Source organism: Meles meles, chromosome 2 (genome assembly GCF_922984935.1).
Source record: "Meles meles chromosome 2, mMelMel3.1 paternal haplotype, whole genome shotgun sequence".
Taxonomy (NCBI): Eukaryota; Metazoa; Chordata; class Mammalia; order Carnivora; family Mustelidae; genus Meles; species Meles meles.
In genome coordinates, this window is record NC_060067.1 from 6,980,434 (window position 1) to 7,268,791 (window position 288,358).

The window sequence follows — 288,358 nt, forward strand, 5'->3', positions numbered from 1 at the left end:
AGTCAGATTCTCCTTCAAGTGGAAACAGCTGCACTGACGAAATGGTTTCAGAGACTGAGCGGGGAGGGATGGTAATGGGAAAGAGAGCTCAGGAGAGTCTGAGAAAGCAGCCGCCCTGGCCGGCCACCAGCCAGCGGCCACCACTGTTAGGGACAAGCTGCCGCAACACTCGATTTGACTGTGGTGCAGCCGACACAGATTCACCCAGAGTTTTCGTGGCCTCTTGTGCGCACCCAACGAAACCAGCAACTGAGACTTGGCTCCAGAGGGGGAAGCTAACGGACTTGACAAACAAGCCCGTCTAACCTTCAAGCTAAACTCACCTCGTTTAGAAGAGGTTGAAGGGACCAAGCGGGCGACTTGATAGAAACTTTCTATGGGCTTGGTTGCAACAATCTTGACCTTGGAAGAAGAGGAACGATGCAAACATGAACATTTGGCCATGAAAGTTTCATATGGGCAACATTTTGTGGGCTTGGACAGTGGCGTGCTGGCAAACGGCTAGCAACTGGCTTCCTGGGGCGGTTGGAGAGCTGATGTGTAGTTTTTGCCACGGCATCACTAACGGAGTTGTGAGGGGTGTGCAGCAGCGACGCCGTGTGCAGTGTGGCAGTGTGTCCTCCACGCAGAGAGATATGATGGGCACAGGTGGCCTCGGGAGCATAGATAAGAACAGACGTAGCAAGCAATTAGGAACGGGTGAGCTTAGAGTACTTATGACTTTGCTTTTAATTTAGTTTATTTAATGGTATGTTTATATATTTGAATTTTCATGAGGCCCATGTTTGAACGCCAGCTCACAAAATCCCTAAAAGATCAAGCAGCTTCAGCACACCCGTAGGCAGGAAGGTGAAATCCGAAGGTACAAAGGGAATCTCGCCGTAGCGGAGTGAGTATCTTCCTCTTCTCTACGTCTACGTCGTATCTTATGTGCCTAGACATGACACAGAAACACTAAGAAAATTTGTCAAATAAAAAGAGAAACAGAAATCCTGGTGATTACAATTGTATGGTACATCTGGGATTTTTCTACATTGTCCTTGATGTGGGAAAGTGTGTTCACGAATAAAGAGTCGAGGAGAAAGGAAAAGGAAATATTCCAACAGACAGGGCTGGCGTCACCAAAGCACGTGCCGGCACGGGAGGAAGAAAATAGGAGAAAAGGAAGAAAAACATCCAGCAGGGCAAAACCAGAGCAACCTGAGAGATTTAATGTGGCCCTTGTCTGATTTGGAATAATCTCTGTCCTTCAGAGTCTCAGACATCACAAAAGCTCTTGTAGCAGGACACGAAATTTAGAAATAGAAGTTTACTTTCTTGCGTTACAGACTTGCTAACTTTCAAGGGACATGTGACAAGAGAAAACATTTTCAAAATCATAGGGAAAGGGGCTGGGGAAACAAGTGATTTTCACTTCTTTCTTACACTGGAATCTTCTACCCTGAAAAACAGGTTAGCATTTGAAGGGGATTAGTGTACGTCTCCCCGAAATATGCCACTTTGACATAAGGATAATTTTGAGCTGAAGGCAATTGAGAATTAACATCTTCGGAAGGAGTAGATTCCTACCTTCTCCTTATCTGCCTGAAAGCAGGACTTGATCTCCCTTGTAAAGGTGCCCTCCCCCAGCTCTACTGGGAAGGGGCACTCTCATCATCGGGGACGGAGACAGAGAATGGACAGTCAACACTGACCTGAGTTTGCATAAAGAAATCTCACTAAAATAACCCTATCTTCTATTGACTCTCCCATATATTTCCTACTTCCCCACATTTTGTCTTGTGAACCCCAGATCTACCCCTTTTAGTTTCACTTTTTTAAAAAAATATTTTTAAAAAAATTTTAAATTAACATATAATGTATTATTACCCCCAGGGGTACAGGTCTGTGAGCCGCCAGGTTTATACTTATATACTTTGTATATAAGTATTTTATACAAAGAATACAAAGTATTCTTTGTATATAAGTTTATATAATTTGTATATTATACAAATTAATAAATTTGTATTCTTTATCTATTAATCTGTCTTTTGTTAGTTAAGTTCGCAGGCCCCCATTCATTAAACCTAAAAGGGTAGAGGGAAAGCTTTCTTACTGGACATATCAAAGGTAACTTAGTGGTTTTCAAAGCTTGCTTGAAGATTTACCGGGCTTACCTGTGGCAGATGCATAGCCCATCAAAAATATCTATTGTTGCAAATCAAAACCACAATGAGATATCACCTCACATCTGGCCAAATAGCTAAAATAAAACCCACAAGAACAACAGGTATTGGCAAGGATGTAGAGAAAAAGGATCACTCATGCACGGTGGGAAATGCAAACTGGGCAGCCACTGTGGAAAACAGTATGGCGGTTTCTCAAAAAATTAAAAACAGAACTGCCATACGATCCAGTAATTCCGCTACTAGTGTTTACCCAAAGGATACGAAAACACTAATTCTAAAGGACATATGCACCCCTATGTTTATTGCAGCATTATTTACAGTAGCCAAATTATGCAAGCAGCCCAAATGTCCATCGAGAGATGGATGGATAAAGAACATGTGGTAAATATACATATATAATATTCTTTTTTTTTTCATATATAATATTCTTAGTATTTATATTTATATATATAAATGAATATCTATAATGGATTATTATTCAACCATGAAAAAGAATGAAATCTTGCCATTTGCAACCATGTGGATAGATCCAGAGAATATAATGCTAAGTGAAAAAAATCAAAGACAAATATCATATGATTTCACTCATATGTGGAATTTAAGAAACAAAACAAGTGAAGAAAAGGAAAAATAAAGAGGCAAACTATAGAGAACAAAGTGACGGTCACCAGAGGGGAGGTGGGTGGGGGATTGAGGATAGGGAATTAAGAGTGTACGTGTTATGATGAGTACTGGGTAATGTAGAGAATTATTGAATCATGATATTGAGCACTTGAGACTAATATAGCATGGTATGTTAATTCTTCAGGAACTAAAAATATTTTTTTTCAAGATTTTATTTATTTGAGAGATAGAATGAGAGAGAGAGCATGAGAGAGGAAAGGTCAGAGGGAGAAGCAGACTCCCTGCCAAGTAGGGAGCCCTATGTGGGACTAGATCTTGGGACTCTAGGATCACGACCTGAGCCGAAGGCAGTTGCTTAACCAACTGAGCCACCCAGGCGCCCAGGAAGTAAATTTTTTTTTTAATTTTAAAAAGAAAATATCCATTCTTTTTCTACGGTAGACACGACTAATCGAAGAGAATATTATGCCCCGCTGAGCAAAATGTGGTGTCATGATCTCAACTCAGTACACTAGCTGTCATGTAGTGAAACCTACCAGCCAATTCTAGCTAAGGCAAGTCATTAAAAAGGCCAACGAACATTGCCAAAAAAGTAAAAAGAGCAAAAATTTCATGAGGTCATAGGAAACCCACGAGTCCTCTTCTCTGCCATTGAAGAAAATACTCAGCTGCTTCAAGGCAAACTCGTGGCTGCAGGGAGCTCAGAACCGATAGCCACCGCTCTACAGATTGCAAAGAATTGTATCTAATACCCAAAGACGTGGAAAAGAGCTTAATGGCTATTTTATCTCCATTAAAGGCAGTTGGATGAGCAGGCCACTAAGAGTAGGCTCAGTTTCTGTGCTTGTGCCCAACAGGAATCATCTGCATTTCAAGGCTTTAGAAAAATTACCATCATTTAGACTTTAGTCAATAGAGCTTTGGGGAGGCTGATGCAGTGACCAGTGCTGGATACATCAACCGTCTGCCTGTAATTCCTTACTAACAGGGACACGGTCCAGTGTGCAGGCATCTGTGAGAACCATTCTCCAAGGTCATCTCTAGTCTAATATCCTTTTGACGATGAGTGCAACTGTTTATTCTTGTAGACTTACTCTTCTCTTACAATTTCTTTCATCAGTTTGGGTAATTTCAATTATACAGAGTAGGAAGGATAGAAAATAGAGAACAAAGCCCAAAACTTTCCCGATTTTTTAAAAGGTAAAGAATGATACAGAGTCAGATTAGTTGCACAAGAACTCAGTTGCCGTGTAATGGACGGTCGTAAAACTTCCAAAGACAGTGACCGACTATGGGTCCGTTTTCTTCCAAGGTCCTGCAAATCACCTCTAAGGATGCTTTCAGAGCAATTTGAACAGAGAGCTCCGGGCTGGCTCTGTTGGTGGAACTTGCGACTCTTGATCTCAGGGTCATGAGTTAAGCCCCATGTTGGGCATGGAGCCAACTTTAAAAAATTAATTTGGGGCCACATGGGTGACTTAGTTATTAAGCCACTGCCTTTGGCTCTGGTCATGATCCCAGGGTCTTGGGATCGAGTCCTGCTTTGGGCTCCCTGCTTGGTGGGAAGCTTGCTTCTCCCTCTGCCTGTTGCTTCCCCATCTTGTGCTCTTTCTCTCTCTGTCAAATAAATAAATAAAATATTTTTAAAAAAATTAATTTGAACAAAAGTTGCCTTTTTTCTTGAAGACACAAAAAAGAAAACATAAAGTTATCAGAGGATTATAGGCATTATCAGATAATATAAAGCAGAGGAAAATCAGAAAGAATGAAGAGAAAGTATGGAAAACACAACTCGGCAGCCCATTCATCAGAGGACTTAAAGGAAATGTTTCTTTGCCCAAATAAACATAAATACAATGGAGCACATAAACCAAAGATGCTGTTCATCATTATAAATAAATCCTCCATAAAGTCAAGTATAGCAAGATAGGCTTATAAAACTTTGTCAAATATCCTGCCACATCATTTGAAAGTGACTTCTCTAAAAAAACAACAATTCCTTCCCTATGTCTAACACACACACACACACACACACACACACACTGGAGAGAAAACTAAAAAACGCGAAAAGAAGGAAACTGAGAACAGATGAACATCATCAATACTTTAATTTTAAAAATTTAAGGAGTACTTAAGCTTATTGAATGGCATTTCAGCCCATAGAAAAATGTTTGGTTCAGGAAGTACTTTGGTTCAGGAAGTACTTAAGCTTATTGAATGGCATTTCAGCCCATAGAAAAATGTTTGGTTCAGGAAGGAAAGTCAAAGGGCAGCGAACAAAAATGAATCATACAGATCCATGTCACTCCTTAACTAAGACAGGAAGTGAGCTCCTTATTAACAAAGGTTAAATACCCAGTCCGAGAAAAACACTCATTATGACCAAACCGATTCTTCATGAACAAGTCTTGGTGGCTAGGAAGAAAAATTTTCGTTCATCACTATAAATTGCAGGAAATGCCCAAATTAAAATAAGCTACTTATAAAAGACATTCCTTTGAGCATTTTAGAAGAAAAGGGCAATTTCAAGGAAACTTCCTCAACTAATTAATAATTGATGTTCCATGTAAGTCACACATAGAAGCCAGCAATTACAGGTCCTAGGATCTCACAGGGAACAGGAACAGGAGACGACTGCCCCCTCTCCTTTTCTTGAAGGTGATCGTCATAACACCAGGATGGCTGGGAGAAATCATCCCAGATCCCTCTACGTGATGGTCCATGAAGCTTCGCCTTCCCAGAGTGTTTTTATACTGCAACCCGTTCCATGCAGTGTAGACTCTTATGATTTTAAAAGTCTCAGGCTTTAAAATTTATCACAGAAAATTATTATTTGGCCAATTGACTGAGCAATAGGACAAAACAGCAAGATCTTTGAAACGATGGCACACAAGTTCTCAGATTTCCGATTTGATTGTGAACAAGTGAACAGGACGCATTTATAGAGTCAGGATTTATGGAGAAACCGCTCCATGCCAGGCATTAATCGAGGCACTGGGACCCAGGGATGAGGAAGACAGCTTTCTTATCCTCATGGTGCTTGCATTCGTTCTTGCAGTTATAGGGACAGAAACAAGTATTTGTAGACAGTAATTGTGTTGTGTGATGAATAAAACGGCGTGATGGGATGCAGGCTGTAGGGCGTTGGGTGGTACGACGTCCTCCAAGCCCCGTCCCATTCCCACCCCACCTGACCTCATTCTGCTCTACAGATGAACTTCTCCAACCCTGGTCCCCTGCCTGGTGAAGGCCACTTCCCCTCATCCCTTCTGTTCACATCTTCCTGCTGTAGGAAGCCAAAAAAGAATACACAGACAACTTCTGGAGAGGAGAACTTGGCCCGTCTTGGGTCAGGGGTACAAGCTTGAGTCCAGTCAACTTAAGCCCAGACAGAAACATTTAGAAAAGGACAGATAAAATTTACTTACAAAGAACGCAGGGGAACAGGCTTCCCAAATTAAAACCGAAACAAACAAACCAACCCCACACAAGTGTTTAAAGAAAAGATACTCGAATTGCCAAGGTTATGACGATGCTCTGCTCATCATAACCTTGAGCATTTCATAACATTTTGAGCTCTGCTCGTGGTGAGAAAACAGCAACTTTCCCACATGACTGAACTTTCCTAAAGGTCACTCTGTTTTTCGATATCAGCACGGTTTAAACAGGGATAAAGTTATTTTGGTTAGGGAGTCCGGGTTTACCAGAAATATTCAAGGCTGTTTTATTTCCGAGGTCGGAATGAGTTAGGGTGACTCTAGTCTTTTCGGTTTATCTCAGGGTGCAAACCTTTGTTTGTCCTGAATTTGAGGCGGAAAGTGCTCAGTCATCGTGGAAGCAGGGCCAAGTGTCAGCTTTTGCCCCTGCTGGCTGCTTCTTCTTCTTCCTCCTCCTCCTGTTTCCCTTCTCTTCTCCTTCTCCTCTTCCTTCTTTTTCACCTTCTTCCTGTCCTCCCCGTCCCTCCACCTCTCTCCCTCTTCCCCTCCCTCCTTCTCCTCCTTCTTCTAAAGTGGGCTCCATTCCCTATGACCCTGCAATTGCACTGCTGGGTATTTACCCTAAAGATACAGATGTAGTGAAAAGAAGAGCCATCTGTACCCCAGTGTTTATTGCAGCAATGGCTACGGTCACCAAACTGTGGAAAGAACCAAGATGCCCTTCAACGGACGAATGGATAAGGAAGATGTGGTCCATATACACAATAGAGTATGATGCCTCCATCAGAAAGGATGAATACCCAACTTTTGTAGCAACATGGACGGGACTGGAAGAGATGATGCTGAGTGAAATAAGTCAAGAGAGAAAGTCAGGTATCATATGGTCTCACTTATTTGTGGAGCATAACAAAGAACACGGAGGACATGGGGAGATGGAGAGGAGAGGGAGTTGAGGGAAACTGGAAGGGGAGATGAACCATGAGAGACTATGGACTCTGAAAAACAACCTGAGGGTTTTGAAGGGGCGGTGGGGTGGGAGGTTGAGGAACCAGGTGGTGGGTAATAGGGAGGGCACGTACTGCATGGAGCACTGGGCGTTGTGCAAAAACAATAAATACTGTTATGCTGAAAAAAACAAACAAACAAACAACAACAACAAAAAAAAACAAGGGGTGCCTGAGTGGCTCAGTCAGTTAAGCATTTGCCTTCAGGTCATGGTTCCAGGGTCCTGGAGTCCAGCCCTGCATCAGGCTCCCTGTTCGGAAAGGAGTCTGCTTCTCCCTCTCCCTCTGCTCCTCCCCTTCCACCTGCTCATGCTCTCTCTCTCTCTCTTTCTCTCTCTTAAATAAATAAGTAAAATCTTAAAAAAAAAAAAGCTATTTCAATATAATACAAAAACTGTATCTAGGAAGGACTGAGTTTTTGTGTGTTTTTCAAGTTGGTTTGATTCTATTTATTTTCAGTTTCTCACATCTTTTCTATTTGTAATGTTAATAAATAAATGACTTTTAATCTTCCAGCATAAAAAAAATAAAAAATTAAAAAATAAAGTGGGCTCCATGGAGCCCAATGCAGGGCCTGAATTCATGACCCGGAGATCAAGACCTGAGCTGAGACCAGAAGCTGGACACCCAACCAACTGAGCCACCCAGGCGCCCCTCAGTCTTTGCTTCTACACTACACAAGCTATAATCATAGCTGGGGCCCATCCCCACCTAAAGGAGGCAGCTAAGGGGGTTGCTCTGAAGTAGACAAAATTCTAAAAGAAAATGTTCATGGGACGTGCTAATCCTGGACGATGCTAAGCCTGGTTAAGCCTAATTACACAGCTGTAGACATCTACACTGTAGGCGCCCGAGTCTTCCCATTTGACCAGTACTTTCTGTAACGCACGGTCATGCCTACCTCAAGCACATACAGGATCGGCATGTGTAGCCAGCGCTCAGAAGCCTGGGAGAAAAGAATGTTAGTTACGACTTGTTAACACTTCCTCCATGGGCCATCCAGTTATTAAACATACATGTACTAAGCTCCAAGCACTGTTCCAACCCCTTCTCTCATATTAACTGGTAATCGTTTAATTCCTGCAACATTCCTATGAACATGAGGTAGGATTATTACCCGTTTTATAGGTAATGAAGCTGAAGCACAGAGGGGGTAAGTACTTAGCATCAAGTCACACAGCTTGAATTGTGGTGTAGCTGGAATCTGATCCCAAGCAGTCCAGCTCCAGAGTCTATGCTTTTAAAAAAAATTTTAAAGCAACCTCTAAGCCCAGTGTGGGACTTGAACTCATGACCCCAAGACCAAGAGCTGCATGCTCTGCTCACTGAGCCGGCCAGCCCGGCAGTCTATGCTTCTAACCACTGTCTTACACAGATGCTCTAGAAATGAGTGTTACTGCAATTTTACAGATGAAGAAATAATCAGTGCTGCAAAATTAAGTAACTTGCTCAAAGTGACTAACAGAATGAGTGGAGATTTTTTTTTTTTAAGATTTATTTATTTGACAGATAGAGATTACAAGTAGGCAAGTAGGCAGAGAGGCAGGCAGAGAGAGAGAGAGGAGGAAGCAGGCTCCCAGCCAAGCAGAGAGCCCGATGCGGGGCTCGATTCCAGGACCCTGGGATCATGACCTGAGCCGAAGGCAGAGGCTTTAACCCGCTGAGCCACCCAGGCGCCCCATGAGTGGAGATTTTAAGTCAGTCTTTCCACTACGACCGAGCACTTCGCATGTCTTTGACTTCAAGCCAAGTTTCTTTTAAGAACAGTAACAGGAGAAGCAACAAGTTAACAGTTACGTAATGCTTAGTATGTACCACACACGCTTCTCAACCTGTTACCTACCTGAACGAGCTTAAGCCACAGCTCTGTGGCATAGATACTATTATTCCCATTTTACAGGGGAGGAAATGGAGTCACAGAGAGGATAAATAACTTGCCCAAGGCCATACAGCTGGAAAATGGCAGAGTCTAGCTTCAAACTCAGGCAGTCTGTGTCCAGAGTCAGATCTAACTAGGGCTGGGGGCCGTCATGACAGTGGACCTGATGATGGGATGAGTGCCCCTCAAAGATGAGACACCAGAGCTTCTCGTTCTCGCCTTCCATGTGCAGAAGAGGTCATTCTGAGCTCATAGCAAGATGGCCGCTTCCTGCAAGCCAAGAAGAGGCCTCGGAAGGAAACTTTCCCCTCCCGTGCCTTGATCTTAGATTCCTCCATTTCCAGAAATGAGAAAGTCAATTCTATTGCTTAAGCTGTTTAATCTGTTACTTTGCTATGGTAGCCTGCGCTGATTAAAACACATTGAAATTAAAAAGTGTAGGAGCAAGGGTTTGAACTTAGGGCTGCCTGTTCTTTCTACAGCAAGTTTCAGGGCATCTGTTCATTTCTATTAAATGCATAGGGTAAATGGGAGACCAACCTAACATCAGTTCTCACCAGCAGGAGAACACGATGTTTCTAACGAGTTCAGTTTGCAGGTGAGCAAATGCTTATTAAGAAAGAACCAATGGGGGGTGCCTGGGTGGCTCAGTGGGTTAAAGCCTCTGACTTCGACTCAGGTCATGATCCCAGGGTCCTGGGATCAAGCCCCGCATCGGGTTCTCTGCTCAGCGGGGAGCCTGCTTCTTCCTCTCTGCCTGCCTCTCTGCCTACTTGTGATCTCTGTCTGTCAAATAAATAAATAAAATCTTAAAAAAAAAAAAAAAAAGAAAGAAAGAACCAATGGATAAGAAGTTGTTTAAGAAGACACTGATGCGATGAGTTTTTCACCAATCTTCAGACACTGGTAATTTTACAGTGCTTTACGCATGGTTGGCCATCACAAAAAATGTGTTAAATGAAAATTATTTAATAAGATAGGACTTAGCATTCCAAGTATTTTTAAATATTTTAAAGTCTATTTAAAACCATAAAATTTGAATTTCATGTAAGTATGAAGATTATATTAGAAAACTGAGAGGTGGGGTTTAGTGCTCGGTTACATATCTGGTCTGTGATATAATTCATGTCTAAAATGAAATAGTTAACTTTTAAGTAGGACTTTTTGATACCAACCCCTGTGTCTTAGCAAACGCTATAGAGACCAGAAAGAAGGTTCTGGTTTTTTTTTATTTTTTTATTTTTTTTATTTTTGAGAGAGAGACAGTGAGAGATCATGAGTGAGAAGGTCAGAGGGAGAAGCAGACTCTCCATGGAGCTAGGAGCCCAGTGCGGGACTCGATCCCGGGACTCCGGGACCATGACCTGAGCCGGAGGCAGTTGCTTAACCAACTGAGCCACCCAGGTGCCCGAGAAGGTTCTACTTTATCTTTTTTTAAAAAAAGATTTTATTTATTATTTGGGAGAGGGAGCGTGCAAGCACGAGCGAGGTGAAGGGAGAGGGAGAACCAGAATTCCCGCTGAGCAGGGAGCCTGATGCAGGGGCTCAGTCCTGGGACCCCAGGATCGTGATCTGAGCCAAAGGCAGATGCTTAACTGACTGAGCCATCAGGCGCCCCTAGCTTTCCTCCTTAACAGTGCTTCAATTCTGTCCAAGTCTTTCCCACCCCACAAAGCTGTGTGATCTGAGAGGGGCTGCCCAGTCACTGACCGCACCCCAGGGTGAACTGCGATTAGCTGAGGCAATCTCTGTGGCCTTATTTCCTTTGATGCTACCTGGGTTGCCAGCAAACGGGTCTGCCAGCTGGTTCTGGCCGAGAGACCCAAAGCCACAAATCGAGTTAAGAATCTGAAAACCAGTCCTGCTTCAAACGCCGTTCCGCCGCCCATCAGCCATGTCACAGGTGTCGACTGTCAATCAGACTCAAAAGATACAATAGACTTTATTCTAATACTTCATTTTTTAACTTTCCAAAGGGATACAAACAGGAATAGTAGCTGGACGGTGTCTTCATGCCATCAGGAGGCTCGGGGACTGTCCGTGTGTTCCGCTTCCCGCCCCCATCACCCCCCGGGTCACGCACAGCTGCTAACTAAGTTCAAGGTGCACAGGTTCACTTGACCGCTTTCTCACTGGTGTCCACCGCCTGCCCTGTGCAGGTATGGTTCTGCAGATCGGGATTTCAAAGCTGGCCAGGCAGGGAGCTGGCTCTCAGATGATTCCTCTCCAGCTTAACGTGGTCATTGCCAAGGACATAGTGAGGTGAGATGGCAGATCCAGGGTCACCTCCCCGGCAGGCTTAAATCTCTCCTGAGACCCAGGCCTGATGTTAACCTTTCCAGGACACCGGCAGGCGGCTTCGAAGGAAAGGTTTCTGGCCTCTTAGAAGACACGAACATAAAGTCTCATTCATCTGGGCATTTTTGTGTCTGAAGTTGATGCTCAGAACTACATTTTCTTGGGCCTTTCCCTTTCCCGAGCTCCACCGTAAAACATCTCTTTTCCCGTTTTCTCTGCTTTCCTCAAACCTCTCCCACAGCTCCTGCTTCCAGCTGATTCCGTGCTTTCTACGCGAGCAAACAGCAGCAAGCAGAAGAGAGCTTCTGCGCATCCCGCACCACGTTGCAAACAATTTCTCTTCCTACCCCCTCCCCATCCCCCGCCTTGCTACTGGGGATCACTGTCCACACGCCACACGGGGTCACGCCCTGCACGTGTGCTTCAGACTCTGTCCCTGCTCACATTCAGGGACGTAATTTCAGCCGCTGAAAGCCTCCTGCTCTCTGGTTGATCGTTCCCGCCAGCACGAGCCTTTAGATCTTCTGTTTTAAAATCTCTCTCCCTCGACCGCTCACCCCAGTCCAGCTGCGGCCCATTTCCCTACGGCCATCGTGTCCACACATCTCAGGACTTTTCCATGTCTGCTGTCCCCGATTCTTCCGGTCTCACTTTTCTGAATCTTCCGTGACTTCGTAACCCATTACCTTAACTACTTTAACTCCATAAACTCCATACGTTTTTTTCCCCATTGAACACGGGTAGCTACTATGACTCAAGATTATTCAGCTGGGAGAAAGTCCTTCCGTGTGAGAAACCGAACACTGAAACAGCGGTACATAGCAGTAACCCTGGACCGTGACTGGACTGAGATTTAAGAAATGCTCATGCCCAAACTGGCATGGAGGAAGCCCTTGAGAAGAGCCAAGAACTGAATAATGGCAAAATGGAAGAAAATGCAGAGATGAAGACGTTTTCGGTATTAAAACCAAACTTGAGAAGCAGGTCCCGAGGAGGGGTCTGAAACTTCCTTTGCACAATGAGGGAAGAGGACGGGGCCGTTCAGCGGGGACAGGCACACCTGAGCGGCAGACTCAGGGAAGGGAGGAACATGGGTTTGGTTTGGGATACGCTGGGTTGGAGGCGCCTTTGTAACAGCAGTCAGAGACAATGAAGGGGATGCGAAGCGGAGAGAAGAGAACCGGCCCGAAGATATGCATTTCTGAAACAAACGTCAAAGTCGTGGGTGGTAAGTTTCACCCTGTTGTGTTTACTGTTGACCAATGTGACAGCTACTCTGACCTATGTCACTGTCCCTTTGCAAAGCACCCAGCCTGGAGTTAATTAAATAAGGTAGGGTTCAACACAAACATTTGCTATTGAATTTACTACCCCCTTCCAACTGTACCACCCCCCTCCCAGCTTATTTTGAGAATTTCTGACAGATTAAGGATAAGGTTCAAGAAGGTAGAAGCCTGTGGCATTCCAAGAGCTTCCCCTCCCCTTCCTGCCTTTGTGTAATTCCCTCCTACATGCAGGCGGGACCTAACTCGCTTTTAGCCAAAAAAGTATAGCAAGGTCATGGAGGCGACTCTGAGAGTATATTACTGGTTTTTTGTTGTTGTTTTTGTTTTGTTTTGAGAGAGAGAGAGAGAGCAAGCGAGCACAGTAGGAGAGGGCGAGGGAGAAGCAGGCTCCCCCCTGAGCAGAGTCTGATGCGGACTTGACCCGAGGACTCTGAGATCATGACCTGAGCCAAAGGCAGACGTGAGCCACCCAGCTGCCCCGATTACATTACTTTATATTAAGCCTCAGCCTAGACACCTGACTGAGGCTACAGGTGGCCCCTGCTGGTCTGATGAAGTAAGCGATTATACTGAAGGACCCCGGGAGGCAAGGAACCGGGGGCGACACCAGTTGCTGAGGGCAGACTCCAGCCAAGCACCCAGCAACAATCTGAGGCCTTCAGTCCTACAGCTCTGAAGACATGGATTCTACCATCTACGTGAAGGAGCTCTGGAAGCCTGTTCTCCCCAGGTAAGCCTGCCGATGGGAACACAGCCCGGCTGGCCCGTGATTGCAGCCTCACGAGGCGGAGCAGTGGGCCTGGTTAAGCTGTGTCCAGACTCCCGACCCAAACACTATGACATAATGTATGTGGTTTTTAAGTCACTAAATTTGTGGGTAGGTTGTAATGTGGTACAGAAACCCGTGTAATACTTAAGCTTTTATTCAGCTCATCCTACCCTTAAACCTATTTTCTTTGGTCCAAAACAGCTGTCTACTTTTTGTTGTTGTTGTTGTTATTTTATTTATTAGAAAGAGAGAGAGAGAGAGAGTACAAGTGTGGGGAGGGGAGGGCAGGGGGAGAAGCAGGCTCCCCACTGAGAAAAGAGCCAAATGTCGGGCTCTATCCCAGGACTCTGAGATCATGACCTGAGCTGAAGGCAGATGCTTAATGGCTTAGCAAACTGAGCCACCCAGGTGCCCCTACTTTTTTTGTTTTAAAGACTTTACTTATGCAAGCCCATTTTGGGTTAAGAACAGGATAGGGGTGCCTGGGTGGCTCAGTGGGTTAGGCCTCTGCCTTCGGCTTGGGTCATGATCCCAGGGTCCTGGGATCAAGCCCTGCATCGGGCTCTCTGCTCAGCGGGGAGTCTGCTCCCCACCACCCCCATCTGCCTGCCTCTCTGCCTGCTTGTGGTCTCTGTCAAATAAATAAATAAAATCTTAAAAAAAAAAAAAAGAACACAAGGGTAAAAAAGAATCAGAATGCCCGCCCCATGGTCACCATGGCAGCTAACTCACATCTGTCTACCATGCCTATGATGAGGAAACGAGCTGTTTCCAGGGGTGTTGGGCACATGAAATGCCCCAGAGATATAAAAACACTTTTTTAAGCAAGGAGCTGTGAAATGGCAAGCTTTCCCACTATAGATATCCCTCTAGAGATAGAGAATAATAAATGCATATATGTATGCATGTGTGTGTTCTAATAATAAATTTATTTAAATAAACCTAGAATTCAAAGTCAGAACTGGAAAATGAGTTGCAAACCAGGTATTAGAAATTCGTGTATTTACATTCTCATAGGTGGAAAAATGTAATCACAAAATGGTCTCATGTTGTTGTAATGAATGAAGTCAAAAATAATACATAATTGCAGCAAGGGCAATGTGTAAAGCCTTTTCAGACTAAAACAACTAGTCACCATTGCTTACGGTGGATATGGAAAAAACCTACGTCTAGACAAAATTAGTTAGTTTGTAGGAAGGGAAACCACATCTTAAATGTTTCCCTCTGGCTTAATTTCCATTTGGAAAGATTGCAGAACATCCTCGAGTTTTTGAGTTGTAGATGGAAAAATTAAAAAATAACTTGTCAGTTTCTGATAGGGAAGCAAGTCACTAGTCCACTAATGGGGCAATTGGATAACTTGCATTTAAAAAAAAAAAACCCTGGGGCGCCTCGGTGGCTCAGTGGGTTAAACCGCTGCCTTCAGCTCAGGTCATGGTCTCAGGGTCCTGGGATCGAGTCCCACATCGGGCTCTCTGCTCAGCGGAGAGCCTGCTTCCCTTCCTCTCTCTCTGCCTGCCTCTCTTGTGATTTCTCTCTGTCAAATAAATAAATAAAATCTTAAAAAAAAAATTAAAAAAAAATAAATTAAAAAACCCAACAAAACCCTTTCAAGGGGTGCCTGGGTGGCTCAGTGGGTTAAAGCCTCTGCCTTCAGCTCAGGTCATGATCCCAGGGTCCTGGGATCGAGCCCCACATCGGGCTCTCTGCCAGCGGGGAGCCTGCTTCCCTTCCTCTCTCTCTGCCGGCCTCTCTGCCTGGTTGTGATCTCTGTCTGTCAAATAAATAAATAAAATCTTTTAAAAAATTAAAAAACCTTTCAAATGATACAATGTAATTAAACAAATATATTCTTCAGATACTTAACTTCTGCTTGATTAGCAGGGCAGCATTCTTAAAAAACAGGTTTAATTAGGGTCACTGGTAAAGAACAAGTCTGCATCAATAGAATGTTTCATTAAAGCAGTTCTGAAATAAATTTTCATTTTCCAAAACACACACTAGGGAATCAGTTTAAAGCTCAGAGCTTTCTCAGTTGTTCCCTTAATTCCAAAGCTCAAATTTGCTCAAATGGGTAAGATTGTTTCATTGTGCATTTAACATTACTTAAAATTCCTTCCTCACCAGAGGTATACCTGGGTGGCTCAGTTGCTTAAGCATCGGACTCTTGATTTCAGCTCATGGCTTGATCTCAAGAGTTTTGAGTTCAAGCCCTGTGCTTTGCTCCAAGCTGGATGTGGAGCCTACTTAAAATAAATAAATAAATAAATAAATAAATAAATAAATAAAATTAAAAAAAAAAAAAAAGACTCCCTCCTCAACACTGAAGACCGAGTTGCTCAAAGGCTTAGCTCTTGGCTGCCTTCTCTCCCCACTCATTCCTTATAAGAACTTACCCTGCCGGATAGACTTAAATACCATCTATGTATTTTTCCAGTCCTAATGAACTCCCAGTTCTTATGCCCACCTGCCTAGCAAACATGTCTACTTGCATAAATGTGTCTGCTTGGGTCTCAGATTCTGCAAGCCTAAGAACACAGTTGTGGACCACCGCCCCAAACTGGCTCTCCCAGTTTTCTTGAGCTCAGCAAGAGAGACCACCTTCCCCGGGGAGTTACTCTTGACTTCTGGCTTCTTCCTCCCCTGCTCCCAACACATGCAATTCAGAGTCCGCTCAGCTCCACCTGGAAAACCTATGCCCAGTCCTACCACGAGACACTCCACCCCCATCGCGTGCCTGAACTACATCTGCCTCCTCCCCATAGGCGTGTGCCCCAGAGCAGAGTCATCTGTGAACCAGAAATCAGACCTGATCCCTACCCCGGCTTCCCATCAAACTCAGAATAAACGGCAAACTCCCTTCCAGAAAGTACTGCCATTTACTCCTCCAGGATGTAAGTTACATGGGAAAGGGACGTGGTCTCACTCTCTGCTCTATCCCCAGGGCCTGCAGAGGTAGCCATTCAATACTCGTGAATGAATGAGTTTTGCTCTAACAGTGAAGGTGTTGATGAGCACTACGAGGCCCTGACCTGGTCGCGACAAAACTCTGAAACTTAAGGGTTCGATATTCGAACAGTAAACCAGCCTAGTGACTAAACGCTTTCGAACGTGAGCTGTTACTTTACCTTTTATAGTAACTTCGGGTGATTATTCTTTTCTTGCAGAGGGGCTAGAGGTATAAACCAAACTTGAATAAAATTCAAATCTTAAGGACAGACGTGTCGTGCTGTGTGACAAATGCCCCACCCCAGCAGCTCTGAATGTGGCAGCTGCCTTTGATGTGGGGCTGGCGTGCGGGCGTGCGGGGAGGAACACGAGTAGACGTGCAGTGAGGAGTGACAAGGCAGGACGCATGCAAGCGTCGTAACAAGTGCCTGGGGCGGTGGTCAGACATGCGTGGAGGGCGAAGCTGGAGAGCAGCGGGGCCCACACGGTCTTACCCACCGGGCTGCGGACTCCCGACAGCGGACAACGGCAGTCTCTTCCACTCGCATGTGCGCTTGGGAATGCTTGCTGTGGGAGCACACAGGATGGGGCAGGCAGGGCCAAGGCACTAGCCAGGCTGGAGGCAGCCGCTTGAGGAGGTTCCAGAAGCAAGGCAAGCAGAAGCCTGCGGCTACAGTTAGGATGATACCCGTTTGGGCGCCGGTCTACACGATGGAGCCACAAGGCCTCCGTGTGTCTGCTCTACTCCAGGGCTGCCTGGATGACAGCTCTGGCAAACTGGCGCTGATTTTGCAATGTTTTTTCCTGAAGATCTTCGTTATTTCATCATCTACAGAAGTCTTTTTTTTAAAGATTTTATTTATTTGAGACAGTGAGAGAGCGAGCACAGCTAGGGGAGAGGCAGAGGGAGAGAAACAGACTCCCGAGCAGGGAGCCCGACTCGGACCTCGATCCTAGGACCCTGAGCTCATGACCTGAGCTGAAGGCAGACGCTTAACCCACTGAGCCAACCACCCCTCCCCCCTTTTAAAGTCATCTACAGAAGCCTTAGCCATACTTCTGACCTATTTTTCTTTATCCTTGTAAGAGCAGCCTGAAATACAGTCATTAGCCATTTGTTCATTACGTGGTGTCACGTTCACGAAGACTTTTACAGAGTCTGAGCTGGTCCAGTAATAGCCATGAGGTTCTCGGGGGGCAAGGGGCAGAAGCGGGCAGGAGCCCTCCCGGGTGCTCTGGAACACACAGCCACCGCCCTTTCAGGACACGTGAAGCTACTTCTCTTTCGGAAGTCTGTGCCCCTTAGCAGACCGCTCAAACTACTCCGAGGTCAGGAGCAGGGGCTACACATTATCCCCCAACTCTTGCTGTCTTGCCTTTAAGTAAACCTCCTTCTTTAAATGGAAATCATTGCTAAGAACTCCAGGGCTCAGTTTAGAAACACCGGAGCCTTTCTACAACCTCTTTCTGTTTCTGCTCCAAACGAGACCCTCCAGTCTTATGGAATCCTAATGAGTTTCGAACGATAAGGCTGCTTTTAGCAGTCGGTTATAATTATGTACTTTCAGGGACAGAACTTCTCTTACCACTTCCACTTGCCTCAGCTTTTAGTAAGAATACTTTCCTCAAAATCTAAAAAAGGGAACCATGACCAGGGATTAAGTGAACATAGTATCTATTTTTATTATGAAACATTAAATTTTGACACATTGCTTCATTTGCTTTTTAAAAATCTATTATCTGACTTAAGCCCATTCAGCAAAAATGCCAATAAATTAATAAATCATAGTTTGGGTCTTTTTAAAACTAGGTCCATAATATGTTTCATGATAATCAAATAACAAAACTAAACCTGAATTGTATGAGCTGTTCATTTGTAATGTTTTAAAGTTTAGCTTAAAATAAAACCAAAGCGAACTGCATGCGAATACGCCGTTGCCAAAGTTTCTGGAAACACCCTCCTCATCTCTGTGCGCCAGCATCCTTCTGCTTCTTCCCTGACGTACACAACGTGTACACGTGTACAGCCAGACCAGGTGTCAAAGCACTCGCTCTACCCTGTCCTAGCCTGCCCGTCTTAGGAGTCACACCGGCTGGAGGGCTGATGATACACCCCAGTCTGTGCTCTCTTGCCTTTGAGTAGATCCACTTCTTTAAAGGGAAATCATTAGCTAAGAAGCCCAATACGGAATTTAGAAACAGTGATTCCAATAACATGTTAAATCAAATGTGTTAGTATTTGAAGTCACACACTCGGAAAAGCAAAAATAACAGACAAATACAGAACTTCCGTGAACAACCAATAAACTAAGATAAACAGCACGGCCACCACACGCTCCGGGATGGGGCGCGTTTCGTGTCTCAAGTTCTTTGCAAATTATCTTTTGGGACAATTCAGATGAATTTCAATAAAGGATGTGTGTTCTGCAAGAAGTCAGTTTTAGGGTTTCCAACATGGGTGGCATCATTTAAAGAAAGTACATCAATAGTCTTACTAGTGAGTGTTTTCAACTTGGGTTTCTAAATCTTTATTTTCTGTGGAGGCAAACCAAAGCACTGTCTTAAGGCTCCATCTTCAAAGTTACAATACGATCTCGATCATTCCGAGAGCTGTGAAAGCTAGATAGGCCCCTGGTCCTTGCCGTCATCTTCATCTTCATCTTCCTCATCATCCTGGTCTCCGGACTCAAGTTCATCCTCTTCTTCTACCTAAAGGGAGTGCGCACACTTATCATTATTAAGATCTGATCACTTCACATTCAACACATACTGACACGTAGTCTTCGATAAATTCTTTATTCCTTCCAGTAATTGTAGATTACGAGCCATCTGATTTCCTTGATTTACTGCTCAAGGCTCTCTGCCATTTTTTTAAAAAGATTTTATTTATTTATTTATTTATTTATTTATTTGAGAGAGAGAAAGGGAGAACACAGAGGGTAAGTGAGAGGGAGAAGCAGACTCCTCCTTGCTGAGCAGAGAGCCTGACTCAGGGCTTGATCCCCGGACCTGGGAGATCATGACCCAAGCCAAAGGCTGACGCTTAACGGACTGAGCCACCCAGGCGCCCCCCTCTGCCATCAATGAGATGAGATGTACAGGGTGACTTGCTGACAGACGGCCATACCTCTCTACACACAAATGTGGATCAAACATGACAAAAGAGAATGGCCCATGGGGCTGATGAGAGTCTTGTGACCACAGGAGCCAATCAGTTCACCTGTAGGCTCAAAGCCCAAAAGAGAACAGTTAACAGATGCCGGAAACTGTGCCTGTGCACCCTAAGTCGACTCACCGAACAGCACAAGAGAAGAGCAGACGATCCTGTATTCGTGGGCCGACACAGTCACGCCCGTGACACGGGTACGGAGGCACAACACTGCCACGCTACAGTACAATTCTTGAAAATACACCCTTGATCATTCCTGGGAACATTTCGGTCTTACCGGATGACCCAGCTCCTTGAGTTTATTCTTTAACGCGAATATTTTCTGGTCCTGATCGGCCAACAACACCAGCAGATCATCCTGCTCTTTCCTGGAATCTGTCACGTCCATCTCGAGCTTGCTTTTCTCGTTCTGTAAAATGGCAATGGTGCTGCTAGAGGCGGCCAGCTGCTCCCTGGCGGCGCTCCTCTCCTCAGACAGAGCCTGGACTTCCTTCTGGGGGGCGACAGGGGAAGAGCCCACCCATCTCAGATTAGTGTCCACTCCCGCAGGGTTTTCGACAAACAGCCTCATTCTTTCTCTCTCTCTTTTTTTAAGATTGATTTATTTATCTGACAGACAGAGATCACAAGTAGGCAGAGAGGCAGGCAGAGAGACAGAAGGAAGCAGGCTCCCGGCTGAGCAGAGACCCCGATGTGGGGCTCAATCCCAGGACCCTGAGATCATGACCTGAGCCGAAGGCAGAGGCTTTAACCCACTGAGCCACCCAGGCGCCCCTCTTTCTCTCTCTTTTATTTTTAGGTTCATTCTTTCTGTGACAATCTGAGGACTTTGGGGGGTGTGGAGGTTATGGGAACAGAACACACACACACACACACACACACACACACACACTCACCCAGTAACATGGGAATTTATGTTAGGCTGTATATCAAAGATGGTTATTGTGAAAAAGAGAGTTTAACATCCAAAAAATAGTTTTAAGTAGCTATTTTTCAAAAAACCCAAGAGATAATACCATTTCAGATAACTAGAGGAACAAAATAAAGACACAAAACATTTTACAGGCGAATCCTGATGGACATCAGAATTAGAACTCAGGATTAAAACATTTTTTTTTAACCCAACTTCATGCATACGATCAAATGGGAAAGAAAAACAGCTGCAAATAAATCCACGGCTAAAGATAAAATAATCTGACCACACTCCGAAAGACATCATCACGCAGGTCGCATTCATGCCTTTTAGCTTTACTACTTTCACTCACTCTTCTCTTCATGTTACTTACTCGGATTTCTCTGTCACACAGGCTGGCCGGCTCTTTCGTGCCTGTGTCCTCAGCCTAATGGAAAGCCTACGTGAGGCTTGTGTTCTAGCCAAAGCTATACTCTTTACTTCTTTTTTAAAATTTTTTTAGGTTTATTTCTTTATTTGAGAGAAAGAGAGAGAACATGTGCAGGAGAGGCAGAGGGAGAGGATCTCCAGCAGACTCTGCGCTGAGCGTGGAGCTCAACGCAGGGCTGGATCTCACGACCCTGAATTCACGACCCGAGTCGAAACCAAGAGTCAGAGGCTTAACCAACTGCACCCATCAAGTGCCCCTGTACTCTTTATTTCTTACTGTGATTAAAGATTGACAAGAAAACTTAACTTTCGGGGCACCTGGGTGGCTCAGTGGGTTAAGCGTCTGCCTTCGGCTCAGGTCATGATCTCAGGGTCCTGGGATCAAGCCCCGCATCAGGCTCTCTGCTCGGCAGGGAGCCTGCTTCCTCCTCTCTCTCTGCCTGCCTCTCTGCCTGTGATCTCTCTCTCTGTCAAATAAATAAATAAAATCTTTAAAAAGAAACACAAAACTTAACTTTCAATGATTTCTACTTTCAAAGCACATTCATACCCATTCTTACTTCATGTATGTGGTATCGTTATCTGAAACGGCATTTAAAAACCTTCCCTCGGGCCATCTTCACTCATCCGAATAGCAATGCACACGTTGTGAGATAAAATTATACCCGAGAAGTTTGCCTCATAAAGCTAAAGATCTGAGACATTAAATAAGATCAAATTTCCTGAGTTCATTTTATAGGATGTGCAATAAATCCAAGTTTCACCACAGAGCAACCTTTAACTCCTTCGTCTCCTGCAACAGCGCCGACAGTCTGCCTTCTACGTCGGCGGTCTTCGCAGCCGTTCCAGCTTCACTCTCCCCTGGTGCAGGAGCTGATTTCGCCTGAGGTAGAAGTCGGAGGGGGAAAAAATTTCCTTCAAGCACAATCAGCGTGAAATCCCAAAAGGGACTTAATTCTCTCGCTACTTTGAAACTGTATGTCCAGTAACAGGAAGCAGAACTCCTTACGCACTGACGCACACGCTAGCGAGGACGGGCGCTGCCGACGGTGGAGCGGGAGGCTGAGGCTGAGGCTGAGGCAGGGGTGTCGCAGCGTCAGATCTCAGCGGAGCACGAAGAAGGCTGCGTCAAGCAGCCTCAAGGTCAGACCACAGCTATGACAGCATTTACTAAGCAGAGACTACTTCTCAGAGCCCTCGCCTCACAACACTCCTGCAAGTGAAGTCCGCACTGTCATCTCAGAGAAGCAGGTGGGGAAACTGAGCTGATTTTTTCTTACCTTTTTTTTCTTTTAGATTTTATTTCTTTGAGAGCAAGAGGGAAAGAGAGAGCAAGCATGGAGGGAAGGAGCAGAGGAAGAAGGAGAGAAACTCAAGCAGACTGAGCAGAGCATGGAGCCCAATGACGAGGGACTCGATCTCATGACCCTGAGATCACGACTTGAGCCGAAACCAAGAGTCAGACACTTAACCGATTGCCCCACCCAAACACCCCAAACTGCAAAGATTTTCTTAAGTGCTCCAGGAAATATTCTTAAAACACGGTTTTCCAATCTTCCCTGCCTTTTTTCTACAAAGAACTGGGAAAGAGGGTGTTGACGTAACAAATACTGAAAAATGTGGACGGGATGTCAAAATCGGTAGTGGCTGGAAGAGCTTTGGGGTACATGTCAGATGAAGCCTAAACTGCCTTGAAGAGACCATCAGTAGAAATACGGATGATAAAGGTAATTCTAGTGAATGCTCAGAAAAAAAGGGAAATTAGAGAGAAAGCTTCTATGGTCTTGGAGAACACATATCACCATGGGGCACCTGGGTGGCCCAGTGGGTTAAAGCCTCTGCCTTTGGCTTGGGTCATGGTCTCAGGGTCCTGGGATCAAGCCCCACATCGGACTCTCTGCTCAGTGGGGAGCCTGCTTCCCCCCACCCCCCTGCCTCTCTCTGCCTGCCTATCTGTCAAATAAATAAAATCTCAAAAAGAAGAAGAAGAAAAAAAAAGAAAACATCATCATGAATAGAATGCTGGTAGAAATATGGAAGGAAAGGTGGTTTTGGTGAGGCCTCAAATGGAAATGAAGAACACATTACTGGAAAGTAGAGGATGGAGATCCTCGTTATCAGGTGGCAAAGAAACAGGCTGAATGGTGTTTTAGTGCTTTGTAGGAAGTAGAGCTAAAAGCAATGAACTTAGATACTTCGGTGAGGTGATTTCCTTTTTTTTTTTTTTTAAAGATTTTATTTGTTTATTTGACAGAGAGAGATCACACGTAGGCAGAGAGGCAGGCAGAGAAAGAGAGGAGGAAGCAGGCTCCCCGCCAAGCAGAGAGCCCGATGCAGGACTCTATCCCAGGACCCCGAGATCATGACCCAAGCCTAAGGCAGAGGCCCAACCCACTGAGTCACCCAGACGCCCTTGGTGAGGTGATTTCTAAACAAAATGTTAAAGGTGTGGCGTGGATTCTCCTTGAAGCCTACAGTAAAATATAATAGGAGAGAAATAACTTGAAGAAGGAATGTTAAGCGAAAGGCAGTCAGAACATGAAGATTTAGAAAATTCTCAGCCTATCCCTATCGCAATAAACAACAAAGCGTGTTCTGCTGGAATACCGAGGATGTGGCTGGACCACTTCCATAAAGAAGTTACTCGTGTGGCTCAGGGACCCAGTCAACCACCTCGGCAGAGGCTGGAATAGAGAAAGGATGATCCAGGATCTTATCTGGCGACTTGGATCCCTGGGAACGGCATGGGTCACTACGAAGGTTTCTGACAATTCTAGACCAGCAGAAAACCTGTCAGCTCGGACTGACGGACTGAAGGGGACACAGATGGGATAAAATACAAGGTCCAGCACAATGAACCATGAAATAACTGATTACACTGATCTGCTGAGTCTGACTCTAATGTGCCTGCCAGCCTGGCCCAGAAGCCTGCGTGACCAGAACTGTGGCCCACTGAGTCACCCAAAGGGAAGGTGCTCTCCGACACAGTCACTTCCGTTACATTCCCTTCTTTTGCAGAGTGGCTGAGAAAGAAGTCTTAACCTTGTGTTTACTATCTGGCAGGAAAAAGAAAGTAATAATTAACATACAAATGTTTCGGTTTTCCGTAACAGCTCCTGCTTTTCTGTCTGCAGTCTGGTGATCTCCACAGATTGTGAGTTTAACTGAGACTTTAATGTTGCCAGCTCCTAGGAGACAAAAATAAATTGCGTTGTAACATGAAACGTCATTAATTTTAGCAAGGCAATGCGTATTTACAGGACGAAATTTAAAATTATTTCCTTTCTTGGTCCCTCTCTCTAAAATCACAACTTCCAAGTTTTAAAATCTAATTCTAAAAAAACTGTCCTTGAACTTTGCGTTCCAGATAGAGAATTAAGCAAGTTCCTTATACATATTTTCACCTCTGCTTCTTCCTGAGATCCCATGTAAAAAAACTGTAAGGTGGGGGAAGAAGGGGAAAAGGAAGGAAAGAAGGGAGAGGGAGGGAGGGAAGGGAAGGGGAGAGAAACCCAGAATGACAGAGTAAGAGAAATGAACAATAAAATTGGGGAATTTCGAAAGCAAATGTCAGTGATAAGGGACCGCAGCACACCTGAGAAAGCTAAGAACCTAAAGTGATGTTTGAGAAAGTGGACCGGCTTGCTGCCTGACGTGCAGCGCCTGCCTACCGAAGGGCCTGGAATCTGGTCCCACCAGGTGTCTCTGCAAGTGTGGGTAAAAATGGGGTCAAAAACAGCAGGGCTGGTTGAAAATCTTTTAGGAAGACCACCGGATCCCTGTTTCAATCTCATGCATGTTCCTCTTCTCTGGCCAAAGAGTAGACATTTACTTATTTATTTATTTTTAAATATTTTATTTATTTGACAGAGAGAAATCACAACTAGGCAGAGAGGCAGGCAGAGAGAGAGGAGGAAGCAGGCCCCCTGCGGAGCAGAGAGCCCGATGCGGGGCTCGATCCCAGGACCCTGGGATCATGAACTGAGCTGAAGGCAGAGGCTTTAAGCCACTGAGCCACCCAGGCGCCCCCAAAGACTAGACATTTATTATTTGGAAAGGGAAAGACAGGACATATTTACACCATGGGCCTCCTAACATAGATCAAAGCAAGTTAGTGCTGCAGTGAAAAGGAGGGAATTAACTGAAAGTTTATATATCATTAATGTTGAAATTCCCAACCTTCTTGCCCTCTCCCCACCAAAAACGCAGAGGAGTAAAAAAACATTATAACTGTGGTTCTGAACCAGGGGAATCTGTCTCACAATACTTGACAATGTCTGCAGACACTGGGTAAGTGGTGGGATACTGTCATGTAAAAAGCTCTTTTGTTCTCTTAAAACTTTCTATCACAGACATATGAGGCTTTCCTTTGATGTTTTATTCAGTTATCTAAATGAGTTACATAGACATCCAGGCTATGGACAATTTTAGTTCTCTTTTTATATAGGATTTTGCTATATAACAAAACTGTCATTTAAAACATCTTTTTAACAATGTAAAACTGATAAAAAAATAAATTACAGGAAGTAGAAAACCAAAGGCAATGCTCTTTAGAGACATCTAACTTAAAAAAAAAAAAGAAATAAGGAAATATCTAACTAAAGTTTTACTGGGGAAACACAGAGTAAAATTTTTACTTGGGACTTATAAACTAAGCTCATTTATTAATAACTTAATTCCCTTTAATTTTAATACAGTTCTCGTGTAGGCAGGCTTCAGAAAACCAAAATGGCACATGAATTTTCCTCACACAAACTTGTAACTTAAAAATCCTTAACGACAAACTATCTTTTTTGAAAAGACTGATTGTAGAATCTACTTTGGGGTTCATGGACATTATCAAAATATGACACAGTTTCTCTGTGTACAGTCATTCCTCTCTCAGACCAGCGAGGTCAGTGGGCTAGGATCCCGCACCTAGTGGAGAAGCTAGTCAGTCCTAGGCTGGTGGGGTTGTTCACTTCCTCCTTCAGAATTACTTTTTTTGTTGTTTTTTAAAAGAAACAGAAGAAACATATGTTCCTTTTTATAAGAAAGGAAGAAAGGAGGGTAGGAAAGAAGAAAAGGAAAGGAGGAAAGAAAAAAAAATTTATAAGGACAAAACACAACTTATTTAGGGATAATATACTAATACTTTTCTACACTTTTCTTCCCAATACTTAATTCTATACGTAAGTGGTTCTTTTCTTTCTTTTCTGGCTCTTTTCTCGAACAAACACATTTAATATTCTCACTGGATAAAGTTAAATTGGCACTACCTAGTTTCACAGGAAATTAGAAATATTACAAATAACCAAGTAGGAAAAAATTTAATTTGTTTTTCTAGATATCATAAATTACTATAGCAGAAAAAGTCTGTTTTGCTTTTTTAAGTAGTCATCTAATTGAGATATATACAAGTTTATTCCCTTTTCCAGTTCCAAAAACAAACATTCTCTGGACAGAATGGTTTAAATACTGCAATTATCATGGTCAATAGTATATGAAAATTAGGCACAAGATTTTATATTTTCATATTTGCAACTTATAAATATACTTAAATTTTCCTTAACTGTTAGCTCACTGATAACCTAAAATAACCCAGGTGAGATGCTCAAATCTGTTAAAAAGAACACAATTAAAAAATAAAAAGTTAATAAAAAGCAAAATACCATTACCATATAATTAAAAAAGCTTTTGGACTTCCAAATAACTATCTTCACTATCAAGTTTTGCTTACACTAACAAAGTAGTTCTCAATTAATGAAACTACATGGCTGTTACTCTATTATAATTAAAACAACAGGAAATAGAACTTGGATCAAGCTGGAAATTACCTGTTTTAATTCTGCAATTTGTTCAGAATCTCTAGCAGAAGCTGTTGCTGAAGACTCTTCATTTGTGCCGGGCGATGCTTGGGAAGATTTCTACAAATAGCACAGAAATAAAGTCTGAAATCAATTCAGTCTAAAGAGACAGGAAACAAAAGACAACTGTACACATATAAGCTACGCCTTAGAGAGGTTTACCAAAAATTTCACAGCAACATTTTAATTTTTATATCCAAGATAAAATGGCAACCTAGCACACACTGTCTACAATTTTTCCATAGCTAACAAATTTATACTTACACCAAGTAATTTATTAAATCTAAGCACCTATCTGAGGCCATATGGATAAAGAGCATAAACACAGGTATTTACTGAGCGATTTCCATGTATTAAAAGAGCTTTCTACAGAGTAGTCATTTAATTCTCACAATAACAAAACAGATATGACCACTACCAATTCATAGATCAGGAAACAAGTTTAAAGAGGTTAACTAAGTTTCTTAAATTCAATGAGTCAGGAAGTGCCGAAGCTTTAGACAGTCTGACACCAAAGCTCATATTCTAATTTTTTTCTTAAGTAAACTCTGTGCTGAACGTGGGGCTCAAACTCATGACCCCGAGATCAAAAGTCACATGCCCTACCAACTGAGCCAGCCAGGTACCCCCAAAAGCTCATATTCTAAAATCTTACTATGACCCTTTGGCTTAAGGGATCCAGGAAAATCAACAAGCAAGATAATGAGAATTCTTCTTCTTCTTTTTTTCTTTTTAAAGATTTTATTTATTTATTTGACAGAGATCACAAGTAGGCAGAGAGGCAGGCAGAGAGCAGAGGGAGGGGGAAGCAGGCTCCCCACTGAGCAAAGAGCCCGATGCGGGGCTTGAACCCAGGACCCCAGGATCATGATCTGACCCAAACGCAGAGGCCTTAACCAGCTGAGCCACCCAGGTGCCCCATGAGAATTACTCTTGACTTCTTAAACTTTTTTACCATTTACTCACCAAATTCTCAATCACAGAGTCCTTTTCAGCCAGCTGGCTTTGTAAAAGTTCCTGATTACTTTTTAATTCTTCTATCTCTTCTCTTAACCTACCAACTTCTTCTGGCTGAACGCCATTCACCTGAGTCCCATCACTGTAGGAACCTTGATGCTGATTATCTTTTCCTATGAAGACAGGAATAAAATTTGAAAAGCCAGCATAAATCTCAAGTTTTTCATTTCCTGAATGAGAAGATTTGAATATAAAAATACAAAATTTCCTTAATTCCACTACTTTGGCAGCACTTTTATAGACACATTTCGTTTTTGGAAAACAGTGCATTGATAGAAATGGGAAGTGATGATATTTTCAGGTTTCTGGGAAAAAGCATAGTCTTATTAAGACTACACTGCATAGTTTGGTGATGTATAATTAAGAGCTGCAGTAGTTTCCAGGCACCTGGTTGGCTCAGTCAATTAAGCATCCAACTCTTCGTTTCGGCTCAGGTCATGATCTCAGGGTCATGAACTGAGCCCCATGCCGGCCTCTCTGCTCAGTGCAGAGTCTGCTTGGGATTCTGTCTCTCCCTCTCCCTCTGCCCCTTGCCACCTCTCTAAAATAAATACATAAATCTTTTAAAAAATTAGAGTAGTTTCAATTCCAATTCGGTCAATTAATATGAGAGAAAACAAAATCCCTCTTAAAATCTTCACAAAGGAACCGCTTTCCACATGTACTAAAATCACTGACAAATTGTTATAAACAAGGAAGTGAAAGAGGTAGTTTTTTCTGAAAATTTTAGTCACCTTCATATAAATAAAACTATTTCTAAATGGCTAGGATTCCAATCATAAGCACTACAGGATGAGACTATTTACAAGCATTTACCATGTGCCGGGAAATGACTAGAATTTTATTATATATATTATTTCATTTAATTCTCAGATGACAACAGATGCTCTTATCAGTTCCATTTTGCAGATGAGAAGTCATTCTCAACTGGCTATACATCGGAATCACCCGGTAAGCTTGTAATAATTATTGCTTGGCTCCAACACCAACTAATTAAATCAGACCTTTGAGTGGGGTCTCAGCATGGGCGGCATTAAAAAGAAAACAGAACGAAACAAAAAGCAGGTCTCAGGATATTCTATCTAACTGCACCCAAGGCTGAGAATCAACGGATCAGACACTGAAACAGGTGGCAAAGAACCTGGGACTTCAAATCCGATTTACAAATTTGTTGCGGTGATGAAGGTTAGAGAAAGACTAGTCCACAAGAATAATCTATCTGATTTAGTCCAGCTTCTGGGGACACTATAGTAATTATGGCTAGCTATACCTACCTAGCTGTACTTTAAGAAGATTGTACTGATCTTTGTGTTGCTGAATCTGAGATACTTGCTGTGTGACTGCCGTCTGGAGCTGTTCATTTTGACATTTTAATGTAGAAATCTGCTGCTTTAATTCCTCAAGTTGCAGATCCTGGGAAAGAAAACATAATTCAGTGTTTTCAATTTTCTACTGACTAGCATTAGGAAAATGAGCAAATTAAAAATCAGAGATTATTTTGGGTCACGTTATTTTTAAAGTACTCAACACTTCCAGAATCACTCAATAATTAAGTAATAATACTTTAATGTATGCACCAAGGTCAATTAACATGCAGCAGAACTGTACAATCGCCAGGAAGGCCCGTTAAGAAGCACCATGGCACAGCCTACAATCTCACTGCAATTACTGGGGTGGGGGACAGTCAATCTTAAAAACTCCATTTTATGGTCCATCAAACCATTTAAGAAATTTATATATATAAATATATACATGCCTTTAGATTACTTTCAACATAAAAGATAATTCTAGAACAGAACATTTAGAAGGCCAAGAAAAAAACCTCCAACTCTCATCACCCTAGTATAACTAGTTGAATTTGATGTATTATCTGCTAATTTTTTCTCAATTTAAGCGTTTTCAACTTGTCATACTCAATCCATGTCATTTTATAGCCTTTACTTACCATTCGGTTTTAAGTTCCTCCTCATTGCTAGTTTTTCTCAATCATAACTTTTAATGCTTACTCAGCATCAGTAGATGCAATATAATTTACATTCAAAAGCAACACTGAGGTTGCTTTCCTTGTTTTTGAAATAATAAATATGATTACAATAAATATTGTAGTCATATTTTTGTTTTCCTGAATTCTGAAGAATTTCCTTAGGATGGATTCTCAGACGTCATTCAGTTTATATAAATATTTTATAGTTCTCAATGCTTGTTGCCTAATTGTCAAATGGCATTTTAAATGGTGAGAATATTTAAAATTAACATTTCTGAAGCAGAGTCATTATGGTAATTGTGTCAAATCACTCTTTTCTTCTTCTAAATTAACCATATTTATCAGCCCCATGTGTAGGCTGTAATATCGCATTCCAAGTATTTCTTTTCCATTGCTCTAAAGATATTACATTTTACCATCTGGAAATGACTCCATATTTGTACTAAAATATAGATGAAAAATCCTAATAACCATGGGTAGTTTAATGATTTAAGTTTGAATCGTTCAAAGATGATTCTAATTTGCTGATCTGCTTACAAACGGAAAAGCTCAGACTAAATGCTAAATATACCACTATATTTTTATTCTTAGAATTCCAATCTCAACAATATAGACTGCTGGGAAGAACACAGGCAGCTCGCGTTTAGAGAGCTCTACCCAAGCTTACCTGCCACACTTGCCTCAAGCTGTGCATAGTCAGCAGGCGGTAGAGGGCAGTGGGGGAAGAGGGTGCAGCCGGCCCCCCACGGACAGCCACCAGGGTACTGTTTTCACTTATATTTTCCCCAGCGTATTGTTTTTAATGACCCTGGCATTTTAATAACAACAGTAATCTCATTTTCCAGATAATACTGCAGCCCTCTTTAGGATTCCAATCAAGCTATATGCCATGACGAAGAATTAAATGAAAGCAAAAACCAAGAAACACTTTGTAGAAATGTAACGGGAAATCTAAGGTCCTCACACAACTCAAGTGTGCAAGTTCTCTGGTAGCCTGCCAAGAAAACGTCAGCTAACGACTGAGAGGGTAGCTTCACTTTCATCATCATTCTCCACGCTAACAGACCCTCCGCTGTTCTTAGCATCACCTATTCAGTCCTGCGAGACGGAGATCTCAGGACGGCATCTGACCCTTTATGCCCTCTCACACCCACACCCACACCCACTCATCACCCAGTCCTGCCACCTGGGCCCGCTTCGCTCTCCACAGTTCGCAGGTCTGCCCTCTCTACCACTCACTGTGCTGAGTCTGAGAGTCCCGGTCACACTCGCTTTTGAATCCTGTCCCACCAACCACTGGGTGATCCTGGACAAATTCAAATTCTCTCAGTCTCAGATTCCTCCTTTATTCTTGGATGGAAATATTAACTACTTTGTAGGGATGCTATGGAAATTTAATGAAAGTGTCTGGATTTGTTTTGTGAGCACCTAGAACACAATATACAGCCCACCGTAGCCATTATCCCCATCAGCGTTCCAGTTCCCTCCCCGAGCCCCTCACGACCACCTCCTTCTGGACAGCTCTCTCCCCCGCCTGCCTCTCAAATTTCTGCTTGGCGCAGCCACCAAGTGTTCTGTGTACGTGCCGGGAACATGTCCTTCTTTCCCTCTTCCTGATTCTTCCTTCTGCCCAGCTTGTTCCTAGCTATCTGCTGGGCACTCACGTTCTGTTTTCTCCAGCTCCTGCTCTTTCTTAGCTAAATCAGCTGCCTCTCTGCTATAACAGACCCTCCTATCACTAGACTTCACGTTACGTGTGTCACAATACCCTAATTTATCGTTTTCTCTCCCTGTGACTGTGACAGGGGAACACATCTCATTCATGGCTTTATCCACCACATCCTGCACAATGCTTAGCACAATATTAAGCTCTGCTTGTTGAATACTCAGATAGCTCTGAATTATTTAGGAAAATGTGCTCTAATTTCTGTAACTTCTTGCATATGAAATGCCAAGAAAAATTCTGCCCCAAAGTAGAAAAGTATCAGTACATCAGACAGTGTTTACGATTTATCAGTACATACTTGTTCTCGAATCATATTTTTGTAGTGAGTCACAATACTGTCATGTTGTTCTAATGTTTTCTTCACCTCTTCTTCTTTTTTATCCTCTTCACTGGACTTATAAATAGCCTTAGTTATCACACCTATAAGAGAAAGCTTATTAAAATGTATTTTAGGGGCACCTGGGTGGTCAGTGGGTCAAAGCCTCTACCTTCAGCTCAGGTCATGATCTCAGGGTCCTGGGATCGAGCACCGCGTTGGGCTCTCTCCTCAGTGGGGAGCCTGCTTCCTCCTCTCGCTCTCTGCCTGCCTCTCTGCCTACTTGTGATCTCTCTGTCAGGTAAATAAATAAAATCTAAAAAAAAAAATCGTATTTTAAAATTTAAAACCTGGGGCACCTGGGTGGCTCAGCTGGTTAAACGACCAACCCTTGATTTCAGTTCAGGTCATGGTCTCAGCATTGTGAGATCGAGCCCCCATACTGGGCTCTGTACTCAGTGCAGAGTCTGCTTAAGATTCTCTCCTGCTGGGATGCCTGAGTGACTCTGTCCTTTAAGCATCTGCCTTCATCTCAGGTCATGATCCCGAAGTCCTGGGATCCAGTCCCACATTGGGGTGGGGGGGGGGGCGGTCCTAGCTTAGCAGCGAGCCTGCTTCTCTCTCTGCCTGCCACTCCCGCTACTTGTGCCCTCTCTCTCTCTGACAAATAAATAAAATCTAAAAAAAAATTCTCTCCCGCTCCTTCTGTCCCTCCCCCGACTCACAAGTGTGCATGCATACATGCATGGGTTTTCTCTCTTTAAAATCAACAAAATCTTAAAAAAAAATTTAATCCTATTTTAAGACTTAATCAGCAAAACATATGGCCTAACTGTATGAGAGAGAAGATACAGTCTCTCCAATCTTATTGAATGCCAAAAATCTTTCAATGAACTATAGACCAAGAGCTACTAAAAAAAAACAAAACCTACTTTTGGCTTACTATATAATCTACACGTGTACAAAATACACACATACAAAATAATCATAGGTACTTTTTTTTTTAAAAGATTTTATTTATTTATTTGACAGACAGAGATAATAGGTACTTTTAAATGAAAATCAATATAAACTCTGTCTTACCTTCAAGTTCTTTTACCAGCTTCGTGAACTCATGATCAAATATCATGTATTCTGGACTGGGAAAGTTTGGCTGTGGTTTCTGAGATGCTCTGGAATACAACTCATGTTTGCTGATAAATCCTAGTTTTTCTATGAAGTTTTCTTTGCCAATCCTCTTCTCTATTAGTTGTTTTAATTTCTCTCTACAGAAATAAGCACATTGAGATGCTTAAAAAAAAAAGTCATAAGAAAACCTAAAACTTGGTCTACATTACACTTTGGCAGAAAAAATTCATCATCATCACTTGATGAAATTAGCAGGTCATTTTCTTCCTCTAGCATTTTCCCCTTACTTACTTCATGTAGCTCTCAAGTGAGTTATCATTGAAGTAAATTGAAATGCCCAACAAAAGGGCACATAAGCCTTGGACCAACTGCTCTTCCTCGCCAAGATTTTCTGCAATTTGTCCTGTAAGCTGAAATTTTTGTTAAGGAGACTAATGGCTCATACCATCTAGAGTCTTTTCCTTCATAGTCTGAATCTGACATGTATTTCATGTAAGGGTTTCTACAAGCTTCCACATATAGTCCGAGCAAGCATAAAACAAACAAGGGCACCAGGCACACACACACACACACACAGCTTAAGCGAGCATCATCTCCACCCTAACAGCTTAAAAAGATGCAACACAGCTTTTTAAATATTATAAATTCAAATATTTAGAATGCACAACTCCCTCTCGCTGAGAGGAAGAAATGAGAGTAAATACTTACACACATCGTACTAAAACATAAAGGATACAAATGGAACATTGGCCGAATTGTGAAGAAAATGCGTAACCGCAATGGGACAGTTGCTCAGCCAGGTACAGAGGAGCATCAGTAATCCAACTCTAGTCTGTATTTTGCTTCCCTGCAGCAAATAGATAAATTGGCAGAAATCTCATTTTATCTTTTTTTCAAACTTAACATTACACTGAGATCCCTCTCCATTTGCATTAAAAAATTTTTAATGCCTTACAAAAGATATGTTAGGAATCCATACGTAAAAAATTGAACAAGAGAAGGCATTCTTGTGTCCTCTACGGGCTGTACTCCCCAAACTGAATAGAGAGCAGAAACTGGAATTGATTTCTGTTCATAAACATATACCAGATTATCGAAAATACTGCTAGTGGAAAAACCTGGTCTGCTAAGGCAGATGCACGATGTGGCTGCTTAAAAAAATTATCAATCCGAAAACACTTTACAAAGTTGCCCAGATGTTTCCATCAAAATTTTAAAAACAAGTTTCTGATAAAAGGACAAATTCTACCTCCTTCAAAAAGTATCAGGAAAAATAAAAGGAAATAATCTCCTGAATTATTTAGTCAAATTCCATCAGAGAATATATTCCCTAACAAGATAATAAATAAACCATATTGCAAACTCACTGGAAACATGCCAGACGAGAATCACAAACATAACGAAGAAAAAGATTTATTTAAATCAGCTAACTGCCCCAAACCAGTAACTATACCACTGCCAACCAAACAGTATTGAAAACTAGCACATCCATCAAAATGACACTTTCTTACATTTTAATGAACACATTTATATCTCCTACGGGGATAGTCTTTTAGCTCATACAGCCACTGCCCATATTGTATTACATAACCCATTTTTTGTTTAAGAGTACAAAAGTTGTTTGAAAGAAATAAATGGAATTTAGCACAGTAATGGATTACTTTGAGGTTACTGCAGAAAACATCCAAAATACAATTATTCAAAGTCAAAGAATGGATTTAAAGTAACCTTCACTGTGCTTTGAAAAATTACTCAAGACCATTCCAATTTCATGAACCTTGAGGTCAGTATCTTGGCCTTTCTATAATCTATTTTCAAGTGTATTTCAAATTTACTTAAAGAAATTCAGACTAGACTTCTTCAAAATGATCTGCCAAATAAGCATTAGCTTTTACATGATGCATTATTCTTGCTTTTTTCTTGCCTCCATGTCATTACTATGCCTATGGTATATCTTCATGTTACCCACGTAGGTTTGAAAGTTAAAAAATATAGTTATTCTCAATTGACTATGTGCCACAGAGAACTTTTAATTAGTTACTCAAGTAAATAAATACAAATATTTCATTGATTTCCCCTCGTTATATACAAAAATTTTATTATGACTTGGAATACCATCTGCAAGTACCAACAACGCCTGCACCGTATATACAGGGCGTTCTATCAAATCACGGGCTGGTGTCTGAATAAACAGAAATGTAACTATTCTTCTAGAAGTATACCCTTTGGGGTCTAACTGAAGGATAAGAAAGCAAAGTTAAACAAAACTAGTTAGAATCAAGACAGAATGCAACACCCCACTTAAACTATGGCATCAAAAGAAGATAGAGTATTCAGGAAATGAGCCGAGTCCAAACTGTCTAACACCTAAATGAGGCAGGGGCACCTGGGTGGCACAGTCGATTAAGGTTAAATGGAAGACTCTAGATTTTAGCTCAGGTCATGATCTCAGGGTCCTGGGATTGTGCCCTGTTCACCAACCCCATTTGGGTTCCAGGCTCAGCAGGGAGATTCTCTCTCTCAAATAAATAAACCTTAAAAAAAAAAAAAACCTAAACGAGGAAAATTTTAAAAACAAACATCCCTAAAGAGAAAAGCAGACCTAAATCAGTAGAAAGACATTTCATCATTTTGATGATTTCATCATTTTGATGAAAAACTCATAATCATGGAGATAGTAATGAATGGTACATTGATCTGTAAAATCTATGTAATCCAAATAAAATACCAAAAGGTTTTTCTTCTCCCCACCGAACTAAACACCCTGGTTTTCAAGTTCATACAGAAAAATAAAGAGCAAGAATAACTAAACTTAGTAAAGAAAAAAAAGAAAAGAGAAAGGGCAATGAGGTGATACCGGGTCATAAACAGACAGGCATCAAGGGACAGAACAGGAAGTCCAGAAACGATTTTACAAATGAGAATTCAGTATATGAGAAAGATAGCATATAATCGTTAGTGGGATATAGGAGGACTTACAAAATGTTACAATGAGCTAGCTATCTAAAAAAGGTCAGAGGGGGGCGCCTGGGTGGCTCAGTGGGTTAAGCCTCTGCCTTGGGCTCAGGTCATGATCTCAGGGTCCTGGGATCGAGCCCCGCATCCAGCTCTCTGCTCAGCGGGGAGCCTGTTTCCTCCTCTCTCTGCCTGCCTCTCTGCCTACTTGTGATCTCTGTCAAATAAATAAATAAAATCTTTTTTAAAAATTAAAAAAAAAATTTAAAAAGGTCAGAGGAGGGCGCCTGGGTGGCTCGGTGGGTTAAGCCTCTGCCTTCAGCTCAGGTCATGATCTCAGGGTCTGGGGATCGAGTTCCGCATCAGGCTCTCTGCTTGGCAGGGAGCCTGCTTCCTCCTCTGCTTACTTGTGATCTCTGTCAAATAAATTAAAAAAAAAAAAAAAAAAAAGGTCAGAAGATCAATAACTCACATAGTTCATCAAGCAAAATGGAACAAAGATTTAAATAAACATAAAAAATGAAACCAGAAAATATGAGATGAAAATATGGGCAAGTTTGTTAAAATCATGAAGTGGGGAAGGCCTAAGTATGATATAAAATGCAGAAAAGTGATAAAAGTCTGATACAAAAAAAAAAAAAAATACAAAATAAAACACCAAGGTCAAAAACCAAATGACATATCAGGAAAAACATATTTGTAACTTATCACAGATAAGGGTTGAATTCCTTAATATAAAATGAGTTTCTATAAAATTAGAAATGATTTAACCCAACAGAAAAATGAGCAGATGATATGAACTGTAAGAAGTGAGAGTTCACAGAAAAACTTTAAATAGTGTATAAGCACATGGAAAACTATTCAACCTTCTGGAAAGAGAAATGCACATTAAAACTCACTAAGATAACGTTTTTTCACCTCTCAACAGATTAGCGAAAATACAAGTCTGATAACATACTGTTGGTGAGACTGCGGGGAGTTGCATAATCCAACCCGCTGCAGTCTTATTTGATTTTGCTGGTGGTTCAAACGGTATTAGGTAGGAGGAAAAAACCAAACAAGTGGCTCTGCACAAAAAGCACCTGAAGGCAACAAAAGAAATGAATAATAGGAGGCAGGGAACCAGGACCGCGGTGGGTTGGGCCAACACTTCTTATTGTATACCTTTTTTATCATTTTGATTTCTAAATCATGTATATACATGTATTTTAAAGTATGCACATGTATTTTTAAAGTTTTTTTTTTTGTTTTTTTTTTTTTTTGACAGATAGAGATCACAAGTAGGGAGAGAGGCAGGCAGAGAGAGAGAGGAGGAAACAGGCTCCCCGCCGAGCAGAGAGCTGGATGCGGGGCTCGATCCCAGGACCCTGGGATCATGACCTGAGCGAAAGGCAGAGGCTTTAACCCACTGAGCCACCCAGGCGCCCCGCACATGTATTTTTAAAGACTAAATTTAATTCGAAGAGTGGCAGTATGGTATCAGTGAAAACATGTGGCTGGAAATTAGAAGAACCGAACCCTCCACTGCCCTACCTTGTACAAGTTCAATATGCTATATGTACCCCAATTTCTTCATTTAGTTAACAGAGGCCTTTGGATTAGATAATCTCAAACACAGAAGTTAAAAGGATAGGCTCCGAATATCGGGATTTGTATCCTGGTTTTAAACTCAACAGCATGAAACCTTATCATCACCCTTCAATAGGTTAAACAGTGAATACCCACCTCATCGAGCTGGAGAGCAGATTAAATGAGTTACTACATGTTAAGAACTTAGAACAGCACATGGTACACAAATAAGTGTTCTACGGGTGCTATAAACTGTGAATTGTCCGCTCTAGTTATGCAATTCTTTGTTCTCTACCTATTAAAAGTAGGACTAATGCCCCAAATTTAAAATAGATGGCAGAATAAAGTTTGAACTGGGAAAATGAAAAAACAATAAAAATTGCTGGCATAATTTTTTTTAAAACTCAATGAAATACAGGTGGTCCTTGCTTTGCTACATTCATATAAAGTTATGCATATTGGAAATAGTGAGGTCTGTGTAAGAATGCTTTTTTGTGCAGACTATATTATTCTGATGTTCATCAAACCGTGATTTATAATAAAGAAAATGGAAGATAATTAAATGTCTGAAAATAAAGAGATGGTTAGTTAACCAATGGTATATCTGGTGAAATATTATGCAGTCATATAAGGTGACGTTTATTTAGTGTTTAATAACAAAGAAAATATTTGTAAGAAGAGATTCATAATACAAAATGGAATCTCTTGTATGTAAATACAAGAGATGTGTAAATAAACAGTACAGAAAAAAAAGACTGGGAGGGCCTGGCTGGCTCAGTGCGTAGAGCATGTGGCTCTTGATTTCAGGGTCATGAGTTTAAGCTCCGTGTTGGGTGTGGAGCCTACTTTAAAAAAAAAAAAAATTAACCAACAGTTACTTTTGGGTAGTAGAAGTCTTACCTTCTAGTTTTTATTTTTATTTAATTTTCCAAAATGAAAAGAAAATAAACCATTAATACAAAAATGCTATAGTATTTGTCCAGTGTACAATTACACACTGTCAGAAAGATCCAACAAAATCCTGATCAAGCTACTTTAGCCTCCAAAAAAAAAAAAAAAGTTAGATATTAGACCTTAAAGGCTATGGAAACATTCTATGTCACTGCATTCTGATCTTTTGATGGATTTTTTACAAGATAAATACCCAAGAATAGCAAAAAACAAAACCCGCATTCCAATTTGCAGAATAATTTCATGGACCTATTCATTTTGTTTATGCTTACATTTGTCTGTATGACTGTTCACAGGTTCAAGTCAAGAAAAAGTACACATCTCTTCTCAGCCCCCAAGCGTGTATGAGCCACTACGAGTTGGAAAAACAAACGGACGCTGAACTTACCATTTCAGCACATTCTGCGGGCTTAGTTACTAGAAATCACAGATTTTACAAGATGAAAGAGAACCACAAACAAAATAAATGAAGCTGAGTCATCTTACCTTTAACATAGACTATTGTGTTTTCCTTTTTATTTTCTAAATAAAAATCCCTCTTATTCCTACTTTGTGGATTTCAAATTCAGTATTTTACATTACTTATAAAAATAAAAAAGCTAACATTTTAAACTTCTACTCTTCAAGTATTACAATGAGTTTCTAGAGTATTATGATTAGATTCACTTTCTAGCAGTGGCCTCTGGGAATAGAAAATGAATGGGAAAGGGGCATGATGGAACTTTCTGAGATTATGAAAATGTTCTACAGCTTATTCTGGGTGGTGGTTACAGAGGTATGTTCACTCATCAAAAGCGATCTGATTGAATACATTTTACTGGATATAAGTTATACTTCCAAAAAATTCCCTTCTAAATGATTGACACGCATACTTTTGAAATACCTAATATTAAAAATTCTGGAAGCTAAAGCTGCCAAGTTTGTCTGTGTGTGTTATTAACAGGCATTAAATCATACTCATCCACAAAGCTATAATTCCTAAGAGGACTTCAGCTTATTACTATCTTATTACTATCAACACTGCACAACTGAACGCATGACCAAACATAAATATTAAGGTATACTCCTTTTTGGCCAAACACTCTGCAAAAAAAAAAAAAAAAATCAAAACCGAACACAAATCACACTCCCTCACACATCCAAAGTTAACCCCCAATGGTAACTGTACCATATGGGTTACATTCAGAACTACCCACTGTATTTAATTCAAAAACCTTTCAAATTACAAAATTACACTTACTATTGTACATTTTCAGTAATCTAAGTAATATAAACGTCACCATATTCTTTGACATACTGACTAGCTAAAGACAAAATCCTTCACCCTAAATTTTACTAGCTTCAAAATGGTTTCAGGGGGAAATAAAGAAACAAGCTTAGGTGAAGAAACACACACAAAAAAACCACCAAAAAACCCAAACCAAGGAATTCCAGAAAGTGCAAGCATACCCAGAGGAAGCACGGATACAGCTTCAGCCTCATTCCCACAGTTCTTAGTAACACCACTACACGGAGAAAACATCCCACAGAGAAAAACCGGAAGCCACTTACGACAGAGAGAAACTTGCTGATGCATGAAAGTGTGAGTAGAACACAACTTTAAACAAGCAGTTAAACCATCAGCAAAACCGAAGACAAAGAAAAGCCTTGTTGTAAGAGGGAAATGCCTAAGCTTAAACAAGCGATACATACCCGTCTGTCGATCTTATCACCCTGTAAATTACACATGACAAATTACTCAGAAATATTACTGCTTTAGAAAAAGTTAGATCTAGAAAAATCCCTCACAGATGGTCTCTACGAACCCACACCAATACTTTGGGACAGGACAGTTCAAATCTTTTATTATGTAACAGTGCTTCTACATTTTGGAGGAGAAAGGATCATTTTATAGCACTGTGACGACTCAGAGTGGGAAGACACCAAGATCTGGAGAATTTGTCGTTACGCGCTGTGAAGGAGCAAACTCTGCTGGCGGCGGTCAGTTAATTGCTATTCGGCTTAAGAGAAGCTGTTTTCAACAGACAACAGCATGAGAATGGCAAGTAGTAAATACATAAAGATATGGATATTTGGGGGTAATTTTTTCAAATCACAAAGAAATAAATGATAAATCAAAGATAAAACAAGCTTTCAACCTAAGTAAACAGATTTTAAACAACAAAGGGAGCAGACAACCCCCTTTTCACCACAGTTAATTCTTCCGGAATTCTTCACCTTTAATTTATAGCTTTCTGTGGATGGCACTGATGTTTCTTTAAAAGCTCACAATAAAACAGTTCAATGAGTGTGACAAAATTCAAAATTAAGGACGACACAGGACCTTAGCACAGGGAGAGAGGCAGGAAAATTCCAGGGGACAGCACAATTTTAGACTTAAGTACACGTTTACTCTGAGTGGTTCTGAGTGGTTGATGACCGTAGTTTCACTGAAGAGTGAACCTGCACTGTTCAACCGCAAGGTTGGTGCATGGGGACAAACCATCCACGAGTAAGTGATATTCCTAAGCACCTTCACACCCACACTTCGGTGAAGCACTGCTGTTCTCATCGGGGGTCTAGGGGTGTGCAAACAGTTACATTTTTGTCTGTCTTACTAGCTAAGTTATTAGCTTTAGGATTCTGATGATTTGAGAGCTCGTAGACATCAAGGAGTCCAAGGGTTAACTGTATCAGCGATGGGCTGGTATCCTACCTTTGCCACCTACAAGGAAGACGGATTGGTTTGGGAAGAGAAAGGAGGAGGCACACAGCTATGAACCACTTTGTTCCATGCCTCTTACAAACTGACTCAAATTTGGCCACAGAGCAGGACGAGAACAGAACAGTGCAATAACACTGCGGATGATGGAAAAGGAAACAAAGAAAAACAAGTTACCTTTCTGTCCGGAATATGTGTTTCCGTCATGAAGCAGACCTTATCAACTATTTGACAAAACCACTCATGTAAGACTATTTACTGCTTTCTCTCCACGAACTGTTTCTGGTTACAATGAGCCAAAGTGCAGGTAAGCCCACACCTCTTTCCTTTTCTATCTGCATGTACTAAGGATATCCTTAAATTCCTGTATCGCTGACATACAAATGTATGGCAGAGACTTTTCTCCCCTTCGAGAGTTCCACTCACCACGTTACCTGTGAAAGGATGTTGGTGCACTGTTGTAATAAAGACACCGGAGGGTTGCCGATACTCGTAGCAAGTTGAACCCTGAGCAACTGTTCCTTCTGGGTAGCGTTTTCTTGCAGAGCGTGGGCAAGGGCCACGGCAGCACACCAGTTTGAAAGCGAATCGGTGGAAAACAGGCCTCCGCACAGTAACTGACCCGCCGAGACTGAGTTACCTGTTGCTACAAAGACAGCAAGCAGAGGGTAATAACAAATTAAATGCTGCTTTACACACACAACACACACAAATAGTTCGAAATACTATTTTAAATTTTGTTAATTAGCAATACTGAGTTACATCTGTAAAAGTCTGCTTTTCAAAACAAAATGAAAGACGACAAAAAAGGACTTTGGAAGAAGTGTGATAATATAAAGAGATGTAGAACATGTTAGGCATCAAACTGATGAGATGATATTCCAGAAAATCACTGTCTTAATTAAAAACTATATTTCTAAAGCAAATTCAAGGAAATGTTGTATTTCAAATGTTCCACTACATCCAAGGTCTTTTATCCTAGGATATGTTTTATCATTGAAAGCTTGAAAGACTGCTTACTTTTTAAAACAGAAATTAGAACGAAATTATTTACCATCAATAGTGGAAGGTAGGAGCGTTGACACAATTTCTCCTTGTCCTTTCTGGTTTTTATATAAGAAACACTGGAAACAATAGAGAACAGCACAGCGCAGTACAAACGGCTGTCTTTCGTTGACCATGGACATGAGAAGAACTACAATTGCCGGCCTGTTGTGTTTAAAAAGAAAAGAACAGAAAGAAACATTGCAACCCAAGTATACGAGTCAACAGCCAGTCGTTGCTGCTGACTGAAGAACCGTAATAATAAAGTAATATTTCTTCAAGTTAATATTTCCATCTCCATTTCACAGGAACACTAACTGCAATGGAGACAAGCGATCTGTTGGCTTAAGGCCCGGAGGAGGGAGTGTGGTATCTGAGCCCAAATACCTAAGCTCCTGGGCCCACAAATTCTTTTCAAATAGCAACGTGCTTATCTTGTCAGATGATTCTAGTTTCAGAACATACAGTTGAACTTCTTAAGGGAACAAGATGTATATACGAGATACACTAAAAACCCGAAGTAAGTTTTGACTTCCTCAGAGAAATCGCAAGATTTCCCTCTTCCTACCTTGGTGGGTTTGAAGGTGCATTTACAGAAGCAAAGTAGTCTTGGTTTACTTGGTAGCCTCGAATAACTTCTGATACAGTATTAATGGTCTATTAAGGGGGGAAAAATAAAAATTTAGAGAGAGAACGTCAAGGAAGAAAACCTGTTTTCAAAGGAAGAAAATGTTTTATCCTTCTGTGTTTTGCTTTTAAATGCCAAAACTCAGACACCAAAAAAAGCAGTGACAGCATTATAATCTTCTAACACTTTTTTGAAATAACATTTTAAAACATTAAGTGCAGGCCTCTAATTAGAAATAACACCTGACTACAAGCATTTAAAATATCAAAAAACTAAAATTAATAGTATTCTCTAAGAGACAGAATCTATTTCTACAAAACAAGGATGCTTTAGGATAAAATCGGAGAAGACATTTAAAATCTAACAAATTAAATTTCAATTTGAGGATGAAGTTGAAAATACCTCCAAGAAAATAGAATAAAAAGACAAACTAGGCCCATAGAAAGTCCAACAATCTTTCAATAGAGTTGCAGAAGCAGGACATAAAAAAATTATCAGGAAATACGAAAAACATTCTTAGAACTGAAGAACTGTCTACAGCTTGAAAGGGCCCAGTGAGTGACAAAAATAATTGAAGAGGGAAAAAAAAGTCTGTAGTACTGTACATCATCAGGATATTTCTGGAAACGAGAAAGAAAGAGAAGATCCCAAAAGTTTCTAGAGAAAAAAAGATTACATAAAAAAGCTTAAGATTAAAAATGGCTTCAGATTTTTTACGGCAGCATTGAAATAATGTTCTGAAAGTTGAGTGTTAGGATTTCCAACTCTGAATGGATACCTAGCCAAACATTTGAACTGAAAGTAGAAGAATGACATCAAAGAGCTAAAACCAAGTTCTCCTGCCATTTACCTTTTTCAGGAAGTGAAGTCAACTAAGATAACGAGCCAAAAGGTTCAGGGTTAAAGACATGGGCTGGTAACCAAGGATTTCAGTCAAGAGAGAAGTAAAAGAAGATCCTAGGGGGCTGGTCAAAGTCCCAGGACAAGAGATGTGCACAGAAGGAGAGAATAACCAGCCCACATTGGAGCAGGAAGATGGAAGGCTTCCAGAAAGAAAACCGCCTGGGATGGAAATGTGTTAAGCATGTGATGTCACTAATACGCAGGCTCACAGAAAATCAAGAAGACGAAAAAAGAACACTAGGAAATTAGGAAAAAAGAACAAAACTTAGGAAAGAGAAAGGGATATTTAACAAAAGATATGGGCAACCTGTCAGGACCCCTCTCACTCTTGAGAGCTTTTTCTGTATCTTCACTTAATAAACTTCTATCACTTAAAAAAAGAAAGATAATTAGCTCTGTTCCCTGCTCTGGCTTAGCAGGGAACAGTATTTATATAGTCAAAGAATTATAAGCCCTGAGTACTGGATTTACACACAAATTACTGGGGTGACAGAAGGAAGTAAAGTGAGAGGGTTATACAATGGGGAAGCAAGACTTAAGTCAGGGCGGAGTGAGGCTAAAGATAGCAGGTTTTGTTACAGAAATTTTATTATCATCCATTCTTTTAATGTGCATGTGTTAATTTGAGAAAAACTTCAAAAACAATTCAAATAAACTCCACCTTTCTTTCCTTCAAACTATCTTCCTTTTCTTAATAGGCAGGCAACAAAAAATGCCAAACGTCAGGGAGAAAGAATGTACAATTCTAGGAATATGTAAGACTACTTACAGTCTCAGGTCTTACTTGACTAAATCATACGGTTCTCAAAATTAAAACCATCAATCATACTGGGTATTCCTGCTGAATACAATAAAATTACTGAGAAACCCTGTACGCTTTCGCATTATTCATATACTAACGAACTTGAGGACGGAGTATACCTTTGGGGCTTACTACTGTCATCATTATGCTAATTAGATTTTAGCAGGACCAGTTCGGAATTTAACACATGAAAGTGGTTCACTTCGACTGTTTTTCCTTTAGCTGACATCTGATTCCTCTTAGGACTCCCGATTTCAACGGGCGCGGTTTACCTCAGTCAGGATGTCGGCAGGAACGCCCGTGGCCATGAGGATGGTGCAGAGCTGCTGCAGTAAGCCGCACTGGAACATGGCTTTCTGGCAGCTGCTCGTGGCCCCGGGAGGGTTGGTGGGAGAGACCAGCACGCGAACAAGCTGCGGAAGAAGGAGCAAACAAAATGTGTCTTTTAAGGATTTGAAGAGTCTGGAGGGAAAGGATCTGTATGAACACAAGATCTGTGTGAAGGCTTCCCTCCCCTCCCCGGCCAGATCTCGGGGCTCTTCCCTTCACGCTCTCAGGGCAACAGCTCTGCTACGGCACGCGGTGCGCTACGCCGTTTGCGCCACTTTGTGTCCTTCAGGGGACTGTGAACCCCCAAATGCCTCAGTCGTTTCTGTTCCAAAGAACAAGCCCAGTATTTATAACGTAGCTTATATTCAACGAATGAACGGATGAATGGAGTAACAGGGTGGTGTATTTCTTATCGAAGTCGAGACGAACCACCTAATTCCAGAGCAGATCTGGAAGCAGAGTGGCCTGAGGTGGGATAAATTCCCCTTCACCGGGAGCTACTTAAAGAGAGACCAGAACTAACAACTGAAGACGTGGCAGAAGATTTACGCATTATGCAAGGGGTTGGCCTCATTGATCGTTAATGCTAATTAAATCCTTACCGCTCAATGATTAGTCTGAACTTGAACATGAAATCTGAGAAAAAACATGTCATCCCCAACATTTTCAGCACAGTTATATCTACAAAATAATTTTATATGTAGCTTGTATTTTAAAACTACACTCACAGGTCTGTGTGTGTACAAAGCCTTATATATTAAGATCACATGGGAAATTTATGATAACACTTTATTAAGAGGGTTAATTAAGGGGTGCCTGGGTGGCTCAATCAGTTGGACATCTGCCTTTGGCTCAGATCTTGATCCCAGGACTCTGGGATCAGAGTCCTGGGATCAAGCCCCAAGTTGGGCTCCCTGCTCAATGCAGAGTCTGCCTTTCCCTCTCCCCCCTGGCCTCCCCTCCCCTGCTTGTGCTCTTTCTTTCCTCTCTCAAATAAATAAATAAAATCTTAAAAAAAAAAAAAAAGAGGGTTGATTAATACACTGATGTCACTAGAGAGCAGCTTTAGGATTACCTATTGGTTTAAATCCTTAAACCGTTCTAGTTAGGCCTCCAAGGCTTTTATTTTTTTAATTTATCCTCCTATCCTTATGTGGCTGGGGGGGGGGGCAGGGGGACTATATATACATACATATATATGTGTATATGTATATATGTACGTGTGTGTGTAAAACAAATACCAAGCTAGATGTCATTTCTCCCATAAATATTTCTATATGCATCTCTAACTAAAAAGGATCTTAAAAAACATAATCATCATGCTATCACCACACCTAACAAAATCAACAATAATTCCCTAATACAATCTAATCACTTGGGTATCTTTATTGATGATGTAAAAAAAAGAAAAAGCCATTATCCATCTTCTAGATGACAGAGAAGTAGGAAAAGGTGACAGAAGAAAGAGGTAATACTTAATACGAGGATGAGAAAGTAACGGAAGACTTAATGACAACATTCAAATTTGTAAAATACTGTAAGGAATGGACTTGTATTTCCCCAGAGAGCAAACCAAGGGGAAGTCTGTAGAAGTTATATCAAGGCAGACTTGAACCCATTATATGGATTAAGTTTTTAATAACTAGAATTACCCCAAAACGAAAAGGATTCTCTCAGAAGGTAATGAGCTTTCTGAGAGCTGCAGGCAGTAACTGCCCAAAAAATGGTCTACAAGAGGGTGTATTTGCCTGTAGGCATAGGAGGCAGACCTAGTCATAACACTATCATTTCAGGACAAAATTAAAATGTTTTACAACTAAAAAATGTTTTGAAAAGATGAGCATCCCCCAAATTTAATCCGTAAAATCTGAATAAAATATCCTTAAGCCCATCAATTTCAACTTACAGAATTTTTAAGATCAATCATGATTTCAACGGCAATGATGAATAAATTCCAGTTAGGATGTTAACTATTCAAACAGGACCATTTATCACCATTTTTGGTGTAGTTTCATTTGGTGCAACATAGAGAACTCAAAGTACAAGCAACCCTACATACAGCTATAAAGAAATAGCATTGGACAGGTTGAAAAGCAGAAGATAACCTGCGGCCTTTGAAGTCATGAATGTATAAACTACTCGATTTTTGACATGGAGAATATATTAAAGTGAATTAAACTCAGGCTCTTTATTTTGAAGTTTACGTTCAAGATTTTATTCACTTTTTTTTAAGTCAAGAGTACTTAACCAATTTACTACATACCTAATTTTTGTTGATATTCAGTATGCTAGTCTACGTTTTTGTTTTTGTTTTTGGTAAAACAGTACTTTACTTTTTAAACAGCAATACTTTCTTCAAAAATAATTCCTTACATAGTCCCCTAAACTACAAAACACGCACGGACTCCTCCAGCACTTAAAATGATTGCTGCTCGGCAAAACAGACCTAAGTTTTTGCACATCACCAGACCCTTCCCTCTGTCTAACCACGTTTTGAAAGGTGCTTTCCTAGAGGAAGTTCCTTTATTAAGAAAGGTACTGGGCAAAGATATCAAGCTTACTACTTTGGATGCTATTTTGAAAGGATAAAAAACTAACACAGTCTTGAAATATGTAATACTGACATAGGAAAACAGAGTGATGAAGGGAGGAGAGTAAAATAGAAAGATTCTACCCATGTTGTCCTATAAAATATTTTCCTAACCACTCTTAGGCATATTCTATATAGGGTAACTATAATTTTTTATCTAAATTGGGACAGTTTAGAAGTGAAAGAAGGCACTGTTACAATAATTACAAAATGAATACTATCCAAGCAATATGGGACATCTGGTCACCCTAATCATCGATCAGCCCTACAGAGTCAACTCCCAGGGTAGGCAGCAATATTCAGACTCTAATTGTTAGAGAAACTATCTATCTAGTTTTAAGGAAAACAACTTCAGAGACGCAGACATAATGCAGAGAGATATTCAAACACCCACAAGAATCACCAGAGAGTCAGTAAGTTGGGAGGCTAGTGTACAAATTTAAGGATTGAGAAGGCATAATAAAAGAAAAAATAAGTAAAATACTTCAAAGAATTTCATATATTCTCTGAAGCAGAAATCATTTGGGATCCTACTGTCTTCACTTTTACTACCATCACCACTAAGCGTTCACCATAAAGCTTAAATAAAATTACCCGTGATGTGTTAGTTTAACCTGTATCCGGTTTAAAACAGATTATTCATCTTTGGGGGCAGGCACATTAATATTCATTTCCTAGCAGTCAGTGCCTAACTCCCAGTAAATGTTTACTGAATGAATTTATTTGTTGGACGTAGTATTCTGAACGTTAAAGCCTTAACTGAAGAAATCAGACTTAAAAAATTCGAATCGACAATCTAACATATTATTCTCTGGGTGCAAAAGGTTCATCAGGACACTATGTATTTGGATTTGCTTTAAAATAATCCAGCAGGACAAGAAAGTGGGATAAAAGGTGAAACGAAACTGCCAGGTGTTCATAATTATTAAGCTGAGTGATGGACGTATGGAATGGGGGCTGGGGGCGGTTAATGGCAGAGATCTCTGAACAGAACTGCAAATTCGTACTAAAAGATTTTTTAAAGCCCATGTGAAACCAACTCAACATCCTAAATGTATCAAACACAAGCAATTCGCTTTGCTTTGAAAGGAACAATGTCAAAATTCTTACCACGTTTATATCTAACTACGGTATACCTGTAGCATGACGTGCAGATTAGTCACTTTCTGTGCAGACCAGCCAGAATTTTCATCTCCAACATGAAACCAAGGTTTCATACGTTGAATATATGAGCCTTCTTTAAAAAAATTTTGATTTGAATTGTTGTTTTTTAACAAGTTTTGGAGCAAAATCAGACAATCTTCCACTACTATACCTGGGAAAAGAACGTAAAATGGAGTGTTAAGGCTGATAAAACCCGAAGGCAAATTCAATCCCCAAACACTTTTTGCTGCCAGGGCAGGGGCTGAAGGGGGGCAGGAGGGTGATGTGCTGAGGGAGGGGGAGAGAGTTTTTTTTTTTTAAGATTTTATTTATTTATTTGGAAGAGAGAGACAGTGAGAGAGGGAACACAAGCAAGGGAAGCGGGAGAGGGAGAGGCAGGCTTCCTGAGGAGCAGGGAGCCTGATGTGGGGCTCGATCCCAGGACCCTGAGATCATGACCTGAGCTAAAGGCAGAGGCCCAACCCACTGAGCCACGCAGGCGCCCTGAGAATATTTTTTTTTTTTTTAAGATTTTATTTATTCATTTTAGAGAGAGAGAGGCAGAGACATGCGTAGACACCAGTGCAGGGGAGAAGCAAAGAGGAAGAAGAACCAGCAGATTACTCCATGCTGAGCTCACAGCCCCAGGCAAGGCTTGATCTCATGACCCTGAGATCATGACCTGATGACCTGAGCTTGAGCCAAAATCAAGAGTACAAAACTTAACTGACTGAGTCACCCAGACCAAACACCCCCACCAAACACTCTTAAAAAAAAAAAAAAAAAAAAAAAGACAGATCTCCAAGCTCAGCATTTCTTCAGTTCGGCAAGGCAGAAAGCCTGTGCTGACTCCTGATGGCCACAGTCCACAAGCTGTATGCTCTGATTCAGGTCCCCACCGCTCTCCTGACCACTGCGTTCAACTATCCACTCACCTCAGTAACTCGTAATTTTTCGTCAGATCCCAGACTGAACACCAAGCCCTGATGACCCGGCTAGTCTCACCGGCTACATGCTTCATGAAAGCCTGCTCCTTTTATTACGTAGGATGTGTCTTGTCCACTAGGTTATAATTCACAGAGACAGGAATGTGAACATCCTACTAGGATATAGTGACTTACTCTACGTCCTCAGCAGAGACAGAGGAAAGATACAAATATCAGGTCGCTATTAAATATTTGTTGAATGAATCAACCATATCTTAACCTAAGATATAACCTGACATTGTTGTCTTGATGTCTCTTTCTTGAAACTTCCTCTTGCCTTGGTTTCTAAAATACTAATTACCCTCTTCTCATTTTCCTTAAAAGCCTCTGGCCACTCCGCAGGCTTCCCATCGTTCCTGGCTCCTGTTCTCCATCTACTCCTCTCTCTGCTCACAACATACTGTTCCACGGGGTACTTGCACCCACACCACAGCTTACACTGCTTTCATGGCTTAAAGCTCCCCAATGATCTCCACTTCACCAAGTGCCAGTTTAACCACGGATCTGTTCCCTCTGTTGACAATATGATTGATACCAGACGCTCACAGCTGATAGGTTCCTCTGTATCCTACATCCACACTTTCACCTCTACTAGTTGAACTTTATGTTTACAAAAATCAGTTGCTTTTTTTTTAAATTAATAGACTTTATTTTGGGGGGCACCTTGGCAGCTCAGTCCAAAAAGCATAACCACTGTTGATCTTGGGGTTGACTGAGTTCAAGCCCTATGTTGAGGGTCAAGATCACTTAAATAAACAAAACTATAAAAAAAAGGACTAATTCTTAGAGCAGCTTAACAGTGTTTTGTAGAGAAATTTTCAATGTTAATGAAGTCCTATGTACCAATTTTTTCTTTCATGGATCCTGCCTCTAGTATTGTACCTAAGAGTAAACAACTTTTGTAATTTATAAAGCTACCATGCTATTTGCCCTAGTTATTAATTAACTATTATATAAACTGCCAAATAATAGTTCTCTCTTATCTGCAGTTTTACTTTCTGAAGTCTCACTTATCTGGGATCAAGTGCAGTCTCCAGAAACCGGTGATCGTCCTGATTTAGCCTCAGAAGGTTAATAGCAGCTTAATGTACATCACAATGCCTACACCATTCGCCTCACCTCATCACATAGACACTTTATCATTTCATATTATCAAGAGAAGCAACGTGAGTTCAGCACAGTATTTTCAGAGACAGAAGAAGATCAGATCACGTTCACATAACTTTAACTACAGCATATTGTTACAACTGTTCTTTATTATTAGTTGCTGTTAATCTCTTACTGTGCCTAATTTGTAAATTAAACTTTATCACAGGTATGTATGTATAGAAAAAACACTGTATACATAAGGTTTAGTACTATCTGTGATTTCAGGTATCCACTGGGGGTCTTGGAATGTATACCTTATAGATAGGGTTTTTATAAAAACTAAGTCTTTGGCAAAACTCAATGAAAGCAAGTCATTAAGAATAGCTGTTGTTATATACGGGTGATAGCAGTCTAAAACACAAGAAAAGTAATTGTAAAAACCCACGAAGATCTCGCACTTCACTTTAAAGAAACCCAAAAGCAAATCCTACACGATGTATTACAGATGTGATATAATAAAGATGCAGAAAGATGATGGAAAAACTCCCATCAGTCGACCCATATTCGAAGAAAAGGTTCTGGCCCTAACTCAAAAGATCACTTTACAATGCATATTTAAAAAAAAAACATTACATTTAACTTGAAATAAAAATGTTAAAGGTGCATATTTTAAATCCTGTTTAAAATCTCTGATTTAACCTGTCCTGCTCTCCAAATGAGAGGCTTCCTTACTGCATACGGCTGGACCATGTGGATCCTCACCTCCTGAGGAGGAACCACTGTATGTGTCTCTTAGGAAGGACCATAAATCTCCATTAAATAAGATCTGCCATTAAGGAGCATCAGAAGGCCCTGGAGGAAAGAGAATGTCAAAACCCTCACCATCACTGGCAGGCCTTCCCTCCACTGTGCAAAGTGAATTCTAGAGCTTTGAAGGCTACCAAGGGTCTCAAGGAGCCACTGGAACTTACCTTAGCAATCCTAAAGACTAGCCAATCCTACCTTGTATTAAAATTCCGTTTTCCTTGGCCGCCTCTGAAAATACAGACCTCGCTAATCACCTGTGCACCTCCATGTTCTCACCTTAGAATGCGTAATCTCCTTTCAACTCTTTCAAGATGCTACCTCTAACTCCTAAATAAAACCTACTATGCCCTCAATCACTTCATGAAATTTTTTTTTTTTTAAGATTTATTTATTTTGGAGAGAGAGAGCATGCACAAGCAGGGGAGAGGGGCAAAGGGAGAGGGAGAAGCAGACTCCCCAGTGAGCAGGGAGCCTGACGTGGCGCTCAATCTCAGGACCCCCAGATCATGACCTGAGCCGAAGGCAGCCGCTTAACCGACTGAGCCACCCAGGTGCCCCAAAATGTTTTTTTCTTTAAAGAAGCTACCTTCTGTGCCTGGGTGGCTCAGTCAGTTACGCGTCTGCCTTCGGTTCATGTCATGATCTCAGGGCCTGGGAGTGAGCCTCACATTGGGCTCCCTGCTCATTAGGGAGCCTCTTCTCCTTCTCCCTCTGCTGCTCCCCCGGCTTGTGCTCTCTACCTGTTAAATAAATAAAAACAATCCTTACAAAAAAAAAAGAGGCAGCTGCTGCCTTACCTTTTAACATTCTGAAGGGCAGGCAGTTCATGCTTTCAGTTCCATGTACGAGTCAGAATGTGCCATCTATGACCTCCCAGCCCAGCGTACTTTCCAGAGACCACAGTTCCTCTGCCTTCTCACAAAATCTCCCGTTTCCTTGAGGATCAGGCCGTGTGCCCGTATGATCTCTTACCACTCCTCATTGCTTATGTAACAAAAACCGTGGTCACTACTCTGTTCACTGACAGCATCACGGGCATCTTTAAAATGTTTTTTTTTTATTTTTTTTTTTTTATTTTTTTTTTTTTAAAGATTTTATTTATTAATTTTGACAGAGAGAGATCACAAGTAGGCAGAGAGGCAGGCAGAGAGAGTGAGAGGGAAGCAGGCTCCCTTCAGTGCAGAGAGCCCGACGTGGGACTCGATCCCAGGACCCTGAGATCATGACCTGAGCTGAAGGCAGCGGCTTAAACCACTGAGCCACCCAGGCGCCCCGCATCACGGGCATCTTGCTCAAAATCTTCTTTCTCTACTTCCTGCTGTCACTCTTGATTTCAGTGACTATCCCTCTAATACCTGGACTTCTCAGTTCCCTGATCTCACTGTCAGAATTCTCATTCCATGACAAAACCTCCCATCTTTCCCGCTCAGGTATTTTTCAACCTATCTGCTCTACGGCTTACCTGCTACTTTCAACCCAACAAGTCTTCTTTCTTCCTTTTTAGGAACCCTCTCTATCTTTACTTTCCTCCCTATCTAGCTTAGATTATACAAATCTTCATTTCTTCACTCTGTAGATAACAAACTAAGTTCTCTTGTCTTACTTTCTTTTCATAGCACCTTCCTCGAAAAAACAAAATCCTGTGAAAAATTAACTGCTTGGTTTTTTTTTTTTTTCTCTATCGCACCTAGGCAGCTGAGTACTGGAAGGGAGTGGGGAGACAGAATCACCTAATCAAGCAATCGGCAGTGCTGTAAATCACAGTGAAAACCCTCAATGGGGCTTTTATCCCTGCCTGGAAATCTTCCTAATTACAACAGTCAACTAGCTCTCTTATTCCGCAAAAGACTTTTTACCTCCCCTGTAATTCTCAGCTGTGTCCTCCTCTTTCCCTCTCAGCATGACTCTATTTTCAATTCAACTTCCTACCACCAAATCTGCAAAAGGACCTACCTCTCCACCTGTGCACTCCCCATTATGATGGAAGATGTGTTCTTTTCCTGTCTTAAAAGCCAACTCCAAACCCTACTCTGGATTCCAATCCTTCTTCCTTTTTTAGGTATTATGAATCAATGATTGATCATCTCTCCTCTCTCTCTCATATCCTTCCTCTTCTCAACTTGGTTATATTGGTTGCAGTCTCTCTCATTTTAAAGAAAAGACCCTCATAGATTAAAGAAGAATAATCTGATGATCTCCATAGATATAGAAAAAAAATTCACTAAAATTCAAGATTCAAGGACAGCTGGGTGGCTCAGCTGGTTAAGCAACTGCCTTCAGCTCAGGTCATGATCCTAAGGTCCTGGGATTGATCTCCACATCAGACTCCCCTGTTCTGCAGGGGAGCCTGCTTCTGACAGAGATCACAAGCAGGCAGAGAGGCAGGCTCCCTGCTGAGCAGAAAGCCCGACATGGGGCTCATCCCTGCCGCTCCCCCTGCTTCTGCTCTCTCTTGCTCTAATAAATAAAATCTTAAAAAAAAAAAAAAGGAGTTTAAAAAAAATAAAATCAACATTCATTCACGATAAAAACTTAGCAAAAATAAAATTTAATGGTGAGACATCAGTGCTCTTATTAAAGTCAGCAACATTCAACAGTGTATTAAAGATTCTAATTAGTGCAATGAGATGAAAACGAAAAGTGGTGTAAGAACTGAAAATGAAGAAAAAATGATTAATTTTATGAGTAGAAAATATGATTATTTACACAGCCCAATTAGAATCAAGGGTTTAATAAGGTGGTTGGACACAAGATTAACATAATACAAAAATCAAGTAATGACCAGTTTGAGAATGTAAAAGAAAAAGATCACATTCATATGGTAACAAAACAAAATGCCTAGGAATCAATTTCATAAAAAAAAGATGTAACAGAGGCGCCTGGGTGGCTCAGTGGGTTGGGGCCTCTGCCTTCAGCTCAGGTCATGGGGATCAAGCCCCATGTCGGGCTCTCTGCTCAGCAGGGAGCCTGCCTCCCTTCCCCTCTCTCTGCCTGCCTCTCTGCCTGCTTGTGATCTCTGTCCGATAAATAAATAAAATCTTAAAAAAAAAAAAAAGATGTAACATTCTTTGGCTCAAAATTTTGAAACATGACTCAAAGATCTAAAAGAAGATTTGGGTTAAGACACTTGGGTTATGAATGGGAAGTCAATACATGAAGATGATAATTCTCCTTAAATTAATCTGTAAACCCAATATATTTCCAATCAAAATTCCAATGGGGGGGTGCCTGGCTGGCTCCTCGGTAGAGCATGTGACTCCTGATCTTGGGGTTGTAAGTTTGAGATCCACATATATATATTTATATTGTTATTGTTATTATAGTTATATTTAACATTTAGAACTTGACTAGCAAACACATTTCATTCAAATGAAACAACAAAAGGAAAATGCGTGTTAAGGCAATTAAGAAGAGGGCTTCACGATTCATTCAGATGACCCAAATACACTTCTCAGATATATTTGATCTGTATCCACAGTTCCTGAAAGCCCTTCAGAACCACAAAGGCGAAATGGGGATCTTGCTATTTATTAATGAAGGTGATTTTGGGACTCCATCCAAGGGCAGGCGCTGAATGCCAGTAAGACCAACCACGTGGCTATAGGTTGGAACTTTTCAGTCTCCTCAAGAAATCTCCCCACCTGGGCGCCTGGGTGGCTCAGTGGTTTAAGCCGCTGCCTTCGGCTCAGGTCATGATCTCAGGGTCCTGGGATCGAGTCCCACGTCGGGCTCTCTGCACTGAAGGGAGCCTGCTTCCCTCTCACTCTCTCTGCCTGCCTCTCTGCCTACTTGTGATCTCTCTCTGTCAAAATTAATAATAATAAAAAAAAAAAAAAAAAAAAAAAAGAAATCTCCCCACCTCCAGGGACGGGGAAGAGCATAGAGGTTGAATCAGCTAATGACCAGTAACTTAGTCAATCGTGAGTTTTTAATGAAGACTCCATAAAAAACCAAGAGGACAGTTTTTTGCCCCTTTTCAGAGAGCTTCCACACCTAGGGAACCAAAATGCTTCCATGCGTCATTGAGCTAGGACCCAAGCTTCTTGAGGACAGAAGCTCCTTTGTTCAGGATCTCCCCCTATGTATCTCTGTATCTGGCTATTGATTCATATCCTTTATAAACCAGTAAACATAAGTGTTTCCCTGAATTCTGTGAGGTAGGTCAGAAGCACAGGTAACAGCCTGGGGCTTGTGACTGGCATGTGAAGGTGGAGGGGGGAGGGCAGTCTTGTGGGACTAAACTTCCACCTATGGAATCTGATGCTATCTGTGGGTAGACAGGGTCAGAATTGAGTTGAATTCTCAAATACCCTGCTGGTATCTAACATTGGAATTGGATGTGGGAACCAGCCAATATAAAAGATTTTTCCTGTATTCTGGTAAGATATTATTATGAGGTTCAGTAATTAAGAAAGTATGGTTTTAGTGCAGAGTGAGACAAATGGAACAAAACAGAGAACTCAGAAACAGACCTTCACATGTATAGATGTTTGATTATAAATCTCATACCATCATTCAAATGCAAGATCCTCTTAATTAAATGTAAAAGACAACTGCAAAGCCTTTAGTAGAAGAAAATGATGAAAACTCTCTTTAAAACCTTGAGGTAGAGAGAAATTTTTAAAATAAAACACAAAAGAACAAACTATTTTTTAAAAGCCAATATATGGGGGCGCCTGGGTGGCTCAGTCAGTTAAGCATTTGACTTCAGTTCAGGTCATGATCTCAGGGTCCTGGGATAGAACCCCCATATCAGACTCTGTGCTCAGTGGGGAGTCTGCTTGTCCCTCTGCCCCTCCCCCTGCTTATGTTCTCGCTCTCTCAAATAAATAACAAAATCTTAAGGAAAAAAAAAGAGAAGGGGCGCCTGCGTGGCTCAGTGGGTTAAAGCCTCTGCCTTCAGCTCAGGTCATGATCCCAGGGTCCTAGGATTGAGCCCCGCATCCGGCTCTCTGCTCAGCAGGGAGCCTGCTTCCCCCCTCTCTCTCCCTCTGCCTGCCTCTCTGCCCACTTGTGATCTCTGTCAAATAAATAAATAAAATCTTTAAAAAAAAATGTAATCTTAAAAAAAAGCCAATATATGTGATTATTAAAATTTTAAACATTAATAGAAACACTACAAATAAACAGGATAAATAAAAAGAAATCCATACTCCACAAACCATAATGAAAGCAAGAATATAAAGTACGAGTTCATTTCTCCCTCGAAGTGCATCCCCTAAAAGTTAACAGTTCAGTGAACACGAAGGAATCTCTTTCCATCAATGTCCTCATACTATACCTCCATCGCTGTTCCCCTCCTCTGTAATAATGTCCAGGAGTCTCTCAAAAGCATTTTCGAAAGCAACAATTTTCTGGATTGCTCCATTGCTTCGTGTTAGAGCCTGCAGTAGTAACACACCCTTATGGAGGAAAAAAGACAACGTTTGGTAGAGAACAACTTTTATAAGACATTTCAAAATCACAGAATTTTAGAAGTGCAGGAATTTTGCAAGTTTAACTCTTTCACTTTATAGACAGGGGAAAAAAATGGCAGATAAGGTGAGCAATATGCCTCCCTAAAATTATAGATCTCAAAGAGATGGAGCCTAGACTAGAATCCATGTCTACTAACTCCTAATTCCACTCTCTTTTCACTGCACAATGTAATATACAACAATTCTTACATTTTCATCAATCATTACTTGGCTTTAATTGCAGCCTAAGAGACCTGGGCATAATTCTCCGTCTCAGGGATGATTCTGTTTGTGCTTCACAATAGCCATGGTACAAAATTATGAATTAAATAATATAAATCTTCAAACATCATCACATTCTAGCAGAGAAAGTTCACATTTTCCTGTAATTATCTGGCCCCTAAATTCCCAGGACTTGATTCTAAGTCAATAGAAAAGATGCATAAAACAATTCAGAGTAGTCTTTGCTTCTCTTAGTTTTTCTCAGCTTAAGCTGGATTTAGTTTATATATTCTGCAACCTCTTCATTATCATTTAAGAAAAACTCGCTGCCCACTTCTGCTTATTTCACCATTAAATAACAAGTATTTTGAAACAATAGCATTTGCTATTTCTTTGAAATAAGATTTTTTATGAAAAAAATTTTTTTAGGGGGGCGCCTGGGTGGCTCAGTGGATTAAGCCGCTGCCTTTGGCTCAGGTCATGATCTCAGGGTCCTGGGATCCAGACCCGCATCAGGCTCTCTGCTCCGCAGGGAGCCTGCTTCCTCCTCTCTCTCTGCCTGCCTCTCTGCCTACTTGTGATCTCTCTCTCTCTGTCAAATAAATAATCTTGGGTGGCTCAGTGGGTTAAGCCGCTGCCTTCGGCTCAGGTCATGATCTCGGGGTCCTGGGATCGAGTCCCGCATCGGGCTCTCTGCTCAGCAGGGAGCCTGCTTCCCTCTCTCTCTCTCTCTCTCTGCCTGCCTCTCTATCTACTTGTGATCTCTCTCTGTCAAATAAATAAATAATCTTTAAAAAAAAAAATTTTTTTTTTAAGGAAAAAAGCAGGTATTACTTAAGAGAAAGAAGAATTGCAAAGAGGTAGTTCAAAAGTCCTAAAAAAGGCAAATTAGCTTACTGAGTAGGTATTCACATAAGACCAAAGGAAAAAAAATTGTCCCTGGTCTTTATCTATTTATTTATTTAACAGAGCGAGAGAGGGAACACAAGCGGGGGGAGTGGAAGAAGGAGAAGCAGGCTTCCCTCTGAGCAGGGAGCCCAGTGCGGGGTTTGATCCCAGGACCCTGAGAACATAACCGGAGCCGAAGACACTCGGTTAACTGGCTGAGCCACCCAGGCGCCCTGCCCACAGTCTTTAAACTAGACTTATTCTACTCATTTTCCTAACTGTCAAGTCTCAACACTGAGATAAGAGAAAGGCAAAAGTAGCTTTTTTTTTTAGGTGTCAAATTCTCCCACTTAATGCTGTCCGGTTTAACTGCTACGAGAGTGGGGAAGGAATACGGTAGAAAGAACATTAAAGCTCTGAGTTAGATAAAGTGGATTTTAAAAATGATAGTCCTGGGGCGCCTGGGTGGCTCAGTGGTTTAAGCCGCTGCCTTCGGCTCAGGTCATGATCTCAGGGTCCTGGGATCGAGTCCCGCATCGGGCTCTCTGCTCGGCAGGGAGCCTGCTTCCCTCTTACTCTCTCTGCCTGCCTCTCCGCCTACTTGTGATCTCTCTCTGTCAAATAAATAAATAAAATCTTAAAAAAAAATTAAAAAAAAAAAAATGATAGTCCTATGTACTAGCTGTGCAACTTTAAGCAAATTACATAAATTCTAAGTATACCCATGTGTAAACTAAGGATATTATCTTTGTTATAGGATTTTTATTAAAAGTAAAGGAGATAAAATAACTTCTATGGAAGCTACCCGGTTGAGATGTACATAGTTCTTTATATTTTTTTTTTCATAGTACTTATATTTTAAGTTCTTAACACATGTTCATTTATTTTTCCTGACTATAAAGGGATATATTGCTCTAATCAAACATATCCACTAAATGCTATTAAGAGTGGAAGTATGCTCACTAGTTATTTAAAGTAAGTGGGTACCAAGTCCTTACTTTAAAAACTGGTAATTAAAGGCATTTATTCATCTATTATTCATTAATTCTACTTTTCAAGTATGTACTATATTTCAGGGTAACAAATTAGACTACTTGATGCAGTAAAGTTCTTCTTTGCAGGAGATTATAGCTTAATACATGTGAAATAATGACAGAATTATAGAAATCATTTTGGAACTCTTAACAAAATAACCGATTAAAGCAATGATCAGTAACAGAGAATCAGATGTACCTGATGAATCCGATAAAGTAAGGCTGGTAGAGAATTTACAGTGGAGAGATCCAAATCAAACCCACTGATCACTAAATGTGAGACAGTCAGATATTACCTGTCTCCTCATGTGTTGTAAAATTAAGTTCGCTGTATCATTAGGAAATATCCTAGCAAACAGGTGAACCAAAACCTAATCAAGCCCTTAGATAAGTTAACAGATATAACAATCAAATGTAATAAGAGAACTTTCTCTGGAAAACAACCATAAAAGATATCTTTAAGTCAAATGGAAAATCTGAATATGGAATGGTAATCTTATTGAAACTGAGGGCCAAGACATCATTGTTAACTTGTTAAATGTGATAATGGCATTGTAGTTATATCAGGATATATCCTGATATATTACATACCTTTGTATATTGCCATATATATCTATATATATCCTGATATATTTTACTATATATAAATACCCTAACACTTTAGTATACACACCATATATACATAGCATGTGTGTACATGTACGTATGGATACACACATACTATACATAATGGTATGTATACTAAAGTGTGTAATGGTGAAATTATATGATTGTTTCAATGTTTTTAAATGTCCCAGTCAAAAATAAATGACAGTGGTGAGAGGAGAGAGAGATGAAACAAGTATAACAAAATTTTGAAAACTGATGGTTTGTCTGTATTCTCTTCTTTCTCATAATAATTTCTTATAATAAAAAATTAAAGGGGGGCCTGGGTGGCTCAGTGGGTTAATAAGCCTCTGCCTTCAGCTCAGGTCATGATCTCAGGATCCTGAGATCGAGCCCCGCATCGGGCTTTCTGCTCAGCGGGGAGCCTGCTCCCCCCCACCCCCTCCCCCACCTCTCTGCCTGCTTGTGATCTCTGTCAAATAAATAAATAAAATCTTTAAAAAAATATATTAAAAAAATTAAAGATGGAATAACAGTCTATCACTTAGGAGTGAGCAGGTAGTTAACTCCTAGAGTTTTTCAACTTTTCTTGCTAATTTTTAAGCACGGTAACACAATAAAGAGGATCATGTCAGTGCACCGAAGGTAAATGACCAGCTAATTCTCCAATCCAGATCAAAATTAATGTTTCAAATATAAAACAAACTGGGGCTAAAAATCTTTACAGATGAGCACCCTGGGAAGCTAGTCAATGTTGACAACTATCACTGAGTACAATTAGAAAGTTGATTAAAAAGAAGGAAAGAATTTTTAAAGGAGAATAAAAAAAGAGAAGACCCAAGAGGAGGAAATGAGCAGTAGACTGCTCCAGGCGATCACAGTGCCAGTAAGAACCACCGGAGCTGCTATTTAGCTGCCTCTGGGGGCTGGTGTCAACTGAGGTGTACTGTGGTGTGTTATACCACAAACGTTATGACAGTAATTAGCCAAAAAAATTCAAATGAATCAGTTTACTAACCCCAAGAAAGGATGGCTGTAAAACATAAAAGCCAAGAATCTAGATGTTAAACATACATAACTTAATCCCTAATCATGAAATTAATGAACAGGAACATAAACAGAGAATCATTTTATCTGTCTCAAAAAAAATTGAGAAAAAGATGGGGTGCCTGGGTGGCTCAGTCACTTAAGCGTCTGACTTTCTATCTCAGCTCAGATCTTGATCTTAGGGTCATGAGTGCTGGGCTTGGAGCCTACCAAAAAAAAAAAAAAAACCCCCAAAACAAAAAAAAATTGAGAAAAAAGATTAAGAGCAGGAAAAAGAGTAAGGGTTAAAGGAAATGGTATATTTAAGAATGAAGCTAATGCAGTTATAGACACACACACACACACACACACACGCACACACACACACACACAAATTCTATGTGCAAATGAAATTAAATGGTAATGATACTAATAGAAATCCATGGAGAATTTCTTTAATAAATGGCTTAAACGGTGGGGAGCCTGGCGGGCTCAGTCAGTGGAGCATGCGACTCTTGACTCTTGATCTGGGTTGTAAGTCTGAGCCCCATGTTGGATGTAGAGATTACTTAAAAATAAAATCTTTAAAAAAAAAGTAAACAAATAAATAATAAAATAAAATAGAATGGAAAATTTTTTTAAAAAAGGTTTGTATGGTATCATTTTATTTATATTTAGGACCAAGAGAACAGGACAACATCAAATTTAAGATATATGGTAATATTTTAGTGAACGGAAGATTCTCAAAATTCCTAAGTAGATGAATACCCATCTAAATAAGAAAATTCTTAAAAGAATAATAGAGATTTGGGAGATGCCTGGGTGGCTCAGTTGGTTAAGCATCTGCCTTTGGCTCAGGTCATGATCCCAGGGTGCTGGGATCGAGTCCTGTATCAGGCTCCTTGCTCAGCGGGGAGCCTGCTTCTCCCTCTATCTGACGCTGCCTCTGCTTGTAAACGTGCACTCTCTTTTTCTTTCTGACAAATAAATAAATAAAATCTTAAAAAAAAAAAGAGAAATTTTAAAATGTCCCTCTTATGAGCTACATTACTATATTATTTCACCCCTTATAATACATACTACAGAAGGTTAAATAAAAAGTTAAAAAACTGTGTATGTGAACCAGAAGTCAAGAGCACTTCACTTGTGTCTCTGCTTTGCCACTAACCAGCTATGAAGCTAAGAGCAATCCAAATGGTATTTACTGGCAGTTAGGATGAGAAAGGCAGGGCCAGTTACTATATATACAAAGATGAACAGACGTCACTAACAACAAATCACTTGGTTTCTGTGAGTCTTGGCTTCCCAGCTTCCCAGTGTTAATATGGAGAATGAATTAACTTGATATGCTCTCCTAGCTCTAGAATCTGATTTTAAAAGGATTTTTCCAATTGTTGGCTCAAGTATTACAGTCTGGGGGTGCCTCGCTGGCTCAACTTGTGGAGCGTAAGACTCTTGACTTCAGGGTTGTGAGTTTGAGCCCCATTCCAGGTGTCAAGATTACTTAAAAATAAAATCTTTAGGGGCGCCTGGGTGGCTCAGTGGGTTAAAGCCTCTGCCTTCAGCTCAGGTAATGATCCCAGGGTCCTGGGATTGAGCCCCGCATCGGGCTCTCTGCTCAGCGGGGAGCCTGCTTCCTCCTCTCTCCCTGCCTGCCTCTCTGACTACTTGTAATCTCTGTCTATCAAATAAATAGTATCTTTTTAAAAAAAAAAATAAATAAATAAAATGAAATCTTTAAAAACACTTCAAAAATAAAAGTAGTACAGTCTTGACTAAATTGTAGCTAACGACCAGAAAAATGTTCAAACAACAACAAAAAAAACCATATCAATACAAAATACTCAAACTAATATGCAAGTAATAAATCAGAATGGAAAATAACTCCAGAGCAAATTATGCTCTACAGTTAGATGACGATTACAGGGAAAATCCTTTGAAATGCATATTCAATCAAATGAAGGTGAGAATTCCCAATGCAGTGCTTTAAGTTTACACAATTCAATGTCTGGGAATAGTTTCTTTACTCTTCCTAGAGGCAGAGTTTGGTGTCAAAAAGAAGATGAAATCCTAAACTTGTGGAAAGCATAAATTTGAATATGGAAATCATCTGTCTACACCAAAATACTGGACAGGCAGGAAACAAAGAAATAACATGGTCTTATATATAACTTAAAAAGATTGGCCAATATCCCTAATTTCCAAAGCTAACTTCTTACGACACTGAGTAAGGATCGAAAAGATTTCAAGCAAAGAGAGGGGGAAAAAGTTGCATATTCTTAGACTTCTTTTTCAAAATTAACTTACATCATTACGTATAACTTCCCTGGAATCCGCTAATAAGTCCATCAATCTTGAAACACCTAGAACATATAACCACGTGAAAAATAGTGGTTTAATCAAAATACAAATAATGATTTAAATTATACAATTTATTAACAAATCATTACAGTCTCCCTCTTTAGGTATGAGCCTCACTTTTAAATCAAAATTATTTAAGGAAGATGAGCCACTTACCCATAGGACTGACTAAAATAATTTGCTGCACCTGAGGTCCTAGTTGTTTTAAAAGAGAAGTAAGAAGCTTCACACCAGGCCAGCGGACATGGAAATCAAATTCCTGCAATATAAGAATTTAAAAAATATTTTAAATCTGTAATTTACATATTTAAGAAAACATTTTTTTCAACTAATAGTGGTAACAAAAACTACAAACATAGTTTAACAAACTTTAAAAAAGTAACTTGAGAAATAAATAGAAAACAGTTAATATAAATTGATTAAACTGTTCCTGACTAGGTAAAATAAAAATAGATATAAGCAGACAATATTTTAACAAATTATACAGTCCTTAAAACATGCATGTGAATCTCTTGCAATGATACAACAAATTTCATGACCTTAAAAAGGTATTATAGTATATGTTGCTTCCTCAGTAACACCCAAAAAGGAAAAAAAAAAAAGCAGCTTATTAAGATGACAAAAATAGCAAGATTCTTTATTTACCTCCAACAAAGATAACAGCAGAGTGACATTTTCAGGCTGCTTAATAAAAATTTCTGTAAACTGGCTTCCCAAATCCTCACTCTGTCTTGTGGAATTTTCTTCTGTAATATTCAAAGATATGACGCTGTTATTTTAAAGTATCCTTTTTGTGGAGGGGCTAAGCAGAAATGAGAATTTTCTTAGAATAGTATGGCTGGTAATGATAGCACAGTTATGCTGAAAAGATTATCCTTAAAATAACTTTCAATATCATTTAAATAAATAGTTATTCTTTAAATGCTTAAATATGATATTCAGGGGCACCTGGCTGGCTCAGGTTAAAGCCTCTGCCTTTGGCTCAGTCATGATCTCGGGGTCCTGGGATAGAGCCCCACATCAGGCTCTCTGCTCAGCAGGGAGCCTGCTTCCCCCTCTATCTCTGCCTGCGTCAAATAAATAATTAAAATCTTAAAAATAAATTAATTAAATAAATATGATATTCAAAGAAAAGACATCTAAATTTTCACATCTTTTCAAAGACATTTTTAGGTTACACTTCTAATTAGGGTACAAAGGACCTTAGTAGGGGGTATAGCTCAGTGGTAGAGCATTTGACTGCAAAGGAACTTAGTATAGTGATGGAGATATTCTACCTCAAATATGATAGTGATCACACTCTGGCATACATATGCCAAAACACACAGGACTATACAACCACAAAGAGTAAATTTCACTGTGTATAAATTATACCCAAAACCAGCCTCCCTCCCAAAACATTACTGACCACGGAGTCCTTGATGACTGTTAGTGTTGCTGTGTTAAATGATTTAATTACAAAATTAAACCAATCATCTGCATATTATTCAGTATTTTCTCCAAAAAAATCACTATATATACTATAAATTGTCAATAAAATCAGAATTTGACATTTACTTTTACATTTATTCCTTAAAAGATTGTATAATTGTCCTTAAGACTCAACAGTCTTTAGATTAAACTATACATTGTTTCAATGTCAAAAAAATGTAGGGGCGCCTGGGTGGCTCAGTGGGTTAAAGCCTCTGCCTTCGGCTCAGGTCATCATCCCAGGGTCCTGGGATAGAGCCCTGCATCGGGCTCTCTGCTCAGCGGGGAGCCTGCTTCCTCCTCTCTCTCTCTCTCTCTGCCTACTTGCGATCTCTCTCTCTGTCAAACAAATAAATAAAATCTTAAAAAAAAAATGTAAAGGACCACTAAAAACAGAAGCGATGATCACCAAAGCAAATTACCATTTACAATCTGCCTACGCTCTATATTCAACCTAGAGACGGCAAATACCCTCACCCATGCCACACAACCTTTCCTCCATTTCGCTCCGGGCACTGACTATAAACCAATGGAGCGGGCAGTCAAGCTTCCTCAAACAGTCCTTTTCTAATGTGACATTTTAATATTAACATACTTTAGAAATGGAAAAAACCCAGCAGATGATAGGAAAAGCAAAGCAATCCAACAGTGACAGTGAAAATCACATCCAATTATTTGTAGAAAAAAGAAGAGAGCAAAGGTAGAAGTGTTTTTCAGTCCTAAGTACCCACATATGCCGGGTTTCCCCTTCAGAAACTCTAGGAAATATTTCTCTTATCATCTAGTGTCAGTAAAGAATTAAATGCTTCTGGGACTTGAAATTACATTACTTACAAAATACTTCAGTTTTAAAAGGATTATTCTGGCAGCTGTGCTGAGAACAGAATGTCAGGGGAACAAGGAAAATAGGGAGACAATAATCAACAGCGACAAAAGGGAAGCAACAATCAAGGAAAGCAGTAAAGATGGCTTAGACCTCAGTGGTAGTAATTTTTATGAAATTTACTGTTTACTGAGATGAAAAACACTGAAGAAGCAAGCTAAGAGTACAGAGAGAAGTTTCATTTTGACAAGTCAAATACGTGACAAAGATTTGAGCGGAGGTATCAAGTAAGCAGTTGGGCAAACAAGCAGCTTGGACTGGACATACATAAACATGTATGTGGTAAATATAAATGATATTTAAAGTCACAAAACTGGATGATAAAGAGCATTTATAAAATATTTCCAGCTAACATCATACTTAATGGTGAAAGACTGAATGTTTTCCACCTGAGATCAGTGAAGAGGCAAAGAATACCCATTTGACCACTTCCAGTCAACTCTACTGGTCATCTTCATGCCACAAGACAGGAAAAAGACATAAAAAGGCATACAGAGGGGCGCCTGGGTGGCTCAGTGGGTTAAAGCCTCTGCCTTCGGCTCAGGTCATGATCTCAGGGTCCTTGGATCGAGCCCCGCATTGGGCTCTCTGCTAGGCAGGGAGCCTGCTTCCTCCTCCCCCTCTGCCTGCCTCTGTGCCTACTTGTGATCTGTCTTTCTCTCTCTCTCTGTCAAATAAATAATAAAATCTTTAAAAAAAAAAAAAAAGGCATACAGATTGGAAAGGAAGAAATAAAACTGTGTTTAATTACAGGCAACGTATTTATGTAAAAAATCCTACGAACTCTATAAAAAAGCTATTAGAACTAGTAAGTGAGGTTAGCCAAAATGATGGGATAAAAGATCAGTATACAAAATTAACTGATTTCTATATATGAGAATGTACAAAAATTGGCATATCCTAGAAACTGAAATTTAAAAAAACAGTACCACTTAAAACAGCACCAAAAATTATCAAAGATTTAGGGATAAATTTGACGAGTTATATAAGAATTATGCTTCGAGGCGGCACCCAGGTGGCTCAGTCGGTTAAGCATCTGCCCAGGCTCAGAGTCCTGGGATTAAGCCCTGCATCCAGCTCAGCAGGGAGCCTGCTTCTCCTTTTCCCTCTGCCTGCTGCTCCCTTTACTTGTGCAAGCTCGCGCTCTCTCTCTCTCTAATAAATAAATAAAATCTTTAAAAAAAAAAAAAAAAGAATTGCTTTGGAAACTCCAAAATGGTACTGAAAGAAATTAAAGGAAGGCCTAAATAAATATATCACTGTGTTCTGATATTAGAAGGCGTAATAGTGTTAAGATGTCAGTTTTCCCCAGATCAATCAACAGGCTGAACAGAATCTGAATCAAAATCTCAGTCAGCCATTTTTGTTAGAAATTGACAAACTGATTCTAAGATTGGTAAAGGACTGCAAAGAACCTAAAAGAGCCAAGAGAACTTTGAAAAACAACAAAGTTGGAGGACTTACATTTCAAAATTTCAAGATTATCAAGCTACAGTAAGGAAGACAGTATCCTATTGGATTGGCAAAAGGACAGACATACAGACCAATAAAATACGAAGTCCAGAAACAGACCTATTAGCTCAAAACGGATCACAGACCTAAGTGTAAACTAGAAACCATAAACCTAATCACAGGAGTTAGAACTATAAAACTTTTAAAAGAAAACATAGGGGGCGCCTGGGTGGCTCAGTGGGTTAAAGCCTCTGCCTTGGCTAGGATCATGATTTCAGGGTCCTGGGATCGAGCTCGCCCAAGTCAGCCTCTCTGCTTAGCAGGGAGCCTGCTTACTCTCTGCCTGCCTCTCTGCCTACTTGTGATCTCTGTCTGTCAAATAAATAAATAAATCTTAAAGAAAAAGAAAAGAAAACATAGGAGAAAATCTTAGTGATTTTAGGTTTGGCAAAGATTTCATATACAGGAAACAGTCTAAATTATAAAAGAAAAAATAAAGTGGATTAAAATTTAAAACTTTTGCTTTTCAAAATGCCATGTTAGGAAAATCACAGACCAGAAGAAAATATTTGTGAAACACACACCACAAAGGACTTATATCTAGAATATATAAGGAATTTTTACAACTCAAGTATTAGACAAAAAAAAGGAACAGTAAAAATGAACAAAAGATTTGAATAAACACTTCACCAGAAGAAAGTTATATGGATGACCCCAAAAACAAACAAACAAACAAACATGAAAAGGTGTTCAATATTATTATTCATTACAAAATTACAAATTAAAACTAACGTGAGATACTATCTCACACCTACTGGAATGGCTAACATTTTAAAAGTGACTTTATCAGGTACTGGAAAGGATGTGGACAGCCTGGAACTCTCACATATTCTCACACACATCCCAGTGGGCATGTAAAATGGTACAACTACTTCGAAAAAAGTCTGGCAATTTCTTATAAAGCTATACACATGCCTATTATATCCCTTAGCCATTCTGCTCCTAGGTATTTACTGAAGAGACATGAAAACATAGATCCACACAAAGACTTGTATATGAATGTTTACAAAAGCTTTACATGTAACAGCTGAAAACTAGAAACAACCCCAAATGTCCTCCAAGGGGGCAATGAACTACAGAATACCACTCAACAATTTTTGAAAAATGAACTGTTAACATAAATGGGGCACCTGGGTGCCTCAGGGGGTCATGCCTCTAACTCTTGATTTCGGCTCAGGTCATGATCTTGGGGCCATGAGATGGAGCCCCACCTTGGGCTTGGAATTTTCTGCCTCTCCCTCCCCTTCTGCCCACCATCCCCATCCCCCCCCACCCCACTTACTCTCTCTCACACGCATGCGCACTCTCTCTCTCAAATAAATATATAAAATAAAAATCTTAAAAAAAAAAAAAGCTGTTGTGAAGGAGAAGAAATCCGAATCTGGTTTTCATTACAGTGGTGTGAATATGGTGGAGAATAAAAAGTCAACCATAGGGGCCAGGCAGTAAAATATGAGTGAAGCGGGCTGTGTGAGACAACAGGAAGGCTGGAGAGTGTATGCCCTGCCGAGGGGAAGTAGCAACTGACTGCCAAGTGTGAATGCAGGCCCGGCTGTCATCGGTCCTCAGGGTTTTTAGACACAAATCTAAAATCCAAAATCTCATGTGAAAGCTCCCTATTTGTAATACCGGCAACTTATTTAAATTATTTTAAATATTAAGTGGGTCAAACAACCTTGCTTGTAAGACAGACAATGCCCTTGGGGCAAAAGATCGTGACCTCACACAAAACAGATGATCATATCAAAAAATGGGCAGAAGATATGAACAGACACTTCTCCAATGAGGACATACAAATGGCTATCAGACACATGAAAAAATGCTCATCATCACTAGCCATCAGGGAGATTCAAATTAAAACCACATTGAGATACCACCTAACACCAGTTAGAATGGCCAAAATTAGCAAGACAGGAAACAACGTGTGTTGGAGAGGATGTGGAGAAAGGGGAACCCTCTTACACTGTTGGTGGGAATGCAAGTTGGTGCAGCCACTCTGGAGAACAGTGTGGAGATTCCTGAAGAAATTAAGAATAGAGCTTCCCTATGACCCTGCAATTGCACTGCTGGGTATTTACCCCACAGATACAGATGTAGTGAAAAGAAGGGCCATCTGTACCCCAATGTTTATTGCAGCAATGGCCACGGTCGCCAAACTGTGGAAAGAACCAAGATGCCCTTCAATGGACGAATGGATAAGGAAGATGTGGTCCATATACATGATGGAGTATTATGCCTCCATCAGAAAGGATGAATACCCAACTTTTGTAGCAACATGGACGGGACTGGAAGAGATTATGCTGAGCAAACTAAGTCAAGCAGAGAGAGTCAAGTATCATATGGTTTCACTTATTTGTGGAGCATAACAAAGAACATGGAGGACATGGGGAGATGGAGAGGAGAAGGGAGTTGTGGGAAATTGGAAGGGGAGATGAACCATGAGAGACTATGGACTCTGAAAAACAACCAGAAGGTTTTGAAGGGGCGGAGGGGTGGGAGGTTGGGGAACCAGGTGGTGGGTCATAGGGAGGGCACGTATTGCATGGAGCACTGGGTGTGGTGCAAAAACAATGAATACTGTTACGTTGAAAATAAATTAATTAATTTTTAAAAAAAAAGGCCCTTTTACGAAGATGGCGCCGAAAGCTAAGAAGGAATCCCCTGCCCCTCCCAAAGCCAAAGCCAAAGCAAAGGCTTTGAAGGCCAAGAAAGCAGTGCTGAAAGGTGTCCACAGTCACAAAAAAAGAAGATCCGCACATCACCTACATTCCGACGACCCAAGACTCTGCGTCTCCGAAGGCAGCCCAAATACCCTCGAAAGAGCGCCCCCAGGAGAAACAAGCTTGATCACTCTGCCATAATCAAGTTCCCCCGACTACTGAGTCAGCCATGAAGAAAACAGAAGACAACAACACACTTGTGTTCATTGTGGATGTCAAGGCCAACAAGCACCGGATCAAACAGGCTGTGAAGAAGCTCTATGACATGGATGTAGCCAAGGTCAACACCTTAATCAGGCCTGATGGAGAGAAGAAGGCATACGTTCGACTGGCCCCTGACTATGATGCTTTGGATATTGCCAACAAAATTGGGATCATCTAAACTGAGTCCAGCTGGCTAAATCTAAATACAGTTTTTTTCATGATAAAAAAAAAAAAAAAAGATCGTGACCTCTAGAGAAAAGCTCAAAATGAAAGTATTGACATTTAGGAAAATATTAAAACTAATCTAAAAAAGAAAGGAAAAAAATACACAGGCTTAGTGAACTTTTCCTATGAAATTTTTTTTTTATTTTAAAAAATTTTTTAAAAGATTTTATTTATTTACTTGAGAGAGAATGAGTGAGAGAGAGCATGAGAGGAGAAGGTCAGAGGGAGAAGCAGACTCCCCAAGGAGCTGGGAGCCCGATGCGGGACTCGATCCTGGAAGTCCGGGATCATGACCTGAGCCGAAGGCAGTCACTCAACCAACTGAGCCACCCAGGCGCCCTGAAATGTTTTTTAAAATGCTGAAAAGTTTTTATATGGATAAACGTAAATAACTAAACTATGGGTTTAAGCTTTAGTCAATATTTCTCAAAATGCAGGACAGTATGGCATGTTAGTAAGTATCTGATGAAATCAAGCACCTTTGTCCAAATGTATTGGATTAAACAAAGTTGAACAGGTTTCTTCACTGCAGAATTCTCAGCATTTACTGTACTAGTATATTCTGTGATGCTTCAGAGGGGAATATATAATGTTATGTTTATTTAACTATGGGCTCTTTTAATACAGAGGACTCTGGGACTTTGTGCCACACTTTAAGGCATGCAGGCTTAACCCAAGAAAATATTTAATTTAATGTCTGCATTGAGCACAAGCTAATAACTTGGCAAGAATAAGAATTAATACATCTGATTTGTTCTGTAGTTAAACTATATAAAATACTGTAGCTTAACAGGATATAATTAAGATCTATGTTTTGAATCAAACTAGCAAAATATGATCCCGTTCCAAGGATCTATGATTCTTTGTTTTAATATTGTTGATTTTAAAAAAGTGTTAGTAAGATAAAATCGACTTCCTTTAAGTTATAGTCATAACATAGCACTTCTGAACTTTATTGTAGAGCCCTGCAAAAAATTAGCTAAGCAATTAAAGTAACACACAAAACTATTTTGATATAGCAGTAAATTAAGCTATTTATAGTAGTTTACATATAAGCAGTTTACATAAGCCAACTACTATACTAATTACATCTAAAAGCTACAAGCCAAAATTAAACTCATGAGAAATTATATTTATTTAAATGTAAGCTGAGGTATGAGACGAGTAAACCATCCTCTCTTATCCAATATACTTATTTTAAAACTCCTAGAGCTAAGTCTATTTTTTTAACATTGTATAGATTATATTATGTGCTATATGTTACACTTACATAGCCTGTAAAAGTAAATGACTCTTTAGTATAAGATAAATGAAAATGTAAGAACGTAATGGTCCTTTGTTACTATAGTGAAAATAAGTCTAAAGTAGTTATATCAAATTAAAGATTGCTTTTTTAAAGTCCTTATTATATACACCTCTGGAAACATTTTAGGCCTATTTATATGACTGGCTTTCAAAAAATATGTATATATATTTTTATTCTTCAAATGTTTATTTACAGTATCTCTAGAAATTATAAATTTTTAATTTCTCTAGAGGTATAAACAGTAATCAAAATGATTTCTGGGAGGCACCTGGGTGGCTCAGTCAGCCAAGACTTACTCTTGATTTTGTCTCAGGTTATAATCTCAAAGTTCCGAGACTGAGCCTGGCATTGGGCTCCAGGGTGGGCTCTGTGCTGGGCCTGGAGGCTGCTTAAAATTCTCTCTTCCCTTTCCCTTTCTTCCCCTCCTCCTATAGTCACACATGCACTCTCACGTGCTCTATTTCTCTCTCAAAAAAACCCAAAACAACACAAAGAAAAACCACAAAATACAAAAAAATATTTCTGGACCTTCTCTTCGGAATTCCATTCCATATCAAGGCCATAACCCATATTACAGAGGACAAAACTGCTCCACAGAAAGAGATATTCTAGTAAAAGTTGTCCTATCTCACAGTGAAGGAATATCAGGTAATCTTTTGCACTGTGCTCAATTAAACAAGGACATCTGTATTTTTTAATGTTTCTCTAAATCCTCTATAAACTAGTTATGTAAACTACAAGATTTATGAAAGATAATCTGGTCAGAAAAACAGCTACAATTTTTTAAATCAGAAATTTAACAAACCAGAATTTTTTTTTATTTATTTTCAGTGTAACAGTATTCATTGTTTTTTCACAACAACAAACCAGAATTTAAATAACAACTTGAAACCCCCTCCCCCCAAAAAACAAAACAAAACCAAAACAAACAGACAAACAAATCTATGGGATACTTAGAAAAAAGTATATTAAAAAATACTATTGGGGCGCCTGGGTGGCACCATCGGTTGAGCATCCAACTCTTGGTTTCAGCTCAGGTTGTGATCTCAGGGTTGTGAGATCGAGCCCCGCGTCAGGCTCTGCATTCAGCACAGAGTCTGCTTGGGAGTCTCTCTCCCTCTGCCCCTACTGCTCATGTTCTCTCTCTCTCTAAAATAAATAAATAAATAAATATTTTTTAAAAATGCTGTTATCCTACTTACTGGATGATATTATGTAAGTTACATGACTTCTGGGCTTCTATTTTCTCACCATTGATTAATTAATTAATTTTTCTCATATTTAAAAAAGAGAAAAATACCACCTACCTCACAAGATGCTATGAGGCTCAAATAAGACAGTGGACATGAAAGCACTGTAAATTTTAAAGCTTTATACAAATGATGAAATAATAAGAGAAACAACGATGACTAATATCTATCACCCAGCAAGGAAACCAGCTTATTATCACAAGAGTAAAGGCATCATGCTTTGGTACTTCAAACGGGGTTCAAATATCACAACGGTAAGGCTATCCATTTTAGTGAGTTAGTTTCTTGCTAAGTACAATTAATTTTGTTATGCACCATTTTAAACCTACTTTAGATAAGACAATTCCCCTCCTCATTTTTAAAAAGTTAAGGGGATCTCAGGAAAAATGGCAAAACAAAATACAGTTGGTTATTTTAATGAGGAAAAGAAATATTAATGTTAAAAATAAATGGAACTTGAAACAGACCACCAGAAAAAGGAAAGACAATATTTTGGTGAGTTCTATGAATTAATACAAGAAACGTCACTAACCAGACATTATTGTGCTTGCATTTTAAAGGGACAATATCAACATGTAAGTATTCTCTAAACTGGAATGCCTTCCAGTTCTTGCTGAATACATGTAAGATTTGTATGTATACATACAGTATGTATACATGTTCAAATATTTTTTTATATAAACCGCCTCAAAAGTTTTCTCCAAGAAGGACACAAAAAGTAATCTGAATAACTGTCCTGCTAGAGAAAAAGCTTGAACACTGTTAAAAAATGTACTAGAATATTTTCTGTGTTCTGGACAATGAACAGACGTAGTAACCATGGAAAAAATAAATAGCAATACAAGATTATCAAATATTTCCCTTTAATTAGGGAATCCTTATACAGTGAAACAAATCTCTATATTTTTTACCAGCCAGAAGAAACATCACTTGACAGTGTCCTTTTATATTACCAGAAATTATGCCTAAAAGCATCATGCATAAATGCAATCTTTTACCTTCAACATCATCTGAAAAGGTAGACAAAAATAAATAAATAAAAAGTAGGTGATGAAGAAAACAGTTTCTATGTAGTAGTATTCACAATAAAATAAGTAAGAGCTTAAAAATGTCAAATAAGCAATATAATCTCTTAGAAGAAAAGGCTCATTCATTTTATTCAAAATCTGAGATAGCTTAAAGAAATACAGCAAGCATAAACTATAATTCAGGATTATGAGAGATTTATCATTAAATTAATGGATTGTAAATATCCCCAAGGTAAAAAACTCTAAAACGGAGTTCATAATATCAGCTAAGAATTACCTTTTGATGAAGCAATAGAGAAAAAGTATTAATAATAGAAATGAAGGGCATACTTCTCAATACCTAGATTTTTTTAAAATTGGTCCTTCAGAATAAATAAATTTTCAGAACAAAGTTTCAGTTCTTATTTTAATCTTCCCTAGAAAAAGTGATTCTACTACTGTTTCCCCAATAACTGTTTATCTTGTTTTATCCAAAGAATCCTTTTTGGACACTGAATTAAAAATAAAGAGCCCAAACACATAGAGACAAACAAAAAATTGGACTCTAACTATGATTATATTATGAAATTATAATGAAGAACAACCACATAACTAAAAATATTGCTGCTAAACAATTCTTTAAACACAAAAGAAAAAGAGCTAAATTTCTATTATTAAACAAAAAAAAAAAAAAAAAGAAAGAAAGTATCTTTTATTGTAATGTGTTCTAACAAGTGTGTTGCACCTGGTTTTCTCATCTGAGAAATAACCAGAAGATAAGTGTCTTTTTCTTCAGAGTGCATTCTTGTGTGCATTGTATTTAAGTGTTGTTCAGTGAGTGACAGCATCTTATTCCATGGGTACCAAATCATGTTTACTGAAGATTTTTTTCAGGGTGCGTGGGTGACTCAGTCAGTTTAGCGTCTGCCTTCCGCTCAGGTCACGATCCCAGGGTCCTGGGGATGGAGCCCCATGTTGGGCTCCCTACTCAGCAGGAAGTCTGCTTCTCCCTCTCTCTGTGACCCTTCTCCCCGCTTGTGCTGGCTCTGTCTCTCGCATAAATAAAATATTTAAAAAAAAAAAAAAAAAAGATTTTCTGACCTCTGAGAAATAAAGTTAAGTTGTTAGCTATCACAGAGAAAGAAAATTTTAAGAAAAACGGTATTTAAGTCCAAAAAATTGTGACCATTCGACACGACCCAGTTTCAAATGTTCCTATTACTGGTATTCTGTGAAGTTAGTACCTATATATATTTCCACTCTATTTTTATCACAATAAAGTATACACAAACTCATAATTATCTATATTTCCTTATAAGTTGTCTACTTAGAATTCGGAAAGATCTTATAATCTAAATTAAACTTCTAAAATGCACAAATATGCCCACATTTTCTGGCTGTCTAGAATAATGAAACACCCGCTATGTCCTTCAATAGCCAATCTGGTGTGAAAAATGCATTCTTCAACGGCACTGTCAAATGTTACTCAATGAGTATGTTTTTATAATATATAGAGAGAAATGTATATAGATTTCTAGCTAAGTATTTCACATACTGACAATAACGAGGACAGAACACCTTATTTTATATATGCAAGTAATGTGAAACAAAAATAGGAAGATTCACACCAAAGTGTGTGAATTTTGAACTTACTTGTATCATTTCACATCAGACTAATGTAAAAAAACTTCCTAAATTTAACAAGTTGTTGCTCTTTATAAGTTAATAAAAGTCCTACGTTAAAAGTTTATTTATTAAGAAAAACCCCCTCTAATTTAATATTGTTCACCAGATAATAACATATAAATAAAAGTTTGTTTTTTAATAGCCAAAACAGATTCATTTAATATGAAATTACTAATATTCATACTACCTAACTAAAATCAAATACAAAAAGAGAACAAAATATTTTATAGAGGCGCCTGGGTAGCTCACTCGGTTAAGCTTCTGCCTTTAGCTCAGGTCATGATCCCAGGATCCTTGGACTGAGCCCCACTTTAGGGTGCCCTGCTTAGCGGGAAGTCTGCTTCTCCCACTCCCTCTGCCTCTCTGCCTGCTCATGCTCCCACTGTCGCTCTCCCACTCAAATAAATAAATAAAATCTAAAAAAGGAGTACCTGGGTGGTTTTATAAAAAAGGGGTGCCTGTGTGGTTCAGTCGATTAAGTGTCTTTTTTTTTTTTTAAGTAGGCTTGATGCCCAGCATGGAGCCTCATGCAGGGCTTGAACTCATGACCCTGAGAGATCAAGATCTAAGCTGAGATCAAGAGTTGGAGGCTTAACTGACTGAGCCACCGAGGTGCTCTGTTAAGTATCCAACTCAAAGATAGAAAGAAAGAAAGAAAGAAAGAAAGAAAGAAAGGGAATTTTATAAAAAAGAACACTAATTCTACCTCTAAATAACATACAAAGCAATCATTTTAAATATATTTTTCTGGAACTAAGCCTATGTCTTTCCTTATTGGTTAAAGAAAAAATACCCTTATAAATAAATTTATAAAATAAATTCAACTTTAAAACCAGCAAAATTGGCACAACTCCAGGATATATAGCATATGTTATTTTATGTAGAGAAACACAGTAAAAGAAAAAAAAAAGAAAACATAATAAAAGAAACTTACCTACTTCTTCTTCTTCATCATTAGATATTATATTGTACAGTGTGTCCAAAGCATAACCTATTATTTCAGAATCCGAACTGGAAAAAGAAATGATTACACTTACATGTTGCTAGAGTGTAGACAGTTACGACCATTTTTAGACAGTTGTTATTTAGCAAGACTGCATAAAACATTAATCTAAAATCTATTACAGGGGCACCTAGGTGGCTCAGTGGGTTAAAGTCTCTGCCTTCGGCCCAGGTCATGATCCCAGGGTCCTGGGATTGAGCCCTGCATCAGGCTCTCTGCTCAGCAGGGAGCCTGCTTCCCCTCCTCTCTCTCTGCCTGCCTCTCTGCCTACTTGTGATCTCTGTCTGTCAAATAAATAAACAAAATCTAAAAAATAAATAAATACATAAACTCAAAGCATATAAAAAAATAAATAAAATCTATGCTAAGAAAATAGAGTGAAAGTTTAAAGAACATATAAAGGTTATTTATAATAGTGGAAAATTAGAAGCAACCTAAATGTGTAATATCTTAAAAAGTATAGTAGCAATGAAAAACAGTATTTTTAAAGAATGTTTAATGACATAGTAATAAAAACACCCTTGATTTAATGCAAGTAGAAAAATTAAATATAAATATTAATGTACAGAATGACCCCATTTAGCAAAAAAATACATATATATTCCTGTGTGTGTGTGTGTGTATATATATATATATTTAAAAACAACTTCTAAATAAATTTGTAAAGTAAATTCAACTTTAAAACCAGCAAAGTTAGTATAACCCAGGTAATTTTATGGGTATGTGTTTACGTTTATATACGTGTTCTGTGATAGGTATCTTTAATGGTGTTATCCCTGACTGGACTACTAGAATTTGTTTTCCTGCTCTATATTTTCTAAAAACACACAAACAAACAGAACAAAAAACTTATGGTAAAAATAATTCTATTTATAAAATTGGGGAGTATGAGATTATAGTTTTGATAGACAAATTTTGTTTTTTTTTTTAAGATTTTGTTTATTTATTTGAGAGAGAGAGCACAAGTTAGGAGAGAGGCAGAGGAAGAAACAGGCTTCCTGCCAAGCAGGGAGCCTGATGCGGGGCTCGATCCCAGGACCCTGAGATCTTGACCTAAAGTAAGGGCAGACGCCTAACCCACTGAACCACCCAGGCATCCCTAGATATTCCTGAGATAAAGGTTAAGAAACAAATTTTTTAAAACATTTACCACACATTTACAATGTGCCAAGGGCACGCTGGGAAGTAGGGTGTACCAGGGGCCAGTGAATGTGTGAAATTGTAACTGTATGGTGCTTAGGGGCTGCTTTGGTGTTTTACTGTGCCTCTTAGACAACAAAGCTAAGCTTCTACGAGCCTTCCCGTGTTCCATTCCTTTTCTTGTGCTAAATTAAATTCCCTTTCCATTTGCCTCTAATAATTATTTATTGCTTTCTGTTTTCAAAGTGTTCGAAGTTATTTTTTTTTTTATTTCATGGAACGCGAAGAAAGGTCTGTGTTCTGCAGCCGTCTCCTTCCACAGCTCATCTTCATTAATGTTTTTTTTGTCTGTTTGCTTTGTTGTTGTTGCTGCTTTAAGTAAACTCTATGCCCAACCTTGGGCTCGAACTCATGACCCCAGAGACCAAGAGACATAGACTCTACGGACTGGACCCAGCCAGGCGCCCCTCTTCATTACTGTTTTACGCTTCTTCTCCGGGCCCTTGCAAGTAACACTCTCGGAATGCATCCACTGAATCCCCTTCGTCCTTGGCTACATCCCAGAAAACTCTGTTCCCTTTCCTGACAAGGCTTGAAACCTTCCATCTGTCGGTGGGTCTGCGTCTTTTATTGTCATATTGAAGAGAGATTGCTCATTTTCCTAAGTCCTACACTCAGAGCCCGAAAGTTGTCTAATTTCTCACTGTTTCCAAACCATGACACCTAGATAGTAATTTTAAAAATGGAGATATAATTTGTACGCCATAAAGCTCACCCTTTTAAAGTGCTCACCTCCGTGGGTTTACTATATCCACAGAGATGTGCAACCATCACCACTATCTGAATCCAGACATTTTCTTTTTGCCTTTTCCTAAAGCTTTTTTTTTTTTTTGAAGATTTATTTATTTGTCAGAGAGAGAGAGAGCATAAGCAGGGAGAGCTGCAGGCAGAGGGAGAAGCAGGCTCCCCGCTGAGCAGGCAGCCCGATGCGGGACCTGATCCCAGGACCCTGGGATCCCAACCTGAGCTGAAGGCAGATGCTTAACTCACTCCGCCACCGAGGCATCCCTAAAGCTTTTATTTTTAAGAAATCTCTATGCCCAGTATGGGGCTTGAACTCATAACCCTGAGATCAAGAGCTGCATGCCCCACTGCCTGAGCCAGCCAGGTGCCCCAAAACTGAGAACATTTCATCGCATCATCAGAAACCCTGGATCCATTAGCCATCATTCCTATCCTCCCCACACTGCCTGGCAAACTCTAATCCACGTTCTGTGTCTATAGATTTTTGGTTTTTGGTTTTTTTTTTTTTTAGAGGGAGGGGGAGGGGTGGATGGAGACAGACAAGAGAGAATTTTACGAGGCTCTACGGCCATGAGCCCAGCCTGTTCTAATCATTGCACACGCATCAAGCCGTGGAAGCCTCGGAACCATCCCACGAGACGGGCGCTGCTGTCACCCCCGTTTCACTGTAGTTTACTCCTGAGAGACGTGGGGCGGGGGGGCATGGGCAGCTGGGAGGGTGGGAAGGGGCAGGGGGAGGCAGAGAGAGAATCCGAGCAGATTCCAATGGCTATTGTGGCTATTACGAACAACGCTGCTACGAATTTTCAAGTACTAGCTTCTGTGTCGGGCCATGGGGCAACCCCATGTTTGACTCTCTGAGGAACTGCCACACTTCCACAGAGGCTGCCCCACTTTCTATTCCCACCAGCCGTGTCTGAAGGTCCAGTTCATCCTCAGCAACGTTTGTTATAGTCCTTCTCTGTCCCCCCTTAACAGCCATCCTAATCAGTTCAAGCTGGTGTCTCATTTTGGTTTTGATTAGTGTTTCCTTAATGACGATTTTGAGAGTCTTTTAATGTGTTTATCGATCATTTGTGTAATTTTTTGGGAGAAATTTGTATCCAAACCCTTTAGCTGATTTTTCCCCCCTAAGATTTCATTTATTTATTTGAAAGCGAGAGCGAGAGAGAGAGAAAGAGAGATAGCTAGAGAGCGCATGAACAGGAAGGAGAGGGAGAGGCAGGCTCTCTGCAGGGAGCCTGATGCAGGGCCTAAACCCAGGACCCCAGGATCATGACCCGAGCCGAAGGCAGACGCTCAGACACCCAGGCGCCCCATCTGCCTGTTTCTATTTGGGTTACTTATCTTTTTACTGTTGACTTGTGTATGTATTCTGGATGTAAGTCCCTTATCAGACATATGAATTGCATATACTTTCTCCCATCCTTTGGGTTGTCTTTTTACTTTGATAGGGTCCTTTGAAGCATAAAAGTTTTTAATTTTAACAAAGTCCAGTTTATCTGTTTTGTCTTTTCTTGCTTGTGCTTTTAGTGTCACATGTAAGTAACCATTGCCCAAGCCAAGGTTTTGGCGATTTACGCCTGCAGTTCTTTTAAGGGTTTTAGCTTTAGCTCTTACATTTAGGTCTTTGATCCCTTTTGAGCTAATTTTTGTGTATGGTGTGAAGTGAATATTTAGTTGTCCCCGCACCATTTGTTGAAGAAATTGTTCTTTCTCCATTGTGGTCTTTAACACCTTGCCAAAAATCAGTTTAAATGAATGTTGGGCTTTATCTCTAGCTTTTTTGTTGATCTATTGATCTATCCTTAATGCCACTGCCACAAAGTCTTGTTTACTATCATTTTGTGGCAAGTATTAAAATCAGGAAACATGAGCCCTTCAACTGTGTTCTTTTTCAAGGTAGTTTGGGATCTACTCTGGAGCCTGTGCATTCCCATACAAATTTTATGATCAGCTTGTTAATTTCTGCAGAAGTGGCAACTAGGATTTCTATAGTGATTATGTGAATCTGTAAATTAGGGTGCATTACTGCCTTAAAAATATATTCCTTCTTTCTGCCCGTGAAGGACACAGAATGTATTTTCATTTCTTTGAATCTCAGGTAATTTCTTTCAATAATGTGTTGTGGTTTCCAGTGTACACTTCTTTCACTTTTTTCGTAAAATTTATTCCAAAGTATTTTCATCTTTTTTATGTTACTTAAATGGGATTGTTTTCTTAATTCTGTTTACTGATTGTTCATTGCTAGTATACAGAAATATAATTTTTAAAATTTTTTAATTTAATTTTTTAAAAATATTTATTTATTTGAGAGAGAGAGAGAGTGAGAGAGAGAGAGCATGAGAGGAGAGACGGTCAGAGGGAGAAGCAGACTCCCCAAGGAGCTAGGAGCCCGATGTGGGACTCAATCATGGGACTCTGGGATTATGACTTGAGCCGAAGGCAGTTGCTTAACCAACTGAGCCATCCAGGCACCCTAGAAATATAATTTTTTTACATTGAGCTTCTATCCTTCAACTTTGCTGTTTATTAGAACTATTTACTAGTTCTCATAGCTTTTTAGTGGATTCCTAAGGATTTTCTATATACAAGATCATATCGTCTATGAATATGTGTAATTTTACTTCTTACTTTCCAATCAGTTTACCTTTTATTTCCTTTCCTTGCCTAATTGCTTTAGCTAGAGCTTCCACTTCAGTGTTGGACAGAGGTGGTTAAAGGGAACATCATGATCTTGTTCCTGATCTTACGTGGAAAGCGCTCAGTTTTTCACCACTGCATCTGATGTCCTGGGATTTTCATAGATTCTCTTTATTATTTTGAGGAAATTTCTTTCTATTCCCAGTTCCTTAATACTCTCTTAAAAGATGCTCCGCAGGGGCGCCTGGGTCCTCAATCGCTAAGCATCCACCTTCAGCTCAGGTCATGATCCCAGGGTCCTGGGATCGAGCCCTGCACTGGGCGCCCCATTTGGCAGGAAGCTTGTGTTCTCTCTCTTGCTGTGTTGCTCTCAAGTGAACAAATAAAAATCTTAAAAAAAAAAAAAAAAAAAAGATGCTCTTCAAAATTTCTCAAAAACAAAAAGATACATAATATTTTTATAAATAAAAATTTTTAAAGCCTACTTTACTTGAGATTTTTTTTTTAAGATTTTACTTATCTATTTGAGAGACAGACAGTGAGAGAGAGCATGAGGGGGGGACGGTAAGAGGGAGAAGAAGGCTCCCCGTGGAGCTGGGAACCCAATGCGGGAGTCGACCTGAGCCGAAGGCAGTCGCTTAACCAACTGAGCCACCTGAGTGCCCTCCCTTGAGATTTACAGGTGGTTGTGACTCATTTTGTCTATCATCTTACTTCATTTACCACTCCTAATCACTTCTTCATATTCACTGAATCTTTGAGTCCTGTCTCTCACTCTTGCTTTCCACGCTAAATGCCATCATCATCCATCATGCTTTCAAAACCTGCTGGGGTACCTGGGTGGCTCAGCCAGTTAAGTGTCTGCCTTTGGCTCAGGTCATGATCCCGGGGTCCTGGGATCAAGTCCCTCATTGGGCTTCCTGCTCAAAAGGGAAGCTGCTTCTCCCTCTAATAAATAAGTAAAATCTTAATAAAAAAAAGAGAGAGAGAGAATACCTAAGATCTACACACCCATTTTCAGCTATGCACTCAAAATGACTTTATATAACAGGCAGCATTCTACTTTCCATACTGAGATGTTAGTGATTTATGAGTAACTTTGTAAGACTCAGTGAGAAAGGTACACATGAAGTAAAAAAGAAAAATTATAGATTATATGTACGTATAATCATCACACTAAAGTGTTTTGGATCTAGGATCCATTTTCTCTAACCTGGAATATTATTTAAAGCACAAAACTAACTTTAAATTACTGTAATCATTTTCAACTGATTCTATGAACTTAGTGGCTAAACAATACAAATATATTATCTTAAAGTTCTGGAAGTCAGAATCCGAAATGGGTCTCTTTGCACCACAATCAAGGTTTCGGCAGGGCCGCCTTCCTGTCTACAGGCTCTACAGGAAAATCTGCTTCTGTGCCTTCTACAGGTCTCTAGAGAGCCCCTTCCCCCATCTTCAAAGCCAGCAAAGACAGGTCCAGATCTTCCATATCACCTCATTCTGACCTCCTCTTGTGCGTTCCTGCTCCACTTTTAAGAAACCTCAGGATTACACTGGGCCCACCAGGATAACACAGGATAATCTCTCCATCTCAAAGTCTTTAATCACATCTGCAAAGCCCCTTTTGCCCTCTAGGGTAGCATTCATAGGTTGTGGTAATAAGGATGTAAACATCCTTGGGGGGCTATTATTCTGCCTGTGGTAGGCAGATCTCATTAAACAGATAATCTTAGCACATCCAATGCATTTATTCAAACGCATTAGAATTAGTTGGCTTTGAAAAGGTAGCCAATGTGGGGTGTACTGAGTAGAGGAAAGGTCCCAACTGGTATGAACAAGGAATTGGGCATTGCTGAAACATAACTGAAACACAGGCTCTGAGATTAGACAGGCAATACCAAGACCTTTAAAAAGCTTATATGCATCGCTTTAAGAACTTGGGATTTCAGGGGTGCCTGGGTGGCTGACTGGTTGGGCATCTGTCTTGGGCTCACATCATGAACTCTGGGTTCAATCCCAGGGTCTTGGGATCAAGCCCCAAGTCCCTGGTTCAGCAGGGAGTCTGCTTCTTCCTCTCCCCCTCCCCCTGCTGTGTTCTGTCTCTTTCAAATAAATAAATAAAATCTTTAAACAAACAAACAAACAAAACTTAGACTTCACATTACACTGAGCTGCTGAAATTCATTAAATAAAAAAAGGTTTATACATCAGACTTACAGTGCACAGACTGGAAGAACAAAAAGATCAGAGGCAAAGAACACAGTTTGGAGATAGTCGTGGTTTTAAGCTATGTTCAAAAACTCTTTGATACAGATCCTTTCAAGGGATGGAACCAAATTCTCCTCCTCTTAGGTATATGCTGTATTTATAAGCTTGCTTCTAACAAACAGAATGTGATAGGCTTGATGGTATGTGACTTGTGAGACTAAACCCTAAAGGACCTTGTGGCTTTCTCTTTGTCTCTAGGATTGCTTGCTCTGGGAGAAGCCAGTTACCGTATCATAAGGATGCTAAAGCAGCCTTTCAGAGAGAGCAACATGGTGAGGTAATGAAGCTTCCCTGCCATTAGCAAAGTAATCGAGCCATCTTGGAATCAGATCTTTCCAATTGAGCCTTCAGATGACTGCAGTCCTGGCCAAAATCTTGACTGCAACTTCGAGAGAGATCCTGAGCCAGAACCACCCAGCTAAATCACTGCTGAATTTCTGATCCACAGAAAGCATGAGATAATATATACCGATCATTCAGAGCCACTAAGTTCTGAGGTAACTTGTTATACAGCAAAAAGTTAATAATAATAATAATAATAAAGATAACTAAAATAGCAGCTCTGAAAATCATTTCAATGACTAATACTGAGCCAGAACTAAAGATTAACAAAGGAAACTGGAGAACTTCATGAATTCCATCTGCCTTTTGGTCTAGATAAGCATAATGGGTTAAGGAGAGGGCCAAGTTCGGCAAGAATCCTACGGTTTCTTGCTTAAATGGAAAGGCACCATCAACTAGGTTGGACTTGGGTCAAAAGGCAGTTGAAGGAGATGGTGGGAGGAGGCAGTTGGGAGCAGGAAAACAAGCTAAAAATTAACTCTTGAACATTGTGAATTGGAGATATCAGCAAGAGATCTTGATATGGTAGAAGTGTCCACTAAGCAGTTAAAGGTTGTAATATACGTTTGCTTACAGGTAAGATTTTTGAAAGTTATCCACGCACAGTTGTTAATTAAAACCAAAGGTGGAGGGCGTTTGTGTGGCACAGTCGGTTAAGTGCCTGACTCTTCGTTTTCACTCAGCTGGTGATCTCGGGATCCTGGGATGAAGCCCCACATCCGGATCTCTGCTCAGCAGGGAGCCTGCTTGACCTCCCCCCTCCACCCTGCCTACTTGTGATCTCTGTCTGTCAAATAAATAAAATCTTAAAAAAAATAAAAAAAAAGAATCACTCTCCTTCTCCCTCTGCCCTTCCCTCCCCCATGAGCACTCACTCTCTCTGTAAAATAAATACATCTTAAAAAAAAAAAGATGCAGATAAAATCTCTTAAAAGAGAAACTGAAAGAGATAAAAATAGGCTGAGTGACCTTTCTTTTAGGACATGCTCGGATCTAACACTTAGTCCAGTTCATTTCTCCAAAAAAGCAAGTCTGGATAACTGGTATACAATAATATGTATATTATACTATAGAACAGCATATTATATCTAAGTGAATATCAAAACATCCAACTGCCCAAATCAAACCCCAAATCTTCACCTTTTAATGAGAAGTCACTTCAGTTCATTTTTATATAATGGAAAGATTTCAAACCCCGAGATTATGCCTGTCTTAATGCTTATTAGCACAGTGGTCTGCACCTTGTGTCCAATATTTATTGAAATGACAACTGACAAGAAAAACTTAACAACCTTAATAAGTTAATCATTTCTAGAATAGTGACTCTAAAACAGTTTAATTAAAATTGCAAGAAAAATTAGGGAGAAAAATCATGAAAAAGAGACTTACCGATCTGTTTGTAATACATGGATAAGATGCTCCATAGCTTGAATACCCACTTCCAAGCGGTATTTCTGCATAAAAGAAAAATGCTATTAAAGTAACTAATGTCCAACTTTGTAAACTTAGTAAGTGATACAGCATTACTGACCTTAGATAATGATTTGAGAGCACGCACAGCATTTCTTCGATCATCTAGTAAAGTAGATGAAGCCACTCTGTCACAAAGCTTTTGAATCTGTCATGGAAAAATGAAACAGCATTAACAGAATCCACAAAACAAAACAGAAACATGAAGTTCCCCCCTAAATTTATACCATCTAATTTTGAAAAAAAAAAAAAATCAACAAATGGGATGTCATGGAAATGGTCTTTCACAAATCTAAATAACTATTCAGGGGTTTTATAAGCTTATTACTGAGAAACAAGATCTTTCACACTCTTGACAATGAGAAGTGGTGGAAGAAAAGTCAGTCACATAAATTGAGGAATTAAGAGAAATCATTAGTAGAATCAGAGCGTTCCAAACATGCCGTTTACAACTGTTTGAGGGGAGGAGGGTTACGGTAGAAGATCTGAAGTTATTTTAAAAAAAAATTTTTTTTTAAAGATTTTATTTATTTGACAGAGACAGAGACAGCAAAAGAGGGAACACAAGCAAGGGGAGTGGGAGAGGGAGAAGCAGGCTTCCCGCTGAGCAGGGAACCCTATGTGGGGCTCGAACCTAGGACCCTGAGATCATGACCTGACCTGAAGGCAGATGCTTAATGAGTAAGCCATCCAGGTGTGCCTAAAAAAAATTTTTTAAAATACTTGTTTACATTAAAACTTTGCCCTAATGTTTCCACTAAGTATTTGAACAAGAAAAGACAGAACTGATACATCAAAAATTTTAAGTGTGCCTCTAGATCTATAAAGATGAAATGTTTCTACTATAAAAGTTTTTAATAAATTTGCAGGAATTAAAGTTCAAGCTGAATTTTAAAATAAACCTCTGGGCATTATTTACAATAGAAAAAACTTAACAACTGTTCGTCAAAAGAAGAAAAACTAAATAAATTGTCATACATTCTTTGGTAGCTACTCAAAACAATTAACTGTACTGATATGAAAATACTATAATAAACAGTAGGGAAAAAAAGAAAAGCAAGTTATAAAATTAGATGTAAATTATGAACCCACTGAAGCAAAAGTACTAAACTATGTATGTAAAATTGCATTAGAAAAAATCTGGAGGGGTGCCTAGGTGGCTCAGTTGATTAAGGTTCCAACTCTTTTTTTTTTAATTTATTTATTTGACAGAGAGAGAGAGATCACAAATAGGCACAGAGGCAGGCAGAGAGAGGGAGAAGAAGGCTCCCTGCTGAGCAGAGAGCCCAATGCAGGGCTCGATCTCAGGACCCTGAGACCATGACCTAAGCCGAAGGCAGAGGCTTAACTCACTGAGCCATTCAGGCACCAAAGCCTCCAACTCTTGATATCATCTCAGGTCATGAGATGGACCCCTGCATCTGACTCCATGCTGATCGTGAAGCCCGCTGAAGAGTCTCTCAGGATGCCTGGGTGGCTCAGTGGGTTAAGAATCTGTTTTCGGATGCAGTCATGATCTTGGGATTGAGGATTGAGTCCTGAGTGGGGCTCCTTGCTCAGCACAGAGCATGCTTCTCCCTCTGTCTGCCGCTCTCCCTGCTTGTGCTCTCTCTTTTGCAAATAAATAAATAAAATCTTTCTTTTTTAAAGATTTTATTTATTTATTTGAGAGAGAAGAGAGCATGAACGCAAACAGGGAGAGGGGCAGATAGAGGGAGAGAGAGAAGCCTGATGCAGGGCTCCATCCCAGGACCCTAGGATCATGAACCAAGCCTAGGATCATGTACCGAGCTGAAGGCAGATGCTTAACCAACTGAGCCACCCAGGTACCCCTGAATAAATAAAGTCTTAAAAAAAAAAAAGATTATCTCTCTCTGCCCTCCCACCTCCATACCCTGTGGCCACCCCCACCATCTTGCTAAAAAAAAAAATTTAAAAAAAAAAATTGTAACAGACATAAGAATTAACTGCATGTCTTAAAATTTTAAAAAAAAGGAGTGAAAAGATAAGCCACAGACTGGATGAATATATTTGTTTGTCTTTTAAAGATTTTATTTATTTATTTGAGAGAGAGCAAAAGCAAGAGAGCAAGAGCACGCAGGGGGTCTGGCAGAGGGAGGTGGGGAGCAAAGGGAGAAGCAGATTCCCTGCTGAGCAGGGAGCCAGATGTGGGACTCAATCCCAGGACTCTGGGATCATGACCTCAGCCGAAGGAAGATGCTTAACTGACTGAACCACACAGGCGCCCTGGATGAAAATATTTGAAAACATCTGATAAAGAACAGTTTTGTTTTGTTTTTTAAGATTTTTATTTATTTATTTGACAGATCACAGGTAGGCAGAGAGGCAGGCAGAGACAGAGGGAAGCAGGCTCCCTGCCGAGCAGAGAGCCCAATGTGGGACTTGATCCCAGGACCCTGAGATCATGACCTGAGCCGAAGGCAGCGGCTTAACCCACTGAGCCACCCAGGCGCCCCAAGAACAGTTTTTAAAACCATGATACTCAGGTCCTTTAAAGCTCTAACAGTTACTATTTTAAGTTATTATTCACTCTTTAATGACAGTTTCTTACTAAGAGTCTAAAAATAATACTTTGGCCTATCACATTTCTGCATCCTATGTATCTGAATTAGTGGTGCTTAAATACACATAGTGTGTGCCAAATTATGTTCCGCAGACTTCTAGTGTCCCAGAAGATATTAATAGATTTCTAATGATCACAGAAGCAGCAGGAAACACAAGGTCATACAAAATTAAATACGTTTCTGCACTGCAGGATTTCTAAGTCTTCACTATGCTGATTTGCATTTCTTCATACAGCAGATATAGTATAATAACCAAGCCTAGCCTCGCTTTTTTAATTTATTCATCTAACTGCTCACATTAAGAAATTATTCGTACCTTAAACTGCATTTACTTTCACAATAATTACACTGACTTTCCTAAGTGCAAACAACACAACTTTCTCTTTATTAAACAACTGGCTGATTTTTTTTCTACCACAATTTTTTTTTTTTACCATTAGAAAAACTACATAATTGTCTCTTAAAAACATGAAGCGTGGAGGCACCTGGGTGGCTCAGTGGTTTAAGCCTCTGCCTTCGGCTCAGGTCATGATCTCAGGGTCCTGGGATCGAGCCCCGCATCGGGCTCTCTGCTCAGTGAGGAGCCTGTTTCTCCCTCTCTCTCTGCCTGCCTCTCTGACTACTTGTGACCTCTCACTCTGTCAAATAAATAAATAAAATATTAAAAAACAAAACAAAACATGAAGTTTGTTACTCTCCGTTTAAGGAATATCTTGGGCCAAAAATAGTTTTCCTAAGTATGACTGTAATTTCCTTTGCTTGGGTCTTATACAACTTTCATTAGTTTTTTCTAGGTAGTTTATAACTGACAGTATGAACAGGAAATCGCATATAGGCATTTTCTGCTTTTTCCTAGCAGAAACCTCAAGCACTGGTTCTAGATGTGGGATTCTCGTCTCTCATGGAACACTGAGTCCCAGGGCCATGCAGAGCTTGAAGTTCAGCCGCAGCCTCAGTCTCATCTCCGTTAGTGTACACAATGATCTGTGTCAAAATAGGATCTTCCATGTCGAGAAACTCTTCAGTATTTGTTGAATCTGGACCCTTGAAGTCTACTTCACACTGATGGAGAAACTTAGCTTTAGAAATACTGGCCCAAGACGATGGTAATCCTGGAGTTTGGGGGTTTGCTTTTGCTTTTATTCTCAGTCCTTTCTGTGCCCTAAATATGCTAATATTTGAGCCCTGTTGATTTTTTTTAAAAAGCTTTGAAATATACACAAAGATAATCTTAGTTAAGATGAATACAAGTTAAAATAGCAATGAGGTTATTTTTACCTATGACTCACTAAGATTAAAATTAAATAATAGTACCAAATATAAATACTGTATGATTTCATTTTTATAAACTAAAAAAAAAAGGCAAAGCTAATCTGTGCTAATAGAAGGCAGAATAGTGGTTAACTCATGGAGACGGGCAGAGACTGAATAGGAGCACAAAGGTGACTTTGGGTCCTGGTAATGTTCTGTTCCTTGATCTGGGTGCTGTTACATAGGTGTGTTCAGGTTGTGAGGTTTTCATACATATTTGACATGCATATTTTCCTATATACTTTTAATAAAAAATGATTTTTATTTCTTTTTTGATTTTAAAGCAATCTCTACATCCAGTGTGGAACTTGAACTCACAACCCTGAGATGAAGAGTCACATGCTCTAGAGACTGAGTTAGCCAGGAGCCCCAATAAAATGATTTTTTAAACAGAACAACTGGGTCGCCTGGGTAGCTCAGTTGGTTAAGTGCCCAAGTCTTGATTTCCTCTCAGGTTGTGATCTCAAGTCGTGAGGTTGAGCCCCGTAGAGCCTTGCATTGGCTCTGCCCTCACTGTGGAGTCTGCTTGAGATTCCTCCCTTCCCGCCCCCCACTAGCACACTCTCTCTCTAAATAAAAAAGTAAAATCTCCGGCATCTGGGTGGCTCAGTGGGTTGAGCCTCTGCCTTCGGCTCAGGTCATGATCTCAGGGTCCTGGGATCGAACCCCTCATTGGACTCTCTGCTCAGCATGGAGCCTGCTTCCCCCTCTTTCTCTCTGCCTGCCTCTCTGCCTACTTGTGATCTCTGTCAAATAAATAAACAAAACCTTAAAAAAAAAAAGAGAGAGAGAAAACAAAAAAATCTTAAAAAAAAAATAGAAAAATTATCCATGATAGGTAAAGATATAAATTAACTTGCTTATATTCTATCATAGGAAAAGTAACCTAAAAAAAGTGGCAATATGACAAAAACTACTGCAACTTAAAATGTTCATATCCTTTTTTTAGCCAGGCATTCCTACTTCTAGGAATTTACCATTTAAAAACACCCCCACAATTACACAATGTTTTATACTAGGATGTTCTCTGTAGCGGTACTTTTTTTTTTTTTTTTTTTTTTTTTTAAGATTTTATTTATTTATTTGACAGAGAGAGAGATCACAAGTAGGCAGAGAGGCAGACAGAGAGAGAGGGGGAAGCAGGCTCCCTGCGGAGCAGAGAGCCCGATGTGGGACTCGATCCCAGGACCCTGAGATCATGACCTGAGCCGAAGGCAGCGGCTTAACCCACTGAGCCACCCAGGCGCCCCTGTAGCGGTACTTTTAATAGCTAAAAAGGAAATCCAGCTTTCATCACATAAGAATATAATAAGAAGTCCGAGACCTGGCACCCTGATTTCAGACTTCCAGCCTCCAGAACTGTGAGCAATATATTTCTGCTATTTATTGGGGGGAAAAAAAAAAAGTGTGAGTAGGGAGAATACAAAAGTTCATCCACTAATCAGAGAACAGTTAATTAACGTACAGTACAGACTATGAGGTTGATCAAATGAATGGAGCAGATCCATTTTTACTGATATGAAAAGAAGTCCAAGATACATTCAGTGAAAAAAAAAAAAAAACAACTTTAGGCAGTATGTTTAGCATTAGTTCATTTTGGTTTAAAATGATACCATTAATAAACAATGTAAATATATATAGAAACAATAAAGACTGTAGCATATTGCCTTTTTGTAAACTGCTGAAAATGCTCATTTTTGAACATTATTTTTCATGTTTGAATTTTGAAAAAGAGGTATTACTTTTATAAACATAAAGGAACAAGAATGGAGTAAAATGAAATGGTTTATGTTTTATTGGGATTTCTAGGATATTTTCATGACTGACTAAACTCATCTTTTAATGCTACTATTTTCACTCTGATCAAAATACTATGAAATCAGCTCTTAATTGATAAAAATAAACTACCATAATAAAAAATACCAATTGGTTCTCTGTTGCTTATGAAGTCCAAATTTTTTCAACTACAATGCACAGTACATGTGTATCTGTTGTGACCAAAAGAAGATATGGTCTGGCCACAAGCTTGCACAGGAAGACAGTCATATAAATAAAGTCTAATAACGAGTTAAAGATATGTAAGTATGTGCTGAATAAAGTGGGGCACAAAAGAAAACATAGGCAACTCTACCTGAAAGTGAAACTGCTACTGACTGTTTACGTCCCCCCAAAATGCAAATTTAGAAATCCTAACCCCTAATGCGATGGTATTAGGAGATGGGGCTTTGGGAAGGTGATTAGGTCATGAGGGTGGAGCCCTCATGAATGGAATTAGTGCCCTTATAGAAGACCCCAGAAAGTTCCCTCTCCTCTTTTGCCAAGTGAGGACACAGGGAGAAGATGGCCATGTATGAACCAGAACGCAGGCCTTCAGCAGACACAATGCCTTGATGTTGGGACTTCCCAGAGTCCAGAACCATGAGAAATAAACATTTGTTGTTTAAGCCACCCAGACTGTACTATTTTTGTTATAGCAGCCCAAACAGATTGACAGATACTGCTTAAGAATAGTATATTAAAGGGACGCCCAGGTGGCTCAGTCAGGTAAGCATCTATCTTTTTTTTTTTTTTAAGATTTTATTTATTTATTTGACAGACAGAGATCACAGGTAGGCAGAGAGGCAGCCAGAGAGAGAGGAAGGGAAGCAGGCTCCCTGCTGAGCAGAGAGCCTGATGTGGGGCTCGATCCCAGGACCCTGGGATCATGACCTGAGCCGAAGGCAGAGGCTTTAACCCACTGAGCCACCCAGGCGCCCCGGTAAGCATCTATCTTCTGCTCAGGTCATGATCCCAGAGTCCTGGGATGGAGTCCCACCTTGGGCTCCTTGCTCAGTGGGGAGTCTGCTTCTCCCTCTGCCTGATCTGCCTGCTGTTCCCCTCATTTGTGCTCTTCCTCTCCTCTGACAAATAAGTAAAATCTTAACAACAAAAAAGAATGGTATATTAAGGATGCCATGCTTGAGTCAAGAACTAAAGGATAAGTAGTTCATCAGATAATATAGGGAAGGAATTTCAGGCACAGAAAATTACTGCTTTATAACTGCACTTATTTTAATGAAAAATAGCATTTTATATTCACAATAATAAAATTGGTTTGAGTTTTTAAATTTTATACATCTATGAACCAAAAAAATAATTTTCATATCACACACATACAAACATATATACTTGTTTTCTTAAAATAATACACCAAAGGAGGCATTCTAAAATATGAAAACTTCCCCTTTTACAATAATTTGCCATTTCTGGGAATAATGACTGATCTAAAATAACATGGGGAAAAATATATAAGATTAGAGTGCTAGCTAAAAATATTTCTTTTCTAATGAGTTCAAAGTACCTGTTTCAATAAGCTCTGATTAATGAGCAAATCATAATTTTTAGGTAGTTGCAAAATGTAACTTAAAAATATTAAAACTGGGGCACTTGAGTGGTTCAGTCGTTTAAGTATCTGCCTTTGGTTCAGGTCATGATCTCAGGGTCCTGGGATGGAGCCCTCCAGGGGGCTCTCTGCTCAGTGGGGATCCTGCTTCTACCTCTCCCTCTCCCTCCTTCTCATGCTGTCTTTCTTTAAATAAATAAATAAAATCTTTTAAAAATATTTTAAAATTCATCACTATTTTGAAGTGTACTATTTCTACTTACAGATGAAAAATCCATTCTTAAGTTTTGGTAAATATCTATCAAGACAATTTTTAAGAACATAAACATGCTTTTCATCTATTAAACCTGGATTTTAATGCCAAGTACAAATTCTTCCAAACTGGGAATTTTATTTTATTTTAAGATTTATTTATTTATTTATTTGGCAGAGAGAGAGAGAACACAAGCAGGGGAAGCGGGAGAGGGAGAAGCAGGCTTCCTGCTGAGCACGGAGCCCGATGTGGGCCTCAATCCCAGGACACTGGGATTATGACCTGAGCCGAAGGCTGCCGCTTAACAACTGAGACACCCAGGCACACCAAACTGGGGATTTTAATCAGAATTTTCTCTGTTGCAACTTTAAGATAAATTCAAAGCAGTCAATCATACTGCAAGCCAATGAGAATCAAAGTGAATATAGGAACAACTTATTTATCTAGAGCCACATTCGATTGAACTATCTCAGATACCTTCGGTCAGGCACAGAAATGGTCTTTTCATTGAGTTCTTTCTTTTTTCTTTTTTTTAAAGATTTTATTTATTTATTTATTTGACAGACAGAGATCACAAGTAGGCAAAGAGGCAGGCAGAGAGGGGAGGGAGGCAGGCTCCCCGCTGAGCAGGGAGCCCAATGCAGGGCTCGACCCAATCCCAAGATCCCAAGATCATGACCAAAGGCAGAGGCTTAACCCACTGAGCCACCCAGGTGCCCCTCATTTTAGTTATTTCTGATAGTAATCTAAAAGTAATTACAAGCTTCCCTGTCTTTTTTTTTTTTTTAAGATTTTATTTATTTGACAGAGAGAGAGATCACAATCAAGCAGAGATGTGGGCAGAGAGAGAAGGGGGGTGGAGAGCAGGCTCCCTGCTGAGCTGAAGGCAGAGGCTTAATCCACTGAGCCACCCAGAAGCCCCACTTCCCTGTCTTTTTAAACAAAGAACATAATTATAAGCTTTCTTAGCATTTAAACCTAAGTCCTCTTCAAAATCACAAATGGGGATCTCTTAGATGTCAAATGAAGTAATGAATATAAAAGGCTTTGCCTGGTACCCAGTACCTAATAATGATCAATAAATACTAACAAACTTTATTATTTCCAAGCTTCTTATGACTTTTCATATGTTTCTAACAGACGATTCAAATTTTGCAGATTTTCATTTGCTACTGAGTGAGAATTTGATAGTTAAGCTAGAACTAATGTAATTTTTCTTTAACAAACAACTCAGGCTTGAAATCAAGATTGAGGACATGGAGCCTGTGACTTCTACTTTTGCTACAGGAAAGCCTACGACTTCCTGTTAGTATTTCAGACGGCTGAAGTCTCTAGTAAGTGATCTCTATAATGAAGTGCTACATTACTACTCTTTACAGACAACTGAAACCAAATGAAAGGAAAACACATTATATATGTCCCAACCCTTAGAAAGATTTGCCATATTTTAGGCCAAACACTGTCTATATTTTTCAGTTGATAGTTATCAACCAAAAATTTTGTACCTCAAGAATGCTTAACTTACATTCAGAAATTACAGATCTTAAAGACTGTGTGCCATTTATTCCTTACTTGAAAAACCACCTTAATGCAGTATAATTGTCCCTCATTTTTCATTTTCTCCTTTTAGTTATTAGAACCCCCAGTGTTTAGCTGGGCACATGACTGTCTATCTAGACTACTTTTCTATTTTTTTTTTAAGATTTTGTTTATTTATTTAACAGACAGAGATCACAAGTAGGCAGAGAAGCAGGCAGAGACAGAGAGAGGGGGAAGTAGGCTCCCCGCTGAGCAGAGAGCCTGATGTGGGGCTCGATCCCAGGACCCTGGGATCATGACCTGAGCTGAAGGCAGAGGCTTTAACCCACTGAGCCACCCAGGCACCCCCTAGACTACTTTTCAAGTCTTCCTTGCATCTAGGCATACACAGTGACTATACTCTAGCCAACGAGTTGTTAGTACCTTCCAGGTCATGTCCTTGTGTTTAAAAGGAAGCTATGTGGGGCACCTGGGTGGCTCAATTGGTTAAGCATCTGCCTTCAGCTTAGATCCTGATCCCAGCATCCTGGGATCAAGTCCCGCATTGGGCTCCCTGCTTGCCCAGAGCAACCCCCCCACCCTGGCTCGTACTCGTGCTCTCTCGTTCTATCTCAAATAAATAGATAATCTTTATTTAAAGGAAGTTATTTTTTCTTCAATCCTCTCTCTTTTTCCCTCAACCTGGAACTTGAACTTGGTGGTAATGAGGCAACGTCAACAACGTGAACAAGGACAGCATCCCGGGGGGTGGCAGAACAAGACGAAAAGCAGCAGGTGGGTCCTGGGACCACAGGGAGGGGCAGAACTAGCCTATCCTAGGGATTGCCTTCTAATGAGGACTGTAGCTGGAGAAAGACGTAAATCTTATTTTGGTTAGACCCATTTTCAGGCCTCTGTTGTAACAGCTGAGGTAACCTTTAAGCTAATAAACTCATTTTACAGAAGAAACTAAGACTCAGAAACAGAGCAGTGCACCCCAAAATGCACTGCCAGCTTGGTGGCATAGTTCAGATTCTTTCTACCCAGGCAGTGGATGTCTCACTCGAAAGCCCACACTCTAACAACCTATATACTGCCTCCTATGCAGAAAAATGTGAATCTGACTTACTGCTGCAAATAACATGGACAGCAAGATTTTTTTTTTCTTTTTGTAAATAGGAGGAGCTTGAAATGCAGTTCTGATGAATAGGTTTTACTTACACCACAGCCCACTAAGGACCCGATAAGCCTTTGACTTAACTGCTCAGCCAGGGTAGTCCCTTGTTCTCAGGGAGTTGGAGTTTTACTTTGGGAAAGCTATAATCAGAAGCTACCCCCCAGAAAAAAAAGAAAAAGAAAAGAAAAATCAGGGGGCACCTGGGTGGCTCAATGGGTTAAAGCCTCTGCCTTCGGCCCAGGTCATAATCCCAGGGTCCTGGGATCAAGCCCCGCAACAGGCTCTCTGCTCAGCGGGGAGCCTGCTTCCTCCTCTCTCTCTCTGCCTGCCTCTCTGCCTACTTGTGATCTCTGTCAAATTAAAAAAAAAAAAAAAAAAATCAGGACTCTTGTAACTACTTCAGAAAAACTACAAACTACAAAAAAAAAAAAATACAGAAGTTAATATACTTTTACTTTTTAAAAAAGATTTTACTTTAAAGTAATCTCTACACCAAACATGAGGCTCAAACCCACGACCCTGAGATCAAGAGTCACAGCCTCGGGGCACCTGGGTGGCTCACTGGGTTAAAGCCTCTGTCTTCGGCTCAGGTCCTGATCCCAGAGTCCTGGGATCGAGTCCCGCATCGGGCTCTCTGCTCAGCGGGGAGCCTGCTTCCTCCTCTCTCTCTGCCTGCCTCTCTGCCTACTTGTGATCTGTCTGTCCAATAAATAAATAAAAAAAAATAAAACCTTTAAAAAAAAAAAAGTCACAGCGTCCACCAACGGGGTCAGCAAGGCACCCCAATACATACTCACTTTTTTAGAATTAACTAGGCTGCGATAATAATGACAAATTAGTGTGGAGAAATAAGGACAAACTGGAGATGAGAGAGAGAGAAAAGATGTCAGTTCATTATAACAGATAAGGAATAAGGTTAAGAAAAAAGTATTTGGGCGGTGGTAATGGACAAAGAGCTGAAGGGATAATGAATAAGGAAAAGAATAACTGAAAGAACGGAATTTAAGAAGCTGGGGCTGGGGTGCCTGGGTGGCTCAGTGGGTTAAGCCGCTGCCTTCGGCTCAGGTCATGATCTCAGGGTCCTGGGATCGAGCCCCACATCGGGCTCTCTGCTCCGCGGGGAGCCTGCTTCCTCCTCTCTCTCTCTGCCTGCCTCTCTGCCTACTTGTGATCTCTCTGTGTCAAATAAATAAATAAAATCTTTAAAAAAAAAAAAAAAGAAGAAGCTGGGGCTGTAAGGAATAAATGTCTGGGAGAGCCACTGCCTGGGACTCGACCACAGCTCTTCCTCAAATAAACATAAAGTCAAATATTGTTTTTTAAAAGTATAATTAGAAAATCAAAAAAAGCAATAGTGATTAAGCTAGCTGAAGTTTGATATCATGAAACAGCAATCACATTATCTCAGCATCTCAGCAAGGTGAAAGTCAAAGGAGCAATATATCTGAAGAATTCAGGACCATCATCCTAAGTGAATGATTTCATTCATTCATTCAACAAATATTAGAGTGCTGGGCGCCTGGGTGCCTCGGTCATTACGCATCTGCCTTTGGCTCAAGTCATGATCCCAGGGTCGTGGGATCAAGCCCTGCATTGGGCTCCCTGCTCAGAGGGAGGCTTGCTTCTCCATCTCGCACTCCCCCTGCTTGTGTTCCCACTCTCGATGTCTTTTTCTGTCAAATAAATAAATAAAATCTTTAAAAAATAAAACAAAACAAATATTATAGAGTGCTAACACCCTCACAGGAGCTATTATCAGTGCAAACAAAAGGAGTGGTGTGTGACAAGTTCAGTTCAGAAACTGGGACCAAGCATTTAGAAACTTCTACAACAACTGGATAATTATTTCTATTTAATAAAAAAACCCACGGTTTAATGTTTTTATGCACATGAGTGTGTGTATGTGTACTGTCATTCCACTTTCCCAGCCATTCATTTTTATTGTATTTTACAGAAGTATTGGTCTGTGATCAATTACATCAAACCAAACCAAAAACCAACAACTAAAGCAACTGGTCTTTCACCACAGACAGTCTGAGAAATATTAAAGTGCCTAACATTTTGAAAGACCCACAAAACTCTAGTCTGCAGGAATAGCAGTGAGCCATGATAGAAGGTACTTATTCTAATGAAAAGATAATTGCAAAGAGACTACGAAATAAATTTTAATAAGTAAGACAAAGAGATAAAGTGATGAGCATGACGAAGGAAATACCAGGGAAGTGAGGCAGTGACTAGGTGGAGATCCTACTTTACATAACCCAGCTGGTCGGAGGGCCCCAAGTTAAGCACTGATTTGGATCCAAGAGTGGTCGCAAGTGTGGGTAGTGGGCAACAAGGGCAAAGTGAATGGAAAAGTAGGAAGCAGAGCGAATGATTATGTCATACCTTCACAATGGAAAAGGCAGTATTTTAGAGTTGAAGGATAAATTTATGCAGTGTTCCAAATGGGATCCTGTGACAAGGGACTTTGTTACTAGCAATTCGCTATCTCAGAAACCAACCAAGGAAGCCACCTTACAGTTTAAAGAAAAATTCATAAATGTACTGGGTATTTGAAGTCACAAATTCTTGTCAGAGTCCTCAACACTCTCATCGACATGACGGCAGGGGTGCCTGGGTGGCTCAGTAGGTTAAGCGTCTGCCTTTGGCTCAGGTACTGATTCCAGGGGTTGGGCTCTCTGCTCAGGAGGGAGCCTGCTTCTCCCTCCCTCTCTGCCTGCTGCTCCCCCTGCCTGTGCTCTCTCTCTCTCTCCCTCTAATAAACAAAATCTTAAAAAAAAAAAAAAAAGAAAGAAATTTACAGATTTTTTTTTTGTTTTTTTTTTATTTTTTTTTAAAGAGTTTATTTATTTATTTGACAGAGAGAGAGATCACAAGTAGACAGAGAGGCAGGCAGAGAGAGAGGAGGAAGCAGGCTCCCCGCGGAGCAGAGAGCCTGATGCGGGGCTCGATCCCAGGACCCTGAGACCACGACCCGAGCCGAAGGCAGCGGCCCAATCCACTGAGCCACCCAGGCGCCCCAATTTACAGATGTTTTTAAAACTCTATGGGGAGAGGCGTATGGGTGGCTCAGTCAGTTAAGTAGCTGCCTTTGGCTCTGTTATGATCTCAGGGTCCTGGGATCCACCCCCATATGGGGGGGGGGTCCCTGCTCAGTGGGAATCTGCTTCTCCCTCTCCCTCTGTGCTCCCCCTGCTTGTGCTCTCTTGCTTACATGCTCTCTCAATCAAATAAATAAAATTTTTAAAATAAATAAATAAATAAATAAATTCAAATAAATAAAAAATTTTTAAAAATAAACTCTAGGGGGGGACCTGTTTACTAATTAGTGAACAGAAATATCCTAATGCCTACTATTAAAATGCTAAAGATTTATTGATTGATTGATTTGTGCAAGGGCGGGCACAGGAAAGCAGACTCCCAGGTGAGTGCAGAGCCTGATGCAGGGCTAGATCTCACGACCCTGATATCATGATATCAAAACCAAGAGTAAGAAGCTTAATCAACTGTGCCACCCAGGTACCCCTACTAAATTTTTTTAAAAAACATGTATAACCCCGTTTTATGTGTATTTCTTTTTTTATTATTATTATGTGTATTTCTTTAAAGACATGTCTTTCAATACATGTCCTTGATTCATTAACACTGAACTCAACAGCCAGCAGCACAATTACTCAGGCCTGAAGGAAGCTTATCTAGAACACACATTGTTTCTGTGAAAACACCACAGCCTTCTTGTTCTTAGGAACACTAGAGAACACTTCCACGTTAAACTTGGGGGCCATTTTTAACAGCAAAATCACAAACAAAAATTCAAAAAACATAACACACGACACTAAATAAGACTGTGAAAAGGACACTGGTGTAATATGAGAGTTTAAACAAGAAGGCAGAGTATATTTTTCTTTGACTTCAACTGGGGACATACACATCAGGTAACTCAAATTTGTCACTACCCTACACAACTCCACAAATGACCTGAAAGTGCCACATGTACTGATTTTGGAGTTACAAATAAATTTTAGCACAGAGGTTAATTTGTAAATATGGACTCCATGAATAACAAGGACTGACTGAACCTAAAATATAATCCGCAAGTTGGAAGAACAGATTAGGTGAACTCTAAAGCTACTTAATACTGAAAACTTAAAAGAAGTTAAAAATATTCAATTTTACCTAATAAGTAATAATGTATTTGTTTGGTATACTATTTGAAAAATCTATCCTGGCCTATGACACAGTTTGAAATAATTTTTAAGCCAACATTTCATAACTGAAAGTTTTCATATCAAAATCCAGATTTCGGGGGTGCCTGGGTGGCTCAGTCGTTAAGCATCTGCCTTCAGCACAGGTCATGATCCCAGGGTCCTGGGACTGAGGCCTGCATTGGGCTCCCAGCTCAGTGGGAAGGCTGCTTCTCCCTCTCCCACTACCCCTGCTTGTGTTCCCTGTCTTGCTGTGTCTCTGTCAAATAAATAAATAAAATCTAAAAAAAAATCCAGATTTCCACCATTTCTTGATGAAAATTAGCCTAATAGCTAATGAGAGCTAATACTGTATTTCACACAAGTTAAGAGGCCATCAATTATAAGGTTCATCGTTTTTGAAAAATAATCTCTATGTCCAACACAGGGCTCAAACTCACAAACACATTGAGAGTCATACGCTCTACTGACTAAGCCAGCCAGGTGCCCAACATCCACCAGTTTTTAAAGTCACACCAAGAAAAAAGAAACACTGCCAGTTATAATTACACGATGCAACCTGAACTCAGAGAGGTTTGCATGCTAATGTGCATCTCAGAATTGTTAAAATACGGCAATATACAGCACTCAGCATGTGCCAGTCTGTTCTAAAGATCTACATATTTTAAAATTCATCTAACTGGGGCGCCTGGGTGGCTCAGTGAGTTAAGCCTCTGTCTTCGGCTCAGGTCATGATATTAGGGTCCTGGGATCAATCCCCGCATCGGGTTCTCTGCTCAGCAGGGAGCCTGCTTCCTTCTCTCTCTGCCTGCCTCTCTGCCTACTTGTGATCTTTGTCTGCCAAATAAATAAATAAAATCTTTTTAAAAACTTAAAAAGCTAATTAATAAAATAACATGTATAATATAATGCAACCCATGGAGGTGATTATGTATCAGAACTCTTCGCTTTCAGTAATTGCCACATGACATTCACAATTTTACCAAGAAAAACCTGAAAAGGACAAATAATCTACTAACAATTGGTAAACTGAGCATAATCAGAATGACAGCCTAATAATCCGAATTTAATATTTGTTTTGCTAGATAGTCCTACTTATTTTTATTCAGATATACACAAAGGAGACCAAACAAAGAAGCACTGGGAATAGGAGTGACTAGGAAAGAAATAGGTGAGATGAGGCATGTGAAACTGAAAAACCACTGAAAAGTAAAAAGGGAAAAAAGGAAGGTGGCACAAAACTAGCATGCTGAAGGTGCGTTTTCAGCTTAAAGACACTGACACATGTCGTCTGCAGTATTTCCTCACCATTCCCAATAGAAACCCCTATTTTTTTCAAAGTATTCAGTAACTATTTAACTGACATGCAAAAATGGAGAACAGGATGCCAGTTCAAAAAATTGAATTCAACCATTCATTTATTCAATAATAAATTCATTTATTCAAGCATATAATACCAACATATTTGATCATATAACTGTCTTCATGAAGCTTAAAACATAGTTACAGCTTCCCTGGAGAGAACTTCCCCAACCATGACTATTTACTAGAGAACTAAAATAATTCATGTTAACCAATAATCAATTCATTTACATTGTTTAAATGGAACAAAAAAAATTAGTGTTTTAGAACACTAAAAGAACCAGAAATTTATTAAATTGAACTCTACAGCTCAGAAGATTTTACAAGAAAAGCAAAGGTCAGTTTTATCTTCAGATGACCTAAATTATCATGATCTAAAAAAAAATGTAGGAACATTATAAAGTCAAACACCCGTCTCTTTGCAAAATAAATCCAATGAATCTAACACATTCTATTTCCATTACAATTAACAATAAGTCAGCCAAGGTAATATGCTGCCTCATTTATTCTGCATGTTTTCTCTAAGAAATGAACAATGCTTTCCAAAAATACATTCTTTCCAAGCAAGGCATCATTATAAAACTTGTCTACCAACTAACCTAACACAAACACTAGCATCTCAAAGTCTTAACATCATAAAAGTTTTCAAATTAAAGGTAACTTTTTGTACAAAAATGTGCATAGCATTTCTGCCTGAGGTATAAAAATATAAGCAGGTCTTTTCTAGGATCTCCACACAGACAAAAAAACAAAAACAGTATAAACAACAGAAGGTAAACGTGTAAAAAGAGAAAAATGGTACCTCCTATCAGCAAATTTACATAAGAAATTCTTCTATTCTCCTCTAAAAGATAATCGGATTTAAGAGTGATTATAACTAATTATCAAACCATAAAGCACTGGACTTCATTTACCTTTTAGGTATTTAAATGGGCAATACTTCAAAAACTACGTAAAACAGATGCTAATGAAAGACTTCTTAAGGGATGCCTGGGTGGCTCAGTCGGTTAAGCTGCTGCCTTCAGCTCAGGTCATGATCCCCAAGTGCTGGGATCGAGTCCTACATCCGGCTCCTTGCTCAGCGGGGAGCCTGGTTCTCTCTCGCCTCTGCCTGCTTGCGTTCTCTTTCTTTCTCTCTCTCTCTGACAAATAAATAAAGGGGGCACCTGGGTGGCTCAGCGGGTTGGGCCTCTGCCTTCAGCTTGGGTCACGGTCTCAGGGTCCTGGGATCCAGCCCCTGCATGGGGTTCTCTGCTCAGCAGGGAGCCTGCTTCCTCCTGTCTCTCTGCCTGCCTCTCTGCCTACTTGTGATCTCTCTCTCTGTCAAATAAATAAATAAAATCTTTAAAAAAAAAAAAAGACTTCTTAAATGCAGCAGTCCTTTAAAAAACTATATTCTCTAGGACAAGTTTTCCCAAGATATGTTCTTCAGAACACAGATCTATAAGGTTTCCTGAGGTTTCCTGGTCAAATAAAATTGGCAGACACAACTTACTTTATACCTCCACCTTGAAAATATCTGTAAACTGCTTAATAAACCTTGTATAAATATTAAGTTTTTGTTTTGTTTTTGATCATCACCCAGCACATTTCTTCGGCAACAAATTTAAATACATCTGTTCACATTTTTGGGAACATACATTGGTACCAGTAGTGTGCATAATATTTAAATGATTCTAGTTTTGGGGTGCCTGGGTGGTTCAGTGGGTTAAAGCCTCTGCCTTCGGCTCAGGTCAGAATCCCAGGGTCCTGGGATCGAGCCCCGCATCGGGCTCTCTGCTCATCGGAGAGCCTGCTTCCTCTTCTCTCTCTCTCTCTCTCTCTCTGCCTGCCTCTCTGCCTACTTGTGATCTCTGTTGAATAAACAAATAAAATCTTTAAAAAAAGTCTAGTTTTTTAAAATTGCCCTTAATAATCTACAATATCCTTCAGAAAAGCCATATAGTTTTAAAAAGAACATGAGACATCCTTGGTTGGATACAGAAGTGATCCAGACACCAATCACTATTATGGTTTTCTCTGACACTGTCACTGCAAGGCATTCCAATTACGACACTGACCTGGTTACTAATGTACAATATGAAACTTGAACCCAGACAGGAGTTTCAGACTATACATTTATAGTAACGTTGTATAAACAGCTGGACCAAACCAAAACTATGTCTAAATTTAAGCACACATTCCTTAATAACAATTTTTATAATAAGAAAGTACAGCTGTCTCTGTATTATTAGCCTTTTTGCTTTTTAAGCCAGTTATAATCAAAGTCTGATTTAAAAAGAGATGACTTTGAGGCACCTGGCTGGCTCAGTCAGTACAGCATGTGATTCCTAATCTTGGGATCATGAGTTCAAGCCCTACGAAGTGCCTGGAGCTTACTTTAAAAAATAATAATAAAGGGGATCCTGGTGGCTCCATTAAGCAGTTGCCTTCGGCTCAGGTCATGATCCCAGACTCCTGGGATCAGCCCTGTGTCAGGCTTCCTACTCAGTGAGGAGCCTACTTCTCTCTCTCCCTCCGTCTGCCGCTCTGGCTACTTATGCTCTCTATCAAATAAATACACAAAATCTTTAAAAAATAACAATAATAATAATAATATAAAAAAATAAAAAGAGACGACTTATCAATACAGTAATTCCACATACTTTTTCAGGACTTAAGCAACTTTCACACCTTGGGATACAGCTTGAGAAAAGAAACCCTTGCTATGATTTACCATCAAGTGTTGTTAACACTTTCTTTTTTAAAGATTTTATTTATTTATTTGAGAGCTAATGAGACAACGAGAAAGGGGGTAAGCAGCAGAGGGAGAAGCAGACTCTCCACTGAGCAGGGAACCCAATGAGGGGCTTAATCCCGGGACTCCAGGATGATGACCTGAGCCGAAGACAGTCTTAACCGAGCCACCCAGGCACCCCAACACATGGGATTTTCAAGAAACTAGCTTTTAAAAAAAAGTTATTAGGGGCATCTGGGTGGCTCAGCCGGTTAAGTGGTTGCCTTCATCTCAAGTCATGATCTCAGGGTCATAGGACAGAGCCCCATGCCAGCTCTCTGCTCAGCGGGGAGTCTGCTTCTCCCTCCCCCTCTGCCTGCTTGTGCTCTCTCCGTCAAATTAAAAAAAAAAAAAAAAAGTTATTAGTTGAAAGGTAGATGGAAAATTAAATATGTATGAGCATTCAAAAAAATAAGTAGGAGTTTCAGTATAATTAGTGTTTATTTGCACCCAGCAAAGTGTGTCTAGACTAAAGAAGCCTCAATCACCAAAAATCAGTGCCTTTCTTTAAGGCAAAAAAGAGAAATCAAATTTAAAAGTATTTGACTCTAAGTGGCACCTGGCTGGCTCAGTTGGAAAAGCACGCGAACTCTTGATCTCAGGGTCACGAGGTCAAGCCCTACAATGAGTGTAGACATCACTTAAATAAAAATATTTTCAAAAGTATTTGACTCTAAAATATGCAGAGTTTAATGATGATGAAATTCTAGACTTAAAATACTTAAAATTTTATAGAATTATCCATTATCACGTAAGTATACCAATCCAAAATTAGTCTTTACTGACAGTATGAAAAGTTAGGTAATATAAAATCAGTAACAGGGGCACCTGGCTGGCTCAGTCAGTAAAGCATGTAACTACTGTCTTGGGGTGGTAAGCTTGAGCCCCATGATGGGTGTAGAAATTACTTAAAAATGAAATCTCTTTAAAAAAGATCAATAATGTGACTAACACAACCAGAAGATACTTAGGTTCACTAAGTGAAAACAGGAAAACAGGGCAATCCTCTCGGGTCCCCTCCCTCTTAGAGAGCTTTGTATTATCACCCAATATCCCTCAATAAAGTTTGCTTTGCTGCCCACCAAAAAAAAGAAAGAAAGAAAAGGAAAACACGAAAGCAATAAAAGCACAGTAAATTTGAAAAATCCCTTAAGTAAAAAGTTTGACAAAATGGACATCAATCATTTTAGAACTTTGATTCCTAGTCTTTAAAAAGTATTGGCCTAGCACCTAGTAATTTGTAAGCTGCTATGATTATAGATCTGGGTTTCATTCATATAACACTACCATTCATTTATTCTTTTATTGAAGATTTATTTATTTTAGAGACAGAGGGCCAGAGAGTGAGCAAGCACAAGTGGGGGGGAGGGGCAGAGGACGAAGGAGAGGGAGAGGATCTCAAACAGACTCCTCACTGAGCACGGAACCCAACACGGGGCTCCATCTCATGACCCTGAGACCATGACCTGAGCTGAAACCAAGAGTCGGACAATTAACTGATTGACCTACCCAGACACCCCTCCAATTCATTCAACAAATACTTATTGAATATCTACTACGGAAAAACAAAGACTGAAATACTTAAAACTCTTCCCTAAAGACATTTAAAAGTCTAGAAGAGATGGGGTGCCTGGGTGGCTCAGTGAGTTAAAGCTGAGCAGGGAGCCTGCTTCCCCCTCTCTCTCTGCCTACTTGTGAGCTCTGTCTGTCCAATAAATAAATAAAATCTTGGGAAAAAAAAAAGTCTAGAAGAGATGATACAAATAGTAGAAAGCATAAGAAATGTACCATCTAGTTAAAATGTGAAGATTGCTCAGAGGAGACAGAAATTATCTGCAGTTTGGTGGGGGAACAATAAGGGTGGATATAAAGGACACTGATGGGTACCCGGGTGGCTCAGTTGGTTAAACATCTGACTCTTGATTTGGGCTCAGGTCACAACCTCAGTGTCCTGAGATGGAGCCAATGTCAGGTTCTGTGCTGGTCATGGAGCCCGCTTAGCATTATCTGTCTCTCTCCCTCTGCCTCTGCCCACCCCCCACCCCCACCACCAGGCACAGACTTGTGCTCTCTCTCTTTAAAAAAAAAAAATCTAAAGGACAGGTAGACTTTAGGGGCGTCTGTCTGAATGGCTCAGACGCTAGAGCATGCAACTCCATCTCAGGGTTGTAAGCTAGAGCCCCATGTTCAGTGTATAGATCATGTAAAAAAATTTTTTTAAAGATTTTATTCATTTATTTGACAGACAGAGATCACAAGTAGGCAGAGAGGCAGGCAGAGAAAGAGGAAGGGAAGCAGGCTCCCTGCTGAGCAGAGAGCCCAATGCGGGGCTCAATCCCAGGACTCCGGGATCATGACCTGAGCCGAAGGCAGAGGCTTTAACCCACTGAGCCACCCAGACACCCCAGATCATGTAAAATTTTTAAAAATCTTTAACAATAGGGGCGCCTGGGTGGCTCAGTGGTTTAAGTCGCTGCCTTCAGCTCAGGTCATGATCTCAGGGTCCTGGGATCGAGTCCCACATCGGGCTCTCTGCTCAGCAGGGCGCCTGCTTCCTCCTCTCTCTCTCTGCCTGCCTCTCTGCCTACTTGTGATCTCTGTCTGTCAAATAAATAAATAAATAAAATCTTTAAAAAAAAAAAAATCTTTAACAATAAATAAATAAATAAATAAATAAAGGACAGGCAGACCTTAGATAAAGAGGCTTTCTGCTGAAGAAAAGCACAAAAGATGGAAAATCACAATGAAAATAATTTAATTTTACAGAAATGGAAAAAACTGCAAGATAGTAAACAACAATGTGTAGTTGGAGGTTCCCAATTCCGGCAAAATGAATATCCAGACCAGATCAAATCACCAATTAAAACATCTAAAATTGTACCACTCATTCTACTGCTGCTCTACAAATACTTTCAAATTAGTGACCCATGACCCTTTTACCCATTATATTTCCTAATGGAATGCGATGATGAAACAAATTTTATTCACACTGTACCTTGGAGCAAACTTATAATTCTCTTCATAAGACAAAATACTTTTCCAATTTTGAGTATACATGCTCAAAGTTAGGCAAGAACAAGAACCCTCATTTTCCTTTCGATTTATATAAACAACACACACAAGTGATACTCAAGCTTCATTTTGAAATCACAGTGCAAAAATTAAGTTGTTCCATTCACTATGGAAGATCAGTGTTCTAGTCTCAGTCCTGTAATACTGTGCAAGCTGCTTTAGTGATCTGTGCCTCAGTTTCCGAACTTGTAAAATGAGGTGGTTCAACCTGGATGATCAGCAAAGGACCTTCTAACTTAAAAATCCTATACTTGATGCTACACCATCTTTTCCACAAAAGTCATTGTGGTAAGGCCAACTATTTAAAAAAAAAAGGGTCTTCCTCCAAAAACATTTAATAAAAAACTACCCTTGGGGTGCCTGGGTGGCTCAGTGGGTTAAAGCCTCTGCCTTCCGCTCAGGTCATGATCCCAGGATCCTGGGATGAAGCCCCACATTGGGCACTCTGCTCAGCAGGGAGCCTGCTTCCTCCTCTCTCTCTCTGCCTGCCTCTCTGCCTACTTGTGATCTGTCAAATAAATAAATAAAATCTTAATATATATATATATATATATATATATCAGAAATAGTGGGGCGCCTGGGTGGCTCAGTCCTTAAGTGTCTGCTTTCGGCTCGGGTCACAATCCAAGGATCGGGCCCCAAGTAGGGCTCCCTGCTTGGTGGGAAGCCTGCTTCTCCCTCTCCCACTCCCCTGCTTGTGTTCCCTCTCTCACTGTGTCTCTCCCTGTCAAATAAGTAAATAAAATCTTTAAACATATATATATCAGAAATAAAACGAACAAAACATGAAGACGTACGCTGTGACTTTGGTAATCTGGAGAGTATGGTCTTATAATAGGGCAGTTTGAATGCCTTGTAACCATGTGGGAGCAGGCACAAGGCAAACATGGGGAGAGTGTGTGTGTGTGTGTGTGTGTGTGTGTGTGCACGCCCCCCCCCACATGCATGCACACGAAATCTCCTAATTTTCCAATGAAGGAAAACAGATTCACCAGCTTTCAACTTCTGCTTTAAACAGTTCTAATCCAGATCTGAGAGGTTAATTTTAATATTACATAAATTTCCAAAATTCCCAGATAAGTATTAAAATATGGGCATCAGCAAGAAAACTTCCTCGAAGAAGGCAAACCATGGCTGAATCCTGACCCTACTACTAACAGTGCAACCTTGGTCAAGTTACTTCGTCTCTTGAAACCTCACTTCTTCATTTGTAAAGTGAAGATACTATCACCCATCTTGCAAGGGGGTTAGATTAATGGAGAATACAGATTACAGAGCTCAGCACAGTACCTTCCTCAAGGCAAGAGCTTGACAAACGAAAGGTATTATTATCCTTCCAGATCCGGTGACACAGAACATAGGGCCTATGCTCATAGACATCCCAATTATGTCTATGAATACGACACGAAGTTTACCTTTAAAATGTCATACTTTGTCACTTTTCTGTAGATCTAAAATTATTCTCGGGGCGCCTGGATGGTTCAGTCGTGAAGCCTCTGCCAAGCTTGGCCTCAGGTCCTGATCCCAGGGTTGTGGGATCCAGACCAGCACTGGGCTCCCGGCTCAGGGCTGAGCCTACTTCTCCCTCTCCCACCCACCCTGCTTGTGTTCCCTCTCTCGCTGTCTCTCCCTCTCTATCAAATAAATAAATAAAATCTTAACAATTATTCTCAAATAGTTTATTTTTAAAGTGCCGCACACACTAATTTCTAATAGAAACTAACCAAACTTCAAAGTAAGTTTATCCTAAACCTAACGTTGAACCAACGATCAAACACAGTTTTCAGTGGCTAACAAGTTCTTCAAGTGACGCTGCAAATCATGTTTGCACCAAGGCTTCACACTTCTGAATGGGGGGAGCGGAAGGGAAAGCCACGGAGGTGTCCCAGAGCGGTGTGAGCGCGAAGTACCCCTACACGTTCAAGCGAGCACTTCCCAAAAGGCACAGAGTTGGAGGAGCCCGAAAAACGAGGTCTGAACTACTAACACCTGCCAGAACGACCTTCCTGCCGTTGAAGGGGCAGGAGCAGGTGGCTCTGTGCCCCTAAACTATCTTTTTATTTTCAGCCACATGCTCGAGTCAACAGCTGGGTTTTAAACCTCGCAGTCCCCCCCCCCCCCCCATGCCCCATTCCAGGCTGCGACGGAGGCAGCAGCACTTCAGGTTCCTCTCGAGACAGGCGAAGGAGGCAAGGGCCCGCAGCCCCGGGGGCATAGGGGACAGGTCGAGCCACCTGTGCGCAGGACCGAGCCCTTCCCGGGCGGCACCAGCTGAGGACCACCCCCCACGCCGGGCCTGCGGAGCTTTGGGGCGCGGCTCCTGTCAGCCCGGCCGAAACGCCGCGGTGGGGGCTGCCCGGGGGGCGTAAGGGAGTAACTCCAGGGTTTCAGCAGAGAAAGGGAGGCAAAGGGAGAGGCGGCATGTGGACCCCCAGCCCACGGCGGGGCGCGGGAAGTCCCCTCCAGGCCCCCGAATCCTCCGTCCCGTTCCTGCCCGAACCCTTCCCAAGTCCCGGACCCACCGCGCTCCTCTCACCGTCTCGGCTTCTGTGTGCTGGGGTCCGGCACTCTGACCCCCCATCACCCCGCGGAGGAAATTCATCTTGCCGCTCGGCCACCGGCTCTCCCGGCCCTTTCGGGAAAGAAAAGGTAACTTTCCCTGCGTGCGGCAGGGCCTGGCCCCCAAGCCCGCACTCTGCACTCCCCAGCCGCGGCCACCAACGCCTCCTACTCTGCGGCCGCTCCAGCCCCCTAAGCCCGGAAACAGCCGCCACCACTAGTCAAGATGCGCATGCGCGGGGACGTGGCATTACGTGGCGGCTCGAAGGGCGAAGGCAAAGGGGAAAAGTAGGCGAGCGGAGGCCGGTAGCCCGAACCCGCCCAAGCCCCGCCCACTGCGCTGGCCCCTCCTCCCTCGGCAGGGACACGCCTCCTACTCCCGCCCTCCGCGGGTGGCTACGGGGGCCCCAATCACCTACGTGGTCGAAGCCCGGCCCTGCCGGCTGGAGACGAGCCCGGTAGTGGACGTGTTTTGGCTTGCGGGGTGTTTAATTGTCGCCGGAGGGGACTTACTGCCAGCTGTCGAGTCTGGGGTCGTATTGTGTGGAGTCGAAAGTGAAATTTTACTTCGGCCGCCGTGACAGGTAAGGGGTCGCGGGCCCTGGGAGGGTTCCTTTGGGTTTGCGGTTTAGCAGTACGAGCCTTGGGGCCTTCGGATCCTTGTAAATTGCATTTCTTCACAGGGCTTTGTTTGGTGTAAAAAGAGTGGTTAGAGCCCCCGCATTCCACGGCCACCGGAGGGCGCGTTTCTCGGTTCTTGTTCACCAAACCTGTTACAAAAGGAGTTCCTAGATCCTAACCCCAGGTATGCCGCTGTTTTCAAGTGGTGTGAGGTGGTCGAACCCTGCATTTAGTTTGTGAGAGAAAATGCATTGATCTGCAGTGTCAGCTGGGCAGCGAGTAGCATCCTATTTCGTTATTAACTCTCAACCCCTGCATTTCCAGTGCTCTTTCTTTTTAAACGTGAAAAATGTCATTTTTCTCAAAATGGAATGCCCTGTCCCTTTGGAAATGCGATTGCCCAGGTAGGTACACATGCTTCTGGAGAAGTCCTGTCAATTTCTTGAGCCTGAAAAGCGCAGGGTCGAGTTAGCTTACTCATTCATGCACCTCTCCACTTGGATCCCCCGCAGGTCTCAAATTCAGCGTTTAAAAATTGAACTCATCATTTCCCCCAGGCTCCACTGAAGGAAAAAAAATAAAAGAAAGACATCAATATGCTTCTTTGTGCCTTGCCACTCAGCAGTACCACTAGCCAAAGAAATGCCTAAGCTAGGAGGACGCTGGGAGGAATCGTATGTTCTGGGTTTCACCCCCACATGTCCAGTATTCAAGTCCTTTCATTTCTATTTCTAGAATATTTCTCAGACAGGTCCTGTGTTCTTCATCCTCCCTGCCTCTGACATAGTTTATGTTCTCATTATTTTTCACCAAGATTATAGCAGTAGCTTCCTAACCAGTTTGTCTGCATTCAAGCCCTGGCTTCTGTCCAGTCCAGTCACCCTTCCGTGGGTCTAACAATGACAAAACATCTGTCCATGTTGATACTCTTCTTAAAATCCTCCGGTGGTTGTCCATCTGCTCCATAATAAAACCCAGTCTCTGTAGCTTGCTGTACAGGCCTGTTACGTTCTGGCTTCTATCTTTCCAGCTGATGCCTCCCCCACATACTCTGGAATTAGGCCTGGATATGCCCTTCCCCTCCCACTTCCTCATCCAAGAAACTCCTGCTGGTTCCTTAAGACTTCACTCTGGCATCATCTGAAAGCTTTCCCCGAAATCCGGATACATATGTCTGTGCTAGTACTTGGCCGTGGTTAATATGTGGAAAACACTCAGTAAATGCTTGGGAAGCCAAACTGTTAAGGGCAGGATTCTGTTACTCGTTTCTGTATCTCTGTGTGGTTGGCACTGTCATAAAAGATGAGACTGATGGATAAATGAAGAAGACATTGTGGACATGTGGATATGATGCTGAGGAGGAGGGTCCTTTTTGCATCTGTGGGGTGGAATGGTAGAGAACACATATCGTGGAGGTTATGGTGAAAGTTCCTTTCCTACTGCCAAGGTTTTAAGCTTGGGTGACTTGGAGAGTGGTTGGGATCACACTGCCCAAAATACTGTGCACTAAGCATTGTCTTCTGCTTTAAAACTGGACACTTGACATTTGCTTCAGACATTTTCCATGGGTGCATTCTGTTGCAGCCTAAAAAAAGTGACCAGTAAATGCTCAGCATCGCTATTACCAAGTAAAGTATGCAAAGAACCTCACTCAGTCCCTAAGCCCCAGCCTTTCAGGAGCCTCTCCTCCCCTTTTTCCTGTGCCTCACTCTACCCCATCATCTGGAGTGGGGCCCATGGATATCTGCTGCATGTATTCTTTCACAGTGAAAAAACAGTGCCTTGACATTTTAGCTAAGTTCTTTTACGGCACCAACCTTGTCAAAGTGCCCTGCTTTGTTTTAACCTGGTGAGTATTGTAGGTCAGTAGCAGCATACAGTGAGTTTTCCCTCCAGTTGACCTGTTTTCTTTCCTAACAGCATCCCCTGGGCCGGAAGGACCATGGGCAGGAGGGATGGACAGTTGGGTCCAGAGGAGGTAACGGTCGAGCCCCCCTTTCCCCCCAACCTCAGAATCTTGCCTCTGTCTTGGTGTCTGGCGAAGGGTGGAGCTGCTTACCACTCCCAGTCTCAAGAGGAAGTAGAGAGGGTACCCTGGCTAATTTGTCCCTCGTTTGGGGTCTGAAAGAGGACCACAGGCATCATGATTGCAGAACAGCCATGAAATGGACTCCTTATTTAAGAGAAAGGGAGTTACATATGAATGTACTTCCACCAGTTTTACAGAGAAAAGTCAGGGACCTTGTCTTGTTCCTGTGTGTGCCCTTTAATCACCCAGTATAATTTCTTTCATGTGGTAGGTGTTCAAGGACCGTTTCTTCAATAAAGCAAGAGAAAACATGAAAAAATTGTGACTACCTGACTTACGCTTCAGACTTTCATAAATCTAAATATTCAGGATAAGAGTGCCACAAATCGTTAAAATACACATAATCAAAAAAAAAATAAAAAAAAAATACACATAATCAGGGGCGCCTGGGTGGCTCAGTTGGTTAAACGGCTGCCTTCAGTTCAGGTCGTGATCCCAGAGTCCTGGGATCAAGCCCCGCACTGGGCTCCCTGCTCAATGGAGAGCCTTCTTCTCCCTTCCCCTTGCCTGCCACTGTGCCTACTTATGCGCTCGCTCTCTCTCTCTCTCTATGTGTCAAATAAATAAATAAAATCTTAAAAACATAAAATCAAACACACATAATTAAAAATTTTAACTTGGGTGAATAAAAGTGGTTTTTCTTTAAACCGAACGTGATAACAAAGCAACAACAAAATTAACTGGTGCAAAATTCATGATTTAAATTGCTTCCTTACAATCCCTTACTTCAGTGTCTCTTCGGTGGCCCCCTTTCCGCATCCTAACTTTCTCGCGCAAACTCAGCTAAGCAATGAAACATAATTGCACAAGATTGTTTTTTGGTTGGGGGGATGGTGGTGTGGTGGAGTATTGTCTATACCTGCTTAGAAAGATGAAATGATAATTTGTACTTGAAATACACCATACACAGGTGTTCAGAGACTAATTACTGCAGAAGCAGTGTCCAAAAACTTTGCTTTGTTTTGCTTCTTTTTTTAAGTCAACTCTGTACAATGTGGGGCTCGAACTCATGACCGAGAGATCGAGAGTCGCATATTCTACTGACTGAACCAGCCAGGGGCCCCCCCAAAGCATTGTTGATACAATTATGCATTGCTAGCCATTAACCAAACAACAGTGAGAAAAATAAATTACCAACGATGAGGCAGCTATCAAAATCCATAACCAATCAATAATAACAATATTAAACACATAGGCGCCTTATTTACCAGGCTCTGCCTATCCAAAGTGTTTTACGTAAAATACTTGACTTAATCCTCACAGCAACCTCATGGGGTAGGTAGTGATAATAGCCCCATTTTACAGATGGTGAAACAGGCAGAGAGTAATTTGCCTGATGTCATATAGTGAGGAAGTGGCAAAGGTAGGACATAAATCCAAAGTCTGGCTCCAAAGCCTGCGCTCTTGGCTACAATGCTACCCAGCCTCTTGCACACTAAAGACAATGATCAAGTCCCTTTGTAACTGGCCCCCCTCTTTTCCCCGACCTCTTCTCCTGCTACATTCCCTCCACTCCCGCCACACTAGCACGTTGTGTTTCTGAAACTTACTCTCCACTCTCCCCTTGTTCTTTTCCCATATTGGGGATGCTGTTCCACCCGGACAGAGGAATGAATGGCTCGCTCCTTCACCTGTTTAATTCTGCTCAAATGTTACCCAGGTCTCTCCTGACTGTTGTAAGTTATGGTTTCCTTATACTCCTCCCTCTGCTCTGCTTATTTTTCTCTGTAGCACTTGTCAGTCTGGGACAGTATTCTCCCATCGGTAGTATTTTCCTGTATTTCCTCAGATCTAAGACACCAGGAAGTGCCCCTCAGAGAAAGAAAAAAATGAAGCCCTGCCAGCTGCCAGATGCATCTACCGAAAGATACATCCCACTTTCAGGTTTCATAAAATGTGAAAAAAATATTCACTGTAGATACAGTATGTATTTTACATCCTTATCTGGTCTATTGTCTCAGTCCTCATTGCCAGGAAGATGTGAGTCCATACGGGCAGTGATTTTAGTCCTTTCATGAAATGCTTTATCTATGTATCTGACACGTACTGAGCACTTGGTAACTCTGGGTGAATGAATTCCCGAGGTGAGGAAATTCTTGCTTTCAGCCTATGTGCCTCGGAGCAGAAATTCTGCGGCGTTGCTCAGCATCGTGTGGCAGCCAGACTTCCTCAGCAGAGTCTGCGCCGGGGTCCCCAGAAGATGTTATTAACGTGCTCATGTTTTACTTGATGAATATTTTGTTGGCCTTTAGTCACTATCTTAATAGCTCATGTTGAGTCATATGTGAAGGTAAATGTTCTGTGGGAGAAAGAATTTATATATTTTTTTAATATTTTATTTATTTGACAGACAGAGATCACAAGCAGGCAGAGAGGCAGGCAGAGAGAGAGGAGGAAGCAGGCTCCCCGCGGAGCAGAGAGCCCGATGCGGGGCTCGATCCCAGGACCCTGGGATCATGACCTGAGCCGAAGGCAGAGGCTTTAACCCACTGAGCCACCCAGCACCCCAAGAAAGAATTTATATTTTTTAAGATTAGATCTCAGCCCACTGGGAGAACCATCTCGACTGCCCAGTGGCCAGCCTACCTTGCGTGGAGATTCACGCTAATAAATGGTTTTCTTCTCCTCCCTGTTCTCCTTCTCCTCTTCCTCTGCCTCCTTCTCCTTCCCTTCCTCCTCCTTTTTCTAAGACAGGGAATACATTCACATGGTTAAAATAAAAAGCACAATAGGGCATATAGTAAAAAGTTGCCCTAATGGGGCGCCTGGGTGGCTCAGTGGATTAAAGCCGCTGCCTTCGGCTCAGGTCATGATCTCAGGGTCCTGGGATCGAGCCCCGCATCGGGCTCTCTGCTCCGCTGGGAGCCTGCTTCCTCCTCTCTCTCTGCCTCCCTCTCTGCCTACTTGTGATCTCTCTCTCTGTCAAATGAATAAAAAATAAAATCTTTAAAAAAAAAAAAAAAAAGTTGCCCTACTGTATTCCCTGGCTATACAGGCAGTCAGTGAAAACAGTTCTTGTTTATCCTTCTAGATATTCAAATATCCCCCTGTCTTTCTCTTTTTAAAAATAACATAAATGAGGGGCGCCTGGGTGGCTCAAATAAATAAATAAATAAATAAAAATCTTTAAAAAAATAAAAATAACAAATTAATGTAGTACATTGTATATGCTGTTCTACACCTTTTTCCCATTTAATATATCTTGGAGATTGTTCCATGTGGGTATGTAGAGGATGTACATACCTTCATTCTTTTTTTTTTTTTTAAGATTTTATTTATTTATTTGACAGAGAGAGAGATCACAAGTAGGCAGAGAGGCAGGCAGAGAGAGAGGAGGAAGCAGTCTCCCTGAAGAGCAGAGAGCCCGATGCGGGGCTCGATCCCAGGATCCGGAGATCATGACCTGAGCCGAAGGCAGCGGCTTAATCCACTGAGCCACCCAGGCGCCCCCATACCTTCATTCTTATTGTGTCCCATGAAGTGCTTTTCAAAATATTTTTTAAATTTTTTAAAAAATTGTACTTAGGGGCGCCTGGGTGGCTCAGTGGGTTAAGCCTCTGCCTTCGGCTCAGGTCATGATCCCAGAGTCCTGGGATCGAGCCCCACATTGGGCTTTCTGCTCTGTAGGGAGCCTGCTTCCTCCTCTCTCTCTGCCTGCCTCTCTGCCTACTTGTGATCTCTGTCTCTGTCAAATAAATAAATAAAATCTTTAAAAAAAATTGTACTTATTTATGAGACAGAGAGAGAGAGTGAGCAGGGGGAGGGGCAGAGGGAGAAGCAGACTCCCTGCCGAGCAGGGAGACTGATGGGGGGTGGGGGGGCTCAGTCCCAGGACTCTGGGGTCTTAACCTGAAGGCAGATGCTTAACGGACTGAACCACCCAGGCGCCCCTCAAAATATTTTTTCAAAGTCCTAAGAATTCCTTGGAAGAGGAGGATGCGAGAAAGAAGGTTCTGAGCCCCCATCCTGTTCCACTCTATCGATCTCTTTTGTTTACATTGCCTATTTCATTTGAACCAGAAGATTGAGAGGCTCAAATTTGGGGCAGCCACGTCCCTTAGGAGAGGAGAAATGTGGCCAAGGCATGGCGTCACAATAGTCAAGCAGCCTCACGTGCTCTGGAGTCGAGGGTTCAAATTTCTGCTCTACCTGTTTAGAAAGGAAGTAAGTGGTTGTTGGGATTTTATTAGAGAATATCTTTAACGCGCTTAATACTTAATACCTGAGGGGCCCCTGGGTATTGGAGCAGCCAGCTCTTGGTTTCAGCTCAGGTAGCAATCTCGGGGTCACGAGTTCGAGCCCTGAGTTGAGATCTGCTAAAGTTCGTCTCTCCCTCTCCCTCTGCTCACCCCACCCTGCCCCTCCACTCACTCACCTGTGTGTGCTCTTTCTCTCCAAAATACGTAAATCTTTTTTTTTTTAAGATTTTATTTATTTTTTGACGGAGAGAGACACAGCGAGAAACAGAATAAAAGCAGGTAGAGTGAGAGAGGGAGAAGCAGACTTCCTGCTGAGCGGGGGGCCTGATGCAGCGCTCGATCCCAGGACCCTGGGATCATGACCTGAGCTGAAGGCAGACCCTTAACTGCTGAGCCACCCGGGCGCCCCTAAAACACATAAATCTTTCAGAAAAAAATACTTTAATACCTGAAACATAGTAAGAAGTTAGTGAAGATTGGAGTGGAGAGCCAGATCCCAGGTGGTCTTTGGTGTACGCTATCATTTTCTTAAACACTGAGCATATAAGGATATTACTCTATAATTGTGCTTAACTGAAACTATATTGACTGATGTTACTGGAAAGACTGTTCGTTTAGATATGGTTTAATCTGGGGCATCAAGACAATGTCCTCAGGATCTGGGCTTTCTCTATTTCTGGGCTCTGCTCTTTTATCAGTTTTTTTCTCTGGCTCCACACAGGGGCAAGACGGCTGTCAGTCCTGTAATCTCCCAGGTCCAAGTTTATCGGGGAAGACTCCTAAGCTTTCTTATGACTCGTGGCATCTGGCTGAGTCATGTGCCCATGTGTTGGGTCAAGTCGTGTAGCCCCGTGTGTGAGATACACTGATTGACCCTGATTCGTGTGCCCACCTCCAAAGCCAGCAGTGAGTCCTCAGTTCATCTCAGAGCAGAAGGCATACGCGCAGAAACAGGGACTTTCTTCAAAGGAAACCTGGAATATCGTGCTGGGGAAATTTTATCAGGGTAGGAAAAACAATAGATGCTCACTATGCCCTGATGGACTTGACTGCTGGCCAGTTTTTTTGGAAAAATATTTTTGCAGCAGTGCCTCTAGCCTATTGCTAGCCTCAGTTCTGTTGCTCTGCAAAAGGTTCCAAGATCATGTTGCATTATGTAATAAAAGCAATTTCACTTTGCATTGAGTTTCTGTCGACAAGCAAAGCTATATCTTTATCCTTAAAAAAAAGACCAACAAAATAAAACTGCAGTCCAGGTGTGTTTCCATTTTTGAGAAAATACATAAACCGAATTGCTTACTTAGGAGACATCTACGTTGGGAAATCCCATTTTCAGTTCCAAAAGGACTTTTTATAAAACTATTAGGGGACGGATTTATCGGATCCAAGCCCCGGTGCTCTTGCCCACCCTGGAGAAGTTGCAGTCACTTCCCTACCACACCCACCAACCCCCACCCACAACCTTCTGGCTAGCCGAACAGGCAGGTCTAGAACAGCTAGGATGGGTTTTTTTACTGCTGCAGTCCATAGCGAGACCAAATCCTTTGAAGTTCACGATACTAGCTGATGCCAGGATCCCAGGGAAGCTTGAGACGGTTTATTGTGGAGTCACTGCCATCTCTACCAGCAATCCAGGATCCTGGAGCAAATTACAGCTGACCTAATTCATTTGCCTGAGTCCGCGGCCCAAGTGAGTGCCCCTGTGGGGATGGGGTGCCAGGGGACTGTGTAGGGTGACTCTTGAGATCGGAAAACAGTCTGGGAAGGTAGACTGGGCCTCTAGGCCAGCAGGATGGTTAGCTGACCTGGACCAGAACTTCTCAAAAGCCAGCCCACACCTCCAACGTCCGTTCTCTCCCCATTTCCAGCCCTTCAGTGAAGTTGACCATAAGGTGCCAATGGCCTGTGGTGGTTGAATACAGCACACATAATTAGGGGTGGGCTCGGTCACTTGCGGGTATGAGCTGAAGGGCCCGGAACTGACATAGGCAGATGATTTGAGAAAAGAAGGGAGAATTGGGTGAGGATCCAATTCTCTGCCAGGGGCTCAGGTGTCCATTGCGGAGAAATGGACGATTAGAAGATCAGGAGCACAGAGAAGCAAAGAACAGTCTCCTCTTTGGCCTGACCATTCCCTGATGCTGCCTCGCTGGGATCTCATGAACACACACTAGCTGTAGGTAGTATGAAGGGTTAGAAGGGCTGCGGCTTGTTCTCCCCACGGCCCTCTCCCCACCTCCAGTTCTCCCATACATACATGCTTTTCCAGCGCAGGACCACAGCCTGCCGCACCCAAGTGCCCCAGACCCAAGCTCCCTCTCTCCCAGGTATGTGAATAGGGACTCCTAAGTAGCTCAGTCCAAGGTCCCAATAGGTCCTTGCCACAGCCAGTCTCCTTCCTGGGAGGGCCTGGCTATCTAGGTCTGGTTCTAGTATCTGGGTCAGAGCAAAATGACTCTCCTGGTGCTTTGGTATTTATGTCATGGTATAGTACGTCTCAAGATCTTTGTTTTTAAAAAGTTCACAATTAAGACCTTTTCAAACCAATCCAAAGTACACACGTAACACATTTGCTTGCAATAGAAATGAGCTATTCCAAGCCCTGCTGTGTCCTCGCACGTCTGGTGAGGAATCAGTACCTTCCTGCAGCTTTAGCTCCCCTGCCTGGAGCTTTTAACATCTGCTCCTCTGGACTGCTGCTCAGCTCCCTGTTTTTGACTTTTCCCTGCCAGTCTGGAAAGGATGGTCCCTCCCGTGGGCTTACTGCTCTCTTCCCCAGCAGAATCAGCCGCTTCGTTCATAGAGCTTTTCTCGCGGAATCCATATACCCCAGCCCCCTTTTTGGGGGGTGGGCTGGGGTAGGGAGCCGGGCTTGCAGGAGCCCACTGATGAGATGAGAAGGGCTTCTCTGAAGGAGAGAGGAGGCAGAGAACAGGAGGGAAACAGAGCGGCGAGAGAGCTGAGAAACTCAATGAAACTGCTGACTAATTCCTGCAGCTAGAGTAGTACGCCCACAGAAACAGTTGGTTGTGGTTTTTTTTTTTGTTTTTTTTTTTTTCCCTCAGCACTTAAAATAGCTCTGTAGAGCTGAATACTGAAAACAGTTGTACTTGGGTCCTTGAACTCCTGACTCAGCAAACACTGGGTGTCTGTCCTCGGTGACAGGTGCCGCTCTAAGTACGCTCCTGTGTGTCTATCATCCTGGAAGATTAGAATCCTTCTTATTTCCCAGAGAGAGAAGCCTGGGCTTCAGCATGGCAGAGGCCAGAAAGGCAAGTATTTTTGCAGACCGAGACACACCTGGGTTTTCATTCTCGTCTTGCCACTTTCGGACAGTGTTGCCTTGGGGAAGTGACTTCAGTTGGCTGTACCAGTTGGGATGGCTGTGTGCAACAGCGGGAAAGCCAGGAGTGTCTTAGACAAGTTAGGAGGAAGGAAGAGCTGCGCTGGCACAGAGTAGCTCCGAGAAGTCATCTGCAGTCTAAGCCAGACGCTTTCTGCTCGGCCCTCCCCGCCTTGAGTCTTTGGTCTTTATGGTGACAAGATGGCTGCTTCATCTCAGCATGGCATCCTCATTCCAGGAAGAAGGGCAAAGGTGAAGGGCCGGAGAATAAAAAAGATTCTAACAGTAAAGAAGGAAGAAAAAACACGGAGTAAGCAACTTGCCAACCCAGGAGCATCATTGTGAGGATTAAATAATGTTTGTAAAACATCCCCCAAGAAGCCTGGGGCACCTGGGTGGCTCAGTGGGTTAAAGTCTCTGCCTTCGGCTCAGGTCAGGATCTCAGGGTCCTGGGATCGAGCCCCACATCAGGCTCTCTGCTCCACAGGGAGCCTGCTTCTCCGTCTCTCTCTGCCTACTTGTGATCTCCCTTGTCAAATAAATAAAGTCTTTAAAAAAAAATACCCCTCCCCAACTTGTGGGGACAGGTTTTTATTAATTTGTTTGGTTTTTAATCATTTGTAGTCACACAGGTGATGAATAGAACAGGTACTAAATAGTCCCTACACCTTAGTTACCTTTTACTGATTTGGAAATTCTGTATTTCCAGCATCCCTTCAGCTATACAACTAGAACTACCTCTATGCTGTATTAATCTACGCAACGATAGAGTGGTTGGTCCTAGAACCACTTACTAGGACAGCATTACGTGTATATTAAATAAGAACTCGATTCAAATTTATTTATATTTGTGTGTGATCACCTTCTTAGAGTCTAAAACATTTGTTCTTCTCTGAGGCAATGGCTCTTCATTTCCCCAGTGATGATAATTTGGGAAGCCCTGGGAGGGGAAAATGGTTCGAGAATAATGGCATTTGTTCAGTCTTATAAATAAACACAACTGTATGTTTTATTGATTCCTTGCAGTTCTTAAAATATTTAACAGAGAGAGGGAAATGTAAAAACTTTTCCCCCTCTGCCAATGATAAGACTTGGAATTTTAAAATTCCCTTGTCACAGAATCAGTATGTAAGATTATGAAAATTTAATACCAATGGGCAGCAAAGTCTCACTTCATTTAACTGAGGATTTTACACTGAACACCAGGGAATAATATCAGTACAGAACAAAAAAAGTGATGGTAGAAAAAAAATAAATCAGGATTTAAATTACATATACTGAATGATCATAGCTAAGTTTAAAATACAAGATAGGGAGGCACCTGGGTTGCTCAGTGGGTTAAGCAACTGATTCTTGATTTTGGCTCAGGCCATGATCTCAGGGTCCTGAGATCCAGCCCTGAGTAGGGTTCCAAGCTCAAGCGAGAGTCTGCTCCAGACTCTTTCTCTCCCTCATCCTCTCTCCCTACTCGTGCACGTGCTCCCTCTCTTTCAGATAAATAAATAAAAACCTTCTAAAAATAATAAAAATATAAGCACGGGAAGACACCTAAAAGAAAATGTAGGAAGGTGTGAATTCAGAGTGGTTGTATTTTGAAGTGGTTGAAGGTCCTATGTAATGTTTTCTTTCAACTGTTCCATAATTTCCACTGGATAATTATTTTTTTTAACAAGCATGCTTTTTAAAAAAAATCACAAATAGGGGCTCCTGGTCGGCTCAGTCAGTTGAGTATCTGCCTTGGGCTCAAGTCATGATCCCAGGGTTCCTGGGATGGAGCCCCGCATTGGGCTGTCTGCTCAGCGGGGAGCCTGCTTCTCCCCCTCCCTCTTCCCCTGCTTATGCTCGCTCTCTCTGTTAAATAATTAAATAAAGTCTTTTTTTTTTAAGTCTAAAAAATAAAATTAAAAATTAAAAAAATCACAAATAATAAGAAACTTAGGAAAGATAATAAATGGAAACAGTTTTGGAAGAGAAACATCTGGAGCCCTGAGAAAACTATTGATTAGCTTGGGAGAAGCAGCCCCGCAGGCCCCATATTACAGCTAATGTCTGAGCCTATATTTCATTTCATCCATTTTGATGCCATCTCTCTTATTCCTTCCCTTTATTTCTCTTCTCTTTTCCCCTTAAGATAAGCTAGGTGACAAGATACATTATAAGAGAAAGACCATTTTATATAGTAGAACGAACATTATACTTTAAAGCCAGACAGACTTGGATTTCAATCCTGACATCACCATTTATTCAGTCCAAGTCCAGCTTTAAAGACTCAGCAGTGATTAGAGACAGACAACAGTGTCTGCCTTTACGCAGTGTATATTCTAGTAGAGGAAGACCATGTGAGGCCCTGGAAAGACCTCTGGATCAAAAAATACCTGCCCAGTATGATGATTTCCTCTGGATCAAAAAATACCTGCCCAGTTCGATGATTTCGGTGCATAAAATTATGCTATGAAGGACTTGGCTTTTTGGATAAAAAATTACTGGGGCACCTGGGAGGCTCAGCAGGTTAAGCCTCTACCTTCAGCTCGGGTCATGATCTCAGGGTCCTGGGATTGAGCCCCGCATTGGGCTCTCTGCTCAGCAGGGAGCCCGCCTGCCTCTCTGCCTACTTGTGATCTCTCTCTCTCTGTCAAATAAATAAAATCTTAAAAAAATATATTTTAAAGTGCAAATGTCAAAAAAATAAAATACAATAAAGTGCATATGTTGGGGACACCTGGGTGGCTCAGTCCGTTAAGCATCTGTCTTCCGCTCGGGTCATGATCCCAGAGTCCTGAGATCGAGTCTCACATCAGGCTCTCTGCTCCGCAGGGAGTCTGCTTCTTCCTCTGCCCCTCCTCCCACTCGTTCTCCTCTCTCTCTAGAAAAAAAAAATGCAAATATCAGTGTAGAGTACATCATCTATTAGACTAAACAGTCCTTTATATATTAGCATAAATTAATCCATCTTATATCTTTTTTTCTATCATATATCTTTTCTTTTAATTTTTTTTAAAGATTTTATTTATTTATTTGACAGAGACGGATCACAAGTAGACAGAGAGGCAGGCAGAGAGAGAGAGAGGGAAGCAGGCTCGCTGCTGAGCAGAGAGCCCGATGGGGGACTCGATCCCAGGACCCTGAGATCACGACCTGAGCCGAAGGCAGCAGCTTAACCCACTGAACCACCCAGGCGCCCTCTATCATATATCTTAAGTGCTAAATTAGAGTCGTGCTTTGTGAGAATAAACATTTTAATTGCAGAGAGGACCAGTAGCTAATACTCAGGAAGGGTAGACTTGAGTGTCCTGTGGCAACACTAACTTAGGAAGGACACACTGAGAAAAGAACAATGATAAGATTCGGGAAACAAATCTTACCCTTAATACGAGTTTATCTTGGGGAAAGATCCAACAGTCTTCCCAAGTTTAGGTACAACATTTCTTCCTTCTCTTTGCACCCAGGTCTTTTTGAGAGTCCTTATAACCTGGGTATTCCAGATTCTGGAACATAGAGGGATATGTCTGTGGTCTTCTCAAATCCTTCTCATTGTCAAATACTCTTACTGGAGGGTACCATCTCCCCCACAAATGAGTAAGGTATAAATAAAGAAATAGTAAGGGGCACCTTACTCTTTATTTTAGATAGGAAGAGAGCAAGAGTGTGTGGGGGGTGTGGGGAGTGGTCTGGAGGGGAAAGGAGGGGCAGAGGGAGAGAGAATCCTAAGCCAATTCTATGCCCAGCACAGAGCCCCCCATGGGGCTCGATCTCATGACCCTGAGATTGTGACCTCACCAAAACCAGAGTTGGGCACTTAACTAACTGAGCCATCCCATGCACCCCAATAAATAAATCTTAAAAAAAAAGAAAAAGAATAACAGCCCCCTTGAGGTAACAAACGCCGGACCTCTGCTTATTCGGTAGCTTGCCTCTTGCTCGCGTATTTAAGTGAAAGTTCACTAATGAAATTTAAGCTCTGCAGATGCCGGTATTCTGCCACTTACACTTGCATCTCCGCATCCTCCCTCTGGTTCAGCCTTCCCCTCATCCGCAGCGACCCCGCGATTCCTCTTTTTCTGAAATTGCGCAGTGGAAGGTTGTAAAGGTTGAGTTCTAGGACAGTCCACGGCCCCTTCTGTTTAAGGAGCAACAACAACAAAAAAGAACTCAGGTCAAAGAAAGGTCTATTATAAGGATGTAGGGGATTTTTAAAAAACATTTATTTTTTAATTTTTTTAAGATTATATTTATTTATTTGACAGAGAGCCAGCAAGAGAGGGAGCACAAGCAGGGGGAGTGGGAGAGGGAGAAGCAGGCTTCCCAGTGGGACAGGGAGTCCAGTGTGGGGCTTGAGCCCAGGACCCTGGGATCATGACCTGAGCCAGTGGCAGCCAATACGGAGCCACCCAGGTGCCCCAGGATATAGGGGAATCTTAAAGGAAATACTCAGGAAGTACTGCCCAGCCTCATGAGAACTGGGGAGTCGGTTCTCTGACAGGGTACTGTGTGTGTGTGTGTGTGTGTGTGTGTGCGCGCGCGCGTTTTGCAGTCCAGGTCTGTCAAGCTTCATATTCTCTTTTCTGGGCTTTTTCTCCGTGAGTCCGATCCACTGTCTTGCTTCTTTCCTCCTCCGTGCTTTCTCTGCTGACTCACAGCCCCTCTGCGGCCGTTATGTTCAGCTTGCAAGTGGCATTAGCTCGCCGCTGCCCCAGCCTTGGCCCAGACTCAACAGAACCTCAGGGCCCGGCTCCTTGTAACTGACTCAATAAGACTCCGGAAGCCTGAGTGGCTCAGCTTGCGTCGGGTGTTTCCCGTGGCCCAGGTAGGACCTGTCCTTAGTCAGTGTTTCATTTTTCCCTGTGTTCTGCTTTAGCTGGGCTTACAGCATGGGGGGGGGGGGGTGGGCAGGACAGAAGATTCTGTCTATCTTGTGAAGACTCACTGAGCTTCGGTTTTACCTGCGGGTAGTAGTAGTTGGTCTTACCTCCTAACACCAGCTCTTACTACCAACAAGTCCTCGCGCTAAGCACTGTGTATATTGTCTCCGTTAACTCTTTTTTTTAAATACTTTTTTAAAAAAGATTTTATTTATTTGGCAGAGAGAGAGAGACAGCGAGAGAGGGAACGCAAGCAGGAGGAGTGGGAGAGGGGGAACAGGCTTCCTGCAGAGCAGGTAACCCGATGCGGGGCTCGATCCCAGGACCCTGATATCGTGATCTGAGCCAAAGGCAGAGGCCCAACGCACTGAGCCACCCAAGCGCCCCTTAATATTGCTGTTCTCATCCCCTTTTTGTGAGAGGAAACTCGAAGGAGGGAGGTAAAGTAACTTGCTGAAGGTCACAAAACTCGATGGCGGGGCTTTGATCCGAGATAAAGTAACTTGCTGAATGTCACAAAACTCGATGGCAGGGCTTTGATCCGAGGTTCCTGACTGCAGAGCCGGTGCCGCCTTCTGCTCACCCACACCAGCCGAATCGTTCCATCGGCCGTTCCTGACAACTGCCATGAATTAACCCTGCTACTTACTTCCCCAGGCTAAGCTCTCTCATTTTGGGGTAATAGATTGTTGTTGTTGTTTTAAGATTTTTATTTACTTGAGAGAGAGAGAGAGAACGGGAGAGAGAGCACAGAGGCAGAGGGAGAAGCAGATAATCCTCTGAGCAGGAAGCCGGATGCAGGACTCGATTCCAAGACTCTGGGATCATGACCTGAGCCAAAGGCAGACGCTTAACCCACCGAGCCACCCAGGCGCCTGGGGAAGTAGATCATTTGCAGAAAGGGAATACTAACCAGTGGGTTACAAAGGTCCACCCAGTAACATTGTTGCCCAGTTGTTTCCAGTCTGTGACAAAGCAGTGTTCCTGCCAGAACATGTGGAGATAAGGGGAAGGCGCCTGGGTGGCTCAGTGGGTTAAGCCGCTGCCTTCAGCTCAGGTCATGATCTCAGGGGCCTGGGATTGAGCCCTGCAGCGGGCTTTCTGCTCAGCAGGGAGTCTGCTTCCTCCTCTCTCTGCCTACCTCTGCCTACTTGTGATCTCGCTCTCTCTGTCAAATAAATAAATAAAATCTTTCCAAAGGGGGGGGGAGGTTGCTCTCTCTCTCATGGGGAGTCATCCTCCAAGGCCAGAAGCAGTCCAAACGGACACTACACTTCGCCATTCATATCAGCTCTTGTTAGTGTTCAGTAACAGCTCGGTGCTTAGCACCTGGCACAGTACCTGGTGTGCGGCGGAATGATCAAGAAGCTTTCTCGCTGCCATGAAACTGAGCTGGCCAACTCTAGCTTATAGCCTCTCATAAAATCGAAGCCAAGGGTGAGCAGAGCTGGTTTACTATTACCCAAGTGTCTTACTCCATTTGAGTGGCTATAACAGAATACCAGAGCCTGGGTGGCTCAAAACCAACAAAAAATTTATTTCTTACCGTCCCGGAGGCTGGGAAGTCCAAGATCAAGGTGCTGGCAGACTCCTCTCTGCTGAGGACCCACTTCCTGGTTCACAGAGGGCTGGCTTTGCTGGGTCCTCACATGGCAGAAGGAACAAAAGTGCTTTCTTGGGTTGCCTTTGTGAGGACACAGATCCCATTTGGAGCCCTCATGGCCTAATAACGTCTCAAAGGCGTCGTCTATAGTATCACATTGGGGGTGGGATTTCAGCGTATGAATTGGGGGGGTTGGAGGGTGGTGACACAAATATTCAGACTTTTTTTTTTTAACATTTTATTTATTTGAGAGTGTGGGAAAGAGAGAGATTGTGAGCAGGGGGGAAAGGTAGAGGGAGAAGCTGACTCCCCACCGAGCAGGGAGCCTGATGTGGGACTTGATCCCAGGACCCTGGGATCATTACCTGAGTGGAAGGCAGACACTTAACCGACTGAGCCACTTAGGCACCCACAAATATTCAGACTTTAGCTCCAAGTTACTGTTGAAGGGAATCATAATTAACAGGCTAGCAACCTTTGGAATAGATGGTTCTGTTAAAAAAATTTTAATGGGAGTAAGTAGCATTATTAAGACAGCTAATGGAGGGGCACTTGGGTGGCTCAGTCGGTTAAGCATTTGCCTTTGGCTGGGGTCATGATCTGTCATGATCTCCGGGTCCAAAGATCAAGTCCTGTGTAGGGCTCTGTGCTCTGTGCTCTGTGCTCTGTGCTCTGTGCTCTGTGCTCAGCGGGAATCTCGCTCTGCCCCTTCCCCTGCTCGAGCATTCTCTCTCTCTCTGTCTCAAATAAATCTTAAATAAAAAATTTTTAAAGACAATTTTAAATGAAAATAAGCCTTCCAAACTTTAGAAGGTTTTTTTTTTAAGATTTTATTTATTTATTTATTTATTTATTTATTTATTTATTTGACAGACAGAGATCACAAGTAGTCAGAGAGGCAGGCAGAAGGAGAAGCAGGCTCCCTGTTAAGCAGAGAGCCCGATTCGGGGCTCCGATCCCAGGACCCTGGGATCATGACCTGAACTGAAGGCAGAGGCTTTAACCCACTGAGCCACCCTCACGACCCAGGCCTTCTGAACTTTAAGCTTAAAGACGATCCCAGTGGAGATGATCACCTGGACCATTACATCTATTCCCCAAGGTGCATCTTTTCAGGTCCCTAACACATTACTGCTGCCACTGGCATGTTGGCCTCTAGGAGGCACTGTTTCCCCTCCGAGGCTGGGGACCAGTGGCTGTGAATCAGGTACCCAGCTCAGCCTAACTAAAGCTATCTGCTAGGAGATGCCACAGGGAAACATACAGAGAGTAAGAGTGATGTCAGCCAGTAAACTGGTTATTAGGAAAGTTTGTTGATCCTCTGCCTGCAGTTCACGGGGGGTCCTGAATACCCGGCTCGTGGACTGTTGATGCAGATGGGGCCCTCCTTACTCCCAACATCCAGCAGTCATTTATCGGGCTTGGTGCTAGGAGCTGGGGCAGAAGAAAATGTGAGACCCTTCTCAGAGGCAAGTCTAGTGGGAGAGGGGGTAGTCACCTAGATTCCTCAAGACCCGGCCAAGAGTCAGGGCAAGGGGGAGATCCTGACAATCTTCCTGAAACCTACCCTCACAGAGCCTAGTTTTTGGTTTGAAATCAAGGATACTTCCCTTCAGAGGTATCTGGCTGGCTTAGTCAACAGAGCATGCAGCTCGTTGTAAGGGTCGTGAGTTCAAGCTCCGCATTGGGCCTGGAGCTTACTTTAGAAAAAAAAGGAATACTTCCATTCAAACAGCACCTGTTCCCCCCCGCAAGGGGTAGCATTTCAGCACACAGCGTGGTCCTAACTTAATTCTCTCAATGCCCGTACTCAATAATAGAGGGTCCGTTTGTGTTACATACACATTTACCTTTATTATGAAATAATTTCTATTTTAGATACACATTGGCCAAAAAGCATCTATCAATAGTAATAGCTAAGTCACTCAATTAAGATTAGGTCTACATTTTTATTCTCAAGACTTATTCTCACTTCAGTATTTAATATTAAAGAATAGAGTCTACTTTCATTAAATCCAATTCCACTTGAAACAAATGCCAATTTGCCAAGCTTTCAATAAGCTTGAAAAAAACATTTTAATTTTATAAAATTTATATTTGACAAGACTAAGGAAGGCCCAATCCAACATTTTCCTAAATTGATTTGTTAGACCATAGGATTAGAATTAAGCTAACATAGGGTGCCTGGGGAACTCAGCCAGTTAAGTGGCTGCCTTTGGCTCAGGTCATGATCCTGGGATCAAGGTCCTGGGATCAAGGCCCAAGTTAGGCTCCCTGCTCAGTGGAGAGCCTGCTTCTGACCCTCCTCCCCACTTGTACTCTCTCTCTCTCTCAAATAAGGAAATAAAATCTTTTTTTTTTTAGTTTTTTTTTTTAAGAGCTTATTTATTTGACAGAGAGAGACAGCGAGAGAGGGAACACAGCAGGGAGAGGGGCAGAGGGAGAGGCAGAAGCAGGCTTTCTGCTGAGCTGGCAGCCCGATGCAGGGCTCAATCCCAGGACCCTGGGATCATGACCGGAGCCCAAGGCCAACGCCCAACCTACTGAGCCACACTGACGCCCCTAAATAAAATCTTTATTAAAAAAAAAAAAAAAAAGATCTGCAGCCAGTTAAGCCGACTGTGCTCTTTGTCTGTGAGGGCCCAGTGTGCCGCGGCTGTGAACAGTAGCCTCCTTGGTACTGTATGCAGCCTGTCGATTGTATGGGTTGCCGTAAGGGACCTTGGAGACAGCCCTTTCTGTGGATGCTGAGGTCTGACCTCATGGCTATCTCCAATTTAGGCTGCAGACAGGTATGCAGGGTGCCTTTGGAAAGCCCCAGGGCACAGTAGCCAGGGTCCACATTGGCCAAGTCATCGTGTTCATCTGTACCAAGCTGCAGAACAAGGAGCCTGTGATCCAAGGCCCTACGGAGGGCCAAGTTCAAGTTCCCTGGCCGTCAGAAGATCCACATCTCCAAGAAGTGGGGCTTTACTAAGTTCAACGCGGATGAATTTGAAGACATGGTGGCTAAAAAGCAGCTTATCCCAGTTGACTATGGGGTAAAATACATCCCTAACCGTGGCCCGTGGGACAAATGGAGGGCTCTGCACTCAGGAGAACCTGGGCACTATCCCATCCTGTCATATTCATGCCCACCTATAAATCCAACTTCCTGTCAAAAAAAAAGAAGGGGCACCCGGGTGGCTCAGTTGTTAAGTGGCTCAGGTCATAGTCCCAGGGTCCAGGGATCAAGCCCTACATTGCGCTCCCTGCTTGGTGGGAAGCCTGCTTCTCCCTCTCCCACTCCCCCTGCTTGTGTTCCCTCTCTCGCTGTGTCTCTCTCTGCCAAATAAATCAGTAAAATCTTAAAGCAACAACAACAACAAAAGAATTTTGCTAACCTATAATGATGCTTTATTGAAGAAATGTGAATGACATCCTCATTCTTCAGTTTGGTAATTGTCTTACATGTTACAGATTTTTAAAAAAAATGTTATAGACATTATCCCAGGTCCATTCCTTCACCCTAACCTGGTTATGAGTGTGTGATGTTATCGAGGGTCATATGTTACATACATACTTGTGTTACATATATAACATATTGTTGTTGTTATGCTCTTCTCCCATCAAATACGTTTCCACTTACGCGCTTGGTATGCTTGGGTATTTGTTTCCACATTTCCCTTTTGCTGCGGAGGTTATTAGCTTTCAGTTTCCATTGTTGTACATAATGGTCCTTCCACTCTTACCTTGCTACTTGTGATCTAATGTAGGTCTTTAGTAGCGGCCAACTTTTATTGAGCACTTACTGTGTTCTAGGCACTGTGCCCAGGACTTTGCATATTAGCTAATACAGCCTCATACGCATTCTGTGGGGCAGGCACTATTTTTATGCCTATTCTGTGACCATTTGGCCAAAGAGAGCTTGGGATTCAAACCCAGTCTGGCTCCAGAGTTTATAACGCTAGAGAACAATAAACAATATTGCCTCAATATCCAGGTTTATTAGAGTAGCTTAAGTTTAAGAGGAAGTGGGATCTTCAGAGAATGTCCAAAGTACTCACCTGTAAATTATATTTTGCTGCATATATAACCTCTTGGAGATCATTTCCTCCAACAGAAAATAGAAATAATGGAACTGACCTGGTCAGACTTCTTTGAAGAGCCAATGAGTGAGATGTGTTTGTATCATGTATATGTGTGCTTGTATGTGTGTGCGTTCGTGTGTGTGTGTGTGTGTGTGTGTGTGTGTGTGTGAAAACCTGACAACAGTGTCTGACATGTGTGGAGCGTTCGCTTTTCTAAGCACTGTTCCTGTGCTCAATACATAATAACTGTTGCTGCTGTTACCCACGAGTTCTAAAGACAGCAGAACTTCTGACACCTAATGCTCTGTTGTTGCGGAGAATCCTTTATACCCATCCCGTCCTCACAGCCCTCTTCCACAGGGCTTGTCCACTGCCTTTCTAGGGACCCTGCCGGTGCTCCTTTGGGAGCTCCTTAAGTGGCAATAGAAGCAACTTTCTAAAGGCTTTCCCCTCCTGAGCCCCGGGGCCTCCCTCCTCCGCGCCCAGACTCCTTTCTTCCCAGCGTGTTCTCTGCACCCGCCACTCTGCCCAGAGGGCCTCTCTCCCAGGCCTACTGCTGGGCAGAATATACTCTCCCAACCTGGCAGTCCTGACCAGCCCAGGCTGGATTTTTTCTTTTTTTCTTTTTTTTTTTAATGAGCCTTACAGCTAATCAGCGCAGGGAAACAGACTGGGCACAATTCATAGGAAAATTCATAGGGAAGTACAAAGGTGACTTAACTTGATTCTGGTCTGTAATTCCTGATTTCCGTCGAAACGGTAAACAATGCCTGTGGGGCTCTGCCTTCGGGCTTCTACTCTGAGGATAAAAAAATTTACATCACACTTCCGCCTCCAGCTTCCTTGGGGTGGGCCTTGGCCCCCCAGGGAGCCTGAACGTGCAAGCCCAGAATTTTGCGGGTGTTGTTTCCTCCAGTGGGCTGTTTGCATCTCTGAAGAACTCCAGGTGGGGACATCAGGCATTTAAATGTACTACCCGAGACCCTCCCCTCCCTCCTGGGGGATTAGCCCCTCTGGGCACTTCCTCCCCCGATTTTACAGAGTTTTGGAGATCTCAGTGTAAGACTAGAGATAAAATACAAATAAAATTTAAAAAATCATTAAGAAACTAGAGGGAGGGAGTGCCTGGCTGGCTCAGTCGGTAGAACTTGGAACTCTTGATCTTGGGGTTGTGAGTTCAAACCCCACGTTGGATGTAGAGATTAACAACAATAACAACAAACTTAAAAAAAAGTATGCATTTTGCCTAAGATTCAAAATTTACTTATCAAGAGAAGCATTTACTCCGAAATGGACAAAAGATGTTGCCAACAATTGAAAATATATTTAGGTTAAAATTATCTTTAAAAGTCAGAAGAAAATGAAATGACCTTGAAAACATTTTATGAATCAAATGAATAGCAAAAGAGGGGAAGAAATTATGAATTAAAGGTAAGTTACGATGCCAGCTGCCCAAGTTGTTAAAGGGACTCCCTGCTTTCTGTCTTCCTCCTGCCTCCTCCTTTCTTCTTGCTGTGGCCAGTGAAATTTTTAAGAAGACTTCATCTGGTTTCTCTCTGTGCTAACATACCTCAGTACCTACCCCTTGCCCCAACTGCCCTCAGGATAAGATTCAGAATATTTATTTATTTAATATTTAATTGATTTATTACAGCCCCTCAGACTTCAAAATTGACCTTGTCCCTCCCTCGCCCCACAATCCTCTGCTCTTCCCCAGTGCCTCTCCTAAACTCCAGCTTCTAGACTAAATAGCTAACAGTTCCTAAATGTACTTACCTCCAGAAGTCTGCCTCTGCTTACCCTCCACCTGGACCACTTCCCATCCACAAAATTGGCTCCTGCTCCTCTTTAGGGTTTCAATTTAGAAGACCCCTCCCCCGCCCACTGCATCTGGCTCTCCCCTATCCCTCTCCCACAGATCTCCCCCCACAGTGTTTCATGGTGAAGGGGACCTCGGGAGGGCTCAGTCTTCAGGAGGCTGAGAACCTATTTTGTCTGTTTCATGGGCCTACATACAGTTCAGTGTTTGGCCCTTGTAGACATTTAGTTAATTTTTTTTTAAGATTTTATTTATTTATTTGACAGAGAGAGATCACAAGTAGACAGAGAGGTAGGCAGAAAGACGGAGAAGTAGGCTCCCTGCTGAGCCAAGAGCCCAGTGTGGGGCTCGATCCCAGGACCCTGAGATCACAACCTGATCTAAAGGCAGAGGCTTAACCCACTGAGCCACACAGGCGCCCCAACATTCAGTTAATATTGTTGAATGAAAGGATGGAGGGCAGAGGAAACCAAGGGAAACTGCTTACCCAGCAAGCGCTGTGGGTGGACAGCTGAGAGGTGTTGTCGTTTGGACTGCTGGCTGCTTCCTCACACCTAAGTGCCCCCAGAGCCTGGTTTTCATTACCCGTCCACAAATGGCTTGCGATGCTGAGAAACCGGCTTCTGCCCCCGGGCCCTTGCACTACCGTCAAGTTTGCTCCTTTGTTAGTATATAAGAAGAAATATTAACTGTCAAGAGGAAGAGACTCCTTGCCAACAGTTTCTCACCCTATAAGAAGTTAGGGGGAATCCATATTACAATCGGGAGGTTGCATGTGGGGATCCTCCTCCGGAACGAGGAGGAAACTCACTCCTTTCTTCCTTCCACTTATTAGGTGCCTGCTCTGTTGGAAGAAAAAAAAGTGAGTGACTTCCAGGACTGTCTTCAACTGAGGAAGTACAGGAAACTGTTCTCCTCTGGAGACCCTACTGTTCCTGTGTAGTGGCCAAATGGCCATAGCTCTGGATAATGCTGGAATTGCCCCCCAGGGTTGTTCCCTGGGCTCCTTTCTTTTAATCCTTTCAGGGTTGACCAACAACCCTTTTCACTAACTTCTGTGTCTATAGGTATATTTACATATTTAGTCTGGTGATGGTCCAGCTTTACCTCATGGAATCATTTGGAAGTCTCTTTGGGGTGACTTGAGTTATCGCCGCTCTGTCTGATGCCAATCTGATTTCCAGATTCCAGGGTGGGCGGGAGCCCAGGACATTAATTACCTTGCTGCAGCTTCCATATATAGTCCTACTAATGAATCCATACATCACGCTTTCCCTTATGGTAGGGCACACAGGAAGTTTTGAAATTCAGCATTTGCCTAGAAATATTGGAAATGCTAGATCATAAGGTTGTCGGGGAGAAAAAAAAAAGTTTTCTTCTACTCTCTTGGGTTCAGTTGTTGGGAGCCTTTGAGTTAAACTGACAAAAGACAGATGGGCAAGAAAAAAACCCCCAAAATTAATCACGTGTTTTTATTAATGTATATACAGAACTTCACAGAAAATGTGTGTCAAAGGGTCAGTTAGAATTTGGGGCTTGTACTATACCACCCAAATGGAGGAAGGGCACTTACTGGAAAACTAAAGACTCCGTACTAAGGGAAGGGGAGGGGAGCACAGAGGACATTTGTGGGAGAACAAATGAGTTTTTGGGAAGATTCATGGGCCGGTATGAGTACAGACCAGAGAGATGGTAGTTTTGTGACAATGTTTCAGGGTGTTGACTTCTCAACTTCTCTGGTGATGAGACTCAATCTAACCTCATTGTTCTGTGACAATTTGGGTTTGAGTTCTTTTGGGAGGCTCTGCTTTTAGACCGATAAAAGATTTCAAATCTTTTTGAATGCCTTCTGCTAAAATGGTTTTTATGCCACAGTGGCATATTCTGGACCCCTTCATGGTCTAATTTTTTTTTTCTCTAGAATGTTCTAGTGGGTGGAAGATGATAGGATAAAATTGTTCTCCAAAATTATGTCAGTATTTGTATTCGAGTCCAGAAACTTTGTAACAAGTGGCTAGAAATGCACAACAAATGTAAACAAACACAATGACTAGGATATTTTTTACTGTATCCATGTTTAGAATATTGCTTACTCAGTAAGATCCCTTTTAGCAAATTAAGGGGCATAAGAAAAATATTTGAACCAAATGGTTTCTAATTATCAGTCCAGGGGCACCTGGGTGGCTCAGTGGGTGAAAACCTCTGCCTTCGGCTCAGGTCATGGTCTCAGGGTCCTGGGATCGAGCCCCACATCAGGCTCTCTGCTCAGTGGGAAGCCTGCTTCCCCTCTCCTCTCTCTCTGCCTGCCTCTCTGCCTACTTGTGATCTCTGTCTGTCAAATAAATAAGTAAAATCTTTAAAATTATTAGTCCAATTTTATTTAATCTTCTCCCTCTTTTTAAGTGTGCCTTTAATAAACTCTAATAGTATATTTTTAGCATGCTTCTTTGGACAATGAAAAGAAATAATCTTGGGGCTCCTGGCTGATCGAGGGGTCTTGAGTTCAAGCTCCACATTGAGTATAGAGATTACCTTAAAAAAAAAAAAGAAAAAAGAAAGAATCTCATTCAAAAAATACTTATTGTACCAACTCTATTTTATTTGCTGGGAGTTTTATTTTTAGGCCTGATTTTGTGAGATGCCGAAACTGGACAAGCAAACTAAATACAGGCTTAAAAAGACGATTGCTTGCTATCCCAAGGGAGAAGAAGTGAGTGAAAACTCTGGCAAAGTAGCCATCAAAAGAGAAAGGGACAAGCCAAGGGTGAAGCTCTGATTCCTCAGGGCTGGTGACTTGTGGCTGAAGAGGCAGTTAGGTCCATCAGGGAGACCTACGGTACACACCTGCAGACCAGTGCAGCAGAACTGGTTTTTGTGAGAAACAAGACACAGAGCTATTGGTAACTAAGTTTCCTTGGTAGCTATAGGGTTCACAGAATAACCTCATCTCAATGAAACCTAAAAATGGAAATTCTGGAATTGTGGGACCAGGTTAGAGAACTTCGACCTGAGCTGGAAACGGCTGAATTAGAGAATTCAGGGTTGAGGAGATAAGCGGAGGGAAAAGTAACATGCTCTTTGAGCAGTTACCTGTTCTTTATATACTCTGCGCTTTCCATACATTATCTAATTTAATTCTTACAACAACGCAATGAAGTACTAGCATTATGTTGGCTCTGCAGAGGAGGAAACAAATTACGTAACTATTTTTAGATATTATTTATTTATTCATAAGAGACAGAGAGAGAGGCAGGCCGAGGTAGAGGGAGAAGCAGGCTCCTGTGGAGGAGGGAGCCTGATGTGGGACTCGACCCCGGGACTGTGGGATCATGACCTAAGCCGAAGGCAGATGCTCAATCGACTGAGCCTCCCAGGCTCCCTGTAACTATTCTTTTATTGAACACTGATTTCCTGTTTTTGTCTATGGTGAATTAAACATCTCCCATTCTTAGTATACATGTTTTTGTTTATGTTGATTTATTTGCATATTTTAATAGATAATACAAGATTGCTTTTCTGTATTCTCTATGAGAAAAAATAAACCAGGGGCGCCTGGGTGGCTCAGTGGGTTAAAGCCTCTGCTTTCGGCTCAGGTCATGATCCTGGGATCCTGGGATCGAGCCCTGCATCGGGCTCTCTGTTCAGCAGGGAGCCTGCTTCCTCCTCTCTCTGCCTGACTCTCTGCCTACTTGTGATCTCTGTCTGTCAAATAAATAAATAAAATCTTAAAAAAAAAAAAGAGGAGAAATTAGAGATAGCAGGCATAGATAACTCTTGAGTTTTTACTCTGAGGAAAAGCAGAGGAATGGGAATGTAGCCAGAGGGCAACATGGTGGGGGAAGTTTTTACTGCTTTTCAGGGAGGCTGGTTTAAAGCATGTTTCTATGCTGATGCGACTGATCGGTGGAGAGGGAAAACCTGGACAGCTGCAGGAGCGATGTTCCTGAGCAGGTAGGGGGGGATGCTTGGCCTGTGAAAGGAGCACAGTGTATGGAAAACAACAGGATGGACGGAGACGTGGAGGGTCCAGAGGCAGGAGAAGGAGAAAGCACCCTGATTGCTCTACTGGGTTGTGGACACGTGGCGAGTCCCTCCCTCCAGCAAACTGCAGAGAGGACAGGAATGCATTGGGAGAAGAAGTGGGCAGAGGTTGTCTGCAAAGGAGGAGAGCAGGAAGGCTGTGACATTGTTACCGGGAGAGGAAATTGACGAGAACTAGGCGTAATTGCAGTGCTCATGGAGGTAGAGCCCTGGGCAGCCAGTAGAGCCCCGGGGAGCCGGTAGGCTGGAATTTGCAGTGAGATCAGAAGGCAGTGCTGTGTTTTCCTCCAGGCACAGTGACTGGGCTACAGACAAGGTGTCAGCAGGGCTGCTCCCTTCTGGAGGCTCTCAGGGAGAATCGGTTTCCTTGCCTTTGCCAGCTTCTAGAGGCCACCTGCACTTCCTGGCTCACAGTCCCTCCTAATCTTCAAAGCCAGCAGCTTGGCCTTATTGAATCTCCTTCACAGATTCTGCTCCTCTCCCCAGGTCGCCTTCTCTCTATGCCTCCCTCTCAAGAAGACCCATGTGATTACTTGGGGCCCATCAGGATAATCCAGGATCATCTCCCCATCCCTGAATCTGTGATCAACATCTGCAAAGTCCCTTTTTGCCTTGTACAGTGGCATTCACAGGCTCATGGATTAGGACATGACATTCTTGGGGGGGACCATTCTTCTCTCTCCCATAATTAGTGGAGCTGGATATGTTTTCATATGATTATTAGCTTTTTGTATCTCTTCTTTTGTGAATTACCCATTCCTGACATTTTTTCTATTCACTATTAGTCTTCCTAATGCATTTGTAAGAACTGTTTCTCACTTGAGGATACAAACCCTTCCTTACAGGAGAGCATTTTGCATATTTCCTTTCAATTTTGTTTGCAAAATATTATCTAACTTACAAAAGCACAGTACTTTTTAAAAACATTATGTTGTGGAAAATGTCGAACAAATGAAAGTGGGGAGAACCATATTAAATCTCTACATATTCATGCCAAGTTTAAATAATTATCGATTCAAGGCTAATCTTATATTATCTATATATTCTTACCCACATCCCCTAAATTATTTATCATTTTGAAGAAAATCCCAGCCATCATATTTCATCCATAAATATTTCAGCGAAATACATCTATTGCATGATTTAGATTTTCTTAAATTATTTTCTCTAAGATTTCTATTTTCGATGCCATGTATAAGAAAACCCAATTCACTTGTCTTTTTAAAAGGGGATGTGAGATAAAGTCTGAATATACGGGTTTGTACTTTTCAAGGAAGTTCTGTTTCCTTTAAGTTATTCTTATTAGCAAGGACCATTTTCTGACTGCTTAAAAACAAGTATATTTGAATACCTACCCCGTGGAAGATGCCGTGAATTGAATTTTGCTGCCCTTGCGTGCCTGTGAACAGGGAACTGTATAAAAGGATTATAATTATAAAATTAGCAGGCTGCCCACTGGTGTCCGCACTCCTGATTTAGTCTTCTTTCCGTGACGACACTGATGATTGGGAACAACTGCTACGAGGTTGGCAATTGTCTGTTGTGCCTACATCATTTACAGGTTGAAATGTTTTCGTTTTGCCAAGGCCACTGGGCACTTGTGTGGAAGTAGAAACAGATACAACCAAGGCAAGAACATATTCCCTCCTGCTTAGTCAGTCTGCTGCTCAGTGACCCCTCCACGTTCCCAGAGAGATGAGCCCCGTCGTCCTTCACGTAAGGCGGCCCTGACTGTGAGGGACCGTTTGTTGGCCACCACAGGCGGAATTGGAGAGCTGTTGGCTTCCATTTTGAAAAAGCAGACATATAGCAAGTACGGAACTAAGTCAGCATAGATGATCTAGGTGATTTCTTAGTTCTTTTCTGACTTAGAAGGGGGTGGTCTGGCAGGAATTCAGTGTGCACTGGTCATAGCCTAGCAACTCCACAGCCAAAACAAACGCAACTCAAACTTACTGCCATAAATACCAGCGGGTCGGTTGGCACCCACGAATGTCCTAGTCTTAACCCCTTGCAATCTGGCTTCCAGCCCTTTCCGTGCGAACTCTTCTTCTGAAGGTTACCAACCAGATCCTGGACATATTTCAGTCTCTGTCCTATGTGTCCTTTCTTCAGTAATGCCTGTTAATAGCGCCCCCTTTATTTAAAAATTTTAAAAATTTATTTAAATTCAGTTAATTACCATAAAATGTATTGGTTTCAGAGGTACAGGCGGGACTCATCAGTCTTATATAACACCTAGTGCTTATTACATCACACGCCCTCCTTAATGCCCATCACCCACTTACCCCATTCCTCCACTCTCCTCCAACTACCCTCAGTTTATTTCCTATGATTATGATCCTATGATCTCTTTCCTTCTTTTCTTCTTCTCTCCTTCCCATTTTTTTAAAAGGTTTTATTTGTTTATTTGTCAGAGAGAGCGTGCATAAGCAGGGCGAACAGCAGAGAGAGGGAGAAGCAGGCTACCCCATGAGCAGGGAGCCCGATGGGGGGACTTGATCCCAGGACCTTGGGTTCATGACCTGACCTGAAGTCGGACGCTTAACCAACCCAGCCACCCGGGCTTCCCATCTCTCCCTCCATTCTAATTGATTCACTGACCAGATAATTACTGAGCACTAGAGAGACAGGCCAGCAAATGAAGAGGGGAAGGGGGCGGGTGGTGAAGGCTGCCCCAAAAGTGGAGAGAGGATGCCCCACCCTGAGGGGCAGCAGCTGCTGATCTTCCCGTGGTTCCCATGTGGAGCGTGTGTCCGGTGCTTTCTACTCATCATCTTTTCCAAGAAAGGCTCGGCATCTGGATTGTGATATGAAATCTCCCAATTTTAAATATGAGCGATCAATTCAAAAACCTCTCAAACACTGCGAGGGCTAAGCTGAACGACTGTGAGCTGGATCTGGCCTGCAGGCCCCCAGTTTACAGTGTCTCTAGAAACCCCTCAAAGGCTGTCTTTGTTCCCTGATACTTTGTGCCTTCATAACTCTTTTTTTTGTTTTTCATGTCCCATTATCTGGACTGCCCAACCACATTTTCTCCATTGATCCAAATCCTAATTCTTACCTGATCTTTTTTTTATTTTAAGATTTATTTATTTGAGTGAGAGAGAGAGCATGAGCAGGAAGAGGAGAGGGAGAGGGAGGATCCGAAGCAGACTCCATGCTCAGCACAGAGCCTGGCACAGGACACGATCTTGTTACCCTGAGATCAGGACCCGAACCCAAACCAAGAGTCAGGCGCTTAACCAAATGGCCATCCAGGCACCCCAACTCTTACCTGACTTTGAAGATCAAACTCAAAGATTGCTATGTGGCATGGTAGGCTTTTCAGCAGCAATAAAGACAGAGCAAGTAAGGGAAGCCAAAATCAGAAATGGTTGACAGGTGGTCTAGATGACAAATCCTGTGAGGTCAGCTAAGGCAAGGATCAGGTTCCCAATCTACAAGTCTAGCGAAGAGAGAGCCAGAGGACAAGAGGTTTAGTAAGTTGGGTTAAGAAGCCTGAGCAAGTACTAGGCATAGGACACAGAACATCAGAATACAACTTGATAATAGTCACAAGACAACAGCTTTTTAAATTTTATTTTATTTTATTTTTAAGATTTTTATTTATTTAGGAGCTCCTGGATGGCTCAGTGGGTTAAAGCCTCTGCCTTTGGCTCAGGTCATGATCCTAGGGTCCTGGGATCAAGCCCCACATCGGGCTCTCTGCTCAGCAGGGAGCCTGCTTCCCCTTCTCTCTGCCTGCCTCTCTGCCTACTTGTGATCTGTCTGTCAAATAAATAAATAAATAAAATCTTTAAAAAAAAAGATTTTTATTTATTTATCTGTCAGAAGGTACGCAAGCAGGGGGAGTGGCCGGCAGAGGGAGAAGCAGGCTCCTTGCTCAGTGAGGAGTCCGATGTGGGACTCGATCCCAAGACTCTGGGATTGCATTGATGGTTCAGTGGTAGAATTCTCGCCTGCCAAGACTCTGGGATCATGACCTGAGCCAAAAGCAGACGTTTAACTGACTGAGCTACCCAGGCATCCTGACAACAGCTTTTAAAAAAAAAAAAATAGAATGCTCTAGGTTTTTTTCTTTTTTTTCTCCCATTTTTGAAAAATTTTGTTTTTTACTAGAATTCTCTAGTTGTTTTTTTTTTAATATTTTATTTATTTGACAGAGAGAAATCACAACTAGGCAGAGAGGCAGGCAGAGAGAGAGGAGGAAGCAGGCTCCCCGCAGAGCAGAGAGCCCGATGCGGGGCTAGATCCCAGGACCCTGGGATCATGACCTGAGCCGAAGGCAGAGGCTTTAACCCACTGAGCCACCCAGGCACCCCTAGAATTCTCTAGTTTTTAAAGGGAAAGAAAAAAGGAAAGGCAAGGGCACCTGGCTGGCTCAGTCAGTGGAGATCAGGATGCTTGATCTCGAGGTCAGTGAGTTTGAGCCCTACGTTGTACATAGAGCTTACTTAAAAGAAAATGTTAGTTGCCTTTCCCTTTTTTTTTTTAAAACTCTGTGCCCAATGCCCAATGTGGGGCTCAAACTCACCCCAAGATCAAGCGTCACATGCTTCACTGACTGAGCCAGCCAGGCCCCCTTCAACTAACATTTTTCTAAAAACCTACTGTGGACTCTGTAGGTCTGTCTCAGAGTCATCCCTGAAGTTCAGAGAGATCAAATAATTTATTCATGTCATATAGCTAATAAATGGCAGAGTGAGAATTTAGATTTTCAATTCTTTGTGGAAACTACTATAGCAGTGGTTCTCAGTATCAGTTGTATATTAGAAGCACCTGCGGGGAGAGTGTGTGTATGTGTTGTGTGTGTGTGTGTGTGTGCACGTGCACACGTGCGTGTATGTTGAGGCAGTGTTTCAGTGTGTCCAGATTTTGGTCCCTGGGGAACTTTAAAAAAAAATTCACATGGCTAGGTGGCAACATTGAAATCGGATCTGTAGGCATGGGGCTCAGGCATCAGGGGTTTTCAAAGTTCTCCCGGTGATCCCGGTGTGAAGGCAAGGTTGAATTTTTTTTTTTCTTTTTTTTTACAGAGAGAGAGAGAGAGAGAGAGATTACAAGTAGGCAGAGCAGCAGCCAGAGAGGGGAGGAAGCAGGCTCCCTGCCAAGCAGAGAGCCCGATACGGGGCTCGATCCCAGGACCCTGAGATCATGACCTGAGCGGAAGGCAGAGGCTTAACCCACTGAGCCACCCAGGCGCCCCTGAAGGCAAGGTTGAAAACCACGGAGTCCTTCCCACAATATTGACTGCTGCTGAGCATCTCTCACAGAGAGAAGGGAAGCAGTGAATAATAACCAGGTAGATGTCAGGAACTCCAGCGGTGTTATTTTAATTAGCTCTGTCTTCAAGTTGAAGTGTATATCTGTACTTATTCCACAACCAGATAACCCAGTCTGGGAGTCTAGGAAGTACATGGGGACCAGCCAGTGGAACAAGTGCGACTCTTAGTCCTTCGGGGCTCCTGGCTGGCTTGTTTGGTGGAGTGTGTGACTCTTGATCGCAAGGCTATGAGTTCGAGTCTCCCATTGGGTACAGAGATTACTTAAAAATAAGATCTTAAAAAAATAACAATAGTTCTCCAAATACTGGTTTGGTTTTTGTTTTTTTAAAGTGTACAGTTCAGTGTTTTTCGTTTTTGTTTTTTCTTTGTGTGTGTTTTTTTTTTTTTTACCATATACACAGAGCTGTGCTGCTATCACTACAGTCGTTTTTAGAATGTCTTCATCAACTCAAAAAGAAACTCTGTCTCCTTTAGCCACTAACTGCGAGTGCTAAGCAACCACTAATCTACTGCTCCATAGATTTCCCTGTTCTGGAGTCAAAGGCTGGTTTTTAACCCTGGTGCTTCATCGATGCAGGACCCATGATGTTCTTTGTTGTTGTTGTTTTTAATTAATTTCTTACTTATGTGCAGGAAAAAAGAACATAAGCCATAAGTATACAACTCTGAAATTTTGCAAACTCAAGTCACAGGAAGCCAGCACCTGGGTTCAAAAAACCAAACCTTTTTAGTATCTTTCAAGCTTCCTGTAATGCCTCCCTCCTTCAGGGGTAATCACTCTTCTGACTTCTACAAACATAGATTAGTTTTCCCGTTTTAAAAGCTTTGTACCAATAGAATTATAGAGTATGTCCATTCTTGTGTCTGCCTTTTTATTTGACATTATGTTTGTGAGTTTCACCCATATTATTGCCCATGGCCATGATGATCTTTTTTTTTTAAAAGATTTTATTTATTTATTTGACAGAGAGAGATCATAAGTAGGCAGAGAAGCAGGCAGAGAGATAGGAAGGGAAGCAGGTTCCCTGCTGAGCAGAGAGCCCGATGAGGGGCTGGATCCCAGGACCCCAGGATCATGACCTGAGCCGAAGGCAGAGGATTAACCCACTGAGCCACCCAGGCGCCCTCATGATGATCTTTTGATGTTAAAGTCACTTAATTTCCCTCAGAACAAACTATTTGGAAAGGTCCATTGAGACTCCTAAATATTCTTCTCATGATTTATTGAATAAGCCACCTCCCTTGGCCAGTGTGAAAATAGTCCTTAACTGAAGGATTTGTTTGGGAATTTTAATTCAGAAGATTGACATTGTTACAGCCAAACTATAGAATCTTGGTCTCGCAGAGCTAGTTGGCCAAGTCATTAAATTTGAGCTAAATAAATTTTTGTTTTTTTTAAAGATTTTGTTTGTAAGTAATCTCCATATCCAACATGGGGCTTGAACTCACAATCCCAAGAGCAAGAGTCATGTGCTCTGGGGCGCCTGGGTTGCTCAGTGGGTTAAGCCACTGCCTTCGGCTTAGGTCATGATCCCAGGGTCCTGGGATCGAGCCCCACATCTGGCTCTCTGCCTAGCAGAGAGCCTGTCCCCCCCCCCCCCCAGCCTGCTACTCTGCCTGCTTGTGATCTCTCTCTCTCTGTGTTAAATAAATAAATGAAATCTTAAAAAAAAAAAAAAAAAAGTCATGTGCTCTACTGACTGATCCAGCCAGGCTGTCCCTGAATGGAATAAATTTAAATGTTTATAACATTTAACAAACATAAGAGATTGAATTCCTTATCTAGGTCTTTCTTTCAGGCATTTTCTTTCTGGGGTCTTTTTATTTGGGGGAACTGCTTATGATTTTCCCTTCAATTTAAACTTTTTTTTCCCCCTCTTTCACATCTACTATCCAATCCTGTAGACCAACCCCTTTCTTCACCTAAGAATGTCTAAGTATAAGACCAAACATATAGCTAATGATGAAGTAGTACTTTTATACCTACAAGTGTTACAAAGTGCCTAGTTTCCTTGGCAATTTCTTCTCCCGCTGCACACTCAAACAAACTAGTGGAATGCTTGCTAAACATGGCAAAGTACTTCGCACAGAAAATTTGTTGTCTAGAATTTCTTTTTATGGACCAACAAGATTTGCCCTTCACAGTAAAGCAGGAGAAAGGTCTTTGTGGATCAGGCCTTCTGAAAGTGGGGGTAGGGCACAGGTCTCCTGCTGTGCTCTCTTCCCCAAAATAAGCCTCACAGAGTAACTAGGGTATGAGGTCAGTATCTTGGTTTGAGGCCAACCAGATCAGAAGCATTGATAACAGAGGCTCTGGGATTTAAAATACACACAACAAACAAAATAACCAATAAATGTGCTGCTTTCACTAGATAACTACTCCCTTGTGCCCATAAAATTAGTGATGATGTTTAGTTCTTAGATCAGAAATCTCTGAAAATGATTTGTTTGAAAAATGTATCCCAAGCAAACAGTCAAGCAGAAACCAATTAGTTCTGCGGATTTCTGGGACGTAAGTGGTGCACCCGCTTCCTCTGTGATTCCCTTAAGATCCCACATTGTACAGGAAAGGTCATCAGACCCCTGAAGTTCCAAGGGGGGAAAAAGTACTGCTTTTAAATGCTTAAAAACTGTACATTTTCTCAGTTCGCAGAGAAAAATAGAGAGGAAATAGAGTTTGTTCATGGAAATTAAGCCCAGGTGGCTCAGTTGGTTAAGCAGCTGCCTTTGGCTTGGGTTGTGATCCTAGAGTCCTGGGATGGAACCCCACATTGCATCCGGCTCCCTGTTCAGTGGGAAGTCTTCTTCTCCCTCTCCCTCTGCCTGTTGCTCCCCGACTCGTGCTCTCTATCTCTCTGTCAAATAAATAAATAAATAAATAAATCTTAAAAAAAAAAAAAAAGGAAATTAAGCCCAGCTTTTCCAAGTGTTTGCACAAATTATTTTTTCTAGGATTTATATACAGTGGGAAAACTTGAAGAAAATTTCTGTGACATGCCAGTTACTCGCCACACCTGCCTCCTGAGATGTCCTGCCCCATCTTGAACTCGATGTTGTCAGGAGAAGGACTGTTGGACTTCCCAGCACAGGTCCCATTGCCTCGGCGCTTGCTGTTCCTTCTGCCTGGGGCAGCGGCTGTAGACCCTTCTGCTTTTGTCCGTGGCTCTTTCTCCCTTCACCCTCCAGACTCCGCTCAGGGGTCATCTCCTGCCTGAATGTGAACCTCTGGTTTGACTTCACTGCCCCTTCTCTCTGTTCTCACGGCACCCTGTGCCAATCTCTGTCTTATACCCTATTCTGTTACAGTGACATTAAAATTCTTGGTACGCATCTCTCCTATCAGCGTAGACACTCCTTGAAAGCAAGTTGCTAATAAAAAATGATTAATTACGTGACCCTTCTTTTAGCTTTCTTTCCAAAATCATAGTATTAGCTCATTTCTAAACTTTAGGTGTAGTTAAATAATCCTTCATGGAAAAAATATCCAGCTTTGTGAAATGCATGTTATCCTTAGTTTGTCTACTATTAAATAGAAACCATTTAAATTTTTTAAAATTAAACAAAATGTTTTATTGTATTTAAAAAAATATTTTAATTACTTAATTAGAGAGAGCAGGGGAACGGTAGAGGGAGAGAGAGCATCTCAAGTGGACTCTGTGCCGAACGTGGAGTGGGCGCCCTCGCCCTCTGCCCCTCCCCCGGCTCAAGTGCATGTGACTCTCTCTCTCTCTCTCTCTCAATAAATAAATAAATAAAATCTAAAAAAAGAAAAGAAAAAAGAGCATTCTTTATACTATAAAACCTGCTGCTGCTTCTTCTTCTTCTTCTTCCTTCTTCTTCTTCTTCTTCTTCTTCTTCTTCTTCTTCTTCTTCTTCTTCTTCTTCTTCTTCTTCTTCTTTTTTAAAGTAAACTCTAGGGCACCTGGGTGGCTCAGTGGGTTAAGCCTCTGCCTTTGGCTCAGGTCATCATCTCAGGGTTCTGGGATCAAGTCCCGCATCGGGCACTCTGCTCCGCAGGGAGCCTGCTTCTCCATCTCTCTCTGCCTACTTGTGATCTCTCTCTATCAAATAAATAAATACAGTGGTTTTTTTAAAATAAATAAATAAAGTAAACACCACCCCCAATGTGAGGCTCGAATTTACCACCTTGAGATGGAGAGTTGTATGCTCTACTGACTGAACCAGCCAGGCACCCCTAAAGCCTTCATTTTAAGAAACCAACTCATTTACCTTGATATACATTGAAGAAGAATATGGTTCAGATCGCTGGTTTTTAACCTTTTTGGATGTAGACGGATTTTATTTATTTATTTATTTTAAAGATTTAGTTTATTTACTTGACACAGAGAGAGAGATCACAAGCAGGCAGAGCAGCAGGCAGAGAGAGAAGGGGAAGCAGGCTCCCCGCTGAGCAGAGAGCCGGACGTGGGGCTCGATCCTAGGACCCCGAGATCATGACCTGAACTGAAGGCAGAGGCTTAACCCACTGAGCCACCCAGGCGCCCCTGGATGTAGACGAATTTTAGAAGACAATGAAATATGGACTTTTTCAGGAAAAAAAAAAGATATATACAGCTGACCCTTGAACAACACAGTTTAATCTGCATAGATCCACTTATATTTCAAGTTTTTCAATAAATGCAGTACAGTACTATAAAGGTATTTGCTCTTCCTTACTGATTTTTAAATAACATTTTCTTTCCTCTGGCTTACTTTGTTGTGAGAACATAGTACAGAATTCATATAACAGACAACATATGTATGATGTTACTGGTGAGGCTTGCAGTCAACAGTAGGCTATGAGTAGTTAAGTCTTCAGGGAGTCAAACGTTATATGCAGATTTTCCACTGCTGGCAGGTCAGCACCCCAATCCCCCTGTTGTTCAAGGGTCAGCTGGACACACATATGTACAAGATATACATGATTTTATGAACATCCGCTATCTCTGTCCACTGAAAATGTGCATTGAGCTCAGGTTAATAACTAGTTTAGAGAGGCTCCTGAGTGGCTCAGTGGGTTAAAGCCTCTGCCTTCAGGTCAGGTCATGATCTCAGGGACTTGGGATCGAGCCCCACATGGGGCTCTCTGCTCGGCAGGGAGCCTGCTTCCTCCTCTCTCTCTGCCTGCCTCTCTGCCTACCTGTGATCTCTGTCTGTCAAATAAATAAATAAAATTTAAAAAAAAATAACTGGTTTAGAACAACATATAAGGAATCCATTAAGGAAAATCATAAAGGAAATAAATAGATCTAAAACTCTCAACAATTCTTAAGAGTGCTTTTTTTTTTTTTTAAATCTTTTCCTAACTCTGCTTATACAAAGCCCCCAAACTCTCTTATAACTCTTTTACTTAACGGGCTGGAAGTTCTTTGGGTTTTCTACAGTTCTTGGTTGCTTAGAAAAAAACCCTCTGCTTCCACCATCATTGCCCCGTGAACGCACTTTATCTGGGACTGCTTTCTTGTGTGCAAAAGGTCTTTGGTCACTAACCTTCAGTGGTCTTTCCCTCTTCAGGTCACCGCAAGAACTTGGGTAACTGGGGGCCATGGCTCTGGTGTTAGAGGTCAGACTGGGATTCCTGAGGCCCAGCTAGATATGGGAATGTAATGGGGAGTTGCTGTTTTGAGCCAGCTAATAGGAGCCAGAAACTTCCACGGTCAGGGCTCACCCAGAGAGTGAGAGTCAACAAGGCATATGTCAGAGTGGCAATCCAGAAGAAGGAAGGTAGAGATATTTTTAAAAGCCAGGCATCTCGGGGCGCCTGGGTGGCTCAGAGGGTTAAGGCCTCTGCCTTCAGCTCAGGTCATGACCAGGGTCCTGGGATCGAGTCCCGCATTGGGCTCTCTGCTCGGCAGGGAGGATGCTTCCTCCTCTCTCTCTCTGCCTTCTTGTGATCTCTGTGTGTCAAATAAATAAATAAAATCTTAAAAAAAGAAAAAAAAAGCCAGTCATCTGGTCTGACCAGAAGGGTGGGACAAATCTTGATGCTGAGGAGGATTTGTGCTTTCGTCATAAACCTCATGTATGCCTCCTGCTGAGGTAAAGCCTAGAGAAGAATTCTGTTGCCGTGGGGCGAGAATCCAGAAGTTAGCTAGCCTAGAACCTGCAAGAAGTGCTTACACCTGGAAACCCGTGGGTGGGAAAGAAGGTCTGATGCTGATACTCAGTGTTTTGCTCTCAAGTGAGCAAGGTAGAAGAAAGCCAAAATGGTTCACTGAGTATCCGCTGTATAATTTTTTTAAGCTTTTATTTATTTATTTGACAGAGAGAGATCACAAGTAGGCAGAGAGGCAGGCAGAGAGAGAGAGGAGGAAACAGGCTCCCCGCCAAGCACAGAGCCCGATGTGGGACTCGATTCCAGGACCCTGGGATCATGACCTGAACTGAAGGCAGAGGCTTAACCCACTTAACCACCCAGGTGCCCCTAATTTTTTAAAAAGATTTTATTTAAATTTATTAAAATAAAAATATTTTTAATTTATTAAAATAAATTTTATTTCTTTATGAGATTATTTTTCAATAAATAGATTATCTGTTGACCGAGGCCCCTCCCCTGGGTCGGAATGCTTGGTGAGCATTAAAGGGAGAGAATTGGATGACCTCAAGGCATCTCATATCCAGACTATAGGGCTTGAAAAAATAAACACACCCTGTAACCCAGTAATGACCAGAATATCCCTGTCTGCCAAATGTAATCTGCCTAGGACAGTGCAAGATAAACACTAATGAAATTTTGCCTCCTTCCAAAGTCGTCATTTTTTTGGACTCCGGGCAATGACTCTTTTATTTACATTATCTTTAGTTACTGTACTTCCCAGGATCAGTGTTTCTTTCAGATCACTCAGCCTGAGGTGCTTTTAGCTGTCATCACAGCTTCATGAGCATTGCATAGAATCCATTAGAATTTACAAACCCTTAATCAGATGGGTCACTTTTGTAATTCCATAACCTAATTCTTTGATTTTTTTAAAATATTTTATTTATTTATTTGAGAGAGACAGTGAGAGAGAGCATGAGCAAAGAGAAGGTCAGAGAGAGAAGCAGACTCCCTGTGGAGCTGGGAGCCCGATGCAGGACTCCGGGATCATGACCTGAGCCAAAGGCAGTCGTCCAACCAACTGAGCCACCCAGGCGTCCCTGGATTGATTTTTTTAAGTCTATTTATTTATTTATTTTGGAATCTCTACACCCAACTTGAGGCTCGAACTCACTACCTAGAGATCAAGAGTTACAAGCCTTTATGACTGAAATCAACTTTGGGTTGATTTTTTTTTTAAGATTTTATTTATTTATTTGACAGACAGAGATCACGAGTAGGCAGAGAGGCAGGCAGAGAGAGAGGAGGAAGCAGGCTCCCTGCTGAGCAGAGAGCCCGATGCGGGACTCGATCCCAGGACCCTGAGATCATGACCTGAGCTGAAGGCAGAGGCTTAATCCACTGAGCCACCCAAGCGCCCCTTTGGCTTGATGAAATTTTCATCTAAATTCTGAAGTAGTGAGCACCTGGGTGGCTCAGTTGGCTGGGCAGCTGCTTTTGGCTTGGGTCAGGATCCTGGGATCAAGCCGGGTAGCGGGCTCCCTGCTCAGCGGGGAAGCTGTTTCTCTCTCTTCTGCTCCCCCTGCTTGTGCTCTCTCTCAAATAAATAAATGGAATGTTTGAAAAAATAAAATAAATAAATAAATTCTGAAGAAGTGACCTCCCTCAAGTCTGCAGCCTTTTTTCTCCCAAGCCAGTAGTACTTAGAATCTCCCCTGCTTGAAGACTTTAACAGTACAATCAAGCCCATTAGGTAACTAACACCCAGCATCTACTGCAGGCAATCCCATTGTTACATTTTATCCTTAACAAATGGGTGGGTCACTCAAATGTTTTATGCACCTTTCTGGACAGGTGACATATTTTAACACAATGATCAAATGCAGAGGAAAAACATTTCTTTAGACCCTAGCCTGTCCCAGGCTTTACAAGGATAATGGATGGAAAGATTTCAGAGGAAATTAGCGTTTGATTCATTCATCAGGCCATAATAGCCTTTCTCCTATTCTCTTCTAAAAGGAATGGATTCATCCTACTCCTGGGAACAGGTTTCTCTTTGCATCAGAAAGCTTTGCGAAGGAGCCAACTTCCCCAAGAGGGCCCTGAAAATTCCCAAATAAGATGTTTTCCATCAGGAAGGCTTGTTCCGAGGCTGCTGAGGTTCATCATTGAACAGTGGGATATTAAACAGCGGCAGGAACCCGGGGAGATTCTGGGGTCTCTTTCTAAATTAGCCACTTAATTTAGCCTTGCGTAACTTGCCTACTTTGTTAATTGCTTGTGAAACTGAAGTGAATTGTGTTTGAAAGTGTTTTGAGGGGCGCCTGGGTGGCTCAGTGGGTTAAAGCCTCTGCCTTCGGCTCGGGTCATGATCCCAGGGTCCTGGAATTGAGCCCTGCATCGGGCTTTCTGCTCAGCTTCCTCCTCTCTCTCTCTGCCTGTCTCTCTGCCTACTTGTGATCTCTATCTGTCAAATAAATAAATTAAAAAAAATTGTTTTGAAAACTGTGGAGTGCTACACAAATGTAAGTTTTACACCCAAGCAAATCCATGAGCAGTCAAGGAAAAAGGAATCCGTTGAAAGCAATTGGTGCATATGCTTTTTTAAGCACCAAACATTCAGTGCTCATGTTTATTGAGGCTTTACCTATGGGCCAGGCATGGTTGATGTTTTATGTCTGATCTTCACAGTGCGCTAATAAGATAAATATTATTGTTCCCATTTTGCAGATGAGAAACACTGAAGCACAGAAAAGTTAAGCATCCTGCCAGAAGTAAAATACGTAGGTAATATACCTAACAAGGGATGAAGTGAAGCTAGGATTCAGATCCAGGTGGCCTGGCTCCAAAGCCCAGACCGAGCTCCTGGCATCCTAATCCTTACTAACTGAATTGGTTGCCAGCCCAAGACATTTGTTGTGCCTGTCTCAAAAGCTTAAGTGTCATGTAAGTGCTGGAATGCTAAAATTGTGATGAATAAAGCTACTTTCCAAGAAAAACGAGTATCTTTTCAGGATTTGGATTTGACACTCCCCCAATGCCATATTTTGGGGTCCTACGGCCTTGAAACATGCTTGAAAAGTCATCTCTTATATACTCACTTCATCAGCAAAATGGTGATAATGGTGTTTTAAGATCCTGTTAGGTTGGGGTGCCTGGGTGGCTCAGTTGATTCAGCGCCTGCCTTTGGGTTAGGTCATGATCTCAGGGTCCTGGGTTCGTGTCCTACATCGGGCTCCCTGCTCAGTGTGAGTCTGCTTCTCCCTCTGCCTCTGCCTGCCTCTCCCCCTGCTTGTTCTCTCTCTTCTCTCTCTCTGACAAATGAGTAAATAAAATCTTTAAAATAAAAAAATAAAATAAAATCAGGGCACCTGGGTGGCTCAGTCAGTTAAGCATCAGCCTTTGGCTTAGGTCAGGATCCCAGGGTCCTGGGACTGAGCCCCGTGTTAAACTTCCTGTTCAGTGGAGAGCTTGCTTCTCCCTCTCCTTCTGCGCTGTCTCTCTGTTGTACTCTCTCTCTCTTTCTCTCTCCCTCACAAATAAGTAAAATCTTTAAAAAAAAAAAAGTACCACCAAAAAAAAAAAAAATTAAATTAAATTAAACATTAAGAGTAGTTTACTCTTGCCAGACATGTTAAACTGTGATGGAGACTAGAAATTTCTACATATTAGTCACTTCCATTCTTGTTTTCTAGACTACAGACTATGATTTTTGGATATTTAAAATGCCTCCAGTTTTAATTTTTGAAATCTATTTTTAAGATGCCTCAAGTTTTTAAATGGTGATAAATAACCTCACAATGAACTTTTTTCCTTAAGTTTCTATTTTTAAGTAATCTCTACACCCAATGTAGGGCTTGAACTCACACGTCACATGCTCGGACAACTGAGCCAGCCCGGCATCCCCATGGTGAACTTCTTGGTGCATATTCTAAGAGGGATATATACTTAAAAGTGGAATTATTGGCTTAAGAAGTACAGACATTTTAAAGTTTTTGATATATCTTGCCAAATTACTTTTTTTAAAGGGTGAATTAACATTTACCTGCAACAGAAGTGTACAAAGAGGCTTGGTTTTGCATATTGGATGTTTGCATTTACGAATATTTACATGTATTTATGGTTTGCCCTTTTTTCATTTTAACAGGTCTTCATATGTGTTTAATGCTATGTACTTTTTTCTATGAATTGGACATCCTTTACATGTTTTTTGATTAGGTTTTGGATTTTTTTTTTAAGATTTTATTTATTTATTTCACAGATAGAGATCACAAGTAGGCAGAGAGGCAGGCAGAGAGAGGGGGAAGCAGTCTCCCTGCTGAGCAGAGAGCCTGATATCGGGCTTGATCCCAGGACCCTGAGATCATGACCTGAGCGGAAGGCAGAGGCTTAACCCAGTGAGCCACCCAGGCGCCCTAGGTTTTTTTTTTTTTTAAGATTTTATTTATTTATTTGAGAGAGAGAGTGAGCTAACGAGAGAGCACAAGCTGGGAAGGAGCAGAGGGAGGAGAAGCAGACGCCCTGCTCAGCAAGGAACCTGATGCAACGCTCAATACAGGGATTCTCAGGTCATGACCTGAGCCAAAGGTAGATGCTTAATCAGCTGAGCCACCCAGCTCAGGTGGCTTGACTAGGTTTTCATATTGATTTCTTATCAAATTTTATTAGCCCTTTGAATCAAATTTGTGACAGAATCGTACAAGTACACAGCTCATATTTATTTTGGTTATATCCTCATAATTTTCTTTGTAATTGAATCTCCTGCCTCTAAGCTTAAAAAGTCATTCCTCATCTATGTAACCACTTGGGGGGGAAAACGCTAAGCAGACAAATGTACTAACATAAAAGGATGCCCAAATTATACTGTCAGGAACGAAGTCATATCCTGCAAAATAATGTTTAATTATGATCCCACTTCTTTCCATCTGTCTTTATATATATCACACACATATACACACATATTTTCACTAATTATTTTTTTTAATGTCTCCTTTGTGGCACTACATCTTTGAACAAAACAGACCAAATTTGAGCCCTCATGGAACTAAAGTTGATTGGGGAGGCCAACAATTTTTAAAAACCACCAAGTTTGGGCTATGGGCATTGGGGAGGGTGTGTGCTATGGTGAGTGCTGTGAAGTGTGTAAACGTGGCCATTCACAGACCTGTACCCCTGGGGCTAATCATACATTATATGTTAATAAAAAAATTCAAAAAATTAATTTTAAAAAACCCACCAGGGGCGCCTGGGTGGCTCAGTCGGTTAAAACCTCTGCCTTTGGCTCAGGTCGTGATCCCAGGGTCCTGGGATGGAGCCCTGCATCGGGCTCTCTGCTCAGCGGGGAGCCTGCTTCCCCCTCTCTCTCTGCCTGCCTCTCTGCCTACTTGTGATCTCTGTCAAATAAATAAATAAAATCTTAAAAAACAAACAAACAAACAAAACCCACCAAATGATACATGTCAGGTAGTGAGAAGTGCTATGAACACAAATGGAGCAGGCTAAGAGATGAAGAATGAAGGGTTTCCTCTTGAATCAGTGTTCAGAGAAGACCTAAGCTGGCCATCAGTTCAGTCAGAAAGTATTGAATTAAGTAACTAATATATTATTTTCTATAAGAGTATGAATAGAGCCACCTGGATGGCTCAGTCCGTTAAGTTTCCAACTCTTGATTTTGATTCAGGTCCTGATTTCAGGTTTGTGGGATCAAACCCCACCTTGGCTCCACAGTCAGCGGGGAATCTGCTTGTCCTTCTCCCCTCTGTCCCCCCTTCGTGCTCTCTCTCAAATAAATAAATAAATAAATTCTAGGGACGGCTGGGTGGCTCAGTCGGTTTAGCCACTGCCTTCGGCTCAGGTCATGATCCCAAGGTCCTGGGATCGAGTCCCGCATTGGGCTTCCTGCTGGGCAGGGAACCTGCTTTTCTCTCCGCCTCTGCCTGTTTGTGCACTTACGCGCATGCTCTCTCTCTCTCTCTCTAACAAATAAATAAATTTAAAAAAGAAAGAAAATATTTGGAAGAATATTCAGGGCAGAGGGTGAGGCAGAGAGGATCTCAAGCAGACTCTGCGGCCAGTGAGGAGCCCAACGTGGGGCTCGACCTCACAATATTCACATCATGACTTGGGCCAAAACCAAGAGTGCAAGCTTAACCGAATCTGCCACCCAGGTGCCCCTGTAATCTTGGATTGTATCTGGGACCAGAAAACAATTTTTTTTCTTTTGCTATAAAGAGTATTAGTTGGACAATGGATGAAATTTGAATGTCTATAGATTATAGAATTGTATAAATGTTCATTTCTGATTTTGATCATTGTATTGCAGTTATATAAGAGAATGTCTTTGTCTTTTAAGAAATACGCACCAGAGGGGACGCCTGGGTGGCTCAGTGGGTGAAGCCGCTGCCTTCGGCTCGGGTCATGATCTCAGGGTCCTGGGATCGAGCCCCACATCGGGCTCTCTGCTCAGCGGGGAGCCTGCTTCCTCCTCTCTCTCTGCCTGCCTCTCTGCCTACTTGTGATCTCTCTCTCTGTCAAATAAATAAGTAAAATTAAAAAAAAAAAGAAAAGAAATATGCACTGAAATGTTTAGTGGTAAAGGGACATCGTGTCAGAAAAAATTTAAACTAGAGTTTCTTCATAGATGCTCTTTTGTAGACAGTGATTACATGACTATCTACCAATTGTCTGACAGTGTCCATAATAACCATTTACAGGTTCCTTCAGAATTCCTGGATTTGTTCACTCAGTAGCTACCATGGAGTGCCAGTGTATCGAGCACAGTACCGGACACAGAATGAGGCAAAAACACTTGCAAGGTAGTGTCTTCGGGGAATTGACAGGCTACAGGAGATGAGCAGATTCAGAAAGTGAGAGACGGAGGGAGAGAACAAGGGGGAGAAAGAGAGACAATGAGAATGATAAAGCAAGTGTAGTAAAAACTAATGTTTGAGGAATGTAAGTGAAGGGCATATGAGAATTCATTTATTTATTTTTGCAATTTTTCAGAACCAATGAAATTATTTCATTCTTTTTTTTTTTTTTAAGATTTTTAAAATTTATTTGACAGAGAGATCACAAGTAGGCCCAGAGGCAGGCAGAGAGAGAGTGGAGGGGAAGCAGGCTCCTCACAGAGCAGAGAGCCCGATGCGGGGTTTGATCCCAGGACCCTGAGATCATGACCTGAGCGGAAGGCAGAGGCTCAACCCACTGAGCCCCCGAGGTGCTCCTATGTAATTAAGTTAAAAGTGTAAAAACCACTAGGAAGAGAAAAGGATATTAAGAGGCAGTGAAAGTAGATGTTTTCGATAGACTAGAGTGTTATAGACAACTTGCAAAACTTCTACCTGTATTAGGCCACAAAGAAAAATCTCAACAATTCCACAAAGCACAGAAATGTACATGTCATACTCACAAACCAAACAAGTAAAAATTTAAAAATTGAATTTAAAAATTAAAAGTATTTAGGGTGCTTGGGTGGCTCAGTTGTTGGGCATCTGCCTTTGCCTCAGGTCATGGTCCCAGGGTCCTGGGATAGAGCACCATGTTGGGGCTCCCTGCTCAGGGAGGAGCCTGCTTCTCTCTCTCCCACTCCCCCTGATTGTGTTCCCTCTCTCGCTGTGTCTCTGTCAAAGAAATAAATAAAATCTTAAAAAATAAAATAAAAATAAAATAAATTAAAATTAAAACTATTTGGACATTCTTAGTTACCTCTCTTTCAACAGTAACTGAATGAAAAAAGTGAATGTAAACTACACTTCCAAACTACTTAGAATAACAATAGTAGTGAATAGAACCTATGGGATGTGGCCTAAACTATAAGCACGGGAAAATCTAGAGTCTTCAAATTACTATTATTATTTATCAAGAAAGAACAGAAATCTACAAATCATATACTGTTTCAGAAGTTAGGGCAAAAACATCATAAATACCAGGTGCCCAGGACAAAGACTGTTGTGCCCTCTGCTTTCAAATGATCACTCGGCCAATTCACGGAGACTAGGGCAGCCCCCCTTTTTTTTTTTTTTTTTTAAGATTTTTATTCATTTAAGACAGAGCAATACAGAGAAAACAAAAGCAAGAGGAGAGGGAGAAGCAGACTCCTCGCTGAGCCTGGAGTGCGCCATGGGGCTCGATCCCAGGACCCTGGGATCATGACTGGAGCTGAAGGCAGACACTTAACTGGCTGAGCCACCCAGGCGCCCCAAGGGCAGCACTTTCACTTTGCCAGTACCACGTGCTGGATTGCAGAGGCAAACAACAGATCCTCCGTTGTGGAACTTACAGGGCATGTGTATATACAAGGAGGAAAACATCAGATATTAAATTATAAATGGAAAAATTCAGTGTTGTGTACAAGTACAAAGTGCTGTTTGGTATCCTTAGCGCAGTATCACTTAACAGTACCATCTGTGGTCATTGTCTCCCTACTGCCTTTCTCCGAGTCTCCCTCTTTTATGGTGTCTCTCTGGCTGTCTTGTTCTATTTTTCTCTTTTTCCTCCTCTCACTCTCTCTTTTCTCTTCCCCCCTCCCGCTCCCCAGTCCCTGAAGACACTAAGTTTCAATTATTTTTTGCCTTATGCCCAGCCTAGTGCCCTGCCTGATGTATTGGCACACAGTGGTGGCTGTGAAATGAATGAATCCCAGGAGTTGAAAGAATCCCATTTGTTAATTAAGTGGACGTTCTGCCAGGCAACCCGTAGATCACCATTTGAACACATGTATGTGAACATTTTTTAGGTTTTATTTTGTTTATTTATTCATTTATTTAAGAGTAAGAGCATGTGAGCGGGAGAGGGACGGAGCAAATTTCGAGTCGACTCCCTGCCCAGTGCAGAGCCTGACACGGGGGTTGATGCCATGACTACGAGACCATGTCCCCAGTCCAAACCAAGAGTCGGATGCTCAACTGACTAAGCCACCCAGGTGCCCCATACATTTCCAATTGACTTCTGTTTATTTAGGAAGAAGTCTAGAAGAGACTCTAGGAACTACAGAATATATAGAGAATACAAAATAACCACAAGATACAGCTTAGACAAGCTGGTAGACTATTGCAGCATTAGGTTAACTCAAATTCTAAGAAGGATAGTTTGTGGAGGAGACAATCACACCTACCTCATCTTTAGAATACTTGAGTGTGATGTTTCAGGAGGAGTATTTGGAAAAATCGATAGATGCGATTCACTTTGATCTTTCACAGACGTTTGATAAAGGTTCGCAGCCAAGATCCACCCCTGGGGCAGGAAATATGACTCGGAGAGTGGTTGCAGAAGAGAAAAACTTAAGGACTAGATCAGGTAGGTCTCGTTTGCCAGTCAGGACTTGGAATTTTATTTTACTTATTATTATTTTTTAAAGATTTTATTTATTTATTTGACAGAGAGGGAGTGAGCAGAAGTTGGGGGAGCAGCAGGCAGAGCAGGGAGCCTGATGCATGGGGGGCTCAATCCCAGGACCCCGGGGATCATGACCCTCACCAAAGGCAGATGCTTAACGACTGAGCCATCCAGGCACCCCAGGACTTGGGGTTTTTTATTGTGTTGCCTTTGGAAGGTTTGGAAAATGTCATCTGATTGTAGCTATAAAGGATCTGGTTGCTGCGTCTGTGAGACTAGACTGTAGAGGCATAAGCATGGAAGCATCAAGACCAAATGGGGGGCGCCTAGATGGCTCAGTGGGTTAAGCCTCTGCCTTTGGTTCAGGTCATAATCTCAGGGTCCTGTGATCGAGCCCTGCATCGAACTCTCTGCTCAGCAGGGAGCCTGCAACCCACAACCCCCACCCCTGCCTGCTGCTCTGCCTACTTGTGATCTCTCTCTCTGTCAAATAAATAAAATCTTAAAAAAAAAAAAAAGACCAAATGGAAGGCTGTTGCATTAGGCCATGGTGGCCTGGACCATGATAATAGTAGCAATAGTGATGAGAAGTGTTTGATCCAGATTAAATATTAATGGTAGAGGGAATAGAAGTTTATGATGATTAGCCGTGGGGTGTGAGAGTCAAGAGTGACTTAAAGGTTTTTGGCTTGAGCCACTGAATGAATGCAATTCATACTGCTCTCCCTGGCTTACAGTCTATTAGGGGAGAGAGTGTTTCATGGAGGTTGTATTTGAAGGGCAGGGATATTAGGAGACTACTGGAATCATTCTGGAGAGATGAAAGGGTCCTGAACTGGGCAGAGGCTGTAAGTATGGAGAGGCATTCAAACGGCACAGACTTGAGAGATATTTAGGAAGTAAAAATCACTTTTGAAAACAGTTTATGATTTTTTACTAAAATTGAGGATAGCTGAATCTTTTTTCACTTACTGGTATTTATGCTAGAGCAGGGGTTGCCTGAGGCCTGTTTTTGGATAGCCCTAGAGCTAGGTGAAAAATGTTTCTTTTGATTTGTTTATTTATCTCAGAGAGAGAATGAGAAGTATTTCTTTTTTGTTTTTCTTTTCCAAGAGAGTGCAAGGAGGGAGGGGCAAAGGGAGAGAATTTATTTATTTATTTAGTAAGATTTATTTATTTTAGTGGGGCCTGGGTGGCTCAGTCAGTTAAGCACCTGTCTTTGGCTCAGGTCCTGGGATTGAGCCCTGTGTTTGGTTCCCAGCTCATTCAGGAGTCTGCCTCTCCCTCTCTCTGCCTCTCCCGGTTTGTGCTCTGTCTCTCTCTCTCTCAAATGAATATAAAATCTTTTTTAAAATATTTATTTTAGAGAGAGCTCGCCCCCGAGTGGAGGGAAGAGCAAAGGAAGAGGGAGAGAGAGAACCTCAAGCAGACTCCCTGTTGAGTGCTGAGCCCAAGGCCAGGCTCCATCTCACAACCCTGAGATCATGACCTGAGCCAAAACCAAGAGTCTGATGCTCAATTGACTGAGCCACCCAGATGGCCCTGTTTTTTTATATTTTTAAAGGATTTTATTTATTTATATTTATTCTTTAATATTTCATTTTTAAATCAGAGTGAGAGTGAGCACAAGCAGTGGGAGTGGCAGGAAAAAGGAGAAGCAGACTCCCTGCTGAGCAAGGAGCCGGATGGAGGACTTGATTCCAGGACCCTAGGTCATGACCTGAGTGGAAGGCAGCCGCTTGACTGACTGAGCCACCCAGGCATCCCACATTTTTAAAGGATTTTAAAGGGAGTAGGGTGGGATATGTACTGAAGACCACTTGTGGGCCTTAAAACCTAAGATATTCACTCTCTGGTCCTTTACAGTGTAAGTTTGCCAACTCATGCCATAGGTCAGTGTTTTTTTTTTTGTTGTTTTTTTTTTTAAGATTTTGTTTATTTATTTGACAGAGAGAGGGATCACAAGCAGGCAGAGTGGTAGGCAAAGAGAGAGAGAGAGAAAGAAGCAGGCTCCCTGCTGAGCAGAAAGCCTCATGCGGGGCTTGATCCCAGAACCCTGAGATCCTGACCTAAGCCGAACGCAGAGGCTTAACCCACTGAGCCACCCAGGCACCCTCCCCCCCCTTTTTTTTAAGATTTTTATTTTTAAGTAATCTCTACACCCAACATGGGGCTTGAACTCTCAGCCCTGACATCAAGAGTTGCGTGCTTCACCGACTGAGCCACCCAGGTGGTGTTTAAAGTGTGGCTAAGAGAGCAGCAATAGCATCATCACTTGGGAACTTGTTAGAAATGTAAATTCTCAGGCCTCAACACAGACTTGATGAATCGGAAACCCTGGGAGTGGGGCTCAGCAGTCTGTGGTTTAACAAGCACTCCAGGTGATTTTGATGTAAGTTAATTTCTGAGAAACACTGCTCTAGAGAAACTTGTATCTATGCACTGGGATCCATTATCAGGAAGAACAATGGTTGTGAATAAGAACGCCAAACTCGGGGCGCCTGGGTGCTCAGTGGGTTAAGCCTTTGCCTTCGGCTCAGGTCATGATCTCAAGGTCCTCTGATGGAGCCCTGCATTGGGCTCTGTGCTCGGCAGGGAGCCTGCTTCCCTTTCTCTCTCTGTCTGCCTCTCTGCCTACTTGTGATCTCTCTCTCTGTCAAATAAATAAATAAAATCTTAAAAAAAAAGAACCCTAATCTGGAAACAATCAAAATATCAATCAGCAGTAGAGGAGATAAATAAATCGTGGCAATTAATACTGTGACAGTATTCTACAGCCTGTGGTTAAGGGCATGGAGTGTGATGGCGACTGCTTATTTGAGTCCCAGCTCCACCCAGCTGTAGCTGTGAGAACTTGGCAAGTTATTTGATCTCTCTAAACTTCAGCTTCCTCATCTGTAAAATGGGCATAAAATAGTAACTACTCTACAAGGTTATTGTTATCCTTAAACAATTACATAAAGTAATTTGAAGAATGCCTGGTACATTAGTATTAGATTTAAAGGGAAACCTTCATGCTATGCTTCAAAGGAAAAAAAGAAAGTCAAAGTTCATTTCATAAAAGTTATAGTCTGCTGAAATACTCTTCATGTAACAAAATTAGTAAGCAACCTAAGGTAAAAACAGTGTAGTTTTTCACACGTGGAAAATACCTTAAAACTGTTCTTGAAACTGATGAAATGTCTATTCCCCCATCATGTTTGGTACATGGGCATGTAATAAATGTGTTTTCCTTTTCTAATTGCCCTTTCATATCTTCCATCATTTTCTCAGCCCTTCCTTCCCAAACTGCCTCTGCTGTCTTGGTATTCTCGGGAGCAACATTGCCAGAACGAAGGTGCGAAGCGGCTTCCTTGACTGTCAGGAGATTTGGCTTTTTCCATGAATCAAGGTCACGAGAGTCAGTGTCTAGTGTTTTCCCAGCTATGCCCGGGGGCCAAGTGTGGGCCTAGATCTAGGACGGGGCTGTAATCCTGATATCTCCTGGGATTTCGGCCTTTTAGCAGCCTTAGCATGTAAAACGCTTAGTATGTATTTAGCCACAGCTAAATACAAAACACACACACAAAGAAATAGATTCCTTCCCCCTCTGTCCAGGCCGCCCCTGTTTCCCTACATCGCAGGGCCTAGCACCTAGCAGGCTCCAGGACATGCACTGCGCTCAGCCGTTAGGGTGAATTTGACCTTCTCGGTGGCGTTTAATACCTCCATTTCCCAGGATGGGTCATACACAATGTAGGTGAGTTTAGGGTGCAAACAGCTGAAACCACTGGCTGCGTTTTCTGGTCTGGAGCAGCAACCTGCAGACATCTGGTTCAGAGAGAAAAGGACCGAGTCCTTCCCTCTTAACATTAAGGACCGAAAGGGACCAGAAATCTCGCTCTCCAGCACACGCCGCCAAAGACACGGCGCTGCAGCCAACCGGTTCCCGTCGGGTCGCGGTCTCGAAGGGCTGCGAGGCCGGCGCCGTAGGGCAGCAGAGAGGCAGCCTCCTTGTGACGTCAAATCAGCGGACTCTCGCCGCGGCTTCAGGCCGGTTCCGGTTCCCCGGCTTTCTGGGCGCGAGAGTACGTGAGCGCGGCGGCGTTCTGCGCGTGCTCCGCAGAGAAACGCGAGAGGGTTGGGTCCGGCTCGCGAAGGAGATGCGTGATTGGCTGAAGCCGTGCTGGGGGGTTCCCCAGCCCTTTCGGCAGGGGTAAAACAATAAGAGGGGGCGGCGGCAAAGGGGGCGGGACGTCCGTGTTCCTTGTCGCTCGCCGCAGCGCCTGGCGCCCGGGAAGAGGTGGTTTTAAGGGAGACGAGCTCGCGGCTCTTCGGCTTCCGAGGCTTGAGATTCGTCGCAGGGAGGGGGCGGCGAGCGAGAAGAATCCGCTGCGGCCGGTCCTCGGCGACTCTCCTGCTGACCTCCGCGCGACGTACCCGCCGCCGCTGTTGGTTGGAGGTGTGTACGGGGGCCGGGAAGGGAGGTCGGTGTGGTGGTCGGAAGGGGACATTCCGTTCGCGCGCCGCGGCTCGAGGCAGCCGTCCTGTGCGGGAGCCGTAGTGTCGGAGGTGGTCGCAGCGGAGAGAGACATTGTTCTCGCCGGCTGCTTGCGCTGCCGTTTGCGCGCGTTAGGAGCCAAACCTTCCCTCTCAGGTGAGGATGGGAGGCCGCGTGGGAAGGGAGGTGACCGGCGCGCGTCTTGCGGACGGCGGGCCCGGAGGGCACAGGTGGGGCCCGGATTTGTGGGAGATGAAGTGGCGAGCCGGGGACGGGGCCGCAGCAGCTCCCGGGGGCGCGCTGGTGCAGCCTGAATGCGGGACGTGGAGGAGCAGGCTCTCCGGAGAGGTCTTGGGGTGGGGAGCCCACCAGCCTGGTCTCCGAGTCGCCTGCGTCTCTCGTTCCCGGTTTCAGGGGAGCGGGGAGGCCGTCGCCGCCCCGCCCGTGGGGGAGGGGAAGATAGGCTGTGTCGGCGGAGGCAGAAGCGACGCAGATGCGAAAGTAGCGGCCTCCGGGCACCATTTCTGTGCACCGACACAGAATCCGGGTGTGAAGGCGGCCGCCGCTTTGCTTACCCGGTACCTGGAGTTCCGCGGTCTTTGGACGCCCCCCGCCCCCACCCCGGGGGTTTATCCCTAACGTGTTCAAAAACCCAGGCTGTATCTAACGTACATCTTCTTTCTGCTCTTTTTATGCAGACAATTCCGTATTGACCCAGGAATAGGAAAGATGTTTGAGTGCTTTGGGAAATGGGTTTCTTCCTGTTCCCCCACTTGGGGGGGGGGGGGCGGTGGGAAGGATGGTCAACGGGAAGAGCACGAGCTTCCTAGTTTGTGTTGATTTATGTTCGTCGAATCTGATAGAATTTTATCTGCGTCTTTAAAAGCAGATTTTTTAAGATGGCTCTGTGCCGATTTGGAGCGAATATGGATTTGCATCTAGTTTTCCGCATGGATCAATTTTTTCCCCCCAAGGCATACCTAATTTCTCAACAGATTTTTATTTATTTATTTTTTGAGGGTAGGTGCCTTTGCTCCTTTTAAAAAACAACGACAACAAAACTCGTGGACCGAAGCTGCGGTGATAGCAGAGTTGACCCCCCCTCCCCCCAGTTAAGGTTTCAACTTGGGTTAAAATACTGTGTTTAGGTTCAAGGCTCTACACACCGTGCTAGTCCTCCAATTTGCTAGCACTGCCTGTACCTGGAACCGGGAACCATCAGCTGCACTTAGGGAGCCCCGCATTTTAGAGGGAAAGAAGATGGGAATTCCTTGCCTAGCTCCATATTTGGCAGTTAATATAGCCTTGGACATGTGAACAAAGTTTCTAAGTAAACGCTTGGCCCTGTAAGTATCCAGTGGTCCTTTTGATGTCCAGAATTCCTGGTTTTCAAAGATACACGGTATGATTAGTTTGAATTTATAAGAACTGGATTATGTTTAGTTTCTTTGGCTATATTACCTTCCTCTTTTCTTGAATTTGGGGGATTAGTCACGTGTATTCCTGTGTTATGATTTAGTCTCTAGAGGCTGTTTAATTCTGAAATGCTATAAGCAATTGGGAGGATAAGGACTTCAAATGGGTTGCTTATTAAGAGTTGTTATGGTTCCGGTTTTTAAACATTTCAGGTTGAAATATTAGTGGTGAACAAGTCTTAAGAGTGGAGAGAACCAGAATATTTGTGGGGTACTTAAGAATCAGACGTAGAAGAAAGGAGAAGAAATAAAGTCTTTAAATAATTTGATATTCTGATTTAGTGTCCACTAGTAGTTTGATTCTCGAGTTTTCAGTGATACTGGCCCTGTTGCTAGCAGGAAATACTCTTTACCCATATTTTGCTTATGAGAAATCAAAAACGAAAACTTCTATATCAGTGGCTGAAAATCTGTAAATACTAATGGTGTGTTTAGATTCGTTTTTGTTTTGTTTTGTTTTGTTTTTGGTGTGTTTAGATTCTTAACAGCTTTCTTTATCCTGTGAAATTGCTGCTGTTGATTACTCTATAAGGATTTAACATTAATTCTCTCAGGTTACTTGAAGACTTGCCACATTTTACACTGAGTTGATTCTGAGGTGGAGAATGACCCCTTTTCAAGGCTGGGTTTCCTAGGTGCAAACTTAAGGGTTGCTTTTGAATTTAAATTCAGTAGAATTTAATTGACAAACATGACTTAGTTACTCTCCATTGATTGACACTTGTTTAAGAGCTGCTAGGACAAATTTGGTTCTTATCCCAGAACTCTGGACTGGCTTCAGAAGCAATAGAAGTTGTTTCTTGACGGCTGTTCATATCCTCAGTTTATTCATACCTTTTAATTTCTAGATAGTTTACCTTATTTTGGTATATCACTGTGGATATTTTGGGATGACTCTTGGATTTTTTTTTTTTTTTTTTGTATTCCGTTACTGCCCTCTCCTTTTTCACTTATCCCAACAGTATCAAATAAGCTAGCAGTTGAACTTCAAAAGATTTTTATATTTGCATCCATAGCTGTTCTTTTGAAGTGTTTGTTCTTAACCAGGTGTAGTGAAAATACCACTAGAGACAGGAGACCTGATTTAAAATCCTCTTATAACTGAGGGACCTTCTAAACTCCTTTCCTTAGGCTCTCTAACCATCAGTTTCCTTTTCTCCAAATGAAGTTAAATATCCTATCTATTTCAAGGAGATATGTAGGTTACTTGTTAAACTTTAAAGGGTAATATAAATATATAAATATATGTTTTTATTTTCATGGCACAGCTTTTCCTTTTCATAATGCTTGGTCAATTTTAAGAGCTTCTGAACTTCAAAGTTTGCCTCCTTCACTTTGGGGTCTGAGAAAAGTCTTAATCTACAGCTACTTTTTATTTATTGCTACCACTGGTGCTTAGATCTTGTTTGTGATATTTTCATTCTGTGGTCTGCCACAACAAAATTAAAGGTTTCTCCTTTTTTTTTTTAAAGATTTTATTTGTTTATTTGATAGAGAGATCACAAGTAGGCAGAGAGGCAGGCAGAAAGAGAGAAGGAAGCAGGCTCCCTGCTGAGCAGAGAGCCCAACACTGGGCTCCATTGGAGCACCCCTAGATCAGGAAGTGGAAGGCAGAGCCCCAACCCACTGAGCCACCCAGGTGCTCTGAAGGTTTCTGCTTTAAATAGCTATTCACCGTTGGGGGCGACTGATTGGCTGGGTTGGTAGAACATGGGACTCTTGATCTCACATTTCTGAATTCCAGCCCCACGTTGGATGTAGGGATTACCTAAGAATAAAAAAAATCTTATGGGGTGCCTGCGTGGCTCAGTGGTTAAGTATCTGCCTTCAGCTCAGGTCATGTGAAATTCAGCCTAGCATTGGGCTCCCTGCTTGGTGGGGATCTTCTCCCTTTCCTACTCCCCCTGCGTGTGTTCTCTCTCTCTCTCTCTCTCTCTCAGATAAGTGGATAAAATCTTAAAAAAAAAAAAATCTTAAAAAGGTTCATTGCTGTTTTGATTGGTGAAGACCTCTGTAGTTTCAGAAAGTTCCAGTTTTAATATGTGGTTAGGTGTGGAGATTGGGAATAGTCCGTGGCTCAGTGAGAAATGGCCTGGGCCTGACTAGTGTGACCCCCCAGCTCTGAGTAAGGGGCTCTAGAGGGGAAAGGGAGTTAAGTATCCAATAGTAGAGATAAGTTGTGTCCCAGCATAGACCATAGCCTTTGGTAACATAGTTTCTTTATTATAATAATAAAGAACTGCATCCTGTTCCTAGAGATCTTATTCTTTTTATAGAAATCAAGATATAGTACATGTAACTTTACAGTGCTGAAACAAGACTTTTGTAGATTTAAAAATTTTTGTAATTTTCTTTTTATTTCCTGTTTTTTGTTGTTTTCGTTTTATAAGGTGACATAGTATCTCAGCTTCTCAGCAATTTTCATTTTGGCTATTTTTTCAAAACATTGAAATGGCCATCAAAATATGACGTGAAATTTCACGTCAGTAATTTGCCCAGAGTGAAGTTCCTGTCTCGATTCCCCCACCCCCAAACTGCTTGACCAAAGATGCTACAGTTACCACTCTTTATAAATGGTGGTCAGGACACTCCAGGCTCCTCAAAGAGTGAATTTTTTTTTTTTTTTAAGATTTTATTTATTTATTTGACAGACAGAGGTCACAAGTAGGCAGAGAGGCAGACAGAGAGAGAGGAGGAAGCAGGCTCCCCGCGGAGCAGAGAGCCTGATGCGGGGCAGGACCCTGGGATCATGACCTGAGCTGAAGGCAGAGGCTTTAACCCACTGAGCTGCCCAGGCTCCCCAAAGAGTGAATTTTTGACTGTGTGTTTTGATGTTTATATAATTGTGGTTGCGGCCAGGTGTTTGAAGTTAACAGTAATAGTTAGATTTTATGATTTATGTTGATCTAGCCATTTTAGAGTAGGATTTAATGTTTTGCCGGTGGTGTTAAGAATTGGTATATAGCTTGCATTGTTTTCTTTTTCCTCTGGACCCATGAGGTTTTTTGTTTTGTTTTGTTTTGTTTTTTTAAATCATGCTTTTTTCCAAAGATGGGGTTTGGAAATTATTCTACAGTTTGATTATTACTTTTGCGGACAGTATTTTGTCCACATTTATAACTTTATTTTCCCCTATTTTAAATGAGTGCATAATTTTCTATTTTATAGCTTTACATTTTCCTGTTGATGGACATTTAGACTGCTTTATTTTCTTTTGTGGCAGTGAAACAACTTTGAATATACATCATTGTGAAATTGCATATCTGTTTCTTTGTAGTGTATCTTAGTGGTGGAATTATTGGTTATATGCTTTCATTTTTAATTAGTTTTATTAAAACCATAAAATTACATCTCCAAAGGTTATGACAGTTTTTATTTTCACCAACTCTGTGAAAGAGCCCATTAACCCACACCCTTAACAGTACTGGATATTACCAGTAATTTTCATTTTTGTTAATTTTATAAGTAAATGTGTCCACTTTGAATAAATTGCCTTTTTTTGAACTGGATATTCTTGATTTCAAGGTATCATGGTTCTCTTACATTGCATTAAGGAGTTTTCCATAAATGTTCATGAAATGATTGACATAATGAAGCATGATTGTATTGCTAAATTTATTTATTTATTTTTATTTATTTTTTTTTTTAAAGATTTTTATTTATTTATTTGACAGAGAGAGAGATCACAAGTAGGCAGAGAGGCAGACGGAGAGAGAGGAGGAAGCAGGCTCCCTGCAGAGCAGAGAGCCTGATGCGGGGCTCGATCCCAGGACCCTGAGATCATGACCTGAGCCAAAGGCAGCGGCTTAATCCACTGAGCCACCCAGGTGCCCTGTATTGCTAAATTTAAAAGTTGACGAATAATTTACTAGTAGAGACCACTCTTCTTGTGCAGTTTAATGACTTTAGACAGACCTAGAGTCATGGAACCACGACCAACCACAATCAAGATAGTAAGATAGTCCCATTACCCCAGAAGTTCCCTCCTGTTCCTTTATAGTCCTTTTCTACCTTCAGCCTTTGATCTGATTTAACCGTATAGTTTTGCATTTTATGGAATGTTCTATCAGTAGAATCAGGTAATGCCAACTTTTTAGCTTTCAGTAATGCTTTTTTTTTTTTTTTAAGTTATGCAAGATTGGGTTTTTTTCTGGATACAAATCCTTTATTGGGTATGTATTCTACAGATACTTTTTTCAGACTGGCTTGTCTTTTCATTTTCTAAATGATCACTTTAAATGAAAAGTTGTACATTTTGATGGAGGTCCAATTTGCAGGGGTTTTTTTTCTTTTTGTATCTTATCTAAAATCTTTACTTAACCTAAGGCTAGAAAAGTTTTCTTCTAGAAACCTAGAGTTTTAGGTTTTACATTTGTCTGTGGTCCCATTTCAAAATAATTTTTGTACGTGGGTGCCAAGTATGAGTCAGACTTCCTTTTGTTTTTAATGTGCGGATGTCAGGTTGTCCCCTCATCATTTGTTGAAAAGATAAAATTACCTTTGAAAAGAAATTGGCTATATTGTGTGGGTCTGTTGTAATGCTCATTTGGGGGGCATTTCTAAAATTTCTCAAAGTTCTTAAAATTATTTGTGCCAAAACTGCTATACTTGATTTGTTTGGACCTTTAATCTCAAAACTCTCTGACTTCATATTACAGGAGTAGTAAGTATTCTTGTAGATGACTGTGTACATATAAATAAGCACAGGACTGTAGCTGATGGACTTTATTTTTTATTTTAAAAGATTTTATTCATTTGAGAGAGAGAGAGATACAGAACACAGGCAGGGGGAAGGGCAGAGGGAAAGGGAGAAGCAGACTCCCAGCTGAGCTCGGAGCCTGACATGGGGCTTGATCCCAGATCCCAGAGCTCATGATCTGAGCTGAAGGCAGACACCCAACCATCTGAGCCATCCCAGTGCCCCAGTGATTGAGGGGGCCTGGGTAGCTCAGTCATTAAGCGCCTGCCTTCTGCTCAGGTCATGATCCCAGGGTTCTGGGATTGAGCCCCGCATCTGGCTCCCTGCTTGGCAGGAAACCTGTTTCTCCCTCTCCCACTCTCCCTGCTTGTGTTCCCTCTCTCGCTGTGTCTGTCTCTGTCAAATAAATAAATAAAATCTTAAAAAAAAATAAAGATCATTTGAAATTGCATGCTTAATGTGTTTAATCTATTCATTAACATCCCTTCATAGTTTTATTCATTAGCTATTGAAGTATCTTTGTAGTTTAGTTGTTGCTTCTTTTAGGGCTTTAGTATCAGAATTGCTGAGCAGATTTTTTAATCCTATTATGTGCACAGCAATGGTGGATGCTGCAAAGATTATGTCTTGAGTATCTCTTGGAAGCATAACACTGCTGGGCTTACGCTTTTAGCACTAGCGTGGAGGAGTCTTCGAAATAGGAGAGGGACGTGCCTGTGCTCTTGTACATACATTGTTAGGACTGAGTGCATTAATAAGAGCTAAAGAAGACACCCGCCGTACTAAGAGGAAGAAATGGTTAATGCTGCGTGGTGGACCCTAGTTAGGAAAACCAGAGGTAGAATTGGAATGAGATCTTGAGCAAGTTTTTGAAGAGTAAAACAGGGGCAGGATTTGGTGGCGTGAGGTTTTGAGGAGATAGTCATCCCCTAAAAATTTTCTTCTAGCTTTGGCTTGAGATAGTTTTTATTCTTTGCATGTCCAGTCTTTACGCCTGTTCCAGTTTTCAAATGGTATATTCTTTGTGATAGGGCTGTAGCATTTATCACATAGTTGTGTGTAGGAATTTTGTCTCCCACTGGACTTTAAATTTCTCTGGAGCAGCAGATCAAGTCCTTTTTCCTTGAATAGTTTCTGATACATATGTAGTAGACATTCATTGAATATTGGAAAAATTTGTGTTTCCTGCCTATTCATCCATCTTAGGTTGAATGAAATAAGACAGTGGCCTAAAGAATGAAAGTTGCAGGTTCAGGGAATGGTGGTCAGTGGCATAGTGTTCTTTGAACACAGAATTTGTTACAGAGGTGAAAAGTGTGATGGGAGATAAATTTGCAGAATTTATCAGGACCATGAATGTCAGACTGGATTTCTGTCACGTGCCTTATACTTCAAATTAAATGCAGGTGTTTGAATTTTAGTCTGTTAATGTATTCTGCACATGATAAAGAGGCTTGGAAGATTAGAGGAAGATGTAGAGTGTAAATTCAGTGGAAGTGGAAAGAATGGGACAAATTCTGAGAGACATTTGAGTTGTCAGGATTTCACAGTTTGAAGCTTAAAGAAGGAAAGTCACTTAGGACTGAGCATTCTACCCAAGAAGATGGTGGCATCATTAACAGAAATACCGTAAGCATTTTGAGGGATGCATATATTGGTAACCTGTGAGGGCATGTATGGATATTCAGCATGGGGTTAAAATGTAAAATTTGAGTTCATGGTAGAGACTAGATTTGCATTTAGGTAGATAAAAGAGAGCTAAAGCCATTAGTCTCTGAAATTGCCAGGTTAGAAGACAGAACTTTGAGAACTTCTACATTTTGGTGAGAAGTTGCCTTGTGGTAGAAATCTAGAAGCATGAGGAGGAGGTTATCAACAATGCTAATGCAGACAAGTGGAAGACTGGGAAGTCACTGGATTTTTTTTTTTTTTAATATTTTATTTATTTGACAGAGAGAGAGATCACAAGTAGGCAGAGAGGCAGGCAGAGAGAGAGGAGGAAGCAGGCTCCCCGCGGAGCAGAGAGCCCGATGCGGGGCTCGATCCCAGGACCCTGAGATCATGACCTGAGCCGAAGGCAGCGGCTTAATCCACTGAGCCACCCAGGCGCCCCAAGTCACTGGATTTTTTAAGAATTGTGATTTTCCAGCTTTCCGTGCCAGTATTCTTGCATACATGAAAACCCACTGGACTTTGTGCAGGAAGTGTGGCAAGCATCAACCCCACAATGTGACACAGTACAAGAAAGGCAAAGATTTTCTTTATGCCTAGGGAAAGTGGCGTTATGACAGGAAGCAGCGTGGCTGTGGTGGGCAGACTAAGCGGATTTTCCGGAAAAATGCTAAAACTACAAAGAAGATTGTCCTGTGGCTTGAATGTGATGAGCCCATTTGCAGCTCTAAGAGAATGCTGGCTATTAAAAGATGCAAGCATTTTGAACTAGGAGGAGAGAAGAAGAGAAAAGCTTTTAAGATGGAAATAAAGTAATGGTCATCAATTTTTAAAAATCGTGACTTTTCAGAGAATGATATTTAAGGGAGAGCTCAGATTATATTTGAGAGGAGAGTTAAGGAAGATTAATGCAGTTAGTAATTTAGGGAACAATGTGATTAATAAAGTGCCATGAAGACGACTCAAAGTACTTTGAGAATTCAAAGGAAAGACAGTTATAGTTTATAGAAGAACCAAGAAAGATTTTCAGGGGTACCCAAAAAATGCATAGAATTTCAGTCATTACAGATAGGAAGTTATGGAATGAGTATTGGAGTAGGAATCAACGGTCTTTGTTCTTGTTTAATAGACTTTTAGAATCCTAGTGTTGGAACAACCTAATCTAATGTTGTTAGACATAGATTATTATACTATATTTCTGCTAACTTGTTTAGTCAGTCTCTGGAATAAATACTTACAATAACTGGCTGTTTATGAAGTAGCTCTATTCTGGTTATTTTTGCATTAAGTTGAACCTAAATGTACCTTTTGAACCTAACTACTGTTCAGCCAGTATTTAACTTTTACAAAGAAGAATTGTCAGTTCATTTTAGACATTACATCTGTGTTGTAGCCTGAGATTGTTGGCTTTGTGGGCAGCTCTATTATACTAGTGATTCACCAAAACTTACTTTTAACCAGGAAGTAAGCAAAAAACCTAAGTACTTAACTAAAAGCTGAAGTTTTATTAGTCAGAGAAGGAACCAAAAATTCCTTTGGTTGATGACAGTTTTTTGGTTTTTTTTTAAGTTATTTGAAATCACAGTATATGATAGGATGAAGCCCAGTGTGACTTTTTTTCTTTCTTGTGTATATGTTTACTTTTCTTTCTCTCCTCCACTTCCTCTCAGTTGTACTAAGAGATTCAGAAAAGATAGTGGTAATTGATAGCAATTTCCCAGGAGATCTGGAGTAGATATGTTTTAGGCATTAGTCTAGGCAAAGGGAGAGGAATTATTTTAAGAAACAAGAATGAATTAAAAGGGGGCACCTGGGTGGCTCAGTGGGTTAAAGCCTCTGCCTTTGCCTCAGGTCATAGTCCCAGGGTCTTGGGATCCAGTCCCACATCGGGCTCTCTGTCTAGCGGGGAGCCTGCTTCCTCCTCTCTCTCTCTGCCTGCCTCTCTGCCTACTTGTGATCTCTGTCTGTCAAATAAATACATAAAATCTTAAAAAAAAAATGAATGAATTAAAGGATGTTGATGAAGATACGTGATACATGGGGATTTTAAGTGGGATAAAGGTGGAAAGTAGAATGATGATCTCTGAAGTAGTTGAGACTCTAAATAGTGAGGGAAACCAGATACAATCATGTTGGTATCTGGATGAATAAAAAGGACTGATTGTTTTTAATTAACAAAGAAAAGTACATTTTACAGTATGCATCCCAGTGTGACAGAAATCTTCAGATTTTCAAGTGTTCATGGGAAAAGTGGGGTTTAATACATGTAATTTTACTTCATCTAAAAAGATTTTAGGAGAAAATTGCTCTTTTTTTTTTTTCTTTAAAAAGATTTATTTATTTGACAGATCACAAGTAGGCAGAGAGACGGGGGAAGCAGGCTTCCTGCTAAGCAGAGAGCCTATGCAGGGTTCTATCCCAGGACCCTGAGATCATGACCTGAGCCGAAGGCAGGGGCTTAGCCCACTGAGCCACCCAGGCGCCCCATTAATTGCTCTTATTTTTGAAGGTGCTAGAGCTAACAACCAAATGAAGGAGATTCTTTTGCACATAAGTATCTTTTAGTCTTGGCTGTCTTTGTTGTATTGCATAGTCTGGTAGGTTTGACCAGAGATCATATCTCAATTTGCAAATTAGAAAATTAAGATCCAAATAGGTCATAACTTTTTCATGGCCTTAGCTAGTTAAAATCTTTTTCTGTCCCATGTTCGGTGTGGTATGGGGGGCACCTGGGTGGCTCAGTTGGTTAAGCGTCTGCCTGTAGCTCAGTCATGATCCTAGGATCCTGGGATCGAGCCCTGCATGGTATTGGGCTCCCTGAGCCTGCTTCTCCCTCTCCCTCCGCCTCTCCCCGCCCCCTCGTGTTCTCTTTCAAAGAAATAAAGATCTTTTTAAAAATGGTTTTAATTTTCTAAAAATTAAAAACATTTTAGGGGTGCCTAGGTGGCACAATCAGGTGTCTGCCTTCCACTCAGGTTATTATCCCAGAGTCCCAGGATTGAGCCCACATCCAGTTCCCTGCTGAGCAGGGAGCCTGCTTTTCCCGCTGCCTCTCCCTCTCCTCATGGCCTCTCTCAAATAAAATCTAAAAAAAAAAAAAAAAGAAAAAGAAAAACAGAGAGGGAATTATTTAAAAAAGAAGTGGAAAGACGCACATCCCAGATTTGCTTACCTAAGAGTTGGGTAATTTGCTGTGAATAATAAAAACAGCACAATTGTTCCTGTAATCATATTTATTCTGAATGTGTGATTTGGATCTTTTGTTTTTTCTCCTAACCAGATTCTTATATACATGGCTGTGTGTGAATTATAAATGCACACTTTATAGTACTCAATTTTCCAATCTTAACTTCCTGCAGCTACCCAAATGAAGGGTGGTTCCTTTATAATTTTTTTTAAAGATTTTTATTTATTTGTACAGAGAGATCACAAGTAGGCAGAGGCAAGCAGAGAGTGAGAGGGAAGCAGGCTCCCTGCTGAGCAGAGAGCCTCATGAGGGACTCGATCCCAGGACCCTGAGATCATGACCTGAGCTGAAGGCAGAGGCTTAACCCACTGAGCCACCCAAGCCCCCGATTCATTTATAATTTCATCCTAATGCTTCTCTGATGCCTTACGTATTGCGTTGTTAGTTTTCCTACTCTAGGGGAGAAAATGGGAAGATGGGCAAGATGCAGGTGTTTGTGTAGACAAATAAATTAGTGTGTCATTAAAAAACAGATAAGTCAGGTGTTACTTTTTTCCCTTTTGCCTCTAATATCATTATTTTCTGGTTGATGTGATTAATTTCCACCACGTATACTTTAGCCCACTAAATTCTGACTCACCTTAAATCAGTTAGTAGTGAAGAATTAACTGCTTTGTAAGTAGTTATATTTAAGTATAAATTGTAGCGCCATCCATTAGTAACTTCTTTTTGTTTTGTCATTCCCCGTGGAAGCCTCCCTATGCCTAAAAATGGACTCTGCCTAGACTCTGTATAGCTTTTTGTTTAGCCTTTTACCAGATGAGTATTGCCTTACCTCACCCACCATTTGAGGTTCACTTTTCTTTTTTCTTTCTTTCTTTTTAATTTGACAGCGAGAGAGGGAACACAAGCAGGGGAAGTGGGAGAGGGAGAAGTAGGCTTCCCGCTGAGCAGGGAGCCTGCCACCTCGCTAGATCCCAATCAGGACCTGAGCCCTGAGCCATAGACGCTTAAACCTACTGAGCCACCCACGCACCCCCGAGGTTCACTTTTCAAGTTACCTCCTTTGAATAATTTATTGAATAATAATCTTGTAGAAGTTGCCTTCACTGTGTGTCTACCTTTCCTGTCTCTCTGATGTGTATTGATGATGTGACCACCACACTTTCGTGATTATATACACACAGTGTATAGGTGGTGGGCATTTGAAAGCGTCTCAGATGTTTTTACAGTAAGTCTTTAGTGTATTTTGACCTTTCTTTGATACTGATACATGTGTTCACTGCGTTTTGTTTTGTTTTGTTCTTACTTTGGTTACATGTATGTGACAAAAATGGTAAGTAAATCTATCCTTTATAAATGTGATGGCGGATTTGGGATAAATGACAAAGTGTCATTGTAGAAAATCTGGGAATAAGGAAGAGAAAGAAGAAAAACATGGGAATCTCCAAATCCATAGCCAGTCCCTAATAGCCTATCTTTTATTCACCATTTGAACAAAACGGTTTTGTATGTAGCTATTTTATTTAGAGGATAAGTTAGTATCTTCCCACGTCTTAGTGTTATTTTCGCATCAGTTGCAGTATTAAAGTATGTATTCATTTTCACATTTTTTTATTTTAAAAAATTTTACTAGATAAATCTACTGTTCTTCACACTTCACCATCATTCAAAATAAAAATACTATGTTGTTTAGCTTTGTTACTTTAAATGTAGCAAATGAGAATTCATTTATGCTTCGGGATTTGTTAGTCTTCATTGAAGTTTTTAGGTTTGCTGGGGAACTAATGGCCCCTGAAATGACACTATCTGATTCTGCTTTGCGAATTAAATTTTTCTTTTCTTTTTTGAAAAAAGGGTTTAATTGTAGGTGGTACAGAATTCGAGGTAGAACAAAGACTGCAAAGCGGACTGGCAGGATCCTCGTCTGGGTTTACTCTTAAAAGCTATAGGGTAGCAATGGCTGAGTAAGAGGAAGTAAAGACAAGATGATGAGTCCCACTGTATGGATTTTTTTCCCTTTTTTTTCTTGTCCAAAGTTTATTCTTTTTTTCTTTTTTTTAAGATTTATTTATTTGACAGAGATCACAAGTAGGCAGAGAGATCACAAGTAGGCAGAGAGACAAGCAGAGAGAGTGAGAGGGAAGCAGGCTCCCTGCCAAGCAGAGAGCCCGATGCGGGACTCGATCCCAGGACCCTGAGATCATGACCTGAGCCCAAGGCAGCGGCTTAAACCACTGAGCCACCCAGGCGCCCCCCGAAGTTTATTCTTGAATGTACAACAGCTCTGACACAACACTTCATTCTGGCTGTAGGTGGCAACAGAGGTAAATGGCAGAGAATCCAGATTTTTTTTTAAAGATTTTATTTATTTATTTGATAGAGATTGCAACTAGTCAGAGAGGCAGGCAGGGAGAGAGAGGAGGAAGCAGGCTCCCTGCTGGGCAGAGAGCCCGATGTGGGGCTTGATCCCAGGACCCTGGAATCATGACCTGAGCTGAAGGCAGAGGCTTTAACCCACTGAGCCACCCAGGCACCCCGAATCCAGATGTTTTTAAACAGCAATGAAAATAGGGGGTCACCATCTCCTGATGGAGACACAAGGAACTGCTTGCTTTTTGCCAGATTTCTCAATTTCGCCTGCGGCCTGGGGACCCTTCCACATCGCCTTCACTCGAGCTTCTCCAGCTTCTTCTTTATTTCTGCTGGAAAATGTTCTCTTCCTCTTCCATCTCCTTGAACTGCTTGGAAGGCTTCTTGCCACTGAAAGCAGTAAATTATTTTTGAAAGCAAGTGAGGTATAAAAATTTTAACAGATTTGTGGGTTTTGTATATTGTTTCAAGACTGTTTTAAAAGGAGAGAAAACCTAATAGAGCATGATGTGAAAGTTGAATTGGGAATTGTTCGGATTGTATAGAGCTACAATCTTGCCTGTAGGCTCTGCCATGGTTTATCTATACACACTTTGTTTATTTACATGAGAGAGAGAGAGCACGCAAGAGCCGGGGTGGGGGCAGAAGGAGAGGGACAAGCAGACTCCCCACTGAGTGTGGACACCCCCCCCCCCAACTCAGGGCTCGATTCCAGGACTCTGAGATCATAACCTGAGCTGAAGTCAGCTGAGCCACCCAGGTGTCCCTCCTAATTTTTATTTAAAAACATTATCACAGTTGTAATGATTATGGCAGGTTATCTTTGGCTATAAAGTTTTTTGTTTAAAGGAAACCCAGGGTGGGCTTCCTGGGGTGGCTTAGCTGTTCAGGTTGTGATCCTGCTCTGCGGGAGGCCCCCCCCACCGTGTTCCTTCTCCCGCTGTGTCTCTCTCTGTCAAATAAATAAAATCTTTAAAAAAAAAAAAAAGGAAGCCTAGGGGCACCTGGGTGACTCAGTCAGTTACGTGGGACTCTGGGTTTTGGCGGAAGTCATGATCTCAGGGTTGAGATTGAGCCCTGTGTCTTCTCTGCTGATCGTGGAGCCTGTTGAGGATTCTCTCTCTCTCTCTACCCCTTCCCTCTCCCCCTACCTCTCTTACCAAAAAAAATAAATAAAAACAAACCTACATTGAGATTTATTTGTTAAGCAGGAATTTAAACTGTATCCTAGTTTGCCCAGTAAATACATACAGATACTGAGGGGTTTTTTTTTTCCCCAGTACTTTTAAGTGTAATAGGAAAGGATATTTGATTATAAATATATATATATATTTGGGGCGCCTGGGTGGCTCAGTGGGTTAAAGCCTCTGCCTTCGGACCAGGTCATGATCCCAGGGTCCTGGGATGGAGCCCCGCATGGGACTCTCTGCTCAGCAGGGAGTCTGCTTCCCTTCCTCTCTCTGCCTGCCTCTCTGTCTACTTGTGATCTCGGTCTGTCAAATAAATAAAATCTTTAAAAAAAAATAAAATATATATATATTTAAACAAGTAATATTTAACTTCCTCTTTTTTCCCCCCTTTTTCCAGTTCCTAATGTAATTTTAACTGATTGGGGGGCTATAACCATGTGTAAGTCACTTACTTTAAATGATTGTGTTTCTATTTATATTTTGTATTTGTTTTTCTTATTTTTAAGCCCCTTCCCTTTCAGCATAGCCCTCCCTCCCCCTGCCTTGACTCATAGTTTTTCTTGATCTTACCTTTGAGATTTCCGCTTAGCAGTACTTTATCATAGTGCCTAACCCGTTCTATTTCCTATGTGCTTGTTTCCAATCCATGATGGATTATAAACTTTCCAGTTTTATTTTAATTCCAGGTAAGATACGGTTAACAGTGAGTTTCAGGTGTACAGCATATGGATTCAGCACTTCCATACGTCACCCTGTGTCATTCACCTATGTAATCCATCCCCCCACCCGCCTCCCCTCTGGTAACCATCAGTTTGTTCTCTGGAGTTAAGGGTCTGTGTCTTGATTTGTCTCCTTTATTTTTTTTTTTCCTTTTGCTTGTTTGTTTTGTTTCTTAAATTCTACCAGATTATAAACTTCTTGAGGGCTAAAGTCTTAATCTTATTCTCCAGGCTGTCCCCTTTATTAAAGAGCATCTGGCAATGTATTGATGCTTTTTACTTAGTTAATGGAAAGAAATACTGGACATACACCAAATGTAAAAAAAAAAAAAAAAATTCTCTGAGTACTCAGGTTATTGCTGATTTTTAATAGTAATTATTATCATATTGAAGCAGTGCAATAATTCTAAAGGAGAGTGAGTACAAAGAAGATACAAGTTAGTACTTTCCCATAGTAAGTCTGATCTCCAGGTCCTGACATGTGCCTTCTGCCTAGTTTTCCAAAATAAACCATTGGAATCCAGGGACATAGATTATAGTCCCAGAGGAGTGAGGACTTGGTTACGGTGTTCATACCGTGAGGCAGGGGTGCTTTCTTGGGAATAAGAAAAAGAACTGTATAGAGGTTGGGGGGATGAGTAAACATTGAGGAACAGAGACAAAGAGGAACTTCAGATGTTGGAAGTTACCAATTGGGAATTTATTATTTTGTTGTTGTAAATTGCTTTTCAATAAATACATTACTTTTCTTTATTCCTGTTTGTATGGCTAAGAAAACTTACTTCCTGGAGGTTTACAAAGATGACTTTTTAATAGTTACCATTCTTGTGTTTGCTCCCTTAGCATTTGACATTGTGCAGCAAAGAAATGGTTATGGAGAAGCCCAGTCCGCTGCTTGTAGGGCGGGAGTTTGTGAGGCAATATTATACTTTGCTGAATAAAGCTCCAGAATATTTACACAGGTAAATTTTAAATGGATTATTTAGCATTTTTATTTGGTTTTGTTTTCTTGAATAGAACTACATAGTGTTTTTGTCTTTCTTGTTTCATGTTCTGGTTGTTTCTTTGCAAACCATAACCAATATTTTATCTAACGGCTAAAACCATTTTTTCAAGTTTTTTAAAAAATGAGATCACAGCGGTTCCTGGGTAGCTCAGTCAGTTACGTGTCTGGTTCTTGATCTCAGCTCAGGCCTTGATCTCAGGGTTGTGAGTTCAAGCCCTGTTTGGAGTTCCACAAAAAAACGAAATCCACAGTGAAAAAATGCTTCACGTTTTATCTTATTATATAACATATGCATATCTATGTACACACATGTACGCAATTATATCCTTCAGTATTTTGTATTTCATTTAAATAAACTTTGGGTCTGACCATAGGCTAATGGGTTCTAATCTGCGATTTGAAATCATGGTCATTAGTGAATTTATTTTTAAGTTCCTGATGGCAGTGTTAGAAAATGAATCATGTAAGTGGTTATACTTGCAGAAGTTTCTTCTGATTGATCTTCAAAATAGTATTCCTTGGTAAAACAGCAGTAGTAGCCTTGTTTACTATTTTGGCAGGAGTTGGACATCTGTAAGCTTGCCTTTCCCAGAAGTTGAAATGAAATTGATTTATATTATGAGTAGCATTTACCATTTTTGTTCTTCTGGTGTATTTTAGCAGGTGAAAGATAAGTGAGACTTCTATAAGGATTAGGTTTTGCAAGTATTTGTAGAACACACCAGCCATGTGAGCTAAGGCATACATCCTTGCCACTTCATATGGGAAAAGCTGTTAAAAAGACTTATCTTCCTTTAGCTGGGTCCTCTCTTATAAGTACGCTGGGCATTCTAAAGTTAGATTTTGCCATATGTCTTGTATTTAATGGCATTTTCCTGTAACAAATACCCCTCTTCGAAAAAAAAAAAAACCCAAAAGTGAATACCTATGCATTTTTCTAATTACAGAAATAAAAAATGTTCTTGTAGGCAATGTATGTAAAGGAGTTTTTGGGTGGAAAGGGGAGAATGGAATTAATAAGGCCTTTCCTTGTCTGAAATTTAGTCTTTATATAATGTAAGTATTAGCATTTTTTTTTTGTAGTGACAGTAAGGGTCTCCACAATCATTTAAAAAAAAAACAACCTATAAACTTGTTTTAAACTTAGCTTGTGTAACCAGTTTACCTGTAAATGAAAATCAGTTAATTTTTCACTTGTTAACAAACTGTGATCAGTATCCTTATTTGTGCATCTTTTTGCACCTTTCTAGTTATTTTCTTAAGGTCCTAGAAATAGAATTGTTAAATCAAAGGTATAATTATTTCTAAGGCTTTTCCTACACTTAACAGGCAAGTTGTCCTCCAAAAAAATGGTAGAAGTTCACATGTTTGCCAGTGGTACATGCAAGAAAATAGTGTAAACTTAAAATTACAGGTAGTAGTTAAAAACATGAACTGTGGAGCTAGACTGTCTGGGGTCATGTCTTAGCAACCCCACTTGATTACTGTGTGACCTTAGGAGAGCTAATTTAATTTTTTCTGAACTTCAGTTTGCTCATTTACGTAATAGTGCTTATTTCATGAGGTTGTTAGGGGAGGGTTAAATAAATAATATGTAATGCACTGAGAACATTGCTTGGCATAGAGGAAGTCTTACATACGTGTTTCAGTAACAATAGGAGCTGAGTTCTCTTTATGAAAAAATTTTGCATGTTTGATAACCTTAATTTAGAAATATATTCTAATTGCTTTAGGTAATGCAGAGAAATACTAATTTATCATGTACTTAAGAGCAGTATAAAATATTAATGAGATATCAGAAACTGAAATAATGTAGATTTTCTTATTTAGTCTCTGAATTATTTCACTTATTGTAAATCTTACTAAACTGTTGTAATCTAAGATTTTGGAATTAGTAATCATTTGAAACTTTGAGTAGAATGTTAAACAGCAGCTGATTCCCAAACAAATCTAGATAACTTGAGTTTTTTATCTAAAGGGAAAAACTGGGTCAATTACTACAGCATCAGTATTTAGAATGTATTTTGAATATCTCATTCTTCCACCTCAAAAAATAGATATAATAGGAATTAGGTAAGAATTGCAAGTGATTGAATGTATTCCAGTGTGCCAGGCCGGAATTCTGTCGTGCCTATTTAATCCTTACGACCACCCTATGGTTACTGTTGTTGCGTTTGATAACCAAGGAAACTGCTTAAGGACCATAAGTAACTTTATCAGGATTATACCACTACTGAATGACAAAGCCAGATGTAGAAGCTCTGTCTGTTTTATACCAGAACTCTGCTGCCTCTTAGGCCTCTCTCGACAATTGAATGGTAATGAATTCTCATTCGCTTCGTAGGTTTTATGGCAGGAATTCTTCCTATGTTCATGGAGGAGTAGATGCTAGTGGAAAGCCCCAGGAGGCAGTTTATGGCCAAAATGTAAGTATCAATTTCATATACATTTTAAGTTTTTTCCCTTTTTTCTTGTGTTAAGATAGTTGAAAACAGTCTTTTTGTGCCCATGGATTTCTTCCTGAATGTACTCATTACTTGTAACTAGAAGTTACGTTACAATAGTTGTTAAATGAGCTTTCAGTTCTTATAAATATCCATTTTGTTTGAAACAAGGTGTTACATTGGGTTGGATACCAAGGAGAAGATAGGAAATTATCTATCCTTGATGTATTTTGTTCATGAAACGGTTGAGAACAATGAGTTTGTACAGGTACAGGCTAAACCTTACGTTATAGGAGTGCACAGAAATATATATGCTTTATGACATTATATAGAGGATATGGGACTTCAGCTAGATGCTGAATTACAGAATTTGGCCTTACCGTACAAAAGGAAATCTTTTTTCCTTTGCTGTGACATGTTGAAAATGGTGGTTTAGGAACATCAGCCTGGCAGTAATGCGTGTCATGGTGGGAAGGATTCAAATGAGATAGATAGATTGTGTGCTTAATATTCTAACGTTGTGAGGAGATTGGTGAAGCTCTGATAGTATTAAATACCGAAGTGTCACAGCAGTTTGTCTTTCCTCCCTCCTTCCTTCTGTTACAGGATATACACCACAAAGTATTATCTCTGAACTTCAGTGAATGTCACACTAAAATTCGCCATGTGGATGCTCATGCAACCTTGAGTGATGGAGTGGTTGTCCAGGTCATGGGTTTGCTGTCTAATAGTGGACAGCCAGAGAGGAAGTTTATGCAGACCTTTGTTCTGGCTCCTGAAGTAAGTTTTCATTTCACTTAATTTTCATTTGTATGATTTTATTTGGTTGTTCTTACTTGCTTGAACAGGTTTAGATATGCATGTAGCTAAACTTGAGAAGTTGGCATTGAACCCGTTGATAAACATTTGACCCTTGAGCAACTCAGGGATTTGGAGCACCCACCTCCCTTGTAGTTGAAAATCCATATACAGCTTCTGACTTTTCAAAATCTTTACTAATAGCCTCTCGTTGACCAGAAGCCATACCGATGGTATATTTACCATTAACACACATTTTGTAGCTCATATGTATTCTGTAATTCTGTATTCTTATAATAAAGTTAGAGAAAGGAACATGGTATTATATGAGAGAAAATACATTTACAGTACTGTATCGAAAAAACTCATGTCAGCGGACTTGTGCAGTTCAAACTTGTGTTGTTCCAAGAGTCAACAATAATTTGAGCTTTGTGTACACACTTTGCCTGTTTTTTAAAATTTTTTCACCTTGCCTATTTAGAAGTAAGTCTGCTGATAGAGATGTATCAATAGATTTACTAAGATTATCTTACTAATTATCTCACTAAGATTATCTGTTTACTAAGATTAATCTAAAAATATCTTATTTGGTAAGTTAGATGTTCAAATGGCAAGGTTTCATGTGTTAATTATTCTTGGTTCTCTTCTGTTGAGCATGGATTTCTTGAGTTCCAATATTTTCATGCTCTTCTATACTACTTTAATATAGCATGTTTAATTTTAGAAGATTTTACTGAGTCTACATAATATTTCTATAGTGTTAAAACAGATACCGCATATGCCGTGTAATTTGTTCTTTTTATGCAGTGCCATATTTATGAGTGTTTAATGGAATATTTGGATTTTGTTTTCCTGTAGGGATCTGTTCCAAATAAGTTTTATGTTCACAATGATATGTTTCGTTATGAAGATGAAGTATTTGGTGATTCTGAACCAGAACTTGATGAAGGTGAGGTTAAGATAGAAGGCTTCGGTCAGTACTCTTTAAGGACATGAAAAATATGAAACTTAAATTTACCTCTATTATAACAGTTAAATTCTTTTCTCCTTTTGTTAAAAAGAAGTAGGTGTTCATTGTATATATAATATATATACATACATACTAATATTTATATATATATATATATAGCAGATGTAGAAAGTAAAACAAAATTCAGTCTCATCCTATATATAACCAAGAGTTATATTGTAGAATTTGGTTGGATCCCACCCTTAGCAATACTTATTTTTGTAAAAATGGAATTATGCTAGTTCAAAGCTTGTTCTTTTCTATTTAATATATCTTCATTGCCTGTCAATTTTTTGTTTATATCATAATTATTGATCTTTAATTTATATTTGTTTTCATTATCGTACTATTGAATAGATGTGACATAGGAAACTGAGTTACAGCTTAATACCATTTTATTTCCTATCTTTTCCTTTTCTTACTAATAGATCATTGTCTAAAATAAGGGGACCTGCGTGGCTCAGTCAGTTAAGTCTCTGACTCTTGATCTTGACTTAGGTCTTGATCTGCAGGGTCATGAGTTTGAGCCCTGCATTGGGCTCCACACTGGGCTTAGAGCCTACTTTAAAAAGTAAATAAAAGGATCCCTGGGTGGCTCAGTCAGTTAAGTGCCTGCATTTGGCTCAGGTCATGATACTGGGGTCCTGGGATTGAGTCCCACATTGAGATTGTAGCTGAGTGGGAAGCCTGCCTCTGCCTGCCACTCCCCCTGCTTGTGCTCACTTTCTCGCTCTCTCTCTGACAAATAAAATCTTAAAGAAGTAAATGACCAAACTTCATTTTGCTTACGTTTCACTTGTTAAGAGAACAGGGAATGCTTTAGTAAGAACAGTCAATTTTTAAAACTATCATATCACTTCCTTAGAAATGAAAAACATTCATCTGAAATTCTTGAGTCTCTAAAAAAAGAAATGTGTGTTCTGTATTGTCAGAATCAGAAGATGAGGTAGAAGAGGAACAAGAAGAAAGGCAACCATCTCCAGAACCTGTGCAAGAAAATGCTGATAGTGGTTACTATGAAGCTCACCCTGTGGCGTAAGAATAGAGTTTGCTAGGCCGGATTCGGTCTGAACTCTGATGTAGTTGCTAGGTGGTTTTGGTTCCTAGGAATCCTCTTAGAAGTCAGTTTTTGATAAAACTACCTGTCAGGCCAGTATTTGAGTCTCGTGTGTGTGTGTGTGTGTGTGTGTTTAAGAAATTTGGAAAGAGTTGTTTTATTTACATAAAAAATTGAACATGGTTTTGCCTAAAACACTGTTTACTTACTGATAATGCAGAATAGTTGAGACAACACAGAGAGCATTTTATTTTTATAAATATGGGGTTTATTTATAGTTAGTATTGAGATAAACATTTTCAGTAATTTAGTAATTCCATTTTAAAATGTTGAGGTTAAAGAAATGCTGCTTATGACTGTTATTCCCTTCCGCCTTCTAGTTCTTATTAGACTTTTGCTTCAAATCAGCTTACTATGAGTTATGCCCATAAGAGAAATGCTCATTTTATTAGAACTGATCATTTCAGTCATACTAAAAAATAAACAAAATATTTTTTTATAGTAATGGCATAGAGGAGCCTTTGGAAGAATCCTCTCACGAACCTGAACCTGAGCCAGAAACTGAAACAAAGACTGAAGAACTAAAGCCACAAGTGGAGGAGAAGAACTTAGAAGAGTTAGAGGAGAAGTCTACTTCTCCTCCTCCTGCCGAACCTGTTTCTCTGCCACAGGAACCACCAAAGGTTAGATCAGAGGAGCTCTTTAGGCCTGTAGCAGCATACTTTCACATTTGGTGCCATTGATGAAGCATGACCTTTGTTCTATTATGTTAAATCGCTTAATATAGTAAACTCTGCTTTTTTATGTATATGAAAGCTGTGGGGTTTTGCAATCCTGAGGAAATTTCTTGGTATTTATGTTCCCCCTCCTCCCTGCCAAATACCCCTAAGAGTGAAACTTAGGGTTAATCCTTGTCTGTACAAAGTGCTTAATCTCTTACATGAAATGATTTGAGTCTATGTATAAAGCTGAGAGTTGCTCTTCCATTCTGTATAAGTCCTCTGGGCACGGATGCAACTGGAGTCATGAAGTCTCCCAACTTAAACAAGTTGGCCTATGAAAAGAAGAGATACCATTATTTCTGGTTAAAATGGGAGCAATTTCCTTACTACACCAATTAAACTACCTTGGAAAGAAAAGTGACACCCATAGTGTATCATTTAAGCCTATCTAAAACATCTTTTATCTTTCTGTAAAGTGGAAGGTTAAAGTATATATGGGTAGTGAGAGGAGATTCCTTGTTCAATTTGTGAATGTCTGTTAAAGTTTCCAGTGAGTACTCTCTTCTTTCCTATCCTTCCCCTCAACACCATCACACACCTTATCTTCCCCCCAAAGGGGAAAGAAACTGGTTCTGTTAGGTTCTTATTTTTCTAGCATGTGTAGTTAGTGGTTTTGTTTTCCATTGCTCATCTCCTTAGAGCAAATAGGAACTTGCTTGTGGATTTATTTAGTAGTTCAGACAAAACGAATAATCTTGCGTAATGAGATTTTGAAAGTGGGCACATAGACTGGCATGTGTGTGTGTGCCTTTCTCGTGAGGAGTCCTCCAATATAGAACCGTAGTTTAGAAATGCAAAGAAAATATATATTTGGAAGTTTCCCTATAGGAATGTTGGTGGTTTTCCATGATTAGTAGTCTAGGTTTGTTGCATTTCCTGCAGGCTTTCTCCTGGGCTTCAGTGACCAGTAAAAACCTGCCTCCTAGTGGTACTGTTTCTTCCTCTGGAATTCCACCCCATGTTAAAGCACCAGTCTCACAGGTAACCAATCTGTGAACACATTGGATTGTATCCTTGTTACATTGCCAATTGCTTATCTTTTTTATACTTCTTTAAATGAGTCAATCAGAAATTACGGATAAAATATACAAAAAAAATTGTATTAAATGTCAGTGCACCCACTTTAAATGCCAAATCTCTATCATAATCTGCATAGGTGGTATTTGGGGCTTGGGTGTGAAATACACATTAAGTTGGTTTGATTGATAGATAGATAAAGGGAGTCACTTAAAAGGCTTCTTAAAATAAAAAATGTTCCTTTTAAAGTTTAAAATTTATTTAGCAAAAATATTTTAGGGAAGGCACAAAGTAGTATGGCATTATAAAAATCACTGTTTTTTTAAAAAAAAAAGAAAACTTTAAAAAATACACCGCCTAAGCTCTCAGTCTGTAAGTGGTTCACTGTTTAATTGAAGCCTGTACCAACTTATGACTGTAGTGTTCACTTAACGGATCATTCCAGTATTCTGCTTTCCATCTGTTTGTCATCTTAACCCATTTCAGAGCTTTTCAGAAACATTGAAAGTAAGACACTGGCTACCTGATGTGTTTATTAGGTATAGTTTAGAATTAACTAAATTATAATTAAATTTATAGTACAGTTAAAAGGTATTCAGTTCTTTTTTCTACACTTTGAGTCAAACTTTATTCCACTAGAAAATTTACATTTAAAATGGTTCGTGCATTTATAGTTATTTGTATACGCCTCTTATATGCTCTAAAGAGTGAAACTTTGAGGTTTCAAAGAAAGTAGTAATCATTAGACAGTCCTTATGATGTTGGTGCACATAGTCAGCTCCGTAATAGCAGAATACATGGGCTCAAGATACCTGTTTTTAACATTCAGGAAGTGTTGGGTACTGTCAGATCACAAACCAGAATTCTGTCTTAGTGAAGGAAATAAATCTGTCAAGTATTGGTTGTGCTTTTCAACCCTTCTGAAGACCTGAGAGTGACTTCTGAATTTTCTTTTGAATGCTTGATTTCTTGTCAAGTTTGAGTTTGGAATCCTTTGCATCGTTGCTTCATCCTCTGAGTGTTGGCTACATTTGTTTTAAACCAGTAGTTAAAAGTTAAAATAGCTAATGCTTATTCTGCCTTTAGTATATGCCAGGCGTTGTGCATAGTACTTTATGTTCATTCTCAGCTAATCTTCGGTCACCCTGTGAGGGTGGTTACTGTTACTATTGCTGTTTCACAGATGAGTAAATTGAGGACTAGAGTGCCTCAGCCTAAGGTCAGACAGCTGTATGCTGGGCTTTGAATTCATGCAGTTTGACACCAGAGTCCCTTCGTAACTTACATAAACCTGTAGGTTTCTTTAGCCCTTCGGAGGGAAATGTATCTCCATTTACATTAAAGAGAAGTACTATATTTAAGGCCTGTCTAAATTATATTAGATCCTGTCCTTTTGTCCAGGGGAATTTTTTTTTTTTACGTTTTGAAGTTATTTATTTTTTTAATTGTAGGAGACTAGATTGTATTTTCCAACCCATACCCTTATTAAGACATATTTAAACAGGTACAGTTTACACCTTAACTTTCTGGGGTGCCTGGCTTGTTCAGTTGGTAGAGCATCCAACTCGATCTTGGGGTTGTGAGTTCTAGCCCCACATGGGTGGGTATAGCAATCACTTAAATAAATAAAACTTGAAAAACAAAACAAAATAAAACTTCTGATCTTTTTTAGACTGTATTTAGAATGGATTCATGATTTTTCCATTTGATTTAATAAACCCTTCAGTTTATTACTTTGGTGTAGTTTCCATTTCCTTAACGCCTTCAGCATAGTTTAATAAAAGGAGAATTTTAATTTATTGGTAAGAATTAACTTAGAAGTAGGTAAGGTAATTTCTTGGCGAAAAGGTTTTGTCTGGAAATTGACTAGTTTATCTAAGAATTTCTTGTGGTTTTACCTGCTGTCATTGCTTTGATGGTTGTTTTTTTATTTCATATTCTGTTTGACCTTTTGTGGAATTTGTCACACTTTCTGAGCACACTTTCTAGTTGCATGGAATTAATTTGTAAGTCTCTAAAGTATAGTATGTGGTATATTATCTATTTTATCTTATTGGAGTAAATAGTTCTAATCATGAAATTGAGCCTGAAGAACTATAAATACACAGCTGGCTTAGTTAATATGTATGAATCAGTTATTGAAAGGAATATTGTTAGATCTTTGGTCTTGTTTTTTCTTTTGCATTGGCATCATCAAATATCTTCTAAAAGTCAGGTTGCTAAATCCCTGTATGATTTATTTGAAAGACTTTGGAAATTATTTGTTTTTAATTTTAAATCCTTAAAGGATAATGAACTTTTCTATTTTGCTACTTGCAGGTATTTTTGTTTTGGTAAATCAGTTTTGAAAAAAATTTAAGGTCAGTGAGGACACCTCTTAAGTTCTTTGATATCATTTGGATTGAGTGAGTCTAAGGTTTTTGTGCAGTTTTTAGATTAAAAGGTACATTTGCTAATTTTATTAATCCTAAACACACTAGCTTCATCAGACTTTGTTAGGGTACATCTATTCTTTAATTCTGTTTTATGTTCATACTGAAGTAAGTTGGTGCTTTTAGGCCCCCTTAGTGAAATTCGTAAATAACTGCCTTTTTTAGGCATCACATTTCAGCTCAAATTACCTTATAGTGTTAAACCCAAATACAGATAGCAGTGGTCTCAGGGTTATAACATAGGATCCCTTGTCAGGAATAGAACATTCTCCTACATGTTCAAGACTAAAAATGTAATTTAATTTTAAATGAACCAAGAGTTACTAAACATTTATGTGTAACATCACTGTGCTTGGTTTTTGGGTATTGTAGAAATGAATTATGATAAGGTACAGTCCTTAGAGGAATAAATACATATAAATGAGAAAACTGGAGGGTTAAAAAAATTATTTTTAACTAGCAGAGTTCTAGAACATGGGAAGCAAGTTGATCTTGAGGGAAATGGGAAATCTTCATGGAAAAACAACTTGGAAAGAGATATCTGTTAAAAACTGCTAGGATCGGAATTAATATGCCTTTTGATTACAGTGGGTGAAATCCTTTGCAGCAAATTGTCGTTTTTGAAAGAAACATAACTCTTTATATCAAAATTGGTCCTTGTAAGTTATGATATTCCAGTTAGATAAATGAAAGAGTTTGGGACACTGGCTGGACTGAGGTCCTCAGAGATGATCAGACATAAAGATAAGGCTGAAACCACTAGTTTTCTGACTTTGAGGAGGACATTTTCTTCATAACCTGCTGGGTGTTTTCAGCATTCTTTGAAGGTGTATTTTATCTCTTCCTTGGACCATAAATACTTGGGCAGTAGATGGCCGAAGAGTATGGGAGTACTGAAAATGCCACTGTATTAGGGAAAAGGTAATAGCAGATACAGATCTTACTCTGTGCTAAAATAGCTAATTCTGTGTGTCTAATTCAGCAGTTAGCAGAAATTTTTGGAAGTCATCTTAGGATGTCCTGTTACTCCCTGCCTGCCCCTGCCCCAAGGTTCATTTAAAGAAAATTGGTGGGGTCAGTCCTTAAGTAATTACCTGTCTTTCCCATAAGGAAGAACAGTAGGAAGGTAAAGGACTCCTTGATTCTGAGGTGTTTACATGTGTCTGTCTTGTTTGTTTAATTTTAACTTAAAGGTAGGATTATTTCAGTTGCCAGAGTAAGCTAAATTGTGTATTTTGAACTACCCATTGTTTTAAGATTTATTTATTGGGGGGTTTAAAGCTACTGGCTAAGCACTTAAATTTGAAGGGCAGCTAGATAATTAGAAAGTATGTGTCATAATTTTGTGTAAAATAAAGATGGCTGTTTATTTTGCACATGCATTTACATGGAGTGGCTCATCTTGCATTTTTGTGATTTTTGTAGCAGTACCTTTAATGCTGTCTCAATGTGGATGTAAATTTATTGGAAAAATGTGGTTGTAAAAAGTAGCTTATTTTGGGTTATATATCCTTGAATGGGAAAACAGACCTACTCTACAGTCCTAGATTGGTACAGAATATCTTTATAAAAATTTATTCTTCACATACATAGGACACTATGTTAAAAATATTCTGAACTTAAAATTACCGTTATGTGTGCTGGTGACTTGCTGGTAGTTACTTTAGTTGTTTTGTCTCCTATGGAATGAGTTTCTTTATAATGTGTTTTTTCCCTTGTATTTTAGCCAAGAGTTGAAGCTAAACCGGAAGTTCAGTCTCAGCCACCTCGTGTGCGTGAACAACGACCTAGAGAACGACCTGGTTTCCCTCCTAGAGGACCGAGACCAGGTGAGTCAGCCGCCTCTGAGGCCTTTCACATTTAGTACTTGGAAATTTGGAAAAGACTGAGCTTAAAATGCAATAATGTGTTTTATATACAGTTTCTTTCAGTATAAAATTTCTTAAAGGGTTACGTAACTTGTGGAAGTACAGTCTGGGGCAGAACAGCTGACTTGTAGGGGAGGATTAGTTGACATGCAATGGAGACCTGTATTTTTGAAGGTGTAAAAATTTTGAGACAGATTTTATTTGGTTATTGTCACTGGTTTTAAGAATTCAAAACCGAGCTGCCAATAACCTACTCTCTTACTTAGCACTCTTATCTCTTCACAGATAAACAGTAAGCACACCCTGATTCTTCTTATTTTGATTGTCTTAGGTATTAAGTAAGTTGCCATGATTTTTGACTTGTTTCCATTGTTAGCTAATACGTGTAGCACCTCTATTTGAATTCTATACGTATGTTTAGATTGCCTTTGGGAGGAGGTGGGCAATAGTACCTATTAATAGCATATGTAATAAGTAAAATAAAGTGATGTGTGACTAAACCAGAAGTCATGGGAACTGGGGTTTGTTCTAGCTTTGCTACTGCTTGAGTTCATGGTCTTAGGTGAGACCCTTAAAATACGAGCTTCTCTTACGCCATTTAGTTATTACACAAACTTTTCTTGTGTGATGCCTTTCTTATATGCCTCACTGTGTTCTTTGTGTTACTGGATCAGATTAAATTTTTTATATAAATTTGAGCACATTAATATGTGTTTCGGGTATCGAAATGAGATATTATTACTATTAAATTTACCAATTTGGCTATGATTTCATACAACCAAAAATTAATTTGTAAACTTCAAAATACTGAACAAATATTTAGAACAGATACATCTCACTATCTGAAATTTGTTTGGTTCCTGGGTGATGGCAAGAGTTTGGTTAAGGAGGAACATTTGTACTAATGTTGGACTTTCACATAATCAGACCCGTAGATCTAGAAGAGGTCCTTAAGCGATCTAGTCAATACCCTCACTCCACACTTAGTGTCATGTTATTTTCTAACTAACCTACTAATAATAGGCACTTCCACCTCTGTTCAAGGAGCTCACTATCTCATTAAACTAAAACAGGAGTATCTACTGTACATTCATTGCTTTGAGCTTTGTTGCTGTGTGACATTACAAACTTGAATATCCGTCCTGTTCCTGTTCTCAGGCAGAGGAGATACTGAACAGAGCGAATCTGACAACCGAAGAATAATCCGCTATCCAGACAGTCATCAGCTTTTTGTTGGTAACTTGCCACATGATATTGATGAAAATGAACTGAAAGAGTTCTTCATGAGTGAGTCGTTTATTTTGGTTTATTGGAAAATTAAGCAGGGGGGAATAGAGCTTTTTTTATAGTGTAATTAGAACTTTTTAAAAGCACCTTTATCTCTCTAAACTGTATGTCCCCAGGTACCGATCACTTCAGTTGGTCAAAAGGGAGCAGAAGGTTGTATTGGATGTTCCCCATGACTGGCCTAGTGTTGACTGGCCTAGTTGTAGAGGTTAGAAGAAAGAGCCGATGCAGACTTAAAATTGGGGATGAGATTCTTTGGGCAAATACAAGTGATAAATAGGAAATATCAGTGTTTTTGTGAAACCATGCAGCTCACTTTCCTTTTGAGAGGACTAATTGAGATGGGTAACAAAACAAGCGGCCGGGCTAGTTGTTGGAGTCTTTATGTGAATGACTTGTATGAGTGAACAGTGTACCTCAGTTGTCCCTGGATGAAGCAGCTTGTAACTTTTATTTTGAAATGTTTCAAGTAGATTAAGGTTATTTCTCCTCAACAATTGAAGCTATACAAAGTATTCTTTTAAAATATTTAACCCTTGCTGTATTAATACATATTTTCACAGGTTTCGGAAACGTTGTGGAACTTCGCATCAATACGAAGGGTGTTGGGGGAAAGCTTCCAAACTTTGGTTTTGTGGTTTTTGATGACTCTGAACCAGTTCAGAGAATCTTAATTGCAAAAGTAAGTAACTGAAAGGGTATACATAGCTCAAGACTTTATCATACCTATTATTTGTAATACTTAGTGTATTTTAAAGCCATAGAAGATCTTTTCTTAATGATGAAGCTAAAGATAGTTTACTAGAAATGGTATTTATGCAAAGAATAAAGATTTATTAGTAGTTTTAAAGCTTGAGGTATGGATTATTTTCTGCTTATTACTATTATTATTATTATTATTTATTATTATTATTATTACCACCCAATTACTTATGACAGTGCAATTTGAGGGGTGGATTGATTGATTGATTGATTTGACAGAGATCACAAGTAGGCAGAGAGGCAGGCAGGGTGGGGGGCGAGGGGAGAAGGTTCCCCGCTGAGCAGAGAGCCCGATGCGGGGCTTGATCCCTGGACCCTGGGATCATGACCTGAGCGGAAGGCAGAGGCTTTAACTCACTGAGCCACCCAGGGCCCCAAGGTGTGGATTATTTAAGTTGCACTATTTGCTCTGGTGAAAAGGGTCGGAATAGATTGCATATTAAAAATTTCCTGGAGTTTTTTGTCAGGATTTTCTTACTTAAGGGAATACGTTGACAATTGCTCTCTAACTTGTCCATGTAAATCTTTTTTCTCCTTTTAAAGCCAATTATGTTTCGAGGGGAAGTACGTTTAAATGTGGAAGAGAAGAAAACGAGAGCTGCGAGAGAGCGAGAAACCAGAGGTGGAGGTGATGACCGCAGGGATATTAGGCGCAACGACCGAGGTCCTGGTGGTCCACGGGGCATAGTGGGCGGTGGAATGATGCGTGACCGGGACGGAAGAGGACCTCCTCCGAGAGGTGGCATGGCACAGAAACTTGGCTCTGGAAGAGGAACCGGGCAAATGGAAGGCCGCTTCACAGGACAGCGTCGCTGAAGCTCCACTGTTGGCCAAGTCTTGGCAGTGGTACATTATTCATCGTGTTTGCATTCTTGTTAATTTTTTTTTTGGCTTTGGAATGTGACACAGCCTTTTTGATCATTTCTTTGATGTGAAAAGCATCTTTTGGTTATCAGTTAAATTGAGGTGGACATGATTTCCCCAATTTCACAACAGGAGTCACATTGTTAATTTATAAATCTAGACTTGGAGAATTAAGGACTGAGAAATGACCATATCTTAAACTGTCTGCAACAAAATGAACCTAAAAGGACATGCCCAACTGAATTCAGGTCCTTTGAGTCAAAAAAAAAAAATCCTCTGCTGCACATTTTGTTTAAGTGTTACTGTTTCTGCCTGTTAATGTTGGAAACACAAATAGTGCAATTTGTGCAATTGGAGAATCTTGCCTTTTTTCTTGGCTCCCCCCCAAAATACAACCCAACAGAAACTTGTTATGCACTCATCAGAATGCACTAATGGGTACTCTGAACTCATTAACATTGACATCTGCAACAGGAGGCAACAGGGGAAAAAAATCTTTCTTCTTTTTTTCCAGTAGAGAATAGTTTGTGAAATGATGAGGGCATTTTATCTGCTTGCTGTGACCAGCGTGTGTACACACAAACCTTAAGACTACAAGTATATTCCAGAAGGGAATCATTTAGTTATGAACTAAGTAACAAAAATCAGAACTTCAAATGCTATGGTCTTAAGTATTAGACCAGATTTAGTAGCTCCATATCTAAGATTTTTCTACCTGCCCCTCTTCAGTACAGGGATGGCTGGCTGCTCAACACACTCCTCCCTTTTTCCTTCCTTTCAGCTGTGTACAGTGAAAATTGTCTTTACTGTATTTTTGTTCTCTGGTAATGTAATAAGCATGATGGTGCCTTCTATTAATACATCATTCCAGTCTTGCTGGTAATTTTGTACAGTATAGTGTATGAATTGCTGTGCTGCAAAGCCAAACAGCTGCAAAATGTTGAAAAATCATTGAAGTGTGTAAAAATTGCAGTATCTTTAAAATCAGTAAAATTGACTAGCATATTATTTACTTTGTTCTTCAGTTAACAACTTTGTGTTCTCTGTGGGAGGGAGTCTTGTGTGTTTGGGAGGGACAGGGAAGGAGGAAGTCAGTTATTTGAGTAAGTCTCTTGTTGGCTTTTCTCTTAGCATGAATGTGAACGTTGAAGCGTATCACTCGAGAGGTGCTTGGAAAAGTCATCATCGTGATGTACGATTTTTATGACCTTTTAAAAGCAGTCAGATTCCATAAATGGCAAGTAAACCTGAAGTGAGGATACTGCAATTTTCAGAGAAAAGAACAGCAGCTCCTAAGTGTTTGCATTTTCTATTTGGGGGGGCAGGGAACCCTCATTCATTTTGCACAATTCTTGAACTGATGTCAGCACCCGAGTGGCTCTGAATTTAAAAAGTCTGGGACGACATCTTTTATTTTTACATAAATCTCTAAACAATTCTGTGAGCAAAGTTTGTAGCTGCTGGATTATTGTCTGTCTTTATAGCAAGTTCCAGTAAACCGCAAGTATGGCAAAGGATATCCAATTTTATGCCTGGAGCATTTGGTACATAACAGTTTCTGATGTTTCAGGCTAGGAGTGAGGTAAATTAAGTGTGACCACTTAAAGCTGCTTGTTAGCATGGAAGACTTCTCCATTCTTATTAAAAACAACAATAAAAAAATGCACTTGACATAGTAGCAAACTGGATCTGAATTATGAAACTGTTTGCTATTTTAGTAAACTGGCAAATGATGCACATATTTTCTTTTTTATGTACTGGGCAATATAAGTGAAATGAAATCTGTTCTTTTTCCCCCTTGAATGAGGTCTTCCATGTTCGGGGAAAAGTCTTGCACTATTGCATATATTTTGGGGACACAGATTTCTCATAGTTTCCATTTTGGGGGGGCTTAAAGATTTTTTTTCCTGTTTGAACACTTTTACACTTTCTGATGTATAGTACTTGAAGTTCTTAACAGAAAATTACTTTCGAGTTTTGAAGCCTTTATTCAAACTACTTTTAAATAAGTGGTTTATTGTCAGTGTTTTGTTTTATAGCATATTTTTCCTCTACTCTTTTCTTATCTTCCCATTTTAAATATATATATAAATTTCCAATCTAGGATATTGCCCTGCCACCCATAAGAACTGCGTCTGGCACCAGAAGTAATGACAAATGTTAAGTGTAGTAGAAAATTTGAGTAAAGAACCATTCAGCTTCAGTCTTTACACGCCATGAAGAAAACATTAAAACATCACATGGAGAAGTTTACATGGTGATTGTTCACCTGCAGTACTGTGGACTTTTAACATTTTGTCCCCTTTTCAGTGAACCAGAGTAAAAATAATTCATTGACCATTACTGTTATTTGCTGATTTTCTTTTTTTTTTTTGGATGGTAATATTCTATCCTTATGACACTATTGCAACCAAACTGGCTTTACCATCTTGGCTTTAGTAGGGTTAGAAGACAGTGGATTACCATCTTTATTGCTGTAATGTGTTAAGCATTATATGCTAGTAGAATCTAGTTTAATTGTTTCAGGTGGAAAAGTATTCTTTGAGTTTCCATTTTGAATGTGTTTGGACTAAACAAACAATAAACTACTGACGCCTGCGGCATTTATGTCCCTGATTTAATCTGTAGGTTGTGCTCCAGGGTATGGTCTCCCAGTCACATTTCCTACAACCTAAGCGAAGATACGGAATTGTCTAAAGCCAACTGCTGCTTGTTTGTGGACTTTGATGTCTAAAAAAGTAAAAACATACAAGGACAACTTGAACGTGGTTAGAGATGTTTCCCAATTCACTTAGCTAACTGGGATACGAGTTAAAGAGTCGCATAAGGGAATAAGTTCAAGGAAGGCGAGAATGATCAAAATCATACTGCTTACACTAAATGTTTATTTAAAGAAACACCAACACTTGAGTTTTCCAAAGGATCGCTACCTCCTATCGCAGAAAGAAAGGAAGAGAGGGATGGGAAGATTGAGTTATCTGAAGTTATAGGCATGATCCAATTCAGAAGTTGGAACGAATTTGTCAAGCTCTAAAAGAATGTTAAAGGAAAAATAGTCACATTTGCAAGTATGTATTTCAAATGAAAAATGAGGTCCTAATGCGTATATAATTTTAGAACATGAGGCTTTTGTTAAAAGGGATGGTTATAAATGATTTCTTCCTGATGATGTATTCATAACACTGTTTATGAAGATTCCTTCCTTGAATCAGTCTTCACAAGTTTGTACTGGAGCGAAGCCAGAATAGTCATTATTTCCGTACTCTCAAGGAAGTAAGACTTAAGATTCTTGTAAATGTACAGTAAATTCACTTTCAATTTTCATTATAATGTAGTAACTTTGATCTAACTTTTGACGGGGGGAAAACATTTTCTTAGAAGGGATAAAATATATATGCTACACTATGTTGAAAATCAAATTTGAAGCAGCAAATTATTATTTGGTCCAGGAAACTTATGTGAAACAAGATATTTTGGAAATTTCAGCCACACAAGATGCTCCATTTCAGTTATGATTTGATGAAGTCTGTGACAAGTGAAGGAAAATTTAGTGGATAGCTATTGGTATTTTTCCTTTAAATTAGGACAATTTGCTCATCCTAATTTGTATGTATATATATATATTTTAAAGATTGTATTTATTTGACAGAGACGTAGCAAGAGAGGGAACACAAGCAGGGGGAGTGGGAGAGGAGGAAGCAGGCTTCCTGCGAAGCAGAGAGCCCAATGTGGGGCTCAATCCCAGGACCCTAGGATCATGACCTGAGCCAAAGGCAGATGCTTAAGGACTGAGCCACCCAGGTGCTCCCATAATTTATATTTTTAACTACATAATTTAACTCCCATAATTTATATTTTTAACTACAGAAGAATAAATACCCCTTCCCCCCGCCCCCCCCCCCCCTTTTTATTTGTGTCTTAGAAAGTAAGACTTTCTAATTTAGTAGTAGACTATTTTGGTCTATTTGATGCCAGAGTTCTAAATTATTTAAAATTACTGAGTAACTGAACAATATTACATCATGAGAGAAATTTCCCTTTATGATAGATTTCAGTAGGTTCATATAGGGAGTAATTATTCAAAATAATTTACATCTGAAGTTGGGGGTTTTTGGACAAACATTAAAATCTTGGAATCTGTTTGTTTATATATGCACATTTTATGTTTAACATGTACCAGATTAGGAAAGTTTTTATTACCAGATACTGGGCAAAATGCTATAAATGCAGATTCAGAATTAAACTCAGGCAGATTACTGTGCCTCTATTGCCAAATTAATTGCCATCTTTGTCCTTGATCTCTGAGATTTTTTTTTCCCCAGGAGTTTGATAAAGCTGGCTGCCTACTCACATGCTTTCTTTCATTTTCGGGACTTGGTATTCTTTGAACTCCTCTTGTTTTCTGTTCTGGATCGTAACCACTTCACAACTGCGGACACGCCAGCTGCCCCCACCACCAGTCCCTTTTGCTTCAGTCTCTTTCCTGGTAAACTTGATCTGCAAGGTGTCATTTAGTCCAGGCACAATTCAGCTTCCACACAGCAACACGGTCAAGAGGAGGGCTTTCGAGACAGCCTGGGCAGCTCCACTGTTCAGTGGTGGGTCTTGTTTGCTGCTTCGCTTTACTCATTTGTCGGGTGTGGGTGCTTGTGAGGATTCTCCGGGACTTAATCTATAAAGCACCTAAAACAGTGTAGCGGGTCCTCTGCAAGTGTTACCTATTAACGATCTTTTTTTAAAAAAGACTGTCAGCGTGTGCACAGACAGTGGGAGCAGGGGCAGAGAGAGAAGCAGGCTCCCCGCTGAGCAAGGACCTCTATGTGGGACATCATGACCTGAGCCGAAGGCAGCGGCTGAACCCACTGAGCCACCCAGGCGCCCCACCTGTTAACGATTTTTGGCTCCACTGGATTTTTGCTGTTGTCCTATCCTGTGTTCCAAATACGTTTTTTTTGTTTTGCTTTTGTTTGTTTTTGAAGATTATTTATTTGGGGTGGGGGGAGAGCAGTAGTGGAGAGAGGGACAGAGGGAAAGATGGAGGGAGCAGATTCCCTGCTGAGCTCAAAACCTGGTCCTACCCGTGATCCCACGATCTGAGATCACCACCTGAGCAGAAATGAAGAATTAGACGCTTAACCAACTGAGCCACTTGAGGGTCCCCCAAACACCTTTTTAAAAATCTTTTCTGCCATGGACCTCCTTGAAGTTCCAGGGAATTCAAAGTTCAGAAGCCCAAAACAATGTATTTTCTCTAAGTGGTTTGTGCATACTTGGCTCTCCAATGAATGTCCCATTTTTCTGACTTCTTTAACCTAGGAATTACTGAAGTCTCACCTGTTCTCAGAATTTTCTCTGCCTCCCTCCTATCCACTTTTCAGGCTGTAAGAAGTATGTGGGTGCATGTTTCAGAAGGTGGCTAGCGAGCCAACCACGAAGGACCTTGTTGGCCTTAGAGAGGTTGCCCCTAATCCCAAGAGCAATGGGAAATTGAACATTTTAATAAGTGGGGGCAGGTAATTCTATTTTGAAATGTCTCTAGCTACATAGTAAACCAATGGAAGGAGTTCTGCGATGAATTGAGCAGATCAGGTAAAAGGATATTTATTGCCAGTATCTCAGGGGCTGCGATTCTAGAGTTGGGGGTACTGGGGTGTACTGAAATGTGCCAGAGTGTGGGTTTAGGAATCTAAAGAATTTCAAAGCTTTGGGGAGAGTGGCCAGGGCTTGGTGAGGGGAAGCATAGTATCAGAAGAATTCTAATTTTCTCACATAACTGGAGAAGTAAAACGACGTGTGGAACACGAGGGCAAACAGGCTTTCTGGGTGAGGAGGCAGGAGGGCTGGTGAAACCCTCTTGGATTTTGATGTGAAACTGGACCTGAAAAGGTCAGGCTGTCTAGGACTGTATGAAATTTTGGCTTGTGCCTTTTTTATTCCAGTATACAAAATGGTCAATTTTGTGTATATTTACTGCAATTGAAAACATGCTGTGCACGTTGTAGAAAATACAGATAATCCAAGAGAATGAACTCCCATAGTCTAATCTGTAGATGGTCTCATGGGTGTATGTGTTTTCCTATATACTGTTACACTTTTTTTTTTTTAAGATTTTATTTATTAGAGAGAGAGAGTACAAGAGGGGAGCGTGCCAGAGGGAGAAACAGACTTCCCGCTGAGCAGGGAGCCCGATGTGGGACTCAGTCCCAGGATTCCAGGATCATGACCTGAGCGAAGGCAATTGCTTAACCCACTGAACCACCCAGGCATCCCTACACTTTGGTTCTAATGACAAACCATTTAATGCTTGTAAATTGAACCACCTCTGAAGTTGCATGAGTAAGTCATTGGTCTCCTTGAGCTTACGATGTAGAAGTGTAGTTGTGAACGCTGTGCACAGCGGTAAGATAATACATAGCCTCTGTATGGCAACTTTAGGGTGGTGGTCCCCCATCACCCATTCCGGCACTTCAGCCAGAGGTACCAGCTCATGTAAAGCCTGGAAAAGCAGGGAAGGTAAGGGGAAGACGCTGGGATTGGTGAAAGGGGGTCAAGAGGCGGCAGAACGGTAAGAGGTGGGGTAGGGGACGTGAGGGGGTTAAATCACCTCAACCAGGGTAAGGAATTGATTTCCGTTTTTTTCTGATTGCTACAGGAAGCTGTTAAAAAAATTAAGCAAAACATGGTTGGAGGACAAGAATGGAAGAAGGAAAACTAAAGCTGTTTTAATTCAAGACTTACATCTGAGGGAAGAAAATAGATTTAGCTTATTTTTTGGCGCTTGGATTTAGGAGGTGTTGTTTTTTCTTTTTTTTTTTTTAAGATTTTATTTATTTATTTGACAGAGAGAGAGAGACAGATCACAGGTAGGCAGGGAGGCAGACAGAGAGAGGAGGAAGCAGGCTCTCCGAGGAGCAGAGATTTCAAATTAACGCAAGCTGAGTCATCCCTCATTTGACAGCCAAGGAGGCTGAAGCGCAGAAAGGGTATCGCACTCATACTAGTACGACGTGATTTGAAACACTGCATTAGCCAAAAGTGTCGGTCTGCTTTAAAGGGCGATTTATTTAATTTTAGAAAATGAGTTTGGAACACCAGTAATTTAAACTTTGAATGCGGTGCATTTTTATCCTGGGGTTGTTTTAGCAAATTGTAAAATCACAGCCTCCAGCATTAGTTGGATCCTAAAATTAAGGCTCCCTTAATCAGGAACTGCGTTGAGGAAGCACAGGATTAAGTAATGAGGCAGAGGAGAGCTCTGGAACAGAAGTCAAATCGCAGGGGCGCCCGTCGGGCTTCGTCGGTAGAGCATGTGACTCTTGAAATCTGGGTCTTGAGTTCCAGCATCAGGTTAGGGGTAGAGTTTACTTTAAAAAAAGAAAAAAAAAAGTCCTTGAGAAATCAAATAGCAGTCAAATACTCGAGGTCTCTGAGCTGATAAGGAGTAATTTCTGAGAGCCCATCATTTTACATGTCTTTTAAAATCTGAGAATCTATTATAAGTTTTTTTCTTTTTACAGAGGTGAACTAAAGCTTGTAATGGGAAAAAATTCTTGCATATTGGTGATGAGGATAGTGACTTAGAAGATAGACGTGAGAGACCTTTCAATTCCTGACTTCCCAGAAATGACTTAGAGTGATACTCCAAAGCAGGCACTTAAGGGACACGTGTGACGGAAGCGAGAAGGATTCACACAGCAGTCTGTGAATATTTATTAGAATCTCAGTATGTGCCAGAAATCCTCCTAGGTGCTGATGAGTAATACAGCAGGTACAGCCTACCCTCTGGAAACTTGTATCTTTCGAGGGAGGGTGGCAACAAACATGGAAATAAGGAATTTCAGTCCTGATAAGTTCTGGGCACAAAACAATCCGAATGATAATCCTATGAGGACGAGCCCTGTTTCTTTTTTTTTTTTTTTTTTTTTTTAAGATTTTATTTATTTATTTGACAGACAGAGATCACAAGTAGGCAGAGAGGCAGGCACAGAGAGAGGGGGAAGCAGGCTTCCTGCCAAGCAGAGAGCCGGATGCGGGACTCGATCCCAGGACCCTGAGATCATGACCTGAGCTGAAGGCAGTGGCTTAACCCACTGAGCCACCCAGGCGCCCCGAGCCCTGTTTCTTTTACAGAAGAGCTCATTCCGGCCTAGGGGTTAACACTTTGCCAAGGCCACAGCTAACAGTGCAGAGCTAGTGGAGGATGGAATAGGGACAGGAAATGGGCTGCTCTGTAATCATCGCCCCGGGTGGTGATGAAAGGCCTCTCTCAAGAGGTGCATTTGATCCAAAACAAAGAGAAGGCAGCCATGATACCAGTAGGAGCCATTCCAAGTAGAAGAATAAATGCACAGGCTCTGTGTTCGGAAGCTTTGTGTGTCCGAGGGCCGGTGGGTTCATAACAGCAGATATCAAGAGATAAGAGCTAAGTTGTGGGTGGCCTTGTAGCTTGGATTTTAGCCTTGTACCGGGATTGTAGGGATCTGAACTGGGAGGTGATGTGATCTGACTTAGTGTGGAGCCTGTCAGGAAGGGATATCAGGTGATTGATGGTGGCTTAGGTTAGGATTGCCACGGCGAAGATGGTGATAAGTGGCCAGCTAATGAGATATATTTTGGAGATAGAACTAGAAGACTTAATTATGTGTTAGATTCTGAATGTGAGGGGAAGATAATGTTCCAGGATGATCCCTGGGATTTTTACAGAACTTGGGTGGAAAGCAGCACTCTGCTGAGATAATCGAAGAAGCAGGAGTAGATTGTGGAGGGAAAAATCAACAGTTCTCTTAGCAATGTTAAGTTTCATATGCCAGTTGGATAGCCAGGAAGAAATGTCAGCAGGCTGATTTTGGAATTCTCTGAGGAGAGTTCAGTGCTAGGAGTGGCCAGTATAGGCCTTTGCAGCTGTTGGATGAGATGAGGTCACCTAGGAAGTAAGTGTACAGAAGAGGCTGAGGACTGAGCCCTCAGAGACTCATAAAATCCAGGGTTCTAGTACCGGAGAAGCCTGCAAAGAAGATAAATGATAGCAAGTACTGTGTCATGGAAAGCTAAGTTTCAAGAGTTCATCTCAAAAGAAAAGAATGGATGGGGCACCTAGGTGGCTCAGTGGGTTAAAGCCTCTGTCTTTGGCCCAGGTCACGATCCCAGGGTCCTGGGATCGAGCCCCACATCGGGCTCTCTGCCAGCGGGGAGCCTGCTTCCTCCTCTCTCTCTGCCTGCCTCTCTGCTTGTGATCTCTGTCTGTCAAATAAATAAAATAAAATCTTTAAAAAAAGAAAAGAATGGAGAGTTGTGTCAAATGCTGCTGAGAGGTCAAATAAGGTAGTGATTTAATTAAGCTGTGTGATCTGCTATAATAGACCCCCAAATGTCCAATGGCACATACAGTAGTTTTTTACCCCTCAAAGAAAAACTAGGAGAGTGGTAGTGAAGAGGCCAGTGGTCTGGCCCTCCCCCTCTTGGTCATTTAGGAACACAGATGAATGAAGTCTCTACCAACTTTCATGTGTGGCTTCAAGATCATGCTGTAGTCATCTGCGTTACAGCCAGGTGAAAGAGAAGAGGAATATGGAGGATCTTGTGCAGAGACGTTTATGGGCCAGGACTGGGAATGGTAGATATCTCATGTTCCATTGGCTTGTATTAAGTCACATGACCTCAGCCTCAATGGAGATTGCAGAAAACAAACAAGTCATACACACAGGAGAAAGGAACCAGCTTATTGTGAGTAATCTGTCACTGATGGCCTTGGCAGGATATAGGCCATAGTGACTTTTGGGAAAAACTATTTCAGTGACGTGATAAGGATGAAAGTCCAAGAGAGAACTAGAAGTAAGAAATGAATAGACTTTTTCTGTAGTTTTATTATAAAGATTAACAGAGGAATGGGGCAGAGGTAGACGAATGTCAAGGGAGAGTTTTTGTAAGAGGCACGTTACCAGTGCAAACAACGTGTATTTTTAACATGTGAGGAATGGATTTGCAGGTTCACACTGTTATGATATAGTATAGATGTGTGTTGAATTTGGCAAAGTAAGTGGTGTGTTGTACTTTAGGTTTTGAAACCTGATTGTCATCTTAAGCACTGTTCTGTGCAGTAATGAGGTCATCGGATCAACTACTAGGTTGAGAACAGAATTCTCTCTCCTATGGCAAGTGTCCTTCCATCAAAGAACTAGAATTTCAAAATAAGTCAGTTCATTTTCTTCCTAGAATGATGGGATGTATTCATAGCTGCGTGCTCTACAATATACTGAAAATAAAGACTACTCTTTGTAGTCTGAAGTTTTATGGCCCTTCACTTGGTGACTCATTTGAAGTGATGGCAAAAACCTATGATAAATCAGTATCTTGTGGGATCTAAGTGAGAGGTATTTTTTGTTTGTCAAGAAACTGGCCCAAGCACACTGTTCTGGGATGCCAAGATGTGTAGAAAATGATCGTTGCCAAGGGTCACTTAATAGGGATGCTCACTAATGTGAGGAAGACAGCTGAGCTACTCTAAGCTAAAATATGTTAATTTGTTGAAAAAGATTTCTGGGAAGGTCATATATTTCTTGTCCTGTGGTCTATTTTTGTATTGAGATGTAATTTACATACATAAAACCCACACTTTTAATACAGATTAGTGGTTTTTAGTATATTCACAAGGTTGTATAACTATGACCACTATCTAATTCCAGAACATTTTCATCACCCTAAAAGGAAATGCATACCCATCCAAATCCAAATCCATTCCCATCTCCCACTCAGTCTCCAGTAACCATTAATCTTTCTGCTTCTGTGGATTGGCTTATGATGGACACTACAGAAATGGAATGAACACATGGCTTTTTGTGTCAGGCTTCTTTCGCTTAGCATAATGTTTTCAAGATTCATCCATATTGTAGCATGTATCAATACTTCATTCCTTTTATTTTCCATTGTGTGGATATACCATAGATTATCCATTCATCAGGTGATGGACATTTGAGTTTCCCTTTTTGGATATTCTATCATTGCTACTATAAACATTTGTTTAAAGTTTTTTTTTTTCCTAATTTTTAAATTAACATATATTATTTGCTTCAGGGGTACAAGTCTCTGAATCATCAATCTTACACACTTCACAGCACTCACCATAGCATATACCCTTCTCAATGTCCATAACCCCACCCTATCCTTCCCCCTTACGCCACCAGCAACCCTCAGTTTGTTTCCTGAGATTAAGAGTCTCTTTTATGGTTTGTCTCCCTCCCCAGTTCCATCATGTTTCATTTTTTCCCCTCCCTACCTTCCATGACCCCCCAACCCTGCCTCTCAAATTCCTCATATCAGGGAGATCATATGATAATTGTCTTTTTTTTTTTTTAAAGATTTTATTTATTTATTTGACAGACAGAGATTTAAAGTAGGCAGAGAGGCAGGCAGAGAGAGAGAGAAGGAAGCAGGCTCCCCGCCAAGCAGAGAACCCGATGCAGGGCTCGATCCCAGGACCCCGGGATCATGATCTGAGCCGAAGGCAGAGGCCTTAACCCACTGAGCCACCCAGGCGCCCCGATAATTGTCTTTCTGTGACTGACTTATTTCTCTTAGCACAATATCCTCTAGTCCCTTCCATGTCGTTGCAAATGGCACGATTTTTTTCTTTTTTGATGGCTGCATAATATTCCATTGCATATATATACCACATCTTTGCTCATCCATCTGTTGATGGACATCTAGGTTCTCTCTATAGTTTGGCTATTGTGGACATTGCTGCTATAAACATTCGGGTGCATGTGCCCGTTCAGATGACTACATTTGTATCTTTAGGGTAAATACCCAGTAATGTGATTGCTGGGTCATAGGGTAGCTCTATTTTCAACTTTTAGAGGAGCCTCCATACTGTTTTTCAGAGTGGCTGCACCCAGTTTTCATTCCCACCAACAGTGTAGGAGGGTTCCCCTTTCTCTGCATCCTCGGCAACATCTGTCATTTACTGAGTTGTAAATTTTAGCCATTCTGACTGGTGTGAGGTGGTATCTCACTGTGGTTAAAGTTTTCTGTGTGAACATATGTTTTCATTTTTCTTGGGTATATATCTAGGCATGACGTTGCTGGGTCAAATGGTCCTTTGTCTCTTTTAACCTTTGTTTCTTTACTATATCGCCAGTTCTCACTTGTTGCAAATCTCGTGCACTCCCACACTGTTTTCTTCAGATTTTTAGAATTATTTTCACTTTTTTTAATGGTTAAAATGTCCCACTCACCCTCTCTCTGTATTGTCCCACTTGAGTAGTTCATGTTATGATTTTTCATAAAAAGTTCAACACTTTGCCCATTCTGATCTCATGAAATTGAATTCAATTCCAATGACATTCTTCACTAGTCTTCAGCTACCCAAAGGAAGAGCCAAACATTCCACCTTTTGGAACCCATCATTATCATCATCTTGTGCCAATTCCAGAGTCTTAAATTCACAAATTGCTTTAACAGTCACTTTCCCCCTATTTCACTCCATTAAACTTCATGCCTTTGTGACCTACGCTGCTTTGGTGCCTCTGCATTTTCAGTTTATTAGCTAAATTCTGTCAAAATTTGACCCATGGCAAGCCATTTCAATGGTGCTTTCTCCATCACACTTGATTTCTCCTCCTCCTCCTCTTTTTTTTAAGTGAGCTCTATACCCAGCATGGGGCTTGAACTCATGCTCAAGAGTCGCACGCTCTCCCGACTGAGCCAGCTAGGTACTCCTCCATCATCCTTAATTTCTTAACTCCTTTATTTATTCTCCTTGTGGTACCGATCCTCTAAGAGTTAGCTCGTGGGCCATCTGTTTTCTCCATTCTTGCCCCTAGGGATGCCAAGTCCTATAAAACAGAGTCAGTTGGTTTCACTGCAAATTCATGGTGTCCAGGCTCCAATGGGCACGTTTTACTATTTTGTATTCTTTGCATATCCCAATGACTTCTTCGTAACTCCCTATTTCAAGGTATTTCTGCTCTTAAATCCTTGAACCTCAATCTCACCATTATCTTTTTCAGCAAAAATGAAGTTCTTTTACTGAGAAGATCCAGGCAAGCTAAAGTGTATGTCCTACACTTTCTCAGTTTTCCCTTTTTTCTCTAAGCCTCTTCAAGGGTAAGAGCATCTCATACTTTACCACCTTCACTACCTGTCCTGGGCTTTTCATGCCTCTTTAAAGCTTCTCTCCACTCTTTTTTTTTTTTTTTTTTAAGATTTTATTTATTTTTTATTTGACAGACAGAGAGAACACAAGTAGGCAGAGAGGCAGGCAGAGAGAGGGGGAAGCAGGCTCCCTGCTGAGCAGGGAGCCGATGCGGGGCTCAATCCCAGGACCCCGAGACCATGACCTGAGCTGAAGGCAGAGGCTTAACCCACTGAGCCACCCAGGCGCCCCTGCATTCTTTTTCCGTACAAAGATTTCCCAGTTGAAAAAGAAAAATAAGGAATAACCTAAACCTGTTTCTAGCCAATGCTCCCTCCTTAGCAAACCTGTTAGATAGCTTTACGGAGGATGTACAATTGTTGAATACCCTATGTCTCCTTCACAGTTGGCTTTCAAACTCAGTTCTTTTTTGAAACTGTTTTCTCAAGCATTGTCTATTCACCAATCTAGTATTTTTAGTTTTTATCCTTTTGGTTCCCCTGTGGGGTATAAACAGATTAAGTTTCAGGGCCTCTTGTCTGGGGGGGGGGGCTGCCTTTAAATGTTTACATTGTTGAATATACTTATAAGGTTGGAAAAGTAAAATATTTTTATATTCTTGTTCTTCAAGCTTCAGTCCTAACAAACCTGGATTTGCTACTTTTTAATAGGGGGTCTCCTGAATTCATATACAAAATTCATCAGATTAGGTTATAGCCTCCAGAGGGGGCATGGCTCCCTCCAACTTGGTTAGAGCCAGGGATAGAGCTAACTTCTACATTATGAGATCTTAAATTGACCAAAGAATTGTATTCTTTCCATGCCCAGGTCCTAGGTCTGCTCCTCATAATTACAGCTTCAGGAACTAGATTTTAAGCAGCTTGACCAAGGTGACCAAGCACTGGAAGATTAAGTCATGCTAACCACGCTCGCAGACGATAGTTTACAAATCAGAACATTTATTTCTCAGTGTACAAGAAGGAATTGATACCTAATTTTGACTACGGTTGTAGATATCTGCTGCTCCAGGACATTCTCTTACTTGGCTCAAGGTGTTCTCGAGACCAAATACAATGATAAAACATTTAGTCTTCATGATTTCTTTTTATAAAGATTACATCATCTCTACACCCAACGAGGGGCTCAGACTCAGGATCCCTGAGAGCAAGGGTTGCACGCTCCGGACTGAGTCCGCCGGGCCCCGGTCTCCATGACAAAATGCGTCAATACCCGAGTGCTTACGGCCTCTCACTGGAGGGGCGTGGCCTAAACCCCAACTACTCGAAGATGAGGAAAACCCCGTTTCTTAACGGGACTCAAGCCTGCGCGTCATTCTTAACCACCAGCCTTGCCTGGCCCTGGACCCAGCCCTGCGGCACGGTCTGTGCCTTCAGCGTGTCACCCGCGACTGCACCCTCCTCGGCGGCCACACGCCCGCACTGCACGCCCCTCCCAGCCTCCCGGACGCCCCAGCCCTTCTCTCTCCCTCTCCCATCATCTCCAGCCACGGTGTGTCCCTCGCTTTCAGTGCCCAGGCTGTCCTCGAGGTCCCTCCTGACATCACCTGCTTGCTTTCACCTTGCCTCACCTGCTAATCATCACCTCCTAGGCTGTCACCCTCGTCACCCACGTGGCCCGGCCTGGCCCCACTGCCCCGACCGGAAGGGAGGCACCGACTCGCGGTCAGGCCGGCACCTTCCCGGGTGGGAGCGCCCAGGGCGGGCCCGGCTCCCCGCCCCAGCAGGGCCGCCGTGAGGAGCGCTTCGTCGCCCTCTGCCTGTGTCCCCCTCTATGTCCTCCCGTCGCTCCGCGCCACCGCCCCTTTATTCTCTCCGTGAGCACCGGAGTCGCCTGCAGCCCTCAGCGGCGAGGAGAGGCCTCCCGGCGAAGGCAGACGGAGCCGCTCGGCTCCAGAACCGAAGCGTCAGTGGGCGCCGGCGTCCGCGCGGAACCCGGCCAAGCCCCGGGTGCAGGGGCAGGGTGGCTGGCGCTGAGCCAATCGTGGCTCGTGACGACAGGGCCCAGCCAATCAGAGCACGGAAAGCTTGGCGCACTCAGGGCGGGGCCGGGCGGGTGAGAGCCCGCCCCCTTGCAGCGCGGCGGCCAACGCCTTCGGCCGGGGCTTGCGGGAGCCGCGCAGGTTCGCAGACTCCGGGGACGGGGCGCCTGGAGAGCGGGGAGACGACGTCCTCCCGCCCGGCTCATTTCGTTACGGGCGGTGGCCTTGACAGGCGTGTCGGTGCCTGCCGTGGCGCATTCTGACCCGGGCTGTAGCTCCCGCCGGAGACTGTGCCTATGGTTGGGGCAGAGTGAGGTCGTTGCCTTGACGACGGCAGCATGCGGCCCGCGGTCCTCCCGAGTGTGCGCCTGCGGCAGGCCGAGGCCGCTCTGCCTCCCCGCCCGCTTCGGCCCCGACCCGCGGCTGTGTCCCCCGAAGAAACCGAACCAGCTCCGGAACTGCGGGTTTGCTAGTCAGCAGCTCGTAGCCCTGCGAGCGAGATGCGTTTCACCCCCAATTCGTTTCCAAGTTGGAAACCTTTGGGTCTTTCCATGTGAAAGGATTTTAAAAGAAACGGTAAGCATAATACTTCTATTATCTTTTTATAAAAAGATTTTCTTTCTTTATTTGAGAGAGCATGAGAAGGGGAGGGTCGGAGGGAGAAGCAGACTCCCTGCCGAGCGGAGGGCCCGACGCGGGCTTTGATCCCAGCGCTCCAAGATCAGGAGCGGAGCCGCAGGCAGTCACGGAACCCGCTGAGCCACCCAGGCGCCCCAAGCACAGCACTTTTATTTCTTATTTATTTATTTTTTTAAAATTTTATTTTATTTGTACAATACTTTAAAAAACTTTTATTATCTCGTTCATTGATCTATGATAGATTTCAGTCTGTCTTTAACAAAATAAACAAAAATTAGCATTGTTTTTAGTACCTGATTGTTGGCATTAGAACCGTATGCTTACATGGCACGTGTCCAGGAATACGGCATTGCCAATTTGGCCTGGCATCCTTTCAGTCTGTGCAGAGGAGTAGAAGGCATGAAAAACTGTAGTTTATGAGTAACTGTTTCAGGAAACCAGCGGCTTTTTAGGCTGTGATACTTCTAAGGCATTCGTGGGCAGTAAAAAGTAAAAAGCAGGTGTGTTCAACGTGCTGTGCCTACGTGCCTGGTTGCTTTCCAGAATAAAATTTGCTTACTGTTAGCTTGCGATGCGTTTCGTCACATCTTAGACCCGCTTTAGGCAATCTTAATTTTGTTCACTTTGCATTTTCAGGCATTGAGGACACCAATTGCAAAGTGTTTAAAAATGATTCAGATTACAGTGTCCCCGTATTTTTGCTCTTGGCATGAGAAACCTAAAGGTCTAGTCCTTAAGAAAACATGCTGTCTTAATGAAAGGGAAAAAAATTCAGGAAAGGAGAGAGAGAATTACACTGAGAAATTTTTTCAAACAGACATTTTATTTAAAAAATAGTAGAGATTCAATGGACGTTAATATGTCAAATATGGAAAGTTAGTGTTGTGGGCGCTGTTCTGTAAACAGCTTGTAGAAACTACTATCAAAGCTAGTGGTAAATTATGAAATAGTTGGAGTTGGTGTTGACAGGAATTTATTTTCATCTTTTCCCACTTCGGGTCAGTCTTCTGGTTTTCCATGTCTGTCTGCCCATCTATCTGTCTATCTATCTATCCCTAGATTATTAAGGTAAACTGATGAAAATGTATACAAGCTGGATTATCACAGTTGGCTAGAACAAAGAGGGTATTTATTTTGTTTCTGTTGTCAGTGTACTGATAACTGATAGTATGGAAGCAAATGAAACATCACAATTCACAATCTGGGTAAATTAGTTTTAGATTGCCTTAGGACACAATTAATGAAATAGGTGAGAGGTTTTTTTTTTTTTTTTTTTTTTTCTTTTCTTTTCTTTCAACGTTTTAGGAATGAGTATTCTTGTATTGTTAGGTTAAAAGAAATCAGCTCTAGAGGCACCTGGGTGGCTCAGTTGTTAAGGGTCTGCCTTCAGCTCAGGTCACGATCCCAGCATCCTGGTTGGCTCGAGCCCCTCATTGAGCTCCCTGAGCCTGCTTCTTCCTCTCCCACTCCCCTCTTTCACTGTGTCTCTCTCTATCAATCAATAAACAAACTCTTTAAAAAAATCAGTTATAAATCATAATTTGAATGTATAGTTACTGAAAGATTTTTCCTCACAAAACTCTTAGAACCATATTGGGATTAGGAGAAATATTTTTTATTCTTTGCTTTTGGAATTTAACTTCAAAATCAGGTTACAAAAATAAACTTAGGGGCGCCTGGGTGGCTCAGTTGTTAAGCATCTGTCTTCTGGTGAGGTCATGATCCTGGGGTCCTGGGATCCAGCTTTGCATTGGGCGCCCCGTTTGGCAGGAAGCCTGCTTCTCCCTCTCCCACTCCCCCTGCTTGTGTTCCCTCTCTTGTTGTGTCTCTCTCTGTCAAATAAATAAATAAAATATTTTATAAATAAATAAATAAATAAATAAATTTAACTCTGGAGTTACTAGCTTTTATATTTCATGACAGTCAAGTCTTGTGAATTAAAATCTAGCTGTATTTGAACTGAAAAGTTTTTTTCTATCCCAAAATATGTAGTAGAATGATCGCTGATCCTTCATCAGTCATTATTAGGATAGCCGTTATCCCAAAATGTCATAACGAGATGTAAAAGAATTCTAAACACAAAATTCAAATGATCATACTCAAAGTGAGCAATCATTAAAAGGATTTTTGAAATATTGTATTTGGTCCTACTAAAATTTAATTTTTAAACAATTTGTTTATATACTGTGATGTCGTTATTTTGTAATTTCAATATGGGAATTTAATTATGACATTAAGAAAGGTAAAGAAAAACAACTTTATCAGAGTTTCTTAGTGTTAACTTGGTAAGTGATCATTTGTGAACAAATATTTTTCCCAACTGAGCAGAAAGTGCATAAAGATTTTCAACTTTGCTTTTTTAAAAGATTTATTTATTTGAGAAAGAGAGAGAGAGCATGAGTTGGGGGAAGGACAGAGAGAGAATCCTTAAGTAAACACCCCTCCCCTATCCCCCACTCAAGCCTGGAGCCTTGGGGGCGCCTGAGTGGCTCAGTTGGTTAAAGCCTGGAGCCTGACTTGGGGCTTGATCCTACCACCCATGAGATCGTGACCTGAGCCGAAACTTAGAGTCGGTTGCTTAACTAACTGAGCCTACTTGCCCTTCAACTTTGCTTTTTTAAACCTGATGTAAAAAAAATAAATTTGATCTTCACTAAACCAAATGACTCTTGGTCTCAGGGCTATGAGTCTGAGTCCCACTTGGGTGTGGAGATTACTTAACAGTAAAATCTTAAAAAACAAAACAAAACTCACTTGCGCTTTTTCACCTCTGAGTGAAAAGGAGTTGTGTTTTTCTAAAGTAAGCTATAATTGTTTTCCATGATAGGTCAAGTATTGCTTTATCTGAATTAAAAATATATTGAATTTCATTAACATGACATCTAATAATTTAAACTTTATGGCTTTAATTCTTGTCTATTATGAAATGTCTTGTCTAAATGAAATAATTTGAGAAACATAGCTTAGATGTGGAAGCAGTAAGAAATTGTGTCAGAACAGAAGACCCATTAACACAGCGACTGCTCTAATATGGAAAACAAGTGGGGAAGAATTAATTTACTGGAAACGTGGAGACAATGAATATGCTCAGCATGATTAACTCTGTGTTTTGGTTTCCACAGCAAGAAGAATTCCTACTGGTTTAGAATTAAAATGGAAAAATATGAGAACCTAGGATTGGTTGGAGAAGGGAGCTATGGGATGGTGATGAAGTGTAGGAATAAAGACAGTGGGAGGATTGTGGCCATCAAGAAGTTCTTAGAAAGTGATGACGACAAAATGGTTAAAAAAATTGCTATGCGAGAAATCAAATTACTAAAGGTGAGTAAATACTGAGTTAAAAAATAGTTTCTTGATCAAGATTACATTTTTAGAAAAAAATTACTGTTTTTATATTAATTTATAGGCCAAAATTTAAGACATAAATTTCTTTTTTGACATGAAATAAATACAATGATTATATATGCATATTCCTTTGTGCTGTGAATATAAACATGATTTTGAAATATTAGTTGCTTCTTTCTAGATCCATCTGCGTATCTATCTGTCAGTCATCTCTGTGGGGGGTCCTACAGACCACTCCTCATGCAAGGATTCAATAGGAGGACTCAGAGCACTCAGCATGCAGTTGTACTCATGGCTGTGATTTATTATAGTGACAGGATATACAGCAAAACCAGCAAAGGAAAAGGCACATGCGGTGAATTCCAAAGGAAACCTGTCACAGGTTTCCAAGAAGCCTCTTCCAGTGGGGTCACATAGGATGCACTTACATTTTCCAAAAATGAGCTGTGACGGCGCGTGTGAAATACTGTCTACTAAGGAGATTCCGTAGATTCGGTGCCCAGGGTTTTTACTGGAGGATGTTCATGTAAGACACCCTCTGCCCGACTCATACCAAAATTTCAGAGTCCCCAAAAGAACACAGAGATTCAGCATAAACGTTTTTTTCACACATTGAGTCACTTTATCAGTTCTGGAAAGGATGAGACCCCTCACGACATCCAAGTTCCCAAGTGCCAACCAAGGGCTCACTTTGCAAGCAGAACTTTCTTTTTTTAAAGATTTTTATTTATTTTTTTGACAGAGAGATCACAAGTAGGCAGACAGGCAGGCAGAGAGAGAAGGGGAAGCAAGCACAGGGCTCGATCCCAGGACCCTGAGACCACGACCTGAGCCGAAGGCAGAGGCCTAACCCACTGAGCCACCCAGGTGCCCCAGACCTTTCTTTTTTAAAAGATTTTTACTTATTTTTTTTGACAGAGAAGCAGCGAGAGAGGGAACACAAGCAGGGGAGTAGGAGAGGGAGAAGCAGGCTTCCTGCTGAGCAGAGAGCCCGATGTGGGGCTTGATCCCAGGACTCTGGGATCGTGAACCAAGCTGAAAGGCAGACATTAACGACTGAGCCACCCAGGCGCCCCACAAGCAGACCTTTCTAAGTCTCGGGTCTCAGGCCTACTATGGGATCTTTTTCTCTCTCTAATCAGTCTCACCAAAAGTTCATCAATTTTATTTATTTTTAAGAAGAACCAATGTTTGATCTTCTCTATTTTGTATTTCTTTTTTAATTTAAATTCAATTAACCTATAGTGTATGATTAGTTTCAGAAGTAGAATTTAGTGATTCATCAGTTGCATACAACATCCAGTGCTCATTACATCATGTGCCCTCCTGAATGCCCATCACACAGTTACTCCATCCCTCCCCGCCCCCACCATGCACCACCTCCTCTCCAGCAACCCTCAGTTTTTCCTAAACTTTTATGCTTTCTTTCCCTCTCTGGTTTTGTCTTATTTTTCCTTCCCTTCCCTTATGTTCATCTGTTTTGTTTCTTAAACTCCACATACGAGTGAAATCATATGATATTTATCTTTCTCTGACTGACTTATTTTGGTTCACGTAATACCCTCTAAAATTTTTTTTTTTTTTTTAAGATTTTATTTATACATTTGACAGACAGAGATCACAAGTAGGCAGAGAGGCAGGCAGAGAGAGAGAGGAGGAAGCAGGCTCCCTGCTGAGCTGGGAGCCTGATGTGGGGCTCGATCCTGAAGGCAGATACTTAAAGACTGAGCCACCCAGGCCCCCTGTGGGTAGCTCTTTTCTTTACTTTTTACTTTTTAATTAATTTAAATTTTTAAAAGATTTTATTTGTCAGAGAGAGAGAGAGAGTGCGCTGCAGGCAGAGGGAGAAGCAGACTCCCTGCTGAGCAAGGAGCCGGATGTGGGACTCAATCCCAGGACCCTGGGATCATGACCTGAGCCAAAGGCAGGCACTTAACTGACTGAGCCACCCAGAAGCCCCTATTTTTAACTTTTTGAGGAACCTCCATAATGTGTTCCAGAGTGGCTGCACCAGTTTGCATTCCCATCAACCTTGTAAGAGTGTTTCCCTTTCTCTGCATCCTTGCCAACATCTGTTGTTTCCTGAGTCAATTTTAGTCTTTCTAACTGGTATGAGGTGGTATCTCATTGTGGTTTTGATTTGTATTTCCCTGATGTTGAGTGATGTTGAACATCTTTTTATGTGTCTGTTGACCATTTGTATGTCTTCTCTGGAGAAATGTCTCTTCATGTCTTCTGCCCATTTCTTGACTGGATTATTCATTCTTTGGGTGTTAAGTTTGATAAGTTCTTTATAGATTTTGGATATGCCCTTTATTTGATAAGACGTTTACAAATATCTTTTCCCATTCGGTAGGTTGCCTTTTAGTTTTGTTGACTGTTTCCTTTGCTGTGCTAAAGGTTTTTATCTTGATTAAGTCCCAATAGTTCATTTTTGCCTTTCTTTCCCTTGTATTTGAAGACATGTCTATCAAGAAGTTGCTGTGACTGAGGTTAAAGAGGTTTCTGCCCCTCTAGAGATTTTTTTAAAAGATTTTATTTATTTGATATATAGAGAGATATATAGCAAGAGAGGGAACACAAGCAGGAGGAGTGGGAGAGGGAGAAGCAGGCTTCTACTGAGCAAGGAGCCCAACATGGGACTCGATTCCACGAACCCGGGATCATGACCTGAGCCAAAAGCAGGTGCTTAATGACCAAGCCACTGAAGTGCCCCCTCCTCCCCGAATTGTGATGGATTCCTGTCTCACTTTTAGGTCTTTTATCCATTATGAGTTCATTTTAGTATAGGGTCTAAGAAAGTGGTCCAGTTTCATTCTTCTGCATGTGGCTGTCAGATTTTCCCAACACCATGTGTTGAAGAGGCTGTCTTATTTCCATTGGATATTCTTTCTCACTTTGTGAAAGATTAGTTGACCATGGAGTTGAGGGTCCATTTCTGGGTTCCCTGTTCTGTTCCACTGATCTGTGTGTCTGTTTTTGTGCCGGTAGCATACTGTCTTGATGATGACAGCTTTGTAATCTATTTCAAAGTCCGGGATTGTGATACCTCCCGCTTTGGTTTTCTTTTTCAAGCTTGCTTTGTCTATTTGAGGTCTTTTCTGATTCCATACACATTTTAGGATTGTTCCAGCTCTCTGAAAATTGTTGATGGTATTTTGATAGGGATCGGATTTGAGAGTGATCTGGCAGTGACATCTGTTAGCCCATTGATCACGAGGGTTGATTTGGCTGATCTGACTGGCTGCGGTGGTCCCCTTCATCACCTCACTGCTCCATGTGCATCTCTCCCAAAGCTGCACGTTCGGGTCTACTGAGGATGACCTTCCCTGATAGAGGAGGACCATTCTTTGGTCAAGGGTATATGAGTAGTTGTGCTCTTCTCCTAGAACTTCCAAACAAGTTCTCAAGGTCTTTTTCCTTTCCTTTCCTTTCCTTTCCTTTCCTTTCCTTTCCTTTCCTTTCCTTTCCTTTCCCTTCCTTTCCCTTCCCTTCCCTCCCCTCCCCTCCCCTCCCCTCTCCTCTCCTTCTCTCTCCTTCTCTTCTCCTTCCCTTCCTTCCTATCTCTCTATCTTTCCTTCTTTCAGTAAACTCTACCCCCAGTGTGGGACTTGAACCCACAACCCTAAGATCAAGAGTTGCATGTTCTACTGACAGAGCCAGCCAAATGCACCTGTACTTCTCTCTATTTCATTTTTTGTTCTCTAGTATTTCATTCCTTCTACTTAGTTTGGGTGGGTTTATTTTGCAGTTCTTCCCAACCTGTTGATATAGATGCTTACTTTAACTTCCAGCCTTTCCCCCCCTTATATATACATATAAGGCTATCTTTCCTTCTATGAGCAGCTTGGTATGTATTTCAGAAATTTTCATTAGGAATTTAAAATATTTTCTCATTTTCTTTAATTTCTATATACGTGGAAACTATCTAGGTTTCCTCCCCTGGTTTTTTACTTTTGCCACAATTTTCTTGTAATCTGAATATATAATATGTAACATTTTATTACTTTCAAAAAAATTTTTAAAGATTTTATTTATCTATTTGACACAGAGAGAAAGAATGAGCATGTGCACAAACAGAGGTAGCAGTAGACAGAGGGAGAGGGAGAAGCAGGCTTCCCACTGAGCAGGGAGCCCGTTGTGGGGCTTGATCCCAGGACCCTGGGATCATGACCTGAGCTGAAGGCAGATGTTTAACTGACCGAGTCACACAGGTGTCCCCCCTTTCAGATTTTTTGATACTTTCTTTTTTTGGTTCAGAATGTTAAGTCATTGGAAAAAAAAATTCCTTGTGTGCTTGAAAACTATTCCATTAAGTCAAGTTTGTTTAATTATGTTATTTAAATCTTCTAATTTTTCTAAATTATTACTGATTTTTTGTATGTTTTTTCCATCTGATACTGAGAAGAAATATGTTAAACTCTTCCTCTGAGTTAATTGATTTGCATGTTTTTCATTGTAGTTCATTTAATGTTTATAAACAGAAAAACTATGTTATTATTACATTAAATTTAAAATTATATATTCATGTTGAATCAAATGTTTTATCATCACAAAATAACTTATTAATGTTTTGTCTTAAAGTCTGTGTGAAGCTAATAAAGCTACGCTAGTTTAATTTTGATTAGTGTTTGCATAGTGTATCTTTTATACATTTTTACTTGAAAGCTTTTCAATTCTTGTTTAGATGTGTCTCTTGTAAACATCATATGGTCACATTTTGCTTTTCATCTTCTTTGGCAACCTTTGCCTTTTAATTGGAATATTTAGTCTATTTACACGTAATGTAATTTCTAGTATATTTCACCATAAATCTACCATCTTAATATGTGTCATTTGTCTTACTACTTTTGTATTTCTTTTTATTTCCTTGGATTAATTATTTATAATTTCCTTATTCCTTCTAATAATTTGAAATTTATACATCATATTTCTCACTTTTTAGTGGTTATCATAGACATTTGTTCAAGTCTAACATTATCTGATACTTGTATTCTTCTTCTAGGTAATATACACCCTTGCAATACTTATCTCTGGTTATTCCCTTCCATCATATGCTAACATTGTTATACATTATAACTCTTATGTATTTTTTTTTAATTTTTTAAAGATTTTTATTTATTTATTTGACACAGAGAGAGATCACAAGTAGGCAGAGAGGCAGGCAGAGAGAGAGAGAGGAGGAAGCAAGCTCCCTGCCAAGCAGAGAGCCCAATGCGGGACTCAATCCCAGGACCCTGAGATCATGACCTGAGCCGAAGGCAGAGGCTTAACCCACTGAGCCACCCAGGCGCCCCCTCTTATGTATTTTTTAAACATCACAAGACATAGTTATTGTTCACTGTTCATTTAAGTTTATATTTACCTATAACTTTCTTTGTTCTTCCTTTTGCATCCCTGGCCATTTATCTGGGATCTCTTCTCTTCTTGGAGTGTATTATTTAGGATTTCCTTTTGTGATGATCTACTGTATACAAAACATTTCATTGTTAGTTTGCATGAAAGTGTTTTTTTTTTAATTAAAAATTTTTTTGAGGGGCGCCTGGGTGGCTCAGTGGGTTAAGCCGCTGCCTTCAGCTCAGGTCGTGATCTCAGGGTCCTGGGATCGAGTCCCACATCGGGCTCTCCGCTCAGTGGAGAGCCTGCTTCCCTTCCTCTCTCTCTGCCTGCCTCTCTTGTGATTTCTCTCTGTCAAATAAATAAAATATTTAAAAAAAAAATTTTTTTTTTGAAAATATTTTTTTTTATTTATTTGACAGACAGAGATCACAAGTAGGCAGTGAGGAAGGCAGAGAGAGAGGGGGAAGCATGCTCCTTGCTGAGCAGAGAGCCCGAAGCCGGACTCTGGGATCATGACCTGAGCTGAAGGCAGAGGCTTTAACCCACTGAGCCACCCAGGTCCCCTGAAAGTGTCTTTTTTTTGTCATCCCTGAAAGATATTTTTGCTATGTATGGAATTTGAGGTTGGCAGTTGTTTTCTTTCAACAAAATGAAGATAACATTGTTTTGCCCTCTGACTTCCATTCTGCTCCTGGGAAGTCAGGTGTCTGTCTAATTGCTGCTCTTTTATAAGTTTATTTTTTTTATGTCTGCATCTTTTTTTTTTCATTCAGCTTTTTATTAACATTAAGTGGACATATAGAAAAGTATGTATCTCATAAGAATACATCTCTGTACATATATTTTTAAAGATTTTATTTATTTATTTGACAGAGATCACAAGCAGGCGGAGAGGCAGGCAGAGAGAGAGGAAGGGAAGCAGGCTCCTGGCTGAGCAGATCCCAGGGCCCCGGGATCATGACCTGAGCCGAAGGCAGAGGCTTTAACCCACTGAGCTACCCAGGTGCCCCATACATCTCTGTATATTTTTAAAAATTAAACAACTCCATGTTACCACTGTGTATTTCAAGAGAGAGAACATTAAAATCACTCCATAAGCTTCCCTTACGTCTTCTGCAGCCACTACTGCCTTCCACCTCTATCCAGGTCACAAGTATCCTAATTCTTTTTTTTTTTTTTTGAGATGTTATTTATTTATTTTGAGGGTAGGGGCAGAATTCCACGCAAACTCCATGCTGAGTGCCAAGCTTGATGCAGGGCTCAATCCCACAACCAAGAAATCATGACCTGAGCCAAAACCAAGAATGAGACACTCAACTGACTGAGCCATCCAGGTGCCCCACAACTATCTTAATTCTAATCAGCATAAGTTAGTTTTATTTTCTTGTTACTTGGTATTTTCTCTTTGATCTTGTTTTTCTGAAATTTCACAATGTGTCTAGTTTGGATATCTTTTACTTCATTGGGTCTTTATGAATCTATGATATGATTTCTTTTATTAATTCCACAAATTCTCTTTTATTGTTTCTTCAAATATTATCTCAACTCGTTCCCTTTCTCCTCTATTTTTGGGACTTCAGTTAACATAAATCTTTTCATTGAATTATATTTTTACCTGTTTTTCTTTTCATCTGTTTGTCTCTCTATGCCTCTTCTGCATAATTTATTATGATTTATCATTTGGTTAAATAACTAATTTTCTCCTCAGTATGATTAATCCCCATCACTGAATTGTTAATTTTGAGTATTGTATTAGATGGTACACAAAAATATAATTATAGCTCAGTGAATTATTAGAAAGCAAACATCCGTAGAACCACCAGGTCAAGAAATCAAACATTGCCAACAACCCTTTTCTTGTACTTTCCCAGTCACCTTAACCCCTTCCTTCTTCTTTAAGGTAAACACTATCCTGACTTGCGTGTTAGTCACTGCCATGATTTCACCCCCACATTTACCAAATAAACATGCATTCCTAACCACGATAGTTTAATTTTATTTATTATCCTCATAAAATACTTTCTTTTCACTCTCTTAATGTTATCTGTTACTCAACAGTAGTTAATTTCAATGTAGTCAAATTTTTAATATTTTTTTTATTATATTAGTCACCATAAGTACATGATTAGTTTTTTTTTTTTTTAATATTTTATTTATTTTATTTGACAGAGAGAGGTCACAAGTAGGCAGAGAGGCAGGCAGAGAGAGAGGGAGAAACAGGCTCCCCACTGAGCAGAGAGCCCGATGCGGGGCTCGATCCCAGGACCCTGAGATCACGACCTGAGCCGAAGGCAGAGGCTTAAACCACTGAGCCACCCAGGCGCCCCCATGATTAGTTTTTTAAAAGAAATTTATTTTTTCTCACCATAGCATATACTATCCCTGACGTTCATCACCCAGCCACTCCATCCCTTCCATACGCCTTCCCTCCAGTAACCCTCAGTTTGTTTCCTGAGATTAAGAGTCTCTTATGGTTTGTCTCCCTCTCTGGTTTCATCTTTTTTTTTTTTTAAAGATTTTTTTTTTTTTAAGATTTTATTTATTTATTTGACAGACTGAGAGAGATCACAAGTAGGCAGAGAGGCAGGCAGAGAGAGAGGAGGAAGCAGGCTCCCTGCTGAGCAAAGAGCCTGATGCGGGGCTTGATCCCAGGACCCTGAGATCATGACCTGAGCCGAAGGCAGCGGCTTAATCCACTGAGCCACCCAGGCGCCCCTCTCTGGTTTCATCTTGTTTCATTTTTCCCTCCCTTCCCCTATGATCCTCTGCCTTGTTTCTCAAATTCCTCATATCAGTGAGATTATATGATAATTGTCTCTCTGACTGACTTATTTTGCTCCGCATAATACCCTCTAGTTCCATCCACGTCATTGCAAATGGCAAGGTTTCTTTTTTGATGGCCGCATAGTATTCATATATATATATATATAGAGAGAGAGATCTCTCTCTCTCTCTCTCTCTATATATATATATATTGATATATCACATCTCCTTTATCCATTCATCTGTTGATGGAGATCTAGGCTCTTTCCATAGTTTGGCTATTGTAGATATTGCTGCTATAAACATTCAGGTGCACATGCCCCTTCAGATCATTACATTTATATCTTTAGGGTAAATACCCAGTAGTGCAATTGCTTTTTGATGTACTGTTCTATGACTCATTGTTTGCTTATAACATCCAGTGCTCCATGCACTCCATGCCCTCCTTAAGACCCATCACCAGGCCAACCCATCCTCCCACCCCACCTCCTTTCTAAAACCTTCAGTTTGTTTCCCAGAGTCCGCAGTCTCTCTGGTTTGTCTCCCACTCCAATTTCTCCCCCTTCATTTTTCCCTTCCTTCTCCTAATGTCCTCCATGCTATTCCATATGTTCCACAAATAAGTGAAACCATGTGGTAATTGACTTTCTCTGTCTTATTTCACTTAGCATAATTTTTAATACTTTCTTTTATGGTTGGTACCATTTATATCAGCTCAAGAAGTCTTTTTCTACTTAGAGATTAGGGTGTCCTTCTATACTATTATTCAGAAACTTAAAGCTCTGGTTTTCGTATTTATATTTCAGTACACCTAGACTTGAGCTTAATTATGGTGTATGACACAGTCAAGTCTTATTTGTTCTTTATTGATGTCCAGTTGTCCTAGAAACATTTACTGAAAATAGCATCTTTTCTCCATAGCTCTGAATTCCTCATTTGCCCTGTGTCTTTATATGTAGGGGTGACTTTTCTGCTCTTTATTCTGTTCCATTGGTCTATTTGTCTAAGTTTGTGCCAGTATCTCACAGTCCATATTCACTCTAGTGAATCCCTGCTATGTATTTTAACTCTATATATAATTAAATGCCTCCCAAATTGTTCAATCAATATTTATTAGGACATATCTAATATTTATCCTTCCCATTACTCACCAATCATTCTTACATTTCTGAGTTTCCATCTAGAGTCATTTCCCTTGTATTTAAAACATATCCTTGGGGCACCTTGGTGGCTTAGTTGTTAAGCATCTGCCTTTGGCTCAGGTCATGATTCCAGGGTCCTGGGATCGAGCCCTGCATCAGACTCCCTGCTCAGCAGGAAGCCTGCTTCTCCCTTTCCCACTCCCCCTGCTTGTGTCCCCCCTCTTGCTGTCTCTCTCTCTGTCAAATAAAGGAATGAATGAATGAACAAATAAATAAAACATATCCTCTATTTTCTTTAAAGCAGATCCACTGGTAGGAAATGCTGTCCACTTTTGTTTGTCTGGAAATAAAAAACTTTATTTTACTTTTTGTTTAAAGACTATTGGCAAAGGATATAGAATTCTAAGTTGGCAGTTCATTACATTCAGTGTGTTCAAGATATCATTCCACTGTTCCTCTGGTTTTTATCGCTTCTATTGAAATGTCAGATATTTCTTAGTATGTCTTTTTTTTCTTTTGGATGCATTAAGGTTTTTTCTTTGACTTTGATTTTCAGCAATTTTACAATAATGTGGGTGTGGGTTTTTTTTTTTAAGTACTTTTTTACCTTGAATTTATGTCTCTTGCATCTGTAAAATAATGTTATTTGTCACTTTTAGAAAATACCTAGATATTATTGTTTCATGTATTGCTACTGTCTTATTCTCTCTTCTCCATTTAAGAACTTAGTTTCATATATTAGACTTTCCCTATGTGTCTCTTATACTTTCTGTGTTTTCCAGCCTTTCATTTTTCCCTGGTTCATTCTGTGTATTTTCTTCCAACCTATCCTCGAATTCAGTAATTCTGTTTCAACTTACTATTTACAATGTACTTTTATACTTAAGCATTGATTTCTTAATTAAAGATATATTTTTCAATCCTGGTATTTCCATTGGATTTTTTTAATAATTTCCATTTTGCTGCCAAAACTCTTTATTGTGCTTTTTTGACTATTTGTCTTTTTTTTTTTTAAAGATTTTATTTATTTATTTGACAGACAGAGATTACAAGTAGGCAGAGAGGCAGGCAGAGAGAGGAGGAAGCGGGCTCTCCACGGAGCAGAGAGCCCGATACAGGGCTCGATCCCAGGACCCTGGGATCATGACCTGAGCTGAATGCAGAGGCTTCAACCCACTGAGCCACTCAGGCGCCCCTATTTTGTCTTTTCTAAAGTCTTTATCTAGTACCTATTATCTGGATCTCCCGTACGTTTATTTCTATTGTTTGTTTTTTTCTTTGGTTTTTTATTAAATTAACTTTTTGAGATGCCTGTATTAATTTTTAAAAATTGTATACATAGCTTGAGTCTCTGGATGATATCTTTCCCCTGAGAGGAATTACACTTGCTTTTATGAGGCTCTTGAGCGTACTCCAGGCAACCTAACATTGTATCATCATCTTAGTCCAATTTGAGGAATTTACATTGTTTGAATTTGAATTGTGGTCCATGAGAATGCTTATTTATTATTCAACCTTATAGTTTGTGGACTTTTAGGGACACCCAAATTAGGAAGGGATCTCATCAGGCTGTACCCCTTCTTTCTACCTTGATGGTCCTCAGACACCAATCACTATTACCTCGGGCCACAAGACTGTCAAAAGTGCCACTCAGACTCTTAATCTTCTCTCTGAATTGTACGTTTCCAGGGTTTAAAAAAAATAACTCTTAATTGCTTGGCTCACTTCCCTGGGTCTCTGTCTTGAAGATCCTAGTCTAGATATTCTTTATTATTTTATCTCTCCTATTCTTTACAACAGTGGGTTTATATTTTTGTCCAGCTTTTCTACTTGTACTCAGTATGAGAGTTGTTATAAATCACCTAGTCCACTGTTACTGTAAACAGAAATTATTATATTTTTCTGTTCTAAAATTTTTATTTGGTTCTAAATCTTCTATATCACTTTTTCTGATTTCAGGTTCTCTCAAAAAATTTTTATGTAAGCTCTATAATCAACCCAGAGATCAAGAGTCACATACTCTGTTGATAGAGCCAGCCAGGTGCCCCATTTTTTTTTAAGCTTTGCTTTTTTGTTTTCGTATTTATTCATTTACTTACTTACTTAAACTCCACCCCCAACATGGGGCTCAAACTTACCACCCAGAGATCAAGAGCCACCCAACTGAGCCAGCCAGGTGCCTCAAGTTCCCTCAATCTTTTGAGGAATTGACTTATATTATTTTTTTTTAAACATAGTAGCTTTATCTGATAATTCTAATATCTGAACTCATTCTGTATCTTCTTTGGTTTTCTTTATGTTCTGATAGTTTTTATTTGTGGTATCACAATTCTTTTTATACCTTGTTGTCTTTGAGTTTTCACTGGAAATTATTTGAAACGTTTTTTAAGGAATAATTTGAGGCTAAAGTGAAGCTTACTGGGGACTGGTTCATTTCTGTCCATTTTTACTGGGGAAGATACAGTCCTTAGGGTCCCAGCTTACACTGGGCTTCAGAGACCCTGCCTTTGGAAGGCATTTGAACTTTGACTTTTCCTTCCCTCTTAGACCCAACAGACCACAAAAATCCAAGCTCAGTTACACACCTGATGGTCGATGGCAAAATCAGCTTAAATATTGAAATTAACTCTCCGAGTTCTCCTGTTCTTGATTTTGGCCCAGTAATTCCTTACTGTCTTCTTGGGTCTTTTATATGTTTAAGAAGATTTTAAAATATTTTGTTTAACTTTGTAAGAATTCTCAATAGAACAGTTGTTTTGAGTTACCCACCCCTACAAATGTTGTAGTCACCAGCTTTTAAAAATAAAAGCACAGAGAAGGAATGAGAGAAAAAGGAAGGTAGAACTGATAGTCTGTGTTTTCATTTTAGAATTGTGTTGTTTTATCTCCACATATTTTGGAATTTTCTAGTTATCTTTTTGTTACTGATTTCTAGTTTAATTCCATTATGATGCAAGAGTGGACATTATGTGATTTCTATTATTTTAAATTTGTTAAGGTGTAATTTGTGGCCTACAGTGTGGTCTTTCTTGGTGAATGTTCCATTTGAACTTGAGAAAAATGTGAATTCTGGTTTTGGGTAGTCTGTAGATGTCAATTATATCAGGTTGGTTGATGATATTGTTGAATTTAACTGTGTGTCCTTACTGCTTTTCTACCTTTTGTACCTACCTATTTCTGAGAGGAATGGTTGACAGTTCCAACTATGATAGTGGTTTTGTTTTTTCCTCCCTGCAGTTCTATCAATTTTTACCTCATATAGTTTAATGTTCTTAACATACATGTTAAGAATTATTATGTCTCCTTGGAGAATTACACCTTTTCTCTATGTAATGCCCTTTATCTTTATCTTTATCCTTGATAACTTTTCTTACTTTGCAGTTTGAGCCGAAGGCAGAGGCTTTAACCCACTGAGCCACCCATCAGCTCAGGTCATGATCTCAGGGTCCTGGGATCAAGTCCAGCATCGGGCTCTCTGCTTGGCGGAGAGCCTGCTTCCTCCTCTCTCTCTCTGACTGCCTGCCTACTTGTGATCTCTCTCTGTCAAATAAATAAGTTCTTTAAAAAAAAAGAATAAGAAAAATAAAGGTTTTATTATACCTTCACTTACTCCTTTGATTCTCTTCCTTTTCTTTACGTAGACCAGATTTTCTGGCCTATATTATTTTTCTTCTCTCTAAAGAATTTCTTTTAATATTTCTTGCAAGGCAAGCCCACTGGCCACACATTTCCCCAATTTCTGTTTGTCTCAAAAACACTGTTTTTCCTTTACTCTTGAAGGGCTATTTTGCAGGATACAGAAATCTAGGTTGGTGTTTTTTTCTCTCATTACTTTAAAGATTTCACTTTACACTTCTTGTTTGCATAGTTTCTGAAGACAAGGTAGATATAATTCTTATTTTGTTTCTGGGTAGGTAAGATGTTTCTGTCCTCTGGCTACTTTCAGGATTTTTTCATTATCTTTCATTTTTCTATTTTGAAAATGATATGCTTATGTGTAGCATTTTGTTTGTTTGTTTGTTTTTTTCCTGGCATTTATCCTACTTGGTGTTCTCTGAGCTTCCTGGATCTATGATATAGTATCTGACATTAATTTTCAGGAAATTGTCAATTATTATTGTTTCAAATATTTCCTTTCTTCCTTTCTCTCTTTCTTCTCCTTCTTCTCCTTCTGGTATTCCCATTATGTGTATGTTATACCTTTTAATGTTGTTCTACAGTCTTTTGGATTTTCTTTCTTCCTTTCTCTTTCTCTCTCTCTCTCCCTTCCTTCTTTCCCTCCTTCCTTACTTTTTTCTTTTCTTTCCTTCTTTTTTTTTTTTTTTTTGGTCCCTGTTGTCTTTCCTTTTTGCTTTTGGAGAATTCTATTGAGATATCCTTAGCTTAGAGATTCTTACCTCTAACCTAAGGTCTTACCTTACAAATAAACTCATCAAAGACATTCTTCATTTTATTAGTGTTTTTTAATCTCCAGCGTTTCTTTTTGGCTCTTTCTCAGGATTTTTATCTCTCTGCTTCTATTGCCCATCCGTTATTGCATGCTGTTGACTTTACCCATTACAGCCCTTAGCATGTTATTCATAGTTGCTTTAAATTCTTGCATTCCTGCCATGTCTGGTTTTGATGCTTGTTCTGTCTGTTCAAATTGTTTTTTACCTTTTGGTATATGTTGTAATGTTTTCTTTATAGCTGGGCACGATGTGCTGGGTAAAAAGAACTGCTGTAAATAGGTTTTAGTAATGTGAAGGTGAGGGGGAGAGGGAGAGCTTTATAGTCCTGTGGTAGGTCTCAGTCTTTTAGTCTGCCTGTGCTTTCACAAGTGAATTTCACAGTGTATTTCGCAAGTGTTTCTCAGTTTTTTCTCCTTTCCTTAGGTGGGACAGGATGGCTAGAGTAGGATGAAGTTGGGTGTTTCCCTTCCTCAGGCCAGTCAGACTCTGATAAAAGCACAACTGCTTAGACTCTGCTTAACTAGTTTTTGCTGAGTGCAAGCCTTGTTAAGAACAAAGCTCTGGCATATTTCAGAATGGTTCCTTTCCCCTCCCCCTGTGGGAGAGAGAGGAGAGTTTTCTCCAGAATTTACTGGGGGAATCTGGATGAGCTCTTGGAGATAAATCTCACAATATTGTGGGCGCCCCTCAGTGACTAGGTTCTTCTAGAGTTTATAACTTTCAGATTATTCCACAAGCCTCCAGTAATTTGTCAATTACAGTTCAGATTTTCCTACCTTGGCATGATTCCCACAAAAGTTTCCACTTGTGAATCTGCTCCAGTTAAGATACTATAACTTAAGGACAACCTCTTACAAACAACAAACTAGGCTTTTCCAAATAATGTAGCCACATACAGGACAGCCAGCCAGATAATTTTCTCACTTGCTTCTGTGTCTGCTCTATAAAAGCCTTTCCCTTAGCTTCTACCCTTTTTCAGTTTGATGATGTTCTGTGCCAATTGATGTTTGAACAAATAATCTCACATAAATTTTAATGTGCTTCACTTTATTTTTTAACACACTGATACATATTTTATTTATCTACTTATCTTGATTTTTGAAAAGGTAACAAGTGAATATGCTATAAAATTAGAATGAATTTCCTTGCCACCTTTCTTTCCTGGCTCTTTAGTTTATACCTTCCCTAAACAACTATATCCATCAGAGAAATTTTATTCATATACAAAAATATGGATGTATATGGAGCTGTGCTTGCGTATATGTCAAATGACAACAAACTGTACACACCAGCCACATCTAATGTATCTTAGTGATTATTGCCTATCAGTAGACATAAAACTTCCTTTTTCTTTTTCTTTTTAAGGTTTTATTTACTTATTTGAGAGAGAGAGCACACCAGACAGAGCACAAGATGAGGCGCCTGGGTGGCTCAGTCCTTAAGCGTCTGCCTTCTGTTCAGGTCATGATCCCTGGGTCCTGGGGTCAAGCCCCGCATTGGGCTGCCCGCTCAGTGGAGAGCCTGCTTCGTCCTCTCCCAGTCGCCCTGCTTGTGTTCCCTCTCTTGCTGTGTCTCTGTCAAATAAATAAGTAAAATCTTAAAAAAAAAAAAAAAAAAGAAAAAAGGAAGAAAGAGAGCACAAGCGGTGGGGGAGGCAGACTCCCCACTGATCAAAGAACCCAATGTGGGGCTCAATCCCAGGACCCTGAGATCATGACCTGAGCCAAAGGCAGACGCTTAACCAACTAAAATACCCAGGTGCCCCTACGTTTTTCTTTTTAATTGCTGCAGTTTATTTCATTGTATGGATATACCTTAATTCACTTAACCAGTGATATATTGGGAAAGTGCTTTGTGATTCAATCCGGAATCTTTTAATAGGCGAGTTTAGCCCATTTATAGTTATGATGTGAGAGATAAGCACAGTCTTAGTTTTCATTTTTTTCCACTTTTAGAGTCAGTATGGGGGTGCCTGTGTGGCTCAGTTGGTTAAGCATCTGCCTTCAGCTCAGGGCATGATCCCAGAGTCCCAGGATCAAGACCTGCATTGGGATCCCTGCTCAGTGGGGAGTCTGCTTCTCCTTTTCCCTCCTCCTGCTCTCTCTCTCACTCAAATAAATAAATGAAATCTTAAAAAAAAAGAGTTAGTATGGCTTAGTGGTTAAGAATAAGAAATCTAAATATTCTGCATTCAAGTCAGCTGCAGGTCTGGGTGTGCTTCCTTGCAGACATTCTGGAAATGAAGGAGGAACTAAACAAAAATGAAATGTTTTCAGGAAAAGACAGAGGCCCCAGTCACTGGGTTCTAATCTTGCCTCTAGCAGTTATTGCTGTGTGACTTTGGATAGGTTATTTAACGTCTGTGTGCTTTAATTTCCTCATCTGTAAAATAAAATAATAATGGTACCTATTTCATAGGGTTTTTGCAGTGGAATAGTGTCTGGAACATAGTAAGGAGTATGTAAATATTGGTTATTATTGTTTATAATATGATGTTTTAGTACACCTTTAAAAGTATTTTTCTATATACTCTCTGAATTATTTTTAAAATACTGGATATGTTTCCTTTGAAAAATTGGAAATTATTTTTTGTAATTATTTGTTACTGTTTTTTATTTTTATTTTTAAAATTTGTTACTTTTATAACTATAGCATTATGTAATATATGTGATCCTTTATAAACTAATTATTATGTTTCTGTTTCCTTTTCTCTCCCACATACTCATTTGATTTTCAAAGACATCTTATTTATTTTAGTGTTTACCATGAAACCTGTAATTAGGCCTTGTAATTTAAAATTTCAGTTTGAAAATAATTTTGACCCATTGACAAGGAAATCAGCATACATACACTCTTATTTGCATCTTTTCTTCTTTCTTCAAAATTTGTTAGTAATATCATTTGTGCCTTATTAAGTTTTAAATATTTACTTTTTGTTTTATGACCCTGATGTCCACATTTGTCTAAGACTCAGTTCTGAACTAATGGATTCACTGTTCATGTTCCAAATTTTTCATTGTCATCGTTTATGTGAATGACAGTTTTGTTGGGTATAAATTTCCTGGATCATTATTTCGTTGAAGGTTTTCAGGGCTGTGTGCTTGTAGTTTCTTTCCCGTTAATGGGGGCAACATTTTCTGATGAGTAATTCAACCACCATTTCTTTCTTAGAGTATTTTTGAATAGATCCTGGATTGGTTTCTTTTTAATTGTTTCTTATTTTGTAACAAAGTGAGCCCTTTCTGGACTATTTCATTTGGGGGAGAAGCTGTGATCTTGTCCTAGGCTAGCAGGAATCCACCATGGTTCACAATGATGTTCCTTACAATGCAATCCTGGTTTGTGGGATTGACTTCTGTTATCCTTGCATTTGCTGGTTTGTTCATAATGAGTTGTTTTGCTTTCCATTTGGCCTCACCAAGAGATTTGCTTCCAGCAAATGAGTTTTTGTGTGATTATTCAGGCCTCCCTTCCTTGCTGCTCTTTGGTACCATTCAGTTCTAGGATTGTTTTCACTGACAGCCCATGAATCTTGTTTCCTGTTTTATCGAATAAGGAGTTTTTGTTTTTTTTCCTTTTCAGGATATGTCACCAATTTTGGATTACTGTGCTCTCCCCAGCTTTTTAGCTACAGGGGATCTCTTGGTATCTTCCTAAACTTCTGTTTGACCTTGACTACATTTGGCGGCCCCACCTTTTGTTGTGGGTAGGGGTCATAGATCCTGCTTAGTTTCATCAAAGATGGAGCTACATTTTTTTTCCTCATCAGTTTAATTGTATTCTTTGAGAGGAGAATGGGGCAGTATGGTCTTTTGACTATAATTAAAAAAACCAGAATATACTTTTAACAATTTATACTGTTTATAAATTTTATTTATATGTTTTTCTTATGCGAAGATTTTAGTGACTGCTAAATAATTCAATGTTGTAAAAACAATTTTGCATTTGTTTTACAACAGCAACTGAGGCATGAAAATCTGGTGAATTTGTTGGAAGTGTGTAAGAAAAAAAAACGATGGTACCTGGTCTTTGAATTTGTTGACCATACAATTCTTGATGACTTGGAGCTCTTTCCTAGTGGACTAGACTACCAACTGGTTCAAAAGTATCTGTTTCAGATTATTAATGGAATTGGATTTTGTCACAGTCACAATGTAAGTATTTAGTTTAAATAATTATTTTGCCAATGGTTAACTTACCAGATACCATCACTTAATGAGATACTTGCCTAGGCTGAAGTTTGACCAATAAAGTAATTGAAATGAACATGTTACTTTGATACTGCCAATTTTCATGTTTCATAATAACATGGAGTCTTTCCCCCAACATTTTACTATAAAAATTTTAGGCTGTACTGAAAGTTGAAAGTGTGTACATGAACACCCATATAATTACCATAAGGATTCTATACTTGTTAACATTTTGCTATACTTGCATTAGCCATCTGTTTACCCATTAACCTGTCTTATTTATTTATGCATTTGAAAGTAAGTTGCAGACATACGTACACTTCAACTTTGAATATTAAATGAATGTTAAACTAGAATATGAATGTATGAATATTATTCAGGTATGAATATTAAACTAGAGTTTTGCTATTTTTTTTTCCCTAGGTAACATTTGCTGGGTGAAATGCACAATTTTTTTCATCCATATTCCTCATCTCTCTCTCTTTTTTAAAAATTTTTTATATTTTTATTAACGTATAATGTATTATTAGCCCCAGGTGTACAGGGCTGTGAATCGCCAGGTTTACACACTTCACAGCACTCACCATAGCACATACCCTCCCCAATGTCCATAACCCCACCCCCCTCTCCCTTACCCCCTCTCCCCAGCAACCCTCAGTTTTTTTTGTGAGATTAAGAGTCACTTATGGTTTGTCTCCCTCCCGATCCCATCTTGTTTTGAAATGCACAAATTTTAAGTTCAGATTCTCTTATCCTAGTTGTAAAGTATGAAAATCCCTGCTCTTACCCTATAGTCTATCATAATAATTTTATATCAATTTTTCAAAAAGATTTTATTTATTTGACAGAGAGAGAAACAGCGAGAGAGAGAGAGAGAGAGAGAGAGAGAAAGCACAAGCAGGGGGCGGGGGAGAAGCAGGCTTCCGGCCAAGCAGGGAGCTTGACACTGGGCTCCATCACAGGATCCTGGGATCATGACCTGAGCCGAAGGCAGATGCCTAACGACTGAGCCACCTAGGCGCCCCTAATTTTATATCTTTGAGAATCATATAAAAGCTCCTCTAGGTGAAATGACACTTGTAAATATAGTATAAAATAAAGAACCCAACACATTGATTCTGCCATATTTTTAAATGTGTGTGATTCTATAAATAACAAATGCTAGTAGTAGCTGTGGGGCTGACCTGTGAGCTCACCACGAATGTCTAGGATGTACGAGAAGTTGGTAGCTTATGCAAAATGCTCAGCAGTAGCAGGTTGCTTTTGTCCTCTGAAACAGTTTAAAAAAATCCTTTAAAACATAAATATATTTTTGGGGTGCTGGGTGGCTCAGTGGGTTAAAATCTCTGCCTTCAGCTCAGGTCATGATCCAGAGTCCTGGGTTAGGCTCTCTGCTCAGCGGGGAGCCTGCTTCCTCCTCTCTCTCTGCCTGCCTCTCTGCCTACTTGTGATCTCTGTCTGTCAAATAAATAAAAATAAAATCTTTAAAAAAAAAAGTAAGGAAAAAAATAGAAAAAAAAATTTTTTAAATTTTCAAAATGAAGCTTACTTATGTTAGAGAAGGAGACCTAATAATTTATTTTGCCTAGCTGTAGAATTTTTGGTATTGTCTCCCAACCTCCTGTTTTCTACTTCCATAGTCTCTCCTTTAGAAATCTTAACTACTGACCTTGTTGTACCCTTTTTACATTTCTAACTGCCTGATGAATGCCTCCAGTTGGGTGCTCAGCAATCCACCTAAAAGCCCATATGGCTAAAACTAAACTACTGATTGCTCCGTGAAGCTGAGTTTTTCTAGACTTTTCTTTTTTTGATGGAGCCAGCATTATTTTAGATTCCCAGGTTTAAGTAAAATGTTTAAGAGTACTTCCTAAATTCTCTTGATTCTAATTGAGAATATTTCTAAATTGTATCTCTTCCATTCCATCTCTCTGAACATCAGCCTAGTTTAGGCCCTTATCATCTTATAGTTGTCCCATTGCTCTTCTCCTGGCCTCTGGTCCCTCTTTCTGATTTAGTGTGTTTATGGCCAGCATCTTTCAACACCATATTGGGTTCCCACTTCTCTGGGAAGTCTTTTTTTTTTAAGGTTTTACTTATTTATTTGACAGAGAGAGAGATAGGCAGTGAGAGAGGAACACAAGCAGGGGGAGTGGAAGAGGGAGAAGCAAGCCTCTCACTGATCAGGGAGCCCAACGCTGATCCCGGGACCCTGAGACCACCACCTGAACCGAAGGCAGACAGCCCAACAACCGAGCCACCCAGGCGCCCCTTCCCTGGGAAGTCTTAGCACAAACTCGGACTTCCCAGGCTGGCAGTTGAGGCAGTCTTCCTCCCTAGTACATAACCTCTACTCTAAGAAAACATTTCCCTGGAGTTTCCTGATCTATTTTTGTCTTCAGTATTTTTCTTTAAAAAAAAAATTGATTGATTGATTTTAAGGATTTTTTATTTCTTTAGTTGACACAGAGAGACAGAGAGGGAACACAAGCGGGGGAGGGGGTGAGGGAGAGGGAGAAGCAGGCTTCCTGCTGAGCAGGGAGCCCGATGCGGGGCTCAATCCCAGGACCCTGGGATCATGACCTGAGCTAAAGGCAGCCACTGAATGACTGAGCCACTCAGGTGCCTCTATTTACTTATTTGAGAAAGAGAGAGAAAGAGAGAGAGAGAGAGAAAGAGAAAGAGGAGGTGAGACAGAGGAAAAGGGAGAGTCCCGCGGAGTGGGGAGTGTGACATAGGGCTGGATCCCACAACCCTGAGATCATGACCTGAACTGAAATCAAGTCTGATGTTCAACCACCCAAGACACCCAGGTGCCCCTGGTCTTCACTCTTTTATTCTCCTTCACTCAGATCGTCCTTCCATTTCTATATTTATCCAGGTTGCACACAGAATTAGAGACATATCTTAGAAGCGACCCCTTTCATAAAAATTTTCCATGATCACTCTAGTCTTCAATGATAGCCTTACTCTGTTCGTCTTGAGAGTAGTCGTTTATTAACGAGCAATTGACTTGGTATCTAGTAACAAATATTTCATCTAATATCTTTGATTGTTTAAGTGAAATATCAAGCGTAAGTGTCCTTTCTTGCCTAGCCAGGTCCCATTTACTTTAAAGCTGGGAACAGTTTCATTTGCTTTTATTTGTATTCATGATAGGGACAAAAACAGTACACCCACACATGGCAGGTGCTCAAAAAGTGATTTGCTTAACTTGATGTGCCCATATGTGTCATATTCTGTTTTTCATCTTAGATCATACATAGAGATATAAAGCCAGAGAATATATTAGTCTCACAGTCTGGCGTTGTCAAATTATGTGATTTTGGATTTGCGCGAACATTGGCAGCCCCTGGGGAAGTTTATACTGATTATGTGGCGACCCGATGGTACAGAGCTCCAGAACTATTGGTCGGTGATGTCAAGTATGGCAAGTAAGACACCAACGAGGGGATGGGGGAGCCAGGAGGGCCTATTTAACACAGTTTTTCTTGATAAAATGGAATATGTTTCTAATATAGTAAAGGATCCGTCTAACAATGAAAGGAATTTTTGCATTTAGGGAGCTTTATAAGGTGACTTGTTCTTTTTGGTGCTTCCCCTTTAAATGTCTTTTGTGCAATGAGTTGGAGAAAGCATACTTATTTCAAAGGTAAGGGAATAAAGGTGAGTACCTGGTCTGTTTTGTACAGCGGGTTGGAAACAGATATATTTAGAACATTGATCCGATAAGTCTGACACCGTCGGAACGAGACAAGTTGGAGTTGGCAAGGATGGGGGGAGAAACACAATTCAGTGAAATGTTTCTGAAACATGAAGTACCTGCTAAATGAGCTCTTCAGATTAGAAGGGATGGTGACTCTTACTGCTTTGGGTAGAAATCTTCCCAAAATGTTTGCTGTACTTTCTGTGTTTTCAGTACATACATCATTTAATATTTTCTTGATTACTCTGAGTTCTCATTTTCTTTTTATACTGTAGCTTTTGTACCATTTTATTTTTTAGAAGTTATTCACTTTAGAGAAAGGGAGGGACAGAGGAAGAGAGAGTCTTAAGCAGATTCTGTGCAGAGCATGGAGTCCAGTGCAGGGCTGGATCTCATCACCCTGAGATCATGACCTGAGGTGAAATCAAGATTTGGACGCCCAACTGACTGCGCCACTCAGGTGTCCCTGTACCATTTTGTAATTCAGCTATGACCTTAAGAAATTTCAAGGTAGCGATGCCTGGGTGTCTCAGCTGGTTAAGCCTCTGCCTTTGGCTCAGGTCATGATCCTGGGGTCTTGGGACAGCATGTCGTTGGGCTCCCTGCTCAGCGGAGCGTCTGTTTCTCTCTCTCCCTCTGCCTGACGCTCTGCCTGCTTCTGCACTTTCTGTCAAATAAATAAAATCTTAAAAAAAAAAATGAATTTCAAGGTAGTTGTCCCTACGCTAATGACACCAGCATATTCTTCTTCAAATTCTTTTGACTGATTTTTAAGACGGTTTTTTAATTTTTCCCCAGTTAGCTATCAGTTCTCTTTGTTGTTACCGAATGTGTCTCCAGCAACCTCTGATACGCTGTTTTCAGGGTATGTTGGAACAGACTGATCAACCTTGCTACAGTTACATGTAAACAAAGAACAAATAGGCTCTGAATGAAAACCCAGAAGGCTTACTTCCAGAATAAAGTACACGTAATAACGACTTTGACTTTCCAGAAGCCTTTTCCCTCTTAAGTCAAATAACTGAAGTTCCTGGAAATCTGACTTGGGTAAAATTGGGAATTAGTACTTTAAGTTTATAGGGAAATGTATTTTTATGAGTCATTTAAAGCTTACTACTACTATTCTCAATACCAAGTAGTAATATGCAGGACAGATTCAGTCACAGGAAACTTGGTGGGATGCCGGATTTTATACCACATTGCTTTCATTCCAGGGCTGTTGATGTATGGGCCATTGGCTGTCTGGTAACTGAAATGCTCATGGGGGAACCCCTTTTTCCTGGAGAGTCTGATATTGATCAGCTATATCATATTATGATGTGTTTAGGTAAGATTATACATTTGCATTTTAAATTTTCAAGGCTTTTCCCTTATGTTTTTGCTCATACTGGTTTTACAAGTTGTTGGTATATTCAAGATGCTATGTGTTTTAGGTGGCAGGAGGGAGCAAATGGGGAAATCTCACCTATCCGTATTAATTCATTCTCAGTCTGGCATTGGTTTACCTGGCATACAGTCTTATTCATGCTCTCCTCCACCCTCCTCTTGCACTCCCCACCGAGAAAAGAGCAAAGACTGAATTTTCTTTGCACTTTTGCACTCAGTGTATCACATGTAGGGGATGCAAACAATCATTTATTTTCTCTGGGTTAGCAAGCCGTCCGTGCAATATGACCAGCACCGGCATCCTCACCTTCAAACCAAGAGACACGAACACGTCCTAGTTTAATCTTAGTGCTTTGGACAGAATCTTAAAGCTAGACTATCAAATTCTTCTTACGTTTGTTGAAATATCGGCTTTATGTTGGGTGATGGAACTTGGAAAATGGAGATAATGGGAAAATACTTGAGTTATTTAACAACTGGACTTTAAGTTTCCCAGGTAGAAGTTCAGTAAACAATACACTAGGTTCTCACGGCAGAATTTTCATATTTTATATTAACTTAGGTACCAAAATGGAAGAAAAAGAGAAAAGTGCTCAAAAGACCTTGGACACAGTTATAAAATCAATAGATTTTTAAAATTTTAAAGCAGTTTTAATTTAAAGAATTAAAACAATTTAATTTGAATTTTAGAATTAAATACTTAAAGGGTAGAACTGATTTATCTATATTAGATTCTGATCATATGACTAATATAATTTCCTTGTTTTGCACAGCACTTCAGGCTCTGTTAGGAATGAAGTGTTGGTACTTATGTCTAAAAAATTATAAAATGCTCTTGTGCTTTTTCTCTGCTCCCTCATGATTTCAGGTCTGTATATAGTAGCTTGTGAATTTTCTAAATCAGTTGGTTGAGATAAGAATGTTAATTTTCTTGAGTTAACCTGCGTCAACACCACTGTGAAGACTGCTAGGTGCCCCCACCATAAGAACACAGTTTTCAGTTGATTTGGGCGCTGAGAGCACCCCAAGGCCATAAGCCATGTTCTACTCTTGTCCGCTCCACATTACCTGTTTCTTTGCTCTTTTTATCATGATGTATAACGACAGAGATGTGTGCTGTTCCCACTTTCAGGTAATCTAATTCCAAGACATCAGGAGCTGTTTTATAAAAATCCCGTGTTTGCTGGAGTAAGGTTGCCAGAAATCAAGGAAACAGAACCTCTTGAAAGACGTTATCCCAAACTCTCTGAAGTTGTGATAGATTTAGCAAAGGTAATCATACTGTTTACTCTCTTACAGTGAAGTTATATCATAGAGACTTGGTTTTCTCTTTTTCTTGTCTAGTTGATCTTTTAGGTCAACAATTTCAATATTGATTAAATTAAATTAATTAATTTATTTTAAGTAAACTCTACCCCTGACATGGGCCTCAAACTCATGACCCTGAGATCAAGAGACACATGCTCTACCAACTGAACCAGCCAGGAGGTCAGCACCCCTGCCTTTTTTTTTTTTTTTTTTTTTCTGGCCAATGAGCTCTAAGCCCAACTTGGAGCTTGAACTCACAAGCCCCAGATGAAGAGTCACATGCTGCGTTGACTGAGCCAGCCAAGTGCCCTTCTACTGATTTTAATTTTTTTTTTTTTTTTTTATTTGACAGAGAGAAATCACAACTAGGCAGAGAGGCAGGCAGAGAGAAAGAAGGAAGCAGGCTCCCTGCAGAGCAGAGAGCCCGATGCGGGGCCCGATCCCAGGACCCTGGGATCATGACCTGAGCCGAAGGCAGAGGCTTTAACCCACTGAGCCACCCAGGCGCCCCCTGATTTTAATTTTTTTAAAGAGATTTTATTTGTTTATTTGAGAGTGAGAGCACAAACAGAAGTAGTAGCAGAGGGAGAGGAAATCTGAGCAGGAAGCCTGCTATGAGACTCGATCCCGCGACCCTGGGATCACGACCTGAGCTGAAGGCAGATGCTTAACTGACCGAACCACCCAGGTGCCCATGATTTTTATTTCTGTACGTAAAGAAAGAATTTAAATAATTTGGCGCGTGATCTTAGAGAGAAAGGCTTGAGAAACTTGCTTAAGAAACCATTTAGTGGGGGCGCCTGGGTGGCTCAGTGGGTTAAGCCTCTGCCTTCGGCTCAGGTCATGATCTCAGGGTCCTGGAATCGAGCCCCGCATCGGGCTCTCTGCTCAGTGGGGAGCCTGTTTCTCCCTCTCTCTGCCTGCCTCTCTGCCTGGTGTGACCTCTTTCTCTTTCAAATAAATAAATATAATATTTTAAAAAACCCAAACCATTTAGTGTTGCTCTCTAGCATGTTTTAAGCGTGAAAACATCTTCACAACAGTATGTTTAACACTTAAAATGTAAGCCTACACAAATGGAAAAGAGAAGAAAAGTAGGATAAGGAAATAAAAAGAAAGGTAAAGAAGCAGCAAAATATTAAAATATAAGGCATAGGATCATGACCTGTACTGCCTTGTTAAGGAGGCTTTTGCCCATATGAGTCGTATTCCCAAGCGCCCCTTCCCTGGGAAGCTCAATGAAGCGAACTTAAAAGGTCATCACCTTTGCCTTGTCTTCGAGAAAAATGTTAGGGAAGTTCTCACTGGACCTTTGGAACTGCTGGCTCAAAAAATTCTTGTTTATTAGGACTGTCCTGAAGTATTGATAAAGTAAGTACAGTTTATCTGAAACACTAGGATCCTATGATACTTTCTCAAGATTTTTTTGCTTCTTAAATTTTTATAAATAACTCATTAAAAAAAGTTTAGTATGCTTATAAAATTATTATAAGATCTCAGAAGAATTTCTACTTTTCTACCTAATCTTAAAGCAGATTAAAATATTTTTTATCAAGACCAACTTTATGAGGTCTATAGAGATTTAAAGGGAATTCAAGTAAAATTTTATTCAATTTATGTCCCTTATTATAGAATTATATAACTTTTAAACATTTTGTTATGGAAAATTTCAAATATAGTAAAGAAAGTAGAAAGAATATAGGAGTATAATGAACCTTCATGTACTTATCCTCCAGCTGCAGCAATTACCAACCTTTGGATAACCTTTTACCTATCTTCACCTTCCTCAGCTTTGTTTTCTGTAGTGTTTTGAACCAAATCCCAGATACTATATTATTTCACTTATAAATACCTTAATTATTTGTAGAACTTTTCTTGTTCACTTAAAGCTATTTATGGAGTTCCTTCCATTTTTATGACATTAAGTGGTTCCAGTAAATCAGAACAAGACCTGCATTAAAGTAAAATAATCTGCATAAAGTATCCAGCACAATAATATACACAGAACAGGCCCTTTCCTTTCCATTCTGCAAGGGCTTTAAATTTTAAAAATACATGATAATTTCCCAATATTATAAAACATCTTGCCAATGCTCAAAGTTTCATTGATTTTCTCATAATTTCTTTTTATAGTTTGAATTAGGGTCTACATGATGTCTGTAGATCACAATTGGTTGATATACCTTAATTTAGAAGCTCATATTCATGCCTTTCTTTTTTATTTAAATCTTGCCATTTATTTGATAAAGAAAGTAGGTTGTTTGACCCTTAGAATTTTTTTCTTAAAGATTTAAAAAAAATTTATTTATTTGACAGACAGAGATCACAAGTAGGCAGAGAGGCAGGCAGAGAGAGAGGAGGAAGCAGGCTCCCTACAGAGCAGAAAGCCCAATGTGGGGCTCGATCCCAGGACCCTGGGATCATGACCTGAGCCGAAGGCAGAGGCTTAACCCACTGAGCCACCCAGGCGCCCCGACCCTTAGAATTTTATACATAGTATAGTTTAATATGTTCCTCTCTGTCCTGTATTTCTTATAAACTCATAATAGAACTAGAGCTTGATCAGAATCAGATTAACTCTTGGCATCAGAAGTTGGTATGTTTCCGTCTAGAGACATAAAATGTCTGGTAGTCTTTCTTTTTGTGATTTAGCAACCATTGGTGGTCATTGTCTAGATTTGTTCTTTATTCTTTATCATTTATTATATGCTTTTAAAATTCGCTGACTATAAAGAGCAATTTTCTATTTTTCTTTTTTTTTTCTTTCAAAGATTTTATTTATTAGAGAGAGGGAGCAAAAGTGGGGGAGGGGGACAGGTGAGGCAGAGGGAGAGGGAGAAGCAGACTCCCCACTAAGCAGGGAACCCCATGCAGGCCTAGATTCCAAGACCCTGGGATCATGACCTGAGCTGAAGGCAGAGGCTTAATGACTGAGCTACCCAGATGCCCCAGCTCTCTATTTTTCTATATTTAGAAATCTAAATGTAGGCATTTTTTCATTGATATGAGCTGTGTATATTTCTTGTTTTTCCAGAAATGCTTACATATTGACCCAGACAAAAGAGCCTTCTGTGCCGAACTCCTCCATCATGATTTCTTTCATAAGGACGGATTTGCTGAGAGGTATAGTACTGACTCACGTTTTCTGGGTTCCCCAACCCAGAGTTAACGTAAGGGCATTTTCTTATTTCTTTAGCCACCTGCTTTTATAGGATCTCCAGTATTTACCACCTTCCCCCTATTCACCCTTAGCGATTATGCAGTTCCTAGGAATGGTCCCCCGAATTCACTAAGTTCAGGATCTCGGTTTTCATGAAACAGTCACTTCATGCTTTTCTCTCTGGCTCCTGCGGGTGACACCTACCGCTCAGGTTACTGATCCGTATGTTGCTGCAGACCAACTGTGTGGTGCCGTCGTCTCCACTACTGATGCGTTTGCAAACACGCCGTCTCCTGTTGCCACTGGCCTCTCAGCACACCCAGTCCCATGACACTGTTGCCACTGCTGTGCTGGGACCTCGCTGGGCCACACGTGGCTGCCCCAGACCTGCTGGCACGGCCTCTTGTGCTGTCCCGGCTGCTGGCGTCAGTGCGGCGGTGACAAAACCAAAAACAGGGAGATGAGCGGCAATGACGGGGCAAATCTGTTTAATCTGGAGCTTCATGACAGACACCTGGTTCTCAGGTTTGCGTTTGCATTCAGCTAGCGGCGACATGTTGTTTGGATGGAGATATGTGAAGATACTTTGGCCTCACCAGATATATAGTTGTGAAATGGAAGAGTATTTTAATAGCCCTCTTATTTTTTTAATTTTTTTTAAGATTTTATTTATTTATTTGACAGACAGAGATCACAAGTAGGCAGAGAGGCAGGCAGAGGGAGAGGAGGGGGGAAGCAGGCTCCCCGCTGAGCAGAGAGCCCGATGCCAGGACCCTGGGACCATAACCCGAGCCGAAGGCAGAGGCCTTAACCCACTGAGACACCCAGGCGCCCCTGGAAAATACTGTTTTGTTAAATAATGTAGCTCTTTAAAAGGATAACGTATTTCATTATATGGTATCAAAAAGCCACATTCTCTGTCTTCAGAAAAGTCTTTTTAACTATTGGGACTCTGTTAAGGGCACAGTAGTGGACACAAATTTAACAGAATTCTAATTTTGCATAAAAATTAGAATTTTATCATTAACACAAATATCTGTTGTTTTCTTTTGTTCATTTAAAAAAAAATGCCTGCATGATACACCAAGTCTGATAACGGTAGTGGTTTTCTGTCAGTCTTTCCTCAACTAAAAATGTTCCCTGAAAGAAGTGGCTAGTTGAGTTTGTGTTTCTAATAATCACACAGTTCCTCTTCTTTTCTTTTAATTTTTAAAGATTTTATTTATTTATTTGAGAAAGCGCACACGCAGGGGAGAGAGGGAGAACAGACTCCCCGCTGAGCAGGGAACCCAATGTGGGACCCCATCCCAGGCCCCTGGGGTCATGACCCGAGCCGAAGGCAGATGCTTTAACTGACTGAGCCACCCAGGTGCCCCTATAGTCTAGTTTAATACTCAATTTTTTAAAAAGATTTTATTTATTTATTTGAAAGAGAGGGTGAGTGAGTGAGAGAGACTGAAGGAGCAGGGGATGGGGCAGGGGGAGAGGAAGAAGTAAACTCCCCTCTGAGCAGGGAGCCAGACATGGGCTCAACCCTGGGATTCCAGGATCATGACCTTCGCAGAAAGCAGTTGCTTAACCGACAGAGCCACCCAGGTGCTCCTTAATACTCAATTTTTAAAAATACGTATCTTGAAAGTGAATTTTTTCTAGATTTATCTGTCTTATACAATTTTATTAAGTTGACAAATGCATTTTTTGTAGATTTTCTCAAGAGCTACAGTTGAAAGTACAGAAAGATGCCAGAAATATTTCTTTATCTAAAAAATCTCAGAACAGAAAGAAGGAAAAGGAAAAAGATGATTCCTTAGGTGAAGAGAGAAAAACACTTGTGGTGCAGGTAAGTCACCATGTGTTAATGTGTGTTACGCTGGGCTTTTTAAGATTATTTATGTATTTATGTATTTGAGAGAGAGCGCGCACAAGGTGGGGGGGTTCGGGAGGAGCAGAGGGAGAAGCAGGCTCCCCACCGAGCAGGCAGACCTTGGGATCATGACCTGAGCCAAAGGCAGATGCTTAACCGACTGAGCCACCCAGGTGCTCCAAAGTTAAGTTTTAGATTTAATTTGTCTTTAAATTTTTGGAGCTAAAAAATGAAGATGAATAAAAGTTTTCTGGGTGCTGAACACGTTAACTTTTAGATTAGTTATAAAAATGTTATCTTCTCCTTAGACATTACCTTTTAAAAAACTCTCTTGAGAGATCATGTATTGAGTGCCTACTGTATATCAGACTGTACAACAGGTCTTGTCAGGAAACCACATTTATCCTAGAACATTTAGACACACGTACTCACATATAGTCACATGGACACAAACACATGCACATACCATTTTTTCCCTTAAGTGATAGGAGTGAAAAATATCATATAAAAATTTTTATAGAGCATTTTAAAATTGAGATTTGGATATTTATTTAAAGTTTACTTTTGCAAGTAGGTTATCCAGAATCTGTTCTTGGTGAGGTAATTCAAGTCCACTGCTAACCCACTCCCATTTTCTCAAGTGCACTGAAAGGAGTTCTCAATTTTGTATTTCAATTTTTGTACTTTAGATATTTAAGAACAAAAAGGAGCATACTTTATTCCTCTTTCACATTGTTTTCTACTAAAAAATATATATAAATTTAATATATGTATGTATCATATTAATTATATCTATCCATATCTCAGAGCTAATGTGAACTGCATTTCTTCTGTTTTTTTTGAGATTTTTTATTTTTAAGTAATTTCTGCACCCAACATGGGGCTCGAACTTACATCCCTAAGATCAAGAGTTGCATGCTCTACCGACTGAGTTAGCCAGGTAGCCTGTGAATTGCATTTTTATTCAAAATAAATGTGTGACCAAGAATCCTGCATTTAATTTTAATTCTATGGATAGAATGAAGACAACAGGGGTACAGTAAGGTGATATTTATGGAATTCTGCTTTCGTTGACAAATTCTTTATAAGAAGAGTGCTTTTTCAATCTCTTCAGATCATTAATGTTATTAACATTTTCTTAATGGTCAGGATCCCAATGCTGATCCCAAAATTAAAGATTCTAAAGTATTTAAAATAAAAGGGTCGAAAATGGATGGAGAAAAAGTTGAAAAAGGCAGTCGAACTTCCAATGTCAGCCGTCTCCCCGACAATGGGATGAGCCACGCCAGAACCGTGCCTTCAACAAGCCTCCGAGACTGCAGCAACGGCGGCCTGGATCACACTAGAAATCCGGGCGTGGCAATCCCTCCCATTGCCCACAATCCTTCTGCAGTGGCTCCCGGTATTAATTCTGGAATGGTGACTATCCCGGGAGTTCAGAGTTACAGGTATGAATTAGGAAAATAAGAACAAAGTGTCATTTAAAGGTATGTTTACAAATTGCAAGTGTTTGTCAATTCAGCCACATTCGGTGACTTTCAGGCTTCTGGGTCCTCTTCATTCCTGTCAGGATTCTGTTTCAAAAGCCTTTTTGGCCTACGTGATGAAACTTACTAACATTTGATAAAAAAAAAATCATCTGAGTATTAAGAAAGAAGGATTGTATTATTTAAGGTGAAGATGGTCTACAACTATTTAGTCTAAAAGCGTGAAAGGAGTTTATCATAATAAACGAAATAATTGGTTTTAAGGGTTTACCTGCATGGTATGGCTGTGGGCATTTGGTGGTCCAAAGATGCTCACTTTGGAAATTTTGCTGGAAGGAAAGTAGTTTATTTGGTTGGAGTTGGGAGGTAGGTGGGGGTCGTGAAGGTAGTGGCAAAGGACTGAATGTTTCGCCAGATCTATGTTCATTGTATTTAAGAACAGGTATTAAATGCTCATTAAACTGTAGATCCCTTGGCTTTGTGTCATTTGGTTTTGGTTTTGTGCTTGAAAAATAATTACGGCTGGTTCTAACTTAAATTTTTTGTTGTTGTTACAGAGTGGATGAAAAATCCAAGAAGTATTGTATCCCATTTGTTAAACCAAATAAACATTGTCCGTCAGGCGTTTATAATATTAATGTGGCCGCATCCGTAAGTGAACTATTCCCAGCGGTAGAAGAGCAAGCATTAGTCATTGCCAGACGCCCACTTGCATTCAATATAATAGTGAAGAACTGAGACTTTTATTTGCAGACATAGCGTAAAGTGGAACCTTAGTTTTATGTGTGTCATCCCAACCTGTCATAATAAACAATGTGAAACTGTTAAAGTTGAAGTAAGTTTTGCGAGTCTAGAAGTTTAAAAATAAGATATTATTGAAATGACATCTGCTTTAATTTTTTTGGTACTAGTAAATTTTCTTCATACTTGGCGATCAGTTCTTTTGTAGAGAAGGTGACAAGATAAATCGTGGTACCTCACTCATGCCAGGCTTTTGGTGAAAGTATTCTGTTGATTTGTTTATAAATATTTATTGATTATGTATCCTGTATGAGACCCTGGAGATGAAGAAATCCAATCCCTCTCTTCGAGGAGCTCCTGGTCTGGTATAGGGTCAACAAATTCAAACAGTGTTGGATTATAATAGTGGAAGCATGCACAAGGTTCAGAGGTCTTCTGAAGATTCAGAGGAGGGTGATTATGCTCAACATAACTGCTAGCATGCCTCTTTTTAAAATTAACTTAAATCATTATTATTCTTCCACTCAAAACCCTCCGTTGGCTTGTCATCTCTAAGTAAAGACCAAAGTCCTTGACGGGACCTGCAAGTCCCTGATTGACCCGCTTCCCTCTATTCTACCCAGGCTATTCTCATTCTTTTTTTTTTAAACTTTTTTTTTTTTTTTTTTAAAGATTTTATACATTTATTTGACAGAGAGAGAGATCACAAGTAGGCAGAGATGCCGGTAGAGAGAGGGGGAGAAGCAGGCTCCCTGCTGAGCAGAGAGCCCGATGCGGGGCTCGATCCCAGGACCCTGAGATCATGACCTGAGCTAAAGGCAGATGCTTAACCCACTGAGCCACCCAGGTGCCCTGGGCTATTCTCATTCTTGATCGAACTATTCCAACCCACTGATTTCCTTGTATTCCTTGAACATGACCAGACCCGCTCCTACATTTGGGAGCTTGTTATTTCCTCTGCTTTAGAACATTGTTATTTCCTCTGCTTTAGAACATTCCCCAGATAACCCAAAGAATTTGCCTTTTCTCCTCCTTGGCTTACATGAAGCCTTATAGTGAGAGCTTCCCTAATATCCTAACTCATTTTATCGCCCATTGCTCTCTATCCTCTCTCCTTGCTTCAATTTTTTTCCATTGAATACACCTAACAGCCTCTATGTGCATTTATCTATATTTCGTCTGTCTCCCCCAACTGGTATGTAAGTTTCCAAGGCAGGAATATGTGCTTTGTTTGTTTCCTTACAGCTCTACCCCACTACCCTTATCTGCTCTAGTACATAGAAGATGCTTAAGCAATGTGAGTGAATTTTTCTGCCAGGTAATGGGAGATGCGGATTTCCCAAAGGAGTGTTTTTCTCCCAGATTTCCCTCTTCTACCCTTCGCATTATCCTCGGGCTGAAAAATATGACCTTCTTTTCATATCTCTCATGATTTGGGCGTTGCATCTGCTTTTCTGTTCATTATTCTTGGCCCACGATTTCTATAACCGTAGTCCTTCTCTTTTTCACACCCTTCTGATTTCTTTGTAGATATTTTTGTGTTTCACATTCTTGGTCTGCTTTGGAAGATTACTTGGGTCACCAGGACTTGGCAGAGTAGTTGGTTCAGTCCCACGTTGCTGGAATTGATAACCTTTCCGGCGTTGCACAGTCAGGGCTGGCTGTTAATTTTAGATCTTATTTCTGCTTATCCTTATTTTTAAGAGGCAGTCAAGAGAGGAGGTAGAGATTAGTGGGGAGAAGACCCACTTGAGTCTTTTCGTGATGAAAATTGAGGCAGAATTAAGCCTAAACTGTCTTCAGCACCTGTTTCTTCAGCACCTGGGTTTAGAACCTGTATCCCGCTCCCCGGCCTCATGCGCTGATTCTGAAATGTGAATAACACATTATTATAAACGTCTCCTATATTTTATTTGTCACTCTTTGAATATGTATATCTAGTAGCCCGAACTCATTTTTTTTGTACTTACAGGTTTTTTGAAATAAATATTTATTTTATAACTGATTTGAACCAAGACCTTCGTACTTTATTCAAAGAACGAGCAGAAACACCCAAATACAAAAACTCAAAAGCTCATTGCAGGTCTTCTGAAATTTTGTGTTATTCTTAAATTCCTAAAGTTTAGGATATCAATATATTAGTTACAAAGGGGGCAAGCCATGCTTACCTGGAAGCTAATTCACTTGTGTTAATCCTTCTGATATTAGGTCACTAGTGAAAAGAGCCTCCTTCAGGCAAGTAAGAAAAGGAGGGAATACTCCAAGACAGATGTCCGTTTGCCTGAACTAAACTACAGCCATCTCCCTGAACTAAGAGCCTTGGAAGGCATAGGTTTGTTTATAATGCTCTTACTTTTGCAGCCTTTTTTGTATACACTATTAAAAATATGTGTTAAATAAACTAACAAAATATGAAGAATAAAAAATGTAGTAACCTTACATATTTATGTAAATATGTACAGATTTATGTAAGTAAATATGTACATTGTGTACATACTGAGGGATAGATACAGAATGTGGAAAAACTAACAAAAATGTCTAATTTTTTCTCTGTGTTTATGGTTATTTTTATTTAGCTCGAAATTCCAGGTTAATAAGGAAAGAGAACAAGAATCTCTCAGAATCTCGAATTCCTTCTCTGGCCACTATTGACTTGCATACGCCCAGTGTCGCATTACATCAGGTACAGGAATCCTCTCTAGGATGGATAGAACTTGGGTCTCATACTTCCTCATTAAAGTAGCTTAGGAAAAGTTGGCTTTTAAGGATTAGACATGTTTATTGGTGGATCTGTATGATTTTGTTTGTTAAATTTTTTCTTACTGTTCATTGCTCTTAGTACCTTTATCACACATATGTTTATATAGACATTTTCCAGCTTACAGTCATCAATTTTTTATAGATTAAAAATACGCACACAGCCTAGCTATGGCTTTTATGTAACTTTTGTGGTAATTTGTAGTATTTCACTGCATTAACCCAAATGTTATAACCCGTATTTCACTCCTTGAATTGTTTTTATTTTTATTTTTTTATTTTTATTTTTAATTTTGTTTACTTATTAGACAGAGATCACAGGTAGGCAGAGAGGCAGGCAGAGAGAGAGGAGGAAGCAGGCTCCCCACGGAGCAGAGAGCCTGATGCGGAGCTCGATTCCAGGACCCTGAGATCATGACCTGAGCTGAAGGCAGAGACTTTAACCCACTGAGCCACCCAGGCGCCCCTGTTTTTATTTTTTTTTTAAATGTATCATCTATTTGACATTTTCCCCCAAGACAACCCACTCCATGTATGTTAAAGACTGCTTTTTCCACATGTAATCATTTTTCTGTAATTTCTCTTAATTCTTCAGAACAGTTACATTTCTGCTGCTTCAGCCAACAGTCATATCACTCATTTTCACATTAAGAACACTGGTAAACTTTTAAATTTCCTGAACCAACCCTAACTAGTTATAAACTTTGGATATGTATCATTGCACTTAAGGATTTCTCACTTCTCCTTGGTGCTGGACAACTTTTGTTTTGGGATTTATTTCTCCGTCCTTATTATTGAAGCATCTCTGTTTCCTGGATCGCACCCGTGTGTTGCCTCTGAATCTGTGTGGGTGCTTTTTTCTACCAGTACTCCTGGTATGGTTTTGATTTTTGGAGAGCTCTACAAACAAGGGAATAATATTGTTGAGGGTAACAAATTACAGTGGCAGTTGCCCAGCGATACTGAGAAACTGGTTTATCGACTGCTGTCACTTTGCCTTAACTACTGCTAACAATTTCTGCAGCAACATAATCAAAGCTAAACAAATTCCTGTTGTGTGAAGATTAATTACCATCACACATTTTACTTTTAGAACTACAGAGTCTCAATAAATTCCTTGTAAACTTCTAATCTTAAATTGAATGTAGATTTTAAAGGTGCAGAATTTTTCACTTGCTCTCTGTGAGTAGTAGTATTGTTCAAAACCACTTTTTAGGTGTCGCATAACCAAATCTAGTTTCATGAAATGGAAGAAAGGCTTTGGCGGCCTTCATACTTCAAATTTTTATTTGTTCCTTTGAACCAATCCTCTTATATTTATAAATTGGTTCTGTGTTTTTACTCTTATTTACTTGTTCATTTCCCAGTGTATTTAATATTTAAAATACACTAAACGAGAAAGTAGGTGTAGTGAAAAACACAAATTAATAGCAAAATAAGATGAGTCTGTGTGTGGAAAATCTGAATGGGAAGAGAAGCAACCGGAGTCTGAAAGCAAGTGGCTTTCTGGCAGAAGCTGGGACTCTCCTCGCCCTCTTCATGGTGTGGATCAGTACATTGAACGGGATTTTGTTTCTGCGCCTAACACAAACATTCTCACATGTATAAAAATCTATCTCTATAGACTTGTGGAACGTCTGTAAGATAGATTTTTGTAAGTGAAGTATGGCATAATCCATGGGATCTGTCTCCGCTGGCCCCCTTCCTACACCCTTACACCCGTTATATACTTCTCTATGTATGTAGCGACACAGTTCTTTCTCCAAGCAGTGTTTAAGCTTCATCCCACCAATTTTGATATGTTGTATTTTCATTATACTCAGCCCAAACATTTTCTTAGTTCCCTTGTAATTTCTTGTTTAACCCAGGAATTAATTAGAAATGTGTTGTTTTATAGTTAGATATTTAGGGTTTCCCTAGTATTTTATTATTATTGACTTGTCATTTAATTCCATGTGGTCAGGGAAGATACTGTGTATGATTCTGATTGTTTTAGATTCATTGAGATATGTTTTATGGCTCAGCATATGGTCTGTCTTGGTGAATGAACCTGTTTCCTTGAAAACAACATATATATTCTTCAGTTGTTTAACATAGTCTACTCTAAACGTGGAATTAGATTAAGGTGGTTGATAGTGTACTTCAGATCTTCTGTGTCCTTCATGATTTTTTTGTTCGTTTGGTCCTATCAGTTCCTGAAAGAGTGCTGTCAAAATCTTTTTTTTTTTAACATCACATATTATTTTAATAACATTTAAATTAGTAGAAAATAGTCTCCAAATTAACATTAAATAGAAAAATCCAGTAAAATCTTTTACTGACTATGGAATTATTAATTTTTCTCTTATATCTGTTTTTGTTTCATGTATCTTACATCTCTATTATTAGGTACATGCACACTTATAATTGTTTTTGTCTTCCTGATACACTGTTCCTTTTATCATGATGAAATATCTCTCTTTAACTCTTGTAGTGCTCTGTGCCACAAAGTTCATTTTATATGAGAGTAAGACAGCCATTCCAGCTTACTTATACTTACTTGTTTCCATGGTATATCTTTTTACTTTTATACAATCTGTTTTTAAAATTTACAGTGTTGGGGCGCCTGGGTGGCTCAGTGGGTTAAGCCTCTGCCTTCGGCTCGGGTCATGATCTCGGGGTCCTGGGATCGAGTCCCGCATCGGGCTCTCTGCTCAGCAGGGAGCCTGCTTCCCTCTCTCTCTCTGCCTGCCTCTCTGCCTACTTGTGATCTCTCTCTGTCAAATAAATAAATAAAATCTTTAAAAAAAAATAAAAAAAAATAAAATTTACAGTGTTTCCTGTAGGTAGGGTCTTTCTTTTGTATCCATTCTATCAGTTCAGTTCTTTTAATTGGAATGTGTATTCATGTTCTGTGCATTCTAATAAACTACTGCCAACTTAAAATATTTATTATCTCACAGTTTCCATAGGTCAGAAGCCTGGGCATAGCTGCTTCTCTCCTTGAGTCTTACAGGTTGAAATCAGGATTTCAGTAGGGCTGCATTTCTTTCTGGAGAATCTAGGGGAGAACCTATTTCTAGGCCCACTCGGACTGTTGGCGGAATTTAGTTCCATGAGGTTGTGGGACTGAGGTCCCTGTTTCTTTGCTGGCTGACCCCTGGGCGTTGTCCGCTTTTAGAGGCTATCCCCATTCCTTGGCTTGTGGCCTACTTCTCCATCTGCAAAGCTATCAATAATGGTCAAGTTGTTCTTACTCTTTGAGCCTCTCTTGTCTCCCTTTCTGCCTCATCTCTGACTTACTCTTCTGCTTTTAAGAGTGCACATGATGGGGATGCCTGGGTGGCTCAGTGGGTTAAGCCTCTGCCTTCGGCTCAGGTCCTGATCTCAGGGTCCTGGAATTGAGCCCCGCATCAGGCTCTCTGCTCAGCAGGGAGCCTGCTTCCTCCTCTCTCTCTGCCTGCCTCTCTACCTACTTGTGATCTCTCTCTCTCTCTCAAATACATAAATAAACAAAATCTTAAAAAAAAAAAAAAAGAGTGCACATGATGGTTTACCAGGTCTACATTAAGCCTGCCAGGATAATCTTTCTATCTTGGGGTCAGCTGATTACCAACATTAATTCCACGTGCAAAGATGCTTCATAGCAGGAGCTAAATTAGTTTGATTGACTAAGCAGGGGCAGGAGACTTAGGGTGATAGCTTCAGAATTCTGCCTGCTAGTGAATAGTTAGGCCATTAACATTTAATGTGATGATTGATATATCTAGATCTAGCTCTATATATTATATAGGTATAAAGATCTATATAGATATAATAGGTATAATAGATATCTCATATAGATATAAGATCTAGCTCTTTATATTATTTGTTTTTTTGTTTGTTCCTTTGTTTTCCCTTTCCAGTCTTCTTTTGTATTTGAGTATTTTTAGTATTGGCTTTTTGGGGATATTTCTTGGTATGATTTTTTTTAGTGATTGCTCTAGCTTTTGCAATGTACATAACTAATCTCTCACAGTGTACTTAGAGTAAATATTGTACCACTTACAAAATGTAGAAAACTCACAGACATATTTCCATTTACTTCAACCTAGACTTTATGTTAGAATTGTATGTCTTTTATTGAAAACTGTTCTAAGTCATACATTTTGCTCTAAATAGTCATAAATATTTTAAGCAATTTAGGAAAAAAAGTAGTCTTCTATATTTACCAACTTGCCGTTTCTGCTGTTCCTACCTTCTTTCTTAAAGATTACAGTTTTGTTTTCTGGTACCATTTTTCTTCAGCTTGAAAAACTTTCTTTAGCATTTCTTCCAGAGCAGGTCTGATGAGTGACAAATCCTCATATATAACTTCCCCAAGTTTATAAAGTCCCAACATCTGGGCCATCTCAAGACTGGTATCTGTTGATTTTCTTTTCCCTTGAGAATTGCTTACGCTTTCCTGGATCCTTTTTTTGAAGATTTTATTTATTTATTTGACAGAGAGAGAGCACAAGCAAGGGGAGCGGCAACCAGAGGGAAAGGGAGAAGCAGGCCTGGACCCTGGGATCATGACCTGAGCCGAGGGCAGACCCTTAACCAACTGAGCCACCCAGGCGCCCCACTAGATCTTTTTATGGCCAAAATCTTGATTGTCTCTCGGAAACTGTGAATGTTGTGTTGTGTAGCCTCTGGGTCCCATTTTAATCCTTCATAATCCTCTGGAGAATGCTGAAATTTTTGTTTTAGCAGGCGATCATCCAGCTTTTGTTCACACTATACATTCTGCCTTATCCCCTGTGAGAAGTGTTTCAAATCTCAGTTCTCGAAGTCTTTGACATCCTAGTTTGCATCTGCCTTGTGCTTACGTGGCTCTGGGGTTAGCTAGAGACTCATGCAGGCAATTCAAATCGCAGTTCGGTTCTCCCAAGCACACCCTCTGCTGGGCTGGTGGAGCGCTGCCGAGCGTGCGCGCTGCAGGAACTGAGCTGAGACTCCCGAGGCGCGCACACAGAATGAGACGGTCCTCTCCTCGGACCCTCTTCCCTCCGGGACCATCCCTCTCCCCACATAATTGCTGGCCTTCAGGGCCCCTTTTTCCTGTGTGTTTTTTTTTTTTTGTTTGTTTTGTTTTGTTTTTCCGGGATAATAAGGGAGTTTCTTTCTTTCTTTTTTTTTTTAAAGATTTTATTTATTTATTTGACAGACAGAGATCACAAGTAGGCAGAGAGGCAGGCAGAGAGAGAGGGGAAGCAGGCTCCCTGCTGAGCAGAGAGCCCAGTGCGGGGCTCAATCCCAGGACCCTGAGATCGTGACCTGAGCGGAAGGCAGAGACTTAACCCACTGACCCACCGAGGTGCCCCAAAAGGAAGTTTCTTTCAGACGTTTGGCCTTTTGTACTACTTCATTACTCTGAGATTAGGGCCTGCCTTTGGACAGAGGCACAGAAATGAAAAACAAAATTGGGAAGCCACATTCAAGTGAACGATCACATTGCCAACTTTTGACTCCTCTGCTTAATCTTCAGTTTTTTTTTTTATATTTTTCCTAAAGGGTTTTATTGGTTTGGTAATAAGTAGGAGAAATGGGTTATAGTGGGTTCGTACTACCTCTACACACCAGAAGTCTCTTTCAACTTACGTATCAACAAAGAGGTCAAAGAATAACGTCTCTTTATTTCCTCAGCCTCTTCTGTGGCAGCAGCTGGAACTATGACTAGTCAATTCTAAGCATCTGGTATTTGAGGAACGAGAATGGGGATTTTGGGAGGAGTGGCACTTCTACAACTATTGAGACACTGAGTGCTTGATTGTTCACTTACAGGTATCAGGATCCCCCCCGTCAGATGACCTGGAGGCGGATCTGCCTCGAATGGAACACCAGCACTGAGAGCCGTTTTGGTTCTGAACTGGGTATGTCAGGTGTCTCATCCTGAAAGCAAAGTATCCTCCCATGAGAATATTTTGTAGCTTTCTGAAGTCCAGATACTGTAGCTAACATCATCTCCAGTGATTGACACCATGAGAACTCCTGATGGAGAAAGAGTTGTGTCCCTTAAAAATACAGAAGTGACATTTGTTTCTGGGGTGAAATCCCTTTTCATAGAGCTTACATCGCTTGCTCTTAAACTAATCTCCCGTATTTTATTGGCTCCCTAATGCGAATTTACGACGACCAGTGCTGTGGAAGGATACATGCTTATCGCCCTTCTCAGTCATTTGTCCCTTTGGGCTCTTAAAGCAAGAAAGACAAAATGATTGCCTGGTAATCTTCTTCCCAATAAAGAAGGATCAGCACTATACCAGATGATTGCTTCCCATTTATATATTTATTTACTTATTTTAATTTTTGCTTCTACTGGACTTTACATTGTCCTGCTACTCTACCACAGGAAAAAGAGCCTTGCCAGCTCCAGGCCTGTACCACGTGTCACCGCAGAAAAAAACAGGGCCCCTGGAACACCTTCCCACCTCACTGTGGACCTATTCACAGGATAAATACATGCCACACATTTTTTTTTTAAAGAAAGCAGAATAGATTAATAACAAGTGATTAGGCATCAACAATGACTTGGAAAATCAAATGTCAATTTTAAATGGTAACGGGGTTATAAAAAAAATAAAAAAATACTAAAAAAATGAAAACAAAAATCAGACCTTTTTTTTTTCTTTTAAAGATTTTATTTATTTGACAGGCAGAGATTATAAGCAGGCAGAGAGGCAGACAGAGGGCTGGGGGGAAGCAGGCTCCCTGCTGAGCAGAGAGCCCGATGTGGGGGCCCGATCATGGATCCAGGACTCCAGGATCATGACCTGGGCTGAAGGCAGAGGTGTTAACCCACTGAGCCACACGGGTGCCCCCAAATCAGACCTTTTGAGTGCTAATTCACTCTGCGACAGGTCATCCAATGTTTCATATCTTATTAGCTATAAAATGTGATGATAATAAAATCCCACCTTCTCATAAATATATCGTTGTCATTAATCTGTTAACCTCCACAAAGCATTTTGAATGTCTGTGCCATCATATGTGAATTTACTACGAAGTGAACAAGTCTTAATTCCTCACTGCTACGGGTCCCTTCCAAGGCTCTGGGAGAAGTCTCGGCAATGCACTCATTACACAAACTGTACGAACTGTAACCTCTATGAAACTTGGATCTGTTGTGTCAAAACCAGTCATTATTTACAGACTAGGAGATGATACGCTACACATGGAAGATTGACAATTATCCTAAAGAATGTCTTTAAAACCTTGGTTTTGAACCAGATGGTTTAGTCTAAAGTTTTCTTAGCGTATGTAAAACTTACAATATTATAAATATCTTTAATGTGAGAAGCAAGGGAGATAGAAATGGATTTCTAGAAAGATCTTATGGAAACCATTGGGCATATGTTCCCCTGTGATTTTAGATGCTGCTCTAGCCCTTGAGATGACATCCCCTTGCAACAGAAGGGCTGATATCCTACAAAGAGAGATCGTGGTTTTGTCCTTTACTTCTGAACTGCCTGCATTTTCTGAGAAAGGCCTTGCAGAAGAAAAAAGACAAAGACTTCCAAGTGTTTCCAAGGAAGATTGAATAAGTGCGCCTCCCGGCTGCTATCCTGTCGCCTTCCCAGGTCTCTTGCTATTTCAGGATATATCCAACGGAAGAATAGTGATATGGTTCTTGTTACATGAATGTGTATTTATTGTTAGTAAATTGTGCATTTAAAATTACCCAAGAGTAAAAAAAAGTTTAAAAAGAGAGAAAGAATCATTATCATGGTCATGTTATATGCACTTTCTGTGTTATCTATATAAATGTGTACATTTATTTAGGAATGGGTTTGGTGGAGGTAAGTGATTAAAAACTAGGATCAGTTGAAGAAATGAACAAATTAGGATCAGTAAGAGAAAATGTTTCCCTTACCCTAATTTAACTGTAAATACACATTTAAAAAGCTTGCTTGTTTCTAGGCTTTAAGGAGATAGGTAATTGCTCTCTATGGATAGAAGTCTGTCTTTGGTTTCTGTGATTATTGTTGATGTTTGATCACTGTGTGACGGGAATCTGGCCTCTCTGCTGATCTTCTAAGAACCACACTACTGCAAATGTCTCAAGGAAGCTTTTTATGTCTAGTGATTTAGTATGACCGGACCTTAGATAATCCTCTGTAGTGAAGACCGTGGCGCCGGTGTTCCTGCGTGCAGGACAGCAGTGAAGCAAGAATGGTGACGGAGAATTTCGTAGGTTTACCTGCAAGTTGAGGACCGTGCCCGTCATTGAGAAAGGAAGTATATATGCACAAAATTAGGAGATGGGAAGCTGGCTTACTGACCGACTAGGACTGGTTACTTTTCTCTTGGCCAATTACTGTTGATCTACCCCCCCCCCCCCCCCCATAGAGGCTTTGGGAAGGAACATCCATTGTTACGGACTTCTCTCCTGTCCACTGGTAGTTTGAAAGTGATAGCAGACAGAACCCAGAGATGTTCCTGTCTTCCCATTTTCTCAAACACTTAGGCCTTCCCAAAAGTTCTTCACCAATAGACAAAACTATCTACCTACAGTCCTCCCTTTTTTTCTCGTGCCCCAGTCCATGGCTTCTGGGTGGGAAGCTGAAGCCAGTTTGACTCTAGGTTTTTGGTTTCCAGTTTGCTGGTCATACTCTGCGTTTATTGTTTTAGAGAATCGTTAGGGGGACCAGAACTTGTGTGTTTTTCTTGGCTTTAACCGGTTAACAACATGTTTTTTTCCAAAAGACACTGACTAGAACTTAGGCCAAGAATTTAACTAGCACTTTTCTTTATTACTATGTGGAGCTTAATATTGACATTTTGAATTTAGATACTTGGTCCTCAAAAAAGCAGGACATTCAAGAAGAGACAAATTGAGGGATTCCAATGTAGAAGTCTATAGGTGGTTCAATTAAAATTCTGTCTTGATTTTGAAGCTCTGTTTTTAAACTCTGACCAGGTGTTTGACTAAACTGGTATGACTAATATGCTAGACAAAATGAATGTGTAGGCATTAATAGGCTTCACATTGAGATATTGTTTTATTTTTACTTTAAAAAGTATTGCCAATAGATTGTACAGTGTGGGAGGCAGACAATACTTAAAAGCCAAGTGGCTTTCCGGCTTATTTTGATGCAATTTTTATTTAAAGACCGTGTGTACATATCACCTCAGTGTCTAAGGATCTAGGATCAATTATCTGTATTTGCTTTTGGTATCTTTCTAAGTGCAAGTTGAGACTTGAGGATCATATCTGGTTAGAACCTTGGCGGAACTACTTGAAAAAACTACTTGAAAAAGAAGATTTTTGCAAACTGGAGCTATAGATACTGAACCAGAAATAATTCTTTCAGTTTAAGATTACTCTGTTCTCCTTACAAGGATATGACTAAATGTAACTGGAAATATGTGTATGTCCTGGCGGGGGGGAGATGGGCTTGCTGTTGGATGTATGTTTTACAATTAATAAATATTATATCTTACTGAGCTCCATAGATGATTTTATTTGCATTTATTTAAGAGAATACAAACAATGTATACAACATTGTATGGAATTTAACAAATACATTTGAAATAATCTGTTAATTCTTTTTTGGAAACTTGGATACAGGGGTGGCAAGTTGTCTTTTTTTAAATCAGGTTTTAATTTTAATTCCGGCATAGTTAACCTAGAGCTATGTTAGTTTCAGGTGTACAATATAGTGATTCACCAATTCTATACACGACTCAGTGCTCATCAAGGTAAGGGCACTCTTAATCCCCGTCACCTGTTTCACCCATCCCCCACCTACACCCCCCACCCCCGGTAACCCACTATTTCTTCCCTATTTAAGGGTCTGTTTTTGGTTTGTCTTTTTTCTCCTTTGTTTGCTTGTTTTGTTTCTGAAATTCCCCGTGAGGGAAATCATATGGTATTTGTCTTTCTCTGACTGGTTTATTTCACTTGGCTAATGCTGCTCTCTAGAGCCAGCCATGCTGTTGCAAATGGCAAGATTTCATTCTTTTTTAATGGCTGAAAAATACTGCATTCCACTTCTTTATCCACCCATCTAGAGACGGACACCTGTGCTGCTTCCGTGATTTGGCTACTGTAACTAATGCTGCAGTAGACATAGGGGTGCATGTATCTTTTCGAATTAGTCCTTTTGTATTCTTTGTATTGTGTTCAATACAGTTAGTAGTTTTTTTTTTTTTTTTTTTTTTTTTTTTTTTTAAAGATTTTTTTTATTTATTTATTTGACAGAGAGAGAGATCACAAGTAGGCAGAGAGGCAGGCAGAGAGAGAGGAGGAAGCAGGCTCCCTGCAGAGCAGAGAGCCCGATGCGGGACTCGATCCCAGAACCCTGAGATCATGACCTGAGCCGAAGGCAGCGGCTTAATCCACTGAGCCACCCAGGCGCCCCCAGTTAGTAGTTTTGTATTCCACTACCCAGTAGTAGAATTACTAGATCATATGCTGGTTCTGTTTTTAATTTTTTGAGGAACCTCCATACTGTTTTCCACAGTGGCTACATCAGTTTGCATTCCCACCAACAGTGCATGGATGTTCCTTCTCCATATCCTTGCCAACACCTGTTGTTTCTAAAGTTTTTTATTTTAACCGTTCTGAGAGGTTTGTGGTGATATCTCCTTCTAGTTTTAATTTGTATTTCCCCAGTGAAGAGGGATGTTGAGCATCTTTTCATGTGTCCGTTGGCCAAGTGTACGTCTTATTTGGAGGAACGTCTGCCCATGTCTTCTGCTCATGTTTATCAGATTATTTGTTTTGGAGGCGTTGCTGAATTAGTTTTCTTGTACAGCACATGATACGAGCAGCCTGGTTATAAAGAAACATGTTTTGTGAAGACTACCTGGTCAGAGTTGTGACAGATGGAGGTTTAGAACTTGGGTCTCCTGATTGAGAATCCCTGGCTTGTTTGGAATTGCTGACTGCCTGTTGGAATGGGAACAAAGAAGATAGGTTTCCTTATGTGACTCCCTCATTATTGGTTCTTTTATCTGAGTTGTGCTACAATCTCGATCTGTAGTAAACTCTGAGTCAAACTGGACTGAAAGATGTGACAGACTTGTTTTCTAAGCCCTCCTCTATACAACTGAACCACTGGCAGGGACTTAGAAGCAGGAGGATCTTTTCTCCTAAGGCTTTAAGGCTGGTCCTCATGAATTGGACTCCATGGATTTTTCTTTATTGTTTTGTGTTGTGTCTTTACATTGGTAATGGACTCTTAACACTCCTCTATGTGAATGAAAATTGTTTTTTATTCACTGCTCTTAGAGGGCCTTATTTTTCCTCTTGATAGCTTCAGACACAAGGAAACTTGAAGCTGTAATTAACATACAGTTTGTTTCTTAACATGTCCTTCGGAGAAGTACCGTACCGCGAACCTTGACGTCATTTATCATCACTTTAAGTAGCTTGTAATGTAGAGCTTTGTATTAATAGATGTTTGTGGATATCTGATGTTGAATGTATGTACACCGAGAAAGTTTTCTCTACCAAACCATCCAGAAAGTGTCATTTTTCTTTGATTTCAGTGAAAATTTACTCTCGCCCTCCCCCATTGCGTGGCCTCCTTCAATCCTTTATGTTCTACTTTGCGTGCAGAGTCATCTCCTATAGAAGTGAGGAAGGTTCTAGAAAAATTTTAGAAAATGTATTATTGGTTAACATGAATTAAAATAAGAAAGGATAAGGGAAATGAAACCAAAATATCTCAATTCAGCATGTTTTTCTGTCCCTAGTCCATTGGAGGATCTCCTATCAGTCAAGAGAATAGGCTTTTTTTTTTTTTTTTGGTCAGTTTATTTCCATGAGGCTGTCTCCATGTCTGTAGATCTGGAAAATGATGTTCATTGATGCAGCTGGTAGAACTGAAAACTCTCACGACAGCGGTGTTCTAATTGGCTACTTACCTTCCCAACTTGTTTTTAGCCTCTTCCTTAGACCATCATTCCTTTTGCTTTCATGCATACCTACTATCTGTACTCCCCCATGCCCCTACTATATATATATATATTTTTTAGTAGAAAATCTGTTTATTAAGATGTTCCTAGACCCTTCAGAAGAGTCGGGGCCTGATTCTGAAGTCACATGGGCAAGTTCAACAATCCCCGCTAAATTTTCTGTGTCTCGAAAGATTGGGAGCCGTACCTTATTTATCTGTTTCTGTTCCACACCATCTCACACAGTGATTTCTTCTTTCTCCCCTTCTTTCTTCCTCTTCTTCCTTCTCCTCCTCTTCCTCCTTCTTTCTATTCTCCTCCCCCTCCTTGTCCCTCTCTTCCTCCTCTTCCTTTTCTTTCTACTTCTTCTCCTTCTCCTACTTCTTTTTCTCTTTCTCCTCCTCCTCCTCCTTCTTCTCTCCCTCCTCTTTCTTCTCCCCCTCCTCCTTCTTCTTTCTTCCTTATTCCCTTCCCCCTTGTCCCTCCCCCTCCCCTCCTCTTCCCCCTCCTCCTCTTCCTCCTTCTTCATCCCTGCACTCAACATCGGGCTCGAACTCACAACCCCAAGATCGGGAGTCACATGTTCTTCTGACTGAGCCAGCCAGGTGCCCCTAACCAGTGATTTTTATGTGACAATAGTAGTAATAATCTGACAAAGGAAGAAATGTAAGAATCTTTTGTTTTTTGTTTTAAAGATTTTATTTATTTATTTGACACAGAGAGAGATCAGAAGTAGGCAGAGAGGCAGGCAGAGAGAGAGGAGGAAGCAGGGTCGCCCGATGCAGAGAGCCTGATGCAGGACTTGATCCCAGGACCCTGAGATCATGACCTGAGCCGAAGGCAGGGGCTTTAACCACTGAGCCACCCAGGCATCGAGGAACATAAGTTCTATTTTATAGGCAAGGTACTAGGCTAAAAGGTTTAAGGGACACATGCAGCGTCACTCAATAAATGGTAGAGCCCATGGTGTTTGTTAAAATAAATACACGAGTATGATTATTTAGATGAATGAATTTTAAAATTTTTGCTTAGGACACCTGGGTGGCTCAGTTGGTTGAGTGACTGCCTTCGGCTCAGGTCCCGATCCTGGAGTCCCCGGGCTCAAGTCCCACCTCAGGCTCCCTGCTCAGGAGGGAGTCTGCTTCTCCCGCTGACCTCTCTCCCCTCATGCTCTCTCTCTCTCATTCTCTCTCTTTCTCAAATAAATAAATAAAATCTTTTAAACAATAAATAAAATTCTAGTTTAGATAATATACACTTTGGGAAATTTGACTCCTGGAGCCGCATGCTTCATTCACGTACGGAGGAGGAAGTGTATTTCTCTGGCCGTCAAACAAAACTTCACTTCATCCTGGGCTGAATGTGGATATTGCTCGCTGTGAATCAAGCACGGTAGCCAAGGAAATGGTATGTACTTACTGGCTTGGGCCTCTGTTAAATTCCTTTGCCTGAATTAATAATGGGAACAGAAGGAAATAGGTTGGTGCTGACTGGTTTAGGACAATGACAGTTTATCTGTGGAACCACCTGGCTTCTACAGTGCTAGGAAAATATATGTAGAATGGATGTTGGAGAAAAAATTCACCAGAGACAGACAGTTGAAGCTGCAAAACTATGCTTCATTTTATTTTATTTATTTTTTTAAAAAGATTTTATTTATTTATTTATTTGACAGACAAAGATCACAAGTAGGCAGAGAGGCAGGCAGGGAGAGAGGAAGGGAAGCAGGCTCCTTGCTGAGCAGAGAGCTCAATGCGGGGCTCGATCCCAGGACCCCGAGACCATGACCCGAGCCAAAGGCAGAGGTTTTAACCCACTGAGCCACCCAGGCGCCCCTGCTTCATTTTATTTTAATTATTTTTTAAGATTTTATTCATTTATTTGAGTGTGGGAGGGAAGGGATCCCAACCAGGGGGGAAGGGTAGAGGGAGAAGCAGACACCCTGCTGGGCACAGAGCCCAACATGGAAATCCATCCCAGGACCCCAGGATCGCAACCTGAGCCAAAGGCGCACACTCAACCGACTGAACCACACAGGCGTCCTTTATTTCTATTTTTAAAATATTTGTACATTTATTTATTTATTTTAGAGAGACCGAGAGAGGGTGCACAAATAGGGGAAGGGGCAGAGGGAGAGACTATCCAAGCAGACTCCCGCTAAGCATAGAGCCCAACACAGGGCCCGATCTCATGACACATGAGATCAGGACCTGAGCTGAAACCAAGAGTCAGCGTTTAACTCACTGAGCCACCCAGGAGCTCCAGTATGTTTCATTGTAGATTTTGACTGATTCTGCCACACTGCACTCCGAAAATGCTGCACCATTTTCCATTTCTACCCACAGTGTATGAGGAAGTTTATTTCTCCACACCCAGACCATGTTAGATGTTACTAATAATTTCCATTTTGACCAGTCTGGTGGGCAGGAATTATCTTGCTTTATATTTTCTTGTTTACTACTGAGGTTACATGTATTTTTACATATTTTTTCTTTTTGTGTAGCAGTCATTTGGTTTCCTACTTCTGTGAATAAAAGATATTAAAGGTTTTTTTAAAAAGGCAAAGTAGAGTGTAGCTTGAGTTTTGGAGATTTTTCTTTGTAAATGTTTTTCCTTCCTACTGAAAACAAAGGTAAACATCAGATTTAGATAATACAATTGGCTCAAGCTATATTTTAAAGATTTTATTTTTTTAAATAAAAGTTTTTATTTAAAGATTTTATTACCCCGCTCTCTAGCGGGGGCAGGAGGGGAGGGAGAAAGATGGGTGACTCTGCGCTGAGCAGAGAGCCTGACACAGAGCTTGATCCCCATGACCCCAAGATCACGACCTGAGCTGAAATCGAAAGTCAGACGCTCAACGGACTGGGCCACCCAAGTGTCCCTCAAGCTGTATTTTAGACCAAAATGATTTTGTATTGGGAAATGCAGCCCAGCCAACAGAATGTATTTACTTGTTTATTTTAAAAATGTTATTTTAATTCCATGCAACTGACAATTATGCTCATTGCAGGTGTATAATATAGTGATTCAGCATTTCTCTATATCACTCAGTGCTCATGAAGGTAAGTGCACTCTTAATCCCCTTTATTTCACCCATTCTGCCCCCCCACCTCCCTTCTAATAACTCTCAGCTGGTTCTCTATTGAAGGAGCTGTATTTTGGCTTGTCTCACCACCACCACCACCCACCTTTTGTTCGTTTGTTTTGTTTTTTGAAATTCCATGTACGAGTGAAATCATATGGCATTTGTCTTTCTCTGACTGGCGTATTTTGCTTAGCTAATGCTACTCTCTAGATCTATCCATGTTATTGCAAATGTCAGGATTTCATTCTTTTTATGACTGAATAATATTCCAGTATGTATATATACACCATATCTTGTTTATCTATTCATTTGTTGATGGACACTTAGGTTGCTTCCGTAATTTGGCTGTTGTAAATAATGCTTGCAATAAACATTGGGGTGCATGTATCCCTTTAAATTAGTGTTTTGCTCTTCTTTGGGTAAATTTCCAGTAGTGGAATTACTGGATCATATGGTAGTCCTCTTTTTAATTTTTTGAGGAACCTCCATACTGTCTTCCACAGTGCCAGCTAACAGAAAGTATTCTTTTTTAAAAAATTAACATATAATGTATTTTTATCCCCAGGGGTACAGGTCTGTGAATCACCAGGTTTACACAGTTCACAGCACTCACCATAGTACATACCCTCCCCAGTGTCCATCACACCACCCACCCTCTCCCGACCCCCAGCAAACGTCAGTTTCTTTTGTGACATTAAAAGTCTCTTATGGTTTGTCTCCCTCCCGAGCCCATCTTGTTTCATTTATTCTTTTCCTACCCCCCAAACCCTCCACGATGCATCTCCACGTCCTCATATCAGGGAGATCATATGATAGTTGTCTTTCTCTGATTGACTTATTTCGCTCAGCATAATACCCTCTAGTTCCATCCCCGTCGTCGCAAATGGCAAGATTTCATTTCTTTTGATGGCTGCATAGTATTCCATTGTGTATATATACCACATCTTCTTTATCCATTCATCTGTTGATGGACATCTAGGTTCTTTCCACAGTTTGGCTATTGTGGACTTTGCTGCTATAAACATTCGGGTGCACGTGCCCCTTTGGATCACTATGTTTGTATCTTTAGGGTAAATAACTGGTACTGCGATTTCTGGGTCATAGGGTAGTTCTATTTTCAACTTTTTGAGGAACCTCCATGCTGTTTTCCAGAGTGGTTGCACCAGCTTGCATTCCCACCAACAGTGTAGGAGGGTTCCCCTTCCTCCGCATCCTCGCCAGCATCTGTCATTTCCTGACTTGTTAATTTTGGCCATTCTGACTGGTGTGAGGTGATATCTCATTGTGGTTTTGATTTGTATTTCCCTGATGCCGAGTGACGTGGAGCACTTTTTCATGTGTCTGTTGGCCATCTGGATGTCTTCTTTGCAGAAATGTCTGTTCATGTCCTCTGCCCATTTCTTGATTGGATTATTTGTTCTTTGGGTGTTGAGTTTGATAAGTTCCCTATAGATTTTGGACAACAGAAAGTATTCTTTTTTTTTTTTTTAAGATTTTATTTATTTATCTGACAGACAGAGATCACAAGTAGGCAGAGAGGCAGGCAGAGAGAGAGAGAGGGAAGCAGGCTCCCCGCTGAGCAGGGCTCGGTCCCAGGACCCTGGGATCATGACCTGAGCGGAAGGCAGAGGCTTTAACCCACGGAGCCACCCGAGGTGTTCTTGAATACACCCGTCTGTAAGTACGGTGGTCAGTTTCCCATTCTTCTGCTGCGCTGAGAAGAAACAAACACTTCTCCCTTCTAGGGTGGAGGTTGAAGAAGTCGGTTCTGTCTGGGCGGGTAGGAGTTATTTAAGGAGAATTATGAAAGGTCTGAGCTGGGGTTGCTACGTTGGCTCTAAATCCATTCCACCGAGATGACCCCCACTCCTCCGGCTCCGCGGGCGGCAGCGCAGCCCCGCTCACGGCGCTCAACCCACACGGCAGAGGACTAAGAGCCGTGATGAAGTTCACCTGGGGGGCGTCGTCCGTTCCTTTTGCCGCGGCAGCAAACGGTAATTTTCCACTTTAAGGGCTCCACGTTGATGAGTTCTTTGTCTGTCTGAACCGAGGGGCGGCGAAGGAGAACGGCGATCCGCGGTGCGTCCCATGGTGCAGCCGGCGCAGTGGCGCCCTCTCGTGGACGTGGGTAGTTACACATGCCCGGGTCAGGTCCCAGCATTACGTCAGCACTCCCTTGACGTCAGCAGGGGGCTGGTGACTCCCGTCTGAAGGCAGAAGCCGGGGCTGGAGGAGAGAGGCCGGTGGGAGCGCGGGGCGGGTGGGGAAGCACGTGGACTCCACCGAAAATCGTGAGTAAGAGAAAATGTAGCTGGAGAATCATGAAGGGAAATTTGCCTCGTAGCGATGAAAGGTGAGCAGAAGGGCCGGGGCAGAGCGGCAGGAGGTTCGGATCCGGCACCTCCAAGGGCGCCGATCCAGAGCGGGTTCGGAGCATCCTGGGGTCCGCCGGAAGCAAGATTTTCCAGGGCGGTTTCTGTACGAGCCCAAGACGTGGCTGATGCTCACGGTGAATGGAAATTGGCGGGTGCGCCCTGACACCGCTATCCCCGGGCGTGGGCGGAGGGTCTGCAGGCTGCGGCCCCAGACGCGCTCCAGCTGTGACGTCAGCGGGCTGGTATGAGGACGTCATCCGTCATCCGCCGGGACTCTGCGCTTGGAGGAGTGTAGACCATGCTGCGGAGGGGACTAAGTGATCCATTTTGTATCTAAAATTTAAGCCCTTAATGTCCTTCTCCACATGTTGATTTGAGAAAAGTTCATCAAACAAAACTGAAAAGGAACTATGGAAAACGAGAAATACTTGGCCAACACGGGAGTAGAACTTTAAAACACATTTTGAACACAATTTTACTACAATTACTGTTTGAACTCTACCTCTATTCTGAATGAAGGGGGCAGCTGAGTCTCCAGGAGAAGGAAATTTTAAAATTTTTTATTAACATATATTTTAATGTTTAACATATATTTTAATATTTAATTAAATTAATTTAAAATTTTTATTAACATATAATGTATGATTAGCCCCAGGTCTGTACCCCAGGGGTACAGGTCTGTGAATCGCCAGGTTTACACACTTCACAGCACTCACCATAGTACAGACCCTCCCCAATGTCCATAACCTCACCCTCCTCTCCCCCCACCACCCTGCAACCCTCAGTTTGTTTTGTGAGATTAAGAGTCTGTTATGGTTTGTCTCCCTCCCCGATCCCATCTTGTTTTATTTTTTCCTTCCCTACTCCCCAAACCCTCCACTCTGCCTCTCAACTCAAGTAAAGGAAATTTTGAAAGTTCTAACAAAATTAAAGGATTTACTATGTACAGAACTTGTAATAAGCCTTCTGTTTAGAACATGAACCAAGACGTGTTATTAATTTTTTTGCCAGAAAATCAGTTTCTCCTCCATGGTGAACAGATATTTAAAGAATAACAGTTTGAAGAGACATCTCAGGTAATTGGCCCTCCCAGCAAATCTGTATGTCTTGCCTTAGCATGGAGAAAAAGTTTACAAGGAGGACAGACTCAGACTTTTTTTTAAGTGACAGGTGTTGCTAATAAAAGCCTGAAAAAAATTACAAAATGAGTGAACAGTTAAATTGGTGGAGTCTCTATCTCTGGTTGTCATTCCAACCTGTTCTCTAACAAACTCCTAAAAGAGAGAAATGTTATCAGCAGTGAAACAGGAACACTCATGTTAAAATTCCTAAAAGAAGGTCAAAAATATGCATGGGTAGCAGCAGCTTTCTTTTCTTTTCTTCTCTTCTCTTTTCTTTCTTTCTTTCTTTTCTTTTTCTTTTTCTTTTTTTTTTTTTTTTTTGAGAGGAATGTATGTGCCTTATTTTCTTCTCAATAGAAGTTCCTTTTTTCCGGGAGATTTTAAAATCCTGAGGTTTCCCCTGATATGTGGAAACTGATTTGGAAGCAACTAGGGTTGAATATCAGGAAGTTTAAAAGTTCATTAACAAGTATTTATTGAGCACCTAGTATATGCAGGTATGATTGTCAGTGCTGGACATAAAGGAGTGAACACAATAGGTACAAAGCACTGCCTTTAAGGAACTTTTCTCTCTCTCTCTCTCTCTCTTTTTAAAGATTTTATTTATTTATTTGACAGACAGATCACAAGCAGGCAGAGAGGCAGGCAGAGAGAGAGAGGAGGAACTCAAACACCTAGAAGCTAAAGGCCACCTTGCTTAAGAATGCTTGGATCAACCAGGAGATCAAAGAAGAACTTAAACAATTCGTGGAAACCAATGAGAATGAAGACACTTCAGTCCCAAACCTATGGGATACAGCAAAGGCAGTTCTAAGGGGGAAATACATAGCCATCCAAGCCTCCCTCAAAAAAAATTGAAAAATCCAGAATACACCAGCTGTCTCTACACCTTAAAGAATGGGAGAATCAACAGCAAATCAAACCAACTCCACATGCAAGAAGGGAAATAATCAAGATTAGAGCAGAGATCAATGAGGTAGACACAAGAGATACAGTAGTACGTATCAATGAAACTAGAAGCTGGTTTTTTGAAAGAATCAATAAGATCGATAAACCATTGGCCACACTAATCCAAAAGAAAAGAGAGAAAGCCCAAATTAATAAAATTATGAATAAAAAGGGAGAGATCACAACTAACACCAAGGAAATAGAAACAATCATCAGAAATTATTACCAACAGTTATATGCCAATAAGCTAAGCAACCTAGATGAAATGGATGCATTCCTGGAAAACTATAAACTGCCAAAATTGAACCAGGAAGAAATTGACAACCTGAATAGACCGATATCTAGTAACAAGATTGAAGCAGTGATCAAAAACCTCCCAAAAAAACAAGAGCCCAGGACCTGACGGATTCCCTGGGGAATTCTACCAAACTTTCAAAGAAGAAATAACACTAATTCTCCTGAAGCTGTTTCAAAAAATTGAAGCAGAAGGAAAACTTCCAGACTCTTTTTATGAAGCCAGCATTACCCTGATCCCCAAACCAGTCAAAGACCCTACCAAAAAGGAGAATTTCAGACCAATATCACTGATGAATATGGATGCTAAGATTCTCAACAAGATCCTAGCAAACAGGATCCAGCAGCACATTAAAAAGATTATCCACCATGACCAGGTGGGATTCATCCCTGGGTTGCAAGGTTGGTTCAACATTTGCAAATCAATCAATGTGATAGAACAAATCAATAAGAGAAGAGAGAAGAACCACATGGTCCTCTCAATTGATGCAGAAAAAGCATTTGACAATCCAGCATCCGTTCCTGATTAAAACGCTTCAAAGTATAGGGATAGAGGGAACATTCCTGAACTTCGTAAAATCTATCTATGAAAGACCCACAGCAAATATCATCCTCAATGGGAAAAAGCTCGCAGCCTTCCCGTTGAGATCAGGAACACGACAAGGATGCCCACTCTCACCACTCTTGTTCAACATAGTATTAGAAGTCCTAGCGACGGCAATCAGACAACAAAGAGAAATAAAAGGTATCCAAATTGGCAAGGAAGAAGTCAAACTCTCTCTCTTCGCAGATGACATGATTCTTTATATGGAAAACCCCAAAGACTCCACCCCCAAACTACTAGAACTCATACAGCAATTCAGTAACGTGGCAGGATACAACGTCAATGTACAGAAATCAGTGGCTTTCTTATACACTAACAATGAAAATACAGAAAGGGAAATTAGAGAATCGATTCCATTTACTACAGCACAAGAACCATAAGATACCTGGGAATAAATCTAACCAAAGAGGTAAAGGATCTGTACTCGAGGAACTACAGAACACTCATGAAAGAAATTGAAGAAGACACAAAAAGATGGAAGGCTGTTCCATGCTATTGGATCGGAAGAATAAACATTGTTAAAATGTCTATACTGCCTAGAGCAATCTATACTTTTAATGCCATTCCAACCAAAATTCCACTGGTATTTTTCAAAGAGCTGGAGCAAATAATCCTAAAATTTGTATGGAATCAAAAGAGACCCCAAATTGCTAAGGAAATGTTGAAAAACATAAACAAAACTGGCGGCATCACGTTACCTGTTTCAAGCTTTACTACAAAGCTGTGATCACCAAGACAGCGTGGTACTGGCATAAAAACAGACACATAGACCAGTGGAACAGAGTGGAGAGCCCAGATATGGACCCTCAACTCTATGGTCAAATAATCTTCGACAAAACAGGAAAAAATATACAGTGGAAAAAAGACAGTCTCTTCAATAAATGGTGCTGGGAAAACTGGACAGCTATATGTAGAAGAATGAAACTCGACCATTCTCTTACACCGTACACAAAGATAAACTCGAAATGGATAAAAGACCTCAACATGAGACAGGAATCCATCAGAATCCTAGAGGAGAACATAGGTAGTAACCTCTTCGATATCAGCCACAGCAACTTCTTTCAAGATATGTCTCCAAAGGCCAAGGAAACAAAAGCGAAAATGAACTTTTGGGACTTCATCAAGATTAAAAGCTTCTGCACAGCAAAGGAAACAGTCCACAAAACAAAGAGGCAACCCACGGAATGGGAGAAGATATTTGCAAATGACAGTACAGACAAAAGGTTGATATCCAGGATCTATAAAGAACTTCTCAAACTCAACTCACACAAAACAGATAATCATATCAAAAAAATGGGCAGAAGATATGAACAGACACTTCTCCAATGAGGACATACAAATGGCTATCAGACACATGAAAAAATGTTCATCATCACTAGCCATCAGGGAGATTCAAATTAAAACCACATTGAGATACCACCTGACACCAGTTAGAATGGCCAAAATTAGCAAGACAGGAAACAACGTGTGTTGGAGAGGTTGTGGAGAAAGGGGAACCCTCTTACACTGTTGGTGGGAATGCAAGTTGGTTCAGCCACTTTGGAGAACAGTGTGGAGATTCCTGAAGAAATTAAGAATAGAGCTTCCCTATGACCCTGCAACTGCACTGCTGGGTATTTACCCCAAAGATACAGATGTAGTGAAAAGAAGGGCCATCTGTACCCCAATGTTTATTGCAGCAATGGCTATGGTCGCCAAACTGTGGAAAGAACCAAGATGCCCTTCAATGGATGAATGGATAAGGAAGATGTGGTCCATATTATGCCTCCATCAGAAAGGATGAATACCCAACTTTTGTAGCAATATGGACGGGACTGGATTATGCTGAGTGAAATAAGTCAGGCAGAGAGAGTCAAGTATCATATGGTTTCACTTATTTGTGGAGCATAACAAAGAACATGGAGGACATGGGGAGATGGAGAGGAGAAGGGAGTTGAGGGAAATTGGAAGGGGAGATGAACCATGAGAGACTATGGACTCTGAAAAAGAACCTGAGGGTTTTGAAGGGCGGGTGGTGGGAGATTGGGGAACCAGGTGGTGGGTAATGGGGAGGGCACGTACTGCATGGAGCACTGGGTGTGGTGCAAAAACAATGAATACTGTTACGCTGAAAAAAAAAAAAAGAAAAATAAATAAAAATATTTAAGTTATTTATTTGACAGACAGATCACAAGCAGGCAGAGAGGCAGGCAGAGAGAGAGAGGAGGAAGTAGGCTCCCCGCTGAGCAGAGAGTCGGATGTGGGACTTGATCCCAGGACCCTGAGATCATGACATAAGCTGAAGGAAGAAGGTTAACCCACTGGGCCACCCAGGTGCTCCGTTCTGTAGTATTTATACTTACCAAAGCATTTCACATACTTTTCATACAAATTCTTTTCATTTGATCTTCATGGCAACTCTAGGAATGATCTACAAATGTATTTTTTGTGGATGCCTGGGCACCTCAGTTGTTAAGCATCTGCTTTCAGCTCAGGTGATGATCTCAGGGTCCTGGGATCAAGACCCGCATCAGGCTCCCTGCTCAGTGGGAAGCCTGCTTCTCCCTCTCCCACTCTCCATGCTTGTGTTCTTTCTCTCTCTCTCTCTCTTTATCTCAAATAAATAAATAAAATCTTTAAAAAATTAAAAAAAGTTTTAGCGTATTTTTCATCTTAAAGTTGATGAATAATAAGTTGCATAGTAACATACAATTCCCTTATTCCTAGGATTGAAACTTTTTTTTTAAAAGACTTTATGTATTTATTTGACAGAGAGAGATCACAAGTAGGCAGAGAGGCAGGCAGAGAGAGATGGGGAAGAAGGCTCCCTGCTGAGCAGAGAGCCTGATGCGGGGCTCAATCCCAGGACCCTGGGATCATGACCTGAGCCAACGGCAGAGGCTTTAACCCACTGAGCCACCCAGGAACGCCAGAACGTGTTAATCTTATGATAGGGAGTTTATGCACCAATATTTCCCCATTTCCTGGGTTGCCCATCAGCCCATGGTAACCACCATTCTATTTTCCGTGTCTTGGAGTTTAGCTTTTTTAGATTCTACATATACATGATGTTATACCGTGTATATATTATAGTTTGTCTTTTTGTTTTTTTTTAAAGATATTTATTTATTTATTTGACAGAGAGAGAGAGCACAAATGGGAGCAGCAGAGGGAGAAGAAGAAGCAGGCTTTCCGCTGAGCAGGGAGCCCAATACGGGACTCTATCCCAGAACCCCAGGATTGTGACCTGAGCAGAAGGCAGCCGCTTAACTGACCGAGCCACTCAGTGCCCCAGTATTTGTCCTCCTTTGTCTGATTTATCAGTGAAGTATTACTTTATACAAGCTTGCCAACTACCAGTCATAGAATATTTGAGTGCTTGCTTGATAAACCTACAATGATAATTAGCATGTATTTGTTATGCCCAAGTTTTCGTGTCCGAGAGACCACCAAGGAGCCAACACCGATGCAATCACACGAGGGTTCATTTGACATGCTTAAGCTTGGGCCGAAGTATACCCGATGTAGCGGAGTAGGGACTTGGACCCCGAACCAGATTACAGTCAGTGTTTTTAAAGGCAGAGTGGGGGTGGACTCGGCGGTAGATAATTGGGCCACGACTGCTGGCTCAGCAGTAGGTGAGACAAAGCGGGTGTTCGGAAGGCCTCTCAGGGTAACAAAGACTGTCAGGATATAGGAGGCCTGGTTACTATCAAATCAAGGCCGTTTCTCCCTCTAATGAAGCACTAACATGACGACAATTGGGAGTTTCCTGGTGGAATGTCACATTTCTTCTATCAAACGTTCTTGTTAGTGATATTTAGGTTTAACTTTGTTTCCATTTTCTTCCGCCTCAGCCTTAGCCTCCTTCAGTTTTATGGAGGGGAGGGTGATGTTAGGGCTAGATTCAAAATGGGTACAGCCTTGTTTTTCTTGGTCTCCACAGTATTTACAGATTTCCCATACACTGCAGCACTAAAGATTTTTAATAGATAACTTTCATATAGTAAGCTATATACCCTAAGCATACAGCTTGGTGAGTCTTTATAAATGCACAGACCTAGAATATTTCCAGCTCCCAGCAGGCTCTCTTACCTTTCCTCAGCCAACGACCTGTTAAAAATCCTCACTCTTCTGACCTCTGTCACCATGGATTAGTTTTGCTTGTTCCTGAATTTCCTATAAATGAAATCTTATTCTTTTGCATTTGAATTCTTTTTGTCAACATGAACTCATGGGATTGATTTATCTGTGGTTCTGCCTTGCTGTGTGGTATTTGGGTATATGATACAGTAACGATTCGTTCATCGGTTCTACTGTGGATGGACTTGGCCTCTCCAGTTCAGAGCTGTTTCACGATGACTCAGCGGTTTTCCTTGGCGCTGATCCTAGGAGTTGCTGCACTATGCGGAACCATGGCCCAAGCACATTGTTTCAGTTGCGTCTATTCTTTCTTGGCTCTTCCATCCTCGTTTTCTTTGTGTCTCTTTAGAACAAGCCTGGAGGTTCTACTAGGAACCTGATAGTTACTTACATTTTATTATAAAAACAAGTCAAATATGCTCTGTGCTTAAAACAGGAAAGTGCTGGGCACCTGGATGGCTCAGTGGGTTAAAGCCTCTGCCTTCAGCTCAGGTCATGATCCCAGGGTCTTAGGATCGAGCCCCACATCAGGTTCAGCAGGGAGCCTGCTTCCCTTCCTCTCTCTCTGCCTGCCTCTCTGCCTACTGGTGCTCTCTATCAAATAAATAAATTTAAAAAATCTTAAAAAAACAAAAACAAAAACAGGAAACTGCTGATTCTCTCTTTATTTCTTTATGTATGAAAGTAACTGGACATTGTAATACTCTTTTCTTTAGAATCAAAGCCAGCTTTCTCTAGATCATTTCTGGGAGTTTAGTTCCCAACTGTTATCAAAATTGGATACCTCCTGTTAGGGGGTCAAATTTATCCCCCAACATTCATATGTCGAAGTGCTAACCCTCAGTACCTCAGAATGTGACTATATTTGGAGATAGGACCTTCAGAGGGGTGATTTAAGTTAAGATGAAGATTTTAGAGTGGCCCCTAAGCCAATCTGATTGGTATCCTTATTGAGAAGGGAAAATTTAGGGGCACCTGGGTGGCTCAGTCAGTTAAGCTCTGCCTTCGGCTCAGGTCATGATCCCAAGGTCCTGGGATCGAGTCCCACATCGGGCTCCCTGCTCAGTGGGATGTCTGCTTCTCCCTTTGCCTTTGCTGCTCCCCCTGCTTATGTTCTTTCTCTCTCTCTGACAAATAAAAGAATAAAATCTTAAAAAAATAGAGAAGAAAAATTTTGCATATGCAGGAAAGACACTGGGCACACATGCCCAGAGGAAAGACCATGTAAAGAGACAGGAAGAGGGCAGCCATCTGCAAGCGGAGGAGCGAGGCCTCAGAGGAAAACTTATCCTCTTGACATCTTGATTCTTGACTTTCAGCCTCCAGAACTCTGAGAAAGTAAATTCGGATTGTTTAAGCCGCCCAGTATGCGGCATCTGGTGATAGAAATGCCAGCAAACTCACACTCCTCCTAAAGTAAGTTTCCAGATGCCATAGAGTAACGTTTATAAAATAATTCCACTCTTCCTGAATTTTTCATTTTTGATCAGTAGCTTAGCAAACCCTGGTGTTTTAATGCACCACAAACCAATCATTTAGTAGCAAACCCCAGGCCGCCTGCGTGTCCTTCCTCTCCTGGTTTGGCTGCCTCCTGAATAATTTGAGATTTAGTTGCAGAAGTCATAGTCAAATACTTCAAATACTTCATATTTTCAAATACTTCATATTTTTATGTAAGAGTGTTCTCTTACATAATCATCAAATTCAGAAAATTTAACACTGACATTAAGACTATTACCCGACACATGGTCCACATTAAAATTTTGCCAGCTGTCCCAATAATATCTTTTCTGGCAATCTCTCCTCTCTTTCCCACTTCTAGGACTTACATTTAGTTATCTTGTCTCTTTAATTTTATGTATGTATGTATGTAGGCAAGTAAGTAAGTAACGTCTACACCCTGCGTGGGGCTTGAACTCACCACCATGAGATCCAGAGTTACACGTCTTCCAGTTGGGCCAGCCAGATGCCCCTCATGTCTCTTTAATCTCCTTTAGACCTTGTCTACTATGACATCTACACTTTTAAAGAGTGCGCAGCAGGTGTTTTGTCAAAGTTCCTCAGTCTGGGGGCGCCTGGGTGGCTCAGTGGGTTAAAGCCTCTGCCTTCGGCTCAGGTCATGATCCCGGGGTCCTGGGATCGAGCCCCGCATCGGGCTCTCTGCTCCGTGGGGAGCCTGCTTCCTCCTCTCTCTCTGCCTGCCTCTCTGCCTAGTTGTGATTTCTCTCTGTCAAATAAATAAAATATTTAAAAAAAAAAAAAAGTTCCTCAGTCTGGGCTTGTCTGATGATTAGGTTCAGGTTATGCCTCTTTAGCGTGACTGGAACTTTAGATTTGCATAAGCTGTTCACACCACAAAGCAAAGATGCAAGCAAGAGTTATCACACCCTGCCATTGCTTCAAAAGCCACAAGTATCACCTTAACTAAGAGGAACATATATTTTTTAAAGTTCTTTTATTTATTTGACAGAGAGAGAGAGAGAGAGCATGCCTTAATAGGGGGAGCAGCAGAGGGAGAGGGAGAAGCAGGCTCCTCGCTGAGCAGGGAGCCCAATGTGGGACTTGATCCCAGGACCCGGGGATCATGACCTGAGCTGAAGGCAGAGCTTAACCAACTGAGCCACACCAGGTGCCCCTAAGAGGAACATATTTGATAAATAAGTTCACTTTGAAGTATTAGTGATGAAGACTGTTCTCCTCCTGAGTCAATGCACCTGCTAGGCTTCCCTGTATTTCTTTTCTTTTCTTTTTTTTTTAAAGATTTGTTATTTACTGGAAGGGGGAAGGATTGGGGGAGTAGGGGGAGGGGCAGAGGGAGAAGAGAAAATCCTAAACGGACTCTGCGTGGAGGGCAGAGCCCACACCCCAGCATTACTGTTTTATTTATTTATTTGAGAGAGAGAAAGAATGAGAGAGCAAGAGCAGGGGGGAGGGTCAGAGGAGTGAGAGAAGCAGGCTTCCCGCTGAGCAGGGAGCCCGCTGTGGGGCCCAGTCCCAGGACTCTGGAGTCATGACCTGAGCTGAAGGCAGAGGCTTAACCCACTGAGCCACTCAGGTGCTGTATTTTTAAGGAGCAATTTATTAGGCAAAAGGATGCAGTTGTTTTTTTATTAATGAAAGCACGTGTTTTCCATTACAGGTGTAGGCTCCTTCCCATACAGGCAACTCGGTGCGTGGTCAAGGGTGGGGAATGATGCAGTCATACCCAGACTTATTCTGAAAACAGTCTTGCCGTGAAACACTACAGGCACAGGCTGCCTTCTCTGACAGATGCGGTGAGAGAAGCCCTGAAGCTGGTGAGTCTTTCTCAGTTTCCTGAGGCTTATCTCTCAAACCAGCCAGGTCTTCATGGACTAGGTTTCAGAACAGTTGAGTCTGGGATGGCAAAATTCTCATGTTTGGGGAGAGAACGCCCATCCGAGCAAGTTCGTTTGGGCAACTTGTGGTCCTGTGAGCACATGCTGGAACAGAGGGGTCCAGAAAGGGAGGTGAGAGTCCAACACAAGCCTTTTCCCTCTCTTCAAGTTTGCCCAAGGCTGGCCCTTTTCTTTCTTTTTTCCTTCCTTCCTTCCTTCCTTCCTCCCTCTTCCTCCCGCCTTCCCTCTCTTTCTTTCTTTTTTAAAGATTTTATTTATTTGAGAGTGAGAGTGAGCACACGTGCACACAAGTGGGAGGAAGGGCAGAGGGCAAGGGAAATAATCTTTTTTTTTTTTTTTTAAAGATTTTATTTATTTATTTGACAGACAGAGACCACAAGTAGGCAGGGAGGCAGAGAGAGAGAGAGGGGGAAGCAGGCTCCCAGGGAGCCCAATGCAGGGCTCGATCCCAGGACCCTGACATCATGACCTGAACCGAAGGCAGAGGCTTAACCCACCAAGCCACCCAGGCGCCCCCAAGGGAAAGAATCTTAACCAGACTCCATGCCGAGTGTGGAGCCTGACCTGGAGATCGATCCCACAACCCTGAGAGCATGACCTGAGCCAACATCGAGTTAGATGCTTAACCGACTGAGCTACCCAGGTGTCCCTATGTTGGCCCTTTTCTGGTTATGCCCCTCTAGTCAGAAAGAAAGCAAAAGAGAGAGCAAATATATTACAAAATACAGAGCTTCTTAGCGAGGATTTCAAATATAGATTTTATGTAAGCCCGTAATTTTGAAGCAAATATCTGTTATAAGAAAATTAGCTATGAAGTAAAGGAAGGACATTATTTTTTTTCCTTTTTATCTTTTCATATGGCAGAACAGCGTGGTGGTTTTCGCGGTCTCTCCGTTTCCCAGGCCACACTCCCAGCATCCTCATGTCTTTACGTTCCTTTTTTCCCTCTACTGAAACAGTGGCCGCAGCAGCAACTTTTACACATAGTTCTTGGGAGGAACAGGTGTGAACCACTGACCTCCACATACAAAAGCCACATTTCCAAGTTCCAGGCAAGGTGCGTGGCGCAAACAGGAGGCAGTGTTTTATGGAAGGGCTAGAGCGATACCCGATGAATGCAGTCAGCGGACTTACTTCTCTTGCACTCCCAGGCTCCTAGATTTGAGTGAACTTAATGTCCATGGAGCTCTAGAGTCACCAGAACATCCACGTAAACTTTTAATCAGATGGTTGGGCCTAGACCCATGTCGAAAATTTTAGGGGAACTATACAATTTAAGCTAATATCTGGACAATGGTAATGTGAGAAACAGTGAGAGAGGAGGGGGTTGCTTAAACAGTCAGCATTAAAGCAACTTTAGATATTACAGTTAAAAATAGTTTTTTAAGTTAGGTAGTTTAGTTTATGATATCTTGAAGGTGTTATCTTAGACTCCCCGTAATTTGTTTTGCTTTAATTTTTATAATTCTTTTGTTGTTGTTGTTGTTGATGGGAAATTGAGTGGATCTTGAAAGTTCTCACCAGAAAAAAAAATTGTTACTGTGTACGGTAATGGTTGCTAGCAGGACTTATGGTGGTGATTATTTTGCAGTATATACAAATATGAATCATCACATTGCACGTCTAAAACTAATATGAATGTTATGTCAATTACACCTCATAAAAAAAAAGAATAACCTCTATCTACACCACTGCCAAACAGAGAATAAAACAAAACTCTCAGCTGTCTGCAATTTCCTTTAAAGTTCACTTTGTAAATACACCCTGCTCTGCAAATTTTCCAGTGAGTAAAAACGGTGTCATTCATGTTTTCATTGGTTTATATCAGCTTATTTAAATGTTTTTCACTTTAATTGAGAAGAGAGAGCTGATCCTTCTGTCATCTCAGTCTGTATAGGAATTCCCGGAACCACCTGTTGTAGGATTTTATTTGCATCAATATCCTGTGATCTTAACAGTTGGGGATAAAGTAAAGGAATGCAGTTACTGCTCCCATTAGCAAACCTGAATAACCTATAAACCAGTATCGTCCCTGCTGATAAGAAGAACAATTTCTAGTCTGTGGTGTTTAAGATACTTCAAATCCAAATGGTTTCTTTTGGAAGAAGAAAGCAGAAATCGGTTTAGAATCTTCTCTGTGCCATTGGCTTCTTCTGCTTCCAGATGTTTGGGACTTCTCTTTTCCATCTGCTTTCCTCAGATGAGCTTCCTCTCCAGAGCCTTCTCCTGGGAAAATATCTATAATGAGGAGTAAGGCGACCGTGTGGCCAAAAAAATGGACGAAACGGAAAGCGGGGGTTGCACCTCCAAGGAAGGAAAGGTCTGTGTGGAAACCTAATGGGGACTCTAGGTCCTTGCCATGGGAACAAATGAAAGGGACACTTTGGTGTCCTCGTGACGGGCTGGATCCTTGTCACCGGATTCCTCCTGGGGGGTGGAGGGGTGAGTGTAAAGACCTGGCAGTCCGTAGGGCCTCCGTTATCTTGCAAGGCTGCAGGAGGGGTGACCCCCTCTTTCTGTCCTGTGGAGAGAAGTAGGCAAGTCAGGGAACAGAAGCAGGAAGGAGATGCTTTAGGTGGTAGCAGGGTGGAACGATCGGGAGCGAGAACTGAGACGTCTTAAAGGTGTTCGAAACAACGGCCGAGGTCCGACGGAATGACCATGGACACGCCTCATGACCCCGCAGTCCCCCACTGGAGAACGTACCCGAGAGAAACGAGTGCGCGCGTCTCCAAAAGACTGCCTCGGGCACACCAGCTCGCGCTCGGAAGCAGGCAAGTGTCCCGCAGCGGGAGAAGAGCGAACCAAGCCGTGTAGGCACGATGAGAAGAAGCCACGAGAAGGAAGAGATACTATCACAGCGGCATGGGGGCCTCCCGTGGGTGTCACGTCGGACAAAAGGAGTTGGACGTAAAATTGTACTTGCTTCTGTAACTGATCTATGGTTAAAACATTTTCGAAAAGTAACGAATTTACACTTAGGGTATGTGTTACTTTGTGGAAAAAGTAGAATTCTTGAGATTGATCCAGGGGGTTGTCACATGGATGTGGAGGTACACACACACACACACACACACATTTACACACACGTTTACACATATAACATACATACACATGTATGGATAAAATGCGATCAGTCTGTGCCTTTAAGATTTGTCTGTGTTATTGTTCGTAAATTACAACTGAATAAAGGAAATTCAGTGGAGAAAAAGATTTAACGTTAAGAAAATAAAAATAACCGCCCCTCCCAAAGGCTGTTAATCCAAGAGGCCCACTTCACTTCCCCAGCAGCGAGGAAGGGGAACAAGCACTGAGAACCAGGATGAAATTAGTTTCTGAGAAGAAATTTGGATTGGACTCAGGTGTCTGGGTCTTCTCTACTTCTCTGTATCATCCCACTGAACTGGCTATGAAATAGTGAGCTTCCCTTCAGAAAATCATTCCTTCCCTTTCTTGGAGGCTTATGATACAGGCCTGGAATGGGCTGCGTGTGCATGATGGAAAAACAAAGTCCGCACAGGAAGCTGAGAGTACTGAGTGCTTCAAAGAGCTGAATTCCCCTTACCTTCAGAACAACCTAGATCAGATTTCTTGGTTGTACGGGCTATGCCTATTGCCTGCGCGCGTTCATAGCTCCTTCTGGATACTCTGTTTTACCCACAACCCCTGGGAACCCCTACACATCCTTGGCTGAGGGACACTCAGCTCATTCGTTGGCTGACCAATGACCAATCAGATTCTCATTTGAGAATTTCAGCGAAAGACACGCAGTTGGTGGAAGATGGTGGTAGAAAGGGTAGGGCAAGGACAGGAGTGTTAGGTTTTGGCCAGTTGTAAGCAGGGAAGCACGGAAGCCAGTCTTTCCATAGAAGCTATAGCATGGGAAGGCCCAAAAAAAGAGAGACAAGAGACTACGTGAAATAGTTTGGTGATGAGAGTGGCCTTGGTTCTTGACTTTCCAGGGCTGATCTTCTGAAACCTGGCTGTGCTCAAGGTTCATGGACATAGCCCTTAGTAATCACTCCACCTCCAACTCTGCTCTTTTCTGGAGCTAATTGGAATGGGCGTCTATTCCTTGAATGAAATACTGACCCTTTCTTGCATACCCACCCAGGCTACTGAGTATTGAAATCCTATGACTAAAACTAGATTAAGTTGTTTCAAACCACAGAAGATGATTAAATCCTACATCTCTCATTCTTTCCTCCTACACAGTTAGAACAGTTCTGAACCTTTGTAACATGAAAACTTTCTGTAAGATGAGAATCCAGTCCCTAGCGGAGAAGCTAGCTTTATTCTTAAGTTTCATCTTGACATTTTTGTTATCAGATCAGACTTAGCTAGGCCCGGGCTCTGCTACTCAGTATGCTTGTATGTCCAGCTGTTAAACCAACCACTCACCTCTCATATTCATCTCATTTCTTAAACCTGAGACTACTCATGAAATCCTTCTGCTGACTATGGGGTATTAGAGCCAGCTAGGCAGCTTTTCTCTAATTCTGGGAGATCTAGCAGTGTTCAGGGCTCTTTTCTGGGTATTTCCAATGTCTCCAGATCAAGATACAAGCTTGTCCCAGTAAGCAACCCAAGAATGTGGCACTACATTCTTCTGGCAAACTAGATATATGATGACTATTTCAGGTCACTGGTTGGCACAAGTGTTCTGAAATGTGGGAACCAGAGGGATTGATTTGGGAAACTGTCCCAGGGTAAGGCCACACATCCGAGTGAGGAGGTTGCTGCCATTCATGGTCTCCAGCTCTGGCTGAGTTAACACTGCTCATCCATTCTTTTATTTCTCCGTGTTCTGCTCCATTCCTGCTGTTTCTAAACCTCTGACATTCTGCTCAAAGCACCTTCAAAATTCTCATTCTTCTTCAGTCCTTTGAAGAATTCTCTTCAAAAGTCTCTCTGCCTTTCTAAGTAGTCTACCTCGCTTCTTATTTCAGAAAGGAGACTTTAGCGATCTGCCATGAACTTCTTTGGTTCCTATTTCTCTCACTTCAGAGAAAAGTCTACATAGTTGCAGCTCGATTCCCATCCTTCCAATCATATTTAATCTAATAGAATCCGACTGCGCTTTTTCTACTCCACAAAAGCTATTTTGGCAAAAGCATCAATGTTCCCAAGCTTTTACCACGTTGGTTCCAGAGGTCTAGGCACCATTTCCTATCCTTTTTGCCTGGCTTACTATTAAGCAGATTTCATGCCTCATTTCCTCGGGGAGGCCTTTCCTACCCTGAGGCTGGCTTAAGGCTCTTGGCAGTAAATTTCCACACCACTCTGGGAATCCACTTTTGGAATACTCATCAGTCAGGTTATGACTCTTCAGTGGTTATATTCTTCCTCCACTGAAATACCCACATGGCCATCCTGTAGACCAGTGTTTCCTCATCCCTAGCTCAGGGCTTGCAGTGGAATGGAACCAATTGAGAGAAATCTCTGTTCCTGTAATTGCAAAAGTCACCATCTCTCAGGGATAATGTGATCACTATGAATAAATGTTTTTTAATATGTAACATACTGACATGCCACCAAAGGCACTGAAGGTCACACAGGAGAGCCCTTCTGTGACCTTAATCAGGCCAAAGTAGGCCAAATATTTCAAAGCAGAGAAAATGCTTTGAGCAGAAGAGCATAACGTGTAAAAGTATGGACTCTAGAACCGGGCTCCTGGCATTCTCCCATTTAGGAACCTTGACCATTGACAGGTTCCTTAACTTTTCTGAGTCTCTTTTCTTTATTTCTAAAAAGGAGAGAATAATACTCACTGGCTTGTTGTAATATCTGAAATAAGATACGTAAAGAGCTCAGAACATGTCTGACGGACATTATGCATTTACTAGGTGTTTTCTACTGTTATTCATCTTGAAAATTATGGAAAGATTCTATCAACACAAGCTCCATTTTCTTGGGTCCATCTGATTACACTTTAAAGATTTATTTATTTATTTGACAGAGAAAGAGAGAGAGGGAGATCACAACTAGGCAGAGAGAGAGGGGGAAGCAGGCTCCCCGCGGAGCAGAGAGCCCGATGCGGGGCTCGATCCCAGGACCCTGAGATCATGACCTGAGCCGAAGGCAGAGGCTTTAACCCACTGAGCCATCCAGGACATAGTCAAGAAGTTGGATGAATGGCAGGCAGATGCTGAAGACTCCCTGTAGGTTTTTGTGAAGCTCAGTGAGTATTTAATTCCAGTCCAAGAAAATGTTCAGTAATAACTTACATTTAAACTTAGAGTATAATAAAACATCAAGCCAAAATATCGCCTGAGGTTTGGATATCAACTTTAAGTGGATTTATTTTAGTCTAGACATGAAATGCATAGCATACCAACAACTATGACTTTTTTTTTTTTTTTTAAAGGATGAGAAGTTCCTTTCCTTTAAAACAAAAAGCAAACACACAATTACCTGCAGTCTGTGGTTATTTGGGCAGACAGCAGTCGGTTTGTGACGAGCAGTACTGATTTTTAAGAGAAGCAAGCTTTACGCATGGAGTTCAAGGGCGCCGTTCTTCCTTTATGTGGCTTGTGGAATCGTGGGCGCTTCAGGAGGGGAGCCAGAAAGGAACCGGGTCCTGTGATGAGTTCTCGCACAATAATGCCACGGAGTTTAAATTGCAGACCCCAGCATGACCGGCTATTTTGGTCCAATCTCTAGTTCTACAGAGAAAGAGCTTGGAGGCCAGCCAGCGTCACCAAGGCCTGTTTGCGTTCCGTGCTCCCTTCTAGCCCCTTCCCCTGCACGCAGGCCGCGGTGCCCGCTGCTGTGGCAAACACAGGGATGGTAAAGATGATCCAGGCCGGGCCCTGCAGAGGAGGGCAGGTGCGGCACAGACAGGGTTCTGGGACACCGAGCGGAAGGCGGCCCGAGCCACGGCTGATGCACGGTTCACAGAGGGCAGCGACAGAGAGAGGCTGCAGTTTCCATCTGTGTGTCCTAAGGAAGCCTTTGTGGGGGCAATGCTGTCGTGGCGGTCAGACAGAGCTGCAGCTCTCCAGCCATGCAGGAGGGAGAGGCCAGGGCGAGTCCCGACACCCACGCGGGGCCAGACAGGCCGAGCTGCAGCCTGGGTCCGCGACCCGCCGCTGGAGCCCGGGCTGCCCCGACAGAGAGAAGCCGCACTGGAAGGATTTCTGAGCCGTCTGAGGGAGGGTGGTGAAGCGTGAGCCAAATCCAGAAGTCAAATCGGACCATTTAATTGGTGGTTTTTAGATGTGAATAAACCTGCAATCTCATTATAACTTGTTCAGTTGCATATTTACAACGGTTCCCCCTGAAGAGGCTTCACTTTCTGGAAAGATGTCGGGTGGCTGGTTCGGTTTTACAATGCCCTATCTACCTATCTATTTATTATTTTAAAAAGATTTTTATGTATTTATTTGACAGACAGACAGACAGACAGACACACACACACACACACACACACACACAGAACACAAGCAGGAGGACTGGGAGAGGGAGAAGCAGGCTCCCCGCTGAGCAGAGAGCCCAATGCAGGACTCGATCCCAGGACCCTGGGATCAGGACCTGAGCCAAAGGCAGACACTTAACAACTGAGCCACCCAGGCGCCCCTACAATGCCTCTTTTAGGTATCACCTTCCACAGGTGGGGCTTAGGAGTCTGGTCTTGGGAACGGGGGGATGTTTGTAACATCTCCTCACCCTCTGATCGAGAGAGTTCTGGCAGAGGTTGGGCAAGGTGACCTCTGGTGGTCATCCCCAGCCTTCGGTCTCTGTCCCTCTCCACTCTATGTGAGCCTTGGGGGAGGGGAGCAAAGAACGTGTTGGGGGATGAGTAACGTTTGGCTGAGCCCCTGCAGAGCCCGCAGGGACTTGGTTTGATCCTGGGTCTCGTCTCCCTGAACAGTATCTGGTTCTGGAACTAAGGTGAACTGTGAAATAACTAGTTGCGATTAATTAAATCTATTAACAGAGACTAAACAGCCTCAAAATTACTGTGCAGTTGGGGATAGCGAGAGGTGGACATGGATGTCAGGTGGAAATTGTTAGCTCTGCGACAGTAATGACTGGTACAGTATTAGAAGAGCTTTTCTCGCATGATAGCTCATTTGGTCCTCATAACCCCCATCACAACTACTCTTTCTGTCACTTCCTGTACAAGGGGACTGGCATCAGAAAGGTCGAGTACGTCTAGCAGCATGCAGTTAGAGGGCTGAGAGTAGGACCAAGGTCTTCGGATGATAAATTTTAGCTTCTTTCTCCTTTATGCACACAAGCTGGTGGAAGCTGACAAAATCATTTCCAGTCGACGGATGTCTACAGTCATGGAACCAAATCTTGTCTTTTCACAGAACTTACTAATTAGGGACCTGCAGGAGAATAGACACAAAACCCTTACCTGCTGCCACAGCTACGGCCGCCCAGCAGACCAACAGCCAGTAGGGGAAGACGAGCCTGTGAGCCATGGTTCCCACCCTGAGCAGTCGTGGCCCCGAAGCCAAGGTTGCTTTAAAGGGGACTGGGTGAGTCACGCAGCCTGATTTGGGTAGTCTGCATTTGCATAGTGGACCGCAGGGATCAGGGCCTGCGGTGTGAGGGTAAGAAATCAGCGAGGAAATTCCAGACAGCATTTGTCAGCCAGAAGCTTCTTGTCAGGACAGTCAAACCTCATTCCTCTGTCCTGAGGGTCAGATTGTGGACAACCGCGCCCTCACTATCCTTCTAATCCCCTCAAATCTCCTCTCCTGTTAGCGTCTTCTCTTTACTTGCCCTATGGGTCTCCCTCTGCGAGAGAAAGAATCTCTCTAGGAAATACTCAACAGTGTTTCCCTCCATGTGGTTTACTTAAGAAAAAAAAAAAAAGCCAAACAGGATGGGGAAGATGCTATCCAAAGGCTTCCTGACCCGGGTGGTCTGAAGACGCTGTTCACAGGCCTCGGGTCAGAGCTTACGACTTTTTCTTCTTGTTGCTTTAGTCGAGGAACCAAGGGCAGCAGCATCAGAAAGCTATGTTGTCGAGTAGCTGTCACGGTCACGGTCTACATGAACAGGAATAATTTGGGAGATTAACGGAGTGAGTTGTCCTTCCGAGGCTCCTTCTGATTCATCAAATGGCCCATAGGACGGACGTGATACACCTGTGACTGGTTTGCTTCTTGAGAGAAGTTCTCTGTCTAGAGGGAATGGGAGGGGGTGGCCACGGGTGAGTCAGAGCATGGATCTTGGAGTTGGAAACACTGGCTCCAATTTTGATGCCTTCTCTTCCCCTGTGGGTGACCAAGAGTGAGTCCCTGAGACGGGTCCCTGAGACTTGAAGGTGCCTCATCTGTAAAATGGGTATTTCCCGCAGAGAATTGTGCTGAATAAAAGAAGTACTTGACCTTCAGCTCCAGCCACAGTGCCTGGCCCATGGAAGGGAGAGGTGACGGTTGTGATAAACGTACAGTGACTCCATTTCCTAATTCCTTCTCTGAGGAGGGTACCCTTGTCCGATCGTTCAGTGTCTCAAAAGGCCTCACATTGAACAGAATGTTTTCCTGGGCACTGCCAGAAGAGCAAAACAGAACCCAGTCCCCAGCTTCGAAGGGCTAACGCTCTCACAGGGGAAGACTGTGCGACCCGAGGACCAAAACGAGAAAGGAAGCAAAGAGTCACAAACTGGAAAGTGGCAAATCCCACAGGCCTGATCCCAGGCAAAACTCTAGGACGGATGGACGGTTCGTCGGCAGTTTGGAAAGGAAGCGGGGGTCATGGAGAACGAGCTCAGCTCCTTCGGCCGAGGCACTCGCTACCCACTGACGGGGTAGCTCTCTGCTGGCCACGTGTCACGAGCCAGACACCGGCCTCGGTGCCACGGCTCGAAGATGGGGTTCTGCTCTCCTGAAGCTGATGGCCTGGCGGGGACATCAGATATTAACTAGGGAATAACAGTAAGCGGCTTCGAGGGTTAAGGGAGAGAAGGAGCGCAGATGGAGGAGATGAAGCAGAGAAACGTCTGTAACGTCCCATCAGTGGGTGAGTATCGTGTACGCTGGTGAGGGACAGAAGCAGAAAGTGTTCATCCTCGGCCCAGAAGGCTGACCTGCAGCCTGCATCATTCTGATAAGGATCAGATTCGTGCTGGCTGCTACATTCTTAAAGGGTCTCATGACGGCGGGTACGTCCCACCAATAGCTGAACGACAAGCGCCCCGGAAATCTTGCGGGAGTAGAAACTCGAAGAAGACATATGATCTAATACCCCTGCATGTCCCCTGGCCTGGAGCACGAGCTTCCCACAGCAGAAGTGTACCCCTTCCTGCCCACGGGGCCGGTCTCTGTGCTATAATAAGACCACCTTTTTGCACCAGAAACTTCTCAAGAAACCTTTCTTGACCATTTGCTTGTAGCCCCACGTCATACACTACTTGGGACCCTGCGTTGGCGACACATTGCCTTGCCAACCAAATTCCTATTGCCTAGTGTTCCATTTTATGGATTTATTGTAAATTATTTAATCAAAATTTTATTTATTTTTGAAAAAATATCTATTTGAGGGAGAGAGAGAGAGACAGAGTGAGAGAGAGCATGAGCCGGGGTTGGGGGGCAGAGGGAGAGGGAGAAGCAGGCTCCCCACTGATCAGGGAGCTTGACACAGGGCTTGATCCCAGGATCCTGGGGTCCTGACCTGAGCCCAAGGCAGACACTTAACTGACTGAGCCACCCAGGCGCCCCTAATCAAACTCCTAGTTGTTGGAGATTAGTGTTATTTCTTCTGATCCTCTTTCTTTTCTGTATTGGATATCTGGTGAGCTTTCAATTTAAATGTTCATGAAAATAAATAACAAAAACAAAATGGTGTAATCTTTTCTCCCTGTTTGCATCTATTGTCCTGAAATTTTTAAAGGAATGAAGCTTCAAAAGGAACAAATTTTTTCCAAGTATATAACAAACAAAACCTTTGTTCTGTTGATAATATAAAAAGAAATGAGAGAGAAGCTGTGTGAGAGAAGATGCCGACGGGTAAATTTGTCCATCACGTAATCAACAGGCGTCTCAGGCAGTGCCCTACACCCTAGACTTCTCTTTGGACGGGTTCCTGCCCGTCAGCAACACGCTGTGGAGAGGGGGACCCAGGCTATTGACTGCCAACTTCTCTTTGAGACAATATTAATTTTGAATGCGTGGCATCTACCACCAGACCCCAAATTTGTTCTATTGCTTTTCTGGGAGACTTAATAGATCCTCCTGCTGATGAGGCTGAGCTCCCTGCCAGGTCTGCCCTGGGGCTGGCTGAACGTGTAAACCCTTGTGAAGAGGAAACAGGCACAGAAGGGCGTGGGGTGTGCTAGAACCTGTGGTTAATAAGATGAAAAACCAAACACACTCAAGATGTATAAAGTGAAAAGACTCTGAAAAGGTCACTGACCTGCTAGGGAAGCCGCACATGGCAATGTGGATATGGAAACCGAAGACCAGCTCAGAGCACACGGGAGAGGTGGGCATGACGTGTCCTTAGAGCCTCGGCGTCGGGCGGGGCTGTCACTTCCTTTCCACCCCGAGGCTTGACTTCACATGGTTACCCTCTCAGAGTTTTGTGACAGCGATTGTCTTTTCAATCTCTCACCCCAAGATCAAGAGAATGTTCTTTATGTGAAAATCTGATATCACTCTCTTTCTAAAGACTCTCTTAAAAAAGATTTTATTTATTTGACAGAGACACAGCAAGAAGGGGAACACAAGCAAGCGGAGTGGGAGAGGAAGAAGAAAGCCTCCTCTGAGCAGGGAACCTGATGCTGGGCTCTGTCCCAGGACCCTGGGATCATGACCTGGGCCAAAGGTAGATGCTGAATGACTGAGTCACCCAGGTGCCCTGATACCACTCTCTTTCTAAAAATCCTCTAATGATACTCTGTTGCTGAAAAACAAAATCCAAATTCCTTAGGTGAATATCCAAAATTGTATTATTGTTGTTGTTTTTAATCTATGGCTTTACTCTATCTCCCATCAATCTCTAACTTAGATCCCAATGACAACTCTATCTTCTGCTTCTAATTCTCCACCTTGTCTTGCTCCTCCAAGGAATGAATGAAAATATCTGTATAGGTCAGTGGTTCTCAGCTGGAGGGAATTTGCTCCCTCTTCTCACGGAGGACATTTGGCAATATCTGGAGACATTTTTTGTTGTCACGGTCCCCCACGACAAAGTCATCTCTGGCCCCAAGTGCCAGGTGCTGCTGTTAAAAAAAAAAAAAATTTAATGTATAGAGTAACCTCATCTGAAGGGAGTTGATCATTTCTTTGAGCCTTTAGAAAATTGCTAGGAAGGAGAACCAAGTTTCAGTTTAAAGAGAACACCACAATGGAAACAGGCTCCTAGCCCCTCATGAGAGCCGGACCCCACGGGCGTGCTGGCGGCTCAGGTGCGCTGGCGGCTCAGGGAACAAGACCTGGTTTCTCCGCCGCATTCTCTCTGGCTCAGCACCAGGGGAGGCTGTCCTGGGTCTGGGACTTAAGCCCCTGTCCCTAATCTCCCCCCCCCCATTCCCACAATATCCCCCCACCATCCTTTGCTCTTTTTTTTTTTTTTTTTTTTTGAGTGCTTTCAACCAGACTCCCAGCTAATGCTGGTCCCCAGACGCAGGGCCCTCTCATATTAGGGTATTACTTTCCAATCGGTCATCTCTGGTGGCTCCCTCCCCCTTTTTGTTTATCTTCCTATATCAGTCCGATGTTCCCACTCCGCTTTACCTGCTACTGGCGTCTTCTGCTCCTGTAGAGATCCAGACGTGTCAATGGAAACAGTTTTATTAAGAGAAAGAATTTTTGCACACTCTGTGTGATCAGATCAGTTGTGAAGTCCGTGGTACCCTTGCCAACCTGCAAAGCCAATTCTCTCCCTTGGATCAAAGTGAGTTCGAGAAGTAGGAATGAACATATTCCCAAGCAGCCAGGTCACCCTCTCTGCTCAATACAAGTAAGACTGCTCTCGTCTAAAGCACAGGTAGCTGACATGGGGTTGAAAAGTCTCACCAGTTTAATTTTCCAAACTTCCCTGCTGCGGGTGCTAAATAGAAATGCTTCCACAGAGACTAGGAGGATGGGTCCAGCCTCCAGTCCTCTTGCCTCCAGACCAAAACTACAAGGTCAGGAGACCAGATTAGGGACCTTAAAGAGATCTCTGGTAGTGCCTGACAGCTGGTAGATCAAAAGGTAGAGAAATTTAAAAAATTTAATCGAACTCTTATTTGACAGAAAATTTTTTTAAGATTTTATTTATTTATTTGACAGACAGAGATCACAAGTAGGCAGAAAGGCAGGCAGAGAGAGAGAGAGAGGGAAGCAAGCTCCCTGCTGAGCAGAGAGCCTGATGGGGGCTTGATCCCAGGACTCTGGGATCATGACCTGAGCCGAAGGCAGAGTCTTAACCCACTGAGCCACCCAGGTGCCCCAGAAATATATTTTTTAAGATTTTATTTCTTTATCTGAGAGTGAGCAGAGGGAGGGGGAGTGGGGAGGGGAGAGGGAGGAGCAGACTCCCTGCTAAGCAGGGACCTTAATGCAGGGCTCCATTCGGGGCTCCATGTGGGGCTCGATAGGGGGCTCAATGCGGGACTCGATCCCAGGGCCCTGGAATCATGACCACAGCTGAAGGCAGAGGCTTTAACCCACTGAGCCACCCAGGCGCCCCATCTAACTTACTTCATTATTGGTGATGTAGAGAGTTACTAAGTCCGCCATCTTGTTTATTTGGTGCTATACATTGAGTGGACCCAAGTGTTCAACAACACATCAAGTCAGTGAAGCTGTGGTGAGGTTAGATTAATTTGCAAAAAGTATTTCCTTTTAAAAAGGAATATTTCTGAAAGCTTATTTCAAATGCAGGTATTTTGGTAAAAATCTTTTCAGTCATATACTTTAAAAATCCTTAATTGCCACTTTCTCATTTAGTTGAAGGCTAATCCGTGAGATTCTAATGTCCATAACTTCAGCATCAAGGGCTCCGGGTCACTGCTGTTGGCCCACTCGCACTCAGGTGTGTTTTTTCACTGATGCCTGGACTAGTTTCCCCTCCATGGCAAGTTCACGTGCTGCAGGTAGACGCATTCCTTGGCCACCTTGCAAGAATTATTAACCTCGTCCTTTTGTTCTTTTTTTGGAAGTAAATTATAGGGACCAGGGACGGGATGTGGGTTGATAAGGTCCATCTTGCAGATCTGATAGCAGGCAGGAGGTTAACAAGTAAGGAACTAGGACCCCTGGGTGGGGCCAGGATGTTGAGGACGGCATGTAACCTGGAGAAGTTTCAAGATCTCCTCAAGAAGTTTGGAGGCCCATTCGGTTCCTGCCCTAACCACCACATACTTGGCTAATCATACATAAACTGTTCCCAGGCCCAGCAGGCTTGGGACTGATTTTCTGCCTTCCCGTTGGGCTGCCCTTCTGGTAATAAAGCTTTCTGTAGATCAAACCTGCTGACTCAGAGATTGGCTTACTGCGCTTTGGGAACACGAGTCTGATTTCAGCATTCTGTAACACACTGTTGAGGGGAAGGGGCTCATGTAGCTGGTTTGTGTTAGGTGTTGTTGTTGATGTTGTTTTTTCTCCAGTAATTTTATAAGGAGGTGATGTAGGGCTCAAGAGGAGTTACATTTTTTTCTCATTGACTCAACAATTTTGAGTGGTAAGGTTGAGATTCAGAACTGGGACTTTCCCGACTTCAAAATTCATATTCTTTCTTCTAATTTAGTATACTTATGTTGCTTCAAAAATTCATTCATTTGCTTACTAACACATTAGTGGATTTATCTTCTTTTAATGGATACTTCTATTTTATATCCTTTTGGTTTAACAGTCTGTGAGGAAAGAAACAACGCAGGGAAGAAATCTGGGTGGCCCAGCCTGGGGTCAGGTGGCCGGGGAGGAGAAGGCGGGCACAGTTACTAGAAGAAGAGAGGTGGGGGTCAAGGGGCCTGGGCCGCTGGAGGTGTTACTACCTTCATTTGTGCCTATTACCCGTGTGCCACATGGCCTTTCCACCCCACAGTCTCCCACAGGTGTCACTCAAACAGAATGTCTGTCAATAGATAGAGGCTAATCAATGCTCCTGTGAAAAATAAGAGAACAACTTTCTATTAGTAAATGCCTGAGACTACAACAAATATAGTCATATTTATAATGCTTTTTTTGGGGGGGGTCAGGAAATGGTTGTTGGTGCCTCAAGGGTCGTGTGGTTTAGTGCATCTTGGCACGCGAACTTGTCCCAACCACACGTCAACCAAGATGGAATTACTTGCATGGTTCATTCTGTCCACTGTCTGTGTCCAGGTTGCCCTGATAAAAAGTTTTCATTGTGCTGTTGTGACATGGATTGTCACAGAAGGAGTTCTAGTCTAAGAAGGTTTTGTGACATTTTTAGAGGAAAGTTGCTCATGACTCCCCCCTCCCTGGTTTGGAGCCCAGAGAAGCTGGGCATTTGGGACTGCCGAGTGTTGCTTTGGGAGGTGCACTTTACTCTCATCATTCACTCAATAACTATTTATTGGGTGTCCGGTATGTGCCAGACACCATTCCAGG

At 41.2% G+C, this 288,358-nt stretch overlaps 4 protein-coding genes and 1 non-coding gene across 10 annotated transcripts; 3 read left to right on the forward strand and 2 right to left on the reverse strand.

Annotated features, from left to right (window-relative positions):
* Positions 1–18,072: 18,072 nt before the first annotated feature.
* Positions 18,073–109,401, reverse strand: USO1 (USO1 vesicle transport factor). Of its 2 annotated transcripts, none has more exons than XM_045998214.1 (24): positions 109,150–109,401; positions 85,031–85,117; positions 84,889–84,953; positions 76,231–76,307; positions 63,679–63,779; positions 63,190–63,292; positions 62,980–63,035; positions 56,722–56,842; positions 48,552–48,730; positions 44,768–44,908; positions 42,731–42,819; positions 42,173–42,327; positions 41,553–41,764; positions 33,679–33,789; positions 33,234–33,352; positions 32,898–33,079; positions 31,797–31,918; positions 29,063–29,201; positions 27,738–27,901; positions 26,742–26,831; positions 24,015–24,113; positions 21,701–21,808; positions 19,861–20,073; positions 18,073–19,123 (listed from the first exon to the last, which is right to left on the reverse strand). In XM_045998214.1, the coding sequence occupies exons 1-24, from the start codon at positions 109,213–109,215 to the stop codon at positions 19,034–19,036; spliced, it is 2,889 nt and encodes a 962-aa protein (XP_045854170.1). In that variant the 5' UTR covers positions 109,216–109,401; the 3' UTR covers positions 18,073–19,033. The 2 variants fall into 2 exon arrangements, with proteins under 2 accessions (XP_045854170.1, XP_045854169.1); XM_045998213.1 differs by having other exon boundaries at positions 19,861–20,076; positions 109,150–109,400.
* A 190-nt stretch (positions 109,402–109,591) lies between these two features.
* G3BP2 (G3BP stress granule assembly factor 2) lies at positions 109,592–194,200 on the forward strand. Of its 5 annotated transcripts, XM_045998216.1 has the most exons (13): positions 109,592–109,756; positions 109,856–109,977; positions 177,115–177,233; positions 179,622–179,703; positions 180,328–180,501; positions 181,378–181,468; positions 182,461–182,563; positions 183,088–183,268; positions 184,250–184,348; positions 188,543–188,645; positions 189,843–189,971; positions 190,535–190,653; positions 191,277–194,200. In XM_045998216.1, the coding sequence occupies exons 3-13, from the start codon at positions 177,139–177,141 to the stop codon at positions 191,547–191,549; spliced, it is 1,449 nt and encodes a 482-aa protein (XP_045854172.1). In that variant the 5' UTR covers positions 109,592–109,756; positions 109,856–109,977; positions 177,115–177,138; the 3' UTR covers positions 191,550–194,200. The 5 variants fall into 5 exon arrangements, with proteins under 5 accessions (XP_045854172.1, XP_045854174.1, XP_045854171.1 ...); XM_045998218.1 differs by lacking the exon at positions 109,856–109,977; XM_045998215.1 differs by lacking the exons at positions 109,592–109,756; positions 109,856–109,977 and adding an exon at positions 160,696–160,918.
* On the forward strand, positions 128,487–128,620 carry LOC123937831. The gene has a single exon (XR_006817613.1). It is a non-coding gene; the product is annotated as a small nucleolar RNA SNORA70 (small nucleolar RNA).
* A 12,629-nt stretch (positions 194,201–206,829) lies between the features above and the next one.
* CDKL2 (cyclin dependent kinase like 2) lies at positions 206,830–254,445 on the forward strand. Its single transcript, XM_045998293.1, has 14 exons — positions 206,830–207,301; positions 210,487–210,685; positions 228,365–228,559; positions 231,851–232,029; positions 233,516–233,628; positions 234,820–234,959; positions 238,030–238,118; positions 239,860–239,995; positions 241,169–241,467; positions 242,064–242,157; positions 244,456–244,579; positions 244,824–244,930; positions 250,789–250,877; positions 252,378–254,445. Exons 2-13 carry the CDS (start codon positions 210,518–210,520, stop codon positions 250,852–250,854), a joined length of 1,710 nt encoding a protein of 569 aa, XP_045854249.1. The 5' UTR covers positions 206,830–207,301; positions 210,487–210,517; the 3' UTR covers positions 250,855–250,877; positions 252,378–254,445.
* Positions 254,446–274,570: 20,125 nt separating this feature from the next.
* ODAPH (odontogenesis associated phosphoprotein) lies at positions 274,571–281,284 on the reverse strand. The gene is made up of 2 exons (XM_045998424.1): positions 281,203–281,284; positions 274,571–275,358 (listed from the first exon to the last, which is right to left on the reverse strand). Exons 1-2 carry the CDS (start codon positions 281,267–281,269, stop codon positions 274,961–274,963), a joined length of 465 nt encoding a protein of 154 aa, XP_045854380.1. The 5' UTR covers positions 281,270–281,284; the 3' UTR covers positions 274,571–274,960.
* Positions 281,285–288,358: the final 7,074 nt, after the last annotated feature.

What these genes read in the sequence shown, in the direction of transcription:
- USO1 (XM_045998213.1), bottom strand. Translation starts at nt 109,215, where the DNA reads ATGAATTTCCTCCGCGGGGTGATGGGGGGTCAGAGTGCCGGACCCCAG. An exon ending in GGAGGGGAACAGCGATGGAG is followed by an intron (nt 48,731 to 56,721) that starts GTATAGTATGAG and finishes TTCTTTTCCCAG; the next exon opens with GTATAGTAGTGGAAGATTGT. An exon ending in AAAATATGATTCGAGAACAA is followed by an intron (nt 29,202 to 31,796) that starts GTATGTACTGAT and finishes TTTCTTTCCCAG; the next exon opens with GATCTGCAACTTGAGGAATT.
- G3BP2 (XM_045998216.1), top strand. Translation starts at nt 177,139, where the DNA reads ATGGTTATGGAGAAGCCCAGTCCGCTGCTTGTAGGGCGGGAGTTTGTG. An exon ending in TGCCACAGGAACCACCAAAG is followed by an intron (nt 183,269 to 184,249) that starts GTTAGATCAGAG and finishes CATTTCCTGCAG; the next exon opens with GCTTTCTCCTGGGCTTCAGT. An exon ending in TCCTAGAGGACCGAGACCAG is followed by an intron (nt 188,646 to 189,842) that starts GTGAGTCAGCCG and finishes TCCTGTTCTCAG; the next exon opens with GCAGAGGAGATACTGAACAG.
- ODAPH (XM_045998424.1), bottom strand. Translation starts at nt 281,269, where the DNA reads ATGGCTCACAGGCTCGTCTTCCCCTACTGGCTGTTGGTCTGCTGGGCG. An exon ending in GGCCGTAGCTGTGGCAGCAG is followed by an intron (nt 275,359 to 281,202) that starts GTAAGGGTTTTG and finishes TTCTCTCCACAG; the next exon opens with GACAGAAAGAGGGGGTCACC.
- CDKL2 (XM_045998293.1), top strand. Translation starts at nt 210,518, where the DNA reads ATGGAAAAATATGAGAACCTAGGATTGGTTGGAGAAGGGAGCTATGGG. An exon ending in GAGAAATCAAATTACTAAAG is followed by an intron (nt 210,686 to 228,364) that starts GTGAGTAAATAC and finishes GTTTTACAACAG; the next exon opens with CAACTGAGGCATGAAAATCT. An exon ending in GATTTTGTCACAGTCACAAT is followed by an intron (nt 228,560 to 231,850) that starts GTAAGTATTTAG and finishes TTTTCATCTTAG; the next exon opens with ATCATACATAGAGATATAAA.